Genomic DNA, 247,241 nt, shown 5'->3' with positions numbered 1-247,241 from the left:
GGCTGGGACATATTAAATAGGCAGTGAATGGCAGAGTCAAAGTTTGCCTAAACCCAGAAGCTGAGCTCTTAACTGCCAAAGTGCACTCCCTCTATCAGCATCCACTCGGGGAGGAGAAAGGGGAGAAGAGGTGAGGACAGGATGGCAGTGATGCCTGCGTCAATGTTCAGACATCATCTAGGCTCCTAACTGAGCCAGGCACAGTGCTGGGTCACCGGACACTGAGAGCGAGGACAGTCCCTGTTCGCAGAAGGACCACAGTCAGTGGGGAAACACAGACAGGTAAGCACGACCTCAGGACAGTGAGGTGAGGCTGGCGCAGAGTCCTCAGAGCCCAGGAACCGGCATGGTGCTCTGTCCGTGAGCATCAGGTACAGCACTCCCCCTCCGCTGGCTGTCCGGGAGGGTGTGGGGTGCCGACAGGCTCCATGACCTTGGGAGGGACGCGTATTCCCTTCCAGACTCAGTCTTCTCTCTGTAAAAATGGCCCATAGAAAGCTTTACTGCACATAGAGGGTGAAATGAAATAAAGGGAAATGCACAGCAACCAGTTAGGCGCCATCAGGGTGGAAGAGACAAGAGCAAAAGTGACCACTACAGTCAACACCGGTCATTAACCACCGCCCTGCCCAGTTCGCTTTGCAAGTTGGAGCTTCAGCTGTGTGCACATAAAACCCCCAAATCCCGAAGGCCCATCATCCTGGAGCCCATTGGAAGTCCCCACCCGTGTGCCCCAAATCATGAAACATCCACAAATCTCTGGTTAAAGCTCAAAGGAGTGAAAGGCCTTGCCCAGGGCCAGTCTTCGGGCCAGCATCCTTGGCCCCTCTCCTGCTGTTCTAGTGAATTTCCAGAGACTCCGTTATTGCAGGAAACTAACTCTTTCAAATTCATATAGTCTTTTAATAGTTTTTTTTTTCTTACTCTATTGCTTATTTATTGCTGTAACACAAACCACCCTGAAATTTAGTAGATAAAACAACAATCTATCTGCTCACAGTTCTACCATTCAGGCTGGGTTCAGCCGAACGGTTCTTCTGCTCAGCAGCGGGCGGGCAGCTGCTACAGGGACGCACCCACCTGCTCAGACCTGACCTACACTGTTGGTGACAAAGGAAGGGATAACGCACAAAAGAATGAGCCTGTCAGCCAGTCAGCCGTCACATAGACAGACAGGCCTCCCCCAACCTCACAGACCCACTGAGAAGACGCTCTGAGAAGGACCCCACATCACCCATGAGGTCTACTGCCAAAAGAGCCATTGCCTGACGATGATCCCAAGGAGCATCACACAAACCCACATTAAGGAACAATCTACACAAAAAATGGCCCTTCATATATACACCCCCCTTATCGCCTGCAACCCTGTGCTGCAGTATTGGCGAGAAAAGCCCAACCCTGTATCAGTATCACAGACCATCTTTATATATATATATAAATTTATTTGTTTATTTATTTATTTTTGGCTGCACGCAGGCTTTCTCTAGTTGCGGCAAGAGGGGGCTACTCTTTGTTGTGGTACGCGGGTTTCTCATTGCGGTGGCTTCTCTTGTTGTGGAGCACAGGCTCTTGGTGCACGGGCTTCAGTAGTTGTGGCACACGGGCTCAGTAGTTGTGGCTTGTGGGCTCTAGAGCGCAGGCTCAGCAGTTCACAGACCATCTTTGAAGCACCTATCCTAGACTACTGAAAGCTTCCAGAGACAAAACGTCAACAGTGACACAGATCATTACCAGTGTGGCCTCGACATGTGGCCTGGTTGTCCCCATCATCCCAACTGGTTGAGGCCAGAGAATTTCCCAGTCAAGTCCAACCTAAAGATCAATCCAGTCTCAGCTGAACTGCTTTAGCCACTAAGCTGTGGGGTGATTTGTTACACAGCTAGTTGTGGCTCTACATAACTGATACAGTTTGTTTTCAGTTAATGACAGAAAAGCCAACCCAAACTAGAAAAGCAGAGAAGGAATTTATTGGCTTGCAGGGGGTAAAGTTCAGTAATGGCAAAGGCTTTGGATCCAGCTTGAGGCAGAGCTCAGTGTCACATTGTCATCCAGCTCTCTCTGTGGCTCAGCTCAGTTCCACATCCCAACCCGTGTTGTCCTTATTCTCAGATGGGTTTACCCCCATGCCTGCAAGATGGCTGTAGCAGCTCCAGGTCTCACACCATCTCATCTTGCGTACTCAGCACAGAAGAAGTAGAGCTCCTCCCCCTAAAAGTCCTATGCCTGGATCTCACTGACTCGGATGTGGTCATGTGATCATGCCTTGAGCACTGAGACTGGAGGGGGGTTGGAATATACTGATCGCCTTATTGAAAAGGAGGGGGGATGTTCCCCCCAAAGTGGGTGCAAAGATGTCACCATTGGTACAACCTCAACTTCCTCCATCAGGCCTTTTACCAGCCCTTGGTAAACTCCCTCTCCTGGATCATCTGGGAAATGAGGCTGTTCATAGGACAGACTTCCAGAGTGGTTGTGAAGATGCTCAGAGCTTGGGACAAAGCCTGGAGCACTGTGAGAGTGCCATAAGTGAGAGTTATCATCATCATGACTATGTTCTCCCGCTCCACTTCCTCACGTGGTGCATCTGACACACGGATCACACAGCCTGTCTCAACACCCCTTCCCTTAGCCTCTGTGACTACTTCTTCCTCCTCCCTGACATTCCTCCTTGGTTGCCTTTCTGGGCTCCTTTTACGCCATGCACCCCTTCAATAAGGGGGCTCCCCATGGCTTAGTCCTGGGCCCACTGCTCTGCTAACAGTATATGACTCTAGTCAAGGTGGCGTCAGCTCACTCTCTCCAGGGAGTCCTGTCTCCTGAGCATCTGGTCCATGGAACCCACTGTTAGATGAGTCCCCAAGGTGTCAAGGTCACCTCAAACACCAAGGAGCCACATGGAACTCAGCTTCCCCACAGGCTCTTCCTCCTGTTCTGTACTTTCCATCCCATTGATTACCCTTCATCTTCCCAAACACAACAGCTGGAAATCTGAGAGTCATTCTTGAATTCTCCCTAATAGTAGCTACCATTTATTGAGTACCTGCTGTATACCAGGGACTGTGTTATGATCTAACCATCCAGGGTCCAAATCCCAGATTCCCACTTGCTAATCACATGACCCTAGATGTGTTCATCTCAGCATTTGTAAAGTAGAGATGACTGGGCTTCCCTGGTGGCGCAGTGGTTAAGAGTCTGCCTGCCAATGCAGGGAACAAGGGTTCGAGCCCTGGTCTGGGAAGATCCCACATGCTGTGGAGCAACTAAGCCCGTGCGCCACAACTACTGAGCTTGCAACTCTAGAGCCCATGAGCCACAGCTACTGACCTGCGTGCTTAGAGACCGTGCTCCGCAACAAGAGAAGCCCACCACAATGAAGAGTAGTCCCCACTCGCCGCAACTAGAGAAAGCCGTGCACAGCAAAAGACCCAACGCAGCCAAAAATAAATAAATACATAAATTTTTTTTTTTTAAAAGTAGAGATGACAACTCAAAGCGTGGGTTGTCGTGGGTATTAAATGATGCCTGTGAAGCAGCTGACACAGAGCTGGGCACCCAGTAGGCACTCAGGCAGTGCTACCTGCTGTGGGCATCTGCACTTGCTCTTTCCCATATCTCTTCCTCCCAGAATTTTTTTTTGAATTTTATTTAATTTATATTTTTATACAGCAGGTTCTTATTAGTCATCAATTTTATACACATCAGTGTATACATGTCAATCCCAATCGCCCAATTCATCACACCACCATCCCCAACCCCCCGCGGCTTTCCCCCTTTGGTGTCCATACGTTTGTTCTCTACATCTGTGTCTCAACTTCTGCCCTGCAAACTGGTTCACCTGTACCATTTTTCTAGGTTCCACATACATGCGTAATATACGATATTTGTTTTTCGCTTTCTGACTTACTTCACTCTGTATGACAGTCTCTAGATCCATCCACGTCTCAACAAATGACCCAATTTCGTTCTTTTTCATGGCTGAGTAATATTCCACTGTTTATATGTACCACATCTTCTTTATCCATTCGTCTGTCATTGGGCATTTAGGTTGATTCCATGACCTGGCTATTGTAAATAGTGCTGCAATGAATATTGGGGTGCATGTGTCTTTTTGAATTATGGTTTTCTCTGGGTATATGCCCAGTAGTGGGATTGCTGGATCATATGGTAATTCTATTTTTAGTTTTTTAAGGAACCTCCATACTGTTCTCCCTAGTGGCTGTATCAATTAACATTCCCACCAACAGTGCAAGAGGGTTCCCTTTTCTCCACACCCTCTCCAGCATTTGTTGTTTGTAGATTTTCTGATGATGGCCATTCTGCCTGGTGTGAGGTGATACCTCATTGTAGTTTTGATTTGCATTTCTCTAATAATTAGTGTTGTTGAGCAGCTTTTCATGTGCTTCCTGGCCATCTGTATGTCTTCTTTGGAGAAATGTCTATTTAGGTCTTCTGCCCATTTTTTGATTGGGTTGTTTGTTTCTTTAATATTGAGCTGCATGAGCTGTTTATATATTTTGGAGATTAATCCTTTGTCTATTGATTCATTTGCAAATATTTTCTCCCATTCTGAGGATTGTCTTTTCATCTTGTTTATGGTCTCCTTTGCTGTGTAAAAGCTTTTAAGTTTCATTAGGTCCCACTTGTTTATTTTTGTTTTTATTTCCATTACTCTAGGAGGTGGATCAAAAAAGATCTTGCTGTGATTTATGTCAAAGAGTGTTCTTCCTATGTTTTCCTCTAAGAGTTTTATAGTGTCCGGTCTTACATTTAGGTCTCTAATCTATTTTGAGTTTATTTTTGTGTATGGTGTTAGGAAGTGTTCTAATTTCATTCTTTTACATGTAGCTGTCCAGTTTTCCCAACACCACTTATTGAAGAGACTGTCTTTTCTCCATTGTATATCCTTGCCTCCTTTGTCATAGATTAGTTGACCATACGTGTGTGGGTTTATCTCTGGGCTTTCTATCTTGTTCCATTGATCTATGTTTCTGTTTTTGTGCCCGTACCATATTGTCTTGATTACTGTAGCTTTGTAGTATAGTCTGAAGTCGGGGAGTCTGATTCCTCCAGCTCCATTTTTTTCCCCTCAAGACTGCTTTCGCTATTCGGGGTCTTTTGTGTCTCCATACAAATTTTAAGATTTTTTTGTTCTAGTTCCGTAAAAAGTGCCATTGGTAATTTGATAGGGATGCATTGAATGTGTAGATTGCTTTGGGTGGTATAGTCATTTTCACAATATTGATTCTTCCAATCCAAGAACATGGTATGTTGGTATCATCTTTGATTTCTTTCATCAGTGTCTTACAGTTTTCTGCATACAGGTCTTTTGTCTCCCTAGGTAGGTTTATTCCTAGGTATTTTATTCTTTTTGTTGCAGTGGTAAATGGGAGTGTTTCCTTAATTTCTCTTTCAGGTTTTTCATCATTAGTGTATAGGAATGCAAGAGATTTCTGTGCATTAATTTTGTATCCTGTAACTTTACCAAATTCATTGATTAGTCCTAGTAGTTTTCTGGTGGCATCTTTAGGATTCTCTATGTATAGTATCATGTCATCTGCAAACAGTGACAGTTTTACTTCTTCTTTTCCAATTTGTATTCCTTTTATTTCTTTTTCTTCTCTGATTGCTGTGACTAGGACTTCCAAAATCATGTTGAATAATAGTGGTGAGAGTGAAGATAGTGGTGAAGATAGAATCTTCACTATCATTATTCTGAATTCTTTTTCTGGAAGGTTGCCTATCTCCACTTCATTTAGCTGTTTTTCTGGGGCTTTATCTTGTTCCTCCATCTGGTACATAGCCCTCTGCCTTTTCATCTTGTCTATCTTTCTGTGAATGTGGTTTTTGTTCCACAGGCTGCAGGACTGTAGTTCTTTTTGCTTCTGCTGTCTGCCCTCTGATGGATGAGGCTATCTAAGAGGCTTGTGCAAGTTTCCTGATCTTCCTCCCAGAATTTAACCATGCATTTTGGCAAGGTTGACACACAAGCACATGTACACACACACATGCCCACACATGCACACACCAGCTCCTGAGGTAGCCCTGCATGGCTAAGCCGATTAGTGACATCCGCTGCCAGGTCAGGGCGATTGCTTCAGGGATGGACAAGTGGACCAATTCAGGCTAGTGATATAGAAGAAATTGCCAGAAGCTCCTAGAAAAGAAGTTCTTCTCTCTTCTTCAAGAATAATAGAAAAGGAACTACCTCCCTTCCACTACCAGAAAAAATACAGGGGTGTGTGTAGAGCATATAGCTTATAGCACTGGCTGCTGTGTGGAGCCTCTGCTAAAACCCACAGCTAGGACTTCTCAGCTATGTGAGCCCATAAATTCCCTTTTGTTAAAGACACTTTGAGGGACTTCCCTGGTGGTCCAGTGGTAAAGAGTCCCCTTTCCAATGCTGGGGATGCGGGTTCGATCCCTGATCAGGGAGGTAGGATCCCACACGCCGTGGGGCAGCTGGGCCCTCGCGCCACAACTATTGAGTGCCTCAACTAGAAAGAAGCCTATGAGCTGCAATGAAGAGCCTGCGCGCCGCAACGAAAGATCCCACATGCCACAACAATGATCCTGCGTGCTGCAACTCAAACCCGATGCGTCCATAAAGAAAGTGGAATAAATAAATATTTTTAAAAAGATAAAAAATAAAGACACTTTGAGTTGGGTTTTCTGCTACTCACAGCCAAAAACATTTGAACTCATCTGATGGAACTCATCACTCCTCTGCCAGTTCGTACCCACTATTCTCTCCTCCCAGAACCTTCTGCCACCATTTTGCACCCAACTTGTTCGCTCTTTTGGGCTCCACTCCGGTGTCAGGTTCTCCACACCCGGGTTAGGTGCTGACCTTCTGGGCTCCCGTTCTGCCTGAATGTCTCCAATGATGCCCTTTCCACACGGACTTAGAATTGTCTGCTTTTGTGTTTGTCTCCCAGAAACAGTTCTGGCACAACTCAATGGCTATCAGAGGAATGAATGACTAAACAACTCAACGCCACAAAACAGTGGAGGCGCCAGGATTTGAACCCGGGACTGTCTCCAGTGCTGTCTGATACCCCCACTTCCCTGACCCCCAGCTCCTTGGTCACCTCACTCTGCCAGCCCAAGGGCTGACGTTCTGTCACAGACACCCTCCCTGCCCACCCGAGGGATCGGCTGTCCCGCAGTTATCCACCCAGCCTGGCCCAGACTTGCCACTTCTATTGAATATCACACTGGATCAGCCTCTGTGGCGTAATTAGAACCTCCAGCCTGTCCTGCCAGGCTGCCTCTCTGAAGACCCAGCCTGCCTCACACAAGCCCCCCTTTAGGGGGCTCTGCCTTCTAGAGGGTCACACAGGACAAAGCCAGGCCCTCATCCACGTGACAGTCCATCAAGGAGGCAAAAATAACAATCCTCTCCCTCCCGTGATCTGCTCTGCCCGCCGCTCCCTTGCCCTTCCAGGAACGGGACTTCTAGACGTTCTTGCATTTGGTTCCACAAACATTGGTCAAGGCCTGGGGCGTAGGTTGAGGGGTGGGAGGAACAAGACACGACATTCTTGAGATTTGTACGAGGCAGAGAGTTCCCTGATTCACCCGTTCCAGTTAATGAGACCACTTCTTGGGACAGAAGGCTCTGCGGGGGGTGCTCAATTCAATAAAACTTTCAAAGAGGCCCCTTGATCGTTAGCATTTGAAGCAATCTGACTAACGCGCTTAGGAAGCAGTTACGTTCTTGCAAATCCCGTTCAGCCCTCAGGAAGCCCCACTGCTGATGCAGTCAGGCACGTGGCCCTGCACCATGACCATCAGTCCTCTGGTCTGACGCCCGCTGGTCCTACCACCATATCCGGGCCACTACTTGCCTTTCAACTTGACCCTCCATTCAGTGACAGACTGCTGTGTGACAGGCCCTGAGGAAGATACAGAAAGGACAAGACACATTTTCTGCCTTCCAGGAGCTCAAAATCGATGGGGAGTAGACCGGGGTTTCCCGACCTCACCGCTACCAACATGGTGGGCCAGGTCGTTCTATGCTGGGGGCGCTGTCCTGTGCATTGCAGAGTTTAGCAGCATCCCTGAGCTCTACCCACTAGACGCCAGTAGAATCCACTCCCCCAAGCGTGACAACCAAACATGCCTCCAGACATTGTTAGAGGTAAGCAGGAGCACCCAACCGCTGAGCATCTGCTGTGTCCACGCCAGGCCCTTTGCATATGCGATCTCCTGTAATCTGAATAGTATCTGGGGGGGGGGGTTCCTCCCACTTTCCAGCCTACGAGATTGGAGGTGGGGAGCCTAGGATTTAGGGACATTAAGGGTAGAATTTGCTCAATGGCACACAGCTTCCCAGCTGGGATTTAGGACCAGGGTTCCACCAGCCTTCTCGTGGTGCAGCACTGCCACCTGGTGGGAGAGCCGGGCATGTCCGTGACCCGCGGCGCTGGCTTCCCTTCTCTCCTTTCCTTCCTCTTTCTTCCTTCTCACTGGACACCACCCAGGATATGAGGTAGATTATACAAATACAGGCCACAGAATGGAAAAGCAAATGTATAAAAATCAGAACCGTGGAAAATGATAACGATAAAAGAAAACCAAACCTAGGATATAACTCAAAACGCTGAAGGCAGTGCTGGGGGAATGTCAAAGTGCTAGAGGCAGACAGAGGAAAGGGATCCTTTTCTCCCCTTTTACAGAGGAAATGAAGTTTCCAGAACTTGCACGGGAGGTGTCAGAGCTCTGAGGAGGAACGGTGGAGGACACACCTCTGGAGCATTTGTCTTGTCTACCCAGCAGGGCTGGGCCTCACTTCTGGGTCCCCAGCACTCTGCCCAGGGCCTGGCCACGCTCACTAAATCCTTGCCGAATTCTACTGACCCGAGATGCACGTAGTAACTCACCCTTCCTTGGGTGACTGGTCTCCCAGGCCTCTAACTGGCGTTAGAATTAGTAGTAGTAGATGTTGCTATCTGCTCCACCGGCGTGTCCCCAGTCGGGCCCCAAGGACTCTATTACTGGCCTTGTCATACACCCCAGACCTTGACCTGGAAATGCAGAAATCATCCATTGTTCTTCCTTTTCCCTCTTCCAGTCTCCCCCTCCTAATCCATTCTCCACGCAGGGCTGCTGCCAGCCCATACAGGCTTTTGTGCAAAACTGGGAAGGACATCTCTTCCTCAAGACATTTTACTTCCATCTATTGGGAAATTGCCATAATGTACCGATTTCATTAGAATGAGACAAATCACTGCCTTCTGCTAAAGAAACGTCATAAGAAACGCACAACTCTACAAGGTCTAAGATGTGACACGTGCTCCTTGCATGTGGTGTCCTTGTGCAGTACGTAACCTGAACAACCACACCCAGCAGCCCTGCCTCTACATTCTAGATCTGATTCTATTACCACCCCTTCCCAACTTAAATATAGTCTATAGCTCCTCATAACCTACCGTGCCAAGTCAAAGCTCCTGATGCGGCTCCAGGGAGCCTTGCGGAGGACACACGCACCCGGAAGTTGGGAAGTGTAAAGTTGTCACAATATTCTGAAGAACTGGAGATGGGGTGCTTATGTACACACAAGAATTTAATATATGATGAAGATGGCACTGGGGGAAAGAAGGATCATTTCATAAATATCTGACAGCCATTTAGAAAAAAAGGCTAATTACAATCCCTCCCTCACTCCTTACACCAAAGTGAATTCCAGATGAATACACCACAGATATAAAAATTTTAAAAAGTACAATTTGGCCAGTATTTTCTGTCTCTGGGTGGCTGTACAGTTGAGTGTGTTTGTGGGGGGGGGCGGTCAGTAGGGAGGATTGAGCTGGATAAACTCCCAGGTCTAACAACGGTGAAAGCTGCCATTCATTCATTTCACCCCGACTCTAAGCCCAGAGACCTCAGCCCACCACACCCATCTGCCTCCTGTAACACTTTCTCCTTGACTGAAATATTCTCAGCTCTCTGGCACTCCTTGCCCCTGGGTGTGGGAGCCCTGCAGGTCCCAGCATCCCTCGGGAGCCCACCTCCCAGGCTGCACCCAGGCCTTCTGCTTCAGTTCCTTTCCGGGCTGTGGAAGTATTTACCTTGGACTTGAGCACAGCTGTGCTGTTTTGGTTTCCTTGTGCTGTATTTTAAGGTTTGGTGCTTTTTTTTTTTTTTTTGCTGTATGCGGGCCTCTCACCGTTGTGGCCTCTCCCGTTGCTTGCGGAGCACAGGCTCTGGACGCGCAGGCTCAGTGGCCATGGCTCATGGGCCCAGCCGCTCCGCGGCGTGTGGGATCCTCCCAGACCGGGGCACGAACCCGTGTCCCCTGCATCGGCAGGCGGACTCTCAACCACTGCGCCACCAGGGAAGCCCAGGTTTGGTGCTTTGTGATTGGAGCTGGGAAGACATGTCAGAGAGGGTATTCATCCTGACTCTGGTGGGCAGTCAGGCTTTCTCTCCGAATCCCTTTCCTTCCCATATCATATGAAAAATGCTCATGAGGCCTTGGCAGACTCAGCAGACTAGAGGAGCCCAACAGGTCATGCAAATGAGTAAACACCCATGGAGGAGACGAGAGGGAGCGGTGGGGATTGGGGTAAGCTGGGGAGCTCATACTCTGTCCAAAGGTGGTGGCAGCTCCTCAGCATAGGTGGGGAGTCCAGTGCTTCCAGATCTCCTAAACATTCAAGCAGGACTTCCCTGGTGGCGCAGTGGTTAAGAATCCGCCTGCCAATGCAGGGGACACGGGTTCGAGCCCTGGTCCGGGAAGATCCCACATGTCGCGGAGCAACTAAGCCCATGTGCCACAACTACTGAGCCTGTGCTCTAGAACCCGTGCGCCACAACTACTGAGCCCGTGTGCCACAACTACTGAAACCCATGCGCCTAGAGCCCGTGCTCCGCAACAAGAGAAGCCACCACAATGAGAAGCCCACGTACCACAATGAAGAGTAGTCCCCACTCACCACAACCAGAGAAAGCCCGCGCGCAGCAAAAAAGACCCAATGCAGCCAAAAATAAAATAAATTAAAAATAAATTAAAAAAAACCAAAAACATTCAAGCAAACCTGGAAAGTTGTCTTTTATAATTGTCTGCATCTTACAAAGTTCTTTGTGGAGCAAGGAGAACACTTCTCAGTCCAGTCCAGCACGTGGACCTCCAGTTTGCCCCTTGAGGAGGTGGAAGCTATAGTCAGCCTGAGTGGTGCTGCCTCATCTGTAAGATGGGCACATTGATACACAGCCCTTGCAGGCTGTAGTAGTGATCCATGGGGATGAAGGATGTAAAGGGAAACCAACTAGCATTCATTGAGCGATTGCTCTGGGCTGGGCACGATCCTTCTCCTAAGCCCTGAAATTCCCTGTGCAGAGGTGCACAGGTGGGAACTGGGGAGATGGGATCTGGGCTCCGAGCCCACACATCTGCCGCCCTGGCCACCCACTCCTGCTGCCTGCCAAAGGGAGGTATTCCATGAACAAGCCTACGTTCCCTTTGCCCATTGCAACAGTACCTGGCACAACGTGGGCAGCAGAGATTTCACAGGACAATGGGGGAACCTCACTCCTGTCCAGCGATATCAGGTTTTAGTTTGGTGAACACGGGATCAATGACATCTGAGGACAGCAAAGCCCGTTAGGAGGCAGGTGGCTCTCTGAGAATGATTTCCAGGTCTCTGGCTGGTGAAACTCCAGAGCCTTATTGATCTGGCTACAGCCAACATCTCCGTCATCCTGGGTGATAAGAGCATCTGCACCTTCACTCCACCCTGGGTTCCCCTGGGAGGGCTGCGGAGGGCTGGTGGGCTGGACTGAGCCTTCTGTCTTGTCATCCAATAGCAATTTCCCTCCACTTCAGAGCACCAAGCATTTACAGAGCATCTCAATTTTATAAGGCATCCTCCCGGGCAAAGTAAAGGGAATGAGACTGGAAAGACCCAGGCCTCAGGGTTCTCACTCTCTCTGCCTTCTTAGGGAAGCCTGGGGCTGCGCTGAGCCACTCCTCCTGCAGGTAAAGGGGTACCTGGCCCGCTCTCACTCTCCCCTCCTGCCCCTCTGTGACATCCCTCCAGGGAGGGCTTACTCACGATGGCATTTTCAGCTTCTCTCCCTCTACTGGCTCCTTCCCTCCCCTGCTTGAGGCTAGAACGGGCACCAGCCAACCCCAAGCCCAAGCCCACCCAACCCAATCTGCTTTTCTTCCCCTCTAACTGTCCTCTCATCTTGCTCTTTCCCTTCTCAGCAAAATCACTGTGTCTCTCTCTACTTTCCATTTACTCTTCAGTCCCTGGGCCTCTGCCCCCACCTCTTGCTGAGCCAGTCAGTCAGAGACCAGCTCCTAACAGGGGAAGGATGATATGGGACTGGCTGGGGCGCTGGCCTCTGTGAACACACTCTCCTCCCCCCAGGCCTGCAGGACACTCCTGTCTTCTGACTGGTCCTCTCCAGCATCCTTTGCTTCCGATGGGTGTCGCCAGGGCTGCTCCTCCTTTTCCCCTGCCTCCACCCTGGTCCTGAGTGATTTCATCTAGCCCTGGGATGGTTTGGAGCTCAGACCCTAGTCCCACCGCTTATGGCTCTTCGAGATCCCGTCTCCTCGGATGCAGATGGGACAACGACAGTCTTATCCTCACAGGACTCTGATGGCAGGTGGGGGTTGGTGCATGTGTCTCGGCACAGGCGGAGAGCTCAGGAACTCTTCACTCTTACTGCCCACTGATGACCCCTTCGAGGGACACCACAGTGGCCTGGGGACTGATCTCCTGCAGGTCTCAGCCTGCCCGTCCTGTCGAACCAGGTAGAGCCCTGAGATTTCGGGACCACGGAGGCATGTGGGTGCCAGATGCCTGCCCCACTGCCCCACCTCCGTTGCCATGGGAGCATGGGGGGGGCAGGGAGGAGCCTTGTGAGTCTGGAAATAAAGAGAAGACCCTGAAGAGTAAGAAGAGTCCGGGGGAGCTGATCTGAAGGGCAGACCCCTCCCCGCCAAGGGACCTCCCTCCTTCCCTCCTAAAAATAATGGTCTGTAGGACAGGGGGATTAGGAGAGACATAAAAGGTCCCCTGGTCTTCCAGCTGGGAATGTCACCAATTAGATTTATTTGCGTCACAAAATTATTTCTTTAAAGAGCAAAGTAGGGCAGCCTCGAAGAGCAGAAAGGACACACACTTTGGAGTGAGACAGACCTGGGCTCCACAGCGAGCTTTTTGTCTGCCTGGCTCAGTGTCTTCGAGAAATGCCTGCACCTTTCTCTGCTTTGGTTTTCATCATCAGGATAATCATGCTGACCAAACAGGGATGTTGGGATTAGACATAATACAACATTTGTAAACTACTCAATCCAGTGTCTGACACACAAGAGACGCTTCATAAAAGCAGATGTAGCGGCTGGTGCCACCGCAGTGTGCGTGCTTTTCCCACACCAAGCCAGCCCTGGGAGAATGACGCCTGAGATCCCAGAGGCCACGCGCATTATTGCTCTTAAACCTTAGGCCTCCTCAAGGCCCCCACCTGGGCCTCTCCCTTTCCTAGAAGTTCCAGGGGTTCACGATCTCCCCAGTATTGATGGGGCTCCATTTGCCATGGAAAGTCTTCCTTTACCTGAGTGGGGACCCTAGGGCCCTGGAAAACTGCCTTCTTTTAGCAGTTTGGGAGGCCTGGAAGATGCTCCTGGTTAGGCTGGAGCAGAGAGGCAGCAGGGCAGTTGCTCAGGCAGGACGCTGAAGCCACGGTTGACCCTTCTATCTCACTCCCACATCAGCAACTTCTGGGGCTCCACCTCCAAATACTTCCTGGATCTGACCACCCCCCTCCACACTGCCACCTCCTGGTCTGAACCCCTGTCCTCTCTCCCTTGGGGCTTTGCAGCAGCCTCTTGACCAGTCTCCCTGCTTTAGCGCTTACATCCTTCCGTTAGTCTCAAAGCCAGACTGATCCTGTGAAAAATGGAAGTCAGGGACCCTTTTCACCAAGATGGCGCCGAAAGTGAAGAAGGAAGCCCCTGTCCTCCCAAAGCTGAAGCCAAAACAAAGACTCTGAAGGCCGAGAAGCCGGTGCTGAAGTGGATCCACAGACACACACACAAAAGACACAGCGGCTCCAACGGCAGCCTAAATATCCTCGGATACGCGCCCCCAGGAGAAACAAGTTTGACCACTACACCGACACCACGTTCCCCAGACCACTGAGTCTGCCATGAAGAAGAGAGCAACACACTTGTATTCACTGTGGAGGTCAAGGCCATCAACACGTATCAGACAGGCTGGGAAGACACTTTTATGACATCGCATAGCCAAGACCAACACCCTGATGGGGTCTGATGGAAAGAAGAAGGCATATGTTCAAGGCCCTGACTATGATGCTTGGGTGGTGCCAACCAAGTTGGGATCATCTAAACCGCATCCAGCTGGCTAACTCTAAACATAAATGTTTTCACCAGAAACAAACAAACAAATGGAAGTCAGGTCCCATCACTCCTTTGCTCCAGACTCTCTGGTGACTCCTGTCCCAGCAAGATTTCCCCTCCCCTGCCCCTGATAAGGACCCCCTGTCCTGCCTCTTCCCACCCCCCACCCCCCTAGCCCTTGCTCACGCTCTCGCACTATTCCCCATGCACTGGCCTCCTCCCTGTTGCTCCTAGGACAGCCTGAGGGCCCACCTGAGGGCCAACACGTGGAATGCCGTTCCTGAAGGTCCTACTCAGGTCCCCTTATCAGACAGGCCTTCCAGCAACACTCCAAGTAAAAAAGCAACTCCTGGGCTTCCCTGGTGGCGCAGTGGTTGAGAGTCCGCCTGCCGATGCAGGGGACACGAGTTCGTGTCCCGGTCCGGGAAGATCCCACATGCCGCGGAGCGGCTGGACCGGTGAGCCGTGGCCGCTGAGCCTGCGCATCCGGAGCCTGTGCTCCGCAACGGGAGAGGCCGCAACAGTGAGAGGTCCGCGTACCGCAAAAAAAAAAAAAAAAAGCATGAGGACTTGATTTCTCTGTTCCCTGCAATGCCTGTGGCAGTGCTTTGCACATTAGACACCCCAAACAAGGATCTGTGCAAGAATAAATGGATGGGTGGGCAACTGCTCTGTGTAAGTGCCCACCCCTTTCTGATAGATGCCTTTTAAATCCTCACAAAAGCTGAGAGGTGCTGAGGAGGTTAGGAAAGTTGTCAGAGGGCGGGCAGCTGTCCTTAAGTGGTGGAGCTGCATCTGGAGCCGCCTGGGCCTGATTCCAAAGCCTGCCTCTTCCCCTCTCCCTCTGTGGATTCCATAATGACATGGCTCCTGCCCTCAAATCTGATGAGAGACAGAAACTAATGCAGAAATTAAAAAACAGTGCCTGGCAAATAACAGGCGCCAATAAACACGTTTTGCTGTTGAAGGAGCGAAGCCCTGACGGCGGTGTGCAGACATTTCTGTGGGGCCCAAAGGAGACACCTAAGTGTGTTGGATGAGGGGCGAGGAAGGGTATCTAAAAGACTTCTAGAGGGGGACATTTGAGGGGGACCTTGAAAGGTAGGTCCTTGCCAGGGGTGCGGGAACAGCACGGAGGGATGAAAAGAAAGCAATCTGAGAAAATGGAAGACCTTTAAAAGCCACGATACGGAATACCCTTAGTGTTAAACCTCCCGCAGGCACCCCCATGGCTCCAGCCAGAGATCAGCAGACAGTGCTGGGGCCACACAGGCTACAGAGCTGGCAGCAGGTTGGGGGAATACGCCGCACAACGTCTACACCCCGCCTTCCCCCGCTCTGCCCAACCCGGACTCCCGCTCCTCCGCCCCCGACTGGGCGGGGCCCGAATGGGTGGGCGGGGCCCGAATGGCCTTGGCCGGCCCGTCCTTAGGTGACGTCACGCATGGAGGCGGGACTCCGGCCTGTGGGGCGGAGCCTCTCAAGGGGCGTAGCCTGACGCGGCTCCTGGCCCCACCCCTAGAGAAGCATAGGCCTGGAAGACCGGAAGTCCTCCAGCCCCCGCCTGCCTCCAGGCTCCCTTTGGTCCCACTCCTCAGCTCCGTGCGCAAGGTCGTGTCCCGGAAGTGAAGGGGCCATGTTGGTGGGTGACCCCAGGAGAGATACCGGGCGAGAGGCGAATCCCGAGGAGTGGAAGCGTGCGCGGTCCGCAGGTGAGTGAGGGGTGGAGTGAGGGCCGGGGTCGGGGACTCGCCACGCCTTCTCTCAGGGCCTCTGTCTGGGCCCCCCCATCCGGCCCGGGCTCGGGCTACCGGCCTGGTCGTCGGGGGTCTCGCCCCAGCCCGCCCTGGGCTTTCCCCTGGAGGCCGCCCCGGGGCTCCGCCTCAGCCTCCGGAGCCCTCCCGGGGCCCCTGAGCCGGCCTGCTCCAGCCTCGGGGTCTCTCCACCCCGGCTAGGTGCGACGCCCCGCACGGTAGGGGGAGGACCTGGGGACCTGACGGGGCCCAGCGGTGCACTCGCCGATCGACCTTGTAGTAACAGCCCTCGCGTGACAGTCGCCTCCTACTTCATAAAGCATTTTTCCTGTTGATTTCTGGATTCATCTCCCACTCCGGGAGGCCCTTGGGGCCGAGGGGCGCTCTTCTACAGCTGAGGAAAAAGGGACGCGGACAGTGGCTTCCTCGAGCTCGCGCAGCAAGTTATGAAGGCCGGAGGCTGATGGCTAGCCGACTTTGGGCCCAAAGTCCAGACCTTTTTACAAGTCAGACACCTCTTCCACTCAGTCTCAGTTCTTTATTTCATAAAGAGGGACGATGCTTTTTTCCACACAGGGACATTGTGAGGGTTCCCTCTTTCGTTCAGCTTCTTTTTTGAGCCCTTGGTATGTGCCAGGCGGTGAGCTGGGAAAGTTTGTAAAGCACCTGGAAGTGCTGTACACATGGTAAGATCCCAGCAAATAGGAGTTATCATTACACAGGCGTCAGAGCTGGGGTCGGGAGTGCCCCCCCGCCCCTTTATAGCTGGGTGCCCCTGTGGGCAAGTTACTTCTCTCTGGGAGCGTCAGTTTCCTGCACTTAAAATGGGGATACTGACGACACTGGGATTGTTGATGGAATGAGAAGAGTTGTCACGTGGGATCTGCTTGGCCCATGCGTGCTACATAGTAAACACTCTCTAAGCGTTAACGCTTCTTGTTACGAACCTTGACTACTTCATAAATGCCTCAGTTTAAATGTGATAATGGATGACAAAGCACTTTACAGAGGGTAACTCTCTGTGATTGTGTAAGGCTTCATTGTTACAGAAGGAAGATGGTGACAGTTTATGTGTATCTAATACTTACTGAGCACTTACAAACGAGGGTAGGTAGCATTAGTAATATTGACACCTGTCCCTGATAGACTGCTTAGTATATGCCGAGTGCTATTCTAACCACGTTTACATACATTAACGCATTAAATCCTCATATAAACCATATGGAAAATACAATTTTAATCCTCGTTTTACAGATGAGGAACTAAGGTAAGCCCAGAGAGGTTAAGAAACTTGCCCAAGGTAATGAATGAGCTCATAAGCGGTGGTGCCAGGATTCAAGTATGACCGAGACCCCTCGTCTCCAACGGCTCTAGACCACCCCTTGTGGTGAACTTCAGTTACAGGTGCTTTACAAGTGATATCTCAGGCAATTCTCAAAATAACCCGATGTGGTAAGTACTGTTAGCATATGTCGTATTGACACATAGCAGTATGTAAACGTAGATAGCATTATCTGTATTTTAAGAGTGAGGAAGCTGATGCTCAGAGAGGTTATGTACCTGGCCCCAAGCTATGTGGCAGATAAGTGGCAGAGCCAAGATTCAAGCACACAGCCCAGCTTCCAAGCCCTGGCCTTTCAGCGTAACTGGTGGTTTCCCACAAGCAGGAGTCGGTAGGCTGGGATACAGTCCCAGCCCCGCCACTAAGTCATACTGTGACCTGGGGGGGTCTCTAAGACCTAGATTAAGAACTGCTGAATTAGATAATCTCCACAGGCCCTTCCATCATTAATTCTGATTCTAGGCTTCTCTTTCTTCCCTTCTGCATATAGCCTGACGCCCAGCCCCTGTCAGTCCCCCATGGCCCCATGGAGCCGAGAGGCGGTGCTGAGTCTCTACCGGGCTCTGCTGCGCCAAGGCCGAGAGCTTCGCTACACTGATCGAGACTTCTACTTTGCCTCCATCCGCCGTGAGTTCCGGAAAAATCAGAAGCTAGAGGATCCTGAGGCCCGGGAGAGGCAGCTGGAAAAGGGCCTGGTATTCCTCCACAGCAAACTGGGAGGGATTATTTAGAATCCTCTCCTTTCCCCTCCCATCCTAATTCCAAGGGAAAGAGGACAAAAGTGCCTTCCATAGACACGCCTGCCTCTCTCCCACCGCCACCTCACAGATGCGGTAAGAAGCCTCAGGTAGGTAGGCCCTTGTTCCTGTAGGTTTCATTTTTTCTGTTGCAGGGGTCCAGGAGAGGGAGAACCTTTCCTTTAGTGACCAGAGTCCTTTAGTCATAAATCAATGGAGGAAATACAAACATATTAACAGCAGTATGTTCCCTTGTTAAGAAAAAAAAGGCCCTGAGTTTCAGGCCCCACCGGGAGACCATTTTGTTTCATAAAACATTTTACATATGAAAATGCTAGAAAACACATTGGTTAAAACTATTAGAGCTCAGTTCCTGGCTGCCTCATTCTTTGGTAGATTCACTTCTATTGAGGGCAAGATCATGTTTCCCCAAACATAACTAGACTCTGTTGCAACAGTCTCTAAAGCAAGCACAGTGTACAGACCTCGGAGGACGGTGCCTTCCTGACACTGCTACTAACAACTGTGGGATTTACAGTAAATCACTAAATCTGTCTAGGCCTCCATTCCCTCATTTGTAAAATAACAGTACCTACCTCTTCAGCTTATTGCAAGAATTAAATGAGACAACTCGGGAATTCCCAGGCGGTCCAGTGGTTAGGACTCTGCGCTTTCACTGCTGAGGGCCCAGGTTCAGTCCCTGGTCTGGGTACTAAGATCCTGAGGGCCGCACGGCGCGGCCAAAAAAGAAAAAAAGAGATAATGCACACAAAGTACTTGGAATGGTTCTTGGCCAGTGGTATGTTAGTTCTATTTAGTTCCCATGCCAGTGTGATAGTCCCACTGTAACCAAATGATTGTATTTAATTCAGCAACTTCCCAGAGGGCCTTCTCTGGCCCTGGCATTCTGGTAGGCTCTGAGGTTGAGGTGAATGACGTGGCCCATCAAGGGACGGGTCTCATGTGGAGATCGACGGGAGGTAATTCCAGGGTGAACAGCTCTGTGCTAGAGGTCAGGTAAAGAGCTTGGAGACAGGGATGATGCCAAAACTGTGCCTTGGGGGCGGGGTGGCAGTGGAGGAATCACAGGTGGCTATAGAAAAGAGGACATTTGAGGTCTGCCTCAAGTGAGAAATAGAAGCTTGCCGGGCAGGCGGGCAATAAGCAAGTGTCGAGTTGGAAACAGAGACTACCACGTTTTATAGTCTGGAAACCCGAGTCCAGAGTGGCTCAAGTGGTGCACCTGTAAGGCAGGTGACCAGAGTTGAGGCTGGACCAGGTCTGGAAGGACATCGAATCCCCTGTTGAGGAGGTTGTGATATCTGACAGAGGGAGACCATCAGAGCTTTGTCAGCAGGGGAATGGCGTGGATGAGGGATCGTGGCAGTGGCGGCATGGAGAATACATTGGTAGGGGATACCAGAGGCCGCGGCTCCGACCAGGTGAGCTGGAGGGACTGTGGCGGCCGGGTGGCCCGTGAGCACACTGTGCGCAGCAGCGGACTTCACCAGGCGGATGCTGGCTGCAGCAGGAGGAGAGGGGAGCGAGCGATGACTGGGAGGTGTTAGCCGTGCCAGCTGGGTGGGTGGCACTGTCTTTAACAGAGGGAAAGCAGGAGGAGGAGCCTGGCGTAATGGCTTTGGGTCCTCCTCGGCCACTCAGGTTGCTGGGCAGACTGGCTTTGGGGAGTAAAGGGCCAGGTGAGAGATGATGCCCACAAGGGCCTGCCTGCCCAGGGAGAGTGGAAGTGAACACTGAAGGCTTTGTGTTCCTAGTATCTTGACTGAGTTGGGTTACAGGTGCTGCTACCACCTCCTCACTGCCCGCCCCCCCTCCCCCCCGCCCAGAAAAAAAAAAGCCATAGAATCAGTAGCTCATTCATGCAACAGATATTTGCTATGTGTCAAATACTGCTGGCCCTGAGGACACAGCAGGGAATGAGCCAAAATGCCCCTGGGAAGCATACGGCCAAGTCCGAGTGGTTAGCAGAGAGGAGACGTGTACGAGGAGGGGCTGCAGGCTACTTGTAAGCTACTCCCCAGCCCCGTGAGCTCCAGGTTCAACTCTTGGCTGCACAACTTTCTGACACGGTGACCTGGGGCCACCACTTTACCTCTGCCTCAGTTTCTTCATCTGTAAGTTGGAGGTAACAATGTGACTGATCTCTTGGGATCGTTGGAACTAAGGGAACTAATAGGTGTAAAATGCCCAGCACACGGTGCACGCTCAGGATATGTTGGCTCTTCTCAAGTGTGCTCAAGCCAGCCGTTTAAGTCATACGCCCTTTTCAAGGAGGGTAAGGTGGAGTTTCCACAGTCCTGTGCTGTCATCCTAGGAAGATACAGGGCCTCCATTGCTCATCATTCCCACTGCAATGGGGTGATGAGTATTTCTGTTCCCACTTTTGTATCTAAGGAGAGAGGTTAAACAACTTGTCTGAGATGTTCCTAGAGTTCACATTCCCCATCCTCAGCCCTGCCCACCAGGTCAGTGTTCTGCCTCCTCTTTTTTTTTTTTTTTCAATATTTTAACTGTTTGTAAGTGTACAGTTCAGTGGTGTTAAGAATATTCATATTGTGGGGACTTCCCTGGTGGCGCAGTGGTTAAGAATCCACCTGCCAATGCAGGGAACATGGGTTCGAGCCCTGGTCCGGGAAGATCCCACATGCCGCGGAGCAACTAAGCCCGTGCGCCACAGCTACTGAGCCTGTGCTCTAGAGCCCGCGAGCCACAACTATTGAGACCACGTGCCACAACTGCTGAAGCCTGCGCGCCTGGAGCCCATGCTCCGCAACAAGGGAAGCCACAGCAATGAGAAGCCTGCGCACCGCGAAACAGAGTAGCCCCCGCTCGCCACAACTAGAGAAAGCTCGCGCGCAGCAACGAAGACCCAAAGCAGCCAAAAATAAATAAATTAAAAACAACAAAAAAAGGATATTCATATTGTTGCACAAGAGATCTCCAGAACTTTTTCATCTTGTAAAACTGGAACTAAACGCATTAAACAACAGGGCTCCTCCAGGCCCTTCTCCTTGCCAGGCAGAGCTCCCACGTCCTGCAGGCTCCCAGGTAGTGCGGCAGAGCCTGAGTGGAGGGTAGACTGTGGTTAAGTAGCTTCAACGGGAACAGATTGAGTTCAGTGTTAGAATAGAAACTTTGATCTCCCTGTGGGAGCTGTGGGCGTTCTTTCCTCTTCCAGGCCACCAGATCTTCGACATCACCTGGTCCTTGGGTGGGGCGGGGAGTATATTGCACTGGAGTAGAGAAGCCTTTTCCCAAGCTTGCTCAACCTCATAGTTTTGGTCTCAAGCCCAGGATAGCATCAGCTTGGGTTTCATAGGCCATTCCTGGCTCAGTCTCAGAAGGTAAGATGTAACTCACAGGACAGTCTGGATTGCTGACTGCCTTCTGGAAGCTGACCTTTCGTCCTGTGGATGGAGATCTTAAAAGACTTAATGATGGCCCACATTTGTAGAGTCCTTTTACGGTGTATAAAGTGTTCACATACGGTATTTTAGTAGATCTGTTTTCCTCACTACAACCCTATGATTTAGGCCATGCAGGCATCATTCTCCCCATTACATAGCTGAGGGGTTAACTCATTTGAGGGCACCCAGCTAATTAGTCAGGGCTCAAAGGCAAGTACTCAGTCTCAAGATTTCCGACTCTAAAACCCAGGCTCAGAGGGGCCGAGGGGCCAAGGAGCCAGAGAGGCTCCTTCCGGCTTCTGCGTGGAGGGAGAATGTGCCCTTCTTGCTCTGCTGCATCACACGCAAGGATCATGTAGAGCAGGGTCCCCAACCTTTTTGGCACCAGGGACCGGTTGGAAGACAATTTTTCCCCGGGCCCGGGCGGGGGCGGGGGATGATGATGGCTCAGGCGGTGATGGGAGCGACGGGGAGCGGCAGATGAAGCTTTTCCTCACCCACCACCCACCTTCTGCTGTGTGGCCTGGTTCCTAAGGCTGTGGACCACTACCGGCCGGGGGGTTGGGGTCCCCTGATTTAGAGGGTGGTCCTCCCTATTGTAAATACATCTCTAAAGGTTCTTTTGTTTTAAAAGCAATAAAACGGTAGCCATGGTTTTGTATTGGGAACTGTGTAATGATCACCTTTGTCCTGATTGGATTACTCTGCCTCAGATGAGTTTATGTCCCATCTCTGTCTCAGTGGCCACTGGAGGGAGGATGACTAGAGTTCTTGCCTGACCCCACCTGTAAATGCAGAGTTTAACTCTTCTCGTCAGCCTTGTTTGCTCTGTGCATCTGAAGTGGGAGTATATTTCATTGAGCCAAGCAGTTTCTCATTACGTCCCTAAACCTGAAGCTCCTGTCGAAGGTAAAAGGTGGAGAAGAGAAAAGTGCCATGGTTGTGAACTCTAGTTGGGAAAAAATAATTTTGGGATCGACAGCGACTCTTAGTTAACTCAATTGCTGGAATAAGTAGAGGCAGAAATATTTCTCTCTTGTTGACAGGGGAGGCCAGGGGCATGACATGCGACACTAGCAATACCCAGTTGTAAGGGTATTAGAAAGAATGCTACTTCGCACTGGAAGATGCACCAGTGATCTTGTCCCTCTCTGTCCTCCCGTTCTAGGTATATTGGTGAATGGTAAACAACTGTTTTTCCCTACGTGGTTCCTGGCGTACAGGACACGGGAGGTAGGAGGGGTAGCAGTGTTAAAAGCAGTGCTCAGATTTGAGCCACTTTGCCATCCTTTATCTGGGTCAGGCCCAGGGTTCTAACTGCATGGGAAGTGCGCTTACTGGGAGACCAGGGGAACTTCAGTCAGGATGACCGCGTCGTTGCCAGGGAGCAAAGGTGTGCTCGCCTCGCTCCAGCACTGTACAGAGGCCAGCCTCTTCTGCCTTGTGCCCTGATCTCCGCTTAGGTGACCACATTTTTAGTTCATTTTCCAAGCACACTTGAGCAGGTGGATATTTTGTTTTCCAGTTAACAGCTGAGTCTGCAGTGACCGTTTTGTTTATTCTCAGTCTCTGTCACAGTGCCAGGCTCACCTGAGCTTCTTGTGGTGCCCCTGCACACTTGCCCCAAGAAACAAAGCATTTGTCAAGTGGGCCTGTCCACAGAGTTCTCTTCTTCTCTGGATCTTTCTCACATGTGGACTTGTAGTTTTGTCTCCGTGTGCCAGGGTATTTAGTCTGTGTTGTTGTTGTTATTATTATTTTTCGCAGAAAATACATAGAATAGGAACAGTTTGACTTGGGTAAGGGGAAACATTATACAGTAGAAAAACCGTCATGCTAGGAGTTGAGAGGCGGCCTGAGTTTTGCATATGGCTTTGTCATTCCTTTTCTCTGGGACCTCTGGCAAGTCACCTCCCTACATGTGAAGTGATGTGATGGGATTAGATGGGTCTCTAATTAATTTACACCTTCTCAGGTCTAACCTTCCATAAGCAGTGGTCAGAGGATCAAAATATGATCTGCATTGTAATGTTGGGAAGGGGTCCGGAGGGTGGTATTGCGTGGGGGCGGGGTACTTCACTCTCATACGAGAAAGGGTTGACAGTGAGCTTATTATTGCTCTCTGTAATCTCACTAGATTGGTGGGGAGGCTTTCCCATGACTAGCATGATCATTTCCTCTGCCTTGCATCCCTTACATCAAGGGACACGATACCTCCCTCCTGACCCTAGAACATGGAGTGCTAGAGGCCAGAGGATTTGGGTTCCTGGAACTCACAGAGTACCCTGAAATTGTTGGGGACTGGCCTGATGGGGGAGGGAGGAGGAGGGCTGCTTCCCAAGGTCCAAGGTGGTGATGGCTGTGTTCTGCCTTCCTTCTCAGGTGAGCAATGGCAGGCGCTGGTGAGCGCAAAAGCAAGAAGGATGATAATGGCATCGGGACGGCCATTGATTTTGTGCTCTCCAATGCCCGGCTGGTGCTGGGGGTGGGTGGAGCAGCCATGCTGGGCATTGCTACACTGGCGGTTAAGCGGGTAAGTACACTCAGCCAGGGGTTGGAGAGGTGGTGAGGCTGCCGAGTGGAGCTGACTTAGAATAAGACTTTGCTACTGCTAATGGAAATGTAACTTGGTAATTTGGCATTATTAGACGAGACCTTAAGAGGATTCAGTAAATCTGCTTCTTAGGACTCCGCCCTAAAGAAACTGTTGGAGATACAAATAAAAAGTTTATCCCAGCGAGTGAAAAATTGCAAATAATCAAAATAGCCTTCCTTGACTACCTTGTTTAAAATAGCAGGACTCCCACCACACATTTTTCCTATTTCTCCTTCCTACTTTACTTTCCTTAACACCTATATCTGCATGGTTTAGCTTGGATTATGTATTGCCTGTATCCCTCTGCTAAACTGCAAACTCCATGAGGGCAGGGATTGGGTCTCTTTGGGTTACTGCTTTATTCTGTGCACCTAGAACAGCTCCTGGCACAGAGCAGCCATTCAGTGATGTATTTGTTAAATGGACCAGTGTTTGACATTACAGTACATTCATAAAGTACAGTGTTGTATAGTTAGAAATTGTACCATAATGTTCAACACTGATTCATTTTTAGTGATATGGGGGAGTGATAAAAATGATACGTAAAAAAAATCAGTTTTCAAAAGTATATATAGAGGAGGATCCTAATTACACAAATATATATTTTCAGAAAGAAATATACCAAAATATTAACCATTATCTCTGGGTTATGACATTATGGATAAATCTGTTTCTTATTTATATCATTTAGTATTTCCTGAGATTTTCTGTGTGGAGCAGAGTATTCCATAATCTAGAATAAAACAAAGTTATTGAAAAATAGTAGCTGAACTCATTAAGGCAAAGCTGCTGGGAAGGAGGGAAACAGGAAAGAAGGTCATGTGCTGGGTCCTCTCTGCTGTTTCAGATGTATGATAGGGCAATCAGTGCCCCTACCAGCCCCACCCGCCTGAGCCATTCAGGGAAAAGGAGCTGGGAAGAACCAAACTGGATGGGCTCCCCCCGATTGCTCAACAAGGACATGAAGACAGGCCTGAGCAGGTCCCTACAGGCCCTTCCCACAGGCTCCTCGGCCTTTGACACAGGTGAGGAAGGCTGGTACCCCTTCTGGGACTGACCTCGGGGCTCTCAGTGCTACTCATGCATTCAACACATTTCTTAGGGACATACGTGCCAGGCACCATGCTAGCCTTTTGTGCCAAGCCCGTCTCCTTTGGGGCTGAGGCAGCCGTGGATGAGCAAGCACGGGAAGAGCTCACGTGCCTCTCTCTCTTGCCTTGGCAGATACATTCTGCCCGCCCCGGCCCAAGCCATTGGCCAGGAAGGGCCAGGTAGACTTGAAGAAGTCACGACTCCGCATGTCCCTGCAGGAGAAACTTCTTACTTACTACCGGAACCGGGCGGCCATCCCTGCTGGCGAGCAGGCTCGGGCCAAGCAAGCTGCTGTGGACATATGTGCCGAGCTCCGGAGCTTCCTGCGGGCCAAGTTGCCTGACATGCCACTTCGGGACATGTACCTGAGTGGCAGCCTCTATGATGACCTGCAGGTAAGCAGGGGGTTCTTACGAAGGGCAGGGTTGTACTGACCAGGATGCTTCTCAGTAGGGCTGTTGGTACAGGCTTGCCAGAAAGGTTAGTCCTACTGCGTCTGAATTCCACATACTGCGGTAGCATTTGGAGATCCCTGCCTTTAACGTTTTTTGTTTTTTAGTCATACTCACAACTTCTAGGAAGCTGTCAGAGGCCTCCTCCTTCCTATATTCTTGTCCCTATCTTTCCTTTCTGGCTTTCCTTTGAGCCGTCAAGGCCTGGGGGATGTCATGTGTACTTCTGTGTCCAGAGGCAACGTGGTGTGTGGAATGAGCACGGGCGCCAGTGTCCGACTGACCTGGGTTGAAATCCACACTCTGAATTGATATGGTCACGTGGAAGAATTCTTAGTTCCCCTTTTTGTTGGGGGGGGATATAAGATGGTGGGACCTGTGTTTGGGGAAACTTGGCTCTTGAGCTCAAGATTAAATCCCTCAAAACCTTTTTAATTCTTCTCCACCAGGTGGTGACAGCCGACCACATCCAACTCATCGTGCCCCTTGTGCTGGAGCAGAACCTGTGGTCGTGTATCCCCGGAGAGGACACCATCATGAACGTCCCCGGCTTCTTCCTGGTTCGCCGGGAGAACCCAGAGTACTTTCCTCGTGGTAGTAGTTACTGGGACCGCTGTGTAGTAGGGGGCTACCTCTCTCCAAAGACAGTGGCAGACACGTTCGAAAAGGTGGTGGCTGGCTCCATCAACTGGCCGGCCATCGGGTCCCTCTTGGACTATGTGATTCGACCGGCCCCACCCCCGGAGGCTCTGACTCTGGAAGTGCAGTATGAGCGCGACAGGCATCTCGTCATTGACTTCCTGCCGTCGGTGACCCTTGGTGACACTGTCTTGGTGGCCAAACCACACCGGCTAGCCCAGTATGACAACCTGTGGCGGCTGAGCCTGCGTCCTGCTGAGACGGCGCGCTTGCGGGCTCTGGACCAGGCCGACTCTGGCTGCCGCTCTCTGTGCCTCAAGATCCTCAAGGCCGTGTGCAAGTCCACCCCGGCCCTGGGTCACCTCACTGCCAGCCAGCTCACCAACGTCATCCTCCACGCGGCCCAGGAGGAGGCTGACTGGTCTCCCGACGTGCTGGCTGACCGATTCCTGCAGGCCTTGCGGGGACTCATCAGCTACTTGGAGGCCGGAGTTCTGCCCAGTGCCCTAAACCCCAAGGTGAACTTATTTGCAGAGCTTACCCCTGAGGAAATAGACGAATTGGGATACACTCTCTATTGCTCACTGTCTGAGCCAGAGGTGCTGCTGCAGACGTAGGGCAGGTGAAGGCAGGTGTCGAGCGGTCAGGCCCTGGATTCTCTGTTAGAAACACTTGGTTCCATAGTTGATGCCTCACGGGGTCCCTAGGTGCCTCCCGTCTTTGCTGGTCATCGCCCTGGGCATTTCATGCTGATTAGAAAGGTATCCCTCTCTCCTCTTTAATCACCAACCATTTCTATTTTTGTTACCAACCACTGTGCTCCCTACTTTTCCCCTCCCCCTTGCTCCAGGCTAGTTTTTCTTGGAATGAATTGAGAAGGTGGAGCAGTGGCCTGAGCTGTGGAGACCACTTGGTGTTTTGCATTTCGGCACAGGTCTGCTGTGTCTGCCCTGCCACCTGCCCCTTTTCAGTGTCTTCTTTTTCCACCTGTTCACACCTGTTTTGCTTTTTTTTCTGGACATCTGCCTAATCAAGATGCTGCCTTGTAGTTGACTGTCACTGAAGTTATGATTGCATGTTTCAAACTGAACTCTGCAGAGAGCGCCCAGACAGTATTTAGGGTTTCTAGGGGTAAAGCTGGTGGAAAAGCTGGCCTTTGACCCAGGTTCCTGGAAAAGAAGCCCATCCCCCCCCCCCACCAACCTCTTGACCAGCTCATATCCGGAAGTGCTAAGAAGGTCTCTCATGGGAGCACTGTTGTTGCCGCACACGGGAGCGAGGGCTCAAGATAAACTGGATGCGTAGTTATTCGGAGACTGTGTTTCTTAGTGGCCATCAGTGAGAGAGTAGAGTGGGGGAACCTGGAGGTGGTGGAGAGGGTCTGCGTGCCTGATGTCTGTGCCTCATCTGTGGCTGGTCCAGCCCGGCACCACTGCGTGCGGGAGTCAGACAAAGACTGGGAGGGAAGGGGCTGTTGTTTGCTCCTTCCCCACCTTCTTGCCAATTAGGACAAGGCCTTCAAGGACACAGTCTTAGTGCTAGAGGTTCAGCTAGACAGGCGGCTGAACGTCAGTGACCATGTTTCTCCCACGTCAGGCCCTGCCTTTCTAGGATGTTGCCTTAGAGGAAGAACGGGCCCAGCAGCCAGCCCTCCGCTCCCCAGTGTCTGTCACAGGAACGTGATGGGGGTGTTTGCTGAGCTCTCCAGGCACCTCCAGAGGCCAGAGGGCAGGCACATATGCACAGACCTCTTCCCCCTGTCCTGTCTCTCACCCAGCACCTGGGAAACCGGTGCTACCTAGGAAGAGAGCGTATGGCTAAAACACATCTGAGAGGGAGGTGGGTACTTGCCACGTTCCTTCTTGTTTCCCGCTGCTAGAATTGCACTATTTATTGCAATGTAAAAAGTATCCTGAGAGTGGGGAGGAAAGTTTAATATACAATGTCAGTGCATCTTCTTGTTCTGTGTTTATTTTTTCCTGTTTGTGCCAAGAGGCTGATGATAATTCTGTTTCTGATCTGCCCATCCAGTATTTTGTTCTCCTCCCATCAAATCCTATTATTATTTTTATTCTTACTACCTCTCCATCAGTGAGATTCTGGTGAAGCTCTCTGCAGCTGTCTCATTACTTCCCAATGACCGCGACATGAAATGACTCTTTAAATAGCATTGAAACCTTAGCTTCCCTTTGAATTTAAGGTAGAGCTTCTTGTCCCCTTTTTTGTCCTGGATTAGGAGGTTGAGAACTAGGGTTAACCTTGGCTATATTTGGAGACTCTTCCTGCCTCTTCTCTCATATACATGCGAAGCTTCCCTAAAATGGTTCAGTTGTTTCATTTGTATGAAGACATTGAGAGAGAATGAAAAATAGCAAGCCCAGAGCCCTGAGAGAGTCTCCATCCTGGCTGTTCATCACAATCAACTTGGAGTTTATGAAACACTCCATATGCCTGAGTGCTACCCTGGGGGATTGGTGTAGAGGATGTCCACAGAGGGTGGAGCCTGGCACTGACGGTTCCATTGCGCCCATTTGGTGTCACTGGAAGGAAGGGAGAGGGGAGGGCTGAATGTGTTGGAAAAGCATGGGTTTGTCTTCATTCAGATAAAGGATTTGGTTTTCCCAATGTGAATATTATAAAACCTATAATTTTCCCAAGCTGGAGTCTGACCAAATTCCATATAAAACATTGGAAGGAGAGCTCAAAAAAGAAAAGATTTTAAAGATCAAATCCCAAATTATCAAAGCCAAGTGTAATGGTGATTTGAGTTTATCTCCTCTTAAAGAGCATCTTTCTAAGGGCAGCTCTGTCTCTTACCTATGTTTCACAAAACCAAAAACCATAACTGCCATTTCACAAGCAAGAACCTCTTAGAAGTCCTCAGAACTAGAAGCGGTGGGAATCCTTGGCTCAGGTCCTGGTGGGTTTGCTGACTGAGATGGGGCAAGTCTCATCGTAATACCTGGACGACAGTCCAGTGCTTTGAGATTCTTGGTTAGAGGAGGGGAATACCCCCCACCCCAACACACACACATTTTTTTTTTTTAATCTTTGGGGAAATATGTAGGGCCTTTTCCTGCTTTTCTGCCTTTCTACTCAGTAACTCCCACGTTTGCCTGAAGTAACAGCATCTGCTCCTACTTCTCCATCTGGAAGTTTTTTTGCACCATCTAGGTTAGCAAAGCACATAGTTAGCCTAATGCTTGAAGAAAGACTCATCATCTTGAAAACCCAATCAATTCCAAAGTGCATTTTGCTTTTCCCTGTTGCCCCTTCCTAAAACGTGAGTTCAGGACAACAGTATTTTTCTTTATATGCTTGGTTGTGACTTTTTTTTTCAAATAAAAAAATAATTGAAGCTCATGTTTGGAAAAACTGTTGTGAGGCCTACAGTCTTTCCTCCTAGGCTCAGCCCTTGGTGGTCCTGTTCACACTCCAGATTAGCTGATTTTGCCCCTTTCTACTCCACTCAAGTTGAGAGCTCAAATGGTTTTGACAAGGAATCAGCTTCAGGATCAAAAGGTCCTGGAGAGGAGCCGGGGGGCCTGGGATCCCTGCATGTGTCCAGAGGCTCTGCTCTCACAGGATTTGTGAGAACCCTGCTCTTCGTGCTGAAGCTCAAGGCCAAAGAGGACTTAGGACTAGAGCTGTGAGGCTGTAGCCCTTGTAGATATGCTTAGCTGATTCTAAGCGGCCAAAATACCAGGGATGTGAGTTCTGGGGTTAACTGCATATAGCGTGGTGTTTACCTTTTCATTCTGATCACCTTATGTTCTCTGTGCTTGGCCCCTGAGGCCAAGTCCACAACCTGCCTTCCAGTCACTTGCTTGCCCTTCAATAAGCAGTTGATGTGTTTAGCTGATAGATTTGGAATCAGTCACCAGTCTTTCTGTCCTGTCTTGGCTAGGTCCATATAGAAGCAGCTTAGCCCTGAGACCCAGAAAACTACTGTCCTTTTTCTCCTTGAGGGAGGGAATAAAGCTGGGGAACATGCTGTCCTTCCACAGCATGGGAAGAAGAAAATTAAAGTCTCCTTTCCAACAGCTTTGACTTGTGTGTGTGGTATGAAACATTTTCCTACAGCAGTGGGACTGGTTCTCCATTTGCAGCTAGGAGAACCTTTGAAGTGCCTGATCTGGGTCACCATAATAGAAAGGATGGGACAAGGTGCCACTGGAGTCATTCTCCCACCCCTCTGCAGTGTCAACCTGGGGCAGCATTACTTTTAATTCTCAGCCATCTGCATGGTCATCTGACAGCGAAAGGAGGACATGCCCCGAGGGTCCTTTTTAAGATTTGAGTAGTAGCTCACTGCCTTTGCACTGAAAGACTAGATCCTTTATATATATCTAGATACTCGTGATTCCCCAAGGGGAGGAAAAAACCACATCAAGCATCCAGTATGCTTTGCATATACCAGTTGTTTATAGTTGTTGATTTCAGTTAATAATAGTCCTCTGAGGAAGCAGGATGATGTAATGAAGATGGGGAGGGGGCCTTGGGAGGTGTGTCAGAGACCTGAGTTCTAATAATAGGAGTAATAGCAACCATTTATCCAGCACTTATCAGATACCAGGCGCTAAGCTCAGTGCCTCTTATATTATCTTCATTCTAAGTGCAAGGATACTCACCATTCGCTTCATTTTACAGCTCAGGAAACTGAGACTCAGCGAGGATAAGTCACTCAACCAAAATGTCTCCGCTAATAAATGGAAGAGCCAAGTTTGCGGGGTTTACCCCTAAAATCTCTTCTAACTCCTACCCCATACTGCCTTCACTGGGCAAGACCCTTCATCCCTTTAGTCCTCAGTTTACCATTGTAAAATTGCTGGGCTAGACTGAATCAAGTCAATGAATGGTCAGTAATGTAGGACAGTCCTTCCCAAATTTTTGACATCAGTCCTCAGAAATAATATTTGTAGGGCTTACTGAAAGGAATGGAAGCAGAACCTCAAGGTTTCCGCCCCCGCAGTGTCTGACGAGAGGGCTGGAGGGTGGGGGAGGGCTTTCTTGTTGCTCTTAACAGTTCCCCAGTAGAGAGAGCAAGTTGTTGGCCTGACCTGGACTGCGGCCTCCGAATACACAAACTCCGGCAATTGGGCATTAGGAGGACTTGCTGGGAAGCGGTTATGCCTGGGAGTTGTACAGCGTTGGGAGCTAATTGAAACTACCCTAGAGTGAGAGAGAGCAGCTGAATAAAATCTCTCTTTCTTCTTAGAGGAACTGAAACTACATGAACTGAAAGAAGTTCCCCTGTGATAGGCTGCATTCTTCAATAAAATAGCAAACATATTTTAGCTAAACGGATATGTAAAAATACGATAGACTATAGGATTACGCATTTCCCCGACTCGCCTTTGATGGTAGGTGCGCATAGATCGGGTGATCTCGACTGAGGTCATCAGCCTCCCCTTTCAACTACTGAAGGGCTTGCACGTCCTCAGTATTTTGCAAGTGTTTGTGTGTGAAAACGCACACGAAATGACATTTCCTTTTGCCTAGTTTCATCTTTGGGCCTGAACCTGGTCGCTACTTTGGAGCTTCACTGAGGACGGCAGAAAAGGACTGCAAGGGGCGGGGCCTAACGCCACTATTTGGGACGCACTGGGCCCGGGCTGCCCGGGGCAATCCTGACCGGCTGCGGGTGGGCAGGGCTGAGGAAGCCACTGCAAAGCGCCGTCACAGAGAAAACCGGAGATACCGCAGAACCAGACGGAGGGAACCGTCGGCCGCTCCGCCCCTTCCCGCGCAGATCAGCGGCCTGAGCCAATAGAAACTCGAGATATATATGACTCACCATGTCTGACCAATCATCTTGATGCGCGCTCTCCTCCAGCATATCGCGCGAGAACTAGGAGACCTCGTACTTCACAGTAAAAACCTTTCTTGGGATGAAAGACTTCTCTCTCCGCCCTTCGGCCTAACGCCGGAAATGAGTGTGGCGAATCCCTCCGCGCTCCCCGGCGGCGGACGGGAGTGACCCTTTCATCTTAAAATCCTTGTAAAGTAGTGCGTCTTTTTCTTGAGGCCGTAAATAAAAACAATTCATTCTCTCTTCACAGCTACGCCCTAGACTTAAAAGTCGGAGATTGGAAACGATAGGGCCGTCGAATAGATGGCAATGCGTGGGTGGGAGGCGCGAGTCACGTGACCGCGGCGGAAGGATATGGTCTGTGATGCGTCCTCACAGGGAGCAGAGTTTATAAAGGCCCCGAGCTCGTCGTCTCGCCGCCATTTTTTCTCCTTCTGTCTGTATATGTGATTTCTCCGTGCGAGTGCGTGCCTTCTTTTCTCCGCTCCCGTAGCGTCCGCGGCCACCATGGCGTATTAGAGGCAGCAGTGCCTGCGGCAGCATTGGCTTTTGCAGCGGCGGCAGCAGCACCAGGCTCTGCAGCGGCACCCCCCAGCGGCTTAAGCCATGGCGTAAGTACTGGGCCTGCGCTGCTCTGGCCGTGCACCCCTGGGTCGGTGAGGGGTTTCTGCCTGCTTGGGAGCGGCCGGCGGCTGGGCGGCTTCGCGGAGGCGGGAGTGGTTTTACGAGCGCTCATAACGCGTGGCCCCTGCTTGGGTGTCCCCAAAACTCCGGCGCCCTTGGGTCGGGAGCCCCCGGCAGCCCCGGCCCCCCGAATCCGCCGGCTTCCACCTGGTGCCCCGCGAAACGTGGCAGCGGCCAAGATGGCGGCGTGGTAGGGCGGCGGCGGCCGCCGCGTGAGTCACGGGGGGCGTGGGCGGGGCCGGGCGTCCAGAGGCGGATTTGGACGTGCGGGTGGGGCGGCTTCCTGTTCTGGCCGGTGGGGAACGGCCGGGCGTCCATTTTGTGCAGCCTGAGGGACGCGGCGGTGACGCGATGGCCCTGGGGCCACGTGGTACCGATTCTCAACACCGAATGGAGTTCTATTTTGGCCATCTTGCCTCATGGATGAAAAGATGAAATTCTCAGGCCAGCTGATCTTTAATGGGACTTGGTTTCTGATTTGTCTTCAGGCTTTTCAAGGCATTCAGCAGCAGCGTTGCTGTAACCGACAAAGACACCTTCGAGTTAAGCACATTCCTCGATTCCACCAAAACCTCGCGACATGGCCGAGAAGAGCTTCCTGAGCAGCGAGGTGTTGGTGGTGGACTTCATGTCCCCCTTCGACCAGTCGGGTTTGGGGGCTGAAGAGAGCCTGGGTCTCCTAGATGACTACCTGGAGGTGGCCAAGCACTTCAAACCTCATGGGTTCTCTGGCGACAAGGCTAAGGCGGGCTTCTCCGAATGGCTGGCTATGGATGGGTTGGTCAGTGCCTCAGATAACGGCAAGGGTGAGTGGGCTGCTTTTATCTGCTGGTGGGATCTGGTGATAGTCCTGTACATTTGACTCATTGGTTCCAACTTTCTTTTTTTGCAGAGGATGCGTTCTCTGGGACAGATTGGATGGTGGAGAAAATGGATCTGAAGGAGTTTGATTTTAATGCTCTGTTGGGTATAGATGATCTGGAAACCATGCCAGATGAGCTTTTGGCCTCGTTGGATGACACGTGTGATCTCTTTGACCCCCTACTCCAGGAGGCTACTAAGGAGCCCCCCCAGCTTGTGAACCCAATAGGCTATCTTCCAGAAAGTTTGCCAACAACTGACCAGGGTGCCCCTTTCACTTTCTTGCAGCCTCTTCCCCTCTCCCCAGGGGCCCTGTTCTCCACTCCAGATCATTCTTTTACTTTAGAGCTGTGCAGTGAAGTGACGTCTGAAGAAGATGGGAAGCCAGACTCCACTGCTTACCTTATGCTGGTCCCTCCATGCGTAAAGGAAGAGGATGCCCCCTCAGATAATGATAGTGGCATCTGTATGAGCCCTGACTCCTATCTGGGCTCTCCCCAGCATAGCCCCCCTACCTCCAGGGGTTCTCCAAATAGAAGCCTGCTATCTCCAGGTGCCCCTGGTGGCTCTGCCCGCCCCAAGCCCTATGACCCTCCTGGAGAGAAGATGACAGCAGCGAAAGTAAAGGGTGAGAAACTAGATAAGAAACTGAAGAAAATGGAGCAGAACAAGACAGCAGCCACTAGGTACCGCCAGAAGAAGAGGGCAGAGCAGGAGGCCCTCACTGGTGAATGTAAAGAGCTAGAAAAGAAGAATGAGGCTCTGAAAGAGAAGGCAGATTCCTTGGCCAAGGAGATCCAGTATCTGAAAGATTTAATAGAAGAGGTCCGCAAGGCACGGGGGAAGAAGAGGACCCCCTAGCTGTAGGGTAGTCAGGAGGGTGTGTGTTTGTACATAGGCTAGTGCTGAAGCTGTGTGTTTTAATAAATTATTTTGTAGTGAAAGTATTTTTGCAGACTGCTGCGTCTGGTTTCTTGCCTCTGGTAAAGAGCCCAGTCAATCCGCAGAAGCACCAGTTTGCTTTGGGGTTGGCTATCGGGACTTGGAATTGAAGCCCAGAGTGAGATTCTTTTTTTCTGACACTGTTGGGCTGTATGTCAGGGTCACTGATGACCAGTTGGACCCCTGAGACGGAGTTGGGCTAGATAACCCCCTAGTAGGTGGCTGGGTGATTTCCCCAGAACCAAAAACTGTCTGACTCGATGTTAAGCACCCTTGGGTGCGAGTGAGGCTGGGGAATTTTATGAAAGAGCAGGGTGGCAGAGAAGTGGAGCCTGGGCTCCCCCTGTTCCCGCATGATTGTTGCTTTGTGCCAACAGTAAGTACCCAGATAAGGCCCCACAGTCTGAGCTGGGCACAAGGGGATTCGGTTTCACTGATAAACTGCTGCAGTTCTTAGAGGCCTTTCCAGAAGGGTCTATTCAGGGAAAGATGGCTTCTCGGTTCTTGCTGGAACAAATGGAAGAGCAGGGCCGAAAGGCTGGCTGCTTCCCTGGCTGGCACCTTCGGCGAGCTGGAAGGCCTGCCATCCCTGATGTCGGGATGAAAGGGCCCTGCAGTCCTGGCTGGTAGCTTATTTTATTGCAAGATAAGGGAGATGTCATCTTCTGTTGAGTACAAGAGTGAGCCCGGCCGGCGCAGGTTTCTTCTCTCCTTGGGTCCTTTAGGGCCTGCTGAGGGAGGACCATTTTTCCATTGTGAAAGTGTAGAAGAGTGGTTGGGATGAGGGTGATGCAGATGGGGCACCAGGCACACAGGTCCTACGGTAGAGGGCGGTTGGAGGAGTTGTAGAGCCTATTTGAACCCAGGGTTATGGGCGTTTGCCTGTTTTGCCTCCTGTGGTGGGGCTGATATTCCCCTCACCTGCTTCCTGATGCCTAACAGAGGGTAATGTGGGAGAAGTAATGGTGGTGGCCCAGATGGGAATGCTTCCCCAAGGCACCAAGGGAGGTGTCACATGTGGACCTTGGACCTGGTGATCGAGGTCTTAACTGCCCTGAGCTGGGCTTCGAAGGACAGGGAAAGTTGTGGACGTAGAATGGGGAGAGCACCCTGAGAAAAAGCCGCGGAGGAATGGGCAGATGGTCCCACCCACCTCTCTAGGAGGGCTCCCTGGCCCCAGCTGTGTTAGATGTCACCTGATGGGGATCGGCCCAACTCCTGCAGGAACTTAAGCCTCATACACACACCCTGGCCGAGGTCCCACGTGGCAGTCCTGCCCTCCTGGGTCTCTAGGCAAATGTGTCAGCTCCTCCAAACCACCAGTGATAGAGCCGCTCCATCAGGGAAGGCCTCTTCCTCCCAGCCCTCAATGTGGCACCACAGTGTCCTCTTACTTGGTTCCTGTCCCTTTCCCAAAAGATTGTCAGTCACCCGGTCCGCGGCTCATGGTCAGCACCCCCATGTGTGGCTCTTGCACCGGCACCCCTCCCCGGTGGCACATCCTCCTCCTTCCATCGCCAGCACCCGCCTCCCCAGGGTCCCCACCCGCTGCCTTCTCACCACCTGCAACGGAGCCGTCCACGGTGACTGTTAACAGCAGATTGTGGGGCCCCACCCCGACCCATAGGACCAGTGTCTTGGGTGAACGCTAACGTCAGTCATGCCTTGGGGTCACGGACACACACCCACTGGTGCTACTCGGCACAAACATTAAGACTTACTGGAAACTCACAAGCAGAGAAGCGCAGGACCCCTGCTCTCACCCTCCCGCAGAGGCAGGCCCCTCATTCTACACCTGGGGAGGGGGCAGGAACCTGTTCGTGATGACATAACAGCAGGTGCATGCACGTTAGAAAGGGGCCTTGGTCAGCCGGTTCTTCAGAGAACTGGTGAGAGAAAGCAAGAAGCTGAGGCTGCTGCTTGCTAAGCTGCTTAACAGAGGAAGGGAATGAGCCTCCAAGGACACCGGAGTGTCTCTCCTCACAGGGGTCAGTGAAGCTCAGCAGGCAGGAGGAGAGCTTGGGAAAACACCCCCTCTCCCTTGGAACAAGCCATCTGAGGACGGTGGCGCAATACCGTTTGGAGTCACGACACCTCTTCTGCCCACCTTGACTTCCTGGATGGCTGGTCTGCTTCCTACTCTCGGAGGCCACCTGCACTGCAGACAAGACAGGCGCCAACTCTGCCTCAGGCAATTCTGTGGTCCCCTCCTGTCCCCACTTGGCATGGAAAGCTGGATAGCAACCAGGAACAGCCCTGCCGGGGTCTGGCTGTGTGAGGGGTAAAACTTCCCCTTCTCTTGCACAGAAGAACCCACGGCAGGGTCCCTTCAGAAGTCCCCTACCAGACAACACGTGTCCCAGGGAGCCTTTAGGCGTGCGGGGGGTGGCACTAGGCGAGCCAGACGGAGCAGCCTGGAGGCCTCCAGGGCCCCCTCCCCAGAAGGGACCCCTGGGCTTCTAGGACTTGTCATCAGTGCCACACTGAAGACCCAGCTGGGCAGCACCACCCGCTCACTCGGGCATCTGCTCAACAGCACCTGCCCTGCGCTGCCCCCGCCGGACGCGGCCCGGCCTCCACCTTCCCCTGGTGGTGCAGCTCTGGGCCCAGCACCACCCTTCTGCTCGGCAGACCTGCGTGTAAAACCCTATTTCTTGAGCTCACCTCCTGAGTCGCCCCACTAGTCCCCACCTCCTGTGACAGAGGTCAGAGAAACAAGAAGTGGCCTTTCATCCCACCCCCCCCCCCAAAAACACACAAGGGCACAAGCCCTGGGCACTGGGCTGAGGCAGCCATGCTCCCGCCCTCAGCTTCCTCAAGAGCTGCCTTCTCAGCTGGGGCTGCCACCCCAGGGAGAGGAGGCCTGCGGGGTCTGCGGATGGGTGAACTGCTCTCTGGTGGTACCTGCGCCGGGGCTGGGCTGCAGGACTTCTGACCTGGAGCCCTAAGAACCAGCCGGGAGGTGGGGGAGGGAGGGAAGGCTCCTCGGTGCCAGAGGAGGCGGGAGACACCCTGTTAGAGCAGCACACACAGCCCCGGGCCACGTTTATTAGAACCCGAAAGCCCACCCAGCGGCCCTCGTCCTATCAGAGGTGTGGTCCCCAAGGGCCCAGTGACAGGCCTCTCCACAGCAAACAGCCCCGAGGCCCTCCCTGGGCCAAAGCAGACAAAACAGTCCAATGTGTTCCTTTCCAGCAGGCAGATAGTACCTCCCGAGCCTGCAGATGTCAGTTCGGGTCTGAGCGAAGGTCCTCCCCTGGGCTTCCAGCTCGCCAGCTCCGTGCCAGCCTCCACTCCACGGCTTTCCTGAGCCAGGCTGAGAGGTCCGAGGCGGCTGTGCCCTCCCGGGAGCCTAACTGCCGAAGTACTCCTGCTGGAACTTCTGGAAGTCTTCCTCGGTGAACACGGTGCCCTCGGCCTTCTTCTTCTTCTTAGTCTTGCCCACAGGCCGGTCACAGGCCTTGCGGCCCCGGTCCTGGCGCACAATCTTGGGGGGTGTGAGAGTCAGGAGCCCTGGGTGGGGACTCCCAGCCACTTGCAGCCACACAACCTGGTGCAGCCGACCAAGTGTCACCCTCTCACCTGGCCCTCACACCGTCCCGGGAGGCAGGGCATGTGGTTTCCATTTACAGAGGAGCCAGCGGAGGCCCACAGGGGTCCCAGGGGAGCAAGGCCAGGCCCGGCCTCCCACCTTCCCCACACTGCTCTCGGCCCTCCAGGGGGAGGCCCCTCACAGCACAGCGGGGTGTCCAGCTCTTAGGAGCCTGGAGGGGGCTCCACCCTCCAGCCTATGCTCAGGGCTGAGACTCCCAAAGATCCCAGGAACAGCCTCAGTTCTCACCCCCCAGGTTCCTTCCCACAGCCCATCCCCCTGACGAACCTGCTGGGTGACGGATTCGGCCACTGTGCTTCTTGCACTAGTCATAAACCTCAGGTTTACTCCAAGGTAACCTCGACGCTCTCGCTTCTGGAACTCAGCTGTGGATGGCAGGCAGGGTGGCATCATTTCAGATTCACTCCCTGGAAGCCTTCTGGGTCCCCTCCTGACATCTCCCCACCCCACTCCCACCTCCCATGGCCCTACCAAAAGCCCTGTCGTCCCTTCCCCAGGCTGCTGCAACAGCCTGGGCTCTTCTGTCAAAACCACACCCCACACAGGTCCTGCTCAAAGTCCCCCTTGGTTCCACCTGCTCAAGTGATTTACTCCACAAAGGTGGCCTGGGCACTTACTGTGTGTGTGTCAGCCACTGTTCTAGGTGCAAGAGCACAGAGCAGGAAACAGAACAGACAAAAAGTCCTGCCCTCATGGAACTTCCATTCCGTGGGAAGAGAGATGGTACACAAGGTAAACGGTATTTCAGAGGGTGATCATTTTATGGAGAAAAAGAGAATAGTAAACAGAAATGAGAGATGCTGGGGGGAGGGTTGCAATTCCAAACAGGAGGCTCTGAGAAGGCCTCACTGAAATGAATTCTGAGCAAAGACTGGAGGGAGAGAGTGTGACACTGTGGGAGAAGAGCATTCTGGGTAGAGGGAACAGCCAGTGCAAAGGCTCTGAAGCAGAAGTGTGACTAATGTGCTTGAAGAACAGAAAGTGGTTGGACAGAGAGGGGAGAAGCCGAGGAGACGAAGCTGGAAGGAGCAGATCATGTGGGGCCTGAGCAGGCACTGACAGACTCAGGCTCTCACCCTGGTGGGTGCAGGGCAGAGGAGAGACAGGTCTGACTCAGGATTTTACGGGATCACTTCGGCTGCTATGGTGAGAACAAGATTACTGGGGGAGGGGGCAGTGGAAGGGAGACCAGTTAGGAGGCTTCTGCAATAATCCAGGCAAGAGATGGTGTGTAGCTCAGACCAAGGTGGAGCCACAGAGGTGTTCTTTAGGTTGGCCACTGAGGGTTGAGAGAATCCTCTAGTCCTCAGTCATGTGCCATGACAGGGTGGTGGGGCGGGGGCTGGGATGGAGGCGTGACCTCCCTCGGGCCCCTTGTGTGCCTGTTCCACACCAGCACCACTGTGGCTCAACCCAGGCTCACTTTCCTGCCTCCACACTTTTGCTCATGCTGTATTTCCTCAGAATTCATAGTTCTTTCTTTTTTTTTTTTTAAAGGGTTTTTTTTTATTATGTGTAACACAGACAGTTATTTAAGTCAATAAATTTTTAAGGAATTCCACACGTTCGATTCCACTGCCAATCCCCTTAGTTCCTCCAAACTCATAAATCTTCAAGATAAAATAGCCCTTTCAAAAAGAAGTTATCATGAGTCAGCCCACAATTCTTTTAGTTAGGCTTCTTTGATCTCCAATGAAATATGGACACACTTCAAAATTCCCCACCTGTAATCTTTGGGATCCAATTTCCTCAAGTGATTTACTTTAGGACCATGTTTAGGGTCAGGAGATGGATCTGCCTGGTTCTGAATTTGACATCCTCTAAAAATGTATTAGGTTCAAATCATATTCACTCCTAAGCCATCACACCTTAGAACAGTACAGATCATTGGGATATGCCAATACCTAAGATAAAAAGTTCGTTAGGTTTTTCATAGTTTACTTGGCAGCTCTGTCTTGTAGTTCTTTCCCACAGATCTAACAGGTAGTTCTATGAGTAAAGGAAACCACACAGTTAATCTATGAGGCGTTTCCAACGATGTAGGTTTACAGAAAAAGCCCCATCGGGATAGACCTCAACCATAGTTCTTTTAACAAACAACTTGAACACCTTTTATGCACGAGGCCCTGGGGATTCAAAGACACTAGGAGCTCACCAAGTCCTGCCACAGGTGAAAAACACCCTACATTCCTGCCCACTCCAGCTCCTCAAGTCTGCAGGTCTCGTTAAGTGGCGCCACATCCCCCAAGACATTCCGTACTCGCTGACTCCCTCTGCCTCCATCCTCACAGCCAATTCACCACTGACGCCATCAATGCCCCCTCCTCACCGCATCTTCCACCTGCACAATTCTCTTATCTCCGCACCATCACCACCGCCCAGGCCATAGCATCTTGAAGCAGTAGGTGGGATCAGGGCTCTGGAGACAATCTGCCTGGTTTCTACCTGTACTATCTGGGCAGGGGCCTGTTTCTGCTTCTGTAAAATGGAGGTAATGATAGTGCCGACCTCACAGGGTTGCTGGGAGCAATTACATGAGCAAACATTTGTACGAGGCTTATAACAGCACCTGGCACACGGAGTATTAATTTTATTTAATGCTCCATCTCTGACCCTCGTTCCCTGTATGTCACTTTGACCAGGCTTCTTTTTTTTCAAGATTTCAAAGGCAATAAACTTCTGACTCCGCATATGCCATTCTCTCTAGAATACTCTTCCCCCGGTTCACTCGTATACTTCCATCGGGTCTGGGCTTAACTGTTGCTTCCTCAGAGAAGTCCGATTTGGCCTTTCATTCTAAGTCCCTCTCAGAGCACCACAGTCTTAATGCATAGACCCTATCACAGCAACCATACGCTGATTTTGAAACTCTTCGATGCTTCTCTCCCTACTAGGGCTGTAGACCTTGAAGGGCGGGACAATGTGATTCGTTCACCTCCGTGTTCCCAGGGTCCCGCCCCACGCCCGTCGCACAGCAGGTATTCTAGAAACTCCTGGGTAACATTTCAAGCCCTCACTCTAGCGCTCCCTCCTCCCCGGCACCGCCCCCCGACCCCGGTAGCAGCGCGTCCAGCCCCTTCCCGAGCTCACCCAGCGCCGATTTGGGCACATTTCCCTTGGCCGAGTTCCGCAGTTTCTGGGCCTGGGCCGCCTTTGCCTTCCGCGTCCGCTTCATCGGAGCCTCGCTCATCTTGGTTTGGCCTGGCGCGTCCCTGGGGGCTGTAGGGGAAGAGAGGAACCGACTCGGTTCGGAGGGCGCTCAGGGTTCCCATCCCACCGAGGCTAAGCCCGGTCTGGATCGTTCGCACCCTCGGGGCTCCTGCCCCCAGCCCCTGCCGCCTTCCCGCCCAGGCTGGACGTCTCTGGGAAGAAGCTCCTCACCCTCAGGCACCCCCAAAAGCTCCAAACCTCGCCGCAGCAAGGAAACCGACATAGCGGTGCTTAGCTCCGCCCACACGCCTCAACTACTTCCGCCTTGGCCGCCCTTATCGTTTCGGTGGAAACGCGAGCTAGAACAAAAAGTTCCGCAGTGGGCGGGCGGAAGTGCCCACCTTCCTTAGGACGCAGGCGTTAGGTTTACCACTGGGCGGGATCTGGAGGCGGGGCCAACGCGCCGAAGGACGCATTTGTCGTCCAATCGCAACCCCACTGACCCTTTGGGAGCCAGGCCCCGCCTTCTCCCGGAAGCCGTCCACCGCTAGCCCAGCCTGGTGGGTCAGTCCTATCGCGTCAGGCGTCTCCGTAGTGGGCAAGGCCGCGCTCGGGACGGAGTGTTAGTATTCTCAATTTTTACGAAAAAGGGGAATGTATTTTTGGAAGTATTATACTTCAACCAGAGCAACATATCGCACAGATCTAGTTCGGCATGAGAATCCAGCTATCTTCCATTAGAGACATTTGCAAAAATGCAAAACAATATCAGTGTTTTCCCACTATTTTGTTTTGTTTTCATTAAAATATGTCACTTATGTTAATGTGTGGGCTTGTTATTGTTTTAAATGAATTAATAAGTTTTTTAAAATTTTGTTTTAGTTTCTAACATGGTAGCTCTTGTTAGTTACACATACAAAAGCTCTTTGGGATCCTGAATTTTTTTAAGAGTAAAGAGTTCTTAGACAAAATAGTTTGAGAACTTCTGGCTTAGAAATTAGTACTCTTCTTGCTGTGGGGAGGAAACCTGTCTTGATCACTGCTCCATCTGCAGCTCCTAGCCCAGTACTTGGCATGCAAAAGGCACTCAATAAATCAGTGGTGAATGAGGGGGAACCCCGAATTCACCGTACAAACATGTTCTGAGATCCTTTTGTATACATGACACTGTAGCGTGTAGGACATGGAGGTGACTCAGTTGGTCCTTTGTGAATGAACCTCACTAACCTCCATCAGCTAGTCCAGGAGGGAAAAACCTAAACAGATGTTAATAATAACAAACATTGTGTCAAGGTGCTGTCTTAAGTGTTTTACATTTGTTAACTCACTTATACCACCACTGCCCTCCCCTCCTCTGGAGCAGGAACAACTGCTTCCCCCATTTTACAAATGAGGAAAGGGGCACAGAGAGGCCAAGGAACCTGTCCAGGTCACAAGGTGGTATCAGACCTGGGAATCAAGACAGACAGCCTGGCCTGAGCAGTTATGCACTGCTCCCCAGTGCCACCCACCCAGGAGAGCATTGCAGGGGCGCTGGGTGGGAGTCAGGAGGACTCTGGAGGAGAAGAGGAGCCGGCCATGTGGGAGGGGAGTATCTCAGGCAGGAGGATCCTGTAGTGAGGGCATGTCCCTTGGGACAGGAGTGACCCCAGAGGAGCAAGGAGGGCTGCATGGTTTCATTGGCATCAGGCTCCACGGATTTGCCCTGAGGGTTGTGGGTCCCCTGGAGCTCAGTGATGCTGTCAGACAGGCTCTTTTTCTCCTGCTTCTGAAATAGCCAGATTGTTTTTTAATTTCTTTTATTATCTTCATTTATTGTTTTATTTTAATTTTTTTTGTTGTTGTTGTTGCACCGAGTCCTAGCTGTGGCAGGAGGGCTCCTTAGTTGTGGCATGCGAACTCTTAGTTGTGGTATGCATGTGGGATCTAGTTCCCTGAGCAGGGATCAAACCTGGGCCCCCTGAACGAGGAGCTTGGAGTCTTAACCACTGCCCACAAGGGAAGTCCCACTCATTTATTGTTTAGTGACTGTTTCCTCACCCATTCTCCACTGTAAACTCTACAAAGGCAGGGATCTTTCTTTGTTCACCAGCGCCTGGAACAGAGCCTGGCATACAGTAAGGGCTCCATAAATGCACGAATCAGATAGATGAAGGCAGAGATGTCCAGGTGGGATGAGTGAGTCCGCCCCTCAGGAGGGCAAAGGACCAAACTCCACCGTACCTCTTTCTCCTCCCGACCTGGGGTGGTCAGAACATGGTCCCCAGGGTGGAGGGACATTTTGTGTTCCAATGTCCCAGCGAAGCAGTAGATTCCTGCAGCGTCTCTGCCAGACTCTGGAGGGGCCGAGCGGCCACTCTGGCCACTAGGTGGCGCCGCAGGACAGCTTTCTCGCGCGGCGCGGCACCGCGATCTGGTCCGCCGCCGTCCAGGCTGGGGTGTCCGAGAGTGGGGTCTGGACGCCCCTCGACGTCAGCTGGCTCTTTGCGACCAGCCCTGCGTGGCCCTGGCTTCCGGCTGTCCCTGCCCCGCGGCCTTCCAAGACTGAATGGGGAAGCTGAGGCAGAACCACCAGGCTGGGCTGCCCAGCGGGGAAATGAGGCTTTCTTCCGGAAAGGTGTGCACATGACAGCTGGGCACTCACTCGCTCAATCCCTTAATAGACAGTGCCTCAGTTTGTTCATCTGTTAAATGGGACTTAGCTCCGTAATAAAGTGGGTGTGAGGAGCAAGTAAGTTAATACGGGTAAAGCTCTTATTACCCGAATAGGGACCGGGTGGGTCAGTGATGTTACAGACGGGTCCACCCCACTCAGCAAGAAAGAGGTGCCCGCATATGGGCACCTAAAAAGTACCAGGCCTGTCTTGGACCCCTGATGGGACAGGCTCTGAAAGGGCAGCTCCCTCCTGCTCTGTCCCTGTCCCTGTGGGGGGTGGAGGGCGGGAGTCGTGAGGTCTCACAGGTGGGTTCCTGTCCTGGTTGCCTGGCTTCAGGGTGCTTTCCTGCCCTCAGCCTCATCTACACGTGGAAACGCTGGGCCCTGGCCCTTCTCTGGATGCCCCTCGGGCCTGCTCAGCCCAGGCCCTGGGCCACACAGAAGGAGCATCACAGTGAGGTGGCCACTTCCCTAGCCTCTGTCGCCCACGTGCCCCATCCCCGTCTCCTTCCTGGCCTTTCTGGAACCAACTTAACCTCACTAGGCCTTGGTGGGGGGATCCCCAAGGCTCAGAGGGAGGTAGGGTCTTCTGCAGGGTCACAGGGTATTTCAAGAGCAGAGGGAAAACTAGAACCCAGGTCTCTGAGTCCTGAGCAATAGCGTGGGTGAGCGTGTGTGTGAGACCTTTTTGAATTCTGTGTTGGGGGGGACACCTGGGATCTTGTAATTTGCTTTTGCCTCCCCATCTTTCTGTGTGTCTCTGTCTCCTTATCTCTGACTCTTTCCTTCTCTTATGCAGTCACCACCCCCCTTCCCCCAAGTTCCTGGCCTTTCTCCACCTTCAAATTGAAAACCCAAATGGAATTTCCAATTGCCTCTTCTGACTGGTGATCGCCTGGCCCTCTCCCTTCTCTCTGCTGCCTGGCCCTGTGTTACTTCCAAGGCGCCTCTCCCTCCCTCCCTCTCACTTCCTACTCCTGCCATCAGTGGCTTTGAAGTGTGTTCACAAGAGATCTCAAGAGAAAATCCATTTCTGTGCTGTCTGGTTCTAAATGGGCGAGGAATGGGCTCCTTTTGGCCTCTGGTTTCATCACATCCCTCTCAGGGTCTCTGGAGCTTTCTTTTCTGAGAGGTGATGCTCCTGCCTCAGGTCTCATTTCCTCCTGACCAGGCTGTCACCAGGCAATCACTCCTGCTCAGTCCCCCCGGGTGGGGGAGGGCACCGTGGGCAGAGGGAAGGGTTGGGAGATGGGCAGGGCTGGGGGAACCCCCAGGGGGCTGGGACTGATGCAGATGCTCTGGGCTTCCTGGCCTGGGCTCACACAGCTGTGTACCCCAAAGCAGGCCACCTTCTTTCTCCAGACCTGTTTCCTCCTCTGTGAATTGGGCTTTGAGAAATATTGTCCAGCCCTCCTCCCACGGCTGAGGGTGGTGGGGACCCAGAGCTCCTGGCTCCGGGGTCCTGAGGTCTGGAGGGAGCACGCGTTCTGGAGCCAGGCTGTGTAGGTTCCGATTCTGGCTTTTTCATTCACTCGCTGTGTGACTTTGGGCAAGTCACATAACCTCTCTGTGCCTTGGATTCCTCATCTGTATGTTGATTATAACGGTCCCTACCTTGCAGGGTGGCTGTGAGGACTGAGTACAAAGTATATACTTGGAACAGCACGTTGGGCACAGAGTAAGCACGACATGTCTGAAAATAAAGGATTGCCATGTGGGCCAGCAGTGTGCCCGTGGGACCCGTGTCCACGTTTGTGAGTGTGACCTGCACATGTATGTAGCTGCTGGACCTCCATGCTTTTGTGATCAGCACAAGGGGAGAGTAATGCTCCAGAGCCTGGAGTGAGCGGGTCTGTGTTCAAATGCAGCCTTTGCTACCTACCAGCTGTTTGACCCGGGGAAGGGCTCTTGTGGGCGCTGGTGGTGTCTCCCTCAGGGGTGTGTGGAGGGGGAGGGTGCAGTGGGAGTTTGCATGGCATGTTCTCATCACCAGGCCCGGCACTTAATCTTCTATTCACTCAATAAACATCTGCTGAGCCCATACTAGGAGCCAGGCCATGTGCAGGGAAGTGGATTTTAGGTGAACAAGGGATCTGGGTCCTGTGCTGCTCACACACTCGTGTTACATTCTCAGCAGGTGTGAGCCTTTTCTGCCTCTTGAGGGCCTGTGTTTGGGACCCCAGGGTTTGTGGAGTTTAGGATGGTGCGCATAGACACTCCCCAGGGACAGCAGCCTGTCTGGGGGTGTCCAGGCAGAGGCAGAGTAGCTTCTGTTCAACGATTTGAAAAGACAAAATTGCTGGCATGACTGATTTTAAGAACTTAGTAAAGACACAGGAAGAAGCTGCTAGAAATTCTCCACGGAGGTCTGGGGTCAGATAGTGGCTCTGGGTGGGGGGTCAAGGGTGGAATATTTTGAAGGGCTCAACGCTGACCAGCCAAAGGCACAGCTCTGCCACGAAGCTGCTGTGTGACCGTGGCACATCCCTTGGGCCTCAGTTCCCCCTGGGGTGCGATGGGAGGAGTCCCCCAGCCCTGCCAGGCCCCCAGGGCCACTGAGAGGTTGTGAGATTACAGGGAGAGGAAGGGTGAGCCTGGAAGAGTTAGGGGAGGACTTGAGGGGCCCTCAGCCAGCCAGCACCCCTGCCTCCAGCCAGCTCTTGCTCTGAGACCTCACCACCACGGAGGGGGTCCTTGGGCAGAGCAGACCTTGGGGACTTGTCCTCGCTGTGAGATCCTGAATAAGTCCCTTCTCTGCTCGGGGCCTCAGGGTCCCCATCTGGGCAGTGGGGACAGACGCCAGGAGTATAGCGGTTGTGAAAATGTCAGAATAGGGCTCTGGGTGGAGCAGAGGGTGAGTAGTCGGAGGGGGGGGTTCTGGCTCCCCAGGGACTGGGAAGGATTCGGTCCCTTCCAGCCTCAGCTTTTAAATTCTAATTACATCTCCATTAAAATGCAAATTTCCAACAAACACCCGGAATGGAGGCCCTGTTGTCATGGCAACTGGAGTCTGAGGTTGGGGAGAGGGGAGCTGGTCTCCATCTCCTGAACCTTCCTGACCAAGCTGGGGCCTGGCTGGGAACCCCACTCCTCCCCCTCTCAGAACTCTGAGCATTTCGTCCACAGTTTTGGGGTCTCCTGCCCTGAGGCTCGGTCTTTAGGGGAAGCTGGGTAACATTGCTGAAGTCATTTCCCTTCTTGGCCTCAGTAGCTCCATTTGCGAACTGGGGATATAGGCCTCTCTCGCAGGGTCATCCTGGGGATTCAGTGATTTAACGTGTAGGACATCAGGGGAGGGGGCGTCTGCCCTCCAGATGCAGTTCCAGGGTACTTGATGAAGCCATGGCCTGGACCCCTCCCCGTGAAGAATAAGGTGTCTCTTGCCCTGGAGTTCTAGCCTCTGCTCCATCCCTTAACCAAGAGCCAAAAGAGTGAGAGTGACCTTCAAGTCCTGTGTACGCTCAGTTCTTCAGGTTGGAGCTTCCCTTACACTAATACTGTAACCATTTGACTCTCTCTTTTTTTTAACATCTTTATTGGAGTGTAATTGCTTTACAATGGTGTGTTAGTTTCTGCTTTATAACAAAGTGAATCAGCTATACATATACATATATCCCCATATCTCCTCCCTCTTGCATCCCCCTCCCTCCCTCCCTATCCCATCCCTCTAGGTGGTCACAAAGCACCAGCTGATCTCCCTGTGCCATGCGGCTGCTTCCCACTAGCTATCTGTTTCACGTTTGGTAGTGTATATATGTCCCTGCCACTCTCTCACTTCATCCCAGCTTACCCTTCCCCCTCCCCGTGTCCTCTATGTCTGCATCTTTATTCCTGTCCTGCCCAGAACCTTTTTTTCCAGTTTTTTTAAGATTCCATACATATGTGTTAGCATACAGTATTTGTTTTTATCTTTCTGACTTACTTCACTCTGTAGGACAGACTCTAGGTCCATCCACCTTGCTACAAATAACTGAATTTCGTTCCTTTTTATGGCTGAGTAATATTCCATTGTGTATGTGTGCCACATCTTCCTTATCCATTCATCTGTCGACAGACACTTAGGTTGCTTCCATGTCCTTAGCCATTTGACTTTATGCTGTTCTTTCCTTGCAAGGGGGACATGGGTGCCTAAAAAGTGGTGGGGGGATCTCTCTATCCCCAGTGGATCTGAAAACAAGGGAGGATAAACAGAAAGAGCTTTGGGAAGGGAAAAGAGCGCTGGCCAAAGAAGCAGGAAGGGATGCCTATATGGAGGGAGAAGTTGTTTCTCTTTTTGCCTCTGTTGCTAGGAAGCTCCAGTTGGATAGCATTATTACTGTGCTGTAGTAATAAAGGTAACCAATTACATTATTGTATTACATTACTGTATTATTCAACTGTAATGTGTCCATTTCAACTTTCTAATATATCTAGCTCATTCCTGTTCCCTAAATGATTTCTAATCTTTTATTTCACTTTCTAAGAAACCCTCTTTAGAAATAGCTGAGAGTATAAATGATAAATTAACAATTATGACAGCGAGAGAAAGAATGAGCATGGGCTGTTCTGTGCAAACCTTTCAGCTCCTGAACTTCTGGGTGATTGTGGCCTTATGCTAAGTGCTGGGAGGGGAAGACAGGGGTGGGGAGTAACGGCTGTAAAATGCGACTGATGATTGATTTTGAGTTCTTGATGCTAAAGTGGTAAGATTGCATCCCTGCAAGGACAAGGGTGGGGCTCTAGGGGCTGGTCTTGGAGGGGCCAGATACTGAACAAGACAGGGGCTCAGTTCTCAGAAGTGGCCAGAGAATGTGCATTAACTCTCTTACCAGTCATGACTGGGCAGTGCTGGTGTTTACATCAGCTCCCCTACCTCTACCGCTGCTTCCTTTGCAATTAGGTAGGGTAGGAAATTAGTTCTGGCTGATGGAGTGTTGGTGGAGGGGATGATGCCACTCTGGGCCTGGCCAGGCTCTTGCAAGCATCCCTTGCAAGCTTCAGCTCATGCTTCTTGCTACCATGACCTTGGTACATTATACTGTGGATGGTCCAGTTGAACTGTGACACAGATAAGCAATAAACTCTTTTTTTTTTTTTAATAAATTTATTTACTTATTTATGGCTGCGTTGGGTCTTCATTGCTGCATGTGGGCTTTCTCTAGTTGCGGTGAGCAGGGGCTACTCTTCATTGCGGTGTGGAGGCTTCTCACTGCGGTGGCTTCTCTTGTTGCGGAGCATGGGTTCTAGGCGCGCGGGCTTCAGTAGTTGTGGAGCGTGGGCTCGGAGTTGTGGCGCACGGGCTTAGCTGCTGCTTGGCATGTGGGATCTTCCCGGACCAGGGCTCGACCCCGTGTCGCCTGCATTGGCAGGCGGATTCTTAACCACTGCACCACCAGGGAAGCCCAAGCAATAAACTTTTGTTGTTATAGTTTTTATAGCTCTGAGATTTCAGGATCGATTTGTTACCACAGCACAGCCAGTCACATCCTGACTAATACACCTCCCAGTTTCCCTCCTGGCAGTCCCCAGGAGCCTCCAGGAGGTCAGGCTGGGGGTCTGGAATGACCAGTGTCATGTGAGGTTTATGAACAGAGGCAGAACGAGGAGGCTTTGTCATGGCTTCAGGGTCCCATGTCTGCTCGGTGGTGAAAACCCTGGTCCCCTGCAGGCGCAGGCTTCAAGGATGCAGAGGACGAAGAAGCCTGGAGCTGGAGCTTCAGGCCTGGGGGTGTACTGAGACTTTGGCCAGGCCTCTGGGGCTTCCTCAACCACAGAGGAGGAGGCCCCAGCGTCCTGAGATGCTCAGAGGGGGCACTTAGAGAGGAACAAGGGTCAGAGGCTGGGGCTCTCATCGCACTCCTGTGTGTCCTTGCTCTCAGCCCAGGAGAGGCAGCCCTCTTTGATCCTCTTTGCCAACCCGTGAAAAGAGAAGGTGTGAAACGTCTGACTCTCTTCACCCCACACAGGTGGAGCTGAGGGTGCAGGGGGCAGGGGCTGGGCGGGTGGTGGGGACGTCCCTGGACCCCAGAGCCCCTAATTGGGTGTGTCCTGAGAGGATGCCTCCCAGTCAGGAGCCTGGCATCAGGAGTCAGATGTGGCCAGAGGGGAATCGCAGGATCTCCCAGAAGGAAGCAGAGTTGTTAGAGATTTGCACCAATAACTCCACCAAGGACCCGCAAGAGGGGCCAGTTCACTCCATCCCAACCCAGCTGGTCCAACCCAGCCAACAGTCCCAGAGGGTCTGCTTTTGCCCGCTGGGCTTTGGAGACACAGAGAAGGAATGCTCTGCCCCCACCACTGTCAAGGAGCCTGGGGAAGACGGGTGACAGTGCCCCTTGGCTGTGTGATTAGGGCTGGCAGGCCTGAGGAAGAGGGGATGGGAGTGAGGGGAGCATCTGTTAGAGGCCTTCTTCTCTGAGGGCAGGACTGGCTACCTATTTGTGGATCCCAGTGCAAAAGAAAAGTGCGGGGCCCCTTGTTCAAAAATAATTGAGATGGGGGAACTTCCCTGGTGGTCCAGTGGTTAAGACTCCACGCTCCCAATGCAGGGGGCCCAGGCTCGATCCCTGGTCAGGGAACTAGATTCCACGTGCTGCAACTAAGGGTTCGCATGCAGCAACTAAAAGATCCCACACACCGCAACGAAGATCCCGCGTACCACAGTTAAAGACCCGGCACAACCCAATAACTAACTAAATAAATATTAAAAAAATAATAACTATTAAAAAATAATTGAGATGGTGAGCTGAGAGCAGAGCATTAAACTAAGTATGAGGCCCTTCCGGGGGCGGGGGGAGGGGAGCCCCGTGGGACTGTGCCTGTCACACCCCAGTGATGTTGCCCTGCCCGAGGGTGAGGGCCCACGGGTTGCCTGGAAGGGTTTTTCTAAGACGCTCTCACCCCACCCTCCCAGCACAGGAACCAGACAGCCTGGTTCAGGTCCTGTGTGAGACCAGGGGCCAGAGACCCACCCTGCCTGTGCCTCGGTTTCCTCATCTGCAAAACGAAAAGAATGACACCCACCTTCTAGGGCTGTGAGGACTCAGGAGTGCTAGCACGTAAAGCCTCAAGCCAGCGTGGGGCAGTAATGGATCCACAGCTGGATCACCCTGGGATCTTCAAATTACCGTGGCCTGCCCCCCAACACCCCACTCCCCGCACCCCTCCCTGCTGTTCCCTCCACAGCACTTACCAAGGTCTAACCACCAGATATTTTCCTTCCACTTTTTTTTTTTTGCGATACGCGGGCCTCTCACTGCTGTGGCCTCTCCCGTTGCGGCGCACAGGCTCCGGACGCGCAGGCTCAGTAGCCATGGCTCACGGGCGCAGCCGCTCCGCGGCATGTGGGATCTTCCCGGACCGGGGCATGAACCCGTGTCCCCTGCATTGGCAGGCGGACTCTCAACCACTGCGCCACCAGGGAAGCCCTACTTCCACTTCTTATTCTTGTTTGTTGTCTGTCCTCTCAATCATGATGTGAGGGCCACAGAGCTCCTATACACCCTTTTTTCCCCTGAGTCTTTTGATTGAAGCCTTTAGTCCATTTACATTTAAATTAATTATGAAATGTACTAGGAGCGCACTTACCGCCATTTTGTTAATTACTTCTGGTTGTTCTTGTTGTTCTTCTCTGTTCCTTTCTTCTCTTCTCTCTTCCCTTGTGATTTGATGACTTTCTTTACTGTTACGTTTGTCTTCCTTTCTCTATTTTTTGTGTCTGCTATTGGTTTGTGGTTACCATGAGGTTTTATGTAACAACCTATGTGTATGGCAGTCTCTTGGAAGTGGATGGTCGCTTAAGTTTGAGTGTGTTCTAAAAGCGCTACATTTTTACTCCCCCTCCCACATTTTATGTTTTTGACGTCATATTTTACATCTTTTTGTTCTGTGTATCCCTTAACTCATTATTGTAGAATAGACGGTTTCACTGCTTTTGTCTTTTAACCTTCTTACTAGCTGTATAGGTGGTTGTTCTACTGCCTTTATTATATGTTTGTCTTTACTGTGAGATTTTCTCTTTCATAATATTTGTATTTCTAGTTATGGCCTTTTCTTTTCTTTTTAGAGGAATCCCTTTAACATTTCTTGTAAGGTTGGCTTAGTGGTGATGAACTCCTTTAGCTTTTGCTTGTCTGGGGAACAGTTTATATCTCGTTCTTGCCTGTAGCCGCAGACCCTCAAGTGGTGCCTGGCAGATGTTTGTTGAATGAATGAATGAATGTCAAGCCATTTGTTAGGTAAAAAATATTACTGAGCACTTACTATGTGCCGGAAACTGTTTCCTCATTCAGTATGAGCGAGGTTTGAGGCAGGAAGCGTGACAGGGGAGCAGAGTGAGTGTGAATGTGAGACGCTAGAGCCTGGTGTGATGGGTGGGGTACAGATGGTACCCACAGACTCAAAGACAGGGAGATGGGTGGGAAGGCTTGGTTGGGAGGAGGAAGCATTCATTAGTTGTGTGGCTGTAACCTGTCACGGGGAGCTCACTCCTTATTAGGCAGCCTGTTCCCTGGCAGGATGGCTCTCAGACTTGGAGAAGCTGCAGTAAAGTCAGCCCCTGGTGCCTACACTGTCTGCCAGCGTCTGTGCTTGAGGTCCTGTCTCTTGAATTGCCTGGACGGGAGGCAAAGCCCAGCCTGAGGACAGCGCAACTTGCAGCCTCAGTCTAGGAGGGAGTCCTGGGTGACAGCCCCCCAGGCCCCCCCACTGGGGCCCTGGCTTGGTGGACAGGGGCAGGAGATGTCCCCAGAGGGTCCTGGCAGCTCCACTCAACTCCTCTCCTGAGAAACAGGTAAAAGGAGGCTGGTGAGTCCACCAGCCCGTGGCTGAGCCGTCCCAGGCTGTATGGCTTCTACATGAGCTCAGACCTCTCTCTAGGGCCCCAGACTCATGTCTCCATGGCCTCCTGGGCGTGTCCTCTGCTCTTGCATGTTGCATAAACCTCTCAGCCTCAACTTGTCCCAACTGGAGTTTGCTTTCCTCCCCCAAACCTGCTTCTCCTCTCCTCTGTCTCACGTCAGCCAGAAACTGGGGTGCCACTCTCCCCTTGTCCTTTACCCCCCATGAGAGGAGTCACCCGTCCTGTCCATTCAACTTTCTAAATCACCTCAGACTCTCCTGTCTCTCCACCTCCAGGACTACGCCCCAGCCCAGGTCATCAGCCCCTCTGGACAGCCTCTCATCTGCCCCCAGGCCTGTCCCCCTTCAGATGTTTCCTAGTGGCAGGAGTTGCTGGGCACCTTTTGCCTGTCCAGCTGGTGGCTCATGTGGCCCTTAGGGCTGCTGTTGCCCCATCTGCTGGCCCCTGGGTTGGCAACACACCCCCTCCCCACCATACAAACCTTTGTGCCTGGGGCCCCATGGCTTTGGTTTCTACACAAATGGCTCCTAAGACCCCTCGGTCCTTGGGGTGGGGCGCTAGGCTGTGTCCCCGCCCCAGGTCTGGTCCCAGAATTGTCCCCTCTTCTGCTTCTGCTCTCACTTGTTCTCTGCCAGATGACCTCCTTCTGTGTCCTCCCAGGTCTCATCACTGGCTCCCATCCCTTCCCCACCCTCCCTGATGCTCCCAGGTGGAGGGAGCAGAGCATGGTGGTTAAGGGCATGACTCTGGGACCAGCTGCCTGGGTTCAAATCTTAGCTCCACCATCTATGGGCTGTGTGACCTTAGGCAAATTACTTAAACTCTCTGTGCTTTAGTTTCTTCATCATAAATTGTGCTTAACCATAATGTCAACCCTGTAAGTTGTTGTGAGGATTAAATGAACACATTCTAAGTGCCTTAGGAACGTAGCTATCATGTTTTTGGTGCCTATCCATTTACAGAGTGCTTTCCCAGTTAACCTCTGGTCCTCCCAGTTAATCTGTGACACAGATGTCTGACCTATTTGACAAATGAGGAAATTGAGGTTCCCACCTACTCAGTGCAATGGAGAGCCTGGAACTTGGTCAGACCTGGTGTGAGTTTAAGTTAGGTCATTTCCTGTGTGTCTTTGAGAGATGCCCTGCCCCTTCTAAGCCTGTTTCCTGATCTTTAAAGTCAGGATTATAAACCCTACTCTGCAGGATTCTAAGAACCCACTACTTCCCAGGTATGTGACCTTTAGCCAGGTTGCTCGCCTCTCAGTGCCTCAGTCTCCTCATCTGTAAAATGGGGGTGATAATACTAGCACCTACCTCATAGGACTGATGTGAAGGTTAAATGAGGTAATACGTGAAAGTGCTTAGAACAGTGCCTAGCTCACAGTAAAGACTGTATAAATGTCTGCCCTTATTATTATGTTGATGAAATTTGCAATAGGCACAAGATTTCCCAAATACTTCCAAGAGGTTCATCCCTGGAGTGTCAGCATCCTTGGATTAGACATCTCCTGGGATTCCTTGTCCGAGATGCGGCAGGTCGGGGTGGGGGTGGAGGTAGAGTTTATGGGCAGCGGCTTCGAGCCAGAAAGAAAACTGTTGAGTCCTGGTTGTGCCTCTTACCTACCTTATGGTCTTGGGCAAGTCATTTCCTCTCCTTGGAGCCTTGGTTTCCTCTTTTGCAAAACACAGATGGTAATATTGAGAGGTAAACGTTAAGTTGGAGGCAGGGCCTGACAACAGAAGACCCTCAAGAAATGATTGCAGTGATTATGATGCCCCAGCACACGGAAGGGAGTTCACAACCAACTCCCTGCTGTGTGAGTGAGCACTGTGTCTTTTAAAATAGCGGGGGGGTCCCCAATACCCACTGCTTCCTCCACCAGCTGCTACCCTGCCCTCTGCCAGCACCTTGTTGTCTCAAAGTCCAAGTCTGATGGAGGGATTCCCTTCAGGGAAAGTAGGGGGCACACACAGTCCCAGAGGAAAAGGGGACTACGGGCTCTCTTTCTCCCTTCCCTGAAACAGGAAAGGAAATCCTCCCTCCCTCTCGGAAACTATTGAGCACTTCCTCAGACTCCAGCTCAAAGCTCCTCAGAGACCCAAATGAATTAAAGATGTAATTAAATTAGGAATCGTTCATTATTTGAAGGCTGGGATTCTCTGGCAGGTGGGGTGGTGGAGGAGAGGGGGTGGGGCCATCTTTCTGCCAGGGCTGATAGATTCTCTCCTAAGGGATATGTATGGTCAAGCTGGGGCCCAGGGGCCTGGAAGAGAAAGCCAGCCCCCTCCCCACCTGCTCCATTCAGAAGGACATCCCTGTCGTCTCGGGCAGCTTCGGGATGCCCACTATCTCCCTGGACAACCGTGCACCAAGGCCCTTCCTCTCTCAGCCTCAGTTTTCTCATCTGCAAAATGAGACAAAGCAGGGAGGGAGGATTGTATTAAACTTCCCTTAAGGTTGCCTTATGCAGTAAGTTTCTGTCTAAGAACATGGAGACCTCTCCCTTTGAACACCTGCACCACTCTCCTTGCTAGAAAAGTCAATTTGCACCCCTCCTCCCCAATCCTAGAATATTTAGTCAAGTGTTTCTTCAGTTCAGCTCACTCATCTAAATGGAAGGGAAACCCAGTAAGTGGGTATGACAGCCTCTATGCTGGCTGCTGGGGATACTGAGATGAGTGTGGTACTTCCTGCCCTGCAGAGCCCAGCAGAGGAGACAGAGAAACTAGGCCTAGAAGGAGAAAAGGGGGAAGGAAGGCACTTCAGGTGTGTGTGTGGAAACAGCATATGCAAAGGCCCTGGAGGCATGAGACAGCATAGGGAGGGGGCAGGTGTAATTAGAGCATTGCGGGGGGGGGGCAGGTGTGTGCCAGGGAACGGGGCTCCTGAGCCTGGCGTGTGATGGGGAAAGGGAGGGTTAGCATGCTTCTATGTTCCCAGAGGAAAACAAAAATTTTCGGAACTGTCAGGAATGTGATGGAGCTGTGAGGAGTACATGAACCAGCCACGTACCCTGGGAAACGGAAGTCACGGCTCTGTTTGCTCTGTGACAGTGTGAAAACGCACAATCTTTTCATCAAGATGGGTAATAAAAACACAGGAAAACTAGAAGCGTTTTGGTTCAAGTCTGCTGAGGACATTACTCTCAGGCTGCCCAGTTTCCGCCCTCCGGCCTGGATTCATTTGTGCGTGTCAACACTCGCCCAGATTTGCAGACATCTCACTCTGCCTTGGTTCCGCGACTCGTCAGCCATCTTTGCTGTGGTGTTCCTGGTCACTGTGGTTATTTGAAAATTATGTCAAAGGAGAAATCGCTCTCTCTCCCTGAAAACCTTTGGCCGAGGCCACCTCCTTCACAATCCCTGTCCTTTGTCTCCATCTCCCCCTTCCTTCCCACCACTATCTCATCCCTCAACCCTGCTGAACTGCTGGGAGAGGTTTGGGTGGGAATGGACCCTGTCCAGGCCTGGGAGAGGCCATGGAGAGGTTCAGCACCACGGACAGCGACACGGCCTGCGATCTGCAGGACGGGATTCTACAGGCTTATGACCGGGGTGGTGGGCTAGCCATGCACGCGAACTCGGGAGGTCTGGGTGCAGGGAGCGGGCTTGGGGGCTGGTGATGACAGAAGAGCTCCCTGTGGGTCCAGAGATGATTTCGCCAATGGAATCCTCTTTCTCCTTCTCTCCCAAGACCCTCAGTCACCACCCCCTACCATCAGCCCCAGTTCCATGTCTTCCGTGTTCTGCAGAATCTGGCTCGCGCTTTCTCTCCCTCCAAGCTCCACTCTCCCTTCTCCAGGCCCCAGCCTGCCTGCCCCTGGGCACTCAGTCCCACCACCTCAGGCCCTCACCTCTGTCTCCTGCGGGAGCTTCTGGCTTGGCAGTCACAGGAGGCTCTGGTGGGGCTCATCTACTTGTATGCTGTGTGACCTTGGACACGTGTCAACCCCTCCCACCTGACCTCCTGAAATCAGAAAGGGGCAGTTTGGACCATGTCATTCCTGAGCTTGGAGCCAAGCTCCATGGTCAGCTCCTGGCAGCCAATACACTGGTGGGGAGAGCTGTAGGCAAGGGCAGGACGTGTGCTGGTGGCTGCAGGAGGGCACAGGCAGGGCCCTGTGGGCTTGGGGGAGGGAGAGGCAGGGGCTCTGAGTGTGTGTGTGTGTGTGTGTGTGTGTGCGCGCGCGCGCGCGTGTGTGTGCCTGTGTGTGCCTGTGTGTGCTAGGGAGGGGAGGTGAGGGCGGGAGGAAGAATGCAGAGGAGCTGCTGGACCAGAACAGAAGAACCCCTTAGCCTGTATATTTAGCTCATCGAGATATATAAACAGAAGCCTGGAGCCAACCCAACGCTCCACCCCCCCCCCCCCCAGTGTGAGTCATCAGCGCTGCTGCAGCTAAAGTTAGGCTCCAATCACAGGCTCCCTCTCCCTCTTTCCCGTCTTCATCCTCCGTCCCCTTACTGCCTCCTTGTCTCCTTATTTTTCCTCCCCAACATTCCCCTCTCCTCTCCTATCTTTCTCCCTAAATCTCTCTCCTCCTGGATGTTCTAAACTCGCTCCCTCCCTGATCTGCCCGTTCCCTCACTCTCTCTCTCTCCCTCGATTTTTCCACCTTCCTCCTCTTTCTCGTCCTTCCCTTTCCCTCTGTCTCTCTAACACCTAACTATGCCTTTCTCCCTTCATGAGTGCCTTTGAGAAAGGGTATTTTTGCTCTGTGTTTGTGTTTGTGTGAACCTAATAACAGTAACGCTCAAGTGGCTGTGTGTACTTGAGAGGGAGTGTGAACGTATCTGTGCGAATCTGTGTCTTGCTGTGAGGGTGTATTTAATAAAAATTCTATCTGTTTGGGTGTATGTGTGAGGCTGTCTGTGGTGTTTGTGGTGTACACACAGGAGTGTGGGGATTGTGTGTCTCTGTGTGTTTCTTCTTCTCTGGGGGCGTGCAGCTCTATACCCCGGAAGTGAAAGTAGTGGAGAACCCCTCTCCAGTTTTACCCAGAGGCTTGGGGTGCGGGGGGATGTCAAGGTCCCCAAAGACTGGGAGCAGGGTGGCTGCAAGCCCCAGACTATCTAGAGAGTGGACCCAGGCTGGGCTTTTGAGCTCTGTTGCTTTCTGCTGTGTGACCTCGGCCAGTCTGTTGGCCTCTCTGGTCCTTGCTTCTGCATCTGCCAGAGGAACATGATGACCCTGCTCACCTTGAAAAGCTGGGGGTGGGGAGCAAGGGAATTCACGGATGTGGAGGTGGTGAGGTCATGCTGGTTACCAGAACACCTGAGGCCTCTCCAGCAGGTGTGCGCTTTTCTGCCTCAGTGGGTTAGCTCATACTGCTTCCCCAACTGTGTATATATAATTTGACATTCAAATAGAATTGGAGGCTGGATTCTGCGACCCCCCCGCCCCCCACTGGAAGTGTCCCCCCATCTTAATCTGCGGATGGCTACTCTCACCTTCAAGGTGCATCTTGAAAGCCACTCTCTGCAGGAAGTCTTCCAGATCTCCCCTGAGGATGTGCATCTGTGTCCTCCATTCCCCCGGGGACCCCTCAAACACCCTGACCATGGTCTGTGTCTCCGCCCTAGATGGAAGGATTCCTGGAAAGGTTTTATAAAGGGAATGTGTGTGCCCTAGGGATGGTGGAAGAGAATGGGAGATGAGAGATGGATGGAGGGGCTGAGATAAAGTGGGGCAGCTTGAGCCCCAGGCTCTGCTCACCCACAGGGAGAAGTAAGAGTCTGGGCCCTCAGCTGGGTAGGTGGGCCCAGGTGTCAGCGGCCATTTGCATCAGGGACCAGGGACCTGCTGAGAAAGCATCAGTCCTCTGGCCCTAGAGCGTGCGGAGACCGATGAGCAATGCCCCCTCCCAGCCTGGTCGCTATGCAGCAGCCAGGATGATCTTTTAGGATCTGAGTCTGATCATGTCCCTGACTACCTTGCTTAAAATGACCCCTCCATCCTCACTGTCTATCTTTCCCCCCAGCTTTATTTTTCTCTACAGGCTGATCATATCTGATGTACTATATATTGCACATTTTTATCTTACGTATTTTCTGACTCGTTGACTACAATGTAAGCTCTGCGACAGGGCAAGGACTTCATTTTGTTCATTGCTCTACCCCCAGGGCCTAAAACTGTGCCTGGCACATAGTTGGGGCTCCAAGAGGAGCTGCTAAACAGACAAAGTGGCCCTGTTACACCGTCCTGTGTGATAATCATTCATTCATTCATCCATTCATTCATTCAGCAAGCCCCTGCCACCTGCTCTATGCCCAGCTCTGCCCTTCTTTGCAGGGGTCCCAGTCTGGCAGGGGCAGGACAAAGTGCTAGGCCGTCAATTCAGGGTGGGGGTGAGGGGTGAGGACCACACTCGTCTGGTGTGATGGGGGGAAGAGACTGAGCTGGCCTTGAGGACGCAAAGGCACTCTCTAGGTGGAGACATTTGATCATGGCTTTTCATCCCCTCCTCCCAACCCCCAAGACCAAGGCCAGACAGAGGGCAGGACTGGGGATTATTCTCCAAAACCCAGAGCTGGCATAGGTACAGACCTGGCCCCAGGGCTGGGGAACTGGGCTCCATGATTCTTCCCGGGGCCAGGGGTGGGGAGGGTAGGGGAGTGGGAGGTGGGGTGAGGTGGGTTCCAGTTTTAACAAAGATCAGACCCTTAAAGGAAAGGAAGAATTTCGACCACGCAGGGAGCTCTAGGAGCTGCTCCGTCGAATGCCTATCCTGAGCCAGCAGGGGTCCCGGGGTTGCAGGGTGAGGACTGAGGGCAACCTGGAGTAGCCTCTGCAGCCCAGGGTCCCTCTCCCACCCGCACAGCCCCCAATCATCTCTCTTTGAGGGCGACATTGAAGGTGGCTTCCCGGAGGCCTGACTGCAGGGGTGCCAGCGTTTGTTTGTCCAGCGGAGGATAAAGGGAAGAGATGCCTGCTCCATTATTCTTTCTCCAAACAGCAGGAAGGGCAGAGAGAAAAAGACAGTGAGAGCACGTGTGCAGGGAGACTTACACACAGAGGATGAAGACAGATGGAGAGGGAGTGGCCCCCCGAGTTAGGGAGACAGGGGAATACTGGGAGGAGAGGTGGACATGGACAGAGGGGGATGGAGGGAGAAAGATGGACAGAGTCAGAGAAAGGAGGAAGGGAGATGGGAAAGAGGAACAGGAAAAAGGAGAAGCGCTCCCACAGAGACAGAGGCAGAGAGAAGAAAGCAGAGGCTGATTCCCCTTGGTTCCTCCCGTTGCTCTCCCCTCCGGCTCCACTGTGTCTCTGGTCTCTCCCTTCACCTCTCTCTTCCCATGTCCTTTATCTCATACTCTCCCATCTCTTTCGTTTGCTGTGTCTCCCTCACTGTGCCTGTCTCACCCCCCATCCCACTGTCTGCCTTCCCAGGCTGGGGGGGATGTCAGGCACCACCGTCCACCTGGGGAAGGACCAGAGACCAGGGCCCTCCCTACTTAAGTTTCTAAGTCCTGTCCCTCTGCCTCCAAAGCGTCCCTCAAGTCTGTCCCCACCCCTCCTGTCAGCCATACAGCCCAGGCTAGTTAGGCCTCCGGGCCCTCATCCTGCCTCCTGCGATGGGCTCTCACATGGCACCCAGGTCCGGGCTTCCGCAACAAACCTGACTTTGCCACTCCCCCCTTGCACCCCCTTGGCCTGGCATTCAAAGCAGGGTTTTTCCCAAAACGAGCTCTGCTCCTTCACAGCCCCAGGTCTTTCTCCTCCTGACCCCTGCCTGAGATGACCTTCCTGCAATGTTCTGCCAGGAAAGCCCTTGCCCACCCGCTGCCCGCTGCGCCCACCGCCCCCCCCCACCAAGCCTTCAGAGGGTTGCTCTGCATGTGAAGCCTGCTTTGACCCTCCCCCACCAGAAAAGACGGTTTCCTCATGGGCCCCCTTCTCCACTGCGCTTACCACCGGTTATCTGAACATGGCCATCCCCCTGCTGGGCTGGGTTTCATTCGTCTCCATACATCCAATACCTGACACAGAGTAGGTGGTTCATAAATGTCACTGAGTGACCACCTGGAGTGACTGTCCGCATGCCACATCACCGCAAGTCCCTGATCAGTAACATGGACCTGGAAATGACTGAGTGCTGGCATTCAAGGAATGCACTGAGCAAATACTGAGCACCTACTGCATGCCGGGTTACGCTCCCCCGATGCTGTGAGGCACAGAGGGGGTGATCTGCCAATGGTCAAGCGCTAGTCGGACGTTAGGGGGTTTCTGGTGTCCTGTCTGGGCTGGGGGTCTGGGCAGGGCTGCCGTTCACCCTGGAATGAAGCTGCCGCCTCTCCTTGCCCCTGCCCCGCCCCCACCCACTGCAGACGTCTGGGGCGTACGGCAGCCCTGTCCGCTGCGCCCAGACTAGCTTCTTCAAGCCCCATCTGGGAAGCTTCTTTTGGCTGTGAGTCAGGGCTCTCCCACCTGGCAGCAAGCTGGGGGTCCTGAGATCTGTCCCCTCTCCCTCTGCCACCTCCAGCCTCCTTCCTGGGCAGTTGGAGATGAATCTCTCTCCTCCCTCTTCTTGTCTCTCTCTCTCTCACACACACACACACTCGCTCACTCACTCACTGTGGCGTAGAATCCTGTTTCTGCCGCTCACTAGCTATGTGACCCTGGGCAATTGACTTCATTTCTCTGGATCTTGGTTCTCTCATCTGTAAAATGAGCTCCATGATCCCTCTCGCCGGGTTAAGTGGGGTGATAGAGGATATGGGCACCTGTCTGGGGGAGGGGGCTGCCTCTCCTCAGCTGGGTGAGATGCTGGACCACCACCCTTCCAGCCTGGGAAGGATTCCTGTGGCTGCAGCGACCCTGAAGGGATGCCAGTGTCCTCCTGGGCTCCTCTGGCTCTGGCCTTTGCTTCCGCCAGCTTCGTCCAGTTGGCGGATGAACTGGCTGACCTGCCCAGGGCTGGCCTTGTGCACAGCAGCTCCCAAGGGGTTTCATCCTTTCTTGACATTCCCACACTGAAAACCCCACTCTCACAAGGCCTGTGTGCATCTAGCAACTTTCTGGGGGCTTGTGGGGAGAGGGGACGGGCACATCGGGGTCCTCCTCTCTGGGGGCCCCTCCCAGGGGCTCTCCTTCCCTGTGGCCCAGGCTTCTCATCTGCTCTCCTCTCCCTTCACTCTCTGCTCTTTCCCCTCTGAAACTTCCGGTTCTTCTCTCCCCTGACCAATCCAGCCACGACCCTCCAGACTAAGCTCTGGGTCCACCTTGGCCTCTCTGAACCCATCAAGCACCTGCCTCTGGGGGGACCAGCTTTGGCCCACCTTCCCTCTGAGTCTGACTCCAGATCTCCACCCTGTTTCATCCGCAGTCAGCATTTCTGTCACCCTTCTATCTTGTCACGTCCTTCAGCCCTGGCACAGGCTCGGTACGCAGTAGATGCTTAATAAAAGCTCTTGGAATTTTGATGTTCGTTTTCTGCCATTGGTTTTCTTCTATCCCTAGCTCTGATCATGGTGGGCTGCTCCCAGGGCCTGGTTCTTAGCCATCCAGGGTACTGGGCTGAGAGCAGTCCCTCTCCACGCCCCGGCGGAATGTGCTCGAAGCGGCACGGGGTAGCCCATGTGAGGGTATCTCAGGCCATCCCCTCCCTGCTCTAGTAGGTGGGGTTATTCTGCCTGTTGGGAATCCTGGAAACCTTGACTCTTAGAGTTTTTGAACCTTTTTTTTTTTTTAATTAATTAATTAATTAAATTTATTTATTTTTGGCTGTGTTGGGTCTTCGTTGCTGCATGCGGGCTTTCTCTAGCTGTGGTGAGCGGGGGCTACTCTTCGTTGCGGTGCACGGGCTTCTCATTGCGGTGGCTTCTCTTGTTGCAGAGCACGGGCTCTAGGCGCGCGGGCTTCAGTAGTTGTGGCACGTGGGCTAAGTAGTTGTGGCTCACTGGCTCTAGAGCGCAGGCTCAGTAGTTGTGGCACACGGGCTTAGTTGCTCCGTGGCATGTGGGAATCTTCCTGGACCAGGGCTCGAACCCGTGTCTCCTGCATCGGCAGGCGGATTCTTAACCACTGCGTCACCAGGGAAGCCTCAGAGTTTTTGAATCTTAGAATCCAGAATCCTCGTTAAGAGCACAGACTCTGGAGCCTGGTCCCCTGAATTCAAATACCAGCTCTGCCATTTATTAGCTGTGTGACCTTGAGCAAGTCACCTAACTTCTCTCTGCCACTGGTTCCTCATCTGTAAAATAGTAGTGACAATTTACAAGACTGCGGAAAGGATTAAGCGCGTTAATAATATTTGTCAAGGGCTTAGACCAGGGCCTGGCACAGAAAAGTGCTTTGTAAGTGTTTGAGAAATAAATCCGTGTGGATTCTGAGGATACTGGAATCTCTGTCTCTGTACTCTTTGGATCTTTAGGCCTGGAAGGGACCTATCTCATGTCCTAGGGCAGGAATCCTGCCCCAGCTTCCTTTAGTCCCAGCTTGCTTATGCCCATTGACAGGTGTTCCCTACCCTTCCAGCCGCTACAATTGCTAGAAAGTTCTCCTCGGGGACGGGCAGAGAAGCCCAGCAGCTGCTGGAATAGGGAGTGAGGGTCCAACAAGGATTGGGTCTTGTCCCTGGGGGAGGGGATAGGGAGCCTGGCCCAGCTGTCAGGTGGGTGCACTAGGGGACTCCGGGCTGGGGCCCATCACACCTACCTCCTGGCAGGGCCCTGGCAGGCTCCCGCTCCCAGGGCACGGTGGGGCCTAATGAGTGTGCACGGCTGCTGCAGCCTTCTGCAAATACCAGGCCCAATATAAATAGCAATAATGAATAAATGAAGCTCCTGCAGCCAGCGAGGGCCTCCAGGAGAGACGGCCACAGCCTTGCTTCTTGCGGAGGCCTGGAATTGCACTCCCGTTCACCAGCAGCTTTGAGGGTCGCCCCTCGTCAACAGTCCTTCCATGACCTTTAGTCTATGTGCGCCCTGCATGTCCACAGAGCCCATCCCAGTGACGAGCGGTGGGGTGGGCAGAAGAGTGAAGGACTGGACAATGAAGGTTTTAGTTGAAGCATAAAGCATTTAGGTTGGACATAAAGCAGGACTTCCTGCCAGTGTGGATGCTTGAAGGAGGCTGGGAGGGGTTGCTAGTCCTGTCGGGACAGGAAAGGGACTTGGATCATGGAGGGGGGCACAAATTTCTCCTTAAATCTGAAACAGAACTTGAATGATCAGAGATGCACAGAGAACAAAGGAGCTGCCCCACGAGATGGTGAGATTTATGTCACTCCAGGTATGCAGCTGGGGTGGGGGCAGCTGAGCAGTCACTTTGGGAGACTGTGACTGAAAAGCCCCAGTCCTGAGAACTCACCGTCTGGTGGCTTCTCAGGGTCCCGTCCAGCCTTCGAACTTAACCTAAGTGTTGCCGGAGGAGAATGGAGAGGAAGCGAGCAACGGTCGGCATCTTCTCCCTGCCCTGCTGCCTGATCTCTTTCACTCTCCCAGGCCTGGGGCTGTACAGCTGGGCACTCAGCTGGTCAGGGCATGGAGTGCCTGCTCTCGCCACCTCATTCCCACCTCCATGTCTTTGCGCATGTCCTTTCTCCCTTCTCGATGCCATTTCTCCACCCACCCCGTCTCCTCTTATCTCAATCCTGCACAAGCCTTCGAGGCCCGGTGCAAGCCTCTGGCCTTTGATGAGGTCTTCCCCGAGACTCCTGATCTGAAGCCCACTCTATTCTGAAATAAATCCATCCCACCGGTGGACACCTTCTGGCCTGCTCAGTTCATGCCTGTGAGACACCGCCTACCCTGGTGTGTGCTTGTAAGACCTTGCACTGTGGTCTGGTGACAAAGGTTTGTCTTGTTTCCCTGGACAGACGAAAAGGTAAGAAGCGGTGAATATTTGTTGAGCACCTACTATGCGCCAGGCACGGTGCTAAAACCTTTTTAGACTCCTCTCATTCTGCAAAGTGTAAACTTTTACCCCCATTTCACAGATGAGGAACCTGAGGCTCAGAGACCTTAAGGGGCTTGCCCAAGGCCCTCAGTCAGGAAGGGGCCAAGCTGGGATCAAGCCTGAAGGCACCTTCCCCCAACATTCTGTCCATCTACCAGACCAAGTGGTACCAGGGCAGGCTTCAGTATCCCCCCACCACAGCCCCCAGCTCAGCAGGATGCCCCCATCCACCAACCTCCAAGAAGATGAAGTGGGGGTGGGAGAGCTGAGCTGAGGTTCCTGACCCCTCAGGCTCCTGTGGCCTGGGCTGCCCAGGGGAATTGGCAAGGCTGGGGCATTTGCAGTTGGAGAGAGGCATCTGTTCCACTTGGGAGCCCTCTTGGAAGCCTTCCTGGAGGAGGTGGCTTTTCAGCCAAGCCTTGAAGGGTGGGAAGAACCTGGATGTGGATGAGAAGAGGGGAGGCTGCCTGGGCTGTGGAGTGACCTTTGGAGCTGAGTTCTAGCCAGGCTCCACCTTGTAAAAGCTGGTGGTCTTAGATGGGCAGCCCCTCACTGGGGCAGTGAAGGACCCTCTCCCCACCCTTCTCACAGCATCTCGGTGAGAATCCGGACTGTAATGTGGCCAAACCAGGCACCTGGGACTTGGGAGTGGTCGGTAATAGGGTCCCTCCCTTTTTATGCATGACGCAGCCCCCATGTTGAGGGGATAGGACCCTCCCCCGGGCACGACCCTGAATTTTAAGGAGGTAGCCTCAAGGCTGGGGGCTACCTGTCCGCTTGGGAGAAGTGGGGACTCACCAGCCGTCGCCGTCAGTCTGTCTGTCGCCTCCACGCCTCCCCCCTCCAGCGTCCCGCGCCTGCAGCTTTCCCCGAAGACATTTGGTGTCAGTATAAGGACGGCTTTGCCTCGCACGCGACGCGGCTCGGTCTCGCCGCTGCCGCACGTCCCCGCACCGCCGGGCGCTCGGGCTCCTCCGCAGCCCCCGCCGCGCGCAGACCCCGCGCCTCGAGCCCGGGGCCGGAGGCGCGAGCCCAGCCGAGCCGGGCGAACCCCGCGCCCCGGCCCTGAGCCGCCGCCCGCGCGGCTCCCCTCGGGCACTTGCCCGCCGCTCGGTCCCCACAGCGCCCCCGCCCCCGCCCCCGGCCCCGGCCCCGGCCCCGGAGCGCCGCGCTCCCGCCCGCCCGCCCGCCCGCCGCCTGCCGCGCGCTCCAACTCCGGCTCGGTCCGCGGCTCGTCCGCGCTGCCGGCTTCTCGCCGCTCGCCGGAGCCGCGCGACACTCCAGCCAGCCCGCCGCCTCCTCCCGCCATGGCCCGGGCCCCTGGGCCCGCCGCCCACTGCCCGCCGCCCCTCGCGCCCCGGGGGCTCAGCTGATCCTGAATTGGCGGGGGGAAGCTGGCGGGGCTGCAGGTCCCCCTCGATTTCTGGCTTCGGGGGACCGCGTCGCCCCTGCGGCTCTAACGTGGACGACCCCCCGCTGCCCGGCCAAGTCCATGCCAAGGTAGGTGGGGTGGGGGTGGGGATGGGGGGAAGGGGAAGCAAAGGAGGGCTCCGCTCCGTGCCAGTTTCTTGGCGCGTCGGGTTCTTTCTTTATTGAGGCGTTTATTTATTTATTTCTGGGGACCGGTCCCCCACCCGCGCGTGCCCATCAGGCCGGCCCCCCACCCCGTACCTTCGGGGTAGGTGCCTTGGGAGGAAGGACGGGAAACTTTGACCGGTGCCTTCTCCAAGGCCACGAAAGTTCTCTCGGTGCCAGTGCTGAAGCCGGCTGAGCCAGCGCTGCAGAAATTTATTCAACAAGTCAGGCTGCCGGCCGGGGGCTGTCAGTTCCGCTGCCCCTAAGCTGCTGCGGCTCTGCGGCCAGCGGGACTATAGCTGGTGCCAGTGTCCAGGGGGCTGAGCTGGGAGTGCTGGTGGAGGGAGAGCCGCAGCAGGGGATGGAATGGGGGAAATCCCAGGCAGCCTTTAACTTTCCTCGAGGCCGGGGTAGAGGGGAGAGCCGGCCCCCTCTCTGGTCAGCACCCAGGGGGTGCCCAATTCCTCGCTGTAGGAAGCCAGGAGGGGGGTTGGAGCTGGGACTCTAGGGGGTAAAAGGAATCCTCAGCAGGTCGGGGCTGGTTATATAATGAGTGTTCATGATGATCGGGTTTTAACTGTCTGCTGGGTGGTGTGTGTGTGGGATGCGGGGGGCAAGAGGCCTTGGCAGGGAGTGGGAGGGCCTCTGGGGGAGGTCGTGATGCCTGGGGGAGGGCCTCTTGGATGGGCCCAGGCGGAGGCGTCAGTCAGCTGCTCTGCTTGTGTCTTTCTTTCCCTTTAGGGTCCTGGGGGCTCCTGAGCCATGGATGAGACTGGCATTTGGAGAGAACCCTGAGCCGTATTCTGGCCCTAGGAGTCTATGTTCTGGGCCCAGGTGTATGCATGTGTGCGTGTGTCCCTATTTGCGTGTGTGTGTGTGTGTGTGTGTGTGTGTGTGTGTGTATGAGAAAGAGAGGGAAGGAGAGAGAGAGAGAGGGAGGGAGAGAGGGAGATAGGAAGCTGGCTTGCGTCTGCCGTGCAGTGTGATGGGGTCTGACATGCCATGTGAGCAGCGTCCTAGGGGCTGGGGTGCTCAGGCTGGCCTGACCAGGGACCCAGTCTGTCCTTCTGTCTCTCGCCGCCTGTGGGATTTACCCAGCAGATGCTGGCACTGCCTAGGGCTAGGGTGCTGTGCAGATGGAGCTGTGGGTCCGTGGGCTAGGCCCCGCGGGAGAGGGTCTTGCTGAGGAGTTTGGGCCTGCTTCCCCACCGTCTCAATCCTCAGGCCCTGCCCGTGCTGTGAGGCCGCCTCTCGGATCAGTGTTTCCCCTCAGCCCCAAGGACTGGCTTTGGAAACTCTTGTCCACCCTTGAGGACAAACTTTCTGTTCAGGCTCCAGGACCCCGGCCTGGGATGGGGGGGGACTGGGCGGGGGAGTCTAGAGACCTCCCTGTCCCCTTTCCACCTCCACCATCCGTGCTGAGACCAGAGGGAGAGGACCCAGTAGGTGTCAGGGCAGGTGGCACTGAGTGGGACGGATTCTGGGGCTGCAGTCTGGTGGGGAGGAAGAGGAAAAGGGAAGAGCACATCCTGGGGGGATTGCTGAGCTGGTTGGCACCAAACTCGCTCCCGCCCTCCCCAACACCGCCCCCCCCCCCCCCACCGGGGGCCTGGGTACCACACCAGGACCTCTGAGCTCCGTGCCTGGCTTCTCAGAGCTGCCCAGGCCTGCTTCTGGAGCACTGAGGAGGGCAGCTTGGGGGAGGGGCTACCTCTGCCCCCTTCCCCCCCACTCCCATTCCAGGCGCTTCTGAGAGGGCATCTTCTAGGCCCACCAGGGGGCACCAAGCAGCAGTTCCGTATCCCTGTGCCCTGACTCCCCTTGACCTTGGGTGGGGAGGTGGCTGCCAGAAGCCCTCCTCTCCCACTCGCCGTCGCTGGCTCCAGACAGCCTGACCCTCGTGAGCCCGCAGCCAAGCTGGGAGCAGCTTCAAGGACCGGCATGGCTGCAGCCTCCCTGTGGTCCTGGACCCAGACCCACATCCTGACCCCGTGGGGGGTCGCCTCCGACTCTCCTGCCCTTGTCCCCCTCCACTGCCATCTCTGCCACCCTCACCCTGTGCCCCGAGTGGGGCTCCCCAGGAAAGTCTGCTTCTGGGCACCGCTCTGTCCCACCCCCAGCAGCTTCTGAACATGGTCCAAGGTAGTAGCAGGCTCTTGAGGGGCTTCTTGAGTGGCGCCTGTCTCCCTCTTGGCTGCCTTGTTCTCTGGGCGCCCAGCCCCCAGCTCAGGGTGCTCAAAAACCATGTCTGGAAAGAGAGGCTGCTGGGCTGGGTTGGGGCTGCAGGGGGAGCAGCGCCCTCCTCCCCTCTCCCCCATCCTCTCTCCCCATCTTCTGGCTCTCCCCCTCTTCTCTTCTGTCCTCCCTTCCCCTTGCTCCTTTCCGGCCCCTCCGCTCTCTCTCGTTCTTTGCTGCAGAATGTTTTCTTCCCTCACGTTCCCAGGATGTGCTCTTGCCTTGTGCCCTCAATCCTTATGCCCCCAGGAGTGCTACGGCTGGGCTGGGGGCTCAGAGACAGCCCAGGGAGCTGGGAGCATGGTCTGTGGGCCCATGCTCCATGCTCCGTGGTCTGTGCATCTCTGAATGTGTGAGTGTGTAGGTCTGGGAGTCTTTAGGTCCGTGGGTCTGTGGATCTATAGATCTGTGGGTATATGTTTCTGTGAACCTGTGGGTGTGTGGATTCATGGGTCTGTGGGCGTAGGTTCGTGGGTCTGTGGCTCCTGATATCCAGAAAGATGTGGGCTGAGTCTCTCCCCCTCATGGCTGCCAGTCTAAGGAGGGAAGAAAACAAATCTGCTTTCCTGATTCCCTTCTCTCTCTCTCTCTTTTGTATTTGTTAAGCACCTACTATGTGCCAAGCTCTGTTCTGGTCCCTGGGGGACACAGCAGTGAACAGAAGGGAACAGACAAAGTCTTGGTGCTTCTGTGCCCCTGGGAGCGGCCTGGGGTATCGCCTGTGCCAGGTGCCGTGTGGGCACATGGCCATAGGGCCTGATTTCTTCTTGTGCTCTCAGAAAGGAGAACCAGGGCTGTGTTTGATGCATGTCGGGAGGGGTGCTTTGGAAGCACGAGGCATTTGGATACCCTTGGAGCAAGTGCTGGAGCTTCTGGGGCTCCTTGTGCAGGAGAGGATGAGAGGGAGGTGGTTTCTCCAGGGTGGAAGCCACAGTCTTTTGGGGCCAAGGTCAGCACAGGCCTGGCCCTGCCTTGCAGACCTTCTTCTTTCAACGTGGAGGCCCTACCTCTACCAAATCCGCCTTTCCTGCCCTCTGGCCTGGGCAGTCTCGCTGATGATGCTATTTGAGAAGAGCCTCAGGGTTTTCCCTCTCCTCACCCCTGACCACCGGCCCTGATGAGCAGTCAGGGCTGTGTTTCACTCATCGTTGGTCCAGGGACTTAGGCCTCCACCCTGGATCACTCAGCTCTTGTCCTGGCCGGGAGACACATGAGCCAGTCCATGGTCACAGGCCTGGCTCCGAGGGGCAAGGCACTTAGCATCAGGGGAGCATCGGCTTCTCGTAAAATTGGGATAATAACTTGCACCTTAAGGGATTTTTATGAGGCTTAGAAATGTCTCTGCAGTGCCTAGCATGGGGCCTGGTACAGGGAGGCCGTTTTTCTTTCATTAAGGTACTTTCTGAATCTCTTTTCCCATCTGCTGTCCCTTTTGTGAGGTAGAGAAAGAATCCTGTTCTGCATTTTATACAAGAGGAAATGAAGCTTGCTGAGACTATACGATGCAGAGAGGGTAGAGCTGGGACTCGAACCTGGGCCCTGAGGCTCCTGACCCAGTGCTCTTCCTGCTAGAATACTCTCCCTCCATCAGGGGCCATGTTCACCCTGATTTGTTCGCTGAAGTAAGACCCAAGGTCCTAATTACTGCAGAGCGAGTGAAAAATGATCAGAGTCACCTGCTGGGAAATTTTCAAACACACTGATCAAGATTCAGACACAGCCTCACTTGCTGGTACTTGTCACGAGGCGGAGGGCCAACAAACAAATGATGATGTCTAGTGACAGACACATGGACAGGTACTAGAGGAGGGGGAGGGGGCTGCAACCTTCTGTATACAGCCCGGCCTGGACAACCCTTTAACAGGGAACCTGGATTTGGACCTCCCAGATCCAAACCCCAGCTCTTTGACTAAGTAGCTCTTGACCTTGGGAAAATCCCTTAATCTCTCTGTGCCTCAGTTTCTTCACCTATAAATCGGAAAGGGCAAAAGTGCTTACTTCACTGGGTTGTAATGAGGTGCCTGGCACATAGTAAGTGCTCAACAAATAATGGGAGCCATCATGGGAGGGGCTGCTGATCCAATTCATTTAACACAGCAAAGCTGGGAGGGTGAGCTGTTGATTTTGGTGACAGAACCCTGGTGGCTGCAGGCTTAGCTGGCCAGACCAGAGCAAGTTTTGTGTCGGGTTCTGCACTTAGAGGCCAGATTTCAGCCATTCCTCTTTAGGCTAGAGGAGCCTTGACTTGGCCGCAGCTCCTCTGAAGAAGATCAGAGGGGACCAGTGGACCACATGCCCCATAGTTGCTTCAGTCTGACTGGGATGCCAGCTGGGCTCTGGGGCTCCCAGACTGCATCAAGAGAGATCCATCCCTGTCCCTGCAGAATCAGGCAGGTGACCTGTCTGCTCTACTCGGGGTGACTTGGTGCAAACCTGTCCCAGTCCTTGCGGAGGTAAGAAGGCAAACTTGCACATGACTGGGGAGAGGCCCCAACGAGCAGATGATCTGGAAATTGCCACCCAAGGAGTGGATGAGGGAGCTGGTGGCAAGAGGCCTGGGGCAGATGAGGCTTGGGGGTGGGCGGGCTGTCGTCACGCATCTGCAGGGCTGTCATGCAGAAGAGGGAGCAGACAGAGGGTTCCAGGGGCTCTGAGACACCGGTTGGAAGATTCTGGGAGGCAGGTTTCCTGCAGCCTCATAGAGACTTTTCTCCAGGCCTCTAGATGCAGGCTCTGCATTGGTGTGTGTGGCGTGTGAGTGGGTGCTGTGGTGTGTGTCTGTGTGTCTGTGATAATGAGCGTGTGAGGTGTGTGAGTGCATATCTATGTGAGTAAACGTGTGTGTGTGTGAGTGTGTGTCATTGTGAGTGTGTGTCATTGTGTGTGTCTGTGTGTGAGTTTGATCGTGTCTGTCTGTGAGTGTGATAGTAAGATGGATGTCTGTGACTGGGTGTCGTGTGAGTGTGTAATTGTATGTATGTCTCTGTGTGTGCTTGTGTGTGTGAAGGTGTGTGTGAGTGTGACTGTGTGATCTTTGTGCTGGTGATGATTAGGCCACTTCAGGGGTCCCAGTCTTTTCAGAGATTCCCTGTGTAAAGATCTGGAGCCCACAGGGTCTAAAACCAGACTCTGTGTTTCTGGGATGCCTACGTTCCAGGGTTCTGGAATTCTGTGGCTGACAGGCGCTCACAAGCGTGAGGGACCATCACGGGCTCATTGTATGCTGGCCTAGTGGCTGGTGGCGTGGTCAGGTGCTGATGTGTTACCCCAGTTCATCCTCCCAGCGAGCCTGCCACGGGACAGCCGCCACCCTCATTTTATAGACAGGGTATCCGAGGTCCCTGCCAGGCTGAGCCATGTGCCAAGGTGGGCTGGTGTCAGAGCCGGGACTCTGACACAGGTCTCGGCTTCCAGTGCCTGTGCTCTGAAACATACACTATAGAGTGTCAGGTGACCGTAATTAATATCTTGGGCCGCTAAGGTCCTGGGTGATTCTAAGATATTCTGATTCTGAGATTCCTGGATTCTAGAATTCCCGGATTGAATGTGTAGCTTGTTCTTCGAGCTGTGACATTAGCTGATGTGTGGTTGTTGACAAAGGGATAAACAAGTTGCTTATTGCCTGTGTGCACCTGTGAACACACACACACGCACACGGCCTGGGGTGACCAGGCCAGGCCTCAGCAGACACAAGCCTTCCCCATACCACGCTCTAAAGGCTCTGGAAAGCTCTGGGAGGCAGATTTCCCCATAGACTTGGGAAGACTTGGAGGGGCTTTGCCCACACTGGGGGTCTTGGCTGGACCAGCAGCTATATTTGCACTGCATGGTGACTTAAGTGGGAGGGAAGGACTGGTTTCAGGGCACCTTTCCTTGTCCCACAGTGGTGCCTGTGATGGTTCAGCGCTTGGGCTCAGGGGCTGCAGACCTGGACTGGGACCCTGACCCTGCCCTATACTAGTTGCATGGTCTCGGGCACTGCCGGACTTCCCTGGTCCCCAGTCTCCTCCATGAAGTAGGAATAAGCATGGTCTGTACGTCATGGGACTGTGTTGGGAATCGACATAAACAATGCATAGAAAGCCCTCTGCCCATTGCCTGGTACAGGGTCAGACTCAGTCAGAGCCTCTGTGACGCTGTGATGATGGTGGCGGTGGTGGTGATGGTGGAGATGATGGTGACGGTGGTGATGGCGGTTCTGGTGACGGTGACGGTGGTGATAGCAAAGAGAGGACTGGGTGGCAGCCCCTGGGGATGGCACAGCTGGCCCCATACACGCTTGGACAGCCACCTTCGTGGGTCCTAGAGAGCCTTTCCATCGAGGTTACGTCACCTCTTCACAGGGGCCTGCAGAGGGAGGCAGGAGAGGAAGGCTGAGGCTCCAGGAGGCCAGTGGGGTCAGGAGTGGGGGCGGGTGTTCTAGACACAGTGGGGTCCTGTCCCTGCTCGTGGAGGCCAGTCGAGTTACGACACCACTGCCTGCAGGGACCCCTGGGACCATCTAGAGGGAGGAGGCTCTGGCTGTGGAAGCAGCTGAGACTCTGGGCCCAGATGGGCCTGAGTTGGAATCCACCAATGCTGCCACCTAAGGCACGTCCTCTGCTCTCTCTGAGTCTCCATCTGCAGACAGGTTGGAGCCCAGGGGGCACCAGCTGCCAAAGGCCCAAGAGCCTTCCGCTGTAGGCACATGGGCACTGGGGCCAGGAGCTGGGCTGCAGGCGTGGAGCAGAGGGAACTGGGACTGGGGAGTAGGCCCGAAGGCTGTCGCCTGGGCTGCTGCGAGGGAGCAGGTCAGCGGTAGAGGCTGGCTGGGCCCTGGGGAGTGGGTTGGAGGCTCCCCGCAGCGTGTGGGGAGAGGTGTGAGGGCAAAGGACAACACAGTGTGACAGCTTTAAACGGGGCCGAGCGAGGCAAAGAGCAAGATAGTACAACGTGGATGGAGCTTAGAGGGAGGAGAGGAAGCGGCTCTGTGTGGTCCCAGAGGCCACGGCAGCTCTTTCCACCTCTGTGGTTGCAGGAAGGACTTCGACAGAGCTAGGTGCGGTGGCACGGGGGCCCAGGCGAGGCCAGGCTCTTCTGCCTGTAAAACATACCTCAAATCCACCGCCTTCCTTTCACCTCCACCAGCATCCCAGGTCGGCCCAGCCCATCTCTCCGGTCTCCTTCCGACCGTCCTTGCTCCAGCCCTGCCCCTCCACCCTGTCTCCCTTCAGCCCACAGAGGGACGGCTTAAAAACAGAGACCAGAGCAAAGCACTCCCTGAGTAAAAACCCTTCTGTGGCTTCCTGTTGCGCTTGGACTAAAACCCGAGCTCCTTCCGTGGGCTCACAGTGGGCCCCGCCGAACTCTTCAGTTTCATCCCCCCGCTTGCCCCTTGCTCAGCCACACTGGTCTCGTTTCCGTTCCTTAAATGCACTGAACGTTCCAGCCTCCCAGCCGTTCCTGGTACCTGGAGGGCTCTTGCCCGAGACCACCCATGGCCGGTGACTGCTGATTCTTGTTTTTATCTTAAAAGTTCTTTCTTTAGAGAGGGCGAGGTGGGTTCTCCCCACTCCCATCTTTCTTCCTTGTTTATTTACTTCCCAGCACTTTTTATTAATTCACCAAATATTTATTGAGCACCTAGTACGTTCCAGGCACTGTTTCAGGCTCTGGGGGATACAGCAGTGAATGAAACAGACCACAGTCTCTGCTCTCTTACAGCCTCCTTTCAGGTCGGGAGACAGACACTGAATCATAAATACATAAATTATACGGCATGTTTGGTGGTGGTAAGAGCTATGGAAACCCAGAGAGAAAAATGAATTGACCCGTGTGCCTCTTTCCCTTGCTGGAGTGAAGGCTGAATGAGGGCTGGCGCCCAGTCTGGCTTCTTCACCAGCCTAACCCCAGAGCCCTCACAGTGCCTGCACACAGTAGGTGCTCAGGAAATAATTGTTGGACAAATGAATGAATCGTCAGGGCCTGGGAGAACGGTGGATGAGAGATGGGGAGAGGGTGCTCCCGGCAGAGGGAGCTGTGCGAGCAGAGACCTAGGGGAGGCAGCCGCTGCCCTGGGACCTGACGAGGTGGAGCTTGGCGGGAGCGAGGGCCGGTGCGGGGAGCGGTGGACTTGGGCTGGCACAGCGGTGAGCAGACCTGCAGCCATTCCGGGGAGGATGTTTTCCCTCCTAGTGGTTGACACGTGGAGGGCCGGGGTGCCTGGGAGCTTATGTAAGGCCCTTGGCTGTTTTTCTAGAACCAAGAGCAAAGCCCTGAGCTCAGGAGAAAACTCTGCCTGTCTGACCAGCCGGGCGAAGTGGCAGGAGGCACCAACTCCCGCCTGTTGCCCCCAGGAGCCAGAGAAATGTCCAAATGTATCAGCTCTGGGCGGCTCAGCTGACTGCCCAGCGGCTGCGGGCAGCAGCCGGGTGGGTGCCAGGGATCTCTTACTCTTAGTGCCCAGCCTGGCACTGCCAGGGTGCCAGGGCCCAGGAGACCCCAGTGGGTGAGGATTCAGGGATTGGTAACCTCTTGGGTGAGGTGCGGAGGGGTGGGCCCTGCCGTTGGCTGGCTGAGGAGGGGGCTAAGCAAGGCCACAGTCGGTCATCACTGAATCTGGTGAGCTGGTGCTGGGCTCCGGCCCCTAGACAAGCCGTAGTTCAGTGTGTAGCCTTGGCATGCCCCTCCCTTCTCAGTTTCTCCATCTGCTAAATGGGGCTAATAAGGCTTCTGGGGTTGTAGTGAGCATTAGACGAGGCCAGGATGTCAGAGTACCTCTGTGTTCAAGTCACGACCAGCCATGTGATTTGCAGGGCCCGGCGCAAAATGAGAATGTGGGACCCTCGGTCAAAAAGTAATAAGAATTTCAAGCTGGTGACAGCCGGGCTTTAAACCAAGCACAGGGCCCTTCCGAGTGCTGCCTGGGTGGGTGCGCAGGTGACACACCCAGGCATCCAGCCCTGGTGGAGCTCTGTCTCTGCTGTCACCTGGCTGCGTGTCCATCCTGTCCCTTCTCTGAGCCTCAGCTTCTCCATCTGTAAAGCAGAGGTTGGCGTGTGAGGGCTCTGGGTTCTCAGCTTTGCGGGGCAGTGGGTGGGGGCGCCTCTGGGCTCAGCTGTAAGTCTCGTCTCAGATGTCACTTCCTCGGGGAAGTCTGCCCTGATTCCATCCTGGCTTGCCCAGGTACGCTGGTATCTGGTCCCACGGCACCTCAACCTCTGCTTTGTAACACACATCATCCTGGCAGTAATGTCTGTCTTTACGATCACTTTCACCTTTTTCCTGCAAGTTTTCTTTACTTTGATGATGCAATAAATACACAACTCTAGTCTCATTGAAAAAAACCAACCAACCAACCCACAGCTCCCAACAATATCACAAGTATACTCTAAGAATGTTTTGTTCTCCCCACTTTTCATCTCCCCAAACTGAGGCTCAGCAAGGTTGACAGACCTGCCCCAGGACCACCAGCTCTTTCCTATCCTCACGGCCAGAGTGAGGCCGAGGGGCCTGAGGCGGGGCTGTCTGAGCCGTGTCCCCCTGTAGGGGGAGGCGGGTCGCGGAATGGGTGCCGAGCTTGTCCCCCGCCAAGCGCCGTCTCTTTTTCTTCCGCAGGGCTCCCTGCTCAGTGCCGACATGGCCGAGAGCTCCCCACTGCCCTCCTCCCCTGCCGCAGCCCCGGCGGCTGAGCCAGGAGTCACGGAGCAGCCCGGGCCCCAGAGCCCCCCTCCCTCCCCTCCAGGCCCGGAGGAGCCCCTGGACGGAGTCGATGCAGACGTCCCTCGCCCAGATCTGGCGCCCGTTGCCTTCTTCTGCCTGCGACAGACCACCAGCCCCCGGAACTGGTGCATCAAGCTGGTGTGCAACCCATATCCTTTGTACGGCCTGGGTTCGTCTGGGTCCTGCCCGGGGCCCCGCTGTTCCCTCTGGTCAGGAGGCCTGAGGCTGCAGGGCTCTGGTGGTGGTGAGCCAACTCTCGTGCTGGGTCAGGGGACACCTCGCTCAGGCCGTGGAGCTCGGATGGGTGAGGACCTGGCGTCCTGCTGATGTGAATGTTCTGGAAGTTGCTGATGACCGTGGGGGTCAGTGCAGTGTCTCGCTGGCTCAGGAAGCCCTCAGGTGTGAACCTCAGGTCTGCGCCGGGACTGAGGAGGCAGAGTTTAGTCAGACCCTGGCCCGTGACCTGAGCCATTTGGTGGGTGGCGACTACAGGGGTTATGAGAGCCTGATGGGGAGCCCAGGGGCCTGGACCGGAGACAGTTGACCCCAGCACGCAGGGCGAGGCTCCACCCACCTTGCCTCCTACAGTTCTTCCTGCATCCACCTGCTGCCTCTCGTCTGCTCGGGTCACTCCTGCTCAAGACCCTTTCCTGTTTCCATTGCCCTGCAGGAGAAGAGCAAAGTCCTAACCAGCCCTCTAAGCACGGCCTCGCTTACCTCACTCTGCTTCCCGAGCTCTTCCAGGCCTCAGGGCCTTCTCACATGCTCTTCCTCTCGAAATGCTTTCCTTTCCTCTTCACCTGGCTAGGTCCTTTGTTGCATCCTTCAAATCACAGTTAAGTGCCACCTCCTCAGGGCAGCCCTCTGTGATTCCCCTTAGCCCCTCTGTTTTATTAGCCCTTCCGTTTTAGCCAGTATGTGAATCTGAATCTAACACTTGCCTCCTCCAGGGTGCTATCAGGTGACCAGGACACAGACCGAGCCTGTCTTGTTCATTGCGGGTCCCCAGCACCCAGCACAGTGCCTGGCGCACCACGGGTGCTCCTGTAGCGTTCGCTGGGGGCGTGTTGGCAGTGTCCTCACTGGGTCTCCGGTAGTGAATGGAGCGGAGGCTTAATCATGGGGCACTCAGGCTGGGCTTTCGGGTCTTGGGGTTGTGGGGGGGGGAGGGGGATGTCATTGATCAGGTGCTGAGGGTTCCAGGATTCTTCCTTGGCCAGAAACCTCCCTCCCGCCCCTCGTCCTTGGGAGGGAGCTCAGGGAGGGGGCAGTAGTGATCCTCAATGCGAGCACGGTTGGCACTTTGGGTGTGACAGTGTTCTGTGGTCTGAGCTGTCTTGCACAGTACAGGACACTTGGTGTTCTGTCCTGGTCCCTAAATATTGGTAGGTAGTGGCCCTCAATCATTGTGACAACCAAAAATGACCCTTCGCATTTCCAGACGTTGCAGGATTCTGCTCCCCATCAAGAACCCGAAGGAGCATGGGTGGACGTGTAGGCATCGGGGTCAGGTCAGCGGGAATGGCTACCAGGACCAGCAGGCCTGGGAGGGGGCAGGGCAGTGTGGGAGGTCTGCCCCAGACAGACTGTCCTGAGCGCAAGTGTCTCTGGAGCTGAGGGGCCCTGGCTCAGAGGTAGGCCCTGAGTCACCACCTGACTCCCTGGAGAGCCAGGAGGCTGCTGGGACCCTCCACCACCTGGTGAGCTGGGGTGGGAAAGGTCCGCTCACCCAAATGTCTGCACCACTCCCTGCCTGCCCGGCCTGGCCCTTGAGCATTACACTGTCAGCAGGGTTTCAGCAGGGAGGAAACTGGGTCTGAAATGTCAAGGGGTCCATGGTGCTCTTTGTTTTTTTTTCCCGTGGTGCTGACTCATGGGTAGGTGGCATGTGGAAAGCATTGGGCACCAGGGTGAGACAGACCCAGGGGCTGGTTCTGCCTGTTGTTTGCTGTGTGACCATAAGCCAGTTTCTTAGCCTCACTGATCCCCAGTTTCTCCACCTGTCAAACGGCGGTGGTATTTACCCATTTCACAGGATTGCACTGCAGACCAAAGCAGTACGTAATGCGAAAATGGATCTTTGTAAACTTGAAAAACTGCCACATGTGTGGTTATCACTCTTATTACCTGTGCGCAAAAGGTGAACAGAGCCCTCACATACAGCTGAGTAAACACTGCTCGTGGTAGATTCAATAAGACATTGGGCATCAAGTCTTTAGGTAGAACATGATGCCTTCAGAGGACGTTGTTCCAGGGAAAATCAGATTCTATCTTTGTGATTTAGAAACATTTGTGCCAGTTACGCTGCTAGTACCCATGCCCTCATCCGTGCAGACATTGCTAATCGATAACAGCATCCTCCAGCAGGGCACCCGTGGCAGCATGACGAATCAGTTGGAAACCTATTTTCCACCCTAGATTAGACTTTGAGAGCCTTTCTTAGGCGTGTAACTGGCTGCATGTGGGAGAAGGGCCAGTGGTGGGCTGTACTCACTCTAGTTTCCCTTCCCCGAGCTTTAGTTTTCTCATCTCTAGAATGGGACGATTAAAGATGATTAGAGATGATTCCTGCAAGGCACCCAGCCATGTGTCCAGCACAGAGGAGGGCTCAGGAACGCTAATAACAAGAGCTGGTGCTCACTGTGCTGAACGCTTTGCCTGAAGTATCACCTTTTAACCCTTATAACCACCTCAAGAGGTAGGTGCTGTCAGAGGCTCAGAGAGGCTGAGTAACTTTATTTATTTATTTATTTATTTAGGGCTGTGTAGGGTCTTCGTTTCTGTGTGAGGGCTTTCTCTAGTTGTGGCAAGCGGGGGCCACTCTTCACCGCGGTACGCGGGCCTCTCACTATCGCGGCCTCTCTTGTTGCGGAGCACAGGCTCCAGACGCGCAGGCTCAGTAGTTATGGCTCACAGGGCTAGCTGCTCCGCGGCATGTGGGATCCTCCCAGACCAGGGCTCGAACTTGTGTCCCCTGCCTTAGCAGGCAGATTCTCAACCACTGCACCACCAGGGAAGCCCGAGGCTGAGTAACTTTTATCCAGGTTGTGCAGCCAGGATGTGGTAAAGCTGGCGTGAAATCCTCAATTTCTCTGAATTCTCAGGCTCAGCTTTTATCCAGGACACGGCTGCCCCCTGCGGAGCCTGGAGACGGGGTTCTCCCCACCCCACCAGAGCAGGGACATTTCCTTTGCAGTCCCAGGTGGCCGGGCAAGGGTCTTCCTGGTTTCCAGTGTCTACCTTCGGGAGCCACCTCACTGTGCCCTGCCAGGGGCTGCCCCCTGGAGGAGTTCGCAGCCCCCTGCCTTCCAGCATGCTCCTGGCTGCTGTCTCCCCCGCGCCAGCCAGCGCTGAGTCAGCGCTTCTGCTGAGGCGCGAACCAGCCATGCACGGTGGAAGCCGGCGGGCTCTGAAGGCTGCCTCTCTGCTGGGCATGGGGAGGGCGCCAGCCTGGGCTGGGAGCAGGGAGCCGCCAGCTGCCAGTGACTTTGGATAAGTCACTTCCCCTGTCTTGCCCTCAGTCTCCCTGTCTGCAGGTTGGGGATACTTGGGCAGTGAAGTCAGGAGAGGCTGCCTGGGGTGCCCATTTCCCTGCCGCCTTTGTCAGGAAGCATCGCAGTGGTGTCTGTGGGGGCGGGGCTCCGTGTTCCTTGTGGGTGGGCTCCATCGCTCTGTGCTTTCACGGCTGTGGTCCTGATTCTCATCTGCCGCTCTGTCCCACTTCTGTTTGCTTCTGGTCTCCTGCCGGGGGACCCTCTGCTGCTAGGATGGGGTCTGTGGGTGCTCTTGCTTTGAAGTCCACCTGGCTGAGACCCCCGCCTTGCAGACCCTCTGACCTGGGTCATCACTGGGCAGGAAGAGGGCAGGGCCCAGGGTCTCATCATAGCCCTGCGGTGCCAAGCCTTGTGCTGTTCATTGTGAGGGTTCAGTGTGTTGGTTCTGGGGGTGAAAGGGATCTTGTTCATCCAACCTTCACTCACGCATTCATGAGCTCGGTCAACAAGCCTTTACTGAGTGTGTGCCGTGTACCAGGCACGTGCAGAGGACAGCTATGGCCATTTGGGGCAGGAGAGGGTCACTCTGGCTCCCTTGGAGAGACGTCAGCCAGGAGACCATCATTGGAGGGGACCTGTGGGATGGTGACAAGGGATGATGGTGGCCCAGGGTGCTGGTGGGGCCTGGAGAGTGGGGTCCGAGTGGAGGTGTGGCTGCTTTGGGGTTGGTGTTGGAAGGAGAGGACTTTGAGGTGACCGCCGGGACTGTGGCTTGGTTGAGCGTGAATGATGACCTGCTCCTGGCTCCTTGGCCGAGAGGCCTTTGTCTTTGCTGACCCTCTGCTCATCTGTGAAATGGGAGCCTCTGTGACACCCCCCCGCCCCCCCCCCCACCAGTTGGGAATGTCAGGGGGTCCACTGAGAATTCCAGGGCAAGCACTGACCGACCGGGCAAACTGTTAACTGCAGAGTGACAGCTCTGTGCACACTGGAGCTGATGATGGAGCATTCACAGTTAGGGTGGCTTGGGTGCCCTGGCTCAGGACAAGCGTCCTGAAGGCTGGCGGGGACCTGGGCCCTGCGTCTTTGACGATGGTCTGAGAAGTTTGTGGGCTGGGCTGCCAGGGAGAGCGGTGTTGGCAGGGGTGGGAATGTGTGGGCTCCTGCAGGGTTGAGGTGGGGAGAGGGCATGATGGCTGGGGAGTGAGAGGGGGGAAAACCTGCAAAGCCCTAACCATGGGGAGAGAAACGGGCCAGTCACCAGCAGGAAGTCCCCTCTCCCATCGCCCTGCTCCCCTGCCCTGTTCATTTAGTCCATCCCCCTGCCTCTGGCGGGCTGCCTCTCAGTCCTGCTGCACCAGACGGGGCCTTGGGGCTCCTGATAAGGACCTTTAGGGCCTCTGAGGGCTCTTGACTATCAGGAAGTCCTCCTTAATCTAACCGCCACCCCTCCTGTCCTGAGCCCTTTCCTGGTATCTGGGCCCTTGGGAAATCTGGCCTTGCGTTCCTCCACCTCTTCCTGTCTAAGCAGGCGGCTCTGGGGATCTCACCCCTCCTGCCCCACTGACAGCTGGCGTCACCCTCCCTTTTCTTCCCTGCACAGTGGAAAGAGCACCCAACCGGGAGCCTAAAGCTCGGCAACCTCGGGTGAGAGCCTCTCCCCTGGACCCCCTCTCTCCTCCCCACTCGCCTTCACCGTCAGGGGGTCCTGGGGCTCCCAGCATGGAAGCGGTTTGTCATTTGTCAGGTACTGTTTCCTCCCTCCCCGCCTGCCTCCTTCCATTTGTTTGCTTATTCATTCCTCACTCAAAAACCTTCAGCAGCTCCCTGTCACCCCCAGAATAGTTTCACTTAGCTTGGATTCAGGGCCTTCCATGATCCACCTGGTTGGCCTCCAGCTGCCTTTCTGCTATTTCCCTTCACGCACTCTGCTCTGAAGCCCAAACAAGCTGCTGGTGTTTCCTGACACCCCTGCTTCCCTGACTTTGCTTCTGCTGAGTCTGCCCCCACAATGCCCTCTCCCCCATCTCCATGGTGCCAAATCCTGCCAGCCCCACCAGCCCCAGCTTCCTGGCTGCCACCTACAGGAAGTTTTCCTGGATCTCAGCTTTTTCCTCTCTAGGCTCCCTTAGCCTTTTATCAGTCCTTCCCTATCTTAGTTTCTTCCTGCCTCAGGGAATTGTTTGTTGCTGGCCTTGTCTCCTCCTCCCGGCGTGAGGCCCCAGAGGGCTGGACCTGTGGCTCTCACTTTTCTCTGTGCCTCCAATGCCCAGGCCTGGCACAGATGGGCTTGCTCATCACTTTCCAGTTTACAAAGTACTTTCCCACTCGCCATGACCTCTCAGATACTCTCAGCTCCTCCCATGCAGTGGCAGGGCTGGGAGTGTGCTAACTCCCCATTCTACAGCTGGGGAGACTGAGGCCAAGGAAGGGAGCATGAACTGCCCGAGGTCACATTTTGAGTAGTCGGCAAAGCCAGGGCAGACCGGAGCCCAGGACTCTCAGGCCAGGGGCTGCTCGCCGCCAGGGAAGGGGTTCTTTCGGAGAAGGTGTCCCCTTCTCCTTCAGCCCTGGCCCAAGCGGAATGCCCAGACAGACAGCAAGTGTTGCTGGAAGAAGCAACACATGTCTGGGAAATTGTCCGTTTCCCTCCATCTGGTGTAGAGAAGGTTGTTTTTCTCAGAACTAAAAGTCAGCATCAAATTATGCCCTGGGGATGTTCACGGTAGTCAGAGTGGATGCTGCACGCTCATTGGTCCGCAGGGTAGACTGGACGGCCAGTTAGAGGAGCCTGGCTGGGTCAGGGAGAGCCTGACTCACAGGGCAATCTCAGGTACTGTCACCTGGAGATTCATATATAAAGAGAGCTACAGGGGGCTTCCCTGGTGGCGCAGTGGTTAAGAATACGCCTGCCAGTGCAGGGGAAATGGTCCTGGTCCGGGAAGATCCCACATGCCACGGAGCAACTAAGCCCGTGCGCCACAACTGCTGAGCCTGTGCTCTAGAGCCCGCGAGCCACAACTACTGAGCCTACGTGCCACAACTACTGAAGCCCACAAGCCTAGAGTCTGTGCTCTGCAACAAGAGAAGCCACTGCAATGACAACCTCACGCACCGCAATGAAGAGTAGCCTCTGCTCACCGCAACTAGAGAAAGCCTGTGAGCAGCAACGAAGACCCAATGCAGCCAAAAAAAAAGAAAAGAAAGAGAGCTACAGGTGCAGAAGCTGCCCCTGACCCAGCCTGGGAGCATTAGTGAAGCCTACCTGGAGGGGGGACATTTGGCCTGGGTCTTGCTGCATGAGTAGGAGTTTTCCAGGAGAACAGTTGAGGGATGGTATTTTAGGCAGAGGGAATAGTGTAGAGAACAGTGAGGAGTTTAGTGTGGCTGTAACAGTGTGAGGCAGGGGCTGGATAGCCGGGTATGAAGTGTCAGGTTAGAGCTTGCTCTCTGTCTTGTGGGCACTGGGGAGCCATTTAAGGGGGTCCAGCAGGGACAGGACATGAGTAATTTCATTTATTAGAATGGTCCCTCCTGGAGCAGAATGGAGGATGCTTGAGGGAGAGAGACTAAGGTCTGCAGACCAAGCAGGAGGCACCTATAATGAAGATTGATTGATTGATTGATTGATTCAACAAGTGTTTATCGAAGCCCAGCTTCAGTAGTGTTGGACACTGTTCCAGACTTGAGCAGAGGTGCCCCCAGGGCTGTTCAGCCATGTTGGGTGGGACCACGGTGTACCAGGCCTGGAACCCAGCAGTGACCCCTAGGAGTCCCCAGCCTGATGGGGGAGGCAGAGGCACACCCGAATCATACTCCAGTGAAGAAAAATGAGGTAAAGACCGGGCAGAGGGACCCTGAGGGGCTGAGGGCACCAGGAGGCTGCAGTGGTCAGCCCGTCCTGACCGGGGATGCAGCAGGTGCCGTCAGTGGAGAAAAAGCAGGGCAGGAGAGACTTTGATGGGAAGCGGGCAGAGGGGCATGGCAGCCCAGTTGAGGAAACAGCCTGGTCAAAGGCTCCAAGCCAAGCTGGGGTCGCCAGGGCTGCTATTATAGCCTGGGGTGTGGGTAGGGAGCAGACAGGAGTGGAGGCTGAGCGTGCAAGGACGCTTCAGGAAGGCTGTGCTGGAGCGGGCGCTGCGTCCCCTAAGGGCCTCCCCCGTGCTGTGTGCAGCTCAGTGCCCTCCTCGAGATCGCCCGTTTGCTAGTCGAGGCCAGCTCGTGCGGGCCACCCAGGCTGGCGGTGGCGGAGGCGGGTTGGGGGGCAGCCTGTGCGCCGGCCCCGTGAAGCCCGAGAGCCCAGACCAGGGGAAGCCTCCTCGCGACTGATGCACAGCAGGATTGGAAAGAGGGCCAGCTGATGCAGAGTCAGCCCCCTCCTGGGGCATTTAAAACGTGATTGGATTTTTACTCGTCCGTCCTGCCTGGGCTGCAGCTTCGTGTCAGAAGCCAACTTTGACCTGTCTTCTCCCTCAGACCGCGTCATGGTCCCGTGGGGAGACAAATGGCCCTGTTTGTTTCCCTTGGAGAGAAATCGATATGTCTTTTTAATCAGCCAGAATGTCTTCCTGCTCAGCTCCCTCCAGCCCTCCTATAGGGCTGCCTTCCACGTTTCCGCCCCCAGCTGCCCTGTGGAGCTGTGCTCTGCTCCCCCCCCCGTCTCCCTCGTGTCTCCCCAAGTTCAAATCCTGACACTGGTGCTTACTGCTGTGTGATGCTGAGCAAACAACTGGACCTCTCTGGGCGCCGGTTTCCATCTGGCTCATCTAGATGAGAAAGCAGGAGGAGAAGGCTTGGCTGATGGTGAAGTGCTGTGTGAATGTGGAGGCGCTGGGCTCGGGAGAGAGGCCGAGCCCACGTGCAAGCCCCGTGACCTCAGGCCGGCCACTCCTGTCTGCGTCTCAGTTTTCTCATCCCTAAAATTGTTGGTGAGGGAAGGTGGAGCTGTATCAACTGTGATTTTTCAATCGGGAGTGATTTTGCCCTCGGGCCACATTTGGCAATGTCTGGAGATGCCTTTGGCTGTCACGGCTTGGGGAGGGTGTGCTACTGATTTCCAGTGGATAAAGGTCAAACATCCTACAATGCACAGGACCGCCTCCCGCAGCAGAGAGCTATCCAGCCCCAAATGTCAATAATGCTGGGGCTCCGAAGCGCTGGCCTAGGTGGTCCCTGAGATCTCCTGAAGCTCCAGGAAAGAACGGAGCTGAGGGTCTTGTGAGGAGGAGGGCTGAGACTGAGGGTGGGAATCCCTCAAAGAGGAGTGGAGGATGAGTCCCAACCGGAAGGGTTTCCCGTGGTCCCGTAGACGTGGGTTTGAGTCCTGGAGCTGCCATTTACTAAAGAGTCCCATTCCCAGTCACCCTCCCATATGCCCACCCATCCATCTGTCCCCCATTCACCCGTGCACCCACCCACCCATCTCCCCTCGCACCTTTCTTTACTTCATCCATCCATCCATCCATCCACCCATCCATCCATCCATCCATCCATCCATCTTTTCATCTCTGCATCCATTTATCTGCCCACCCACCCACCTATCCATCCAACTCTTACATCCGTGCATTCATTCACCCATCTTCCCAACCATCTACTCATTCAATCATCCATTCGTCCAGCTACCCAAAGGCCGCACCCCCACCCTCCCACCTACCCATCTGTCCCCCATTCACCCATCCATCCATTCACTTGTTTGGCAGGTGCTGGATCCCCAGCTCAACCCTGTGTTGAGGGTTGACCCTGACCCTGTCAGGGTCCCTGACCAGGACCAGACAGGACCTGGTCAGCCCAGGGACGGTTGTCAAGGCTCTGGGAGAGGGTGTGGGGTCAGAGGATGGAGAAGGGACATCGGGGACTGGGGAGCCTGAGAAGGGCCAGCTATCAAGGGGTGGAGCCCACGAAGCAGGAAGGGCATCTGCTCAGGGGCTTGTGGTGTCCCCAGCGCCCAGGAGGAGAGAGTTTCTAGAACGAGGGTCTTGAACTAAGGTTTGTGAACTTGGATGGGGACAAGTTGCATGTTTGTGTTCACTGACTTCTGAATGAAATGGAGCATTTCTATCTATTATGAATGGAGACAACCAAGCACGGTGGGGTTACTGGCAGTTCCTGCGACTGTCACCGGTAGCAGTCACCGGTATTTAATGTTCCCGTGCCACATCCTGGTCGTTGTAGAGCTCTCGGAATGTCATTGACATTCATCCCTGCTTCCCAGGCAGATGGCATCAGACCCGCCCCAGCTCTGTTTATCCGTTGTGTTGATAACGAAACACACCCCCATCACAAATTTGTTTTTCTAAAAAATATTTTGACAACTATTTTAACAGAGCTGGCTTCCTTCCTTTCTAATACTAAGCATTCTTTTAAGAACAATTTTGCACTTAAAAACATTATTCTGAGAAAGGGCTCATGAGCTTCTCCAGGGAGAGAGTAGGTCGCCGTGCCCAGGGCTGTGGCCTTGGGGGCGTGGAGGATGGTGTGCATGCGAGGGAGGGGCTCCATGGCTCCATGGGAGTGCACACGTGAACGTGTGCACGTGGGTGGTCAGGGGCAGGCAGGGGAGATGTGTGGTGGGGACAAGCCCCCAGGAGGCTGAGGGAGATTGTCATCACCCTCTGTCCAGCCCTCACCTTCTCCGTCTGTGTCTCCACGGAGTGTTTGCTCATGGTTTCTGGAGGGCAGGGACCATGTCTTCTTTGGGGTTCCCAGAGCCACTGTGGGCCAGACAGAGGGGACCCTCAGTGAAGAGGGGCTGAATATATGAATAGTGAGTGATGGATGTTAGAAAGGAGAGGAGGGGGAGTTCAGGGTGGGGAGGGAGGCTGCAGATCCCTCTGGTGTAGAAGTCCCTCCTTAGCCTCCTTGATGCCTCCAAGTGACGGGGACCTCACTCCCTCCTGATGCTGCAGACACCCCTGAGCTGCTGCTCCAGGTGGGCCTCTGGGCACAGAGAGGGTCGGATATGCTCTGCCCTTGGAGAGCACAGCCTGGTTGGGGGCGGGAGGCTAGGACAGACCACACCGTCATCAGGGGGACATCCAAGCTGCCGGGAGGGCCCAGGGGAGGCATCCACGCCCACTGCCTAGGACTCCAGGAGGCTCCCCGGCAGTGCACCTTCTTTGTGGATGGGCTCCTGAGGCTGGGGCAGCTCACAGACAGCGGGACCCTGGACCCCCAGGGGCCTTCCCTGCCCTTCTCTTCAGCGATGGCTGAGGTGTGGCGTCTGGTGAGGGTACTTGGCTGGAGCTTCTTTGCTGTGGACCATCCATCCCAGGTTTCCTTCCAAGCTGACGGTCCCAGTTCCCTCACCATTGCCTCCCCCACTCCAGCTGTCTGCACTGGGCACGGAGGCCTGCTGGGCATCTGGGAATCAGAGACTTTGGCCAAATTCAATGAGTTGTCAAATTACAGGGACTCTAAGAAGTGGGCTTGGGGACAGGGACAAGGAAGGGAGAGCTCATTCCTTCTAAGGGATCTCAGCCCACTGAGACTCCATAGCTTATAACCAGAACCAATCAGCCTGGGCAGGGCTGTGTGTCATGTGGGGAGCTCCCTGTTGCTAGAGGCATGTAAGTGGAGAGAGGCCTAGGACCATCTGCCCAGCGGGTCTCTTCGCTTTGTGGAACAATTTTCTGCCTCAGCTCAACAACTGTGACACCTTGGGCAAGTCCTGCAGTCTCTGGACCTTCATTTTCATATCTGTTAAGTGGGTGTGTTGATGTTTGCCGTGCCTGTCCCCCAAGGCTGCCGTGGACTTGGACAGAACAAATCTTTAAACAAAGATGGAATGGAGTGAGGTTCAAATCTGGTTCTGTCCCTTGTTGTGGCCTTGGGCAAGTCTGTGAAACAAGGATGGTACCCTTCTCTTGCAGGGCTGTGGTGCCCCAGCGGGTGCTTGTGTTTTTTTAATTGTTGCATTTTATTTTTCCTTATAGCTGTGATTCATTATTACTTTTTGTTACACTTTTTATTGAGATAAAGTGTGCTTGCAGTAGAGCTCACAAATCTTAATGTCCAGCTCAAGGCATTTTTCCATATACACACACTCCTGTGACCCCACTCAGGCCAAGAAGAACATCTCCAGCCCCGCAAGCTCCCTCACCCCCACCTGCGACGGACTCTCCCCCAGAGTTACCGCCGTTCTGACCTCCTTCCCTACCGGTTTGCTTTGCCTGGGTTTTCACTTCGTGTAATTGGATTCGGACACGCTCTGCTCTTTGGCATCTGGCTCCCGGTGCCAGCGTTACGCCTGGCAGCTCCATCCGTGCTGCTGCAGCAGTTTGTTCTTTTTCATCACTGGGTAGTATTCCATCACAAGGACGTACCACAGAGTTTCTCAGCCTCGGCACAGTTGACATTTTGGGCTGGATAATTCTTTGCAGTGGGGCTGCCCTGTGCATTGTAGGGTTTTGAGCAGCATTCCTGGAATCCACCCACCGGGTGCCAAGAGCATCCTTTAGACCCCAGTTGTGACAACCACAAATGTCTCCAGACATGGCCACATGTCCACTGGGGGCCAAAATCATCCCCAGTTGAAATCTCCTGCCGACTCATTCTCCTCTTGACGGACACTTGGGTTGTTCCCAGGTTGGGGCTGTTAAGAATCGCACGTGCCTTTTTGTGGACTTATTTGGGCATTTCTCTGGGGTATGGACCGAGGAGTGGCACAGCTGGATACTAGCATAGGCTTATGTTTAGTTTTTTTTTTTGCAGTACGCGGGCCTCTCACTGTTGTGGCCTCTCCCATTGCGGAGCACAGGCTCTGGACGCGCAGGCTCAGCGGCCATGGCTCACGGGCCCAGCCGCTCCGCGGCATGTGGGATCCTCCCGGACCGGGGCACGAACCCGTGTCCCCTGCATCGGCAGGCGGACTCTCAACCACTGCGCCACCAGGGAAGCCCCCAATGTTTAGTTTTAATAAATGCTGCCAAGCAGCTTTCCAGAGTGGTTGCTGCTCATAAAGACCAGTCGAATGAATGAACGAATGAGTGAATGGATATCCTCTTTAAAGCCCAGGACCTGGAGCATAGTTGACATTCAAAATGGTACCCACTTTTACGACGTGGCCTCACACCACAGCGGGTCCTGGAACATGGACGCACTCTGGACATCTCCCGGGCAGGAGTGAGCCTGGCTCATCTCAGTACAGTGATGCACAGGCCAGGTATACAGCAGGCGCTCCATGGATGCTCGTGAACCTGGCCTCGGAGGACCAAAGAGCTGGCCCGGGAACAGGGATCTGGAACCTCAGGTCTATGAAGGGCCGAGGGCTGCGTGCCCATCCCTGGACTCCCTGGGGATGTATATGGGAGGGATCCTGTATAAGGGCTGGCCCACGAGGATGCAGCTCCCGGCCCCCTTCCTCCACTTGATTTATTTAGACAACTGAGGTGCACCCTGGGAAATGGATCTGATTTCAGATTTGACAAATATTAAAACAAACTTGGCTGCCCCAGCCAAACCCAGCACTCCCACCCCCCACCCACCTTCCCAGAGCCCCCCAGATTACGGAAACCATGACTGTCAGCTGGGCCTACAGGATGGAGGGTGGTGGTTGCCATGGTAACTGTGCAGGCCTTGGCTCTGGCTCCTGGAGAGGGAGGCTGCCCTGAGGGGCCTGCTGGGGCTTTGGACACTGCCCAGCTGGTCGTTCTTCTCTTTGGGAAGTGGCAGGTTTGAGGGGGCCCCGGCATTGTGGCTTCCCTGGTGACCCTGTCCTCCCAGATCACACCCCGGCCTTCTTAAGACAGCAGCCAGGCATGGGGTGGAGATGGTACTGATCTAGCTCGGCTCTTACTGGGGGCCTTGAGGCCAGCACCCTCTCCTCACTGGCTTCCCCTCCTGCCATCTCCTGCACACAGGTCCTTCCTTCCCAGCCATGGCGGGGGTGGACTGTCCCCCTTCCTGACCCTGCACTGCTGACCCAGGCCCAGTCGGGAGGAGCCAGTGTGGGCGAGAAGGGAAAAGCAAATACTCCACAGAGCACATGCCAGTCCAGGCCCTGTGCTTGGGGCCAGAGAGCATGTGGCCGAGAACAGGGGGTTTGGAGTCAACAGAAGCAGGTTCAAATCCTGCCCTTGCCACGTACCAGCCATGTGACCCTGGGTGGCTGTGGCTGGAGCCCTGGAGCCAGCACTGGTGCCTCAGTTTCCTTATCTGTAAAATGGGGGTAACAGTCGTACCTGCCAGCTGGGGGGAGTTGGCTGAAGTTGCAGGGCGACTCTCCGCGTTGCCAGGCCTGAATTGATTGATTGTATTTAAAGGCTGTGAGCGAACATTCAGCACTTGGAAGACAGCCATTGTCTAAAGGGTTTGTGAAGGAATCTCTTATTCTTACTCAAGGTCATGTTAAGTAAACTGCAGATAACAGCAGCCTGGGATTTTCAGTCCTTTGCTGGTGAGGTGGCTTTTTTATTTTCCCCCCAAAGCCAAAGAATGGGAAACTCTGGACCCTGTTCTAGAAGAGGTTGACAAGGACCGGGCCTTCCCCTGTTGCACACAGATGACAAGCCCCGGGCCTCAGTCCATGGCTACATGGGCTCTGTGTTCTGGGGCCCTGGGAAGAGGGCCTGGACTGGCATGTAAGGTTTAAATGAGATAATACGTGCTGTTTGATGAGAAAGCTCCTTGGCAGACAAACACTCAAGAGCACTTGAGATGTGTTTGCCATCGTTACCATGATCCTGTCGTTAACCTGGTGCTGGGCACACAGCAGGGGCTCAGTAGGTGCGCATTAATTCACTGCTGGGCTCTGAGGCCCCAGTTCTGAGGGCCATAGGAGGCACTGAGAGCAGAGCAGGGGGTGCGGGGAGATGGGCCTGGTCCTAAGGCGGGGCTGGCAGGAGGTGGGGCTGAGATGGGGGCAGGGGTGGAGCTGGGAGGGGAGTTGGGACCTGTGCCTAGTGGCTGCTACACACGCAGATTTTTGGGTAGGGTTTGGAATCCAGCCGTGACTCACGGACCCCTGCGGGCGGGGAGTCTCTTGTCAGAGGGTCACTTCTGATCCAGGCTCGCCGTGTTGCTGGATGCTCTCTGCCCCTCTGTGTCCCCTCTGTGCAGTGGCGGATGGGGTCAGGGGCTCTCTGAGGACCTGGATGGGGTTGTTCTGTGACAAAGGTCACCCAGAGAGGGATGCAAGTCTGGGTGACGAAGTGGGCAAGGGGGCAGTGTCCTAACTGCAGAGCCTCAGGTGCCAGACAGGGGCCCTGAGCCTCGCTGCGGGAGGTAACGCAGGGCCGTTGACAAGCAAGCCACTGCCCTCGTGGAGCTGGCACTCAGGCCCGCTGCCTGCGCTGTTCCCCGGAATCCCTTACCGCCCTCTCTGGGCCTCTGTCCTCCCTCACATTGTCCCAGAGCCCCGGAGCTTTGCCTGATGGCTTTTGGAGCTCCTCCGTGCTTGTGACTAATGATGGCAACACTGGGCGTTGGGCCAGGCCACCACGTTGCTCAGCCCGCGACCTTTACTCCCTCTGACGTTCTCCGATCCCGCACTATGCGGTCTGGTTTAACTTCAAGGAGGGCTGGTGCCTTTGATCCCCAAGCCAGTGGCGAGCGTGTCAGGAACCACGGGCAGCGATGCCAGCTCTGGCCTGACTTCTGAGCCTCATGGGCTCCTGGAAAGGGCCCAGGCTGTGCCACCTGGGACTTCCCCCAGCGCCTCGGGGCAGGGCTGAGACTGTCCGTCTCTGAGTGTCTGAAGCTGAGCAATCTAGAGGTGAAGCCCCTTCGAGGGATGAGCCACAGAGGCACCCCCGTGGCGGCGGCTCCCGCACCACTAAGTCAGACCTCACTGACTGTGTGACCTTGGACAGGTCACTCCAGCTCTCCAGACCGTTTCTCCACCTGCCCCAGTGGGCTGTGATGAGCGTTGGGGCCATGCCCCTAGGGGCCTGGCATACAGTAGTCGTGATCAGTGCCAAGTTCATTACTGTGATACGAGCTAGACCAGGTGGGTGTGAGCACTTCCGGAGAGGGCGCTGAGCCACCGCTCTGTGCGTGGGGAAAGGTGCTTCAAGGGCAGCTTCAAGAAGAGGTGACAAATGACCTGGGCTGTCACCTGAAGGATGAGTAGGAGTTTGCCTAGTAAAGATGGTAGAAGAAAATACATGCAAAGCGTATGCTTGGGGACAGCAAGAAGTGCAATGCATGCGAAGGCTGGTGGGAGGTAAGGCCAGAAGAGTTCAGTGAGGTCAGAAAGCAGGAGGCCTTGAGTGTCAGACCAGGGAAGGTGATGGAGAGCCATGGAAGCTTTCTGAACAGGGGAGAGGTAGCCTCAGAGCTGTGCTTCAGACACATGAATCTGGCGGAGATGAAATAGCTTGGGGGCAAGGAAAGCAGGCTCTGGTTTTGTATCCCAGCTCTGCCTTTTCCCAGCTGGGGTCCTTGGGCAAATTGTGTTCCCTTTTGTGACTCAGTTTCCTCACTTGTAAATGGGGCTTATAACAGTGCTGGAGGATTAAATGAGGTGACACTTGCAAAGAGCTCGGATAGTGTTGGCCACACAGCAAGCGCCTGGGGATTGTGTGCAGGGCAGATTGGAGGGGCAGAGACCAGAGCTGGAAGCTATCGGGGAGACTGTGCAGGGTCCAGGTGAGAGACGCTGAGGATGGGCTGGGGCCTCAGGGAGGGGTGGTGAAGACACAGGCAGAGATGGGCCCTCCGTTACAGAGGAGAGCAGGCCTGGTGTGAACCTCAGCACCAGTGATTTCCAGCTGCGTGACCTAGGAGAGGCCCCTTGTTTCTCTAAGTCTCAGTTTTCCTCATCTGTAAAATGGGCCTGCTGACCTCCACTGCTCAGGGCCTTGGTGAGGAAGAAGTGGGAGTGCCAGGAAGACACCTGCCAAGTGCACTTTGAACATGAAACTGGCGGGAAGGGCAGAGGGAGCAGAAGAGGTGGCTGGAAGGAGAGCGAGCACAACAGGCAGGGGGGAAAGGCAAGGGGGTGGGGGACGTTCGCTGGTAATTAGAACTTTTGAACTTCAAAAAACTTAATTAATGATGAAGCTGCTGCTGGAGCGACGCTCAGGCTAGAAGGGGGCCCTGGCAGCGACTGACGTTAATTACAGGCTGTGGCAGGAGAGTGACAGAGGTTTGGGGGGGGGGCAGGAAGGAGCAGGGCTGGGGCGAGGAGGGTCTGAGGGGAAGGCGGGAGGGAAGGCAGCATCCCAAGGTGAGCAAGGGCCGGGGATGGGAGGGAGTTCGTTGCCAAGGAAACCAGGTCAGTCTTCCATCAGGCAAGAGGTACTCCCCGCCCCCTGCACTGGATGGGGTCTGGCTAGGGGTCTGGCCTCCATAGCTACATCTGAGCTCAGGGCAAGGGCTTTGAAATTGATGGTCCAGGGCTTTCATTTGAGGACACTCAAGAATCTTGGGCGTCAGAGTGGGCAGCGCCTAGAGAGATTGACTGAATCACAACAGACATTTACTGAACTCCTCCTAGATGCCTGTCCCTGTCAGGGCTGTGAATGTAACCCCCCGTCCCCCTGGAATGTCGGTTCTAGTAGTCGATAAAGACCATGAGCATATCAGCAAGATAACTTATGAATGACCCAGGCCCTCAGGTCCCTTCGAGCTCTGGCCCCCCCGGTTCTAGGACTCTAGGTGGATTGGGAGGGGTGGGGCTGAACATCAGTGGGCTGTGTTCTAAGACTGGGCAGGAGCCAGTCAGGAAGGAGGAGGGTGTTAGTGAGGAGAGCGGCCTGGCCTGGGGAGCCCACTCGTCTGGGTCCAAGCACGTGCCCCTGAGGCCCTGCCCAAGGCTGGTGGCTGCAGGAGACCTTCTGCCCGGACAGGCCCGAGGCGGCTGAGCCCCACCCCGCCTGGTGCAGGGACTGGGGAGGGCCTAGGCACAGACGTGCCTGAGTCTGGTCATGAGTTGTAACGCAGCCACAGGAGAGGAGAGAAGGACAGGGTGTCCAGCCAATCTCAGCCACACTGGGCGGGCCCTCTGCAGGCTTCAGCTCCAGGGGTTGGGCAGAGATGGCGGGGCCGTGGGTTGTGGAGACGAAGGATGGTCAGAGAAGGGAGGCAAAGACAGTCAGAGGGAGGTGGTCAGAGACAGGGCGGCTGGGGTGGTCTGGAGATGGCTCGCCAGCTGGGCCTCTGGGGACCTCTCCCTTTCTGGGTCTGAGGGGAACTCCCAGGCTGGGGCAAGGCGGTGGCTTGGTGGGGTTTGGGTTCCCTGGCGGATTTGGCACATGTGGCCCTGTCTGTTGTGAGAGGGGTGGGCCGGCTCCAAGGCCTCCAAGGTCTTTGAAAATGTGGGCGTTGACCCATCAGGGGAGGCACCTGTAGGGAAATGGGGTGGCCCTGTGTTTGTGGTGGGTGGTGCACACGGTCCCCCAGCGGTTTTGTCCTTGACTTGTGCGCACGTGGTTTGAATGTATCAGCATGCTGGTGATCCTGCTGAACTGCGTGACACTTGGCATGTACCAGCCGTGCGACGACATGGACTGCCTGTCAGAACGCTGCAAGATCCTACAGGTGAGGCCGGCTGCCATGCCCCGCCCCTCCTGCCATGCCCCGCCCATTCTCGCCATGCCCCGCCCATTCTCGCCATGCCCCGCCCCACCCTGCCCAGCCACATCTTCACCACGTGGCCTGCCCTCTCTCTTGTCCTCTTCTTCCTCACTCCCAGCTGGTCTTACCCATTTCCCTTCCATCCTCTCTATCTCGAGGTCTCTGCCCTAGTCCACGCGCCCTTTATCTCCCACCGTCAGCTTCCTCCTGTTCTCCCCACCCCTACCCCCCATCCAGTAAAGCACAAGTGACTGGACTCTCCCTGCAGAAAGCCTGCCCTTTGCTCCCAGTGCTCATGGAATAAAGGCCAAGCTCCATAACTCTGTCTATGCCTTTAGGAGTGGCCTCCTGGACCTCTCCTGTTCTCATCTCACCGAGGTTCCAGATGGAGGCCTGACGTTTGGCCCCTGTGGCACATGTATACCCACAGTGCAGGGTGTTAGGTTTATACCCATTTTACAGATGTGTAAACATCCAATTCTGTCTCCCTGAGAAAGTCAGATTCCTCCTGGGAGGAATTGCCCTCTGCTTCCTGTGTTCCCACAGGACTCAGCAGTTTCCAAGCAGCCCAAAGCCTCAGGTTCCCTTGGGGCACTAGTCAAAGATCCAGACCCCTGACCCATCCCAAACCGGTAGAATTAGAATCTCTGGGGTGGGTCTGGGGTCCAAGTGGGTAACATGCTCCTCAGCGAGCCCCAGGGCCCTGGGTAGAGTGAGAACCAGTTAGCCTCGGTGGATACTAGGCTGGCTTCCCTACCAGGTGGTGAGTTTACCGAGCACTCGCCTCTGTGTCCCCAGCACCCAGCCTGTGTGCTGCCCACAGAAGGTGCTCAGCACCCACTTGTTGAATTGACTGTAGCCCTCATTGATCTTGGGAAGAGGAAGTCCACCCAGGCCCCGTCCTCAGGAAATATACACTCACCTGAGCCCGTGACTAGGGACATACTGGGAGCCTCCTTTCTGAGCGGAAGAAGGCAGCACTGAGACCTGTGCCCACTGGGGTGTCAGGCCTGTCTTGAGAAAGCTCCTTCCATGTAGGTTTTGGAGTCAGATAGACCCGAGTGTCATTTCTGGTCTGCCATTCACTGCTGTGTGACCTGTGGCAAGTCACTTAAACAATCTGGCCTCCAGTTTCCTCATCTGTAAAATGGGAGCATTCATGGGGTCATTGTGAGAATTGAAGAGGTCAAGTGTCTAGCCCAGGGCATGGCGATTATCAGGTAGACCCCCTTTGCCCCACTCCCATCTGGGTCCCTTGTCATTACGCTTGCGTTTAGGGAACAAATAGAGTGGGCTGGATGACCCTGGGCAAGCTCATTCCCCATTCTGGGCCTCAGTCTCCTCGTCTGTGAAATGACTCCATTGGATGAGGATCTCTGAGGTTCTCTCCCTGCCTAGGAGAAGAAGTTTCCAGGTCTTTCCCTGGCCCCTCGTGTCCGTGCCCACGTTCACACCTCGCAGCATGGCTCTGACCCTGGGTCCTGCTCCAGAGCCTCATGCTGTCCCTTGCTTCTTCCCTTCCTCCTGCCCCTGCAGGTCTTTGATGACTTCATCTTTGTCTTCTTTGCCATGGAAATGGTGCTCAAGATGGTGGCCCTGGGCATTTTTGGCAAGAAGTGCTACCTTGGGGACACATGGAACCGACTGGATTTCTTCATTGTCATGGCAGGGTAGGTCCTAGCCTCTGGTACATGCCAGACATAATTTGAATAATCCCTGGGGCTTCTTGGTAATATTGATGAAGCTGTGTGGTATTGTCTGGGTCCTTCCTGGATGCCTGCAAAGAAAGGAATTATGTCCCTTCCCTGAATGGCCTGGACAGACAGACATTCATACCTCCCCATTCGGGTAAATCATGTGTCTTCCTGCACTGTCAGCTGATACTGGGTCTGTTTTATACTAACTACGACCTTGAGAAAGCCACTTAACCTCTCTAAGCCTCAGTTTCCTCATCTGTGAAATGGAGATAATATAATGAATAGTAGCTACATCAAAGTGAACACCCAATAAATGTTAGCTATTATTATTTAAAATATTTATTTGTTTTTTTGGCTGTGCACACGGGAGCTCCGTTGCCGCGTGCAGGATCTTTAGTTGAGGCATGCGGGATCTTTAGTTGCGGCATGCGGGTTCTAGTTCCCTTACCAGGGATCGAACCTGGGCCCCCTGCACTGGGAGCATGGAGTCTTAACCACTGGACCACCAGGGAAATCGCAGCTATTATTATTATTATATCAATCTAGATCACTCGGCAAGTCAGAGATCCAGCACAGACTCAAGTACTCTCTGACTCCAAACTGTGGTTATTTCTGCCAAGACTTAAGCTACAGTCAGAGAGAGGCCAGGTGACAACTCAGCTTGTTTGGAGCATTTTGGACTCTGCTCTGTGCCTTGTCCTTGCTTTCCTGGGTCAAACCAGGCTGGTGGCCCATTCACACATTCATCCAACAGCCAGGGGTTGACTGAGCTCCTACTAAGGGTCAGCACTGTCCTTGATGTGGGGTATGGAGGATGGCAAACCCAGACATAGGCCTTGTCCTTCCCAACTACCGTCTGGAAAGAGGCATCCAGCAGCCACATGGGTGAACGTGCCACACGCTGAGACCAGAGCTCTGGGAAAATGTTATGATTTTCTGAGAGCATTTCTGGGCCAGGCTGCAGGCTCGGGAGCTTGAGGACTTGCCTGAGGAGGTGACACACACATAAGAGCTGAAGGATGAGCAGGTGTTAACCATGCCCAGTAATGGTCAATATGGCAGAGGTGAGAAGCGGGGAGACAAAAAGGCTGGAGGCCCACGAGTGTGTGTGTGAATGTATACACGTGTCAGTATCTGTGAGAGCATGTACATTTGCATATGTGTGCATGCCAGCATACGTGTGTGATGCCCTTGAGAAGGGGCAGGGAGGGTGGCCAGGCACATGGCTGAGATGGGGAATTGCTATCACCAAGTATATGCTGAATTCCACAGATGAGTCCTGAAGGGCAGTGGTTCACTCACTGGTGTTCTTTAAAATGTGGCAGCTCTTCTGAGTATCCTTTCCTCAGAGCTGTATTCAGTTTCACAACCACATTATCAGCGATGATTTAGACCAAACTAGAGGTTAATGCTGGGATTCCTATGCTGGGAGATGTGTCACCCGTTTGTCAAATTCTTCATTCTCATTTTGGTTTGGCTGGAGGACATCCTTAAGTAGTTTTTTTTTAAAAAGAAAAGGTGTTTGGATAGTGCCATCTTTCAGTCTTGCCTGTCCAAACATATATTCCTTTGATCTTTGTGGGTGAAGGGCAGTTTTTGTCTGTACTGTTCTAGAGTCATAGTTTTTCTCCCTCAGAACCCTGCCCATGATACCTGCCAAATCAACACTATAGTATTGCAGCTGAGGCCACTATAGATCTGGTTCTTTTTTCTTGGGAGACAGCCTGCTTTTTCCTTGCTAGAAGCTTGTAGGTTTTCTCCTCACCTTCAGAATTCAGAGATTTCACAAGGGCAGGTGTAAGTGAAGAACTGCTCCCTGTGGGGCCTTTTGGAACTCAAGACTCATGTACTCCTTCAAGTCAGAAAAAAAAATCTTCTGTATCTTCTTTGGTGATTGCCCATCCTTCTCTGCTCTCTCCTGGAATTCCCAGTGAGCGGTTATTTCCCTCCTCTATTCTCTGCATTTTTCCTCATTTCTCTCACAGATTTCATCTGTACTTGGAGAGAATTCCTTGACTCGGCCTTCTGAATCACTAACGATGTCCTTTTCTCCATTTACTGCCCCTAATGGAAGCGTTCCTCTCCTCTGTGTCTTTTTAATTCCCAGGATTGCTTCTGGCTCTTGAATTTATTTTTCAGAGCAGCTTATTTTAATGGATGCATTATTCGCTCGTATCTCTTTATAGATACAAGTCAGCCTTCTTAAAAGTCCTTTCCTGATCCTAAAGTCAAAGTGTAATTTCCAAAAAGTTAAAAAAAAAAATTACCCTCACACAAATCTTAGAAGGAACCTGTATCACAGATTTATCCAACTCATTAATGAGGAACAAGCAGGATGGTAATCAGCAGAATTAGGAAGACAGGCACTGGAGAAAAAATGTGGGGATAAGAGGCAGTTAGAATCAAAGCTGGTTAACAGCCTTATAAGGTCATAAAACATAACCTTTGGGGTTATCTTTCATATTGGGCAGAAATCACTTACATGTTTGATAGAATTCACCTGTGAAGCTATCTGGTCCTGGACTTTTGTTTGTTGGAAGATTTTTAATCACAGTTTCAATTTCATTACTTGTGATTGGTCTGTTCATATTTTCTATTTCTTCCTGGTTCAGTCTTGGAAGGTTATACCTTTCTAAGAATTTGTCCAATTCTTCCAGGTTGTCCATTTTATTGGCATAGAGTTGCTTGTAGCAGTCTCTTAGGATGCTTTGTATTTCTGCGGTGTCTGTTGTAACTTCTCCTTTTTCATTTCTAAGTTTATTGATTTGAGTCCTCTCCATCTTTTTCTTGATGAGTCTGGCAAATGGTTTATCAATTTTGTTTATCTTCTCAAAGAACCAGCTTTTAGTTTTATTGATCTTTGCTATTGTTTTCTTTGTTTCTATTTCATTTATTTCTGCTCTGATCTTTATGATTTCTTTCCTTCTGCTAACTTTGGGTTTTGTTTGTTCTTCTTTCTCTAGTTCCTTTAGGTGTAAGGTTAGACTGTTTATTTGAGATTTTTCTTGTTTCTTGAGGTAGGCTTGTATAGCTATAAACTTCCCTCTTAGAACTGCTTTTGCTGCATCCCATAGGTTTTGGATCATCATGTTTTCATTGTCATTTGTCTCTAGGTAGTTTTTGACTTCCTCTTTGATTTCTTCAGTGATCTCTTGGTTATTTAGTAACGTATTGTTTAGCCTCCATGTGTTTGTGTTTTTTACATTTTTTTCTCTGTAATTCATTTCTGATCTCATAGCGTTGTGGCCAGAAAAGATGCTTGATATGATTTCAATTTTCTTAAATTTACTGAGGCTTGATTTGTGACCCAAGATGTGATCTATCCTGGAGAATGTTCTGTGCACGTTTGAGAAGAAAGTGTAATCTGCTGTTTTTGGATGGAATGTCCCATAAATATCAATTAAATCTATCTGGTCTATTGTGTCATTTAAAGCTTCTGTTTCCTTATTTATTTTCATTTTGGATGATCTGTCCATTGGGGTAAGTGAGGTGTTAAAGTCCCCCACTATTATTGTGTTACTGTCAATTTCCTCTTTTATAGCTGCTAGCAGTTGCCTTATGTATTGAGGTGCTACTATGTTGGGTGCATATATATTTATAATTGTTTTATCTTCTTCTTGGATCGATCCCTTGATCATTATGTAGTGTCCTTCCTTGTCTCTTGTAACATTCTTTATTTTAAAGTCTATTTTATCTGATATGAGTATTGCTACTCCAGCTTTCTTTTGATTTCCATTTGCATGGAATATCTTTTTCCATCCCCTCACTTTCAGTCTGTATGTGTCCCTAGGTCTGAAGTGGGTCTCTTGTAGACAGCATATATACGAATCTTATTTTTGTATCCATTCAGCAAGCCTGTGTCTTTTGGTTGGAGCATTTAATCCATTCACGTTTAAGGTAATTATCAATATGTATGTTCCTATGACCATTTTCTTAATTGTTTTGGACTTGTTTTTGTAGGTCCTTTGCTTCTCTTGTGTTTCCCACTTAGAGAATTTCCTTTAGCATTTGTTGTAGAGCTGGTTCAGTGGTACTGAATCCTCTTAGCTTCTGCTTGTCTGTAAAGCTTTTGATTTCTCCATTGAATCTGAATGAGATCCTTGCCAGGTAGAGTAATCTTGGTTGTAGGTTCTTCCCTTTCATCACTTTAAGTATATCATGTCACTCCCTTCTGGCTTGTAGAGTTTCTGCTGAGAAATCAGCTGTTAACCTTATGGGAGTTCCCTTGTATGTTATTTGTCGTTTTTCCCTTGCTGCTTTCAATACTTTGTCTTTAATTTTCGCCAGTTTGATTACTATGTGTCTCGGCGTGTTTCTCCTTGGGTTTATCCTGTATGGGACTCGCTGCGCTTCCTGGACTTGGGTGGCTATTTCCTTTTCCACGTTAGGGAAGTTTTTGAATATAATCTCTTCAAATATTTTCTCCCGTCCTTTCTCTCTCTCTCTCCTTCTGGGACCCCTATAATGCAAACGTTGTTGCGTTTAATGTTGTCCCAGAGGTCTCTTAGGCTGTCTTCATTTCTTTTCATTCTTTTTTCTTTATTCTCTTCCGCAGCAGTGAATTCCACCATTCTGTCTTCCAGGTCACTTACCCGTTCTTCTGCCTCAGTTATTCTGCTATTGATTCCTTCTAGTGTAGTTTTCATTTCAGTTATTGTATTGTTCATCTCTGTTTGTTTGTTCTTTAATTCTTCTAGGTGTTTGTTAAACATTTCTTGCATCTTCTCGATCTTTGCCTCTATTCTTTTTCTGAGGTCCTGGATCATCTTCACTATCATTATTCTGAATTCTTTTTCTGGAAGGTTGCCTATCTCCACTTCATTTTGTTGTTTTTTGGGGTTTTATCTTGTTCCTTCATCTGGTACATAGCCCTCTGCCTTTTCATCTTGTCTGTCTTTCTGTGAATGTGGTTTTTGTTCCACAGTCTGCAGGATTGTAGTTCTTCTTGCTTCTGCTGTCTTCCCTCTCAGAAATCACTTACAAATATTTCTGAGTTTACATGTAATTGCACAGCAGCCAAATTGTTAATTAATGGTAAAGAGTGAATCAAACAAAGGTATATTCCCCTAGATGATGAAATAATCCTTAGATAGGTCTGTTAAATAATGCTCTAAATGACATTGTGAGAAATACTGCCCTCCCTTTGCTGTATTTCCATGTTTTAGGATAATTTTTCTTAACTCCTGTTTCAGGGAAGTCTTTTTTTTTTAAGTCAGTACTGCATGATTTATTTATTTATTTCTTTTGGCTGTGCTGGGTCTTCGTTGCTGTGCACGGGCTTTCTCTAGTTGCAGTGAGCAGGGGCTACTCTCCTTCGCGGTGCGCAGGCTTCTCATTGCGGTGGCTTCTCTTGTTGCGGAGCACGGGCTCTAGGCACACGGGCTTCAGTATTGCAGCCTGTGGGCTCAGTAGTTGTGGCACACGGGCCCCAGAGCACATTGGCTTCAGTAGTTGCGGCGCATGGGCTCAATAATTGTGGCTTGTGGGCTCTAGAGCTTGGGCTCAGTTGCCCCGCAGCATGTGGGATCTTCCCGGACCAGGAATTGAACCGGCGTCCCCTGCGTTGGAAGGCAGATTCTTAACCATTGGACCGCCAAGGAGGTGCCCCCACTCCGCCCTTTTGACTTGAAGAGTCTCCTCTATTGCTTAGTGACTCCCCCTCACCGTCTGCTCATATTTATAAATAAAGACAAGGAAGGTCTAAGCTGGGCAGAGTGAGGAGCTGGCCTGGCTTCAGCACTGTGGCGAGGTCTCCGTTTGATGTCTTCTCTTGGTCCTTGGGGTGGGGTCCACTGGCCAGCATCCTCCTGGGAGTCAGGGAGGGCTGGGTGCATATGGAGTCCCCTAGGGCCCCATGCTTGCTTTAATGCTCTGCTTTCATCATTTTGAAACTCTTAATACGTTTTGAACAAGCGGCCCTACGTTTTCGCTTAGCACTGGGCCCTGCAAATTACGTAGCCAGTCCTGGCTTAGGGGGCGGGTTCAATGAAGACATTTTATGAGTCACGAACAGCCCCGTGTGGGATGCTGGGAGCTCTGGTGACCCAGACCTACCCCTGTCCTGGGTCCTTCCTGTCCTTTGTGCCTAGGGATGGTGTGGGTGCAGAGGGCAGGATGGGAAGCCGCAAGCCTGGACTCCAGAGCCCAACCCCGCCCCCCCAGTCCCACCCAAGCTCACAGCTATAAATGTCTTGTTTCCCGAGTAACCGGCCTGTCATCCCGAGGCTGATTTCTTCCTTCCTGCTCCTCCTCTTCCCCAAATTACTGGCTCCCTCTTCAAGCGATGGAGGTTCTGTACCCCTGTACTGGAAGCTTCCTTAGAGGTCAGAGCCTTCACCTCCACATCCATTCGGCCCCTGCTTGTGTGCTGCCACTGGGGGCAACTCACAAGGCAGCCGATTGCAAACTGGGACAGCCTAATGTGCTAGGAAGTTCTTTCACGAAGCTGAAATTTGTCTTCCGGTAGCTCCCACCTGATGGGACCATTCATTCACTTACTCATTCACAAAATCAGCATTTATTGAGCACCTACTACACGCCAGGTGCTGTGCAGCGGGGACACGAGAGGAACAAGACAGATGCTGCTGTGATTTCATGGAGCTCCCGATTTAGAAAATGGATACAAAACAGATAATAAAGTTCTAAATAACTTCGAAATTGGGACCAATGTTGTTGCAAAGAAGTATAGAAGGGCCATGAGGGTGTGGAATGGGGGCCTGATTTAGATGGCGGGGGAGGGTTAGTATACGGCTTCCTGAGGAAGAGAGGCCGGGCCGGGGGCGGGGTGGGGAGGGGTGTGTGCAAGAGCTGACCAGGCAGGGGGTGGGGGAGGGTGTCTGTCAGAGCCCAGGAATCTGGGGCATGGGTGGGTGCTGAGAGATGAAGCCAGAGACGGGGGCAGTGGCCTGATCACACAGAGGGGCCTGGAGCGCGTGGGCAGGTGCCTCCCCGCAGACTCATGGCAGCCTTCACTAATTGGAAAGCGGCTCATATCCTCCCTGAGTCTCCCCAGCATCTCCCATCATGTGTCAAAGGACAGGTGGGTGGCCTCACCTGCTGGACATACTTCAGGCTGTCTTGGTCCCTGGCTGGGGAGCAGGACCCCAACTTTCCAATGATGACTTATGGGGGGAGAGAAGGGACTGCCCTTGCCCCAGGGTCATGTGGGATCATGGTGACCTGTGAGGGGCTGTGCTACCTACCACCCCTGGGTCGTGCTCACTTTCCAAGCCAGGTCTCTCCCACCCTGGAACTAAACACAGTTGATCTTTTTTTTAAACCACAAATACCAAACTTTGCATTTATTGTTATTAGTTTCACCTTATAGTGATATCTTGGAGTCTTGATTCAGTCACTCACTACATTTATTTCCTGTGTTTGATCAGCCCAGGACAGTGAGCCCTGTGGCACCTCACTAGAGACTCTCTTCCAGTGTGTGACAAAGTCCCACTAATCCATGGGTAATAGGGGAACCTACCTCACTGTCTTGTTTAAGCTACGCTTTTCTGCATTATAGTCCATGAGGAGGCAGGGAAATATTCAGACGTTCTTGTTGAACTTGAGGTTTTCTTTATCTGTATATCTCCCTTGCTGCGTCAAGCTGGTAATACTACCGCCTCCCCTAACCAACAACATGAAGTGGCCGTTGACGTCTGTGGGGAGGGGCCTGGGTGCGTCTGTTAAAACCTTCCCCAAGGATTCTGATGACTGGTGTCTGTGGTGGGGTTGAGCCAGGGCTCTAGGGCTGGGCTGTAGGGACCTTTCCAGAATGAGGCTGAGCCAGAGCCCTTGCCAAGGGCATGGCTGGTGTGGGCCCCGCCTTGGAAGAGTGCAGGGCACAGTAATGGCCTTGAGTCTGATGTCCCTTGAAAGCTTCTGACTATGATGGTATCCTGGAAAGGACCTCGGTGTAGAAAATGGAGCAGCCGAGGGATGTGCAACCTCCCCAGTCCTCAAACATACGTTCAGCCTTGGACCCCTTCTTAGTGCTCCTCAAAATTCAGAGAGTGACAGGATTACTGGGGCACATGTTAAAATATAGATTCTTGGGCCTCACCCAAGGGATCTAGACCCAGCAGGTACGGAGGGCCTAGGAATCTGCATTATACGCAAATGCCCAGGTGGCCCTGATGCAAGTGGGTCTAGTTCATTTGACCCTCACAGAGCCCCTCATTGGGAGTGCTTCAAGTGGAGAGCATGACTCCCACTTCTGGAAGCCGCAGGAACGGGGAGAGGCATGGGGAGGGCTCCATCTCTGATCTGTGTCCAGGATCTGAATTAATGCTCATGACAAGCAGATGTGCTGTGTCAACGGAACAGTGGGGACTCCTTGTAAGACTTTCTATCATCGTGAATAATATTAACACAAATAGCAGTAATGTCTGGAACTCTGCACCTTGGCCAGGGAGGGAGAAGGAGAGGCTGGACCAGGATCTATCCCACCCTGGAAACAGCTTCTCCCGAGAGTGCGTGGGGAACAGTTTCTCCAGCCTGACTCTTCCAGGCTCTCGGGAAACAAAATGTCAGTAAGGATTGTTCCTTATCCCTGGACTAGAGCTTTCTAGGAAGATCAGGGAGACGTGTCCCCTCTGTGACTGCTTGCTGAGAGTTCCTATTGTCCAAAGTGCCCCATCAGTGGGACTTTAAAAAGCAAAGGGAATTGAATCCTCTTAGGCATTATCCAGGTGATAAAAATAAGGGCATCTACTGTTTGCTGAGCACTCAGCTTGGGCCCGATGCTCTGCATTATCTGGCTTCATCTTCAGACCAGCTCTGCGAGGGAGGGACTGTGGTCAGTTCCATTTCACAGATGAGGCACAGGGACAGGGAGTGACCTGCCCGAGGTCATGGACTGGTAAGGAGCAGAGTCAGGAGTTGAATCCAGGCAGCTTGGCTCCATGGGCTGGGATCAAATCCTGGTTCTGTGTAACTTGCTGGCTGTATTTGTCAGGGATGCATTTGGCTGCAAGTAACAGAACATATGACCAACAGTGACTTGTGCAAATCCTGGGGTGTTTTGTCTGACATAACATGATGTTCTGAGGTCAGTGGTTACCAGTGATGGCTCTGTGATGTGGGGGCTGATGTCCTTGTGATTTTCCAGGTCTTCCTCTCATGGTCACAAGGTGGCTGTTGAAGCTGTGGGCATCGTGTCTGCACTGAAGGCAGAAAGGATGAAGGGAGACAGGGCTATGCCAGACGCACCTGTCTACTTGGATCTGGAAAACAGCATTTTCTTTTCTAGATCCTTCCCCTGTCCCAGCATGCTTGGCCAGAACTGGATCTCATGGCCATCCTTAGCTGCAAGGGAAGCTAGGAAAATAGAAAACATCATTGAATTTGGGTAAATCAACCAAGAATCATTCCCTGGGGCCAGGCAAGATTGGAAGACGAGAGAAAGCGTATTGGGTGGGCAGCTCTCCGGGTCTGCCACACGCCTCTCCTAGGGCCTGAGTTTCTTTGTCTGCTCTTGGCCAAAGCTGTGGCCCCACCATGTCTCCAAGTCCTGGTTGGAGCCTTGGGAGCACTACCTGGGTGCACATGATCTGTTGAGAAATCTAAAGTCAATTACCAACCTGTGTAAGCTCCACAGAGGCCCACGCCCGCCAGCAGACCCGCTGTGGTTACCAGCATCAGAGAGTCACCACTGGGCTGTTTCCAGAAGCCTTTGCTGCCGGCCTCCCTCCTGCATGGCTCTGTGTGCGTGATCTCTGGGTCAGGGAAGCACTCCACGTGCCAGCAGGCCTAGGGCATCCTCCTGGCTCTGCCGCTGACTTTACACCCTGCTTTATCCTGGGCTCTACAGGTCTGTCTGCTCCAAGGCCTGCATGCTGTGGGGCAGGGCTGAGGCTGAGCCATTGACCTGGAGTCCCTGGAGCCTGGCCCTGAGCCAGCGTGGCGGGGAGGCTCCATGACATGTTTGTTTTGTATCTTTGTGTCCAGTCGCTGCAGAGCTGGGGGATCTGGGGTCATTTTCTTGTAGCCGAAATGGCCCTTGGGTGGGTGTGGACCTGGGAAGGTTCCAGGGAGAATCCTGGTGTGGATGCTTTTTCATCTGCATATGGAGAAAAGTGGGAGGGAGGGAGAGAGTGATGATCACTGCTCTGGTCCGTTTCCATGGAAACAGGATGCTAGATGTCATGGGGGGCGGGGTAGGGGGTAAATCACCAGAGATTCTCAGGCTACAGGTTGACAAGCCAGACACCAGTCGATCATATATCATTCAGAATTCTCTCAGTTATATGGACAGGAGCCTGCCGAACCTTGTTTAAGGGAGCTTATCATCTCCTTTACTGAAAGTCGAGGGGTCTCTGACTTCAGGGCATGCTTAATCCAGAATCCTGAAAGATGTCACCAGGCAGCGTGTCCTCCCGTCTCACAGCTCTTCTCATTCCTCTGTGTTGACCTCCATCCCTGGCAGCTTTCCTCTCAGTGGGGGGATGGCGGCGGACAGCCCTGAGTGCCCAGCCTCCTCCCTCTGGTTCAACAGAAAGACACCTTTGCTTTCTCAGCCACTCCAACGAGGGCGGAACAGAGCCTCCTTGGCTTGGATCCCTGAACCAATCACTGTAGCCTAAATGCGGCCGCACTCTGATTGGCCAGACCTAGGTCAAGACCCATCCCCTGGCGCTGGGTGTGGGGTCGACGTCTCTCATACCACGTGGCCTAAGAGTGGGGAGGATGGACTTGGAAAATCCCAGGACTGTTACCCTACAAGCAGAGAAGGGTGCTCTAGGTAGGCACAAGCCACTGCTGCTTAGGTAGGTTACCAGAACTAAAGTTTCCTGACTAGGCTGGGCTCTCTTACATCCCCACAGTCCAGAGAACTTGGGGTTGTTAACCTCATTTCCCAGATGGGGAAATGGAGGCTCAGAGAGATTAACAGCCTGCCTCAGGTCACACAGCCCGTATGGACCAGATCTGGGATGTGCTCAGGTACAATCGTCCCCAGAGCCCACGCTCACTCACAATACGAAGGGTTTTACCTTTTCAGAGGCCAAAATATTCTAGTTGATCTCCCCTGGAGGACTCTCAGAAGGATGTGGGGTGAGTCTCGGAAGAGGGACCTTTCCCTCAAGCTGTGGTAGAGCCGAAAGAATCTCTGTCTGGTTTCCAGCGGCTGCGCCCAACTACCGTGGTGCCAAGACTACCCTGGAGTAAGGGAGCTGAATTTTGCGGGAGGCATATTTGGGATGTGTGCTAAAAAATTATATATCGTTGTTTGCCTGAAGTTCAGACTTAACTGGGCATCCTGTATGTATCTGGCAATTCTACCCAGAGATAAAGTCACTGGAGTGTTGCCACCTGAGTGGAGCCTTGTCGAGAGATGGTCCAGGGTCTCCTACTGCTGAGGTCCCCAGATTCCTTTGTGGCCCCCAGTTCCCCCTTTACTCTGAACTTGGCCTGAGTTGGTTTCAGTGCATCAGTTTCTTTGTCCAGGGGCTAAAGCAACCCTGTTCTTCTGGTCTCATAGGATTCGTGTGAGGATCTATGGTAAAAATGACCCATAAATCATCACACGCTGGCCAAAGTCAAGGGTTAATGTTATCACTCCCTAATTCTCTCTTTCCATTATTTCCTTCCTCTCTCCCTCCACTGAACACCTACTATGTGCTGGGTACCAGCACAGTAGCATAGGCTGGTGGTCTAGTTATCAAGCAACACAGGCCTGAGTCATCACAGAACTGCCTCCTGACAGATGATCTGCCATTTCCAGCATCTCAGCTTCCTTTCCATTAGCTACATCTTACGTTACATTTTAAGAAAGCCCCTGTGGGTCCCTTGTAAAGATTGAGGAAACACCCTATTTTTATCAGCAACACATAAGAATCATCTCCTGGGAGGGGTATTTCCTGGAAATATGTTAAGTCTCAGTCATTTTATGGTGCTTCTTGTCAGCTCCAAGCTTCTTTTTTTTTCTTTTCTGATCTTGTCCCTCAAGTTATTTGTTTGACAAGCTGGCAAGGGAGCCGCCTCCAAGCCAGGCCCTGGGCGGGGGGCTGGGGACTCGGCTAGGACTCTGAGCTGGCCCCTGAGGAACAGGGGCAACGACAGCACCCCTCAGGGCCAGAGCTGCCCTAGTAGAGGCACAGTGGGCCACAGAGCAGGACAGTTCAGTTCTGCCTGGGGGTGGGATCTGGACAGCCGGGAAGGGCACTCCAGGTAGAGGGACTGGCGAGTGAAAAGGCGTGTCAGCTGGAAACAGCATGGTGCACTCTGGGAAACTGAGATGGTGGGTGTCTCTGGACTGCAGGGCAAACGGTGGGCAGTGCTGGGGTCACGGTCAGAGAACTTCCGGAGGCCCTTACTGCCTGGGCTTTCCCCGGCAGGAGGTGGGATCTAGGGAGGGGTTTAAGCAGGCATCATGTGACTCGTGGGCCAGTGTGGACCGAAGCAGCAAATGAGGCTGTGATATAATAATAGCTGGCTCTTTCTTGTGCCAGGCCCTGTCCCAGGCACTGAACCCGTATGTGAACGCATTTCACCCTCCCCACACCCCCATGAGGTCAATTCAGTGACTTGCCCAAGGTCACATGGTGCGCTAGCAGCAGAGCTGGGATCGGAAGCCAGGCTCGATGCTCTAACCATGGGGCAGCACTGCCCCATGGCTGTTGGCTCCACTCCACGTGCTGCTGATCCAGTTTACTGGTACTTACTGGCCACCTGGCCAGCTGTGGGAGGTGCTCACGCCTGGCCTGATGACTGATGAGGTGGGGAGGGGTCATGCAGAGCTCTTGGGTCCCCCACTGCTCAGCTGGGTGACCTGGGTTCTGTCTGAGCCTCAGCTTCCTCATCTGCATTGGGCGCCGTCATCCCACCGTGGGAAGGGGTGTGAAGTGCTTGGCACATGGCGAGTGCTCTAGAAACCCCTCTGAATCAGCAGGACTCTGAGTTGCCAGTGACAGAAACCCAACTCAAATGACCCCCAAGGCCCAAAGGGCAGGTCCTGGCTCACGTGCCTGGGAAGAATAGAGGGCAGCTCTTGGATCCGGGTGCAGCTGCAGGGAGTGCTCGAACCGTATGGTCAGCATCCTGCTTCTCTCCAGTTCTGGCCTCGGCCTTCCTTTGTGTTGGCAAAACTCTCGGGCCACCACGGAGGCAAGATGGTCATTAGTGCCTCCGGGTTTCCTGGCGGTGGCTTAGCCAGGAAGAGCACCTCTTCCCTGCAGTCCCAGCTCAAGGACTGGCTGCCCCTCATGGCCCATCCTGAGCCAGTCGTGGTGGCCGGGGAATGGTTGTCCACTGGTTGACCAGGCCTGGGTCTCCGGGCCTGTCCCGGGAGCCAGGGGAGCTGGCAGTGGGGCAGGGTGGCCTCTCAGCAGGAATCCATGGGGACGGCCCTGGAGAGCAGATGTCCGCCCTGCCTGCCCACCCTGGCACGGTCCCCACCTCAGCACGGCCACATCCGAGCCCCTCTCTCCAGATGACATGCCACCCAGGAGCTGGGTGCAGTCAGCCTCCTCCTGGGGTGATGTCAGGACGAAAGTGCTCGCTTTAAAGCAAAATTACTTACCTAATTAGGCACTTGGGAGCTGGCAGGAGGCAGTGGGGGTTTTTGTTGATTTTGTTTTTAGACTTTTAGCACTGACGCTGCACCATAAAGTAACCGTGTAATTAGGGTTAATTTCTCGCTCCCGCACGTGGTGTCTTACTTGGGGCCTAAGGGAAGTCAGCCGGGTGGTTATTCACCCGCAGAGCGGCCCTCTTCACTCTCTTTTTTTTTGGAGGTGGGGGATGCTCCCTTAGCTTTCATCCAGCGGGGAGGAGGAGGAAGGAGGTGGAAGGTGGCTGCTTCTGTCACAGGCGTTCTTCATGCTGCATAGATTCCCGGGGCGCCGGCTCTGCGTGGCGGGGCTGGAGCGGGGTGCGTCTGAGGAGAGAGGAGCCGGCCAGCGTCCAGCATCCAGCCGATCAGGCGATGGCTAATGCTGCAGCCCTGCCCTCGCCGGGGGCCCCTGCTGGGACTGCGGCCCAGTTGCAGGGTAACCTGCCCATGACCAGCCCCTCGCTGGCTGTTCCCTCTCCGCTCTCTCTCTCTGTGCCTCCTGGGATCACCCCCGAATAAGCGGCTGCTCCCAAGCCCCTGGCTGAGTCTGCTTTGGGGGAACCCAAACTAGACAGGAGGTGTGAACAGAGTGTGGAAGGAGCCAGAGCAGAGAGGGTTGGATTCAGCCTGCCGTGCAGGGAGGGCGTGAGCAGGGCTTCATGGAGGAGGGCGTCTTGAAGGATGAGAGCGAGGAGAACAGGCAACGCGCAAAGCAAAGGGGGCAGAGAATCGCGTGTTTGCTGAGCTCGGCGGGCCTGGCCTGGTGCCCGAGGTGCATGGAGTAGGGGCAAGGGGTGGGGGGAGGGGGCCGAGGCCAGACTGCAGGGCCTTGAAGGGCAATGGGGAGCCATTGAGGGTTTAAGGCCAGGAGTGACACAGCTAGATTCGAGGGTTTTTTTGGCTGCATTGGGTCTTCATTGCTGCGCGCGGGCTTTCTCTAGTTGTGGCGAGCGGGGGCTACTCTTCATTGTGGTGCGTGGGCTTCTCATTGCGGTGGCTTCTCTTGTGGAGCACGGGCTCTAGAGCTTGGGCTCAGTAGTTGTGGCGCACGGGCTTAGTTGCTCCGCGGCACGTGGGATCTTCCAGGACCAGGGCTCGAATCTGTGTCCCCTGGATTGGCAGGTGGATTCTTAACCAGTGCACCACCAGGGAAGTCCCTAGATTCGCGTTTTAGGAGGTTTGGACTAACGGAGGATGGGCCGTGTGGAGAGGAAGCAGGGGGCTGCTGCAGCTGTCAGCAGAGAGGGCTGGGTGCTGGAGCTGTCAGTGACTGTCCCGCGTTGGGCTTGTCGGTGCACAGTCACCGTCAGGACAGCGTGATCCCAGGGCAGAGACTTAAACCTGCAGTTCCTACCTCCCGGCTACTCGCTCAGCCCCTCTCTCCCCGGCCTTGTCCAATGTCCAGCTTTCTATCCTCTTCCTCTCAGGGAACGAGAACTACTGGATTCCTCACTGCGCACCTGCTATTTGCTCTTTTTTTTTTTCTTCTTCTTCTGGTACGCGGGCCTCTCACTGCTGTGGCCTCTCCCGTTGCGGAGCACAGGCTCCGGACACGCAGGCTCAGCGGCCATGGCTCACGGGCCCAGCCGCTCCGCGGCATGTGGGATCTTCCCGGACCGGGGCACGAACCCGTGTCCCCTACATCGGCAGGCAGACTCTCAACCACTGCGCCACCAGGGAAGCCCCTATTTGCTCTTTATCACCAAAAGTATTTACAGCTGGTCTCGCTCCCCCAGACGGGAGATGCGGCTGCAGCAGGACACCCTCCCCCGCCACCCAGATAGGTTTATGAAGTATAGAAGAGAGAGTTAGGACCTGGGAGAAACGTTTAGGAACTGAGATCCTGCCAGCCGCCTGGTGCAGCCAAAAAACAAACAAACAAACAAAACCCCCCAAAGCCAAGACCGTTCCTGCTGCTGAGAACTTAGTGACTCATCACATTTCTCTTTTTGACTCAACTGCCAGGAAGCTCAGAGCTAAGATCTTGACACTAAATTCTCCCAGAAATTTCTCTTGAGGGCTTTTCAGTGGGGACCCTGAGGGCTGATTAATTCTTAGGGGAATTTTTGTAGTAGAGGATCGGGTCAGAGGTGAAGGGAAGGGACTGGGTCACTGTGTCGCTCTGGGTCTGTCAGGCTGTGGCTGCTTCGTCCCCTTCAGAGATGGGGACAAGAGTCAGATCAGCCTCCCATGAGGTGGGGTCTAGGAGGCGTTCAGACCCTAAAGCTTACTAACTCTGGGTAACTGTGGGCCTCGGTGACACCCAGCCATAAGTTGTATCTCACTCAGGACCCAGAGGCCGGCCCCCCGCCCCACTTATTTTAGAGAAAGGAAGGTGAACCTGAATCCTCACCATGGGACCTGACTACACAGCGCATCTGTAGTTTCCCGTTCTTGCCTCCCAGCCTATCCTGGGGCAGGGGCCATGGTGGGTGCCCCCAACTTAATTAAGAACCAGTAGTCCCAGACGGTGGGCTATGGGTTCCTTGAGGGGGGATGGAGGGGCACAGAGCCCGTGTGGCTGCGTGGGGCGGGAGAGTCAGGGACCAGGCAGGAGTGTCCTGAGGGCTCCTGCAGCAGGCAGGCCCTGGTGTGGCTTGTAGCCGTGGGCCCAGCCTGGTCCAGGGCAGCAGAGAGAGGGATGAGGTGGGATCTGAGAAATGTAGAGGGGGCTCGAGCAGGCTAACGCAGGTAACACACACAGGAGGCCCTCAAAAACCATTCGCTTTTCTGTCTACCCATCGTCTGTGAGGCACCTGTTTGTCTCTGTGGTGAGACTTCACGGGATGGGAAGAAATCCTGGGCTGGGATTTGATGGGTCTCGGCAGGTGTGCTCAGGGGCTCCTGGGACGCAGTACCTGGGTGGGTTCAGTCTGGCGTGGGCTGGGATCTCCCACCTCCAGCACACCCAGCAAAGCATAAAGCGAGCCCACTGGCAGGAGGGAGAGAACCAGGCAGAGAAGGAAGAGGGTCTGTGTTTGAGAGGCTGGGGCCTGGGGGAGGGGCTGCCTGCCATGGGGTGGCTCTCCTAGGCTTGGTGTGTGTGTGCGTGCGCGCGTGCGCGTGTGCGCGCCAGTGTGAGAGCCTGTTTGTGTGCCCGTGTGTGCTGCCCCCGCAGTGCTTCTATCACACACATCTCCCTGGCTGCCTGGAGAGCTCTTTCCACCAAATACGAACATGACGGCGTGGCTCACCCACGCGCGGAATCCTTACGCCGCCCCACGCCTTCGGCGCCCCCTTCCCAGATCACCCACTACCCCTGGGCGCCTCAGCCCTCACCCTCTCTGCCTGGCTGCTGCCCCCACTGACCCCCCTCCTGCCCCCTCCTCGGGACCCCTGGTCTCCGTCTCCAGTTCTTAGGTCTCTGTCACTTTTTTTGTCATGTCCCTTCATCTGAATTTGGGCCCTGATAGGAGTGAGTGTGGCTGAGGGTGTCCAAGGAGTGAGTGTGTACGTGTGTGCGCACCAATGGTTGTGTGCAGACGTTTGATTCCGTGTTGCATTTGTGTGTGTGTGTGTGTGTGTGTGTGTGTGTGTGAAAAAGGAGAGAGAGAGAGCACACAAGCATGGGAGCCGGAGCCTGTGCCCCAGAAAGCCGGGAGATGATGGATGGAGGCATTTCAGGGAGACAGAGCTTTCACTCAATTACTCTTCAAGCAGCGGGAGGGGGCGATGGCTCCGCAACAGTCGGACAGGTTTGCAGGGTGTGTAGGAAAAGCCTTCACTTCCCGCTGATGGCGGCGACAGGTGGAGCTGGCAGCAGTGCCGGAGTCTCAGGGTGGGGGGCCCAGGTCCGGTGACTGGGATGTCTGGGGTCAGGCTGGGGCTGCAGGCCCCTGGGGCCTGTCTTTCAGAGGGGGAAACGGGGGGCAAGAAGCAACTGAGCAGGAAGGGTCTGACGGACGTGCAGGAAACTATAGAGGGGACACCGGAGATCTGCCTCCCCTGGAGATCTGGGGAGGCCTCCTGGAGGAGGCAGACTGGAAGGGGAGGGGGACCTGTTTGGTGAGGCCCCGAGGATGAGAACTGAGGCAGTGGTGAGGGCTCCAGTGCTGTCTTTGCTTTTCGGTCTCTCCGCTGCCTGAGTGCGGACGCCTGAGGGTAGGGGCCGGTCTGAGTCAGCACCTAGACTGGCCTGGTTCATCATGGACACAGGTGTGGAGAAACTTCCAGGACTCCAGGGGCATCTGCACAGAACCTGAGGAAGGTTTCAATGGACAGAGATGATGGAGGTGTTGCAGGCAGAAGGGACAGTGGGAGAAAGGCCGGGAGTGGGCCCTGCGAGGCTGGAGCCGGCCGCCTTGCGTGCCCAGGAGAGGGGTTATTACTGCAGACCAAGTACAGTTTGCGCCTGGCCTCGTTGAGCCGGCAGCGGAGCTGGGAGTTGGGGAGTGGGGGATGGGTGTGAGGGGGTGGAGGGGGGCAGAACTGGTGTGACTCCTGGCTTGAGCCTCTACCCGTTTGCTGGGTGACCTGGGACATGTGATGTCACCTCTCTTACAGCCTCATCTCTTCATAAATCTGGGCGTCTAACCCTGGCTTGGGGGGCCCCTGGGGGCTTGGGGAGACGGAGGGACTGGGGCTCCACTCCGGCCTCTGCCCTCAGCAAAATCTTCGCAGACGCTGCTGCTGCTGTGACTGTGATGTCCAGTCACCGTCTGGGCTCAGCCTGGGGGCCTCTCGGCAGTTCCTCCGTGCTCCCCTCTGAGGAATGGGGCGAATCCTCCCTGTTTCAGAGGCTGCCCTGGAAGCGGGGGCAGGAGCCGCCTGGCACAGTGCTGGGTATGCGGTGGGGCCGCAGGGTCTCTGCCCCTCCATTCCCTCTGCCCCTGGCCGCATCTACCGGGACCCTCAGGGCAGTCCAGTGGGTCACCTGCGCTGCTTACAGAGAAGGAGACGGGCCCAAGGAGACAGCCCAAGGCCAGAGGGCTGACTGGGGCTTAGCCGGGTTTCTGACCACTTTTCTTACCCTGTCCAGGCAGGCGTGGGCGTGGCTGGCCCGGCCGTGGCCCTGCTGTCCCTGTGCTCTGGGCCTCACTCTTCTCCCCTCTCTTTGCAGGATGGTCGAGTACTCCCTGGACCTCCAGAACATCAACCTGTCGGCCATCCGCACCGTGCGTGTCCTGAGGCCCCTCAAAGCCATCAACCGTGTGCCCAGTGAGTTGGTGCCCCCTGCCCTGCCCCAGGGCACTCACTCACTCAGCAGAGACTGACCGGCATCTCCCCATGCCAGGTCTGTGCTGGGCACGGGATCCTTCAGTGACTGGACAGATGTGGGCCCTGCTGCCAGGGGTTCACGGGGCACTATTTGGGCCTGAAGATGTTGGAAGGTGGCCCTGGCGCCTCTGGGTCCCAAAAGGACTCAGACTGCAGCAAATACTGGCTTTTTAGGGACAAGGTTCCTTGTGGGGGGGACTATCAAGGTGGCAGGTGTGTGAAAAGAAGCTGCTTGGTTTGAGGGAGGGCGTCTTGCAGCATTCCACTGGGGAGGGGCTCCCAGACCCCCCACTTGTGCCGACTTGGAGCTCGAGCTCCCGACCCACCCACTGACCCCCTCCATAGGTTCATCCCCCACAGGTCCATCCACCCACTCCCCCATCTGACCGGCTGCCCATCCATCTGTCCGCCCACCTAGTATTGAGAGAGGTTATCTGATAACAAAAACCCCTGACACCTGCCCAGAATCATCCAGCTTTCAAAGCTTTTCATCTCTGTGATTTCTTCGGAGCCTTGCAGTCCCCCTGGCGGGAGGGGGGTTAGTCTCATGAAAAACTGAGATGAAAAAACTGAGACTTGGAGACTTGAGGTTACTTGCCCAGGAGGTCTCCTGACTCTTTCCACTGCCCTGTGTCTCGAATGGGATGGGGATCTAGGGAAGGAGAGGGGGAGGGCCCTGCCTGCAGGGGGCTTCAGGCCTGATGGGGAAGGTCAGGAACTTTTAGGAGCATCTACTCACTTCCTGTGTGCCAGGCTCTTGACATGCCGCTGGCTGACTTAACCCTCTGAACAACCTATGTGAGGCTCAGAGAGGTTAAGTGGCTTGCATAAGGTCACACAGCAATTCAGGGGCAAGGCAGGGATCTGAGCAGAGTTATGTCTGTCCTAAGCCCAGCTCTTTCCCTGGCTCTGTCTGACCCCTTGCTTCTCTTCCCTGCCTGAGCCTCAGTTTCCCAATCTGCAGAAGGTGAGAGGGCTCCTGGCACCTCGTCCTCCTCCACAGTCACCACTGACCCCACTCTGCCAATACCCAGGCTTGGGGCCTTGGGGGTCCCTGCCACTCGCCCTGCCCACCTCTCTGCAGCCGTCCGCTGTGAGTGCCTGTGGGGCCAGCCTGACTCTGGGCTCACAGAGCGTGTTGGTCAGCCCGCACAGGCCTGGCTGGGCAGTGGAGGCTGTGCTCTGGGATATTTGTGGAGCAAGGTGACCTGGGAGGGCAGGTTGGCACAGGTTGGGTGAATTACATAGGGGGTCCTGGAGTGCTGGAGTCTCAAGGTCGCATATACAAGGTCACCTCCCCACACATGAGCCTTGACGTGATGGGAAACTCCAGGGGCCCCTGAGAGTTGCTGTGAAGGTCCTGGGGGGGGGTTGAGAGATGGGGGTGGGGCTGGGGGTGAGCGGTGAGAACCAAAGCTGTGGGGGGGGGAGGGGCAGTTCAGCTATATCACCTTTGCCCCTCCCACTGTCCTGGGGAGACTCCCTCGGGGGCAGGGAAGGGACATCCAGAGAGGCCATCCTAGGTGGCAGACTGTCTCTGTCCTTCCCACTTGCCACCAAGCCTAGAAGTCTCCTTAAAGATTAACTTGTTCAAAACCATCTTTACCCCTTTTAACAAGTGTGGAGAATGAGACCCAGAGAGGGCCATGACCAGCCCAAGGTCACACAGCAGGTTAGTGGGAGGGACTAAACTGGAGCCTGTTTCTAACCAGCCCACCTTGCCCAGGGGTGCATGTTCCTCTCTCTCAGGCGCCACCTCCTACTGGGAAACTGACCACAAGGCAGACTTTGTTCCCTCAGCGCCCAGAACTATGCCTGGTGTGTGGAAAGCGCTCAGTAAATAGGTGTGAAGTGGACCCGCTGGCCAAGTTTATCGAGTAGCTGTTCTGTGCAGTCAGTGCTCAGACGGAGGGGTGCCAGGCATGTGGAGCTTATGGGGGTGCAGGGAGGGGCAGAGTGGGGGGCACTGGGGGTCTGAGGTGGAGTCAGCTGAGACCCAGCAGAGCGTGGGGATTGACCTGGCAAGGGAGTGTTTTAGAAACGCCTGGCAGAAGTGGAGTGGACACAGAGGATTGCTCTGGTAGTGTGGGTGAGCCGTGCCCGGGCCAGGCAGGGTGGAGAGGAGCAGGTGGGCAGAAGCCCTGGTCCCCACCCTGGATAGTCACGGAGGAAGCCCAGCGTCTGGCCTGGGCAACCTCAGCAGGGAAGGCACAGGGCAGGGGCCGCATCTTTCCTGGGCGCCCCCTTTGTGCTCCCCATTTCTGTTCCAGGGGAAGGCAGGGGTTGCCCTCAGGAAGCAGCCACCGTGTGGCCACTGTCACGCTCCTAGCCATGCAGCCCACAGGCCCGGTACCCTTTCCAGAGATGCGGGTGCCTGTGCCGGGGTCACACAGGGGCGTTTGTACACGATCCTGCGTTCTGCGTCCCCCGTCAGGTCTCGGGATCTGACAGGCATGGGAGCAGCGACGTGACAGGACATTTCAGAAGAGATGGTCTGGGTGGGGGCAGACAGGATACACACACAGGGTATGGGCCTCTCTCTCCGGGTGGGTTTCTGTACACCTGTGCGCGTGTGTGTGCGCGTGTGGGTGTGAGGGTCTCTGTATCTATGAGAGACCATGTGCTGTATGTATATGTGTGTGCACGTGTGCGGGGTGTGGGCCCACGTGCCTCTCCTCCCTGCCCTTTTCGCCCTCTCTCGCTGCCCGCGTGAGGAGCTCATTTGCAGCTCCTGGCTGTAGGGGTCACTTCCAGGTCCCCAGAGCCAGTCCGTTCACTTCTCTGGAGAAGGGCGGGGCTGGGCCCTGCGCTCCTGGAGGTTCCGATTTTGGAGGCTGGGTAGCCCCAAGGGCCCAGAGAGGAGCTCGGCTCTTTCCTTAGGGGCCTCTTTCCTTCTAATAGGCTTCACTGGGAGGCCCAGGGTGGCCTGAGGTGGGCAGTTCTGTTTCCACTCCGAGCTGATTCTGCCTCTCAGCTGACAGACGAATCTCGAATCTTGCTTTCTCAGAACCTGGAGGCACAGCGCTCCAGGATCCAAAATATAACCGATGCGCCCCCCTGGAAAGGGACCTTAAGATAAATCCGTCTTCATGAGCACCTTGATTAACAGGAGCCTCAGGCTGTTGGAGCAGGTCCTCTGATCCAGACCCTCATTTACAGAAGGGGCAGCGTCCTTCCCAGGTGCCAGGAGCTCTGCCCAGGGTCACTGGGGAATGAGCGGCATGGGGGGCGGGGCACAGAGTCTTAGAAGTGTCTCTTCGAGAAGTTTGGTTGGTTGCCTTCTTTTTTCTTAGATGTTTCCATGAACATTCCAGGTCCTCCCATTTACTTATCTTTAGAGCCGCTTCTGCCCTAGGACTCCTTCTTTTCAACAATAGCCTGTAGCTTTCCATTTGGCCACTAGATGGCAGGCTAGAGAATTGGGACTAGGCAAAGTGAAATTATGGGTTATCAATTGCAAAGCTGTGGAGAGGGGGGTGGCTGCCTGTAGTTTAAAAAGTAGTTTAAAAACACGACCAACGAGGAAGACTCAGTTGGGTTGTCAGGGAATGTAATTTCTACTTCTTAGCTCTGCAGGGAGCCTGCTGTGTGACCTGGGAAGCCCCTGGGTGTCTCTGGGCCTCAGTTTCCCTATTTGCACAAAGGAGGAGGAGGAACTGATTAGATGTGTGGTTCTGACTTTGTCCAGGATGGTTGGGGCACCTGGGAGTCGTGGTGCTCTTTACAGAACCTCGTTAAAAATATGTCCCTCCACTCTACTCCTGCCAGGTCTGTCCTGGCCACTGAACCATTGGTGGATAAAGGGCAGGAGATAGTGCATGGGAGGAGGTTAGGGAGGGAGGGAAGAAGCACTAGACTGCCAGTCAGGAGGCTGGGTTCTGGTTCCTCGCTGTGTGACCTTTCATAAGTTGCTATCCCTTTCTGGGCCTTGGCAAGATGGGGCTGGATTATCTCTGAAAGCGCCCCCTCCTGGCACCAGCGGACTCCAGGCCTCACCCAGCCTATACACCCCCCAATCAGCTGCAGTGCCTCCCAAAGCCCATTGGCCAAGCCATTTAAATATGAAAAGTGCTTTTTTCTCCAGTAAGAAACTAGGGCAGTTACTGCTAAAGCCTGAGCCGGCTGAGTCTGAGCTGCTGGCCCACATCTGCACTCTGCCACTGCACACCCCTGCCCAGCCTGTGGAGGGGGTTGGGAGGGAGGCCTGGGGAGCTCAGGGGCAGCTGCTGGGGTTGCTGATTCTCGCCTGGGCCCCTGCCCCCTTCCTGGAGCCCAGTCCAACTAACAACCCCTGGGTCAGCAAGAAGCCACCTCTGTGCAGGGGCCTCTGGGATGGGGCTGGGCTGGGCAGGGCCCAGGGACAGGGAGGCAGAGCTGACAGTGCTGTGGGTGAGGCTCCTGTCCGGCCCCAGCTGCAGGCAGGACTGGAGACTTACTCTGTGCTGACAGGCCCCGGTTCTAGTTCTTTCACCTGCCTGTTGTGGGACGCTGGGCCTCTATTTCTCCAACGATAAGATGGGGTTAATAATAGCAATTTCCATATGGTTTTGTAAGGATGAAATGCCCTCAGGTGTGTAGAGAGCTTAGCACGGAGCCTTGTATGCAGTAAGTGGCCAACAGGTGCTACTATTATGAAGAAGGTGCTGGGAGCATTGGGGGTGGAAGGTGGGGGCGTCAGGACCTCTTTGCAGAAGCTGGTTTTGGAAGATGCTCAACAAGGACACAGAGGGCTGGGGAGGGTGGTCCCTGCAGACGGAGTGGAATTGCATGTGCCAAGGTGGAGAGCAGGAGCTGTCCTGGGAACAGTGGGGCTGGGCAGAGGACTGCGTGTCATGGGGAGGTGGAAGGTGAGCATTCCACATCTTCTAGGGATTTCCTAATAAAGATAAATGGCTAAAATTTATCAGATGCTTTACATGGGCTGTATCATTTCACCTTCATAACAGCCCTAGGATGTTGGTACCATTGTGATGCCCACTTTACAAATGGGGAAACTGAGTCAGAGAGAGGTTGAGTAACCTGCCCAAGGCCACACAGCTGGCCAGAGCTTTTTGCTCCTTTTCACAACCTCCTTCCTTTCCTTTTAGTGTGTAGCCATCTCAGCCGCCCACTCCATCTGCAGGGCATCAGGAAAGACCCCTGCCCACATCCAAGGTCAAAGTAGAAAGGCCCCGTGGGCTGAAGTAATGCCCTCAAGGCCCCTTCTCTTCCCATCTACCCCCAAGTTTGGTGTGCCCCAGACCTCCGAACGCCTTTCACTGTCAGGGTGCAGAGTTCTCGTGGTGCCAGGCCCCAAGCAGCCCGAGGGGGATGAGTCAGGGCAGGAAGGAGGATGGCACAATGGTTAGTGCAGAGCGTGGTGTCTGAGTCACCCTGCCAGCATTCAAAGCTTGGTCCTGTGTTAATTAGCTGCAGGACCTGGGGGAAGATTCTTCTTTTGTTTCGGACCCCTGTCTGCACAAGGGGGATGGCACACAGCACCATCATGTGGGTTAATCTGCAGTGCCAGGTGTGGAACATGTGCCCTGTGAACTGCCCCATCCCTGCCCTTTTCACAGAGGGAGGGTCCCAGTGTTGAGGCTACCGACTGCTGCATCCAGAGCAGTTAGACCAGCGTTTGTGCCTGGGATCTTGGCCAGTGGCTCCACCTCTCGGACCTCAGTTTCTCCATCCATAAAATGGGGTCTCAGCCCTTCCTCGCTAGGCTGTGGGGCAGCAAAACATCCTTATGACATCTGCTCCTAGAAGGTGCCCAGGGAAGGTGCAAACACCGTACGTTGATCACGTGGGGGTCTCATACTCCGCATCTATTGGCGGTGGGGCTGGGGGACCTTGAAACAGAGCTTGCATGAGAATCTCAGCACTTCCACTCTGTACGTGTGTTTAATGGGACTTGGGGTGCAGGACCTTGGACTTCAGACTGTCCTTGGATCCCACAAGGGTCCCCCAGCTGCCCTGAGGAAGAAAGGTCTGGAAGCCCCCAAGGAAGGAGGGGAAGGGAGGAGGAAGGTGGGGAGAGAAGAGAGAAGAGGCAGTGGAGGGGCCTGATTTCCCCAGGGCTGCTGCCTTTCAGAAGAGGTGGGGGTGGGCGGGAGAGCATCTGGCCAGAACATCTGATGAGAACCTGGCTTGCGAACAGTAAAGAGCAGCCGGGACTGTGAGAGGAGAGATGCTTGGGGTGGGGGTGGGGTGAAGGTACCCCCCGCCCCCCGCCCCCTACCGCCACCTCCTCCGCTGGGGTCAAGTTCTGTTCTGCAAATCAGGAAGGAGTGATTCGTGGACAGGACACAAGATGAAGGGAGAGAGGCACTGTGTATGCATTCATTCATCCAATCATCCAATCATCCGTTCACCCAAAGTAGCATCCACTAAGGGGCAATGGGGCCGGGCCTTGGGTCAGCTGTGGGGTCACAGAGAAGACGCAGATGCAGCCCCGTCTCTGCAGGCAGACACTCAAGCCAGGAGCTCTGGGCGGGGGACGTGTGCTCTAATGGAAGCATCAGGGCCGAGGGGAAGGGCCACTAACGACGTACTTTGAGGAGGCTTCAGACAGGAGGGGGCGCAGGACGTTTGAAGAAGGAGTAAAAGGGCAGGAAGGTACCCAGTGGGGGGGTACCTTCAGTGGCACAGGACCAGGCCCACCCTCTAGGGAGTGAGCCCTGACAGCCTTGGGGAGGAAACCAAGGCCTCCCCTGAGGTGGAGGGTGCAGGGCTGCAGACTCCTTGCTGGGGATTGTCTCTTATCTCAGGAGTGGGCACTGAGGGCCCTCTTCAGCCCACAGGCCCCTCCCAGGCTGGGCTGGGGCCAGTAGCTGTGTCCTCGGCAGCCCAGCCGTATGCTGCCTGGCCCGGCCTCCCGGTACCCACTGTGCCCCTGATTAGTTGGCACTGGCCATGGCAGGGGCAGCACACGGCCTCTCCCGGCTGCTCAGCGCCCTCCGCTGACCTGGCCAGACCAGGGAGAGAGGGGAGCCCCCAGGCCGAGCACAGCCTCGGCGCCCCTTGCCCCGGGCCTGGCAGAGCGGCCCCGCTAATGTGGGCTGACAGTTCCTGTCTGCAGAGAGCACCCCGGACCCCCAGGGGAGATGCCTGTCAGGAAGCACACCCCCGTCTTCCTCCTGGCCCCCTACGGCCACCAGGGCCCTCTGCCTCGCTGCTGCCCAGCTTTCCTTAGGGCGGAGGGTCTGGTCTGGGGGGTCCCCGGCGAGAAGGGGTGAAAAGGTTGAGCAGCTCCATCAGTTTGCCCATCTGTCATCCATCTCCCCCAGCTCCTGGCTTTAAATGCTACCTAGAGACCATTTCTACCCTGATGCCACCCACGTGACGCTCCAGGCCGTACTTCTCTCTCCTGAACCCCGGACCCTGAGATCTTACGAAGCAACTTCACATGGGTGTACACCACGCACCCCAGACCCCACCCATCCCCGCGGACCCCCATCTTCACTGAGGGCTGCTCCGTGCCTCTAGTCTCAGGCCCCCAGCCTCGGAGATGCCTGGGTTCCTCTCTACCGCCCGCATCCACACCCCACCCCTCGGCTCAACCTTCAAGAGGTTTCCTGAGCCCAGCCACGACCCCCTCCACTGCCACGTCAGGACCAGCCACTTCTGCATCATCAGGATGGCAGGTGAGCAGTGGCTGGGCCGGGCCAGGCAGGGTGGAGAGGACAGGTGGGCAGAAGCCCTGGTCCCTACCCTGGAGAGTCACGGAGGAAGCCCAGCGTCTGGCCCAGGCAATCTCAGCAGGGAGGGCACCGGGCAGAGGCCGAATCTCTCCTGGGCGCCCCCTCAGTGCTCCCCATTTCTGTCCCAGGGGAAGGCAGGGGCTGCCCTCGGGAAACAGCCACCATGTGGCCACTGCCACCCTCCTGGCCATGCAGCCCACAGGCCCGGTACCCTTTCCAGAGATGCGTCCGCATGTGCCAGGGTCACACAGGTGTGTTTGTAGACCATCTTGCAGGCTGGCGCCTCCTAACGGGCCTCCTTCCTCCTCCCTGGCCCACACCGTCCATTTTCTCCCCAGCAGCTGGGAGACCATGTCTCTCTTCTGCCCACAACACTCAGAGCGAGTCGAAGCCAGAGTTTCACATTCACTTGCAGGCAGCCCCGTTTCCCTCCCGTCTGTGCCCTGGCTGTTCCCTCTGCCTGGAGAGCTCTTCCCCCAGCTGTGCACACAATTGCTCTACGCATCTTGCTGGTGTGGCCTTTCCTGGCCCCCATTTTATACCAGCCTGACCCCCGGCCCCAGCCCGGCCCTCCCCATCTCCTCCCCCATTCTACTTCTTGTGTTCGTAGCACTTAACCACCCAACAAATGAGGAAATGTACTTACTTATTACGTTTGCTGTTTCTCTGTCTCTCCCTACCCCTACCTAGAATGTGTGCTTCACAAGGGCAGGGGATTTGGGGTGTGTGTGCGTGTGTGTGTGGGTGTATTTCTGTGTTTTAGGCCGTGCCGTGTGGTGTGCGGGATCCTAGTTCCAGGACCAGGGGTGGAACCCTTGCCCCCTGCAGTGGAAGCTAGGAGTCTTAACCACTGGACTTCCAGGGAAGTCCCTTTTGTGTGTTTTTTTAAACGGATGCATCCTTAGAGCTTAAAACAGTGCCTGGCACGTAGTAGGCCCTCACTAAACGCTTGTTGAAATGATCCGTCCACTCGGCCATCACTCCTACATTCGTTCAAGCTGCCCTCCTCAGAGGGGCCACTCTGTGCCAGGCCCTGGGCTGGGTCGGAGGATGCGGAACACCCCGGTGGGCCTTGCCCTCCTGGTTTCCGGCGGGGAGAGGAGGGCAGAGCTGCGATGAAGGCCGACAGCGTAACAAGCGCTGTGACGGAGGGAGGATGGGGCTGTGGCAGCTCATTGCGGGAGCACGAGCTCAGCCTGGGGACCAGAAGAGGCGACCACGCAGCTGAGTTTTAAAAATGGTGGAGAGATGGACTTCTGGGCGACTTTGAGGGCCCGGCGGTGACCCAGAATCTGGGCTTTCCAGGGACTGGAAGTGGGTCAGTCTGGCTCCAGCATGGACCCCGTCCTGCCGTGGGAAGTGCCCCTGGCGTTGCCCCCAGCAGCACAATAGCAAAGGACCCCTTGTGGCAGAGAGTGGGGGGCGGTGTGAGTGGGGGCAGAGTGTGCGGAGGTGGGGAGCCAGGGCGCCGGGCGCGTCTGCTGTCTGGCTGGAGCAGCGGGTTCAGGTGTGGCGTGGAGGGCGTGGGGGGCGAGGCTTGGGAGATAGACTGGAGCCAGGCTGTGGGGGCCTGTGAAGGGGGGATGGGGGCAGTTGGGATGAAGATTTACACTTTCCCCACGGGGGTGGCTGGGCTGCTGGAGGCTTCTAACTTTGGGGGCACCCCACTCGGAGGTGTCCTGGCCTTGGGGTGTTTCTGAGGCTGGACAGGAACCCCCGTCCTCTTCTGTAGATGAGGCCTCTGGGCCCCAGAGAGGGCAAACTGTTTCAAGGACGCCCAGCCAGGACTGGGGCCCAGATGTCCTGCTGTGGGTTGATGCCCTGCGTGCTCATCAGGGCAGGGGCTACATTGAATGTTCTGAGGACTCCGGGGTCCTCTTTCCCTTCTTAACTAGGGAAGCAGGGCCCTCAACCACGCTCGTGGGTCGCCTGCAGCCTGCCCTCACCCAGGCACACCTGGTCCCCACCCCAGGCTGAAGGCCTCAAAAGTCACACTAAGAGAGCAGAACCAGGCAAGCTCATCCTGAGAGAGGAAAAAGGAGAGCCATGGGGGAACTAGATGCAGAAAGCCTTCCTAAGTATCTGGGAGTGAGAATCAGAGAAGACTGCCTGGAGGAGGAGGCTTTGGCTGGGGGACGGTTTGGAGGGAGACGAGCAGGAAGGATGGTCCGAGGCAGATGGTGATGGGTCTTAAAGGCAGTCTCTCTCTGTCTCTCTTTCTCTCCATCTCTGTTCTGTCTACAGTTCTCTCTCTGTTTCACTTTCTGTCTGTCTCTCTCTCTCTCCTGTACACAGTGCCAGGGGAAATGAGGGCAGAGTGGAACCATCGGATTTGCCTTAGCTAATTACTTACTTGACCATGGGCATAAAAGGAGGATTAGCTGGGCTCTCACGGGGTCCTCCCGGGCTCCCTAATCGCGTAGCCCCTGTTTCCTGGCATGGAAGTGATGAACTCGTTCTGAGCCCCTAATTAGCTAATTATGTGGTGGCTCTGTGGCCCTGGGACTCCCCGGGCCCCAGGGGGGCTGTGAAGTGAGCTGCGGCCCAGCTCAGCAGAGGGTGGCAGGAGGGGAGGAGGGACCGGGCTGCCATTCAGGGAAGCCAGCCTGGCAGGTTCTCAGGAGCGTTTCAGAATTTCAATGTCCTGGAGAACTGAGAAATGTAATTAACTGAGCAACACAGGCTGGGCCCGGGGAGCAGACACGGAGAAGCGGGCTGGGATGGTGAGGAGCTGCCTCCTCCAGGCCTTTCTGATCTCACCCCTTCTCACAGCTGCCACCTGGCCCTCCGTGCTTGCCTCCTGCCTCTGTCCTGTCCTCCAGGATTACTCCTTCCCCTTTAAAGCCCAGAGCTGACCAAGCGCTCGCCCTGTTTAGAAATCTGCCCATGGACCACCCTGACCAGCCACCTAACAGAGAGCCCCGCCCTCCTTAGACCCCCAAGCACAGTCTGGATGCCCTCTCTGAACGGTCACCCCTCTGCGACTTTGCCACAGCTCCCGGCATCCTGCAGGGCCCAGCTCGAGTCAGCCCCTCCAGGAATGGGCCTGGAGCTGCCCTCACTGCCCAGGCATGGTCCGTTTCCCCAACACTGTGGTCCCCTGACCCCCTGCTGGTAGACTGCAAGCTCTACCAGCAGGGGTAAAAAATGAGGGCGTAAAAAAATGAGGATTTTGGTTTCCCCATGTGCCCAGCACCGTGCCTCATATGCAACAGTATTTATAAGTGTTTGATGAGTGAATGAATGATGGGGCATCAGAAAGGCCTGCAACTGAATTAACATTTGGATGGACTGCAGGGTGCTTGCTCTGTTTTCTCGCTTCCCTCTTCTGCACACCCCCTGGCTACCCTGCAGTGGCGGGGGGCAGACGTGGCGAGGTGGGGTATTGAGCCTTCACTCACCCTGGCTTGCTCTCAATTGGAGAGCAGGAGCTTACAAAGGAGCCCCACTGCCTTTCCCAAGAGGAGGCTGACCTAGTTTTGTGGGGAGGGAGGATGGGGGTGGGCATTAATTATTGATTGGAAATCACTCCATACAGAGCTTGTGATGCAAATCTCAAATAACTACCCTCATGAATAACCACCTCAGGGGCTTCCCTGGTGGCGCAGTGGTTGAGAGTCTGCCTGCCGATGCAGGGGACGCGGGTTCGTTCCCCGGTCCGGGAGGATCCCACATGCCGCGGAGCGGCTGGGCCCGTGAGCCATGGCCGCTGAGCCTGCGTGTCCGGAGCCTGTGCTCCGCAACGGGAGAGGCCACAACAGTGAGAGGCCCGCGTACCGCAAAAAAAAAAAAAAAAACCCCAAAAAACAAAAAAAAAACTACCTCAGCCATCACTCCTGGAATAAATAAAAATCTGGACAGGGCCACTGTTCTCCTTGTCACCATCCTTCCATCCTCCCCTCTCCAATATTCCACTCCCTCCCTATGACTTAGCACATCATTCATTCACAAGCAGTCATTCAATAAATGAGCCTCTGCTCTGGGCCAGGACCTGCTGGGTTCCAAGAACACTGAGGTGACATAGACACAGGCCCTGCCCCCAGGAGGTTAGAGCCAAGTGGAAGAGACAGGAGGGTAAACAGATGACTACACACTAGGGTTAGAAGAAGATTGGATGTTGATGTAAATGGTACCTCCAAGGTTGTGCAACCTGCACAACTGTCCATCCTAGGCTGGGTCAGAGATGCTGAGGTTGCCCAGAACAGAAGAGAGGGAGAGGGGCTTAGAAAGGGTATGGGAAGTCTTCACAGAGAGAAAGCAGACCCTTAACTGAGATGTGGTGGCTGAATAGAGGTTTGCCAGGCACAAGAGAGGCAGAAGAGTGTTCTAGAAAGAGGGGACAGCATGAATAAAAAAGCATGGAGGTGTGAAATCCCATGGTAGCTTTATGGAACTTTAAATAATTTGATATTGCTAGACATAGCATGCACACTGGGGACGGAGGGAGGCAGAGAGGAAGATGAGGCTACAGAGGTAGGCAGGGTTCACAGGAATCACAGGATCTTGGGGGGGGGTGCGCTCAAGGGTGACCCACCAGCTCTTGACACTCTTTGGGGCCACAGACACTTGCGTGGACCTTCTTCCCAGAAAAATTCATGGCATCATACTTGCATACTTTACAGCAATTCCATAAGGTTCATGGACCTTCCGTAGTCCTTCCACGGACCTCCCCCAACCTGCCAGGGGTCCACAAACCACAGCTTCTGTAACTGATAAGAATGCCAGCACTTTTCATACATAGTGATGACGTGCCCAGATTTGTGTTGTAGAGTGTGTTATCAGGAATCACTCCCTCTCTGTCCTGGGCTCTGCCTTCCTTGGGCTGGCTTCAACCCCAGGCAGGCATTATTCCCGGGAGGCAAATGGCCCCAGCAGCTCCAGGCTTAACTCCTCCCAGCTTGTAACCTCTGCAGAAAGAGAGCATCTCTTTTCCTGTAGTTCCAGCAGAAGTCTCAGTGCAGACTCTCATTGGTCCTGGATGGAGTCACGTGCCCATCCTGGACAAATCATTGAGGCTAGAGGAACAGGCTATGCTGATTGGCCAGGCCTAGGTCATGTGATCTCCATGTCAGCCCACCCAAACCACAGGACTGGAATGGGAGAATTGGTGCTGTTTTCATAGGACTGGGAAAGGGAGCTGGGCAGAACTACAGAGGTGACCCACCTGTCTGGGGCTTGCATTCCTGCGGATTCTCCAGTGACTCCTGAGGAGTCAGGAGGGAGTGGGTGACATGCAGACAGTTACTGAAGCTGTGCAGATGATGTCACCCAGACTTGGGAGAGCTGGGCCCTTTTCACAGCCGGGGTACTGAGCCCGCGGGGAGAGAGAGGGCACGGAGGGTGCAGATGGGTCAGCCCAGGGCAGGAGGGGCAGAAGGGAAGGATGGGGAGACAGACGTGAAGGGTGGTAAGTGTGTGGAGCAGTGCCGGAAGCTGAGCATCTCCACTTCCTCTGTGGGGCGGGAGCCCCGGAGTTTGCTGAGAGTTGGCTGTGGGCCCTGAGCTGGGGAATCTTTGCAGAGTGGTTGCTGTCTTCTTGGGCCCGTCTGCTGAGGGACCTTATCCTCCAAGAGGGGAAGGGACTGGTTCAGGTCCCACAGGTCCCAGAGGCTAGCAGGGTGAGGATTTGAACCCGAATCTCTCTAAATCTCTCTAAAGCTCTATGTGCTTTCCGCAGGCTTTCCCTACCTGAGGCATTTCAGGATGTCAGACCTCCCTAGGAGCACACGTTCTGCCCCCTTCCCATGCCTGCCTGAAGCCCGCTTCAGGTCACGCGTCGCCCTCCCTGGGGATGTCTGTCTCCACTCCCACTTCCCCACCTTCTGTTTTGCCTCTGCCTTGGGTTGTTCATCGCAGCCCTTTCTTAGGAAAGGAAGAGTCCTCTTCCTCTGGCATCAGGCCAGGTCTGAGTCCCTCGGCTGGCCAGGGTTCTTCTGTAGGTGGCTCTGAGAGGTCTGCCCGGTTCCATCATGCAGTGGGCGGGTCAGCAGGGTGGTTTTGGCTGGTACTGATGTGTCCTGGCAAGGTCAGGGAACCACTGACTGCCCCGGAGATGAAGGACACTTATTAGGCTCCTACTGTGCCCATTCTGGGTGGGTGCTGGGCATAGGGAGATGAGCTGGCCTCAGTCCTAGGCCTCCGGGTACTTGAGGGTTGTGGAAAGAGTGCTAACTTGGTGTCAGGACACCTGGTTTAAATCCAGACCCTGCTGCTTCCTATCTGTGTGACCTTGGGCGAGTAGCTTCAGTTCTAGGAACCTCCAGTTGCCTCTTCTATAAAATAGGGATAATATTACCACCCTCACGAAGGAGATCATATTTGTGCATTACCCAGAAGGGCGCTTGGCACATAAAAGGTGCTCCACAAATGCCTGCCTCTTCACCCAGAATCTAGTGTAAGTGTCATGGGGCCCAGAGCCATTTCCGTGGCCTCTGGGAGGAGGGGCAGGTACCAAGGAGGAAGTCTGTCTGGTGGCCACTGAGCAGGCTGAGGACAGTAAGGAGCCCCTGCCCACGTGTCCCGCCTCTCCTTTCACTGCCCCCTCTCTGTTCCTCTAACCCTGCTCTCCCTCTGTCCTCTCCGGGACCTCTGCCCCTGTCTGCCCATCCCTCCACCCTTCCCTCTCTCAGGTATGCGGATCCTGGTGAACCTGCTCCTGGACACGCTGCCCATGCTGGGGAATGTCCTCCTGCTCTGCTTCTTTGTCTTCTTCATCTTTGGCATCATCGGCGTGCAGCTCTGGGCGGGCCTGCTGCGCAACCGCTGCTTCCTGGAGGAGAACTTCACAATGTGAGTGCAGTCCCACCCCCACCCCGTACCCGCCTGCCCCGGGCTCCTGGCCAGCTTTAGCTGGGGCATCAGTGGCGCTGAATGTTTCAGGACTAGGAAGGTCTCCACATTGAGACCTGGTCCCGATCCTTATTTCCAGTGGTGCAGGGAGATTAAGGGATGTGCCCAGGTGAGTTGGTGGTAGGTCTCTCATGAATGGCTGGACACCAGAATGAGCACAGAAGTCCTCTGGGCTCTCAGAATTGGTATCAAAAAGTCCCAGCCCAAGATAGGCCCTTAGATGCTAATTCAGTACCTAGTGACTCTTAACTTAACACATAGTTTTAACTTACTTGGGAATTGGGACCAAAAGAGTGGAAGCAGCAAACGAGAAGGAGGTTGGGTAAGAGGAAAAAGGGCGGCTAAGATCCAAGCAGAAGTGGGGACAACAAGGAATAGAGACAGAAAACCTTCAAAGCAGACATGGAAACTGGCTTTCTAATTACAGCACAGACGCTCCTATCAGGGGCTCTGAGTCATCAGGGAAAGGTCAGCTCGCATTCGGCCCACTTGTGTCTAAAAGCAGTGGGGTGAGCAACTCCTCCGAGAGATGATTGTCCAAAGCTGTGTAAACAGAAATCAAGCTTTCGCTCTTGGAGGAGTTGCGTTGAGTTATCTGAGAAATGTGACATCTACAGAACCTCAGCGACGAGGGATAAGCAGCGTCTCTGAGTGTACATGCATGCCCATATGTGTTTGGACACGGCTATACTTTCATTTTGTTTCACTAATAGGCGTTAGTGCACTCCTGCTGTGTGCCAGGCCCCAGGGAGACTGAAGTAAAAAAGCGTTTTCATTCATCCTGTCACTCGACAAACTCATCCAAGTGGCAGCTCTTGCCAGCCCGTGCTCGGGCCGAGGGCACAGCAGAAGGACACGGCAGAGTTCCTGCCCCTGGGGAGCGAGGACTGCAGGAGGGACAGTTCTTGTCCCTGGGGACACTACACGGGCATGGGCTGGACCTCCCTCTTGGCCTGATTGTTGGTTGTGAGGGTGGAGCTAAGCTGGAGAGCCAGGGGGAAGCCTGGGGAAGGGGACTGACCCGCCCATCACTGTGGGGGAACAGTAGGGTACCTGGGTAGATCAGGGACGGGGCACCCTTGTGGGTAAGAGCCCTGTGGGGGGCAGGGGTGCCCTCACTGTGTCAGTCATTTGGAAGAGGTGGGCCCTGAGTCAGGGCCTGGGGCAGCAGGAGAGGAGGACCCTGCTTCTCCTGGTCTGGCCTTCAAAGATGGAGACGGGTAGGTATGAGCTCTCAGCTTTGGGTTCAGGTCTCATCCAGGCCCCTCCATGCCATATGGATCTTTCTCTAGGTCATTCCAACATGGCCGCTTTCTCATTATCCCAGCTCAGCCCTGATGTCGCCTTGTCCTGGAGGCCTTCCCTCACCATCCCCCTCCCCCAGACCCTCTATTGCCTTATCCTGCTTGATTTTCTTGGCACTATCTCTGTCTGCAATTATGTCACTTGTGCGTTTATTTTCTTGATTGTTGGGTATCTCTAGACCAGTTTATTTACTTGGTTAGCAAGGATGAAGCGCTTCTGTGTGACAGGGGCCGTGGAGGTGATGCTTGACTTTTGATCCCTTGTGGAGACCAGGAAACGGAGGCTGAGAGAGGAGAATCTTGCTCCAGGGCACCCAGCTTGGCGAAGTGAGAGGTAGAATTAGAACCTGGGTTCCCCTGACTCTAAAGCCCGCTGTGACTGCCCCGCGGGGAGTGTGCGCGAAGCATCCCTCCAGGCACATGAGCCCCTCAGGAGACCCCAGGTGGTCATTCGGAGTGTTCTTGATGAGCACAGAATCAGGACGATGTCACCCAGCTAGGAAGTGGCAGGGCCCGGAATCTGAGCCCTGGTCTGGTGTCCTCTGCAAAGCATCTGGTCCCTTCTTGCCGATTCTGTCTAGGCATTAATGCACACACACGACTATTTACACCCCAGACAGGTTTTAAAACTGAGAATGGCTCTGGCAGCATGTCTTGAGTGTGTTTTTCATCAGTGTTTCTTATTCCACGAATGAATAAGAAGCTGGCGAGCCAGCTTCTGTTGATGGACCTTGCGAGGTTTCCAAGTTTTTGCTCTTACGTACAAGCCTGCAGGGAGCATCGTGTATGCTTGCGATCTTTGTGATCAATGGCTAGACTCATAATGTCTAGTCAAATCAGAGATATTGCGGGTTTGGCTCCAGACCACCACAGTAAAGCGAGTCATACGACTTTCTTGGTTTCTCAGTGCATATTCTGTTCACACTACACTGTAGTCTATTGAGTGTGCAATAATATTAAAAAGAGAGCATACCCCAATTAAAAAGTACTTCATTACCAAAAGATGCTAGCCGTCATCTGAGTCTTCCGTAAGTTGTAATAGTAACAACAAAGATCACTGATCACAGATCACCACGACAAATATAATAATAATAAAAGTTTGAAATATTACAAGAATAATCAAAACGTGACAGAGACACAAAGTGAGCAAATGCTGTTGGAACAATGACGCCGACAGACGTGCTCGATACAGGGTTGCCACAAACCTTCAATTTGTAAGAAGTGCAATAAAGAAAAGCTCAAAAAAACCGAGGTATGCCCCTGTGTCCATTTTTTTAAAATACTTTTTTTGGTTAAGGTATAAATTACACTCAGTAGCAGGCACAGCTATTAAGTGCTCAGTGAGGTTTTAACCTGGGTTGCACATCACTGTAAATCTACCCTGAGAAACTCACTGTCCCCAGCAAGGCTCCCTCCTGCCCTTTCCCAGTCACCTTCCCCCTCACCCCGAAGTAGCAGCTATTCTGACCTCTATCACCATAGATTCCCTTTGCCTGTTTCTGAGGTTTCTTTAGATGGAATCATATAGGCCGTTACCTTTTGTGTCTGCATCTTTGTCTCAGTGTCTGTGAGGTTCATCCAAGTTGTTGCTTGTGTATTTCCTTTTTCATTTTTTTAAAAAAAATCATCTCTAGATTACTTATTTTTTTAAAAAAATATTTATTTATTTACTTATTTAGGCTGTGCCGGGTCTTAGTTGTGGCATGGGGGATCTTTGTTGTGGCATGCAGACTCTTAGTTGCAGCATGCATGCAGGATCTAGTTCCTTGATCAGGGGTCAAACCCGGCCCCATGCTTTGGGAGCGTGGAGTCTTACCCACTGGACCACCAGAGAAGTCCCTCCTTCTTTTTCACTGCTGTGAGGATTCTGCCGAGTGAATATACCACTATGTGTTTTTCCATTCTCCCGTTGATCTGGGCGGTTTCTGGTTCTTTGGCTCTATGACTGATGAATACTCTTGTCCATGTCTTTGGGTGGATATGGCCATTCCTTCTCTTGGGTAAATTCTCAGGGGTAGAATTGCTGGGTTAAGGGAGTGCATATGTTTATTGGCTTTAGTAGATTTTTTTTTTTTTTTGCGGTACGCGGGCCTCTCACTGTTGTGGCCTCTCCTGTTGCAGAGCACAGGCTCTGGACGCGCAGGCTCAGCGGCCATGGCTTACGGGCCCAGCCGCTCCGCGGCATGTGGGATCTTCCCGGACCGGGGCACGAACCCGTGTCCCCTGCGTCAGCAGGCGGACTCTCAACCACTGCGCCACCAGGGAAGCCCGGCTTTAGTAGATTTTGCCAAACTGTTTTCCAGGATGGTTGCACTAAATGTTCGCTAGCAAAGTCTAAGAGTTCCAGTTGCCCTACATCCTTCAGCAACATGTGGAATTGTCAGTCCTTTAATTTTTACTATTCTAGTGAGAGTGCAGAGGTGCCTTATTGTGGTTTTAATTTGAATTTCCCTGATGACTAGTGGTAATAAGCACCTTTCCGTGTGTTTATCAGCCATTGGTGTATCTCCTTGTGAAGTGTTTGTATGGTCTTTTGCCATGTTAAAGTTGGATTGCCTTTCTTTTTCTTATAAATTTGTAGCAGACCTTTATATCCTGGATTTGAGTCCTTTGGTGGATATATATATATTGCAAATATTTGATTCCAGTCTAAGTTTTCTGTTTTCACTCTTTTTTTAAAAAAATATTTTAAATTTTGTTATTTTTCTTTTAAATTTTTTTCTTTCTCCTTTTTATTTCTTTTTAAATAAAAAGTTCTTTTTGTTCCTTTATATATTTTTTCTTTTATTGTCTTTAAAATTTTTTTCTTTTTTCTTTTTGTTTTTCTTCTGTTTTCACTCTTTTTCCTTTTTAAAATATTTTTGTTTTTTATTTCTTTAGAAAATTTTGTTCCTTTATATTTTTTCTGTTTTTTCTTTTCCTTTTAAAAATTTTTTCTTTTTATTCTTTTTCTGCTTTCACTCTCTTAATGGTGTCATTTGATTGACAAACAGCAGCTCTCAGTTGTAATGAAGACCAGATAGCAATCATTTTCCTAGTATGCTTTTTGTATCCAGTTTAAGAAATCTTTTCCTAACCCAAGGTTACCAACTGTCCTCCAGTGTTTTCTTTTAGAAGCTTTCTTGTTTTTATCTTTCACATTTAGGTCTATATTCCATTTCAAATAATTTTTAGTACGACCTGTGGTTGGGGTCAAGATTCATTTTTTATATGGATGACCGATTGTCCCAGTACCACTGATGAAGAAGTCCATCCTTTCTCCACTGAATTGCAGTAGTGCCTTTATTAAACTGTCTGGGGACCATATGTATTTGGGTTGGATGTCTACATGTTAATTGTTAATGGATGTTGTTGCCAAATTGCCCTCTAAAAAGGTCATGTCAACTTACACTCCCACCAATAGTGTATTAGCGTGTTTGCACTCTCCCCATACTCAATATTATCAGCCCTGAAATGTTTGCTGTTTGGATGGATGTAAAATGATCTCACTGTTATTTTTTTTTATTTTTATTTTTTTGCGGTACGCGGGCCTCTCACTGTTGTGGCCTCTCCCATTGCGGAGCACAGACTCCAGACACGCGGGCTCAGCGGCCATGGCTCACGGGCCCAGCCGCTCCGCGGCATGTGGGATCTTCCCGGACAGGGGCACGAACTCGTGTCCCCTGCATCGGCAGGCGGACTCTCAACTACTGCGCCACCAGGGAAGCCCAGGATCTAACTTTTTTATTTTCCACATGGATAGAAAATGTCTTAACACCATTTACTGACTAGTCCTTCCATTCCCCATGGACCTCAAAAGGTGTCTCTATAATATACTAAGTTGTCTTTTATACCTGGGTTTGTCCCTGTGCTCTGTGATGTTCCACAATTCTTTCTGTTCCTGTTGCAATACCACACTCTAATAATAATCATACTTGTAGAGTATTTTGTTCTCCTGGAGGACTGCGCTCCACTCATCTTTATTCTTTTAAAAAATTGTATTGACTGCTCTCCTGTTCATATAAATCCTAGAACCATCTGGCCAGGTTTCATAGACAAAATCATGTTGAGATTTTGATTGGGATTGCAGTGAATCATAGATTAGCTCTACAGGATGGGCAGTGCAGGCATTGTCATCTCTGTTTTACAGATGAAGAAATTGAGGTCCAGAGAGGGGAAGTGACCAGCCCAAGGTCACATAGATGGGAGAGGGTGGGGCAGGAAGGTATCTTACCTTCATCTGTTGAATCAGCAAAATTCAGCATTTGTATATTAAGCACCTACTCTGCTCCGACCACAGTGTGTGGGTACTAGGGATGCTGAGACCCAGTCCTTTCCCTAAAAGAGCTCCAGCCGCCCAGGGGAGTTGGGTGCATTTTTCCCCAAGAGCAATAACGGGGGTGAGTGCAGGGCCCAGTCTTCCCTGAGGCTCCCCCAGGGAAGGCTCCCTCTTGGTGTTGGGGGGGACCCCGGAACTGCCACAGTGGGCAGGTGGGAGTTTTGGTGACCATGGCAGAGGGGGGGAAGGGTGTCCCAGGCAGGGGGAACAGCATGTGCGAAGGCCTGGAGGCGATGATGGCATGTTGGGCCAGTCTTGCCATGCTGTGTGGCAGTGACCCCTCCCCTTCTCCTCTTTCCCCACCATCACCTGTGGACAGACAAGGGGATGTGGCCCTGCCCCCCTACTACCAGCCGGAGGAGGACGACGAGATGCCCTTCATCTGCTCCCTGTCGGGGGACAACGGCATCATGGGCTGCCACGAGATTCCCCCGCTCAAGGAGCAAGGCCGCGAGTGCTGCCTGTCCAAGGATGACGTCTATGACTTTGGGGCGGGGCGCCAGGACCTCAACGCCAGTGGGCTCTGTGTCAACTGGAACCGCTACTACAATGTGTGCCGCACAGGCAGCGCCAACCCCCACAAGGGCGCCATCAACTTTGACAACATCGGCTACGCCTGGATCGTCATCTTCCAGGTGGGGCCCTCGGGCCTGGCGCCGGCCCCCATGCTGGGTGGGGTGAGCAGCTTCACCTGGCAGGCGGGGCTCTGTGCTGGGGGTTTGCCACCCGTGTCATTGAAACCTACCCGTCCTGCTGGCACAACAGGCACTATCAGCCCATGTTACAGACAGAGCAACTGAGGTTCGAAGAAAGGGCTGTAGGCCCTCGGGTGTATTGCCTGATGCCTCTGTGCCTCAGTTTTCTTATCTCTAAAATGGGGGTAATAACAGCTGCCCCCCGACCTTGAGTGGCTGAGAAGAATAAACCAGATGATGCCAGCCGAGCCTGGTGTGCAGTGAGTGCTCAGTCAAGGTTGCCTTCCTGCTGTCGTCAGAAGGAAGGATGGGGCAGGTGCAGAGGGTGGTGGCTGAGAAGCCGCTGAGGGGTCTGCTTGGCACGCTTCGCTCTGGGGAGCAACAGGATCACAGAATTCAGAGCTGCAAGGTGTGATGTCATCACAGCCCAGCAGCTGCGTTTTGGGTCCCTTCGGCCCCGAGAGGGTGGGTGGCAGTGACCTGGCAAACGCTCTGTGCATTTGCCAGAAGCGAACAAGACCGCGGTGCTGGGGGCGCTGGGCGTTCGTCTCGCCCAAGGCTCCTCTGCTTTCCTCTCTGGGAAAGCGCATGGGCGACAGAGTCACTCCAGGCTTCTCACAGCCCCCGTCCCGGGCTCACCTGAGCTGCGCCCTGACCCTGCCAGGTAGGCTCTGTTGATCCCACACACTGAAGAAGCAGCCGAGGCTCAGAGAGTGGCCCAGGGGGTGAGCTGGCGCCGCAGCCCAGGGCCCCCTGCTTCCAGTCCTTCTGCCTTGGTGTGGAAGACTGGAAGGTGGGGGGCTCTGGAGCGAGAGGCACCAGGTTAAGTCCCTCGTCCACTCCTTCCTGGCTGTGTGACATTGGGCGAGTGTCCTACCCTTCTGAGCCTCCGTTTCCTCACTTGCGTGTTGGGGATGGGGATGGCTGCCCCGTGGAGCCCTTGGGAGAAGTATGAGTGGGGACACGTGTCGAGTGTCCTGGCACGCAGCGGGGCTTCTGTCTGGGGCAGCTTCCCCTTTGCTGCCCGCCTTCCTGGAGGCTCAGCCGTCTCAGGCTCTCGCTCTCCTGTTCTGCTCCGTCCTGGCTGCAGGTGATTACCCTGGAGGGCTGGGTGGAGATCATGTACTACGTGATGGACGCGCACTCCTTCTACAACTTCATCTATTTTATCCTGCTGATCATAGTAAGTGTCAGGGGAGCTGGGGCTCTCTGGGCAAAAGCTCAGGGACCCATGGGCCAGGGGACCCCAGAGTGGGGGCGGGGCTCTTTGGGAGTCCCCAGGGTGCCCCTGCAGAGCCCGAGTGCTGAGTGGGAGAGAGCAGGAGGGGCGGTTTGTAAATGCAGCCGAGCAGCAGGTGGCTGAGGGAGCTCGTCGGGGTGGCCGTGGAGGCATCCATCACTTCCGATTGCCTTCTCTTCTCATTTCTGGGCATTTAAGTCCACCCGCTGCTCCTGCCTGTGTTTCTCTGCCTCGTAGTCTTTGGGAATACATCCTTTTATGACCATAGCAGGGATGCAGCCTCAGGATGGGAGCGTCTCAAGGGCTCCAGCACCTCCCTCGTTTCCTGGGGTGGGAAGATGAGATGCTGTGAAACGGAAGCCCGGGGCTGCTTCCCGGGCAGGGTCTGGAGGGGAGGCTGAGCCTGGTTGTGAACTGGTAGAACTCCCTGAAATTCTCGGAGGGACTCCCAGCTCTCGGGCAGCTCTGTCTTGTGGGGGAGACCTGGAGAGGAAGGGGTGTTCTCTCTGCCCCCAGAGAGGTCCCGCTGTCTGGCCGGCCCCTCCCGCCTTCCCCTGCACGGTCTCCCCAGAACGAGCTCATCCACCTTGTCACGCCCGGGCGCAGCTTCAGCCACAGCGCAGTCCCCAGATGTCAAGGTGATTCCCTCCTGGGAGAGTCGCTGCTGGCCCCCTGCTGCTGCAGGGCTGGGATCTCTGGTTTCCTGGCCGTGGGAGAGAGCGCGCTTGGGACTCCAGGGCAGCACCCCATCCTGGGCTGCTGGGACTTTGACCCGGGGGCTCAGAAGCCGACCTGAGACACCCCCGCTGTTGGCTTAGCTTTGATGCCTTCCTGGGGGTGCAGGGGCCTTGGACCCATGAGGAGACGCCCTAGAGAGAAAGAGAGGGGCCCAGGCTTTGTTCAGCATTGCCGTCCATCCACTGGCTTGTTCATTCCCTAGCACATTCGGGGAAGCCTGCTCTGCGCCAGGCCCTGAGCCGAGTGCTGGGTACTGAGCAGTGAGTCAGGCCCTCCCTGCCCCCTGGGAGCTCACAGCCTTGTGGGGGAAGATGGGCTACAGCAGACAGGTACCAGCCTGCATCTTAGGAGCCACCACCGAAGGAAGCCCAAGAGGCTGAGGGAGCCCACAGGAGGCCTCTCACCCGGCTTGGAGGAGGGATAGGGAAAGGGAGAGGCTTCCTGGAGGAGGTGATGGCAGAATTGAGCCTTAAAGGCTGGAGGGGGAAGAGCCAGAGGAAGAGCCTTCTGGGCAGGGGGCGCCTCACAGAGACCCTGAGGCCAGATGGAATCCTGCAGTGGGGGGACTGTGAACCACTGAGGTTGCGAGAGGAGCCTTGAGTTCCAGAGAGAGGCTGGAGGACGCTTCATCGGCTTCTCCTCATGGACTTAGGGGTGGAGTCTGGGGTTGGTAACTCCCAGCATGACCCTGGGCAGGACCCTTAGCCCCCTGAGCTCACAGTGATGGCACCTGGCTCACGGGCCCTGGGGAGGGTTAGAGGAGACAGAGCCTGCGGCTGCACAGCCCCTGGCACACAGTACATGCTCAATAAACGTGTCCTGCTGCTATGATTGCTGCGACTACTGGGCCCGGGGGGCCCTGTCACGGGAGAAAGGGTGCTGGTAGGAGGCTGGGGAGGCTGAGTTTTCCAGCATCCAGCGAGCAGAGGCTGAGCGACTGTGCCGTTCTTTTACCCTCACAACCCTGGCCACGCAGGGCCACCTGCTTGTTTCCCAGCTGTGGACCCTGAGCCCCAGAGAGGTGAGGTGTCTGGCCTGGGCCACACAGCCGGTGAGGGGTCCTCAGCCTTTGCACGCAGGTCCCCAGGACTCCTTCTGAGTGCAGAAGTCCTAAGCTCGTCCGAGCCTTATGTTTTTGATGGGGAAATGGAGGTCCAGAGGGAATGGGGAGCTGCCGGGTCACCCAGGGACAGCAGCCACAGAGGCGGGCTGGGTAGAGGCTGCCAGGTGTGAGCTCCCAGCAGACGGGGTGGGTCCGCGCCCCTCACACAGGCCTGCTGAGCGGGTCTCCAGGAAATGCGGAGAGAGCAAATGAGTGAGGCATCTTCTTACTCTAGAGGCAGGGGGTTTTCCCAGAGTCCTCTGGGCCAGGAAGCCGCCCCGCTCCCGCAACCCCTCCTGAGCCCCAGCTCCCCAGCTATGCTGTGGGGGAGAGGAAGGAAGGGGGATCAGTGACTGGGGCTGCGGCCTACAGGAACCTTCTGGCAGGCAGCCTGGAGGAGGGTGAAACGCACACTGCCCCCTCCCTCTGGCAGGTGCGAGTCTGCCGCTGAGTCTGTTCAAAGGCTTAGCATGTGCCTGGGAGGCGCCTGCCTCTGGAAACTGGGGCTCTTCTGCCTGCGGTGGCCCCTGGAGCTGGGCCCTGGGACTTGAGGTGGCAGATTCCTAGCACTAGCCAGGTAGCCTTTCCCCATCCAAGCCCAGATAAAGATGCCCAGCTAAGCCCTTGCTGAGGGAAGCTTGTCTTTTCTTGTCTGGAGGCCCAAAGTCAGGGCCGTAGTGAAGGCAGGGCTGGGGTGCGACTCAGGGCCCGGGTAGCCTGAGGGGGGCTGTGCCTCCCTCCCTGCCCTCAGCGCTGATGTCCCAGGTGGGAGGGCAGCCGTGGCCAAGGCCTAGGGGCCTGAGGGGAGAGGGCTTGGAAGCAGGCCTCAGGGGGGCCTGGGGAGCTGCCTGGGCCACCGCTGTCCTGAGCCCCGGCCTCCTCCCAGAGCAAGGCCTCAGCGCTCTTTTCCTGTCCCTATCTGTGCCCGTGCCTCTCCGTCTCTCTGGGCGCTCCACCCTCCCCTCCTCTCTCCCTGTCCCCACCCGCCCGTCACTTTGTGCTTCCCACACCCTCCGTTTCTGTCCTCTCTGAGCCTGTCTCACTCTCCCCTGGTGTCCCTCCTTGCCCTTGTCTGTCTGTACCCCCCTGTCTCTGGCTGTCTCTTTCCCTGTTCCATGTCTGGGATCCGCCCCTGCCCCTCCTCCGGTCTTCCTTTCGGCCTCTGTATCCCTCTGCTTCTCGCCCTGCCTCCGTCCCTCCATCTCCATCGCCGTCTCCCCGTTTCCATCGCCGTCTCCCCGTCTCCATCGCCGTCTCCCCGTCTCCGTCGCCGTCTCCCCGTCTCCGTCGCCGTCTCCCCGTCTCCGTCGCCGTCTCCCCGTCTCCGTTGCCGTCTCCCCGTCTCCGTCGCCGTCTCCCCGTCTCCATCGCCGTCTCCCCGTCTCTCTTTCTCCTTCTCCGTCTCCCTCTCCCACCCTCCCGCCCCTGCTCCCACCTCCTCTCACCCCACCGTCCCCTCTGTCCCTGTCCTCTCCTCCCGTTGGTCACAGGTGGGCTCCTTCTTCATGATCAACCTGTGCCTCGTTGTCATAGCGACCCAGTTCTCGGAGACCAAGCAGCGGGAACACCGGCTGATGTTGGAGCAGCGGCAGCGTGACCTGTCCTCCAGCACGGTGGCCAGCTATGCCGAGCCCGGCGACTGCTACGAGGAGATCTTCCAGTACGTCTGCCACATCCTGCGCAAGGCCAAGCGCCGGGCCCTGGGCCTCTACCAGGCCCTGCAGAGGCGGCGCCAGGCCCCGGGGGCACCCGGCTCCACCAAGCCCAAGCCCCACGTCAAGGACCCCAGGCACTACAGTAAGTGGCCCACCTCCCCTGACCTCCAGGGTGCCCTGCGCAGGCCTCGTGTGCCTCTAGCTGGGGACTCAGAAAGAGCACTGTTTGCAAACGTGCCCTGTCTTCCCAGCACAAGCAGAGGTATCCAGCAAGTTCAGAACCCGGACCTTCCCCTGGTAGCTCCAGTCCACACTCCCGGGTTCCCTGCCCCCTTTCCTGACCACCTGCTGGTGCCTGGCCTGGGCTAGCCCTGCGCTTGGGGGACCTAGCCCTGCCCTGGAGGAATTTTCTTCGGATCCCACGTGTGCACAGAGACTCAACCTCTGCCCTGGGAACCACGCTTGAAAGAATGAACAATAGCCTGTCCTTAGTCTTGTGAAACTATAAAATCCCTCCACCACTGTAGCCTGTCTCCGTTCTCACCCCGCTGATCCCCCATGGGTTCCTGTGGCCGCCTGCCGGCTTGCTAGCACACCTGAGCAGCATGTCAGGCACCTGGAATGAAAGGGCCGTGGCCAGCCCTGCAGGGAGAGGCGGGGCATGCTGGGGACACACGAACACTGTGATCTGCTCCTGCCTTGGGGCCATTTCTCCTTCTCCACTGTAGACGGTTCCAGAGAGTTAGCTGCGTAGGCTTAAAAAGGGGTTTCCATTTGTTTCCTCATCTGTTCTAGAAAACAGTCCTGCGAAGGGAGCAGAGTGAGTAGTATTAGCCTCAGTGTTCAGATGGGAAAACTAACGTCCAGAGGGATGAAGGGGGTCCCTTAAGGTCACAGTGTCAGTGACCAAAGCTCGGCATTGGGGACGTCAGAGTTGCAGGCTCTGCTGAGCCCACCTCTCACGGGACGTGAACCGCTCCCGTAGGAGGAGGCAAAGGGCCACAGGAACAGGAGGTGGGCCCCACCCCAGGCCGAGTCCTGCCCCCAGGCAGTGCCCACAAGGAAGTCAGCCGGCATCAGCCCAGAGTAGGCGCAGCTGTGACGGTGGACGGCCCGGCTCCCCGCCGTGGAGTGAGGATGAGGCCGTGCGCTGTGGGAGCCGGCCACCCCCAGGCCCTGCCCCTGTAGGTCTCACGTTCTGGGAACCTGAGGTTCTCGGAGGCAAGCTGGCGGCCAGCCGTCCAGGCGTGGTCTTGGAGGCTCCAGGTGGCCCGTGGGCTGGCCCAGCACGTGGACAGGGGAGCTGGGGGCGGGCAAGGCTGGCACCCCGCGTTCCTGGATGACGCGGGGAGGGGTGTTTACAGCTCAGGGCTTCCTGCTGCCGCCCATCGCCCTCTCCGTGGAAACCTCGTGGAGAGAAGCCCTAGACAGGCTTCTAGAGGGAGGCCGTGCCCCCTGCCCTGGGCCTTCGTGCCTCCCCCATCTCCCTTCCTTGGGAAACAAGTGTCAGGGGGCCCAGCCCCATGTACAGTTGGGCTGGGAAGGGCTTTGCCGTGACCTCCAGCACTGACGTGGCCCACCCTTGGGCTTCCGGCTGCCCCACCGGTCTAGAGGGTGACTGAGTCAGAGAGCCTTGTCCAGACACAGGGAGGTGTTTGGAAGCAAGTGTGGAATGGACGGTAGACGTTGCAGGTTTTTCTTTCCCTTTAACGTCATGTATTTATATTTTGCTCCTCAAGCCAAACCTGTGTATTCTAGGAAAACACAGACAAATATAAAGAAGGAACCAAACTATCCAGAAAGAGCCCCTCTGACACCCCTTTGAAATGGTTCACAGATCACAGAACGTGGGTCCAAGACCGGCCCAGCTTCTCGCACTCTCCCTGGGCAGCTGGGGGGATGACAGCCCCCTCCCAGGGTTAACCCCGACTCAGCTGTGTCGGGGGGAGTCGTAGGGGTGGTGCTTCTAGAGCAAGGGCTTGCCCCTGCCCCGGCTCCACGCTTCCTCCTTGGTGATAGGCCCCCCACACGGGCGGGAGAATTGAGGAATGCCGAGGCCACCTTGGCTTCCTCTGAGGGGTGTCTACCCTCCACAATGGCCTTTTCAGCCGTTTTCCAAGCTCCATGATATCATGAAGAGGACGGTGGGGAGGGGCTGGGGTTTCTGAAGGGTCTTTCAGTGACCAGACTGGGGCCACGGGGCGGGAAGTGACAGGGCAGGACACGGCTCTGGGCTCATCCCACGTATTAACCACAGGATCCGCCCCGTGTCCCCGGTGTGTGGGTGTTCCTGGTGCCAGCTTTTCCTCGGGGGCCAACGAAGCCCAGAGGGTGAAGCTGTTTCCCCAGGACCCACGAGCCCCTTGGCCTCCAGGCAGGGCTGGCAGCTTCCAGGCAGACCCTGTGGGCACACACGAGTGGTAACCCAGGTTGGGCCGGGCCTAGTGCGCGCGGGGGCCGCCTCCTGCGGGACCCGAGGCACCAACCCCGGCCTCGGCTTCTTTTCCAGAGCTGTGCCCCCGACACAGCCCCCCGGACTCAACGCTCCACACGCCGGTGCAGCCCGTCTCTGCCATTCTGGCCTCCGACCCCGCCAGCTGCCCCCGCTGCCAGCACGAGGCGGGCCGGCCGCCCTCAGGCCTGGGCAGCAGCAACTTGGGCCAGGAGGGCTCAGGCTCCGGGGGCTCAGGCTCCGGGGGCTCGGGCGGCGGCGAGGACGAGGCCGGCGGGCCCGGGGCCCGGAACGGTGAGGACGGGGCCTCCTTGGAGCTGGAGAAGGAGGACGAGGAGGGGCAGGAGGATGGGGCTGCCTGGCTGTGCGGAGACGTGTGGCGGGAGACACGAGCCAAGCTGCGGGGCATCGTGGAGAGCAAGTACTTCAACCGGGGCATCATGATGGCCATCCTGGTCAACACCGTCAGCATGGGCATTGAGCACCACCAGCAGGCGAGTGTCGGGAGGCGGGGCCCGCGGGGCCTGTCGAACGCCCGCCGTCTGTCTGTCTTCCCCTGACCTGCGTCCCCTTCAGCCACGTGACCTCAGTGCCCAGCCCAGGGCCAGGCACAGAGAGGGTGGAGCTCAGGGTCAACAAGTGACCGAATGGCCCCTTGGGGTGTGGACAGGGGGATGTGGTTCCTTTCCCTCTGAGCCTCCCAGCGTGGACACCAGGTCCCCCACAACCCATCCCCCGCCAGTCCCTGCAGACTCCTAACTTCCATTTGTCGCCTCTCCATGTGACCCTCCCGTCTCTTCTCTCCAAAACGGCTGGAGTGGTCTTTCCAGAGACTGGGAGCGCCCCTGTCCCCAAACTTCCAGAGCGCCCGCTGACCTTGGCAGAAAATTCAGACCTTTCCACTGATATTCAAGGCCCTTTGTGCTCCATCTGCGGCATATTGATACCTTCCGCAGGTGGGACGCCCTCCTGCCCCTCACGTCCCCCACTTACTCCCCGCCTCACCACAGCCCCACGGCACTGAGGGGCCCCAGGGGTGCCCTGCGGAGGCTGTCCCCCATCTCCCTTCTCGGCCAAACCTGTGGTTTCTTCTGTCTTCAGCTCTGGGTGCGTGGGGCGCAGGGAGGGTGTTGGCTGCGTTGATTGGTGTGTCCCAGGCCCCCTAGGCCATCGGGGGTACTGCTGGGGGTTCACAGGTGAGATGAGTTCAGAGAAAGGGTCCCCAATGGGGGATAGCACATGGAGGAGGGCATGGCTTCTGGGAAGTAGCAGGAGCACAGGGAGGATGTGTACAAGAGGGTCTTTGTGGGGACACAGGATGGAGGGCTCTGGGGGGTTCGCACAGATGTCCCCAATCCATAGGTCACACCCCGGGTGACAGCCCGGACAAGTCCAGCCCTGGATCCATTTGGAAAAACATCATTTTCTGCCTCCCACTATCCCCCAGCTGCTAGGTGGGGTCCCTCCCTTAAGCTGCACCCCTTTCCTATGAGGCACTCCGTCTGGCAGTTGGCGACCCTGAGGCCCAGGGAGGGGATGTCACTGGCCCAAGGTCCCATAGCCAGTCAGGGGCCGAATTTGAACCCACATCTTTGTGTGGCAAGACTGACACCACCGCAGAGTTTAGGGTTTTGACGCCTCCTTGGCTTCCCCGTGGCCCTCTTTCTGCAGGCCCCCTCTCCCCCGCTGTGCCCCGTGGGGGGCCACACTCTCGTTTCCCTCTTCATTTGCTCACCAGGCACTGTCTTCATTCAATTTACTTAAATGCGGCCCCTGGGGCTGCCGCCACGCTCTGCGCGGGGCTGCCTGTCTGCCAGTTATTCCGGCTTAACTAAGTGTCTCTGGGGAGGGCTGGGGAGGCTGTCTGCAGGGTAAAGCTGGTGAGACAGGCAGGCTGGACCCCCTCGCCTAGGGTCCGGCCTTCTGGCCTTTGCCTGGCCCAGCATCCCCGGGGAAGGCCCCACAGGGAACCTGCTCTGTTGGGGTGCTGGCTCTAGCTTCTGGGTGGGGCAGGGCCAAGGGTGCCTGTCGCAGTCCTGCTACACCAGGGCCTGGGCACCATCCCTGCCAGGGGCTTGTGGAACCAGCTCGCAAGAGCCAGTTTTCTCATACTCAAGGATTTTGCAAGCCCATCGTTATAAACAGTTGGTAGCTTGAAATTGGCCATGGTGGGAGTATTTACACCATGGAAATTGACATACGCTGCCAATCAGGGCTGTATTTTTCAGAGGCCCGTTTGCCAGTGTACTACTGGTTCCTGCCTTCCCAGCCACCCCTTCACGGCCAGACACGGTGGCCAGGGTGGCTCCATCCTCTGGGTCCAGTTTCTCCCTCTCTCCGCAGCCCCAGCCTCAGGCCAGGCTATGGTCCCTGCCCAAGCCTCCTCAGCGTCTTCCTGCCTGGCCTGTCCCCCCTCACTTCTTCTGCCACGTCCTTTTGGGCAAACTTTCTTTTTTTTTTTTTTGGCGGTACGCGGGCCTCTCGCTGCTGTGACCTCTCCCGTTGCGGGGCACAGGCTCCGGACGCACAGGCTCAGCAGCCATGGCTCACGGGCCCAGCCGTTCCGCGGCATGTGGGATCTTCCCGGACCGGGGCACGAACCTGTGTCCCCTGCATCGGCAGGTGGACTCTCAACCACTGCACCACCAGGGAAGAGGGCAAACTTTCTAGCCTCCAGACGGGGGAGCCTCTTCTCTCTGGCACCGTAGGACCCCTCTTGGTCCCCCCACTGGGTTGCCCTCAGCAGGTGCTCTCTGCCCCTTCAAAGGATCCTCCCTGGCTTTCTCATCCACAAGCAGGTGCCCTAACTTCGTGCCCTTTCCGTCATAGGGATTGGCTCCCTGGCACCAAGTGCCAGGCCGCGAGCCAGCCTGGTGTATTGAGTCCTCACAACCATCCTCAAGACAGGTCTTAACAACCCTCCTCTGCCCACCCCCCGCCCCCCCCCCGCCAATCCCGGCCACACCTGAAGACCACTGCCAGAGAGCTGCAATTTGCCGCTCCAGGTCTGGGCTCCATCCCTGGTTCTGCTGTCGACTGGTAGGGTGGCCTTGGGCAAGTCACTTGGCCTCCTTCGGCCAGTGTCCCCCATCTGGAAATGGGCACAGAAACCCCCTACTCCCGGAGTAGCTGGGAGGGTTCGATGCGTTACGAAGCCTGGCGCACAGTAGGTGTGCACTCGTTAGGAAAGATTTGTGATACTTGTTGGAGCGTTACCCCACCACCCTCGGGGTAAGTTTACCAGCTGGTGTCTGGAGCCTCAAAAAATTATTAATTAAGGAAAAAGTGAGGGGGAGGGAGGATTTAAAAAATACTCTCTTTAAAGCAGCTCCGAGCGGCAGCCATTGTTTGGCCAAGCTCTGCGCAGGGCCTGCTTGTGGTGGGCGCGAGAAGTTCTGCTCCACATCCCTGGCTCCCACACGCTGCTGGCAGGAAGCCCTCCGCCCCTGAGGTTGTTCTGAGCAGCCCCTGAGGTGCTGCCTGCAGAGAGAGGCGGCCTAGGGCTGCCAGGGGCCAGGGAGAAAGGGGGGAGCTGGAGGAGAGGCCGGTGAACGCTCGCAGCCCCTCTCCCGCAAAGCAAGTGACTGCAGAGGGAGGCATCGTGGCGGCCCCTGCCGGCAGGGAGGTTGGTGTGGCCACCGGGTGGGGGCCCAGGGGGGCCGGTGGTGAGGGCAGGACAGAGCCTGGGCATTGCTTTCCGGCTCCATCTGTGAAGTGGGGCCACTCCGGCCTCTGTGGTCACAGGTGCTCGAATGAGGTGAGACTGTGGGTGCCCGTGGTTTTTAGGTGGCCACTGCTGCTAAAATCACAAGGGAGTGTCACCAGGTTCCTCATGGCCACAGCTACTCCTTGCAGGGACTGGCCTAGGAGGAGGTGACAGGGGAAAGTGGGGGTCAGCCAGGCAGTGACCTGTGTGTGACCCATGAGGTGGTCAGATGGTGCAGAAGTCGGCATAGCCCTGGAGGGGAGTGGGCCCGGAACAGTCTGTGACTGAGGCTGCGTGACAGGCAGGTGGGCGGGGTCGGCTTGGGCAGCCAGATTTCTCTGTCATCATTTGCTGTCACATATCTTCCCGGTGTGATCCCCTCGGCAGCCCCCAGGGCAGGCGGGGTGAGTGTCTTGTCCCCACTGGGCAGATGGGGAAACCGAGGCTCAGAGAGGTGGACTGCCTTGCCCAGCGTGATGCGGTGAGAAGCTGAGATGCTGAGGTTGAATTGGAGGTTCCAGGAGGCCGACGGGAAGGGGTGGGGAGGCACTGCTCCTGGGAGCAGGCTCTCTCAGCCCCTCCCTCTCCCAGCATTCGCCCGTCCCGGCCCATGACTCCTCTGGAGCTGCACCAGGCTGTCCTGGAGCTAGAGGATGCTCACCACGTCGGACAACAAAGAGAGGGTCAGGCTTTATTCTCTTTTCAGCAGTCTCAGCAAGTCACTGCCAAGCCAGATCTGGGGTGACTCTGGGAAGAGGAAGATGGAGTGGCTCAGTACCTGACGTTCCAGCTCTGTGAGGACTTAGGGGAGAGAGACACCAACGTGAACTGCAGTTGGGGAAGACTTCCTGGAGGCGATGGCACTGGAGATGGATCCTAAAGGATGACTGGGATTTCATTAGACAAAGGAGGGACAGACGCAGGAGCATGGGCATTCCTACGAAAGACCCTGAGCCCTCAAGGAGGATGTGCCCATGGGGCAGGGCAGACAGCCCAAGAGGCCAGGGGCTGTCAATCCATGAAGGGTCTTGAGACTGGCTTTATCCTTAGGGCAGTGGGGAGCCATGGAAGGCTTGTAAGCAGGGCAGTGACCTTTCCGTGCTGAACTGGAGCCTGAGGTCAGAAGAGTGGTGCAGGTGAGGGCACCTGGGCCACGGGGAGGTGGGGCGGGCCAGAGGGAGGAGACCTGGGTTTGAGATCGAATTTTACCACTGCCTGGCTGTGGCCAGGGACAGTCACTTCTCTCTGAGCCTCAGGTTTCCTGGCTGTAAAATGTGGATGCTATAGGGTGATGTTTGAGCTTCGACAGGATAATCCGTGGAAAGTGCTCAGCACCGCCTGGCACATGGGAGGTGTTTCAACACCAGCTGCCGTTGTTATCACGAGGATGATGTTGGGCTCAAGGGGTCCCTGGGGGCAGCTTGGAGACCCCTGTCCAGCTGGGCCCTTATCTGGCCCTGCAGAAGTGGCCAGAGGCTGGGCAGCTGGGCCTCCCAAGCCTGGCGTCCAGCAGGGATGAGCTGGCCCTGCCCCTGCCCCATCTCCCTCTGCTTCTGGCCTCACCTTCAGGTTGCAGCCCCTCCTCAGCGGCCCTCTATCCTCCTGCCTCTGGCTTAACTTGGTTTTTCTGCCCTTCGGCACCTCCTCTTCCATGGGGTGGGCCTTTGCCATCTCCAGCCACCTCTCTGCAATCTCTGCCTGTCTGTCTGTCTGTCTGTCTGCCTGCTCTCTCTCACTCTCTGGCTCTGTCTCTGACTCACAGTGCCATGATCTTGGTCTTTCATTATGTGTTTATCTCTGTTTTTCTCTCTCTGTCTTGTCTCTCCACACCCTGCATTTGCTTCTCACTCCCTGGGTCTATATTTGTCTGTCTATCAGTCCACCTCTCTTTCGAGTCTTTCTCCATCTCTCTCGTGGCTGCCCTGTCCCTCTCCACATACCACCCCCTTTGGTCTCTCACTCACTGTGTATTTGTCAATCTCTCTCTCCCGCTCACTGTCTCTCTCAGAAAAATGCTCATAGGAGTGATGGATGGTCTATTAGAAAAAGATTAACAGGTGTGCGCTCGACTAGAGAAACAGCTCTTGCGAGGGAGGAGGGGAACAAGTGGGTGACCTACCTTTCGGGGAGAGCAGAGCTGCAGGCTCCGCATCTGTTTCAGGTGGGTGGGAGTGTGTGTGCAGTGCGTGCGGTCCAGAGCAGGGTGACTGCCATCACGGCCTGTCAGCGTCCAAATCTTTCGCCTCTGTTTTGGGGGGCTAGGAAATTGGTGGCTCTGAGTAGCATCTGGGCCCTGACTCAGCCAGGGATGCCGGGCCCCAGCCCCTCCCCCACTGGGGGCCTCTCTCAGGGTCCCACTCCCCTTTTGGGACCATTCTGTGAGTCAGATGTAATTACAGATGGAAATGGTGCCTTCTCCTTTTATCTGGCCTTGAGAGGAGCCGGCAGTATTATTAGATTTCCCAGGCACCAGGCGGGAAGCGGGAGGGCTGGGTTGTTATTTTTTTCTCTTCTCCTTTTGGCCCAAGTGGAATCAAAGTCAGGTGCCTGAGGCCCTGTTGCTCGGTGCGGGGTTGGGGGGTGGGGCGCTGGGGGGAGGGTGGCTGGGCTGGGGTGGGCGGTGCTGATGCTGGGAACTCTCCCGCCTCCCAGCCCGAGTTCGGGCTGGTCTCTTCGCCTGGACAACCTTCTCCTCTCCCTGTCACCCTCTCCCCCTCTCGGCTTTGAGGTGTCCCTGAGATGTCACTTTCTATAGGAAGCTGCTCCTGACTCCACTGCCCTGTTCCCCCAAACCACCCTCAAGTTCCCTCTGTTTTCATCCCCGCCGAGTGGTTTGTTAACTTGCACGATGGGCTTTGCCAGCGGAGCCTGCGCTTCTCAAGGGCAGGAAGAATGTGCTGATTCATTCACCGCCGCCCACCCCGGGTAGCACAAGCCCAGCCCCTGACGATGCTTGGGAGACCTGTGGAGTGCACGCAGTGATGAACAAGTGGATGCTGGATGGACGGGTTCGGGGAGGTGTGGGTGTGGACACCGGGAGAGCAGTTTGGAGTCTGACTTGGTGGCTCTGCCACAGCCTTGCCGGGTGGCTCTGAGCAAGGCAGTTCCCTTCTCTGAGCCTCAGTTTCCTCATCTGTAAAATGGAGCTGCTAACAGTGGCCTCACAGATTGACTGTCAGTAACTGTGTTGGGGTTGAGCTCAACACGGGCACATGTTCAGGCCTAACAAATGGCCCTTCCCTTCTCCGTGATTCAGGCGGAGGGGCCAGGGCTGGGGGAGGGGTAGAGAGAGAAGGGGCTGGAGCCTTGTACGGCCCTCATCTTACTCCATTCCCTCGATTTATGGATGGGGAAACTGAGGCCCGGGCTGTTGGGGGGAGGACCTGGAACCCCACCCCCAGTCGTGGCCAACAGGGTGGCCTGTTTCATACACTGGGGTTCCTTGGGTGGTCCCACTTGCAGGGGTGTCACCTACTGCTAACAACCAGCAAGTAAACAGCTCTAGGGGCAGAGGTTGGATCTGCGGCCAGAGGGGCCAGTCTTCCTCTGAGCAGCTGGTGACTTTGACCCTTAACCTCTCTGGGCCTTCGTGTCCTCCTCTGAGAAGCGGGAGAAGTAAGCCCCACTGACCAGTGGTCAGGTGGATTGAGAGCCGTGGTGGCACACAGTAGGTGCACGGTCTCTCCTCCCTTCCCAGGGCAGATGGTCTCCAGCCACCCACAATCCTGAGATGGCCATTGCTAAGGAAGGAAGGAGGTGAGGGGAAGGCTGTGTAGGGAGGTCTGCACAGGCAGGGGTTAAGGGTGGAGAATTGGAGCCAGGCTGCCTGGGTTCAAACCCTGGCTCTGCCCCTTACTAACTGTGCAGTCTCAGGCAGGGGACTGGCCTTCTCTGAACCTGCTTCTTCATATGCATAATGGGCTCTCATGAGGGACTAAGTTACATGATGCCTATGAAGTGTACAGGGCAGGTCCTGCATGTGCTCCCAAAATGGGTTAGGGTCGTGGGCAAGCGGGGTTTCCGCAGCCACTGGTTTGCCTTCTTGTCTTGCTCTGTGTCTAGCCATGTAACCTCTGGCTTGTTTCTGAGCCTTAGTTTCCTTATCTGTAAAATGGGTATCATAATGTGGCCCTTCGTGTGCACTACCAGCATCATTGCCAACTTGGTGGAAGGTTAGCCCCATGTGTTCCCATCTCAGTGGACCTCTCAAGACAGCAGAGATGAGGCAGCGCTGTAGGTTTCTTGAGGCCAAGTGCAGGGGGAGGATGGAGCTCTGGCAAGGACACTGACCTGCATGTCGTGGAGCCGGGGTGGCAGAGCCGGGCCTTCCCGGAGGTTCTAGAGCTGATGGGTATCCCGGCAGCCCTCTGGCCTGACCGGGTCCCCGTTCCCTTCCCCAACACCCCCATAGCCCGAGGAGCTGACCAACATCCTGGAGATCTGCAACGTGGTCTTCACCAGCATGTTTGCCCTGGAGATGCTGCTGAAGCTGGCCGCCTTCGGGCTCTTTGACTACCTGCGGAACCCCTACAACATCTTCGACAGCATCATTGTCATCATCAGGTGCCGACCTCCCCCCCCAAATCCCGCCCCTAGCCTGTGGGCCTAGAAACAGAACGGGGTGGGAGGGGGATTTAATGCACTGACCCCAGCCAGTAAATGAAGTACATAAGATCAAAGGAAGCTAATTACACTGAAATACAGTTATCAAAATATTTGAAAATTTGTGATATAGCAGTGTATGCACTTCTGGATTAATTCATTAAATAGCAAGATACAGCAGTGGGTCCGTGACTACCATCATTCCAAAGAAAGGATGAGTATAAGTAATATCTGGAAACACCTGTATCGGCTGTCATGTGATAGAAAAGTATCAGTGATTTCGATTGGCCACGAGGTCACAGGAAGTGCTAATTCTCTGCTGTTTGTTGTTGACGTTCATAATCAAAAGAATGTTAAATCTCAAAAAGAGGTCAGTGATATTTATGGGCCATAGACTTCTTGCGGGGGGTGGTCCATGGAATCCGGGTTCAGAGCCCTGGCTTCAGGGTGCCACGAGACGCAGTGACCTGTCAAACAATACCCATTGGATGAATGAGTGAACGAATGGAAGCTGTCCATCTCTCCGTCCACCTGGCCTCTCCTCCTTCCTTTACCCTCGTCTCCTCCCGGCCTCCCTCTGACCCTTCCTGCCTCTCTCCCCTCCCCACCCCTGCCCGGCGGGCTGCAGCATCTGGGAGATTGTGGGCCAGGCGGACGGCGGGCTGTCGGTGCTGCGGACCTTCCGGCTGCTGCGGGTGCTGAAGCTGGTGCGCTTCATGCCTGCGCTGCGGCGGCAGCTCGTGGTGCTCATGAAGACCATGGACAATGTGGCCACCTTCTGCATGCTGCTCATGCTTTTCATCTTCATCTTCAGGTGAGTCCCGCCCACCCTGGGGCCACACCTGCGGGGCCTGCCGGGCCCGTGGGCAGAAACCTGGGGGAGTGTGGCTGGTTGAGCTTCTCCAGGCAACACCCCAGACCTGGATATGAATCCTGGCACCATCACTTAATCCCCTATGGCTCCGGGCGAGTACTGCCCCTCGGAGCCTCTGTGCTCACGTCTGTAAAATGGGACCAACACTGGCCCCTCCCATCTTAGTGGGTTGTTCTGAGAAGGAAACAAGGTGGGTGGGCAGAGAGCTCTGGGTGTGTGAGTCCCTTGAGCCACCTCTGTCTCTCCCCCAGCATCCTTGGACCAACACTGGCCCCTCCCATCTTAGTGGGTGGTTCTGAGAATGAAACAAGGTGGGTAGCAGAGAGCTCTGTGTGTGTGAGTCCCCTGAGCCACCCTGTCTCTCCCCCAGCATCCTTGGCATGCACATCTTTGGCTGCAAGTTCAGCCTCCGCACGGACACGGGAGACACCGTCCCTGACCGGAAGAACTTCGACTCCCTGCTGTGGGCCATTGTCACGGTGTTCCAGGTGAGCCCCAGCATGCGTCCATGGGCATCTGGGGAAGGGAGTTCTCCCAGGATCACTTTTTGGAGGTGCCCCAGCCTCAGAGAATCCAGGGGAGAGCAGTGGCCTGACAAGGAGGCCCCTCAACCCCGGCCTCCAGTGGCCAGGCTGGCGCAGCGCTGGCTCTGGCAGCTGGACTGACTGCCCGCTGCCCGTCCCCGCCCCCTCGCTCCTGCCCTGAGACTGTGGGGTTAGGATTCTTCCCCGAGACTATTTCCGCACGTGTACTGTGGCCATGGTTGAGTGGGTGTGTACACACAGGTGGGGTGGGGGCAGAAGGAACAAGGGGAGAAGGCAGGGTGGGCTTGTGCCCTGGGTGGTGGGATACGGTGCTGAGAGGGTGGGGCTGGGGAGCAGCCAGGAGGGAGCACCGGTCCGTGGGGCGCACGTGTCAGGGCAGGAGTGTGTGACATAGGCCTCGAGGGTGTGGGCGGGCCGGGCAGCAGGAAGAGGTGTGCGTGTGCGTGTGCGTGTGTGTGTGTGTGTGCGCGCACACACACACATGCACGTGCGTGATTCTGCGGCTCTGCCCCCAGCTAGGGCCGTGGTTTTCGAGGACCCTGGGTGTGCCCGAGCGTGTGTGAGAGGATGCTGTAGGTGCTCATGGGCTGCGGGGTGCCTGCACCTAGGGCACCCAGTGGGCTGGGGGGCCTGAGCTGTCCTCTCCCTTCCCCGCACAGATCCTTACCCAGGAGGACTGGAACGTCGTCCTCTACAATGGCATGGCCTCCACCTCCCCCTGGGCCTCCCTCTACTTCGTTGCCCTCATGACCTTCGGCAACTATGTGCTCTTCAACCTGCTGGTGGCCATCCTGGTGGAGGGCTTCCAGGCGGAGGTGACTGTGGCCCTGGTGGAGGAAGCACCCCTTTGGGGCCTGCACGAGACTGGGCGGGGGGTGGTCTGGATGGAGGAGGACTGCGATTCAAACATCTAGCAGGCAACAGGTCTCCAGAGGAGGGGGTTGCCAGTGAGGTGATGAGCTTCCCATCACAGGAGGCATGCAAGTGGGGGGATATCTGCATCTAGGATCCCTGCCTCTCCCCCAGGGGTGTAGGCCTAGGCTTCTCCATCTCTGAGATCCTAAAGTCCCCAAGATCTGGGATTCTGGATCCTGCCTCCTTCATTTTCTGAGGCTTTGGGGACACTTACAATCAGGCAGATGTGGGTTTGTGGCCTAGGTCCTCGTTAGCTTCTCGCTTCCATTTTCTGAGCCTCAGTTTCCCCATCTGTAAAATGTGGGGGGGTGAAAACACCCATTGAAAAATTCAGGAGGGAGGGAAGGGCTAAGCTGACTTTTGTTCCAATGTGAGGGACGGTCTCCCAGGGCGACGCCAATCGCTCCTACTCGGACGAGGACCAGAGCTCATCCAACATGGAGGAGTTTGACAAGCTCCAGGAGGGCCTGGACAGTGGCGGAGGTAAACGGACCTCCACTCGTCACCTAGGAGGCCAGGACTCTTCCCCAGATCTAGTTGGACAGAGGGCACAGCATCTGGTTTCCCCTCAAGCCAAGGCTCGGGACTGCTAATTCTCTATGGTTTCTTGTTTACGTTTATAATTGAAAGAATTGCTAAATCTCCAAAGGTCAGTGACATTCATGGCTCTCCTGAATTCTAGCCACAGGGGTGGCTGCAGCCCACCCTCACCCCTCCATACAGCTGGCCTGTAGCGAAGAGCCTTGGGCCTCAGGATGCCTGGGTTTTGTTTAGCACCACTGCGCAGCTTGGAAACCTCCCAGCCCAGGGTGTGTCCTTCTCAGTAACCGGGCTAAGCAGGCTCTGCCTTCTTCCTGCACTGGGCATGGGAGTGAGGTTCCTATGTTGGGTGAAGCTCGGGGCTGGCCCTGAACACAGAAGGCAAGGGATCCACTCATCCAAAAATAAAGCTGAGAGCCTTGCAAATGGGGCAGAGGGGAGGCACATGTGACGGGGTCCAAGCAGGAGGACTTCCTGGTGGAGGAGGTCTCTCCAGAAAAACTCTTCATTTCTGTTACTGTCCCTGTCTGTTTCTTTGTCTCATGGCTTCTTTTGCTCTTGTTCTGTCCTCTTGTCTGCTCCTCCCTCTGTCTCTATCTGAACCCTCCAGATCCCAAGCTCTGCCCAATCCCCATGACCCCCAATGGGCACCTGGACCCCAATCTCCCACTGGGTGGACATCTGGGCCCCACTGGGGCTGCAGCATCCGCCCCCCGCCTCTCGCTGCAGCCAGACCCCGTGCTAATGGCCTTGGGCTCCCGCAAGAGCAGTGTCATGTCACTGGGGAGGGTGAGCTACGACCAGCGCTCCCTGGTGAGTCCTCGTGGGGTGCTCTGGTTGGCTACTCCCTGCTGGGTGTGTGCTGAGGGACCCTGAGAAGTGTCTGCCAGTCCAGCCTCAGACTGGTACCTAGGCTTAGAAACAGGCAGAAACAGGCAGGGACCATGTCTGTTGCCTTCCTGGGTGCCCAGGGACAGAGCAGGACCTGGCAACAAGGAATGAGTGAGTGAATGAACGAATGGTGCCTGTGGGTCTGGTGTAGAGAGATGGGTTTTGTTTTAGCAGCAACGTGTAGGGTTAAGAGCCGGGCCTTGGGGTTGGGCAGGCCTGAGCTTGTATCTGGCCTCTGCCACTGCCAAACTTTGTAACCATGACCAAGTTACAGCCCTTCTTGAGCCTCAGTTTCCCTTCCTGTAAAATGGGAAGATGCCCTGACTTACTGTACTGTTATCAAGGGAAGGGAGGTGGCAGGAGGGACATAGCCACACAGGGGAGGTGCCCATGTGTCTGTAGATGTGGATGGAGTGAGAGGCAGAGCAAGGAGAGGACCTCTGGGGTCTAGCCCCTTCTGTCCCCCACTGGCCAGGTGGGCAGCCCTCTTTGGGCCTCAGCAGGTGTGCAGGCTCCCTTCAGTCACAACCGTGGGTGTGTGTGGTGGCGCTGACCGGAGCCCCGGGCTTCCTCCCAGTCCAGCTCTCGGAGCTCCTATCACGGGCCGTGGGGCCGCAGTGGGGCCTGGGCCAGCCGTCGCTCCAGCTGGAACAGCCTCAAGCACAAGCCCCCATCGGCGGAGCACGAGTCCCTGCTCTCAGCGGCAGAGCGCAGCGGCGGCGCCCGGGCCTGCGAAGGTGCCCGGGAGGAGGGGCCGCTGCGGGCCGCGCCCCCGCACGCCCTGCACGCCCCGCACACCCCGCACGCCCACCAAGCGCAGCATGGTCCCCACCTGGCGCACCGTCACTGCCACCACCGCCGGACGCTGTCCCTCGACACCAGAGATTCGGTGGACCTGGCCGAGCTGGTGCCCGCCGTGGGCACCCACCCACGGACTGCCTGGAGGGCGGCAGGCCCGGTCCCCGGGCACGAGGACTGCAATGGCAGGATGCCCAGCATCGCCAAGGACGTCTTCACCAAGATGGACGACCGCCGGGATCCCGGGGAGGACGAAGAGGAGATGGACTACGTGAGTGCGCGAGGCTCTGGGGGCCACGGAGGGTACCACGAGGAGGTCAGCTGGGACGCAACGGGGAGTGGTCGAGAGGTGGCGCTGGAGTGGGAGGGACCAACAGGGGTCCCGCCTAAGGGGGACCCTGGCCATGGGGAGAGGGCTTCAGGTGGGTGAAGAGGGGGCGGGGCCGGAACACCTCTGAGCTGGGCCCGCCCCTGGGAGAGAAGCCCTCCCTGACCGCCCTGGGTGGGGTGAGGGTTCTGGTCTTGCTGGGAGAGTTCGGAGGTCATCCAGCGGCCCCACTTTGCTGGATGGTCAGGGTGGGTGGATATGAGCGGCTCTGGGCAGCGCTGACCTGCCAGCACCCCGTCCTCCCCTTGCCAGACTCTGTGCTTCCGCGTCCGCAAGATGATTGACGTCTACAAGCCTGACTGGTGCGAAGTCCGCGAGGACTGGTCTGTCTACCTCTTCTCCCCCGAGAACAGGTGGGCAGGGCCAGGCTCAGGGTGGCGTTAGAGTAGGGGTTTGACAGGTTTGGGAGGGAGAGATTTCTGGCAAGCCAAGCAGGGCCATTGGCAGGGCGCGGTGGGGAGGTAGGGGGCGGGCCTTCCGGCCCTGTAGTGGGGGGTCTGCTGGGGAGGAAGGGGTTCGTGTGGGGGCTTTCCTGGGCATCTCCTCTAGTCTAGGCCATCCTGTGCTGGGCACCAGGTTGGATAAATCTTCCGGTAACCTGGGGTGCTTCCATCTGGAGGGGGGCATCCGAAGGCTTCCTGGGGGAGGAGGCCTTTGTGCTGGGCTTTGGAGGCAGACAGCGTTCTGTAGATGAAGAAGGGGTGGTAAGGAGGGGGAGGCTGGTCCAGGTGGAGGGAGCAGCCCGAGGGAAGGCCTGGGGGCAGAAGCTGAGGCTATCAGACAATGTGTCCATGCAGCCGGAGGACAAGGCTTAGAGATTCGGGCCAGTGTTTGGAAAGCTTTGCCAGGGCTAGGCGGGTGCCAGGAGCTTGCAGTGTGGTCAGCAGAGGTGGCTTCAGGTGGGCATCCTGAGCAGAGACCTAAAGCCGCCCCCTGTTGTGTGGCCAGAGAAAAGAAGGGTCAGCTTCCTCCAGGCCACCCTGGTTCTCATGTGTTCCTGGGGCCTTCCTCCTGGCCAGGGTAAGGGGCAAACTGACACTCACGTGGCCCCCTGCCCACCCTGCCCAGGTTCCGCGTCCTGTGTCAGACCATCATCGCCCACAAGCTCTTCGACTATGTCGTCCTGGCCTTCATCTTCCTCAACTGCATCACCATCGCCCTGGAGCGGCCCCAGATTGAGGCCGGCAGCACCGTGAGTGGCTGGGGCTTTCGGGCGGTGGAAGGAGCGCGGCAGAGGGACAGGTCCCCAGGGCCTGCTGAGGGACAGCATGCTGGGCTGGGAGGGTTGGAGAGCCCAGCGATGCTCTCCATGGAGAGCCATGGAGGGGGATGCCATGGAGGGGGATGCCATGGAGGGGGATGTGGCCAGGAGCTTGCCTCTGGAGAGGGGCCGCCTCCTTGGACTGTGAAGCGGCGGCGTCTCCTGGGTGCCCCTCGGCTGAAGGCAGACCAATCCCGGGAGACCCTGGATCCATGGCATCTCCTGGTTCTTTCAGGAACGCATCTTCCTCACTGTGTCCAACTACATCTTCACAGCCATCTTTGTGGGCGAGATGACACTGAAGGTACCTGGCTTCACCTGGGACCTCTCCTCCCCCTGGCCCAGCCCCGCTCCGCTTGTCACTCACCTGCCCCTCAACAGCATTCCACAGGTGGCCTTGGAGGCTCACCCCCACTTGGTCCCAGCCACTGGGTTGGGTTCCTAGGACTGGGGAAGGCGGGATGCGGTCAGCTTCGTGCCCGCTGCCCAGGAGCTCACAGCCCATTTCCAGTGTCGTGGAGGTACCTGCTGCAGGTGCAGGGCACAGCGGTAGGGTTCTGTCTAGGATGCTTCCCAGAGCACATGGCTTCAAGTTGGGTTAACCAGATGTGCAGGGAGAAGGGAATGGGGTGCTTCAGGGAGTGGCTCCCTGGGTAGAGGGAGACCTATAGCCCGCCTTCAGAGGGGGCGGCAGGGCACGTGTCCGCTCCAGCCCACTGCTCCCGGCTCTCCCATGCCTACCTGGCTCTGCCCCTCGCCCGTCTGATCTCGCTCCACCCTCCCGAGGAGTCTGACTGACCCCGCCCCTCGCCCCTCCCCCAGGTGGTCTCGCTGGGCCTGTACTTCGGTGAGCAGGCGTACCTGCGCAGCAGCTGGAATGTGCTGGATGGCTTCCTTGTCTTCGTGTCAATCATCGACATTGTGGTGTCCCTGGCCTCGGCCGGGGGAGCCAAGATCCTGGGGGTCCTCCGGGTCCTGAGGCTGCTGCGCACCCTGCGACCCCTGCGGTGAGGACCCTCGCACCCGAGGATGGGGGCACCCTGCACTGTCCAAGGACGCCCCCAGGGTCTAAGTGAACCCCTCGGTCTGGCCACCCACACCCACTCAGTCCTCCATAGCCTGTGCCCAGCACCAGCTGAGCAGGGCCAGGGTCACACCTGTGGGCCCCGCTCCTGGGGGAGGAGCCTGGAGCAGGTGCTGGAAGGCGGGGCTGAAGGTGGCCCCCAGGGCTGCTACCCACTCCCTGTGAGTCCTTCGTGGCTCACTGCCATCTCTGGGCGTTAATATCTAGAGGAGGGTGTGGTGTGGATCCCAAGGGGTTGGGGTGAAAGCACAGTGCCTTGCTGTTCATATAGATCTGGAGCCTGGGAGCCTCTGCTCTGGTGACTCTGGGCCTAGCAGGGGCTGTCTTCAGGCCTGGCTGACGGCTAACGGTACCCTTGACCCCTTCTTGCCTGCAGTGTCATCAGCCGGGCGCCTGGCCTGAAGCTGGTGGTGGAGACGCTCATCTCTTCCCTCAAGCCCATCGGCAACATCGTCCTCATCTGCTGTGCCTTCTTCATCATCTTCGGCATCCTGGGGGTGCAGGTGAGGGGCACCCAGGCGGGGCAGGGCATGGGGTGGGCTCTGCAGTCGGGGAAGAGGCTCCACACTCCTGCCCAGCTCTCCAGACCTTGTGCCAGGTGGCCCTAGTGGAGCAGCCATGGTCCCTGCCAGCAGTTAGCTCCCATTCCAGGGAGGGAGACAGACACGGCCCAGATGGCTGACTGCAAGGCAGGCTGGGTAAATGGCAGCCCAGGGGTGGGCTGGGGACAGTGGGGAAAACGCCTGAAGGAGGTGGCCTTGGCACTGGGCCTTGAAAGACAGGAGGTTTGGGCAGGTCACGGCGGGGGGAAGGTGTGTCAGGGGCAGATGGGCAACGTGTGGGGAGGCGGGACCAAGCAGGGCACCTGTGGAGAGAGAGCCCCGGGGCTACGGCTGGCATGGAGAGATGAGCCGGGCCGAGTGGGGAGAGACCTGGAATGGCAGCTAAGGAGCTGGGGCTTGGCTCCTCTGGGGTAGGGGTCATGGAGGGTCTCTGACCCAGGCAGGGCCTTGAGCTGACTCAGATTTGGGGTTGGGGCCCAGCCCGGGTGTAGAATGAGGCCTCGGGGGGGACAGCGAGTAGTGGGGCAGATAACAGAGTGTGTGCTGGGGGGTGGCAGAGTGACCTGGGCCTTCTGCGGTCTGAGCTGCTGCTGAGACCCTATCTCTTGAGGGTCTGAGCCCTGTGCTGAGGCCCCCAGGCTCCCCACCTGGTCCTGTGTCTGGGGCTGTAGGTTTGGAGGAACCCCGTGCACAGGTGTCCTTTGGGGTTGCTGAGAGATTCACAGCGTGGCCTCCTGGGCAGAACGGGCTTGGTGTGGACCCTGTGTGGACAGTGGCCTTGTCCCTTCCAGGCAGTTGACATGGAGAGGGCTTGGGTCCCTAGAGAGCGTCCCTTTACGTCGCTCTGTCTCTCGGGGGTGTACAGGCAACTTCCTCGCGTGGAGTCACTGCCCGAATCCCCAGTGTGGGTACTGGTGTCTGATCTCTGGGGTCTGTGGAAGAGTAAGAATCAGACAGACCAGGGTGTGAAGCTTGGCTCTGCCCCTTCTTAAACCTCAAATGACTTTGGGAAAATCTCCTGACACCACCGGGCCTCAGTTTCCTCACTCGTTAGATGGGATGCGAGCAGCCCCGCTTCCTGCTGGGGGACTTGGAGAGACGGTGGGATGGAGTGGTTGGCTCAGGCCGTACAAGGAGGAAGTGACCCCGAGGGGCGGGGCCCTCTTCTGATTTGCACTCCCCCCTCCACCCCCTGGGAGCACTGGCAAGATGGTCACTAACCCTGTGACCCGTGTCCCTGCCCCCAGCTCTTCAAGGGCAAGTTCTACCACTGTCTGGGCATAGACACCCGCAACATCACCAACCGCTCCGACTGCGTGGCCGCCAACTACCGCTGGGTCCACCACAAGTACAACTTCGACAATCTGGGCCAGGTGAGTGCCCCCTTCTGCTCTTGACCGGACCCATCCCCGGTGGCTGGGGTGACAGCTCTTTGGTGCCGACAGCCCTGGGATTACAGACCAGGCTCCAGTCCCCCCCCTGCCAGGGCTTCTGCTTCGCGAGCCTTGATTTCCTTTTCTGCAGAATGGGTAGGGGTAGAACTCACTTGGCAGGTAGCGTGAGGCTGAGGGACCGTGAATACAGAGTGTCCAGCAGGTGCCTGGCAGTTAGGAAGTGCTTTAGTGGACATTGGTTCCTGGCCCCCACCCCCTGCCCGGGGGGGTGCCCAGACAGGCATTTTTGGAGTCAGCCAGACCAGGTGTGAATCCTGGCTCTGCCACTTACTGTAGGTGTGGCCTCTCTGAGCCTCAGTTTCCCTGTTGGTAAAATGGGAGTGTTACAGGCCACCATACAGGCTGTGGCAGAGACTAAAGTGTATCAAGCTTCTGGCCCAGGGTGGGTTTCTTCTCCCATCACCCATCTCCTCTGGTCCCTGCTCCAGCTGGCAGGCAGGCCCCTGCCCAGTTCCTGCTTTGCCCTTGGTCCCCTCTCCTGGGGGCCTTCCAGGCTCGGCCATCTGAGTCGTGTCCCAGATGAGAGCCCCCCGCTGGCTGCCTCCAAAGAGCTCCCCCCACCCCCAAACTGCTCCTGTTTCTTGAGGGCCCACCTAGGTGACTGGGTATGACCAGCCTGGGAGTGCCTTCCCCAGTTCACACAGGAAGGGAGCAAGGATCCAACTCTGGGTGGCCCAGGGCCCGGACCTCTCTGCTGAGGACCGTCCAACTGTATCCACGGAAGCGCTCATCCCCAGGGATTCCACTCCCCGGGGCCCCTGGGAAAGGAGCTGTGGGGCCTCAGAGGGGCAGTGAGTGGCCGGGAAACGGGGTCAGGAACTGGGTCCCAGTGACCCCACCCCTCCAGATTCTCCAGAAGTAGTACATTTTCAAGTTCTTAACAACTCAGTGGTTGGTAAGACAATGTTTTATTTTTTTAATTTAAAAGATTTTTATTTTGTTCTAAGTGTTAATTATTCATTTGGCCTCCCCACACAGTATGTGGGATCTTAGTTCCCCGACCAAGGATCGAACACGCGCCCCCTGAATTGGAAACGCGGAGTCTTAACCACTGGACTGCCAGGGAAGTCCCGAGACAATGTTTTAAAAGAGATGTTCCAGGAGCTGAGGGAAAGCCACTGGGGGCCCTTTATGATCCTGCTCCTGACTCCCTGACCTCAGCGCCAGGCCCAGGCCGGGCCGCTACGGAGCATCCCCAGCTCTTTCCCGTTCTGGGCATGCTTGATGCCAGGCTGATGCCCGGGGACCCCTGAGTAGGGTGTTCTCAGCCTGCAGAGCCACGTGGGAGGTTATGGCATGGCCCGAAACCTTGGATCCCTTGTGGGGCCATTTATCAGCTGTGTGTCCTCAGGCCAGTATTGACCCTCTCTGTGCTTCAGTGCCCTCATCTGTAAATTGGGATCAGTGACAGCTGGTCTGTGATTCCAAGGTTCCAGGCCGTCTGTACTTCAGGCCTCTGTGATCCAGGGGCTCACGGGGACATTTGCCCCTTGGTGTGTGAGGGCTCCGTGTACCTCCCTGGCAGGGAGGGCTCCCTCTTTGTTCCCTGCCCTGCCCTCCTCCTGGGCCTGAGCCCTTTCCGGGCAGCCCTCAGCACCATTCCCGCCTGGAAGGGAAGAGGATGGGTCTGTGCCCTGGGTGGGCCGGAAGGAGGGGCCAGTTCAGGGCAGGAGACCTATCCTGAGGATGCTTCGGCCTGCCGTCTGTGTAGGAGCCTTGGCTGGCTGTCTCCTGGGCATCACCTCTGTTTCTAAAATCTGTTAGTTGGAGCAATTATTGCCATTTACAGGCGAAGAAGCCGGGGCCCAGAGACATTAAGTCACACAGCCAGTGAGTGGCCGAGCTTGGGCTGGTCCTGATTTCTCTCACGAGCTCCTGTTTTCAGGTGCCAGAGGCAAGCTTGGCGTGATGGTGGCAGGGTCCCACATGTTTGTCAGGAACCTTCCAGTTTAAAGTCTCCGCTGACCCTCCCAGCCAGCATGGCAGGCAGTCACTGAAGTGTTAGCGCCGTTCCGTGGGTGAGAGGAAAAGGCCTCGTGAATTTTCCTGTGCAGTTAATTTCAGAGCTGAGACTGGAGCCCAGGACTCCCGGCCCAGTCTCACTCTCTTGCAGTGCCTGCAGGACTTATGGCAGGCCCGCAGGGCACCCTCAGAGAAGGTTTGTTGGTTGAGGACACAGCTCTGCCCTGGACTTGGGGAAGGTCTTGTCCCTCTGCCTCCCAGAGCTGTGGAGGGGGCAGACGCAGCCCGAACTGCCTGCGCCCATTGCCCCTGTACCCTTTCCTCCCGGGTTCCAGGCCCTGATGTCCCTCTTTGTGCTGGCCTCCAAGGACGGCTGGGTGAACATCATGTACAATGGACTGGACGCTGTTGCTGTGGACCAGCAGGTGGGCGTGGCTGGGCCAGGTCCCGCCCGGGCAGTCGGGGAGGGACACGGTGTCTTTGGGGCCCCGGGGTCTGAAGCTGGGGTTTCCCACTGTCAGCCACAGCCCGCCCCTCCTCGTCCTGGCCTGCACCCTGCCCCACGAGGGCCACTCCCTGGCTGGTGTAAGTCACTGCTCTGTCTGCCTCGCTCTGTGCAGGGCGAGCGCTGCGAGCTGGCCCCGCCAGGAGGGCTGCAGAGCCCGTGTGTGGAGAACTGAGGGTGTGGGAGGAGGCGGCTGGCGCGGGGAAGCAGGGTGGGAAGGTCAGGAAGACCTGTGCACGCCTCCGGGTGTGGAGCGTAGCTGAGCGCAGTGGGTGTCAGTGAAGGGGTTAGAGCGAGGTGAGCTTGCGGGAGCTTCGCGGGGCTGCTGGGTGAGGATGGATTTAGGAGTGGGAGGTGGAAGGGGTCAGGGAGGAGGCTGGGCCCGAGAGGAGGCCTGAGCCCTCGCTCCCAAGATCCCCCTGAGAGTGGGGATCCCCTCTGGGGCTAGGCTGGGACTTTAGGCAAGACACGCGGCTGACCAGGGTTGGCAGTGTCATGGCTGTGGGGGCCACGGGAGAAGGAGCAGGGAGATTGTCTTGGTCACGACAGGGCCCATTCAGTGAAGGAATCGGGGCTGGGGGCAGCGCCTAGGCCTGTAAGCAGGCTCGGGCTCTTGGCCTCTAGGGCCTCACCCCGTAGACTCTAGAACTGGAGGTAGAGGTGGGACTTGGGGATGTGGGGGGAATAGAGCACGTGGAGACATCCTCCTCCACTTTTTAGTCTGTACCCTCCTGCCTGCCACCCCTACCAACACACACACACACGCACACACACACACACACACACACACGCGCACACACACACAGACTCCATCAGGGTTGCGCTCTCTCCTCTGCTGGCTGCTTTGCTTCCTGCCTTGTTTCTAGATGGATGAATAAATGGGTGAATGGTTGGATAAATGGACGGATGGTGAGTGGATGGATGGGTAGATGGAGGAATGAGTGTATGGATGGAGAGGTGGGTGGGTGGGTAAATGGACGGATGATGAGTGGACGGATGAATAAGTGGATGGGGGACGGATGGATGGTGGGTGAGAGGAAGAAGACAGATGGCGGGGAAGGGGAGGGCTCTCTTTGCTGAGCACCATACTTGTGCCAAGCAGGGTGGGCACTTCCTACCTCTGCCTCCTTCAAATCTCCCAGCTGCCCAAGAGGCTGCTGCCGGTGCCCCCACCGCACGGAGGCTCGGCGAGGTGGGGCGCGCCCTGCACGGTGGGCCCCCCGGTGCCCGAGCAGCCTCCCTCAGCCCCATCTGGTCCCCGCAGCCGGTGCCCAACCACAACCCCTGGATGCTGCTCTACTTCATCTCCTTCCTGCTCATCGTCAGCTTCTTCGTGCTCAACATGTTCGTGGGCGTCGTGGTGGAGAACTTCCACAAGTGCCGGCAGCACCAGGAGGCCGAGGAGGCGCGGCGGCGCGAGGAGAAGCGGCTGCGGCGCCTGGAGAAGAAACGCCGGAGTGAGTGGGTGACGCGGGGGGCGGGGCTCAGGGGCCAAGGCCAGGGCGTGACCCCGGCCACTGGGCCTTTGCAGCCAGAAGGGAACAGAGAATATGGCCCCCAGGCCCCTGGCCTTGCCCTTCCCCCAGCACCCACCTGTCCAGGTGACCTGACTCCTCTCGGTGTCCGCCCAGAGTCTGATGGTGACCCCACTGCCCACCTGCACGAGACCCTGGCAGCTCAGTCCAGGAAGAGGGCAAGGGCAGAGCCTTGATGCCCCGCCCCCAGCAGACCGGACCCCCCACGTGGGCACGATGGGGAGAATCAGCGCCCTCTCTGCCACCTTCCCTCACGTCCTACCCCTTTCCCTCAAGGCGCTCTGGCTTGGGGGAAGAGACCTAACTCTGATTCCCAGGGCCTGGGGCAGACTGGCACCTCTCCCCCTGGCTTCCTCCTGCCCCTCCACCTCGCGCTCCGTGTGCTCTGCCTCCACCGTGGCCCCAACCCTCTGTGGTCTGTGCCGCTCTCCCCCTGCCGCCCCACACCCCCTGCAGAGGCCCAGCGGCTGCCCTACTATGCCACCTACTGTCCCACACGGCTGCTCATCCACTCCATGTGCACCAGCCACTACCTGGACATCTTCATCACCTGCATCATCTGCCTCAACGTGGTCACCATGTCCCTGGAGCACTACAACCAGCCCACGGTGAGCCCGGCCTCTGGCCCGAGGCCACGTGGTGGGGCTGGGTCCTCAGCAAGGCCCCACCCCAGGGGCTGAACCGTCCCCACCGGGGGTCCTGTGCTCAGGAGGCACAGGGCCTGGTAGGACAGAGGAGTGAGAGGGAGAGGTCACTCGGTCCTCGTGAGCGGGGTGGGGCGGGGGTGAGGGCAGGAGGGATGGCATTTGGACCCAGCCTTGAACATGGGTGACGGTAGCTGTGGTATGTTCAGTGTGACTCTGCAGGACACACTGCAGATATTAACTCTCTAATCCTCACAACAATCCTAAGGTGTGCCTGGGGGAGGCTTTTGTAGATGAGGAAACCGAGGCTCAGAGAGATAAAATGTGCACAAGTTACTCAGCCGGTGAGCGGTGGAGGCAGGACTGGAGCTTTGATTTGCATGCAGGGCCTGCCAGCTGGCTCCACCACTACGGGGCATGTGGAGCCTGGGGGAGGGGCAGGACCGCTGGGGGCAAACACTGCGGTAGGAGAGGTGACCAGTTCCCAGCTAGTTGCGGGCGGTGTGCGTGAGGGACACGTGAGGGGTACGCAGGGGCAAGTCTTCTTAAAGACTTACTGGAGTGGGGGAAGGAGGGGAGAGCAGAGCCTTCAGATGAAGAATTAGTATCTTATTTTAAATGGTAGGAGAGGAATATTATAAGTGCAGGGAAAAGGAAGGCAGCCGCTGGTGGAATGGAACAGTAATTGTAGAACTTCTAAATTAACATGAAGAGATAGAATAGTAATAGTTCTCATTTACCAAGCATTTATCCTGTCCGGTGTTGGGCTATTACCTCATTTAACTTTTATAGCAACTTTCTGAGGGGGGTGCTATTATCATCCCCAATTCATAGATCAGAAGACTAAGTCCCAGAGAGGTCAAGTGACTTGCCAAGGTTACACAGTGAATAAGGAGTAAGTGCTGAGTCTGGATTCAAATCTAGGCAGTCTGGTTCTTAACCACAACCCTTAACCATTACCCCATACTGCCTCCATAGAGTGGCAATTGGACCAAGCCAGCAGAAATAAGGAAAAGAAAACAGCAATGTAAAGTAAATCGTACACATTAAGTAAGGTGGAAAGCATGAAAGTAGATATGTAAATCATTGCATTAAATGTGAATGGAGTAAATTTTCCCCTTAAAAGGCAGAGATTTTCTGGCTGGAATAAGGTGGGGGACAGGTCATGGGGCCTGGATCATGCTTCTCTTTGCTGCCCCTGCAGTCTCTGGAGACAGCCCTCAAGTACTGCAACTACATGTTCACCACTGTCTTTGTGCTGGAGGCTGTGCTGAAGCTGGTGGCATTTGGTCTGAGGCGCTTCTTCAAGGACCGGTGAGCAGCTGGGCTGGGGCAGCAGAGAGTGGGCTGCAGGATGGGGAAGCAGTCCTGACCTCTGGGGAAGCCTGGAGCAGCTGGAGGAGGGGAACCAATAAGTGTCTGGCCACTGATGGCCAGGGACCCCAGGTGTGTGCTGCCTACAGCCCTGATGGGTGCAGGGCATTCTGCCAAGCCCTCCTCAGCCCATCTCTTGTGGGTCTTCCATACCCCACAGGCAGAGCAGGCCATATCTCATGCTAGTCCTTTTCAGAGGGAACACATTGGGCTCAGAGAGGTTGATGGACTAGCCCAAGGCCACACAGGGGGAGCATCTGGCTCAAGATTCAGACCTAGGAGTCAGAGCCCATTCCTCTTTCCCCGCAGAGGCCAGAGATGTTCATTTAGCCTGGTCAGCCTCTTGCTTGAGGGATCAGAGGCTGTGGGGGGCAGAGAAGGAGCTGGAACCATTGGGATCTGGAGGGGCTGTTAGGGATCCCCTTGGGCCACGGCAGGAGGGTGGAGAGCTGGGAAGTTCCTCCCAGCTGGGGCGTATCTAACCTCGAGTGCCCCTCACCCTGCTTCTCACTCCTGACCTCCTCTGCCCGGCCGCGAAGGTGGAACCAGCTGGACCTGGCCATCGTGCTGCTGTCGGTGATGGGCATCACGCTGGAGGAGATCGAGATCAACGCGGCGCTGCCCATCAACCCCACCATCATCCGTATCATGCGGGTCCTGCGCATCGCCCGGGGTGAGGGACCCGTGGGGGAGGGCTGCGGGGCAGCACGGGCCTCCTGCTGAGCAGGGGAACAGGAGCCAGGAGGAGCCCATACTTGACACACACTCAACCAACCGTCCCGTGGGCACACACGCACCCTTGTCCTGACAGCTCTGTACTGCATCCTGCACACCCCCTCCATATAACACCCTGGTCCTTGTGGTCCAGTCTCAGGTTCGGTTGAAAGGAACCCAGTGCAGCTGGGAAGACACTGGGTCCTCACCAGCATTTCTCCAGCACTGCCTGGGACGCGCTGTCCTTGAAATCCTCTTCCTTCTCCCAGAAGCCTCCCTTTCTCCCCAAGGCTGTCCTCACACTTCGTTCAAAAGCCTCCTGCCTCAATGCTCACCCTTCCGCCTGCCCTGCACGTTGCCCCCAGATTCTGAAGTGGTGAAGGGGCAGGTGGAGAAGCTCAGCAGTAATACTGGGGCCCTCTCCAGCCAGAGGGAAAGGGAGAGACCCCAGGGCCACTCACGCGTCGGTCATTGTGGCCTCACTGCCCTGTTCAGCTGAACCCACGTGCTTGTAGTACGGCATCGCAGAGCTGTCGTCCTTGATTTCACGCTCCTCCACTTTCTCACTCTCCTGCATTCACACACGAGCACATACGTGCACATGCCTGTCCCCACTGGCCCGGGCTGAGTGGGCCGGGCTGGGTGTCGCCCACAGTGCTGAAGCTGCTGAAGATGGCCACGGGGATGCGGGCCCTGCTGGACACCGTGGTGCAAGCTCTGCCCCAGGTAAGAGCTGCCCCTGTGGCCCCTCTCTGGGGCCCTGGGGCGCATGGGCCCTGACTTCCCTTCTCTCCAGAGCTGCCCGGAGCCAGGGCAGGGTCCCACCTCCAGAGAAGCAAATGTGAGCCAGGGGCTGTGAGATGGGCGGGGTCCCCTCTGCTTCTTTTTCCCTGACTCGCCAAGCGCTTGCCCACGCCTGCTGTGTACCGGACCCTGGGCTGCCGCTGAGCGCCCATGTTCTGCCCTGAGGAGTCACCAGCCTGGAGGGGAAGACAGAGGCCTCAGGGCGGTGTGGGGAGAGGCCCTCACACTGGGGAATCAGGGAAGGCGTCAGGGCACTTTGAGCTTGACCTTGTAAGGTGGCTTGGTAGGAGAGGTGGTGATGTGGATGGAGAGGTGACAGATATGACATTCTAGGAGGGGACAGCATGAAACCCTGACCTGGGTGAGAACCCTGGGAAGTTAGGAAAGCCCCCCACAGTGGTGACCGGAGGGGAGATGGGTCAGGGCCACAGAGGGTGCAGCTTTCGTCCTCCTCGGAATTCTGCAGTCCCAGCTCCCCCTCCCCTCAGTGTGGTCTCACCTCACTCTGAGGTGAACCTCATATGCATTCATTTATTCATTATGACTCACCTAGTCTTAAGGAACTTTAAGTGTCTTAAAGTAAAAGGCACGGATACAGCATGCTAAAAATGAGGATAAAAGATTAACAGCCCAGGGCAGGTGAAAGCAAAGCTAACCCTCTCAGGAACCTGGGCTAGGGATGTTAATGAGTTCCGTTCTTGAGTTTGGTGTGAGCTTCCCAGCAGCCTAGCTGCAAAGGGAAAGTGACACGGCTTACAGCAGGTCTGGGTGGAAAGCAAGGGCCTTCGTTCAGAGAGCTGTGGTCTTTCCTAACATGAAATCCCTTCAGAGGAATTTGTCTCATGGGAGATGGGGGGTGAGTGCTGGGCTGGGGGGTTAGGGTGTAGACAGGAAGTGGGTTGGAGCCCAGACTCAAGCCCTTTTGACCTGTGGTCAAAGCCTCATCCCCGGTGAGAGCCTGGGTGTGTGACTCAATCTCTCGTGCCTTGGTTTTCTTGCCTGTGAAATGGGGGATGGTATCAGCGCTGACCTCAAAGGCGTGTTGTGAGGTTTAAAATGGTTAAAGCTTAAAAAGCCCTGAACGGTGCCTGGATCACAGGAAGTGCCAGGTAAGCGTCTGCTAAGGATGGAAACGGGGGTGGCGAGTGTGCCCCCAGCCTGCCTGGCCTCCTTGCCCCTTCCCCTACCCCTTTCCCCTTGTTCTGACCCCCGGCCATGCTAGGGTGGCTCCCAGGCCAGCACTGAGTTGGCATAGGGCACGTGGAGATGCCTAGGAGGTCCCAGCTTCGAGTAGGAGACACGTGACAGTAATTATACTTTAAGAGATGCATGTGCCAAGAACCATGCGGTATTGGGGTGAGGGGCTTACCCCTCAGCATCTGCTAGCTGACCCTGGACATTTCCTCGGTTCTGTGTAAAGTGATACGAAAATGAAACTTCAGCCCCATCCTTCCAGGCTTTGCCTCAGGCACTCAGAGGGAGGAGGCATCAGGGAAGGCTTCTCAGAGGAGGTGACCCATGATCTGGGTATTGGGGGTGGGGAGGAGGCATTTAACAGGCAAAGACAGAGAGAGGGTCTTCCCTGCAGAGGAAACAGAATATGCAAATGGGGTCTGTTTTCTGTGTGGTTGGAGTCGGGGTGGAGAATCAGGCTGGGAGGGGGTCCGCAGGGCTGGATCACACAGGCCTTAGATGTCAAGACAGCAGGCCTGGGCTTTGTCCCGTGGGCAATGAGAGCCACGGGAGGGTCTGGATAAGGGAGGCCTCAAGCAGAGCTGCCTTTAAGAAGGTTGCTCTGGTGACCGTGAGGAGAATGGATTGAGGGAGAGGCTGGAGGGAGGGAGGCCGTTGAGGAGGCTGCTGTAGCCGTGCAGACTCGGAGATGCTGAGGGCAGGGAAGAGGGGGAGCTGGTAGGAAAGGTGAGGTTGAAGAAATGCTGACCTGGGCCCGCACAGGGTGGGAAGCTGCGCTGAGGCTCAGGCCCTGCCGGATTCCTTCCGGCAGTCGGGGCCTCACATCTGGCCTCAGAGGTACTCAATGAGTGCTTGTTTCATTAATGAATGAGAATCATTTAATTAGACACTGTTGGTGTGATTGTAGCACAGATTGGAAGGAAACCCTTGTCTGCAGCAGAGAAGCATTAAGAGTCTGTGATTAACGTGGTTTATTTTTCAGCAATTAACGCAGACATCCTCGGGTTCTATTCACGCGGGTCTTCTGAGGGTTCTTAGAGATACTTCATTTCTAGGGCAGGAACGTTTTTGACCCTTATCTCATCCATAACACGAATTAAAGGCGGTCTCTGGACTATGGATAGATTTGAAATAGGTTTGGAATCTGTGATGTTTTTCTCCCACAGGAGCTGTGGGATGGGGGTGGCTGCGTTTGCAGGAGGCTTCCGGGGCCCCCAGTCTTGCATGATTCCTATGTTCACTCCGCTCTGTGGCCGGGGCCCATGCTGGCCTGAGGAAGCAGATCTGAATTAATCCAGCCATGTCTCTGCTCTCAAGGACTTCCCAGACTGGCAGAGACAGTGACAGGGACACACCAGTTACTCTCATGCTGTCAGACTGCATCCTGGTCTGCCTGAGGGAATCCAGGCAGGCTTCGTGGAGGAGGTGGCATTATTGCTGCACCTTCCTTTCCTCTCTCTCCATTCATCTGTGGGATGGTACTAACCACACACAGGTGTAGCGACTGTGTGCATGGACCCTGGGGCCAGCCTGCTAGGCTTGATCCCAGTCCTACCACTTATTAGCGATGTGGCCCTGGGCAAGTACTTCACCTCTCGGTACATCTGTTTCTTCCCCTGAAGAATGCGGGTAAAAGAGAGTTCATAGATCCCTGTGTGCAGTAATGAACGTGGAGTGCTTGAAACTGGGCCTCTCACAGCAAAGGCTCCACACGTGTTTTATTATTGTCCTGTGCTCTGTGCCGGACCTGGCCTGCCCTCCAGGAGGTCGTGCAGGGGTGGCAGACACGGACACAGAGCCTGGTGAAATGTTACAGCTGCCCCGACCCTCAGGCTGGTCCTTTGCCTGGAGCCTGCCGCCCGCCACCTCCCCAGGCCCTGCCCAGTCCCACCTGCTGTCCCCACAGGTGGGCAACCTGGGCCTCCTCTTCATGCTGCTCTTCTTCATCTATGCTGCCCTGGGAGTGGAGCTCTTCGGGAAGCTGGGTGCGTGACGCCTGAAGCAGGCCTGGGCTTGGGGGCTTCGTGGAACAGGTCTGGTGGAGGGCCTCGGCAGGGGTGGGGAGGCCTGAGACACACTCCCCCACCAGACTGTGCCATCAAGGTCTTTGTATTGGGGAGATGCCCCCAGAGCAGGCCTGGGGGGGGGGATGGATGGGCGACCCTCAGCCATCCACGTGCCCCTCCCAGTGTGAATAGCAGCTTTTGAGAGACGCTAGCCTGGGTCCACAGGCACACCCAGGCCTGTGCAGTGGACCGCCGACTTGGGGCCCCCCAACTGTCTGGCCTCTCAGGGATGCCCCTTCTGGCTCCACCTGCCGGTGCCCATCCAGAGCCAGTGCCGCCCCAGCAGGCAGAGTGGCCAGGGCACAGACCAAGGGCAACACAGCCCACATCCAGCCCAGCCCTGCACAGGGCTGGCTCCAGAAAGTGGGGCTCCCTTGGGCATTGGTCCTTACCCACCCCATCGTCTCTCTCAGGAATTGATACCTGGGTGGAGGGAGGAGCCAGGCTCACCGGAATTTGAGTGCCAGCTTGTGTGGCACCTCCTTGAGCCTCAGTTTCTCCATCTGTGGGCTGGGCACAGTCTGCACACACCTCTGAGGTTGTCGTGGGATTCTGAGATGAGGCCGAGGCAGCAGTGCAGGGCGGTCCGGGCTGACCCCACTCTCCTTCCAGTCTGCAATGACGAGAACCCGTGTGAGGGCATGAGCCGGCACGCCACCTTCGAGAACTTCGGCATGGCCTTCCTCACGCTCTTCCAGGTCTCCACTGGCGACAACTGGAACGGGATCATGAAGGTACACGTGGGTGGGCTGGGGAGGGAGAGTTGGGCTGGGTTCCGGGTCCTGACAGCCAGGGCTCCCGGGCCCTCTGCCTGCCCAGCGGGAGGGGGGTGCAGGGCACAGAGAAGCAGAGGGACCTGCCCGGGACCCTGAAGCACAGTGAGGTGGAGATAAGGCCAGGGTCTCTGTCTGCCCCTAAGTGCTGCTCTGGGGTCAGTGCTCAGATTCTAGGGGACGGGACTCTGCCCAGGGCCAGAGGGTCCTGGGGGCCCACGACCAGGGCCAGGGGCTCCGGGCACCACTCCTCCGGGTGCCAGGCGCTCGGCATTGGCCTCACTGCCCATCACCCAGCGCAGGCTCCTCGGCCCTGGCCGCGGTCTGGCCTGGACTGGGTGGGGAGGGGCTTGTGAGGACAGAGATGAGGCCTGCGCCTGGAGGCCCCCGGGCCTCACCACTGCCTCCCCGCCCCGCCGGGTGCAGGACACCCTGCGGGACTGCACCCATGATGAGCGCAGCTGCCTGAGCAGCCTGCAGTTCGTGTCGCCGCTGTACTTCGTCAGCTTTGTGCTCACGGCCCAGTTCGTGCTCATCAACGTGGTGGTGGCCGTGCTCATGAAGCACCTGGACGACAGCAACAAGGAGGCCCAGGAGGACGCTGAGATGGACGCTGAGCTGGAGCTGGAGATTGCCCACGGCCTGGGCCCCGGCCCGCGGCCACCTGCCGGCTCCCCGGGGGCACACGTGCCTGGCCGCGGGCCAGGAGGGGCGGGTAGCGCGGGCGACGCCGAGGGCCACCTGATCCGAAACTGCTATTCGCCAGCCCAGGTGGGCGGGGCCCGGAGAGGGCAGCGGGGTCGCAGAGGGCTGGGAGGGCAGCTGGGCGGGGGCCTCGGGCAGAAAGCTCTGTCGTTTCGGGCCCCACTTGCTCGGCTCCACTGAAGGGGCGACCCTGTGATGAGGGGTCGGGCCCAGGCCACAGGCAGAGAACCAGGAGGGCAGCTGTGCCCACCCACCCCGCCGTCCCGACCCGGCCGATAATCCCGCCTGTCCCCACCCCGTCCCCGTCCGCCTAGGAGAACCTGTGGCTGGACAGCGTCTCTTTAATCATCAAGGACTCCTTGGAGGGGGAGCTGACCATCATCGACAACCTGTCCGGCTCCATCTTCCACCACTACTCCTCCCCGGCCAGCTGCGAGAAGTGTCACCATGACAAGCAGGAGGTAGTGGCAGCCCCGGAGGGAGCTGGGGCCTCGGGGTGGGGGACCAGCCGGAGGGGAGAGCGGCTCTGGGCGGAGGCCTGGCTGGGCCGACTTGGCCGATGCTGCCCGGGGGCTGTGGCAGACCTGCCTCCCCGAGCCCGGGCTGGCCTGTCCGTCCGCTCAGTGCAGGCCTGTGGCGTGGCCTCAGGAGCTGCGAGGCCCCTCTCTGTGTCTGTACACAGTGGGTGCTCAGAAAGGGCCCACCTTGGTGGTGGGCTGCTGGGGCCAGCAGGAAGCCCATGTGTCACCTCTGGTGCAGTTTGCCTTTTCTGTGACAAACTCCAGGTGGAGTTTCCCGGATGGGCATCCCAGGGCGTCCAGTGGCCTTGGGCCTGTCTTGTGCAGGCTCAGGCGGGCCCTCTCCCCTCTCCCCAGTGGGGCCCTGAGCTCGTCCCCAGGGGTGTTCCAGCCCCTGGGAACCCCCCTAACCTGAAGTGGCTTCAAATTCCCCAGGGTCCTCCGGGCTTGCAAACACCTCTGCGCGTGCGGGTAGCCTGCACAGGGCCACGGGTGAGTTAGACCCAGCCAGCCTCGAGTGGCACTTGGCCTGGGGGCAAGCAGACCAGCTTTGGTTCACAGCTCACGGCAGCTCACCTGCCCTCCAGCCCAGCCCAGGCGTGGCACTCTGCAGGCTGTGACACCCTCGTGTCATCTCCCACCCCCTGCCCAGGCTGGGTTCCTGCACAAGGTGGACATGCTGTCTGTGCTCAGATCTCTGGTCCTCTCTGACCACTGCCCTGCATCTTTCTGGAGGACCGGACTGCCCCATCCCAGCCCCAGGGGGGACCCGACGCTGCCGCCTCTCCCTGCAGGTGCAGCTGGCCGAGACAGAGGCCTTCTCCCTGAACTCAGACAGGTCCTCGTCCATCCTGCTTGGCGATGACCTGAGTCTGGAGGACCCCGCAGCCTGCCCACCTGGCCCCAGAGACAGCAAGGTGAGCGCCCAGTGGGCTCCTGGGCAGGCGGGTCTGTCCTTGAGCCTGGCCTCTGCCTGCTGTGCCAGAACACTGTTCCTTCCTGGCTCACCACTTAAGTGGCACCCACTGTGTGCTGGGCCCTCGTCTCCTGTTGATCAGATGAGGGCTGGGAACAGAGAGGCAGAGTGATTTACCTGAAGCCACACAGCAACGAGGCCAGCCAGGGCTCCAATCACAGCATCCAAGTGGCCTTGGCCACTCACTGTAGCTTGGATGTTTTTGATCCATTTAATGGGAGTTGTCCCTGGCGGGCCAAACTTACAAGGGGGCCTTAAGGCTGAAGAGTTGAAACAGGCGCAAGCACCTACTGTGCGCCAGACTTTACTTGCACTCAGTGTGTCCATTCCCCAGCTCTGTGTGGCAGCGATAATGTGGCTCCATTTCACATGTGAGGACATGAGAGCTCTGAGAAGTGAGTTAGCTTGTCCTGTCACACAGCCGGGCAAGGCAGAGCAGGGAAGCCAGCCCTGGGGCTGGTCCCCAACCTCTGCCCTAGAGGCGGTCAGTCTGAGGAGGCCAGGAGGGCTGGAAGGGCCACTATGTTGATCCTGCAGACTCGGGCAGGGGAGGTGTGCCACCTGGCTTGTGACCTCAAGGCCAAGTCGTTCTTGCCCCAGCTCAGGGATGAGAGAGGGAGCCCCTGGCCTGAGGTTGGGGTGCAGTGGCCCTGCCCTAAGAGAGCCTCGGTCCCCCTGACCCCTGACTCCTGGGGCAGCCTGGGTTTGGCACCACTGCCCCCCAGGGCTGTCCTCCATCAGCTCCAGAAAGGCTGGGATGGGGGGAGTGGATCTTCCCAGCCCCTCCCTGCCCCCCATCCCCTCCCTGACAGCTGACAGCTCCTACAGCTCCTTCCTGTATCTCCTGCACCCCTGCACTGTTTTCCACACAGTATGTTGGGGTGCACAGTTTCTAGGGCCTCGTTGGGCTTAGATGGGTGCTGTTTTATTAGGACTCAAAGGACAGTTCGTAGGGGCTCATCTGCCTTGGAGGGGACATTGAGGCAGCTTTTGAGGAGCTTACTGTGCAGAGGTCACCTTGGGCTGCAGGGTTGAGAAGGGTTAGGGCCCAGGGAGTGCCAGGAAGGAAGGCTGGCAGCTTCTGGGTGCCAGGCCCCAGAAGGAGGGGTTACTCTCTCGTTTATGGCTGTAAGAACGGAGACTCAGCCACAGGAAGGGACCTGCCCAGGGTCATGCTCACAGGGAGGCCCTGCAGCCGCTTGGCCAGGCTTCTGGTGCCTTCACCCGCCTAGACTTGGCTTTTTTACTGACCAGGGTCTGAACTAGGCACTTGGCTACAGAGACAAGGAAGACCCTCAAGGATCTCAGAGTCATGAGGGGAGTGACTGGGAAACTGCTACCTGCCTGGGACATCAGAGAGGGCTTCCTGGAGGCGGGGCCCTTTCACCCGGGATTTGGAAGATGATGATTGCTGGCCAGGTAGCCGAGGCGAGAAGGCCATCCCAGGCAGTGAGAGCGACCAAGCAAAGGGCTGAAGAGCAAGGGCATGAAAGCAGCTGTGGCAGGCTGTCCCCCCTCCACCATCCTGCCCCTTTCACCTCCCTTTTCCTGTAGGGTGAGCCGGACCCGCCTGAGCCGATGCGGGTAGGGGACCTGGGTGAATGCTTCTTCCCCTTATCCAACACGGCTGTCTCGTCGGATCCGGAGAACTTCCTGTGTGAGATGGAGTCGATCCCATTCAACCCCGTCCGGTCCTGGCTGAAACACGAGAGCAACCAAGGTGAGGGGTGGGAGCCCCGTCAGCTCCCCACAGCCCTGATCTCGGGTGTTGGCTTCAGAGGGGGCGGGCTGAGTTTTTTCCTTGGTGTTTTTGCCTAAACTATTATATTGAGTCCAGAAAGAACGAGATGGGTAACTGATAATAAAAGATAGGAATCTCAGGCCTGATAGAAATGAGATCATAATTATACCAGAAGTCTAGGCTAGTGGAAGATTCATGCTGAGTGTCCTAGGAGCTGTGGTGAAAGAGGAAACACGTTGGCACACAGAGCTCGTCAAGCAGAATGAAAGCTGCCTAATTATTGAAGGGTTTTTCTAGAGCTGAATTCGAGAGGTGTTTATCCCACAGATCGTCACACGAGGTGATGCTGAACAACAGAAAGCCTGTTGTCCTCAACAGCCCTTTCGTACAAAGCCCCACCCTCAGCATCCTCTGTTTGCGCTTTGGGCTTGTGGCTGGGTTCTGGGCGAGAGGACGGAGGACTCAGTTGACTGGTCCATCACGGACTTACCTTCACTTCCAGTCCCGTTGGAGGGTGATGGGATCTGGCTTCACAGCACTGGCTGGGGAAGGGGGCAGAGGGGTGAGCTCAGCAGAAGAGGGGCCCCCAGATCCTGAGCTCACCCCAAGTGCTATTCTGGGAGGCCTGGCCCTGAGCGCTTTCCAGGAGCTGGGGGTAGAGTGACTTCCGAGGACCTTCCCTAAAGCTGACGACCTCTGGACTGGACATCATGGCTGAGGGGCCAAGACCCCAGACTTCCCGAACCAAAAGTTGGGGCACAGGACCCAAGAGCCTTTCTGATCCAACGAAATCCCATCTTCTTTACCTAACCGTTCATTAGCATTTTTCTTACATAATAAGACATAGATTAGGAATCCCCCTACCTGGGGACACTCAGGCTTCCATCTTCATCCTGGAAGGCACTGAGGGCACCGTGGACAGAGGTTGCCCCCGAAGACCGGCCCCAGCTCTCATTTCCCCCTCGCCCTCTCCTTGCCCCTCCCCATCCCCAGCACTCTGTCTGGTCTGCCATCCTGCCTGCTGTCCTAGGGGGGCCCCCAGGCCTGGCCAGACCTCCTGGGTGTCAGGACCTGGGGGGTGACTGTCACAGTGAGCAGTGCTCTGCACGGGGCTGGGAGCTCCACAGCTGCCTCCTGCTCTTATAGCCTTCTCTCCACTCCTCGAGGTGGGCAGCTGGTCCCCATTTCACAGAGGAAGGAACCCAGGGGGCCTTGAGCCTGGGTCTGCCTGGCTCCAGAAACTGTGCCTTTGCCAAGTGCCCATCCTCCCAGGACTCACACGGGCAGGCTCGGTGTTCCTCTCTTGCTTTCACAAAGGGGACACCGAGGCTTAGAGAGGGAGCCCGCGGTCTCACAGCCAGTTTGTTAAGTGGCCCTTTCCTGCCAACCCGCCTCAGGGGCCTGAGCCTGCTCCCCAGCTCCCTCTTCTCCCTCCCCAGCAGCGCCCCCGAGCCCCTTCTCCCCGGATGCCTCCAACCCACTCCTGCCCATGCCGGCCGAGTTCTTCCACCCTGCTGTGGCCGCCAGCCAGAAAGGACAGGAGAAGGCCGCTGGTGCCGGGACCCTCCCCAAGATTGCCCTGCAGGGCTCCTGGGCCTCCCTGCGGTTGCCAAGCGTCAACTGCACCCTCCGCCAGCAGGTATGGCACTCCCAGCTCTGAGAGCTCTCCTGTCAGGGGACATCTGAGGGGCCCTTAAGTCCAAGGTGGAGGAGGAGGCAGTGGGCCCAGCCGAAGGCACAGGGCACGGCAGTGCTGGGGGCACTTGGGAAAGTGAGGGGGTAGTGCTGAGACTTGAGGGAGGAGGTGGCCCTAGAGGCTGATAAAATGGGCAGAGCCGGGTCCCAGGGCATCTGGGGACAGAAGAGGGTGGGGCAGGCCCGGACGCGGTGGCGGGGGGGCGGGGCCCTGAAGGATGGTCATGGGGTGTAGCTTGAGGGGATGGGGAGGAGGGGGCGTTGGGAGGCTTTGCAGGGGGTGGTGGAGCTCTGAGGGGGTTGGGGTGTGATTACTAGGAATGGAGATGGGGGGCAGGTCTGGGCGATGGCAGGTCTTGGTCTGCAGGACCACCTGTACTGGATTGGTCAGGGCCACCACCTGGGCACCCACAGGGCCCAGAGCACAGAGCAGAAGGGTCTGCGGACGTGACATCCCTCTTCTGTGGGCGGGTGCTGGGGGAAGGGACCAGGTCCCCGGGAGAGGCACCCTGCGGCGGAGGGAGGGTGGAGGGAGGGCGGGCCCCAGGGCCCCGGCAGGTAGTCATTCACTCACTCGGTGACTGCTGACCCCAGCTGCGCGCCTGGCTGTGTGCTAGGCTTGCAGGCTACAGCGGGCGGCACGATGACAGAGTCCCTGCCTCCTGGGTTTTACAGTTTAGTGTTTAGTGCGTTGCAGGGATGTGAGAGGAGAGAAGATACACCAAAAGAAATGCATGGAAAGTACAGTCTGTTTGATAGTGATACGGGCCAGGGAGAACGCTGCACAGGGAAGGGGGCTGTGCGGGGAGCCGGGGCGCGGAGGGGCTGGGAAGGCTGTGAGGGGTAAAGCGGGTGGGTATCAGCTGGGAAGAACTTTCCAGGCGGCAGCCAGAGCAGAGGTGCGGGTGGGGGTAGGGCAGTGGGGTGGGGCCGGGAGGATCCCGGTGAGCAAGGGGGAGGGTGGTGGGAAGTGAGGTCCCAGAGGGGTGGGGTGGGGCCCAAGGGCTTTTACCCCCTGTGAGCCCGGAGCCTACGCCACCCGCGGGGGGGCCAGGGTCTGATGGGGTCCGAGAAGGATGACGCCGACTGTCCCCCGAGGGTCGGGGAGTGGGGTGGGGTTAGGGGGCCGGGTCGGAGGGCCACCCAGGAGCTCAGACAGGTGGTGGTTGGGCGAAGGGGAAGCCTGGGATGCCGCGTGTGATCCGAGGGAGTTCCTGAGGGCTTGGAAGGAGGACTGGGCGTGCCCGCGTGTCACCGGGAGGGGCGGGCTGCGGGACACCGGGCGGCCCCCCATCCCCTGTGACCTCCCCGCAGGCCACGGGGAGCAACACGTCGCTGGAGGGCAGCCGCAGCAGCTCGGCGGGCAGCCTGCAGACCACGCTGGAGGACAGCCTGACCCTGAGCGACAGCCCGCGACGCGCCCTGGGGCCGCCCGCGCCCGCCCCGGGGCTCCGCGCCGGCCCGTCGCCAGCCGCCCGCCGTCGCCCGAGCCTGCGGGGCCGGGGCCAGTTCAGCCTGAGCGGGCTGCGGGCGCATCAGCGCAGCCACAGCAGCGGGGGCTCCACCAGCCCGGGCTGCACCCAGCACGACTCCATGGACCCGTCGGACGAGGAGGGCGCGGGCGGCCGGGCCGGCGGGGGCGCGGGCAGCGAGCACTCGGAGACGCTCAGCAGCCTTTCGCTCACCTCCCTCTTCGGGCCGCCGCCCCCGCCGCCCGGCCTCCCGCCCGCGCGCAGGTTCAGCAGTACCAGCAGCCTGGCCGCCGGCCCCGGCCATCCCCGCGCCGCCGCCCGGCCCCAAGGCCTGGCCCGCAGCCCCTCCTGGGCCGCCGATCGCCGCAAGGACCCGCCGTGCCAGGCCGATCCGGCCGCCGCCCGGGGCCCCTGGGCGCCCGAGCCGCAGCCGCCGCCGGGGGAGCCACAGCCCGGGGACGCCGCGAGCCAGGGGAGGAGATGAGGGCCGCCGCCCGCCCGCCCCGTCTCACCTTCTTTACCTCAGGAGCCAGGGGCAGACAGCAATACTTCGTCCGCGACCTGGCCGCCGCGCCGAGCCGCCGGGGCTGGGGGAGGAGCAGGGTCCGGGCTGCCGAGGCTCAGATGGGCTCAGCGTGGTCCTGCCCGTGCATATACGTGTATACATATGCATATACATAGAGACAGACATATATATTTATTTATTTTTTCTACTGAGAGCTTATGACTTCCAGAAAGTGCTGAAGGTGGGGAGTGCGGGTCCGGCCCAGACGGGGCTTTCGCCTGATGTTTGGGGCCCAGGCCAGACCCGCTCCAGGGCAGAAGGTCCTGCCGGGGCGTTGGCAGCCGTGATTTCTGGCGTCTCCCCTGGGCCGAGAGTAGCTTGGAGAGGGCTCTCAGGCCCCCGAGGGCCCCGTGGCCAGGGAGACAGGCCCAGAAGAAGAGGTGGGATTCAGGGTGCATTTTTTTCCTTTAAAGAAGAAACGCTGCTAGGATCCCGCCCGTCCACGTGTTGGGGTGTCTGTCTTGTTCCCGGGCGTCTAGTTGTTGTGACAGTCTCTTGTAGATGCCCCAGAACACACAAACTCTCTTAGTCAACCAGTTAGGTGTCTTTCTTTAGAAAAACCAGGGGCGAATAGTCGTATTTTTTTAGGGCAGGGGTGGGGGGAAGGGCGTCTCCAAGGCTGGGCAGGGGCCTCTGCCTCAGGTGAGGTCCTTGGCCCGGGTGGCTTTGCCCCAAGGAGGCTGAGGGCAGCGAGGCTGCAGGAGGGAGAGGAAAGGTGGAGGCATTAAGCAGATGAGATGCTTGAAGGTCAAGGGAACCCGCCTGGTCTGTGCTGGTCGGGCTGCCCCTGGGGCTCCTGGGCTCGGGCAGTCAGTGGCTGGTTACTTATTGCCTTTTATCCCCCAGGTGGTCCCTGAGCCACGGCCATTCCAGGAGGTTGTACCGCCCCCTCCCCTCACAACCCCCTGTCCCCTGAGCTGCTCTGCCGCCCCTCTCCCCACCCTCCATGGAGTTCAGGGTGAAGCAGATCTGACAGGATTCTGAGCAGGGGTGACGCCCAGCCTGACACCTGGAGACCACATTCCCCCCCCCTCCCGCTGCTTGTCTCTGGGTCTCTGTCTCATACCCATCACCCCCACTTTCCCAAAGCTGCAGTGCTTCCCAAATGGGTCACGGACGGGTATTTTTTTATTTGACTAGTTATGCATTTATTTTAGTATTTATTAGAAAAAAAACAGTACACTGACCCCATGATTTCACAGACATATTGCTGAGGTCAAGGCTAGTTTCTGAGCAGTGAATGGACTTGAAGTCAGTCTGAAGAAGGTTGGGAAGTGGTGGTGGAATGGTCTGCGGACACGCAGGGGTCATGGGGTGGGAAAGGCTGCAAGTTGGGACCCACTGTGCTTCAGGAATAACCAGGCCCTTTGCCTGTGTGAGATCGTCTCAGTGGCTTCAGCTGGGCCCCGCTGAGGAGCCCTTGACCTTGTTCCCAAACCCTGACCTTAAAGAGTCTGGCTTTGGGCTGGGCTGCAAGCTGTGGGGAGGGTCTGCTTGACGGGCTCTGGGTGTCTTCTGGGCAGCGTAGGGCCCCCTGGGGCCTGGGCATCGTGCACAGGGAGAGGGCAATGTGGCCTGCAAAGCCTTTCCCCCAGAGCTGCTGGGGGGAAGGGTTGCCAGGCCCACTTTACACCTGAGGAAACCAAGGCCCAGGGAGGTGAAGGGGCCACCCCAGGATCCCCTGGGGCCTCGGGCACCTGAGCCTGGAACGTGCAACAGTGACCCTGAGTTTCAGAGCAGGTGGATCAGAAGCCATAGGCTGGCCGCGGCCTCTTGCAGGGGGGCGCGGTGAGACCTGGCTTTGCCCCTGAGCTTCTGGAGCCCCCCCTCCTCGCCCAGAAGGGCGGTGGTGGGCAGTCCTCTTCGAGGGGTCGCTATGAGGACACACAAAGCGATGCCCAGACGCTGTGCTCCCTCCCAGGACGGGAGCCTCCAGGGTGGGAGGCTGGCTGGGCCTGGGGTCGCGTCCCCTCCCGCCCCCAGTGGCCTGTTGGCTGGTGAGGGAGGCCGGGCCCAAGTCCCAAGCCGCCTGCCTGCCCCAGAGAGCCTTGCGCTGGCTGCCTTTGCCACGCCCATGGCTTCATCACGGGGTGGGGCGCTCGCTCGTCTGGGGAAGAGGAGGGCTCGGGCAGCCTGCCTGGCTCTGCCTCGCCCTCCCTCCCAGCGCCATGCTGGCGCCAGCCATCGAGGCGGAGGAGAGGCCACGCACACCGTGGCTGCGCATGGCAGCGTGTTCCTGGAGGGACGTGTGTGCTGGGGGCCGGAAGGTGGCCAGTGGGACCTGAGAGGACCGTGTGGAGGGTGGGTTGGCGTCCAAGGGGATGGCATGTGACACTGGTCAGCGGCTTCCATCTTCTGGGCTCAGGTGTCATCCTGTTTACTCTGCACGGTGGCCCTGAGCCGTGTGCACTGCTGCTCCATGCACAGACCAGGGAAGTGACTTTCGTGGTGACTTTCTTGGTGTCACCGGGTTATAAGTGGCTGGGCAGGGAACACATCCCGGGCGAGTCTGACACAGAGCCATCCTTTTACCCTGAACTGAGTGACCCCAGAACCAGCAGACACGTGGGAAGAGTGACCCAGGCATCGCCTGAGCGATGGTATGAGGGCTGGACAGAGCAGGGTGTGTCTGGAGGTGGGCATAGCTGTACTCGAAGCATAGAAGTTTTGCCTGAGCGAGTTGTGGGAGATGGGGCTGGCTCCTGGAGGGTCCCAAATGCTGACCCCAGGCACTTGGCCTTTTTCCTGGGAGCTACAGGCGATGGGGGACCAGGGAAGCTGTGATTGGCCAGGAAAAACCCAAATGGCTAAGGGTTGGGTGAATAGCCCCTCGGCCCTCCCTGATCCTGTGGCCTGTCCATCACAAAAGCACAAACCTACCCTAACCCACATGGCCTGGCCCTGCGGAGAGTGAGGACCCTGGTGCTGGACACCCCAAGCTGTCTGTTTGCAGGCTTCTGCAGTGTGGTGGCTGGTGGGCCCCTCAACACCTGTACAAAGGGACCCAAGACCAGATGGGGCATAGTCTACCCAGCCAAACCCTTTTCCTGTCCCCTGCCGGGCCTCCTCCTGCACCAGGCAGCCCCCTAAAAGTGGACGAAGTGTGCACAGTACCAGCCTGTCTGCCTGTCTTCCCCCCAAATCTTCCCACTGGAGCTTTCTGTTTCCAGGGCCACCTCTGGCCCCCTTTGCTGCGCTGTGTAAGGGCTTGGGTTCTTAGAAGCCGCTGTTTAGCCCAGGTACACATACTCTTTTTGTCTCTGCGCAATAATCAGTGTTCCTGGCAGAGTCCGGGCCATGCTGGGGTTTAGGGAGGAGACAGAGGCCACCTCCTCCTGGAAGCCCTCGACCCAGCCCTGCTGCTGTGACTATCGCACTCCCAGTCGCTGTACAGTTTCTATGGTGTGAATAAACTTCCCTCCTAGTTGCTGATGGCGCTGGTACCTGCTGGCCCAGATGGCCTGGGATAGAGAAACCAAGCGGCAGCCGCCACCAGTGCTGTTTTGAATAAAACCCAGAAGCTTATTTCAGAATTTCTCCATGTGTCTGTGCTGTTCTTTCCCCAGTGGGGTGGGTGTAGAGTTGGGGGGCTTCCCAGTGGGTGGGGTGATGATGTGTTCATCATGCCCAGGCTGTGGGGCCTGGGGTGTCTGGGACTTAGAGACACCCATGAAAGTGTCCTCTCATGGCCGGGGTAAGGGTTGGGGACTTGCTGGGCTGGGGAGGAAGCAGGGCCTGGCTCTCGCACTCTGGTTCTGTAGCTAAGATGCTGGACCTGGGTGAGAGGGTCACAGAGAGTAATAGTCTACTCACCTGGCACTGTTGCCTGAAATCATACGATGGGTATTTTCAGGACTGTTTTGGCTGCAAAGGACAAAAACCCGACTCAAATGAAACTGAGAATAAAAAGAAGAAAGAGCCAGAAGAGAGGAAAGGAAGGGAGGGTGGAAAGTGAGAAACAAGAAGGAAATAACTTAGAGACTCAAGTAGCTAAAAAGTCCAGAGGCGGTGTTGCCTTCAGGTGCAGTCGGATCAAGAGCTCCAGCTATGTCGCTAGGAAGGAGCCTCTCCACCTCTCGGTTCTGCTTCCCTCCTCCCCTAGTGGCCACCAGCAGCCTTGGCTTTGGGCCTGTCTGCCTATCCCCAGATGAGACAGCTCCTCTCCCTGACAGTCTGGCAAAGTTCACGGAATCTCATAGGCTGACCGGGGTACGTGCCAGGCTCTGATTGACCAGGTCTGAACTCTGGGATTCAGGGATGGGGGCGACCTACCTGCATCACGGCCTGAGAGCAGGGTAGGCAGGAGCTGTCAAGGAGCACCGCTGTGCGCTTGTTGGAAGGAGGGGATGAGGGCTGGGCAGGCAGCCAAACCTCGCCTCGGGCTAAGCTCCCTGCAGCTTCGTCCCTGGGAAGAGTGCTCTCACCGCCGCCCTTCAGATGAGGCCAGGGGCCCAGAGAGGTCCAGAGGCTGGTCACCTGGACGTCAACAAGCTGTGGGAGCAGAAGAGCCAAGTTGGTGGCTAGAGGGCCTGCCTGGTCCCCACCAGCCTTTGCTGGGCCTCCCATCCCCCCAGTGTGCGCTGTCTTTCCTCAGGGGCTGACCGGGGTCTCGGCATGGCCAAGGGAGGGACACAGGGATGTCGCGTGTGACCTCCAACACTGCACCTCCCTCTCTGAGGCCCCACCCACTCTGGAGAACAAGGTGAGCTGAGGTCACCGCACAGACAGGCCTGTAACCCTGGCCCTGCGTGATCCTGTCCGCTCGCCCCTGCTTTCCCCGTTTCTGCTCTGTGATCCCTTTCTGGTGGGCCCTGCAGCCCTGGGAGGTAACAGAGAAATCACCGCAGCTGTCTAGGCCCCTCTGCACGGCGCCCACATGGACGCTCCCAGCTGCCGGCCGTGATGCTCGGAGTGCCATGTCTTCCCTGCTCCGGGTGTCTAGAGGGGCCTTTCTACCTGGGCATCGGCCTCATGGTAGACAGAGCGGTGGGGGCAGGGAGAGAGGTGACACCTGGTGAGGGCAGCTGTGCACGCACTGTGTGCACGTGTGCCGGCCACGGGCCTGCCTCTGCTCCTGGACGGCCTGCCTCTGTCCAGAGAGGGGTGTTACCCTCATTTTCAGCTGAGGAAACTGAGGCAAGCAGGCTGTCCACAGAGCAGGCCAAGTGCAGGTCCAGGCCCCAGCCTGAGCCCCATTCATCACCTGTGAGACCTGGTCTAGCTGCCCAGCCTAGGATCTCACGGCCGAAGGGTACAGCAAGCCCTGGCTCCCTGGGGAGGCGCCCTGCTCCAGCCCCTCCTCTCCCAGCCCCTTGAGGCAGATCTGCTGGGCTCCACGTGTCCAAAAGCTCTAGATCGCTGTCCCCAAACACCTATCCCTCCCTGGAAGGCTGGGTGTCAGCCTGGGCTCCTCCCTTACCATGGACCCTGGCCTGAATTGGGCCCACCTCACCCTTGCTTCCCTCCTGCTCCCGGGCCCAATCTTCTCCTCAACAAAACACCTTCGTCCCCTCCCAACCCTCCCTGCTGACCCCCAGGGCCACGTCCCTCAGCCCGCAGCTCACCCTGCTGAGCCCTGTGGAGGCAGCTGTCACTAGGACCATCCCTCCTTCTGGAACTCTCTCCTCCCTCCCAGCCCCCAGGCTGTCCCTGCCTCCTGGTTCTCACAGGAGCCTTGGGGCCAGGCCCCTCCTCGTCACCCTTTCCAGGCCTCGTCAGTCTCTCTCACTCTGCAGACCACCCGTGTGCTGCCAACCCCACGCCTCTTCCCCAGTGTCCTATAGGACGAGGCCCACCCTCTTGACTCCCCTGTTCCCTTTCTCCCCATCCCTTGGCTAACTCTTACTTATCACTTCAGGTCTCAGCTCAAACGTCACTTCCTCCAGGAAGGTTTCCTGGCTGCCCCATGTCTTTGCCCCCCAGCTTCCACTTCTCCTCCACACCAACGCTTTTCCGCAATGTCCTTGTCTGTTTCCTGAGCCCCCATCACACTGCATCAGTCGGAGGACTGCAACCATGGTCCCTTCTCCCAGCCCAGAGCCTGGTGCCTGGTTGGGCCTCAGCACATGTCAGCTATATGTCTATGTTTTGGAAGCAGAAGGGATTTTCAAGACTAACTAAGCCCTTCCCTCATTTCTCTACCTGAGGAAACTGAGGCCCAGAGAGGCGGCATGGCATGCGCCAGGTCACACAGGGAGACGGTGCCAGCGGTGACAGTGACCCGCACCGCCCCTTCGCTGGCCGGGGAGCTAGCGTCCAGCTCTGCCGTTGAGGCTGGGGTGTGGGTGAGGGGCCCTGGGGAGCAGAGCCGTGCTGTGTTTTCCTGTCCCTTACCCGCTCATAATGGGATTAAAAGCAAGCTGCTGTCAAGGAGAGAGGCTGACTTAAAAAAAAAAAAAAACCCAGAACATTTTAAGAGAATGAAAAACTTCGGCCATCAGCACTTTTTATTTAGACCTGAATTCATGAATTTTAACCAAATAAACACTGACGTGTTAGGTACTAATACATGGACAATTATGCAAAACCACTATCATGACTGTAGTGAGAATTAGATTCTGACTTGGAGGTGGTGTTCCAGGAGGGAAGCATCCTCTGGTTTCCAGTGCTGTGACCTCGGACTGCCATTGCCATGGTAACGGGGCTGCCCTAGGAGTCTGTGGATAGGAGGCTGGTCCTGTGGGGAGGGGCGGCCAGCCCGGGCTGGGCTGGGCCGGTGCAGACCTCCAAGCCCCACCTGCGGGCTGGGCTCGGGCAGCTCTGTCCCCTGGGCAGCCCTGAGCCTCACAGGAGAGGGGACAAGTCACCAGTGGGAGGGGTGCAGTATGAAAAATCAGCAAGTGCATAGTGCCCCAACATCACCCACATCTTCTCACTCCCCTCCCTATGGCTCCTCACTTTCACCTTTCAATAGATGTTTGTTGAGCACCTATTATGCGCTACGCCTGTGATAGGTGCTGGGGATACAGCATGGATGGGTCTGCATCTCAGAGGGGGAGACAGAAAATAGACAGCAAACAGACACATGAGTGGGGTTGTTTTAGAGCCTGCGAGGGCCAAGAAGGCTATGGCCAGGTGATGTGACAGAGTGACTGATGGGAGGCGTGGTCAGGGGAGGCCTCTCTGGGGAGGAGTCCTTTGAGCCAGGGCCTGAAGGACAAGAGGTAGACAGCTATGCAAATGCATTGGCCACCCCTCAGAGAGTCAGGCTGCCAGATAAAATCCAGGATGCACGGTTAAATTTGAATATCACATAAACCACGAGTAATTTTTTAGTGCAAGTATGTCCCATACAATATTGGGGACATACTTACACTAAAGTTATCTGTGGTTTGTCTGAAGTTCAGATTCTTTTCTTTAAGTTCAGATTCTTAATTGTTAAATCTGCCGAGCCTATCAGAGAGATGAGGTGACTTGCCCAGGTCCAGAGCGGTGGAGCTGGGCCCACACCCTGCCCAGTGGCCTGCCACCCTGCCCTGCTCCTCCTGGAAGCCTGCTTGCAGCCTCTCTGCCAGTCTCGACCTTGCAATCTGTTCTCACTGTGAGCCCTCTGAGCCCACCTCTGCCTGCCCCACCCTGTTCCATGGCTCGCTGCCCGGAGGACTGCTGGCGCTCTGGTCCTCGCCCTCCGACCACTATGATGACCGCACCGCCTCCCTGCCCTTCACTTGGTCATTGTTCCCCAGCCTTCAAGCCTCTACTCGGGAGTCACTGCCTACAGAAACCTTCCTGCAACTCCAGGTGGTCTCCACCCTCTAACAACTATCAGCTCTTCACTTTTTTAAAAAAATTAGCTATGTATTTTTTGTGTGTTTGGTAAAATATACATAACATAAAATTTACCATTTTAACCATTTCTTTTTTCATTGTAACCATTTTTTTTTTTTTTTTTTTTTTTTTGCGGTACGCGGGCCTCTCACTTTTGTGGCCTCTTCCGTTGCGGAGCACAGGCTCTGGACGTGCAGGCTCAGAGGCCATGGCTCACGGGCCCAGCCGCTCCGCGGCATGTGGGATCTTCCCAGACCGGGGCACGAACCCTTGTCCCCTGCACTGGCAGGCAGATTCTTAACCACTGCACCACCAGGGAATTCCCTCCTGAGTATTCTTAACAGCTAGTTACTGGGTTCACCTGTGTTCACAGCTTTCCCACTGCTCTTTAACCCTAAAAACCCAGAGGCTCTACTCCAAGGTGGGGTAAGCAGAGAAGGAAGGAGCAGAGGAGGAGCGTTTTTCTCTGGAATGGAGGGCAGTGACCAAAATAGTGCCCATCAAGGTCGGAGGGCTGGCCCAGGCTGCAGGTTATGTGGGGGGTTGACAGGGATGCCCTGGGCTGATGGCGACCCTTTGCACCCCTTTCCCACAGGGCCTTCACCTGCAGCAACAGATGCAGCTGGGCCGTGACCGCAGCCCCCAGTGCCGGCCTCCTCTTCCCTCTGGAATTTATGACCTGTGGAGCTTGGGATGGGAGGGGAGTAGGGATGACGGGTTTTTAAGTGGCATTTTGTTTCCCAGGAGCCTGGCCTCCCTGTGGCCGGGGAGTGAACGCTGAGCAGGGGCAGCCCAGTGACCATGGATCTCCTGAGGCAAGTTTGCAGCCCCGGGGCGAGGATGCGTGGCTTCTCTGTCCGCTAAACTCTTCTGGGAGCGAGGCCGGGCCGGGCCGTCCCTGCCGTCACCCCCTCCCGTTCCGGCAATCCCTCCAGGTGTGGGGTGCGCTCAGACATTTTATTTTGGGTGGGTGGGAGTCAGGCCCAGGATGGAGGTGGGGAGGCCGGCACGACATTCCAGAGCAAAGTGCAGAATTCTCAGCCTGTCCCTCAAGGCTTTTCCCAGACTGGGCCATCTTCCCCGAACCTCTGGCTGGGATCCCATCCTCTGGGACACGTCAGGGTTCGCATCGTATATGAGTCTGAATCCCCTGCGAGACCCACCAGGAACTGAAAGACAAGGGCTGCCCCTCCGTGTCTGGTGCACAGGAAGCTCTCGAGACTGTGGTTTGGTTGAGAAGGCTGAGAGGCAGGGGAGAGAGAGAAAGAAAAGGGAATTGAGAGACTGATTTGAAGAAATCAGCTTGCATGACTGTGGGAGGGGGCAAATCCCAAATCCCAAGGGCAGGTGAAAACTCAGGCCGGATGTCCGTGTCCTGGTCCTGAGGCAGAATCCCTTTTTCTCTGGAAAGCCTCAGGGTTTGCTCTTAAGGCCTTTAATGGATTGCATGAGGCCGCCCACATCATGGAGGGCCAACTCCTTTACTCGAAGTCAACTGGTTGTAAATGTCATCACACCCACAAAGTACCTTCAGAGCAACACCTACACAGTGTTTGACCAAGCGTCTGGGCACCATGGCCCAGCCAGCTTGACACATAAAATCGACTTGTGTTCTTATTGGCTGGGGGGCTATGGACACTGCTGTTACCAGCAGCTGGGAGGGGGAGAGGAGGGGTGTGTGTGTGTTGGTTCCCAGCGGGGGACCCTTCCTTGTCCCTCCAGGCTGTGAGCTGTCCAGTAGCCCATGGGGGTCCATGGGCTACTGGGGTCCAGATGGGGTCCAGTAGCCCCATCCCCTGGCCTGATGTCTCACTGTAGGCGCTATCCCGACAATGTCACCAGCTGACCAGTCAAGGTGTCGTTAGGGCTGTGGAAACAAGGTTTTCCTGCCCAGGGTGGCCTCGAAGTCCTGCTGGCTCTGGGCCACGTGTCCACCTCCAGGGCACGCCCAGGCCCCTCCCTGCCAGGCGGGCTGTGCTGCCCTCTGGAATCTTGCCTGCTTGGATCAGGGAGAGGCCCGCCTGATTCTCTGTCTCCAGCGACCTGGACCACGGGGTCCCTGTGACAGGCGCTGCCCAGCCAGGCCCTGGAATCTCAGTCTGAATGGGCCACTGCCTGAGTCATCACAGCCCCTCAGTCCACTATGACCATCATCTTCTTGTCCCAGGCTTGCCTGTATCTGCATCCGTGTCCCCAATACACAGGAGCTCCTCAAGGGCAGGGCCACGCCTGGGACTCAGTGGCTGGCGCAGGGCGTGGCACAGAGCGGTGACAAGGCAGGGAAGGGAAGGGAAGGGGGATCTTTCTCAAACCATCATCCCATCTGCAGCTCCAGTGAGCCCCTCAGGCTCTGTGACCCATTGTCCTTCCTCCTGAGAGCCAGGCCAGATAAATACCCTTGAAGCCCCTAAGGCGTGAAAGGATTATGTGGGTGACACTAAGCTGTGGGACAATTCTAAATGAGACTTTAATTCTGGCAAATGGTGGACCAGTGGACTAGTTAAGGAGCGCTAGCTGCTGTCACAGATAAACCCCTAAGTCCCAGGGGCTTTTTTCCTGTTCATCTAACATCGAATGGTAGGCGGTTCTCCTTCAGGCAGTGATTCGGGATGCAGGCACACCCATCCTGTGGCTCTGCCATCTGCCGCTGTGCATCGTGTGGGAGGTTTTCATGAGCCTGAGCTGGAAATGGTCCCACTGGACGTGTCACCATGCTTAGCTGCAAGGGGGGCTGGGGATGTGGTCTAGGTGTGAGCCCCAAAGGAAGAAGAAATGGTTTGGTGAACAGTATCTGTTCTGCTATAGTCAGATCCCCTGGGCATTGCGGGGACACTCGTGGTATAATAACACCTAAAAATGCAGGTTCAGTTACCACAAACTTCTTTATACAATGCACAGCTAAGTTTGCAAGAAGGTAAGGGAAATTCCTGAGAGCCAGCAATGATGCTGGAGCTGACACCAGAACAAGAAGCAAATGCTGACCTTTGGATGCCCTGAGGCGTTTGCTAACAGGAGCCTGGAACTTTGGGTTTTAACTGCAATGCAGACACTATCTTACCTAGAGCTCATGAGAGCTTGGGAGTGGGAAGTGAGATCCTCGTCTCAAGCTGGGACACTCGAAGATGGTACCCTCAGCATAAGGGTGGGCTCTAAAAACCAACCTTCTGGCAAAGAAAGATAACAAGGACATTCATTTGTCCCGGGCTCTGCAATGAATGAGGATAAAAAGATTCCTTCCTGAGAACGTGTCACTTTAGCCTGAACTTCACTAGCATTTGGGGTTCTAATTTGTGAGATCAGTGGTCCAGAAAACCTCAAGCCAAGAAATTAACCTACGGTGGTGTTGGGTGGCTAGAGCCGGTGCACGTGGCCAGAGCACATCCATGTCTTCTGAGTCCTCCTGGGTGCCTGCAGAATATCATCAGGCCACAGTGTCAAATTGCAAAACACACGAGAAAACAATCCATGATGAGTCAGAGCCAGCAGAAACCATGCATGCAAAGCTAGATGAAAAGATTCCCTCTCGTTTCGAATGATCAGAACTAGAATAAAGATAAGTATAGAGCTGATTCACTCTGTTATACAGCAGAAACTAACACAACGCTGCAAAGCAATTACACTCCAGTAAAGATGTTTAAAAAAAAATAAGTTAACAATGTTTCAAGAAAGAAGAATTGAGAACACAGACAAGGGGGGAAAAAGGCTAAAAAAGTGATCAGAGAGATAGGAAGAAGAGCCACATAGAACTTCTAGAAATGAAAAACGTAATACCTGAAACACAAAACTCCACAGATGGGAGGAAGAGCAAGTAGACCCAGTTCAGGAGGGAATCAGTGAACTAGAAGATGGAGCAGAAGCAATTACCAGAATGCGTAACGCAGGACAGAGGGAAGGACCGAAACTATGAGATGGAGGCTAAGACGAAAAGGCTGGGCTGAGAAATAAAGGCACAGCTACTTGGGGGGCCAGAGGGAGAGAACAAAGAACAGGAGAGGGAGTCACTCAAAGAGGCGATGGCTGAGGAGTTTCCAGAACTGATAAAGGACATGAATTTCAGTTCAGGGCACACGATAAATCCTAAGCAAGAGATTAAAAAAAAACCCACACTTGGACCCGTCACAATGATGCAGAATAGCCAGGAGCTCTTACAAGAAGCCGAGAGAAGAGAAAAGGAGCCACCTGTGAGTGGCAGTTCGATGGAAGGCAAACTCCTTAACGGCAGTGAGAGAGGCCAGGAGCCTGGAAACCAATATCATCAAAGACTAAAACACGGGTCAATTAATTGTCCGCCTGGAACCTGTAACACGTAAACATATCTCTCAAGACCAGGATGAAGACATCTTCAGAGGAAGCCAAGAGGGGCACAGTGGTCCTTCACGAGACCCGCTTCTAAAGGAAGGTGATTCCTGAAGGAAGGAGGGCCCCGGGGGCAGGAGCACGGGGCGAAGAGATGGTCCATGTGTGGGAAAGCCTGAAGTTACACTGACTTTGTAGAGCAATCCTAATACTGTCTAATTTGGGGGATAAAACTGATAAAATGTCCGAGATTCTGGTACTTCCGGATGACGATTTTGATGCCCTTTGGAGAAATACTAAATATCGAATTCTTTGAGAAATGTTTTCTGCTTTGCCCGTACCCCAGGTGCACACTTTGTTGACCTGCAGGATGATTCAGCACCTGGACAGGAGCCCGGAAAACGCTTTCAGGCCCCAAACTCTTGGCCAAAGGAGAGAGTTCCCAGGATCTGATTCCCTCGGTGCTGGTCTTCCCATGGCCCAGCCCAGTGGTTCTCACCTGAGTCACCTGGAGGGCTTTTACCATCTGTGTCCGATTCGGCCTGAGAATCTACATTTCTAAAATTCCCAGGTGCTGCTGGGCTCAGACTCCAGTTTGAGAACCACTAGTCTAATAATCCCAAGTCTCTCTGGTCTGTTGCAGGGTTAACAGCCCTCCTCCAGGAAGCCTTCCAGAATGCACACACACCTCATGAAGCAAGGACTGCGTCTTCATCATTACCGCTGAATTTTTTTTTTTTTTTGCAGTACGCGGGCCTCTCACTGCTGTGGCCTCTCCCATTGTGGAGCACAGGCTCCGGACGCGCAGGCTCAGCAGCCATGGCTCACGGGCCCAGCCGCTCCACGGACGTGGGATCTTCCCGGACTGGGGCACGAACCCGCGTCCCCTGCATCGGCAGGCGGACTCTCCACCACTGCGCCACCAGGGAAGCCCTACCGCTGCATTTTCATCATTTGCCTGCTCAGAACAGAGCAGATGCTCAATCGGTTTTCTTTGAACTGCTCACTATATAAACTTAAAGGGTATATTCCGGCCAGTGGGTCTTTGAATGGGGGTTCAAGTCAAAGATAGAGAAGGCTGGGACTTGTCCCCACCAAGAAATCACTGACACACATACACACACACAACTCATACATACACACCATGCACACACCCTACACACACACACACACACACACACACACACACACACCATTTCCCTTCACAGAGTTGCCGTACCTCCTCTGCCCCTCAGCAGGCAGAGGTACCCACTGGGTACCCACTGTGTACTGGGCCTGGCACTGGACTCTGTTGGTCCTGCTGCCCCTCACAGGGCTCCCCAGGGCCTACAGCCTTGTGGCTTTTTCTAAATACAAGGTCACTGGCTCTGGGATGCTTCTTACTGCGCGTCCTCCAGATCCCGCTTCATTCTCCACCCTGAAGGCCACGTCCTTTAGGGGTTGGTTCAGAGTCCTGAGAAGTCCTCGCTCCTCCCCGCCACTGAAGCTGTCAGTGCCTGTCAGGGGGGCGAGGTGGAACGCCACGGGCAATTGATCCCAACAAGCTCAAGACGTCCCAGTTCCGGGAGAAGGCCCTGCTGACAGGAGAGGCAGCGCCAGGCTGCGGGCGGACTCCTGCGGGAGCAGCTGTGAGCCCTCACCTGGTGGGGCGGGAGGGAGGACGGGGCTGGGCACGTGGGCGCAGCAGTCCGTCTCCTGGAGGGGCTGGAGGTCTGGGTGGGTGCTGCCCTGAGCGGCGCCCAGAGGACTCAGGGCTTGGAGGGGGCAGTGGGGGCCGCTGGGGATGCCCAGGTGGCTGATTTCTGAAGTCAGACGGATGGCCTGTCCCGGGGCCAAGAAATGAGTCCCGTTGCAAACCTCTGAAGGGCACGAACCAAACGTGGAGGAGGAGAAGCTTTATACAGAGCCGTTCAGGAGAGTAATGGGTTGAAAGTGAGCCGCCTTCAGGAAAGGTATCTTGGCTGTGACATCTGTCTGGGCTGAAGCTGGCTCTGGCAGGGAGAGGGTCCTGGGGCATCTACCGCAGCGGGCGTGGGAGGGGCCTGGGGCCCTGGGGGGGCCACTTCTCCAGACGCACACTTGGCTGTGCGACGGCCCTCCTCCTGGAGCACCTCATCCCGAGGCGGGTCAGACCTGTCCTGCGTCCCCCGCCTGAGCAGGGGACGGTCACAGCTCTGGGGCTGCCTGGGGCCAGGAGGGGATGGGGGCCAAAGAGTGACAGCTTTCTGACGGGAAAGCTTGGTGTGGCCTGGGCCCTCTGCTCTGCCCGTGGGGGAGCAGGCAGGCAACAGCAGCCCCCCTGGGGGGCCCGGGTCACCCGGCAGGGTGGGGATTCAGGCAACAAGCAGGCTCATGTCAGAGCCCAGCTTTCTGTTTAGGGGAGCTGGACCTGTGGGGACCTTGGCACGTGGCCATGTCCCGGGAGCAGAGCGTTTCCAGAGACTCTCAGCTGCATCCCGGAGCCCGGGGGAGCGTCTGCACCCTGGAGCTCACTCACAGCTCCCCTGACCCGGTCCCCACGCTGCCGCCCCTCCTTCCACGCGGGACCACGTGCCAAGGCGGTTCCGGCCCTGGGGGACACCCAGGACGCAGGCTCCGCTGCAGCGCCCAGGCTGCGCTGTGTGGGGCAGGGGTGCCCTCGGGGACCCCAGGAGGGGACGGCAGGCCTGGGGCGTGGAGGGGGAGCCCTCCCTCACGCCCAGCCCCCAGCACGCCTGCTGGGGAGGCAGGAACTAGTTCTCCCTTTCTGCAAATGAGAAGGCTGCCGCGAGGCCTCGCCTACCCGGGTTCCTCAGCTGCTGAGTGCATATAGGGTTCGAACCCTGACTTCCACCACGTGCGAGGCCATGCCTCTTGCACTGTCGTGAGTTACGAGACCAGTGGCTTCACCACCCCCGGTCTCTCCTAGAAGAAGGAGTCAGGGCCTGATACCCGCTTGCACAGGGGTCCAGCCTGGCCCTTGGTGGGGGCCCCTGAGCACCGGCATGGGCTGTTTACCTGGGTCCCGACGAGGCCGCCGGGCCGTGGAGCAGGGTGTCCTCCTCATGCAGAACGATTGGTCCCCACGGTCCCCACACCCTGGCAGCAACTTGCTTTGACTTCTGCCTCCCTGTACAGTCTGGCCATCCTGGACCTGGTCTGGAAACTTCTTCCCGCCTGCGGGCCTCACCCACCCCGGCAGCCAGTGCCCGCCCTCCCCCCCTCCCCTCCCGCCCCTCCCGCCCCTCCCGCCCCTCCTGCTGCCCCCCCTCCCTTCCGGCCCTCCACTCGGGAGCAGCCTTGCTGCTGTCTTTGCAACTTTCTTGCTGTCAGAAGGCAGCACTTGGAACTCTTTGCTTGTGGGATTTTTATTCACCCAGGAAACTTGGTGCTTGGCAGAGGGGGAGTAAGAAAGAAGTGGGAGTGTCAGCTCTGCCTCCTGAGCAGACCCTCAGGTCAGCACCGGGTCCTGGGCGAGCTCAGCCTCCCCAGAGGGGACCTGCAGAGCTGACAGCACACTGAGCCACGTCCCTTCCCCATATAGATTGGTATTCAGGAAAGGCTTCGGGGGAAATTAATAAAAGATGAAGGAAAAAAAAAAAACCCAATGCATCCAAACAAGATTTCTCATTAGTTTGAAAAATAGACTAGGACCTAGTTCTATAATGAAGGGGCTGGATTGTGTCCTGATGGAGTGGTCTGGCACTTGGAAGTAGCACTGCAGCTCCATCCTGACCTTCACAGAGGTCTCCAAATACACCAGGCTCATGCCCAAAGAGACCCTGCCCAGTTTCAGGTGGCTTTAAGATCCCCCATCTCCTCACCCATCACAGAGCAGGCCTCCGGCCCTCCCAGCCTCCCTGCGGGGGCTGATGGAGGGGCTGTGTCTTCTCCTCTGGACCACAGCGTCCTCCCTGTTGGCTGGTGGCCATCACCCTGCCTGGAGTAACCCCGAGGGTCCTCAGTGAGAGCCGGGCAGGCTGCCTGGCCCTCAGCCCCCCTCACTCGCCACCCTTTCCTCTCCTGCTCTTGCAACACCCCGCCCGGTCATCCGGTGAGAGGCTGGCTGCCCCCCTGCTGACTTCCTGCCCGCTGGGGCACCGATGCCATTGCTCCTGAGTCCTGGGCTCAGGCTCACCCTGCGGTTCTCAGTGGAGGGGCGAGCGCCCCTACGTGGGTCCTGTGGGTCTGGACTATGTTAAACTAGGCGTCATTTCTTAGCTCAGATGTGTCTTCTTCCTGGAGAAAGGTCTTGAGGTGCCTCCTAAACAACGTTCAAAAGCAGCTCAGGGCCCTCTACGCACAGCTTTGGTGGTGACACCAGATACATCAAAACGATAAGGGCCGTTTATCTTCTGTCTCTGGAACGTGAAAGCAGACGCTTAGGCCTGAGACTATAATATGTGAATGGAATCGCTGTTACCTGGAGCTGACAAGCAAGGCCTCCAGGGCAGCCTGCAGCGATCATTCGAGAAGCTTCCACGTGATCTTAAATTAGTGAACACGTTTAATGGCCTCTCCCTCGCTTGGGCTCTGGGTGTAACGGGCTCCCCCGAGCTCCCGCCCTGGACTGCCTTGTTGCCACTCCACCACCTGCAGGCTGAAGCCCACCTCCGGTCTGGGACCTGCCCAGGCCACCAGCTCTCCCTGCTCAGGGCTTGAGCTGAAGGGAGCTGAGCTTCAAGCCCCGAGAACTTTGCCTCCTAAATGTCTCTGGGGTCCTTCTGCTGCTGCCAAGACCTCTGTGCTGGGTCCCCTTGTCATCTCTGCCCTGGACCCCACGGGGTCCCCTCACTCGCCCTCCTCACTGACCCACGGGATCTATGTGAGGCATGAAAGAATCCTGCTGCATCAGCCCCTCACCTCTGGTGGCTCCTCAGTGCTTTTGGCACAAGACTCCCTCTCCCTGACATCAGCTGCCCTCTGCCCACCCTTCCAGCCTTCTCTCCGTACCCTGTCTCAAGACTCCACGCTGGCTACAGCACCCCACCTGGTTCATGTTGCCCCCGCCCCCCAAATCTTCGCTTATGCTGGTCCCTGGATGCTCTCCCCTCCCCAACTCCCTGGCCTTTGCTGGAGAATGACTACTGGTTTTATAAGAAGTGTCCATGGTATTTCCTCTTCCAGGAAGTCCTCCTGGAGCTGCAAAACCCTACCCCCTCTCAGTATGCTACGTCATGGCATCGCCTGTTTTGGATCTGTCTGACCCCAGTGTCCCATCTCTCCAGGAACACTAGTTCTGTCCAAAATCCAGCCCACGAGGCTACCTGACTCTGTCACTCCTGGGGCCCCTGATGCAGATAGAAACTAACTTCACCAAGATGGAGCCCACAAACCAGCGTGAGACAGATGCCCAGGACTTCCTGAGGCCCGGCACCAGCACTGGCTGGGACCCCGTGGGAGAAGGCTGGCTGGAGGGCTCGCAGGGCCCCATGCCCCTCGGCTCCTGGGACCTGCCCTGTCACCTCCCTCCTTGGAGACCAGCTGGCCCTGAGGGAGAGAAGGAACAGTGCTGGGCTCTCCGCTCCGGTGAAAGAGGTCTGAAGCCCACCTCCTCGGCCAGCAGGCTTTTCTCCCAGATGCCACTCGGTTACAGCTGCTCTCAGCCTGCATCGTCTTATCCATTGGAGGGGGTTGCTCAGCTCCCAGAGCCCTGGTCCCCTCAGCTCACACACCGCAGAGTCACATCATTTTGTTTTCATCACGTGTTCTCATCAGGACGGCCTGGGGAGGACCCAAGTGGCGCCAGGATGTGGATCCTTCTGGAAACCTCTCACGTCCTTGGGCAAATAGACCCCAGATGCTCAGAGCCCACGAGGAGGGGATGACAAGGACCAGATGGGGTCCCTGCGGACAAGGGTCACATGTGCCTGAATGCTTCTGTCTTCCCTGGAAGTGTCCCTGCTCTTGTCATGAGGATGGGCGGGAGCGAGGTTGTGAAATGTCACATGGGGAGAAAACTTCTGAATTTTCTGACTTATATAAGCCCTAGCCACACTGGGGCCCAACACCGAAGAGCCTCAGAGGGACAGTAAACCCTGCGTGTTCCCGAGCGGGGCTGGTCTTGTCACCTCCTCCTCCGCCGGGGCCCGCAGAGGACTTGGGGCACAGCCCCAGGGGCTCTCAGGAGCCCAGGGACCCTTGGGGCCGCCCCAGGGCGGCACCGTGCTCTACAGCCTGGCGCTTTCGTGCAAGTGCGTCTGCCTCATTATCTGCGTTCCTTCCATTCCTCAGAAATGCTGGTACTCCTGCAACTCCCAACCTCTCAGCTGATCAGACACAGGGGACCCAGGGCGCGTACCTAGGTCAGGGGGTCGGACTGGAGCTCTGAGGAAACTTGCTACAAGCGGAGGGATTGCTGGATTCGAGTCAGTAACAACCTTGTGGGAAGCAGTTACAGTCGGACGCAGAGCGAACACCCGGGTGGAAACCATGACCCTGTCACTTCTTGGCAAAACACAGACCCTCTTGGCCTGAGTGTCCTGATTTCAAAGGGACACGTGCTCCCCCACAGGGTCATGGTGGATGCCCTTGAAAGTGACCCTCAGCGCTTGCTAGGTGCCTGGGACTCAGAACCGGAAGCCGGGTCTCCGCCCCAGGGGCCCACAGAGGAGGGAAGCACCCTAGGGTTTGTTGGGTTGGAAGGAGCAAACTCTGTTTTTGTTATTGTTGTTGTTGTTGTTTCTTGGGCTGCGCCACGGGGCTTACGGGATCTTAGTTCCCTGACCAGGGATCGAACCCGGGCCCCCTGCAGTGGAAGCGCGGGATTCTAACCACTGGACCGCCAAGGCATTCCCAGGAGCAAACCTCTTTGGAGCCAGTGTAAATAAAGTGAGTTAGTGAGTTTGTTGTCAGGATCCAGGGAGATCTCCCAGGACTTACTGCAGGAGGGATGGCACCTCTCCTGGCCTCTTGTAGTTCCTGCCCCTCTCTGTGTGTGGGCTCCATTCTCCGCGGGCAGGAAGAGCTGTTTCTGCCCTCCTGAGGTGCACGGGCAGGAAGAGGGCACGGAGGGGTTCCAGGAGACTTAATAGATGAGAAGGATTTAATCCAAGGCCAGGCCTTGTAGCATCCCGACACCTAGCATGGGGCCGGCCAGAGAAGCTAATGACGAATGAGTGAATGAATGACTGTCAAATGTGGGTGGGCCTGGCTGTGAGGTCTGCATCGGAGCTGGTGGGCAGGCTGGGCAGGACCAGCGCAGGACACCTGGCAGGCTGCCGGCTTGACCCCCGGGGAGCAGTCACTATGAAATATCCACAGAGGCCTTGACTTTCAACCCAGCAATTCCACTTCCGGGAATTTATTCCATGGAATTACTGGCATAAGTACACAAAGATATTTTGTACAGCATGGAAGCCACCTAAATTTCCATCAAAATGGGTTCGAAACACTACACCATGGAGCATTCATACCATGGAATCCCAGGGGCCATTAGCGAGAATCTACAGTCGATCTACACAGCCTGATAACAAAAGGACTGCGAGGGGCATATTGTGAAATGAAGAACGGCGTGTGCAAGATGGTGTAAGAAAAAGCAGGGGCGGGCGGGCGGGGTGTGACCACGCACGGGTGTAGAAATGTTCGTGGCAAAGGCTGGGAAGCAGACAAGGGCATCTTACTGATCCTAAACCCTTTTGCTTTTTCCATTTTATTTCTGTCTCAGTTTGAAAAGCAGTTATTAAAGATGGAAAATAACAACAGTGTTTAGCATCTTTCTGGCAGGAAGGAGCAGGTTGCTTGCTAATAATGTGATGATTCTTAAAAAGGTTGCCCTCAAACAAGAGGCGGGGCGACCCTGGTCTAGATTGGGGCCACTGCTGGGCAGGGTCTGTGTCCTGCTCTGTCTGGGGGCCTGAGCCCTAAAGCAATGCCCTGCCTGCACGTGGCCTGGGAGGTGGAGGCTTTGCAGAAAAGATCTGCTGTTTCCTCTAAAGGTGTCTTCACCAGGCAGGAGCTCGGGGCATCACGAACTTGATCACTTGGTGCCCTTGAGGAAGAAGGGGTCCAAAGGAAGCAAGGGAGGGGGCTGGGGAGAAGGCCTGGCTGTTCCCTCCTCGTGGCACCCCACCCCACCCCACCCCGCCCCGGGCCACTGGGTGGCTGCAGACATTTCCCTACAGGTCCAGCAGACACTGCAGGGTGGGCTTGGGAGCTGTACCGCTGAGCTGGGCATTGGCTGTGGAATAGGGTCAGGGCATCAGCTGGAGGAATTTGGTGAATTCATGAGTTCTAATCAAAGTAACTGCAAAGCAGGATAAGCATGAGAACGTTTTGTTCTTCAGGGCTTTAGGGAGGGAGATCCCTGCGCAAACAGGCCCCCCCCAGTCCCTGGGACCCTTGGGCTTGGTTAAGCAGGAGGATTTAGTATTCGTCTATTTTGGGGGGCTGCTTTGTTAGATTTAACATATTCAGCTAGTATTTCTTGAGCACATATAGTGTTTCCATACATCCTAAAACTCTGCCTGGTATTTCACTCATATCACTTCTTGTGATCCAAGTACGAGGTCTGTGAAATCTTCATCCCCATTTTACAGATGAGGAAACGGAGTCTCAGAGGGCGTGGGAGACTCATCTGAGGTCTCGTGCAGGCAGTGGCCCGGCGGGATGCTGAGCATCTTTTGGGCCTCACCTGGCTCTGCTGCATCTCCAGTTCCTCCCAAGGCTTGACTTCCTTCTCTCCTGAGTCCCCAGGACTGACTCAGACAGTTCTGCAGCCCCAAGTCCTCTGGGCCGGCTCCTCCGGCCTCACCCTCCCCAGGTGGGTTCAGACCTCCGCTGTACGCCCCAGGTCTGCCTTCTCCAGGGCATCCCAGATCCTGGATGGAAGAAATAGGTTTAGAGCCTGAGTTTGGAACATCCTAGCTAGGTGAGCCTAGGTGGCGTGTTCCAGGATACCAGAACTCAGGAGGTGATCTTTCTTAAGTCTGCACTTTAAGGAAGGTCTGAACTCCTGGGAGATGGGGGCTGAGATGCCCCGGGAGCTAGGAAGGAGGAGGACACACACACACACACACACACACACACACACACAGTCTTTACTTTTTACCTGCAAGGCATGTAATGTGCAAAGTGCACAAATCTTAAACCATAGTTCCATTTGCTTTTACGTATATGTACCCCTGTGTAACTGTCACCTATATCAGAATATGGAAGAGCCCCCTTGCCCCTTCCCACTCAATCCCAACCCTGCCCCCGCACTGAGGTAACCACTATTCTGACCTCTATCATTCTATACCAGTTTTGCCCGTTCTTGAACATATAAATGCAATCATACAATGGAATCTTTTGTGTCTGACTTCTGTGAGACACAGATAAAGTTTGTAAGTTCATCCATGCTGTTGAGTGTCGTGCATCAAACATTTGCCCCTCTTTCTCTCCAAGGTGTATCCATTGTACAGGTGTGACTCAGTTTACCCATTCTCCTCCCAGTGGACATTGGCCCATTTCTACTCTTTGTTTATTCATGAATGTGGCTTTATTATAAATGGTGTGGCAGCTAAAACATTCCTGCCCTTGTCTTTGGATGGATGGATGGACTCTTTTCTCTTACTTTTTACCCAGAGGTAGAATTTCTGGGTCAGAGAGTGGGCACGTGGGACTAACCAGTGATGTACTAATAAATATTTAACCAACAGCTCTTTGGGGAGAAAGAAAAAAAGTCCTGCTGTGTAGTGCTGGCCAATTTCCACGGCATAAATAATTCCACTATGGCCGATTTCAAGCTACCCACGTGAGGTCACTGTACCTAGATTTGGAGAGAGAGTCACGATGTCAGAACTTGGTGCCCGTAGGAACCGGCTCGGGATCGCCACTGGGGCTCTTTTCCTCTGGAACTTGTTCAAGCAGAACAGGGCCTCTGAACCCAGACACTGGGCTGCGTTGTGTCCATTCACTGTCCCTTCATAGTCACATTTGCTTTTCTGCTGTCACCCTAGTCCAGTCTGTGGGTTCAAGGGCAGTGTCCACCTCTCACCAGAGCATTAACGGGGTCGTGTGTTCATGTGGCCGGCAGTAGGAATCAGTGAACCGTGGAGAGTTGCCCCATCCCCCCCGGAAGTGTCCCCTTGCTGCCAACATTGGAGGATGTAGGTCTTACTCTTCTTAAGGAAACTGGTCAATTCCTTACAGAAACGAAGGCTCAAAGAGCTTAAGGGTCTTGCCAATGACTACACAGCTAATGAGAGCGGCCAAGTTGAACGGCACCTCTAAAGCTGGTGCCTGGAAAGAAAAGACATCATGTCCGAGGAATGAGCCTCTGATGACATTTCAGCCTCCTCCGCAGGCCGGTCGGGGAAGGAACGGCCTCACACCCCTCATGACACCCCAAAGCTCCCTTGGAAGTCTGGGCCGGCCAGCCAGGCCTTTCTGCCTCCTTTGAAGCCTCCATTCCCCACCGTGCAGCCGCGGGCGGTATCTTACAGAGTAGCCAGCCAGCCCTCAAGGAGCTGCGTGAGGGGAGACTTTTCAGTCCAGGCACGCAGCAGCTGTTAACAGACACGCCGATCTGAGGGCCCGAAGCCTCTGAGGACACATCTGCTCCCCAGAAGGCTTCACGATGTGACAGTCTTCCATCCCGGCGCCCTGTCTGCCCTGGGGGAGGGGGGAGTAGTGTTCCCATTCCTTCCCAGCGGCTCCCCTGTGTCTCTCCATCAGGCGCTGATGAGCCCTTGACTCCCCCCTACAGATGTTGCCTGGCTCCCCACTGCCTGCAAGAGGAAGTCCAAAGTCCTGTGTTCATTGTCTTTGGGGTCTTACAGGTGGTGCACTCACCTGCTTCCCAGAACACCTCCTGTCACTCACCAGCCGGCCCTTCACCATGGACTTGCCGCGCACGACGCACAGCCTGTGCCCTCTGTGGAGCCCGGACCCCGCGCCTCCGCCTGGTGGGCTCAGCCTCGTGGACCCGGCTCAGTAGCATCTCTTCTGGGCTGCGCTTCCCCATCCCTGGCAGAATTAGCTCCTCACCCAGCACCACTGTATGGTAACAGGTAGGGGACGGCTGTCTCTAGTCTGCCCCCCAAGGTCACAGACAAGGTCATCTTCATCTTGGTGCCTTGGTGCCTAGCCTTGAGCCTGGCACGTAGCAGAGGCACTCAGGAAATGTCCACGGTTTATTGAGAATAGGTGAAGAAATATCTCGGCGCTAAGGACCGCCACCAATACCTCCCTGCCTGAAGGTGGTCCAGGGAGGGGGCGGGGTGGGGCGACATTTGGAGTCCTGTCCCTGAGGAGGGTCTGCAGGCCCTGCCGTGGTGGCAACAGTGGGAGGAGCCCCAGTCTGAGCTTTGTCACAGGTCCCCCTCCCCGAAGGTGGACTTGGGGAGTGGTCTCACCTTCCTTTCTCCAGCCTGGCAGCAGAGGAGCTGACGATGAGGCAGGAGAACGTGGACTTTGCAGCTGTACTTACCCGGCTCGCTTCCTGTCTAACTGTCTCCACGATGGGGGCAGATGTTCCCGGCTGTGGGGTTGTTGTCAGACACGGGACGAAAGGCCCCAGCAGAGGACCTGCTGCCCCGGGTGCTCGGCCAACAGCAGCTACTGTCACCTCCCCGGCTTCCCCGGCCCGGCCTGGCCTGGCGTGGTTCTGCCCCAGCCTTGACCCAGCCTCACCTGCGTGGTTTTAAATGCAAATAAGAGATTTCCTTCTGCTGTGTTTCCCCCATGATCATGATGATCTTCTCCTATAAAAAGACTATAGACAGCTAGTGGGAAGCAGCCGCATAGCACAGGGAGATCTGCTTGGTGCTCTGTGACCACCTAGAGGGGTGGGATAGGGAGGGTGGGAGGGAGACGCAAGAGGGAGGAGATACGGGGATATATGTATATGTATGGCTGATTCACTTTGTTATACAGCAGAAACTAACGCACCATTGTGAAGCAATTACACTCCAGTAAAGACGTTAAACAAAAGAAAAGAAGACTGGGAGTTAGACTTGGCAGATCACAGCGGAGGCACTGAGGTTGGGGTGGGTTTTTTGTTTTTTTTTTTTGCAGTACGCGGGCCTCTCACCACTGTGGCCTCTCCCGCTGCGGAGCACAGGCTCCTGACGCGCAGGCTCAGCGGCCGTGGCTCACGGGCGCAGCCGCTCCGCGGCATGTGGGATCTTCCCGGACCGGGGCAGGGGGCGGGTTTTTTTCCTTCTTTCTCAAAAGGCTTTTGAGATGAGAGTCTATTAACACCCTGACCTTGTCTGAGCCCCTGCTGGAAACTCTGATGAATGAATATATGTGAGGAGAGAAATAAAATGGGAAAGTGAACATCAGGCCGAACGAAGCATAGGTTCTGCTTTTCACATCTGAGATCAGGGTGGCCTGGGTCCGAGGCCTGAGCGTCTCCGAGACTTCGCTCCTCACATCTGAGGCAGACTAATCATGTCCATCTCCAAACGCTGCTGGGGAACAAATGAAATCTGGTGCAGAGACAACACTTTCTACACTGAGAAACAGTGTAATCACTGACCGTTAAGGGTCTTTTACCATTTAAGAAACGTGTGGTCTATCCAGCCCATGGAATATTATTCAGCCTTTAAAAAGGAGGACATTCTGGGGCTTCCCTGCTGATACAGTGGTTAAGAATCCGCCTGCCAATGCAGGGGATACGGGTTCAAACCCTGGTTGGGGAACTAAGATCCCACGTGCCACGGGGCAACTAAGCCTGTGAGCCCACGCGCCCAGAGCCTATGCTCTGCAACAAGAGAAGCCACCACTCTCCACTACTAGAGAAAGCCTGCGTGCAGCAACGAAGACCCAACGCAGCCAAAAATAAATAAATAAATAAATGTATAAAAGGGAGGAAATTCGGACACACGTTACGACGTGGATGAACCCTGAAGACATTCTGCTAAGTGAAATAAGCCAGTCGTAAAAAGACAAATCTGATATGATGCCACTCATACGTGGTACCTGGAGGAGTCAAGTTCATAGAGGCAGATAGTAGAAGGGTGGGTATCGGGGGCTGGGGGAGGAGGGATGGGACTTAGTGTTTGATGGGCACAGAGTTTCAGTTTGGGAAGATGAAAAAGCTCAGGGGATGGATGGCTCACAGCCATGTGAATGTGCTTAATGCCACTGAACGGAGCCCTTCAAAATGGCTAACGTGGGAAGCTTTACGTTACGTATATTTTATCACCAAAAGAAAGGTGTGACAGACACTTTGGGAATGGAAAATGAAGGGATGGAAACATACACCTCATTTCCAGAAAACAAAGGTTGTGTGTGTGGGTTTGCTTTATATAGATGACAAGTGAAATAAAGGGAAAAGAGAGAAAACTTTAAAAGGAAGGATGCCAGTCCACGAGGCTGTGGTTTTTATAGCCTCTGGGTCAGTGTCCTTCACATCGGAGAAAAGCTGATATTGCTTGTAACATTTTTAAAGGTCAAAACCAAGCGAAGCATCAGCCTACTGCCTAAACGCATGATAATAGCAAATTTAAAAATTAATTACAGAGTCCTTCCTGCTGACACCTGGTGCCGCTCAGAGGTGCCACTGTTCTCAGACGCCTTCCACTGCTTCTATTCTCAGGAGCAGCTCAGCTCTGCCTCACACCATTGTTCCCGGACAACAGTACATTTTGAAATGAAAAATGTTCTAATTGGACACAGAGGAGACACCTTCCAGATTCTGAGCCGGGACGGGAATAAAAATTCTACTCAGCTGAGGGCAGAAGGAAGAGCAATTCAAGGAGTGTGTCTGGGGAGCCCTGGGTCATCTTCAAACTCCCTGAGTTGCAGGAGCACCTGTGAGATATGGCGCCGGTGGAGTGGGGAGGGCGCAGGGCCGGGGGCGCAGGGCTGCCGAGCACCCGTTACAGCCAAGCGCTCTCCGTACAGCATCCAATTACGTTCTCCCAACCACCCTGTGTTCATCTTGTTTCGCAGATGAGCAATGCAGCACTACAGAGGCTAAGCTTGCCCAGGGTCACCCGTTCTAACACTCAAGCCGAGCTGGATTCAATCCTTGCTCTCCCTGATGTCAAGAAAGGAGCAGAAGACCCAGGATCCATTGCAAATTGATAGCTAGGAGGCCTTGGGGAAGTGTATCTTCATTTGCTCATTTTGGAAATGGGGTTAATTTCTGCACCCATCAGTATTGAAACCAAGTGGGACCCTGTGGGCCTCCTGGGTACGGAAGCCTTTCTGTCCCCCAGTTTATTGTTTGTAGGGAATAGACTCCAGCCTCCATGATCTTCCCCGAGTCCCAAGGGGCAGATTAGAACAATTGCTAATCAGGGAAGTGGGGGGGGATGCAGAGACAAGAGAGGAACAGCCCAGAAACAATAGTGCAGCCTCGGGGCAGGTCCTGGTTCTGCCTCAAGGGATGCGCATAACAGTGACTTTGAGCTCTTTACAGAACTAAAACCCCCAACAAATGGAAGATGTTAGCATTCTTCATTCCAGAGAAGACCACCTGAGGCCAGATTAAAGGAACCAGAAAAGCTCATCAGACCACCTGAGGCCAGATTAAAGGAGTGCAGGCCCTGCACACACCCTAATCCTTATCAGCAACCCCGCCCTTGAACCATCGTCATAACACTCCTCACCAATGCCTCCCAGGTTGGGATGCACAGTTTTGAGGGCATTAGCCCGCTGTGCTCACCCCTTTGCCTCGCAAAGCAATAAAGCTATTCTTTTCTATTTCACCCAAAACTCTGTCTTCAAGATTCGATTCGACGTTGGTGTGGAGGCCGAGTCTGTGTATTTTTCGGCATCCGTATGATGAGGTGCTGCTGTGGTGACGTCTGTGTGTACCAACCGACACACACGCGTGCTGCCTGGGGACTCTGCCGTGCCTCCCTGCTCTGGGACCCAGGCTGTTCCATGGCAGGGAACCCGTGACTTTTAACGTAAAGGCTTCAGCGATGTTTTAAGTGACGTGGCCGCACATAACCTCCCAGGGAGTGGTCGTGCAGTTTTGCTCTGTGTCGGGGGAGGAGGGGACCAGGTATATTTGGTTCCACAGTGTTTTTCCTGATTGCTTCGCTAGGTTGTTGTCAGGATGGAGAGAGGGGATTGTGTGATGTGCACTTTGTTAAACATCAGGTCCTCTGCAGGTGTAAATTCCACATGTGAAATACAAATGTAAGCTACTAACGTGTTCTCATTGTTATTATTACTGTTATTAATACGCCTTCCTGTCTTTCACAACATCCAAGAATCAGCTGTGACCGTGAACCCAAAGTGGCTGTAGGTGCTCTCTTCCTGTCAGGACAGAAGGCTCTGAGCCGACCCTGGCACTGGGACTGTGCTCTCTGCATCTGACTTCTGCTGTACTAACTCCCATTAGAGCCTTTTCTTCCTCTGCTGAAGTTTCTATCGTTATCCAATCCCAAAGCCACAGAAGCATTAGCATTTTAATAGACTTGGGCCCCAGAGCCTGAGAGCAAAACATTATGATGCACAGCTACGGATGCAAAGGGCTGGGTCTTTACATTGTGACTGAGCACTGTGCCTTTTAAACCATTCAGGGGGGCCCCGGGGCCCTGCAAGGGCAATGGAGAGGTTTCTGGGAAAACATTTCGTGGTGGAGTGTCATTTAATTGGCTCCGTTTTTCTGTCCCAAAGTTATGCCATCAGTTGGATACCAGGGATTTAGAAAAAACACATCAAGAAAGATTTGACAGGGCTTCCCTGGTGGCGCAGTGGTTGAGAGTCTGCCTGCTGATGCAGGGGACGCGGGTTCGGGCCCCGGTCTGCGAGGGTCCCGCGTGCCGCGGAGCAGCTGGGCCTGTGAGCCATGGCCACTGAGCCTGCGCGTCTGGAGCCTGTGCTCTGCAACGGGAGAGGCCACAACAGTGAGAGGCCCGCGTACCGCAAAAAAAAAAAAAAAAAAAAGAAAGCTTTGACAACCTCTAAAAGTTCCCAGATGTCTGTCCTTGAGGTTCATGCCTGCAACTGTACTTCTTTATTCTCTCCCTCTGCAGCTCTTTCTTTTCGCTTCTCTTTTCTAGCTAATGGTATCTTCTTATCGCTGTTCTCCCCCATCGCCCACCTCTCATCCAACCTGGACGCGTGTGTGCGCGCACACACACACACACACACAGAGTTAGCTCTGAGTACTTTCTCTTTGCACTTCTCTGATAGGAAGTGTAGTGTCATGTATTTGCAAGAATACTTCTTTGGCCTCAAGCAGATCCGTGTTCAAATCCAGCCTCCGACTTGTACTGGCTGTGTGCTCTTGGGCAGTTCCTTAACCTCTCTGGGCCTAATGTCCTCACCACAGCCTGGGGAAGGCAAGGCCTAGTTTGCAGAGCTTGGTGTGTGACGGTGATTCATTTCCTCTTTTCCTTCCTCCCTCTCCATCTCCCTCTCCCACCACAGCCCTGGCCCTAGGTCCACAGTGCCCTCCTCTGGGCTTCCCAGCCCTCACGTGTGTCCCCCAGTCCCATGTGGGTGGCCCTGGCTCGCCCTGTGCTGGGAGGGCCTCTCTCCCCCTTCTGGAGCTCGTGGGTCAGGCAGAGCTTGGAGAGTTGGGGTGCTGGGGCTCTGGCAAAGGAGCAGCCCAGGAGAGGAGTGGCGTATGAGGGAAAAAGAGGATCCAAGGTGTCCCGCTCAGGACACAAGCTGTGTCAGCTTTAAGAGATGTAAGGCAGGGCTTCCCTGGTGGCGCAGTGGTTGAGAGTCCGCCTGCCGATGCAGGGGACACGGGTTCGTGCCCTGGTCTGGGAAGATCCCACATGCCGCGGAGTGGCTGGGCCCGTGAGCCATGGCCGCTGAGCCTGCGCGCCCGGAGCCTGTGCTCCGCAATGGGTGGGGCCACAGCGGTGAGAGGCCCGCGTACCAAAAAAAAAAAAAAAAGAGATGTAAGGCAGAACGGGGAATTCCTTATTATTGCTTTTGGCTCTTCGGATGGGGCTTCTGGCCTGTGACTCCATTCAGAGGCTGGTCCACGTGGGTCCACGACTCCAAGAGTCACCTTCACGTTGATATTTAGTCCGTGTCACAGCTCCGTCCCTGGCATGGGTTCGTCCACGGCCCCGCCTGTGCCAGGCACTCAGGAAACCTTGGTTCCCGCCCAGGACCCCTTCTGCCAGGTTCTCGGTCACGGCTCTGCGTGGCATCTGCTCAGCTTCCCTTTGGGGCTTCCATCTTCCTCGCTCACCCTCCTGGGCCGCCTGCTCAGTCATGCCCTGCCCCCTCGCAGCCTTCGTTGCACCATTAGGTAACCTGGACTTGGGGTGCTTCAGCTGACTTGCAGCGTCCTCAGGTTGCCGTTTCTGCCTTCGTGGGTCTGCCTCGCCCTCATCGCTCCCGTCTGCTTCCAATACCCACCTCGCCTTGAGACCTCTGGCAGGAGGGGCCGTGCCACAGCCCCACCAGAGATCTGAGACTCTTCCTAATTAGGCCGGGGCCTGGGCCTCTCCACCACGACTGCTCACCTTGACGGTGCATCACTTTGTTGTCTCTGGGGCATCCGATGCTAAAGAGGCCACTGGCCAAGGAGCCACCCTGGACCAGGAGGTCGACTGGCTGCCCGAATCAGCCTGGTTCCAGGGGCATGGCCCCTCTTGACGGGGTTCCTGGACAGGCCGATTCCTTCCTGGTGGGAGCTGACCCTCCAGTCTGGCTTGTGAGGCTCCAATGGGCGTCCCCTCCATGGCTTCTCTGACCCAGAGGTGGCCTCTGCCCACTATCCCTCCCCAGAAGGATTCACTTCAATGCTCCATATTCCCACAGCAGCACCCCCTGCAAGATCAGACAATGTCAGAGATGGGGTGGGGGCACTGAGACCATCCACCCCAAGGTCCTTGTCTTACAGATGGGGAGCTGGGGCCCAGGCCACCTGACTCAGGGACCAGCCAGGGCCAGAATCTTGTCCTCTGACTCCCAGCCAAGCACACAGGCCTCCTCCAGTGCCATCCCTGCACAAGCAGCTCAGGACTTTGCTCTAAAATGAGCCCAGACAGTGGGATTGCCCATACGGTGGCTCCTCACCCCGCTCCCCACTGGAACCCCTGGTAAGGCCTCCCTGTGAGATTGACATCCTGGCACCTGGCCGGCCCAGCCCAGACACCCTCCATGCTGGCACTAAGCACCATCACTTTACAGGAGCCAGGTGTCTTCAGACCTCCCAGATCTTTAAACAGTAGGACCTTGTGGACCACGGAAGGAAAGATGCTCTCACCGCGAGAGGCACCAGGGCACCAAGGGAACCGTTGAGTCTCGTGTCCTATTTCGGCTCATTCTGAGGTCTGAGTCCACTGCGTTAACCTAAATTACTGGCTCCTTCTCTTCTGCAAGCCGGCGTAGCGTGAAGCATGGAGGTGGAGTTAGACGTGCATACTGTGTGACTCCTCTGTTTGTGGGTAGCGAGATCCAGGCCCCCAAAATGAAAGTCACCCTGAAATCCAGGCCAAGGTCAGTGGTTGCCATGGTTTGGAGGCAGAGCCGACAGAAATCGCAGTGGATGGGATTCGTTTTGGCCCATCCCACACTGTGATTTGCCGAGAGTTTATTTATAAGAATGAGGTCCATCTCTACATCGTCAGAAAGCTGTAATTTTGGACATTGTAACATGTCATGGGGTGATGCTGCTGAGAGAAGCTTCTAGGGGCCAATGAGGAACAAGAAGGAGAATCAGAAAGAAAGAACAGGCAGAGCACCCACAGCCCCCTCCGGGGGAGGAGTGCTGCCTCTGGTGTGGCTGTTGTCCCATCTGGATGGTTTCTCTTTCTCACATAGATCCTTCCGAGACTCTGGCTGTGCTCCAGGCACTGTGCTAGGTTCTGGCGGTCCTGGAAGCAAGACACTAGAAAAGGGGCAGAGGCCCCTGCCTCTTCCCCAGCTGCCTTCTGTGTGGGTGCCCCCTGGGCTCAGGACACCCTGGCCTGATTGACCTTCTACTTGTTCCTTAAACAGTCAAGCTCATCTCTGCCTCGGGGCCTTTGTCCGTGCTATCCTCCGTCTGCTCAGGCATGACTGCCTCCTTCTCATCATATAGGTCTCAGCTCAAAGTTACCTCTTTGGTGGGGTCTTTGTTAATTAGTGCCATTCACTCTCTGGCCTGTTTTCAGTCAATCTGTTTTATTTTCTTTACAGCTCTTACCACTCTCTGGAATTCTGATTTAGTTATTGCCTGTGCCCACTAACTGGGCTGTAAGGTCCATGACAACAGGAACCTTGCCTGTCTCGTTCTCCACTAGATCCCAAGAACTTTCCTAGAACAGTGCCTGGCACAGAGTAGGTGCTTGGTAACTATTCATTGATGAATAACGTTCCACAAATAACTCTTGAGCACCCACTGTGTGCCAGGCACTGTGCTGGGCACTAAAAAGTTGTAAGTAAATTGACAATTTACTGTGCTGCCAGACACACTGCATTTCATTGATCTACGTAAGTGTCTTGTTAAGAGGGAACTGCTATGATTCCCATATTGTAAAATAGACCATAAATGTAAATAACCTGTTAAAGCAGATTATGTTACTGTTGCCAATTATTTGCTGTTCCTACTCCCCTGCCAGGGACAGCAGGCTTGGCCAGGCGGCTTACTTGGTAACTTTTGCCAGAAGTTTTAAAAGTCATCGTGTGGTTCCACCATTGTTCTTTCCCTCCTGCCGTGAGAGCACATCACATCCCAGGGAGGGGCTGGGATCCTTCAGGCTGGATCTCAGAAAGAAGATGCTGGCCAGGAGCTGAGGTTTAACCTGAGAGAGAAATGAGCTGTGGTGGTCATAAGCCTCCGAGAATCTGGGGTGTTTGTGACACAGCCTAACTTAGCGAGAGCTGATTAGTACACTGGCTATAAGAATGTTGATCAGGGAACGCTTTCTGGGGGAGGGCACAGCTGTGGTTAGCTGGAGACACCCTAATGAAGAGATGGGAGGATGCTGGGCAACCCACGTGCATCCACGCAAGTGCTCTGGCCACACACGATTTCTCCTCTCTGGGTTGACCGTCACCAGGACGCTGGTGTATTGTTTCTTCAATGGACACCCCCTCCCCCAGGTTTACAATCAGGCCCCAACCTGCCTCTCCAGCCTCGTCTCCTCACTGCTTTTCTGTTTGGTTCCCCCCATATTCTTTCCTGTCTCTATCCTGAGTTCACCACAAGAGCAGGCATCTGGGGCAATGACTTCATCTTTCCAAACCTCCGTTTCCCCATCTGTAAGGGGAAGGATAATGAGGCCTCTTGGGATTATTTTAAGAATTAAATGAGTCAACATGGGAAAGCGCCTGGCCCTCCTTAGATGTTTGTTGAATGAGTGAATGAGTAAACAAATGAATGAATAAACACTTGAAATCTGGTACCAAAGAATGATCCGGTTTATAAAAGAGTCTCTTTTGATTTGGGTTATTACGAATCAGTCTCCTCTGGCTTGAGCACTTCTGGAAGAGCTGCTAAAGCAAGCATTTCTGAACCTGCAAAATCAAGGCGGCGGTGGCCTCGGCAAGGGGCAGCACTCCCGTGAGTGTCATTTTGCAGCCGTTACAGCCTCACCTGCCCGAGGCAAGGACGGAGGAGCCAGTGTCAGCCGGGGCCCCTGAGCGGAGAGACGCATGCTCTGGGGCAGCTGCTCTCTTCTGAATACTACTCCTCAGGATGCAGGCTCCCAGTAACAGGGCAATTGATTTCTATACGGCAGACACAAAGGCCCACGCAACATGGGACTTGGAGAGACACTGCGACAGTCAATCTTTGCCAGGCACGGCGTTGGCCCTGTGTCTTTTTCAAAGAAGGCAGCCTACCAGTTGGCTTGGTACCCCTTGGTGGATTCTGAAAACCCAGGCACTGAAAAATGCTTCTCCTTGCCAACTAATTGAGTCACAAATGCAGCTCGAAAAGCACTTATTTGTTGCAGAACTGCCTATATAATAATGTCAGGTCAGCCCCAAATCCCAGGACTGTGTGAGGTGTGTGGGAAACATGGAGATGGGAAGAGAGAGCTAACATTTATTGAGCATCTACTATGTGCAAGGCACCTTGTAGACATGTTTTCGCGTAATTCTCACAATAACCAGGCAAAGTGGGTGCTATTAACTCACGATGCAGGTGAAGGAACAGAGGCTTGGGAAGGCTGAGTAGTAGGCCCGGGGCTGCAGAGACCAGAACGGCAGAGACTGGACTCAGATCCCCACTGTCCGACCCCCAGAGTACGATTCTCACCCTGCCGCCTCCTGTGAGCCTGCACAGCCTCCGAATGGTTGAAAGGGAACCTGAGGAGGGCTGGCCTCGGGTCACACTGCACTCTCTCGGGAGTGGGGCTGGATTGAGCTAGGTGGGAGCCTGGGGAAGGGGTTGCTTTTATTGAAATGTTTGTTCACATGTGAGTAGAGGAGAGGCTGTGTGTGGGAAAGGGGGACTGTGACGGGCTGAATTGTGTCCTCTAAAAAATTACATATTGGGGTTTTAACCCCCAGTATCTCAGAATGTCTGTTTTTACAGAGGTCATCAGACTGAAATGAGGTCAGCAGGATGCGCCCTAATCCAACATGATGGTGTCCTGACAAAAAGGGGCAATTTGGACACAGACACATGTGCGCAGGGCAGACACGTGAGGAGACGCAGGGAGTTCGCCACGTAAAGGGGCTGGAGGGAGGTGTCTCCAAGCGAAGGAACCCCGACGACCACGATGCTTGCCAGCCGCCACCAGTGGGTGGGAGTGAGGGAGGCCTGGAACAGATTTTCCCCTCGCTGCCCTCAGATCACATCTTGATCTCAGACTCTTGGCTTCCAGAACGGTGAGATGATAAATCACTGTTATTTTAAGCCACCAAGCGTGTGGCCAAGGAGCCCTAGGACACTAGTACAGGGACGACGGTGTTGGCTCAGCTTCCCCTCTCTGTGGGAGCCCTCAGCTCTGGCCCTCAGCTTGGACAGGCCACTGCCTCAGCGAAACCAGCTCGACCCCTGTTTGGATGGCTCGGGTGACACCAGTACGCCCGTTGGAAGTCCCCACCCCCATCCCAAGGGAGCTGCGGTGAAGACTCGGCTCTCACCCTGTCACGTTTCCCATATAGACTAGGGAGTTGGACGGTGCCGGCGGATCTGCAGGGGCCAGCTGCAGACACAGAAGAGAGAAATCACAGAAAGACACACGATCGCTCCCAACCCCGTCCCGCCCCCTAGATTATTTTAAAATTCTTTAAAATTCAGAATGTTAATAACCAATTGCTTGTGAATACCAAGCACCTCTGTTTACTGCATTTTTCCATGCCCTGACGGTGATGGGCTGAGAAGCTGTCGAATACTGCTTCTGTTCTCATGTTAAACAGCAGAGCGTGGCTGCAAACCTCAGCAGATTAGTCATTGAAATTCACCCTTTTAAAGACTGTCATCTGGGCGTAGAGGCAGACTCGGGGTGGATAATCACCACTGCCCCCTTCCAGTGCATCTCAAGAATGTGCGGTATTCTGGTCTTTGTGTAATATTGTTTCCAACAGCTCTGGCTTTTAGGGGAACGGGCGGAGATTAATGAGTCACATGAAAATACTAATTTCCATATATTAGAGATGATGAAATATGTTAATGGCTTAAACAGAGCTAATCTACAAGATTAAGAATGTAAACGACAACTTTAAGGGCAGAGACTCCATACTGAGTTTTTGGCAACTGACTAGAATGCTGATGCTTCCCTGTGCCAGGAGAGGGGCTGGAGGCGGCACAGCTAGTGGCGGGACAGGATACCTCCTGCATCAGAAACCCGGGGGAGGTGTCCCGCCCGCTGCTCAGAGCTATGACCTTGAGCCATTGACTCAGCCTCTCTGAGGCTCCAATCTCTCATCCGCCTCGCTCTCCGAAGAGCCATGAGACTAAAGAGAGATGTATTCAAGTGCTTTGCCAACTGTAAGGTGTCCCACAAACGTTAGGAAGCACAAGGCCAAGGGGATTTGAACAGACTGAGCAGTGAAAACCTTCTGAGATGAATACCCGTTAAGCACGACGAACTCACGTGTTGAGATGTTCCTCCTGTAGCTTCCTAAGATGCCCTAAAAGAGGAAATCCACAGGCTTCGGGACGAGGCTTGTCGGCCAGCTCCCACCTACAAGGCAGGTAGAAGAGCCTCTGGACCTTTGGTTCCTAAGTTGCTTGCCATTACTGTCTCCACTGGGGACCACAGCTGGTGAAGGGCACCTCCCCTCAGTACAGCCTTGACGATTTAGCGGCCAAGGTGGCAGGGCCACACTCGGCAATGGTTCCCAGCAACCCAGTAAACTGGTCTGGGATCTGTCCAGCCACAGACTAGACGGCTGTGCTTGCAAAGGAGCCCACTCCCCGAGGACTGCCAGCTCGGTCCCCACCGCAGCTTTGGGGGAGAAGGCAGGGAAAGCCTGTCCTCCCCATGGGCTCTCACGGCCTCCAGAGGCTCCTGTTTATTCAGGGGTACAGACATGGATCTCGAGGCACGGTGGCATCTTCTGTAAGGGCACCTTGTCTCAGGAATGTAGGAAATTTTGGCTTCGTGTTTCCTGTGTCCTTTCACAGTCCCCACGAGGGGAGGTGTGCCTGCCGGCACTGCCTCGGATCCTGCTATGCTCCCACTGAGGCTGGGCCCTGCCTCCCAGCCAGCCTCCCATCGCAGACTGACCTCCCTGCCTCTTTCAGCCTCAGACCAACTTCTCAGTTACGCCCCTTCCGGCTCCTTGTCCAAAGGCTCTGCAACCGCCAGCTGACATGGTCCACAGCGGGTCTGTATTGACCGCCATCTGCCCTGTGAAAGGGACAGGCTGCTGTGCCTTCTGCGGCCCCGCATTCCCGGTGTCGCATCTGTTTGCCTCCCTCTTGCTAGTTCTCTTTATCTTTGGAATTTGTGCTTTTCACGCTGTGTATTTATTCTCAACTTCGGCTTAATCTCGTGTGTTACTGTTTCTGGTCAGTCCTTTCTCTGTTTTTGGCTTTTTGGGGGTGGAGGGAATACAGGTGGAACAGACAGGTTAAGGGTTAATAGAAGCAGCTCCTCCGGGGACTCCCTGGGACTCTCTCACACAGAGAGTGTGGACGTAAAGCAAATGCCACACCGTTAGCCCAGAGATAATGAAACTAACCACCAAGAGTCACTATGGAGAAAGAGCTCCCCATCACTTCTTTTTTAAAATATTTATTTGGTTGCACCAGGTCTTAGTTGCAGCAGGCAAGCTCCTTAGTTGCCGCATGTGAACTCTTAGTTATGGCATGTGAACTCTTAGCTGCAGCATGTGGGATCTATTTCCCTGACCAGGGATCAAACCTGGGCCCCCTGCACTGGGAGCGTGGAGTCCTATGAACTGCGCCACCAGGGAAGTCCCCCATCACTTTTTAAAAAATGAAGTATGAGCATATTACTGTCATATGTAACTGAATCAAAACTAATTTTTTCTTTAGTTTCTGTCGGCTGTTTCCGGGTTGCTCTCTGTGGTTTTCAAGTGCATATTATATACTCCAGAGGCAGAGACCCATCATACAAATGAAAATTCTCCACTGCTGGGGTGAACCACTGAACGCAATCCCCAATTAAAATCGTGTGTGTGACGCTACGTGACATTTCCCAGGTTTAATTATGTGGGGAAAAGAAACCGGGACAGTCTCTCCACCTCCAAACCAGCTCTTACTATGTTCTAGCTTTCTCCAGGCTCTGCTAATTTGGGTCTAGACATGAAAGAGGGCAGGGAAGGGCTGGGAAGCGTGTGTGGAAGCAGAAAGCTCCTCAGCAACAGGAACCAACAGCAGAAGACCCAGAAGGTCTGGGGCAGCCACTTGAGCTGAGCAGTTCTAGAAACTGGGGGCAACCGGCTGGACAGCAGGGTGTGAATGGGGAGGGCAGCTGTGCCTGGCAGGAGCTCCAGCCCCTCCCCAAGCAGGGGCCAGACAGGCTAGGTGCACCCATCTTCCTCACTTTCCCATCCCAGCCAGTGGTACCACCGCCCCCTGGGTACCCTCACCCCGAATTGTGAGGCAGTTCAGCCAGCGGTGCAAGCACAAGCTCTACACCCAGACAGACCAGGGTTCCAGGTCTGGCTCTGACCCTTACAACTACCTGTGTGACCCTGAACAACCAACTTCCTTAGCTTTTCTCAGCCTCTGTTTTCTCATAAGCAACGTGGCAATCCCTTCCTGGTACAGTTGTTGAGAGATTTAAAAAGTGCTTAGAACATTGTTAGCAGTCAGTGAATGTCAACCATTCTTATTGTTGTTGCTGATGCGCACACACACACACCCCCCAGAATTCTGGAGCTCATCCTTGATTCATTCCTATTTCACATCCTCCAGTTTTAGTCAATCACCAAGTCCTAGAACTACCGCTTTTTGCATTTTGCTTCATTGTTCTATGGCGTAAGAATGATGCAGTAACACTATAGGGGACAAGCTCTCAACTGCAGCACAACTGAACACACAGACTGTCATCTTTTATAATGGCATTTTACTGTTTGAATAGCTACGAATGCCCGAAGCCGTAATTCTGCAGTAATTACCATATCTTTGAGAACTTTCTGCACCATCAGTGAGAAGACAATTTGAAATTACCAGCAAACACCTAGTTTCTTCTGAGCCAACTGACTCTTTTCTAAGCCTGCCTGCTGCTAAAAGGTGGCACATGTATTCTGCCATAACGATAATATGGCTGGCCTCCCCAAATTACTTGGTGTTCTGCAAGAAATAAAAATCTCTCAGTTCCACATACCTAAACCTTTTTTATCACATCTCAGAATCCACTCTATTAAAGTGAAACCTAGAACAACAGTCCCCAGTATACCGAGTACGTAACTGATTTGCCAAGTTGTCCTCTGCTCCCTTTCTCTGTGAAATGAAGGCACACGAAAGAAGAGGCTCCTTGGGCAGCCAGGAGCAAACCACTGTCACCACAAACTCATTTGGTGAGGAGATGAGTCACCAAGGTCTCCAAAACCCCCTTTTAAAGGCTATTTTTACCCATTTGTGAATGGATTTTGGAAACCCTTTAACCCCCACGTTTCTATGACACTTTATTTTCAATACGATCCATTTCCTTGTCACTCGGTCCTTTTCTGTTATTTAGTCTATAAATGCTACCTACCCATCACCTACTGTGTCGACGCATAAAGGTAAGCTAAAGTGCTCACATTTCTGACCCACCAGTTCGCAGTCCTATCCTCAAATTCTCCTAGTTCTGGATCCCAGCTTTTGTACATGTTGTTCTCTCTGCCTAGAAAATTCTCTCTCTACCCTAACCCCCTTTGCTTTACTAAATCCTTCTTATCCTTCAGAATTCAGTTTGGACTTCATTTCCCTCGGGATGCAGTCCCTGACCCCCAGATCAGAGCTGGTTGTGGCTTTACACCAGCCTCTCCCACACCGTCCTGTGCTTCCCAAATTCACAGGACTTACACATTACACTCTAATTGCCCATTTATCTGTCTGTGTCTCCACTAAACCGTGCCTCTGAAGACAGGACCGCATCCATCTTGTTCACCATTGTATCCCCAATGTCTAGCAAACTGCCTACTCATAAAGGGCACTTAATAAATGTTTAAAGAATGAACACGAGTAATTTGACAGCAAACAAACTGTAAAATATTTTTATAACTGCCTTATAATAAGATCCTCAAGTTCCAAGTAAAATGCTTACGAGAATAACATCTAATGAAGTATTTTTAATCTGAGATAATTACGAAGTCAATCAGAATATACCCACTCCTAATTTAAGCCAAGTTTGTTCTATTCGTTTAATGAAGTTGGCTAAATAGAAACTCAAATAAGTGCTTGTTAATTATGCTAATTAACAAATGCTTGAATTAAAATATATGAGCTATGTAAAACCTAGTTAAAATATGAAGTTATGGGCTTCCCTGGTGGCGCACTGGTTGAGAGTCCGCCTGCCGATGCAGGGGACGCGGGTTCGTGCCCCGGTCCGGGAGGATCCCACATGCCACGGAGCGGCTGGGCCCGTGAGCCATGGCCACTGGGCCTGCGCGTCCGGAGCCTCTGCTCCGCAACGGGAGAGGCCACAACGGTGAGAGGCCCGCGTACCGCAAAAAAAAAAAAAATCTGAAGTTACTATGTGCATGCAACAAGCACATAGTAAGTAAAGTAGTTTCTCAAAGGCATAGTTTTTGTTGCCTCAGTTATTCGTGGGGTTTCTCTAAACAAGTAAATTTCAAGATGTCTGACGTAGTACTTCTTGGTGATGGGGGGTGGGGAGTGAAGAATGCTTTATCTCTGGAAACATTTTCTTCTCAACTGTTGGCAGTGTACAACTAAGAAATTCTACAGGCACTACAAAAAAGAGATATTGTATCCTACTGCCCCTTAAGAATCCACTGGTGGATCTCCCAGATGCATGAAGAAAGCCAACAGAAGATGTCTTAAGATTTCATACTTACTTTATGCTCTGCTTTATTTCATAAAGAAGTTTATTTGCCCAACATGTCATTAGTGGCATTTATTTCAATAACACTGGAATTCATATTTCAGCTCAAAAGTTATTTCCTTAAAGAATTCTTTCACCAGGTCAAATCCTATATATTCTTTCCCAGAACTATTAGCCTCTCACATTTTAAAAAACAATTTGATTAATCTATCAAATTTCTCCAGAATTCTAGAACTCAAGCTGTGTGAGGACAGGAACTATATCTGATTTTGCTCAGCACTGTATCCCCAGGGCCTGGTACAGAATCTTATAAATAATAGGCACTGAAAAAGACAGAGACCTGACAGGCAAATGATCACATAAGCCACTTTTCCCTGAGAGCACTTGCTGAGTTCAACAAATTCCAACTTTCATTTTGATGGCCTTGAAAGGTGATAGGAACAGAAATTACTGCACACAAGGTGGGGCATCTAACAAGAGATACTCCTTACAACAAAGTGGAATCCAATGGCTATGCATTGAGAATGAATTAGAAATGAATCGTCTCTTATGAGGAATTTAAGTCGGAGATTAACCTGGGTATTCTAGAAAACTTCAAGCCATGACCTTGATTTACCTAACCAGTATGGTGGTGCAGTAGAACCTGGCACTTGGCAGAAGCAGCAAACAAATTCTTGTGTTAACTGTACAAATAAATTTTCAAGTGTCATGACCAGCACATAGTCAAAAATAATCAGGTACGTTGGGACTTCCCTGGTGGCACAGTGGTTAAGAATCCACCTGGCCAATGCAGGGGACCAGGGTTTGAGCCCTGGTCCGGGAAGATCCCACATGCTGCGGAGCAACTAAGCCCTTGCGCCACAACTACTGAGCCTGTGCTCTAGAGCCCACGAACCGCAATTACTGAGCCTGCGTGCCTAGAGTCCGTGCTCCACAACAAGAGAAGCCACCACAATGAGAAGCCTGCACACCACAACGAAGAGTAGCCTCCTCTCTCTGCAACTAGAGAAAGCCTGTGTGTGGCAACGAAGACCCAATGCAGCCAAAAATCAATCAATCAATAAATTTATATAAAAAAATCAGGTACACAAGAAACATAACATCATGAGCACAAATCAGCAGGGCAACAGATAACAAAAACAGACCTGCAAAAACCTTAGGTGCTAGAATTACCAGAGAGTACAATATGCTGGGAAATTAAGAAACACACTTCTACATTTCTTCATGATAGGAATTAGACTATATTGTGAGCCAAAAGACAATGAAAATATTATCAATACCTACCAAAACTTGTGGTTCAGTGCTGAAGCCACTTCAGAAAATAGTTTGTCAATTCCTCAAAAAGTTAAACCTAAGAATTACCATATGACTCAGCAATTCAACTCCTAGGTATATGACCAAGAGAAATGAAAACACATGTTCACACAAATTCATAACAGACAAAAAGTGCAAACAACCCAAGTGTCCATGATGAATGATTAAACAAAATGTGGTATATATCCATATAAAGCAGTATTATTCAGCCATAAAAAGGAATGAAGTACTGATATATGTTACAACATGGATGAACCTAAAAAACATTATGATAAATGAAAGAAGCCAGACACAAAAAGCCAAGTATTATATATTCCATTTATATGGGATATTCAGAATAAGCAAATTCATGGAGACAGAAAGTAGATTAGTAGTTGTCAGGGGCTTGGAGGAGGGGGAAATGATGAGTGGCTACTAACAGGTATGGATGTCTTTTTTGTGGTAATAAAAATGTTCTAGAATAGGATAGTGGAACCTTGTGAATAAACTAAAACCACTAAATTGCACACTTTAAAAGGGTAAATTTTATGGTATGTGAATTATATCTCAATTTTTAAAAATTGTGGATTGCAGCTATGTAAAGGAAAATGTATAGCCTTAAATGCATGTATTAAGCCATTCTTAATAGTTCCTATCAAGAATACTTTCTAGTTTACTTACTATTTTTACTAGTAAGAATTCTATACTAGTTTGCTTGCCATTCCTAGTAACAAAGATATGCTTGAAAATATCTGCAAGAAACATAGACCTATGAAAAGCAATAAAGCAGATTTTAAAAGAACCAAGTAGAATTCTAGAAATGAAAAATACAATAACTCAATTAAAAATCCGATGGGAAGATTTAACAACAGATTAGACATAGCTGAAGAGAGAATTAGTTAACTGGAAGGTAGGTTGGGAAATAATTACCCTGATTCATGCAATAGGTATGCTGAAGTATTCTGTTGTAATGTGTCATGATATCTGAAACTTACTTTCAAAGGGCTCAGCAAAACATGTTTTTGTGTGTGTCTACCTACATAATGTGCATACAGACATACATGTGTTTAGCAGCAGAGGGAGATAAAGCAAACATGGCAACATGTTAAAAATTGGTGAATCTGAATAAAGGCAATATGGATGTGCAATGTACAACTATACACTGAATATTTTTATGAACTATTCTATTCTAAAATTTTAAAATGGTAAATTAGCAAAACGGTAGCACTTACAATAGCATAAAAATATCAAGAACAAAGAATTAGGTCTTTAAAAAAGAAATAGAAGCCCTATGTGGGGGAAAGAATGAGCCTATCGAAAAACATTAGGAGAACATTTATATGGACATAGAGATATACCATGTTCATGGATTAGAAGATTAAATTTTTAAAAATTCCCCCAAATTGATTAATAGACTTAATGCAACTTTGTTCAAAATCTAATAGGGCTTTGGAAAGAACTTGACAAGATGATTCTGTAATGCATACAGAAGACAAAAGGGCCAAGAATAGAAAAACCCTCTTGGATTCCAAACACTACACACTGCATTTTTTTTGTTCTTACTTCAGTGGTGGCTCTTTCTCAGCTCCTTCATTGGTTCTCCAACTTCTTCCTGATCTCATGTTAGAATGCCCCAGGGCTCAGGCCTTCAACTCTTTTCCACTTTCACACTGACTCCTTTGGTGATTTCATCCAGTCTCCTAGCTCTCAATAAAAATCAACTACTAACTCTCAGCCTCCATTCCAATCTAGACCTGTCTCTCAAACTCACTCTCATATCCAACTGTTTACTTGATATCTTTAATTGGTTATCTAATAGATATATGATATTTAACAAAATGGATGCCTCAATTTTTTTTCTGTCTTCAACTTTCCTCATCTCAGTTGATGGCAACTTCATCCTGAATTTTAGTTGCTTAGTCCAATACCTTGTGTTCATCTTTGACTCCTCTCTTTCTCTCATATATTTTATACAACCCATCAGCAAATCCCTAAACGAATCACTTCTCACTTTCCTTTACTATGCTCACCCTGGTTTGAGCCACATCAGCTCTTACCTGGCTAACTTCAACAGCCTTCTGATTGGCTTACCTGTCTCATCCCATGTCCCTGCACTAACAGTCCCCTCTAGTTCCTAACCGAGTTTGCATGATGAAAATCAGTTTTGATTTGGGAGTGGCACCCAGGGCATTAGAATACTTTTTAAATGTCTCATACTTCTTCAAAATTATCAGATATTATTTTGCCCTTTGGTTAGTAATTGTTGAAACTGAGTGACAGGTACATGGAGCCCTTTACACTATTCTTTCAAATAAATATGAAATGAAACGAAAGCTTCTCTGGTGACTCTACCACTTTTTTTTTTTTTTCTATTTTCTTTTTGGCTGCACTGCTTGGCATGAGGAATCTTAGTTCCCTGGCCACTCGCCCTGCAGTGGAAGCACGCAGTCTTAACCACTGGACTGCCAGGGAAGTCCTCTGGTAACTCTAATCTGCAGCAGGATTGAGAAACAACGGTCTGTAATCCCAAAACCAGAGCATTTTCCCTATAAATAATTGAGACATTTCTACTTGAAAGGCAGTCTTAAAGAATTTAAAAGATACATGTAAGATGAAAAACACCAAATTTATTTTCCAAAATACAAGAAAAAGAGTACACATTTAAATTCACTTTGCAATATACATTAACAACAACAACAACAAACCACCTGTTCCATGTCCTACTTGTCTCAACTTAACTCTCAACCAACAGTGGCATTTGCAAGAAGGGAAAGATTTCTGGCCCTTGGTTTGCAGAACCTGAAACTTGACATTAGAACATGTGAAATGTACACTCCAGACTCAGTTCTTCTAAATCAAGGCAAAGGTTTGTTAACAATGAACCTCCATACAGACGGAAAATGAAGGGCTTCTTACTACCAATTTATCCAAAAGCTCTAGAACAGTCATTTGCAGTTTGAAGTCTGACCACAACTTTCACTAGTGCTCAATGTATTTTGAGGTAAAGTACAGATCGTGGAAGAATGAAATTCTCTTCAGTTTCAAATGAACTAATATCTAAATCTGAAAATATTATCAAAGGTGATTCTTCCTCTCTGTAAAAAAATAAACCACCCAAATGAATTTATTGGTTTGAAATATACTTGTTTAATAAACCTGACAAGGAAAAATCAAACCAACAACCTATTTTTGCCATAGTAATGAGAAACTATAAAAGGTTAATTTCTTAGTCCTTGGGAAGTGACACCACATGAGTTCTATAAAAAAATGGCTATTGAGATTGTTAGACTCGATGTGAGCACCCCTCAGAATACTGGGGAGACTGCGGAGACTTGTTTATTTGGGGACTATTCCCACTCATGCTTACCAGATGGTTATTGATGACATTAAGTTCTTGTATCACCATGCTCAGATCTTCATGTAATTTAACTATTGCATTTTTCACCTCCCTTAGAAGAACGTTAGTGGAATCATTTGTTTCAGGCTCCCTAGGCAGCTCTTTGGTTGCCTGAAAACTAGAACAGGACATAGAGGTGAAATGGTCTACATTTTGGGTGGAAAATGCTACCCAATTACTGCTAGAAATAGGACTTGTCTTCTTTTTGGCAGAATCAGAGTTGTCTGGAAGAATTTCCAGTAGGTTGAGGTGGTCATTTTCCTCTTCATCAGAGGACAGTGGGCCCCTAGGAGCAAAAGGGTGATGAACCCTGGCTGTCTTATCTTTAACAGAGGCAGGCGAAGATTGTTGATGGGACAAACTCCAGAAGGAAGGTCCAGCCAAAATTGGGGGTGAGAGATGAACAGACTTCTTTGGAGAGGCTGAATCAGGAGATGACACGGATAAAGTAGAAAAGGAGGATGCCCCCTTAGAGGCAGCTGAAACTAAAATGTATAAATGACAGACAAAGATTAGGCAACATACAAATGACAGTAATAGCTAAAATAATTTTACAATGTAAAATCCTATCTGGTCTCAACTTAAATAAATTACTTAGAATTTTATATGTTAAATAGTCATAATAAGCCCAAATAAACCCAAAGCAAGAAATAGAGAAAATCTGAAGCTGTGTTTATGTGTCAATAATTCCACGGAAATGAAACTAAAATAGGAATATCAATATTCATCTTGACTCTCAAACGTTGCCCAATATATTTTTACACTACACTTATCAGAGACAGCAGAAAAGTAAAGTATTACACGGTATTCTACTCACTGCCAGCATTTTAAGTTGACATTTAAAGTAGAAAGTGTGAGAAACCTGTAACTTAGATTCCTTCATTTTTTTTTTTTTTTTGACAGAAAATATTATGGCAAAATGAACAACTAACTACAAGTACCCCACAGTTATAAAACTAATCTTTTTCTCTTAATGGTCAAATATAGTCAAGACTGAGTCCAACCCATCTGAGATCCAGGACACTTCAGCACATGTATATAATTTTTTTTTTTCCTCCAAGAAACTGTAAGTAAAATCAAAAGCATTCTAAGCCTATTTTCCATAAAATTAAAAATCTGATAACGTTTTAAACTTCCCTTCAGGCAAAATCATATTAAATCTCTTCTTTCACACTTCACTCCAAATCATTATTTCCCAAACTGTTCTGGGGAACACTGTGCTCCTTAAGATGTAAAAAGATGTTTTGTGAGAACAGGGCTTCAAAGTCAAGACTAGCCAATTGCATACTGTGCCTCCCGTTAGGGGATTAACAATGTCCGTTAGCATATTTAAGGTTCTGAGAAATCGACAGTACAGCTGGCCCTTGAACAACATGGGGGTTAGGGGCGCTGGCCCTCTGCACATTTGAAAATCCCTGTATAACTTTACAGTTGGCCCTCCATACCCGAGGTTCTGAATCAGCAGGTTCAATCAACCTCAGATCCTGTGGTACTGTACTACATGCTTATTGAAAAAAATCATGTGTAAGTAGACCCATGCAGTTCAAACCCATGTTGTTCCAGGGCCACCTGTAATTTATTCAAGTGTTTTCCAAACTTTCTTGGGCACAGAACTTTTTCTTGTCTCCTTGGAATGTCTATTTACATTCACTTATGTCTTAGGTGGTAAAAATTGGCAAATTCCAGTGCTGAAGTCTTTGTAACTAACTCTGTGCTTGTTACTTAAAAAACAAAACAAAACAAACGTATTCACTATAAGTCATAGAAAAGGGGAATTAATGCTTACCATTTAGCACTTATCTCTCTATAGTAATTTTATTTTACATATTCATGCCCCTCTAAACCAAACTAGACCTCCTGTAGAACACGTGGCCAGGGCAGGCAGCTTCTGTTTTCTGCTTCAAAGCTCTCTGAGGCCTATCTCCAGTTCTCAGGAAAGAATTCCCATCACAAAACTTTTGGGGGGTGAAATGAGTATTCTCAGCTGATGCAGCAGCAGGACACAAAAAGGAAAGTAGGAACTTCACGCACACACGGTCAAGACAGGACAAGCACACTGAGGACTCTAGGTCAGGCCTATCCAGACATTCTATCCTTGGATTAAAAAGAGGGTATGTGGTAATGGGCATGCCAATGACGAAAGCCTCAGCATATCTGTGTTCTGAGTCACACAGCGACACTCTGAGCTCCACTCACAGCTGTCATCTGACATGTCCCTTCGCCATCCTCCTGTTTTCTATATCCCAGGTCTTTCTCTTTTTCTTGGTCTACTCTCGTGCTGGAGTAGCACGTTCTCCAGTAGTTCACTGAAAAAGGATGCGTGAGAAGTAAAATTTTGAGAACGCACGTGTCTGAAAATGTCTGTGTTCTACTTTTAGGCTTAATGATATTTGGTCAGGTATAAAATTCTGGGCCAGAAATCCTTTCTTTCAGAATTGTGAAGGCAGAATTCCACTGTCTTCTTGCTTCCAGTGTTGCTGCTCTGGAGTGGGAGTCATTCCATTCATTGTACATAACTGTATGTAACGGTTTTCTCTCTGAAGTTTCATGGAATTTCCTCTTTGTCCACCGTGTTTGGAGGCTTCTCTGTGTGCCCCAAGGGTGACTTCATTGAGGTCAACTGAAAGTCAACTGACTTTTAATCAGGAACTCATTTCCTTCAGCTTTAGAAACTTTTCTTTACTGCTTTAATAATTTATTTTCTCCTCTCTGTTTTCTCTGTGTTCTTTTTCTGAACCTCTAACTAGTCCGGGTGTTAGGTCTCCTGGACTAGTCCTCTAATCTTGTCTCCCATCTTCCCTACATTTGTCTTTGTGCTCTGCTTCCTCAGAGAGTTTTGTCAACTTTAGCTTTCAATCCTACCACTGAGTTGTTAATTTCTGCTATTATATTTTTAATTTCCAAGAGCTATTATTTGGGGGTTCTCAGAAATTCTTTTTGTACCACCCTGTTTTGTTTCATGGGTGTCACATATTCTCTTATCCCTTGTTTCAATGTTCCACGTTAGAAGTTTCTTTCAGATGTCTGGAACACCTTGCTGTCTGCTTATGATTAAGAGTGAAAAGTTACAAAGTTGATTGGAAGCTCTGAGTGTAAGTGTGAGACTTGTCAACACTGAGCTTCAGTGTATAGTCATTTCAGTGGGTCATCTGTTGGGGAACCACTAATGTCAGTATCTTTGGTTCTTTCCTCTGAGGGTTATAGGTTCTTGTGAGAACAGTTTCTCTCTCTTGCCTAGAAGGTAAAGATCTGGCTCTCAGTGTGCTAGGAGTCTAGCAGGGAAAGGAGACGGGGTTCTCAGCATTCAGCATTTGGTTTGCATATGGTCACTTAATCCTGTAGTGTTTGTTATAGGACCTGCACACTCAACTCTACCTAGCATCTCTCATTTCAGAGACCCTCCACCCACCTTCTCCAGAAAACAAATCTCCAGACTTCTGCCAGAGGTTGTGACAGTGGGCGAATATTCAGGGCAATTGTTCATCTGTTTGGCACGGAGGAAAAGTCTAAGGATTTAAATTGCTTTTCAAATAACTGTTTTCTAATTCTCTTTATTTAGCACCACACTCCAATAACAACATGTGGAGTAGGCTTTATAACCCCATTTATTTTATTTTTATTTATTTATTTATTATTTTTATTTTTTGCAGTACACGGGCCTCTCGCTGCTGTGGCCTCTCCCGCTGTGGAGCACAGGCTCCAGACGCGCAGGCTCAGCGGCCATGGCTCACGGGCCCAGCTGCTCCGTGGCATGTGGCATCCTCCCGGACCGGGACACGAACTCACGTCCCCTGCATCGGCAGGTGGACTCTCAACTACTGCGCCACCAGGGAAGCCCCATTTATTTTATTTTATTTTTAAATAAATTTATTTTTGGCGTGTTGGGTCTTCGTTGCTGCACGCTGCACACGGGCTTTCTCTAGTTGCGGTGAGCGGGGGCCACTCCTCGCTGCAGTGCACGGGCTTCTCATTGCGGTGGCTTCTCTTGTTGCAGAGCATGGGCTCCAGGCGTGCAGGCTTCAGGAGTTGTGGCACGTGGGCTCAGTAGTAGTGGCTCTCGGACTCCAGAGTGCAGGCTCGGCAATTGTGGCACACGGGCTCAGCTGCTCTGTGGCACGTGGGATCTTCCCGGACCAGGGCTTGAACCTGTGTCCCCTGCATTGGCAGGCAGATGCTTAACCACTGCACCACCAGCGAAGTCCCTATAACTCCATTTAAAACATGAGGCAAAGGTATCTCAAAGAGGCAAAGAAACTTTCCCAAGATCACAGGACTAAAAAGGGGCAGAGATGAGACTCAAATTCTAGTCTCTGATGTTAAACCATATAATCTAACCCACTAAGCTCTAAGTCCACACCATTCTACTATAATTATTTTTACAGTATTAGAGAATTATGTTAAATTCTGGATATAAAATTGAGAAGGCAGGCAACCAGGATGATGAGGGAATATGACAACCATTCCTTATATAAAGATATATAAGGAATGGTTGATGGATATGCACATCTTTATTCAAAAAGGGATAGGAGGACAAAGGGTAAGAGGCTATATTTGGTTATTGGAAAATAGTCACAAAATCTTAGTAATATTTCTCTCCCTTTTCTCATATTGTGCACAAGTTGGAACTGGGGTTAACAGGTGAAAGTAATAGGAAAAGAGATTTCAGCCCAATTTAAAAAAGAAAACTTTTTAATAGTCATGGTTTTCCACCCATGAAATGAGCTGCTTTGGGAAGTGGTGAGTTTCTTGGTACTCATGGAGCTCATGCACAGCCTGAATGACCATTTGGCAGGAATGTTTCAGGCAAGATCAACGCATCATGTGACAGAACTATATATCCTTGGTGAGATTCTAAGATTCTAGGACCCAAAACACATATGTTAAGAGTACTAAGAAACTGTTCTAGAAATAATTCACTCTGGTCAGGAAGAATGATTTCATAAGGAACATTTAAGAAGGCCAGGAAGAAAATAATATTTGAGTCAAATACTAATATAATGTTATATATGTAAAGATAACACAGTCATGATAGTCACACGTGTATGACGTGATGAGTATCTGGTATTCCACTTTATGTGTAGTGTTTCTCAGAGTGTGATTCCTGAACCAGGAGCAGCAGCAACATTACCTGGTTATTTGTTAGAGATGAACTTCTTGGGCCCCACCCCGGACCAACTGAATCAGACACTTGCGAGGATAGGTTGGGCTCAGGAGTTTTAACAAACCTGCGTTTCTGTTGCATGCTCAGGTTTGAGAATCACTGCTTTTTACTGTATGCCCACCTTTCTTCTGCTTCGTAGCTACAACTGCTGAGTAAATAGCTTCTCACTGTTTACAGTTCTGCAGCTTTGATTCATAGGCTACAGGATCCTTTTGCTCATAAAAAGCCACTTCATCTCTAATTGCTGCAGGCCAATTTACTTTTGTTTCCAAACGCGCTGCAGCTGTACCAGACACTGCACACTGCGCTTCAGGGTGCATCTCCCTGCCTGTTTAGTGACCCTTCTCTGGCTCACTAAGGAGGTTATTTGTTCACAAGCATCCTCTTCATACAGTCCACCCCCCAGAGCTGAAATGCAGAGAATATTGCAAATAAGCTGCTGTAAATGGCTGGTTATAAAAATCTCACTGTGTGATACATGCATGCTAATGAATGCTGCACTCACTTGAATATAGCACTGACAAAATTATTCCAAATGCTGATGTGTTATCTCTAACTTTTTATACTCACGAATAACATTGGGTCTGTTAATTATCATATTACAATTTTAAACTTAAAAAGCATTTGGAAGTACTGGGCTGCAAAAGTAAAATGACAAATACACTTCTGGAAATATTTAAAAACTCTCTTTAGCAGTAAATGGAAATTTTTCTGCTAGCAGCAGGTCTTTGGTCAACTAAACAGTTCACTGTACAACAGAGGGATTTTTTTTTTCATTCTCCAATTCATCTCTTTCAGTCTTCCTCACTGATATATAATGGCTGTCAAGTTACCTACACACGTGAATTAAACTATTCTGATTTTGTTCTATGGTTAAAAAAATGAGACATTTACAAAAATCTTCGTAACAGCCAAAAAAGTGGAAACAACTCAAATGTCCATCAACTGATGAAGGGATAAATAAAATGTGTTTATCTATACATTGGAATATTATTCAGCCATAAAAAGGAATGAAGTACTGATTTGTTACAACATGGATAAACCTTGAAAACATGATGCTCAGTGAAAGAAATCAGTCACAGAAGGCCACATATTGCATGACTCCATCATATGAAATGTCCAGAATAGACAAATCCAGAGAGACAGAAAGTAGATAGTGGTTGCCAGGGGCTGGGGTGAGGGGGACTGGGAGTGACCGCTCATGTGTACAGGACTTTTTTTTTTTAATTAATTAATTAATTGATTGATTGAGTTTTTGGCTGTGTTGGGTCTTCGTTGCTGCTCGCAGGCTTTCTCTAGTTGCGGCGAGCAGGGGCTACTCTTTGTTGCGGTGTGCAGGCTTCTCATCACGGTGGCCTCTCTTGTTGCTGTATGGGCTCTAGGCACGCGGGCTTCAGTAGTTGTGGCATGAGGGTTCAGTAGCTGTGGCTTGCGGGCTCTAGAGCGCAGGCTCAGTAGCTGTGGCGCACGGGCTTAGTTGCTCCGTGGCATGTGGGGTATTCCCGGACCAGGGCTCAAACCCATGTGCCCTGCCTTGGCAGGTGATTCTTAACCACTGTGCCGCCAGGGAAGTCCCTGTACAGGACTTTTGAGGGTCATGGAAACGTTCTGGAATCAGTAGTGATGGCTGTACAACTCTAAGAATATACTGAAAACCACTAAATTGTCCATTTTAAAACGGTGCATTTTATGGTACATGAATTAGATCTCAATTTTTTTAATGTAATATTTCAAATTTTATTTTTAATGCCATTACTATAAATAAGCTACACAAAAGAACCAGATTTAGGAGTAACACAGAGAAATGCTAATAAGTCTGCCTCATTATAAGTGATTATAAATCACTTACGCTACATTTGTATTAGGAAAATTGGATTACTGGATTAAAGGTGAGTTTACTCACTTACCTATGAAGTATAAGTTTGGTTCACTAAATTAAAAAAATCAAATCAGTGTGTCTTTTTGTCTGTACAAAAGCAGGCAGGGGCTGCACAGCTGGAAGCATTGTCGGGCTGTGTCTGGCGTACAGGGAGCATGTGTGCTGTGACTTCCCCGGCAGGTGCTAAGACTCCCCTCTCCCTTCAATGCTCTGCTCTGCACGGTGCTTCTGAATCAGCCTGACCAGTAGCTCAGAGTTAGCTGAGATGGTCTGCAGAACTGTTTTCTATCATTTTCCCCATTTGTTAGGGAAATTGTTAATTGTTCTAGCTCTGAAGGCTTTTATAGCCCAAAAGAAAAAGGTATGGTTAATGAGTCTTTTGTGTGTGTGTCATGTTTGGTTTCTTTCCCCAGCAAAGGTGAACTGAAACACAGCTACAAAGAACAACTACTGCTGAAATTCAGAGTAAGAAAACGGAACTGATGAGACAGAAAGAAAGGACGAAGCCAGTGAGAATGCTCACAACTATCCCAACATGAGAATGTATAGATTTTTCTTTTCCTCCCACAAATTAGAAAGTAAAATCCAATGCGTCTAACACACTTACCCTAACTGTGGCTTATGAGACGATAATGAAAGCTGCCTGCCACCAGACCTGGCTTCTAAGTACTTACTAGCTCCTGCTTCCTTTTTAGCGTGCATGATAAACTAACGACCTAAAACAATAGTCTGATCTCCAAATAAACAGAGGAGCAGAAGGAATGGGCTGTTCTAGGAACAGTTATTTATCATCAAAGGGTCAAAGGAGGTCGCTGCAGCAAATCCATCCCTCTCATTCAGTAAAGACACTGAAGTGTATTAGGTGGCTGCCTCAACAGCCTCCCTGATATTTGCGAACTGCTAAAATACGAGTGTGCAAGTATTTTTTAATTTGCCCAGCTCATTATCTCCAAAGAGTTTATAACATCAGACCTGGAGCCTTCATGTAAACAAATATTTCTTAAAAGAAAACCAGGAAATAGGTACTATCTTCTTTATCCTCCATCATCTGAGACTAGCCATCCAACCTAGCCTCATCATTTCTTGAATTCCTCAACCACAATGACCTTCAGCCATTCCTCTGAGTACTCCCTAGAAATATCATCACTGACAACTGCCCTACTCTGAAATCTTGTTTTCCAAGATTACTTTTCTTCTCAATTACTTCCAGCCTTTTAGATTCCTTTTACATTCCTTTTAATACATCTACACTTTGGCCTCATTGAGACAATAGATGCAACGATCCTTCTATTTTCTGTCTATCAGTGCCTCCCAGTTCTGGCTCCTTTCTTGTCCAGTCTAGAATCCCAGGATCCATCACTTCAGCCATTTTCTAGCTACCCCCTTGCCAACGCATCTTCTGCCTTACCTGCTACTAATTCCTAATTCAGGAGTCAGCAAACCTTTTATATAAAGGACCAGAGAGTAAATCTTATAGGCTTTGTGGTACATACAGTCTCTGTTTGAACTACTCAGCTCTGCTGATGTAGCACAAAAGCAGCCAAAGACAATATGCGAGCTGAGTAGTGTGGCTGTTTTCCAATAAAACTTTATTTACAAAAACAGGCTGTGGACCAAGAGGCTGCAGCTCCCCAATCCCTGTCCTAATCCTATTTCAATTTAAATATCTACCCTCTTCGTTCCTATCCCTGGGATGCTCAGCACTACAGGAGAAAAGCACAGGCGGCTGCAAATCTGGACTACAAATTCCGCCTCCTCCGTCTTCTCAGTGTCTTATCAGCTCCCTCCTCCACTCTCTAGATGGGCTGTTCTACATCTCCAGCCTCCTCACAGCCCTTTTGCCACTCCAAACCCTCGGGCTTGGTAGGTGACCTCAGACAGTAAGATACTGAGGCCATGACACATAGAGTGTGGCCCACGAAGGCTCAACGCATCTAAATTATTAAAAACAACAAAACCCTTCCCTCACATCTGGTACAGGCTTTCTCCTCTTTCCTTACAGGCCCGCAGCATGAGGTGACTCTCTTTCTGGTCTGGATTCTTGTCTGCCTTCCCCACATCATGCTCCATCTTGGGATCTCTCCCCCTACCTCACCCACCGGCTCTTGTCTCCTTTCTCTCACCTCGAATCCTTTCCTATAACGGCCTCTGTGTTCCATGTGGCAGTGCCATCATGACTTCTGTCCTATAGATGGAGATACTGACATGCAGAGAGGTCAAGGGCCTTGCCTAAGGTCACACAATTAGTGGTTGAGCTGAGATTATGAACCCAGGCAGTCTGACTCCAGAACCTGTGCCATTAACAACTATGCAATTCAGCCATTCTTTGTGCTATGCTGTGATGTAATTACATTTACATAAGTTTTAAAACCCAAAATACAGTATTAAAATTTTTTGCTTTAAAGAGTTGTATGTTACTTTTCAAATTAGAATTAAAAAAATATATAGTATTTTATATTTACCCACATATTTATAATTTCCAGTGTTCTTTTTTTTTTCAACGAGTCACTGGGGTCTTCCCTTACACATACAGTTTAGCAGTCAGTCAAGGATTTGGGCAGAGTTTATAAATGGAATCTGAGACTCCATCTGAGTCTCCCTCCCTTTCAGGGTTTCCCTCATAAATTTTCAGCTTCTCTGCCAGTGCTGAACTCTCTCTTTTGACATCTCAGGCCATGTGCACTGAACAGTAAGTACCCTCAAGGTATTAATTTCAGTTACTATATTTTTCAGCTTTGGAATTCATGAATTCACTTGATTCTTTTTTTATAGAGAGTAGTATTCTATTCTGATGAAATCCCCATCTTTTCCTCTGTTTTCTTGATTATATTAATCATAATTATTTTAAAGTACCTATCTTATAACTTCAGGATCTCAATTATTTGTGAGTCTCTTTCTGTTGTCTGTTTTCTCCTGTATTTCTGGTCATTTGGTCATTTCCTGGTATGCCTGGTAATTTTTTGTTGAATGCCAAACATTATGCATGAAAAATTGTAGCAGCTCTCAAGAAAGGATTTCATTGTCTTCCAGACACTTTGCTGTAGTTGAAGTTCGGTTTCAGCATTTGGGAGGGCTGTTCTATTTCTGGCTTGTCCTTACTCCTAGAGTGTACTTCTGATGCTTAGGGTGTAGCCTGTTAGAGAGCCCAGCTGAAAGCACAGAGTATTTACCAGAGCCCCTGCAATTTGGCATATCCTGAACTCCAACCTCTGTCTCAGTGCCACAAGATTATGAGAATCTCTGATTAGCTCGTCAGCCTCTTCCCATTTAGGTTGGCTGAACGGGTTGGCTGCTTCCCATTTCGTTTCTTGGCATCTTATCCAGAACATGAGCAGTTTAGCAGCAGGCAAATGTAACAGTAAGAAATTACACAAAGACTTATGGACTTTTTCTCTGTGATTCCCTCCCCTCTGGAATATTGGCCCCTTGAGTCCCTGACACCTTGGAAGTCCAAAACTCCAACCCTACCTCCCAAGCTCAGTGAGACTGTGGAAAGCCCAGGCCTCTAATTTTCCCAGCTTCTATCATCCTGCTCTGCTAATAAGCAAATGATGTAAGCAGGGAAAACTGAGGTGAAGGTGGGACCAACTAAATGTGGTGAGTTTCCTACTCTTCTCACATCACTTCTGACACCAAACGTGTGGGCTTTCCACACGAAGGATTTCTCCTGTGCTCTGTGGACACCCAATTGGGTGTCCTACAATTTAATTCAATTCTGACACTAACTACCCAGAGTTAGTGCAGACCCCAGAGATTAAGGGCTTAAACCCTCAAGACTGCCCCCCATTTCAGATGCCAATTGCAAATTCAGGCCTCCTCTATTCCTGATCTGTTGACTATAAGTTGAAGGATCCCATGGTCCCCTCCTTGGGTTTGATAATTTGCTAGAATGGCTCGCAAAACTCAGGAACATGCTTTACTTACTATTACTGGTTTATAAGGAAACAGCCAAATGGAAGAAATGCATAGGGCAAGGTATGGGATAGGGGCACAGAGCTGCCGTGTCTTCTCCAGGTGTGCCATCCTCCCAGAACCTTTATGTGTTCCCCAACCAGGAAGCACTCTAAACCCCGTTGTTTAGGGTTTTTATAGAAGTTCCAATACGGAGGCATGACTGACCAAATCACTGTCCCCTGACGATTAACTCAGCATCCACCCCCTCTCCTCTCCCCACAGGTCAGGGGTGGGCTTGAAAGGGCTTATTATGAATAACAAAAGATGCTCCTCTCTCTCCTATCACTCAGGAAATTACAAGGGTTTCAGGAGCTCTGTGCCAGGAATCAGTGATGAAGACCAAATATATATTTCTTATTATATCACAATATCACAATCCTTTTTCCTAGGATCCTGACCCATCATGTGTTTTCTACCTTGGTTGTTTTACGATGACTTCTAATAGTTTTCCAGCTTTAACCAGCATTTTTGGCGGAGGATTAGACTAATGTTATCTACTTCATTTTAAGTAGGAGAAGAAGTCTTCCTTGTTAACTGGTTTTAGAGGAACTTCTTGCTAATTTTTATAATTAAATGTACTTGATACACAAGCAGTGACCAAAATTTATTTTCAATTTTCTTTTTGTGGTATTTGTGAAAGAAATGAATCAAAATAACTTCCCAGGGGACAGCCATGCACATAAACTAACACGGCCATCATAACCAGTACTAACTGGGTTCTCCATCAGCAGTCTCAGCAGAAAAGTTGATCTGGTGACAAAACTAAGAATTAGTCTTATTTTTAGGCTACTCAATTCAAAACATTCTGGAAAGAGCAGTAAAAAGAGTCTTTTGTTATTCACTGGCCTTACTAGCACCAAGATAAATTTCTTTAACCTCAACATTTTGGCTTCCATTGTCTGTATTTATATTGTACTTGTGACCTGAATTTGAGGCAGTTTATAAGATTTATATTAAAAACTTTATATTTATATGAGTTAATTAGCATTATCATATATAAGAACAAACTACTTAGTCTTTGAAAAATGCACCAGCAAACAAGTTATTCTTTTACTAATTAACTTTACAGAAGAAATTATAAAAATGTAGGATTTAATATCTGATGGCCAACGACCTGGAATCTCAACTGGCTTTATCCTTTATAATCCAGTCTGAAGAATACTGCAACCCTCTTAATGTTTTGTAAGACAGAAAAGGAAGAGATTCTCCACCTGTTTTTGGAATCAGTACACAACTCTTTTAAAAAAGGGAAAACACACACACACATATGCATGTGTTCCCATATATGTGTGTGTGTGTGTGTGGTTGTGTGTGTATACATACTAAACAATTTTTTTCATATAGTTTTTTAATAACTAGCCTAAATGTTTAACAGGAAGCTCTTCTTTAATGCTAGTTCTTTCTAATTTGTTCTGCATCAAAACTGTTCAGAACGTGTGCTTCAATCAAGCACTTGTAATCCACAAAGATGAACTGCTATTAGCCCTTTAATAAAAGGGGACTTCCCCAGCTCAAGTACGTCTCTTAATACCAATGGATGGAGAGTAAAACGAGGGAACAAAAACAGGAGACAGAAAGCAGAGAAAAGTAAAAGAAGAGTACTTCAAAAGAGGTCTTTTGTAGACTCACCCCATGTGGTTAAGGTCTTGAGGTTTTCATCCTCCATCTGAACCAGGCCGGATTCTGTTCGTTTCTGATGGTCCTTACTGATTATTACAGTCTGTTTCACTGGGTCAAGTGTTTTGAATGAGGGAGAGACAGAGAGTGTCTCCACAGAGCCCTGGTTATAGAAAGTAGAATCCGACTTTGATATCCTTAAATTAGGGTTGATGAACTCTTCTTTGCTAGATGGCCAAAATGCTGGTAAAGTTGTCAATGTTTCAAAACTTTTTGCAGCTGGCTGCTTTTCTAGAGACATTTGCAGAGGGTTTTCTATTACAGTATCTGTAATGGTACTGTCTGATTTCTTGTCGAAACTCACACTTGTCTGCAGAGATGGGCTTTCTTCTGAGGGAACAGGCACAGCATCTGTGAAGTAACAAATAAGAACTGTAAACAAAAAATAAAACTGAAAATACTCTATTTCAAATTTACTGCATTTTTAATAATTGGATTTTTTTATGCCATAACAGAATTCTCTCCTATTTAGTCGTTTCTACTTTCTTACTATGTTTCTATTCTGTCTGTATAAAGTATACCCAAGCTATAATTGATGCACTAGTCATTTGGTGGCTGTCTTCTCTCTCTTTCTCCTCACTGAAGCCAAGTCAAGGAAAGCTTCAAATAACTTGTCTTTAAATATTTCTCCCTTCACCCACTTATCTGTCTCTGAAACCACTATATTTTTAGTGCCTTCAAACCTTCATCTCTTACAAGATAAACTAGAGAAAATATGCCACATCATACTGGTCTAGCCTTACAGAACCCCCAGCTACAAAAAAGCCTTTTTCCCCAGAAATAAAAAATGTCTTCCCACCCCAGTGTCTATACAAAGCCCGTAAAAGAAAATCACTCTCTTAGATAGCAACCTAATTTTCATGATAAATCTCTGTGGGAGAAAAAAAGCAATTTTCCAGAGCAGTTGTGATGATTACTAAAATGTAAGTTCCATCAGGTCAGGGATCTTTGTCCCTTTTATTCATTAATATTACCAAAGTACCTAGAATATAACAGACAAAGTACCTGGAATACAACAGACAAATAATATTTATTACAAATTGAAGGAATTGAAAGAATGGAGAGGATCTGGAATTTAGGGTGGGTCTGATATGGAAATATTACTGAATATGAATTATGAGCCTGGTCCAAGTTTCTAGATGCAAATTGTTATCAACACTGTCAGTGCTAGGGACTTGCTCTCAGATAGTTTCATCTGAAATTGGATATGGAAAGAAAGAAAACTGAGAGAGGGCAAGAGGAAGACTGTCTCATTTGAGCTCCCAAAAGAGAGGAGGCAACAGGAATTAAGTAAGTTGCTATCACGTGTTTACATATCACAATGTGCATCACAACATACCTCACAGTGTGCAGTGAGATGCTTATTATCATCACGTGCAGGCTCTGAGTTATTATAAAGAAAAACAAATTCTCTTTGACTCTAACCTTCCTTTCCATTTTCATCCACAGTTGGAGGCTAACCTGGGCAAAAGTGCTGCTAGTTCACCACAGAATCAGACAGTTCAAGAAACCTAAATCATTACCTCTACCAGGAATTCCATTTTTTCCCAGACCTCTCATCTCCAAACGTTTTCATCTTTTAAAACTCAATTCAACTCTCACCTTCTCTATAAAGCTTGCCCTTATTTTTTTTCCTCCCCTAATCCTATTATTGTTTATCTTACCATATCCTGTTTGGAGCCCTGTGAGCAGTTGTAACACTTCATCTTGTTAACTACAAGTCTGGCTGCCTACCTGAAAACAGGCTCCTTGAGGAGACCTTACTAGGAGTTTTCTTTATACCGCAGCACACAACAGTGCCATTCCCATAGGATGTGTTTGATAAGTGCTTGTTGAGTGAAAAGCCAAACTGAAGCACAAGAATAAAAAAAGGTAATGCCTTTGTTTTTTAAATTGAATATAGTTTAACTACTTAATAACTTCTAAAATATTCCTGATGTGCATATGATCAAGTTATATACCTAGCTGATAAACGTTCTTTAAAAAATTAATATATTCTTAGTAGAATACGAGATCAATGGTATCCCAAAGTGCATGGGTACATCACCAGATTGACATAAAAGCATTCCTAAAAAGTGAATTTTAGTTAAATATTTTCCATTGACTTTAATTTTTCTTAGGAGGAAAGTCTTTCTATAAGTAATGAAAGCATCTTGAAATTTAGCAATATGTAAACTAAGATAATTCAGAGTGACAATGACTTTCTGATGACAATATTCATAATAACACTCCATCTAAATCTCAGAATTGGGATGTATAAAGTCATCTGTATAACCATAATTTTAAAGTTTAGTACAAAAGTTTAAAATTACAAAAGAACAAAAAAAAATATTAAAATTCAACGAAAAAAACCGGACTGGAGTCATTATGTTTCTATCAGCCCCCTTTCTCAATAGTCCAGAAAGAACAGAATGCAATCTTCTGGTTACTTAGACTTTTTAAAAAACTGATAACCTTTTAAAATGAATAAAATACTATGATCTAAAAGAGAAAGCATGATGACAAATGGAAAATAATGATTTTAAATGCACAGATTACCTAAAAGAGAAAAATCTTCACTTAAACGGAAAGCTACAGAGGCCTGAAGGTTCTAGACAGCAAGTTGTACTGGGTTTCTATGCCATCAGCCGTGTTTCATCCTTGCTCTTTCTGTGCAACATGCCAAACTGATCCTCTTCAATTCAATCTCTACTTTAGTTATTTATAGTTCACGTTAAAAAATCCTGCAAAAATTCCCTCTTGTTTTAGTGACAGTCTACAAGCCTTGGGTTTAAAGGCCCTTCATTGCTTATTTTCTATCGTTACTCAATAGGAAACTAACCCTCAGTCAGGCCATTCTCTTGGTTACTCACACACCCCATGTTCATTCAGGTCCCTTTATCCTCATTCTCCGTGTTATTTCATCTTTCTTTAGCTTTATTACCATTGATTTCTTACCCTGCACTCCAACACTGGAACACCCTCCCCGTTCTCTGTCTATTTAAATCCTACCTATTCCTCAAGGTCCTTCTCAAATAATTACTATTTCTGGAAGCTATTTCCAGTCATGTCTATCACTCAATCCTAATCCTTCCCTTCTATGAAATAGTATTCATTTCTGTAAACTCATTTTTTCACTGAATTCTTTGCTGTATAGAGCCTATCACACACCATATTATGTTCCTGCATTCTGACTTCACAGCCTCCACCATGCTTTTGCCTATAGGAGGTGTGCAAATATTTGTTAAATTTAATAATTCCTTAATTTGTAAATTATCTAATATCAATTTTATATGTTGACTTTGTGTATAACAATGCATAGTGTATGTGAAGCCTAAAAATAAGAATGATCAATCAGGAAACGCTTGTTGAGCACCTACTGTTTGCACTGAACTCTATTAGATTTTAGAGACATACTTAAGAAGAAGTCATAGTTCTAATTGTCAATGAACTTAAGAGCAAGTGTGTATTTTATTGAGACAGATAAGTAGATAGGTAGAAGGAAAGAATATATATACATACTTGCATGCATATACACACTAAGTGCCAAAGACATAAAAATAATAATACAAGTTACCAGTTCAATTTCACAATGTATAGGAGACTGCAGCTTCTCAATAAATGAGTGAATATAAAGAATACATTTGTTTAGCAAATGGTCTTTTTCATGGAAAAAAAAGAAAGTGTTTGTATATTTGTATACAGATTTACATAACGTAAATTGAACATGTTTCAGTTTGGGTTCCCCCAAAAGCAGACTCTGAAAAAAAGACTTAGATGCACGTAGTTGATTTGGCTGGTGATCCCAAGAGCACAAGTGAGGGAGTAGGAAAGGTAAAACAAAAAAGGGCAAAAGCCAATAAACTGTATTAATTACCAGATTATTTTATATATATATATATACACACACACACACACACACACACATACACACATATATATTGTGCTGAGAGGAAACGAAAACTGTCAATGCAGAATTCTATATTCAGCAATAATGTCCTTTAAAATTGAAGGCAAAATAAAAACATATTCAGATGAACAAAAACTAAGAGAATTAATGGCCAGCAGGCCTTTATAACAAGAAATGCTAAAGGAAGTACTTCAGGTTGAAGAAAAATTATTATACCAGATGGGAAGCTGGATCTTTGGGAAGGATAAGGAGTGCTAGAAATGGGAAATATTAAGGTAAATATAGAATATTATTTTTTCTCTTAATTTCTTTAAAATATATGTGACTTTAAAAAATTATAACACAGTGTGAAGTAGTACAACAAATGTAAATATAATTTATACTACAATTATGGCATAAATGATGGGGTAGTAAATTAGACCTATATTGTTGCAAGATTCTTACATTTTATGCGAAGTGGTGATGCAATGGGACTGCACAAGGTTCAGGATATATAAATTAATCCCTAGAGAAACCACTAAAATTAATACAAAGAGCTATAACTAAAAATCCAATTGATAAATTAAAATTGAATTCTAAAAAGTATTGAATTAGCCCAAAAGAAGGCAGTAAGGAAAGAACAGAGGAACAAAACACAGATGGGACAAGCAGAAAATAAAATAGTAGACCTAAATCCAACCATACCAGTGTTTTTTTCAGTCATATTTTCCAGACTGGATAAAAAACAAGATCCAATTATATGCCATATACAAGAGACACAGTTTAAAAACAAAGTCACAAGTAAATTGTAAGTAAAAGGATTTTAAAAGACATACCATGTAACAATAAGCATTAAAAAGCTGAGTGGCTATATTAAGATCAGATAAAACAGGCTTCAAGACAAAGAGTATTATTAGAGAATAAAAGGGACAGTTCACAATGACAAAAGAGTCCATCATCTGGAAGATATAAACATTATATGTGTATGTAGATGTATAACAGAGTTTCAAACTAAATGAAGCAAAAACTGATAAAATTGAAGAGAGAATTAGACAAATCCAACCAAATCACAGTTGTCAATTTTGATACCCCTCTCTCAGCAAGTGACAGAATACACAACATCTCAGGATACAGAAGACATAAACAACACTATCAACTATCTTGACTTAATCACATCTATAAAGCACCACACCTAACCACTGCGGAATACACATTTTTTGGTAAATTTGCAAGTTTACATGGTATGTTTACCAAGATAAACTATATGCTGAGCCATGAAACGAATCTCAATAGACTTTAAAAGCTTGAAATCTTATATTAGCTTCTCTGGCCAGTGGAATTGAATTAGAAATAAATAATAATATACCCAGAAAAAACTCCCCAATATTTGGAGATTTAAAAACACATTTCAGGGAATTCCCTGGTGGTCCAGTGGTTAGGACTCCACGCTTTCACTGCCTAGGGTGCGAGTTCAATCCCTGGTCAAGGAACTAAGATCCCACAAGCCGTGTGGCACAGCCAAAAAAATAAATAAATAAAAACACACTTCAAATGCCCATAGGTCAAAGAAGAAACTCTGTTAAAATAACTGGTGCTGATTAGACTTCCTCTTCTGGCTAAGATGGAACAGAGACTGGATTTAACCTACTGCTTAAAACAACTGAGAAACTGGACAAAATTAATGAAACAGTGTTGCCAGACTGTGAACTTCAGGCAATACAGGACAGTGAATCCTGAAAGAAGGAAATAAAGAAGGTGAGCCCTAAGAATTTTCCCAGTGTACTGCCTGGAGAGAGTTTCCAGGCCACAGAGAAGGAAGTGGGAACCCAGGGGGAGTGCAGTAGTATCCAAATTGAGGAGATGGAGCTGGGCATCTGTGGAGGCCAAGATGATAGGAGTGTGTAGGGCAGAGTACCAGAGAGACCTCTGGAGATCTGCTGATCAGTGCAGGCAGGTGAGGAAGCTACCTGAAGCCGGGGCACGCGCCTCCTGAAAGGAACAGTAGGTGTGATCTTCAGAGCTCACACGGGTGGGGAGTTCACGCATCCACTAGCCAGTGGGAGACCTCATCATTCACAGGACACTAGTTAGAGTAACACACATTGCGGGTGGGAATGTAAGAGGGTGCAATTACTTTGGGAAGCAGTTTGGCTGACGCAGCATTCCACTCCTAGGTATTTGCCAATAGAAAACAAAGTTTAAGTCCTCACAAAGACTTCTTCATGAATGTTTTTCTGTTTGGTTGGTTGGGGTTTTTTTGTTGTTGTTGTTTTAATTTTCTGGCTGAGCCGCATGGCACGTGGGATCTTAGTTCCCCGACCAGGGATCAAACCCGCACCCTCTGCATTGGAAGCGTGGATTCTTAACCACTGGACCGCCAGGGAATTCCCAAGACTTCTGACAGACAAAATCTGAAAACAACCCAAATGTCCCTCAATAGGTGAGCGGATAAACAAATTATGGTATACCCATACAATGAAATATCACTCAACAATAAAAATGAGTGAATTATTGATGCACACAACTTCAAAATAATTAGGCCAGACAGTGAAATAAGACAGACAAAAAAGCACCTACTGTATAAATCCATTTATATAAATTCTAGAAAATCCATAAAATCTATAATGACAGGAAGTAGATTGGTGATTACACAGGAACAGGGAAGGGGCAAGGCAGGAAAGGGCAGGTGTAAGGATTGCCAAGGGCACAAGGAAACTTTGGGGGATGATGAGTATTATCTTGATTGTGGTTGTCATTTCATGGGTATATACATATGTCAAAACTTATCAAATTATACACTTTAAATATTTACATTGATTGTATGATAATTATACTTCAGTAAAGCTGCCAGAACCATAACTGGTACACCGTTTTGTCTCTTTACTGGATTCGGGCTGATACAGTACTTTAGGTAAATTATTGCTATATCTTTAAATTAAATTCTCTAGGGCTGGGAGAGAATAGAAATAAGGAAAAGCAACCAGGAGACCAGAGGAATTCAGATTCTAAGGTTAATTTAATACCAAAACAAGTACCACGAAACTACACATTCAGGCACTGTGTGAGGTTTAGAGGTACAAATACGTCAAAGAGGTTCAAGGAAGTCTTCTGAAAGAGGTAGTGTTTGAGCCGAGCTGAAACGAGGAGAAGTCAACCAAGATGAGAAAGATGGGAAGGGTGTCCAAGTAGATGGGACAACCTCAGCAAAGCAATGAAGGTTACAGACAGCGTGGGGCGGGGGAAAGCAGGGCAGATACAAACCATTCGGTGGTACTAGAGCAAAGTGTGTGGCAGAGGGGAGGAGTGAAATCTGGAGGGAAAGGAAGGAGCCAGGGCCAGGGGGCCTCATGACTGACAGGCAGGAGTGATGAGGAAGAAGGAAATTGAAATCTCAAGACACTCCTTGAAACTCATTCCTCTGTGGTTGCTTCAGCTGAACTCTGCTGGCTCCTCCATCTCACTAAGCAATCTTTTCAATGTTCTTCCCTGGCTCTGTTTCCTCTAAAATGTAGACAGTCTATCCTTGGCCCCTTTCTTTTCTGCCTCTGCAATACCCCAGGGCGACGTCATCTATTACCATACTTAAAGGAGGATGAGATCTATCACCTGTAAGCAAGTAATACACACATTTTAATTCTCAGCTCTGACTTCTGCTGAGTTTCAGCCCTAAATACATAGTCATGCCTCTGCACAGGGCAGTCTCACTACCCTCCAGCCTCCTCATCCTTGGGTGTTTGTTCTACCTCTATTAATATGACCATGAACCTCCCAGTCACACAGGTTATTTTGGAGCATAGCTGCTCCCACAGCCTCTAAAAGGTCTCCCCGCCCTGTCCCCTCAGTTCAATCGGCACAGCACAGCCAGAGTGACATTTCCAAACTGAAAATCTGATCATTTTCTTTCCAATACTTCTTCAAACTATTTAATATGGTTTACAAGGCCCTTCATAAATCAGTCCCCATTTACCTCTCATCTCGTTTTGTACTACTTTTCCTAAAACCGTATGGTTCTGCTATGCTTAACTTCTCCCAGTTCTTCACATTTACCGTGCTCCTTCCAGGCACCAAGTCTTCACCCACACTGTTCCTCCTGCCTGAAATGCTCTCGTGCCTCTTTATACCTGACTCCAGCTTCCAGCGCGATGGCCATTAGGCGGACATACACTTTCACGTCTCTCTGGTTTTGCTCATGCTCTTCCCTCAGTCCAGAATATCCTCATCCTTACCCTTCTCTATCAAAAACGATTTCACTCTTCTAAACTCAATTCAAATACTACCTCCTTTGTAAAGTCTTTTCTATATCCTCAAAGTTAAAATGAATCCCTCTTTTCTTTGCTTTTGCATACTACAATGTGAATATTCATATTTTCACTTATTATTTCAAATTTTATTCATTCATTTGACAAATATTTATTACGTATTAGTATGTGGCAGGCAATAACTCTGGTATCAGCAATAAACAAATCTGTGGTTGACGACCTGTTAGAGCTTGTTGACAGCTCTGGCACCCCTGGAGGCTGAACACCCGCTCAGGGCACACATCCTGTTCAACTTGTTCAACCTGTAACTGACCGGTGGAGTATCTAAACAGTCACTTGATAAATGTTTGTTCAAGGAATCATTATCTGGATGATCTAGTCACTAAAAGAAACTTGACTATAGGACAGGAGAAGTCTTAGAGGACATTCTAATTCAGTCCCTTCGTGATACACAGGACAACCTGAGACTTCCAGAGATTAGGTGACTTGCCAGGATCACATAATGATTAAAGGGCAGAAGTAGGACTAGAACCCCAGATTCCTGAATTCTAAACCAATGCTCTTTTTAGGGGAGTAAAAGAAGGACTAAAGAGTGTGGTAGAACCAGCTGCACCAAGTACTTCTTTACCACAGTTGTTGTAATGGTGCATAACTGTGAAGCGACTGGGTTCAGGCCATTTGTCCCTGGGGCTGCCTTTAGGGATGCGGGGCCTTGCAGAGGGGGACAGAGTTAAGCTGGCCTGTGTATCTGTGCCTGTTTGTCTTCTCCCAGGAAGGGATATGGCGTAGATTTTTTCTTGGATTCATATAAAGAATGAACAGCATTTATGGAGAATTTTCTGAAGCCCAGGAGAACCTGTGGGGATTTGATGGAGAACAGCAAAATGTCTTTTTGTTTGAACACAAAGCGCATAAATGGATACTCTGTAAACACTAAAGGGTTTGTTTCGTGAGGGCCTCCCAGCTTTCTCTGGGAGAGAATTTCTCTGAATTCCACTGGAAAGGCAGAGAGGAGCACAGAGTGAACTAATCTGGTTGGCTTGCTTTCTCTGGTTTCTCATTTTCTTTCAGTTTAAACCTGAATGTCAAAAAGCTTTATTCTCAAGTATATATCCAGCAGACTCCTGGATGGGAAGCCCAGTATTAAATTATGAGACTGTACCCCGTCTCTTTATTGTACAGTGATTTACACCTGCTAATATACTTGATTAATGCAAAATAGGACCTTGAAATGTCAGTCATATTAAAGCTGGTTTGGATATTCTTGACAGTTATCTTTAGGAAGAAGCTTGTTCCCTATGCAAGACATCAGACAGCATATTTAAATGCAGACTTATCACCGAAATGCCTGAAGCAAGGAAAAAAAAAAACCCACCACCAACACACCTCCACGCTTTGAGCCTAAGGACAAAAGAGAAATAGCTATGCTGTCGAAGGTACTGAAAATGTTTTTGCTAGTTCGGAGACAATGATGAAATCATTTTTAAAAGAGAACATCAGATTTAATTCTGAGTTCAGAGACTTTGCCTACAGATAGGAACATTCCCATACTGGTAACACTTTTTCATTTTTCAAGAATTCCACTGCCTTGTTTCAGGTACTATAATCACTGCAAATTATTTTATATTCTATTATATTGTGAATCTAATAATGGGTGTTATATTGCAGCAGAGCTATTGCTGTGATCAGTTCTCCTGTTAGTCTGATACACAGTATCCAATTACAGCTGCAAAGCAGAGAGTGGGCATGCATGACAAGAGGTGGATGCCAAAATACGTCCTTCTGTAGTTTAAAACTGTAACTGAAGGAGCTTCTACTTCAGTAATTATGTTAACCAAAGGAAATAGGACCTGAAGATAATAAGGCACATATACAATGGAATATTACTCAGCCATAAAAAGAAAGAAAACTGAGCTATTTGTAGTGAGGTGGATGGACCTAGAGTCTGTCAAACAGAGTGAGCAAGTCAGAAAGAGGAAAACAAATACCATATGCTAACAGATATATATGGAATCTAAAAAAAAAAAAATGGTTCCGAAGAACCTAGGGGCAGGACAGGAATAAAGACGCAGACGTAGAGAATGGACTTGAGGACACGGGGAGGGGGAAGGGTAAGCTGGGATGAAGTGAGAGAGTGGCATGGACACATATACACTACCAAATGTAAAATAGACAGCTAGTGGGAAGCAGCCTCGTAGCACAGGGAGATCAGCTCGGTGCTTTTAGACCACCTAGAGGGGTGGGATAGGGAGGGTGGGAGGGAGACGCAAGAGGGAGGAGATATGGGGATATATGTATAGCTGATTCACTTTGTTATAAAGCAGAAACTAACACACCATTGTAAAGCAATTATACTCCAATAAAGATGTTAAAAAAAAAAGATAATAAGGCCATTTTGCTACGAGGCCAGAGTTATAAATTATTAACATGGAGGGGTGATTTGAATTGCTCATTAATATATTGGTTTAAAGTAGACAGGCCATTAATTTAAAATGGATATTTAATGTGAACGTTAAATAACATGTTTGACATGAAAATCTTTATATTTACCTTACAATATATATATAAAGCCCCAAATAATCATAATAAGTTAGAATAGCTATACTCTCTATATGATCTATGATAAGTGTGTGTATGCCATATGTGTATGTGTGGGTGTATATACACACAGTTGTAGGTTCTGAGAATTTTTTTATCGTATATC

General features: G+C 53.5%; 6 protein-coding genes, 1 long non-coding RNA gene and 1 other non-coding gene across 16 annotated transcripts in view; 4 read left to right on the top strand and 4 right to left on the bottom strand.

Annotated features, from left to right (window-relative positions):
* Positions 1-15,914: 15,914 nt before the first annotated feature.
* Positions 15,915-24,149, top strand: MIURF (mitochondrial elongation factor 1 upstream open reading frame). The gene is made up of 3 exons (XM_060305730.1): positions 15,915-16,086; positions 17,961-18,303; positions 24,018-24,149. The coding sequence occupies exon 2, from the start codon at positions 17,989-17,991 to the stop codon at positions 18,199-18,201; it is 213 nt and encodes a 70-aa protein (XP_060161713.1). The 5' UTR covers positions 15,915-16,086; positions 17,961-17,988; the 3' UTR covers positions 18,202-18,303; positions 24,018-24,149.
* On the top strand, positions 24,025-28,088 carry MIEF1 (mitochondrial elongation factor 1). The gene is made up of 4 exons (XM_030855907.2): positions 24,025-24,168; positions 25,079-25,256; positions 25,456-25,718; positions 26,225-28,088. Exons 1-4 carry the CDS (start codon positions 24,025-24,027, stop codon positions 27,029-27,031), a joined length of 1,392 nt encoding a protein of 463 aa, XP_030711767.1. The 3' UTR covers positions 27,032-28,088.
* Positions 28,089-32,366: 4,278 nt separating this feature from the next.
* On the top strand, positions 32,367-34,718 carry ATF4 (activating transcription factor 4). Its single transcript, XM_030855909.3, has 3 exons — positions 32,367-32,837; positions 33,399-33,716; positions 33,803-34,718. The coding sequence occupies exons 2-3, from the start codon at positions 33,491-33,493 to the stop codon at positions 34,630-34,632; spliced, it is 1,056 nt and encodes a 351-aa protein (XP_030711769.1). The 5' UTR covers positions 32,367-32,837; positions 33,399-33,490; the 3' UTR covers positions 34,633-34,718.
* Positions 34,719-37,741: 3,023 nt separating this feature from the next.
* On the bottom strand, positions 37,742-41,862 carry RPS19BP1 (ribosomal protein S19 binding protein 1). Of its 2 annotated transcripts, none has more exons than XM_060306157.1 (4): positions 41,708-41,862; positions 41,417-41,545; positions 38,594-38,691; positions 37,742-38,263 (listed from the first exon to the last, which is right to left on the bottom strand). In XM_060306157.1, the coding sequence occupies exons 1-4, from the start codon at positions 41,757-41,759 to the stop codon at positions 38,066-38,068; spliced, it is 477 nt and encodes a 158-aa protein (XP_060162140.1). In that variant the 5' UTR covers positions 41,760-41,862; the 3' UTR covers positions 37,742-38,065. The 2 variants fall into 2 exon arrangements, with proteins under 2 accessions (XP_060162140.1, XP_030711770.1); XM_030855910.2 differs by having other exon boundaries at positions 37,742-38,200.
* LOC115853112 (small nucleolar RNA SNORA18) lies at positions 40,275-40,405 on the bottom strand. Its single transcript, XR_004039427.1, has one exon. It is a non-coding gene; the product is annotated as a small nucleolar RNA SNORA18 (small nucleolar RNA).
* A 20,835-nt stretch (positions 41,863-62,697) lies between the features above and the next one.
* LOC132597954 (uncharacterized) lies at positions 62,698-65,843 on the bottom strand. The gene is made up of 3 exons (XR_011377775.1): positions 65,668-65,843; positions 65,105-65,306; positions 62,698-63,163 (listed from the first exon to the last, which is right to left on the bottom strand). It is a non-coding gene; the product is annotated as an uncharacterized lncRNA (long non-coding RNA).
* A 248-nt stretch (positions 65,844-66,091) lies between these two features.
* On the top strand, positions 66,092-183,278 carry CACNA1I (calcium voltage-gated channel subunit alpha1 I). 8 transcript variants are annotated; one of them, XM_060306838.1, is made up of 39 exons: positions 66,092-66,369; positions 67,186-67,290; positions 76,276-76,529; positions 94,241-94,352; positions 95,925-96,058; positions 114,691-114,788; positions 129,160-129,319; positions 135,321-135,636; positions 136,787-136,879; positions 140,267-140,573; positions 142,941-143,377; positions 151,001-151,152; positions 151,820-152,005; positions 152,436-152,553; positions 153,270-153,425; positions 153,915-154,008; positions 154,676-154,878; positions 155,534-156,025; positions 156,395-156,495; positions 157,211-157,334; positions 157,639-157,707; positions 158,226-158,410; positions 158,864-158,990; positions 160,298-160,423; positions 162,802-162,891; positions 164,236-164,428; positions 164,963-165,114; positions 166,355-166,464; positions 167,064-167,197; positions 167,894-167,964; positions 171,143-171,221; positions 171,915-172,036; positions 172,502-172,846; positions 173,134-173,241; positions 173,734-173,790; positions 174,093-174,215; positions 175,829-175,994; positions 177,455-177,654; positions 179,025-183,278. In XM_060306838.1, exons 2-39 carry the CDS (start codon positions 67,264-67,266, stop codon positions 179,664-179,666), a joined length of 6,663 nt encoding a protein of 2,220 aa, XP_060162821.1. In that variant the 5' UTR covers positions 66,092-66,369; positions 67,186-67,263; the 3' UTR covers positions 179,667-183,278. The 8 variants fall into 8 exon arrangements, with proteins under 8 accessions (XP_060162821.1, XP_060162820.1, XP_060162819.1 ...); XM_060306837.1 differs by having other exon boundaries at positions 173,095-173,241; positions 177,458-177,654; XM_060306836.1 differs by having other exon boundaries at positions 173,095-173,241.
* Positions 183,279-223,067: 39,789 nt separating this feature from the next.
* Positions 223,068-247,241, bottom strand: part of ENTHD1 (ENTH domain containing 1) — a 102,534-nt gene continuing 78,360 nt past the window's right edge. The window contains exons 6-7 of the mRNA XM_030855390.3: positions 236,363-236,761; positions 223,068-224,224 (exon numbers count right to left, since the gene is read on the bottom strand). Coding sequence (XP_030711250.2) covers positions 223,626-224,224; positions 236,363-236,761 — 998 coding nt within the window. The 3' untranslated portion in view covers positions 223,068-223,625. The remainder of the gene's footprint in view (positions 224,225-236,362; positions 236,762-247,241) is intronic.

This window comes from Globicephala melas, chromosome 10 (assembly GCF_963455315.2).
Source record: "Globicephala melas chromosome 10, mGloMel1.2, whole genome shotgun sequence".
In the NCBI taxonomy this organism is placed as follows: Eukaryota; Metazoa; Chordata; class Mammalia; order Artiodactyla; family Delphinidae; genus Globicephala; species Globicephala melas.
This window is presented reverse-complemented; position numbering and strand designations above follow the sequence as displayed.

Bases quoted from the DNA above. Each gene is read 5' to 3' on its own strand.
- MIURF (XM_060305730.1), top strand. From the start codon at position 17,989: ATGGCCCCATGGAGCCGAGAGGCGGTGCTGAGTCTCTACCGGGCTCTG.
- MIEF1 (XM_030855907.2), top strand. From the start codon at position 24,025: ATGGCAGGCGCTGGTGAGCGCAAAAGCAAGAAGGATGATAATGGCATC. The intron at 24,169-25,078 runs GTAAGTACACTC...CTGCTGTTTCAG, and splicing joins CTACACTGGCGGTTAAGCGG to ATGTATGATAGGGCAATCAG. The intron at 25,719-26,224 runs GTAAGCAGGGGG...CTTCTCCACCAG, and splicing joins GCCTCTATGATGACCTGCAG to GTGGTGACAGCCGACCACAT.
- ATF4 (XM_030855909.3), top strand. From the start codon at position 33,491: ATGGCCGAGAAGAGCTTCCTGAGCAGCGAGGTGTTGGTGGTGGACTTC. The intron at 33,717-33,802 runs GTGAGTGGGCTG...CTTTTTTTGCAG, and splicing joins TGCCTCAGATAACGGCAAGG to AGGATGCGTTCTCTGGGACA.
- RPS19BP1 (XM_060306157.1), bottom strand. From the start codon at position 41,759: ATGTCGGTTTCCTTGCTGCGGCGAGGTTTGGAGCTTTTGGGGGTGCCT. The intron at 41,546-41,707 runs GTGAGGAGCTTC...CTTCCCCTACAG, and splicing joins GCTTTTGGGGGTGCCTGAGG to CCCCCAGGGACGCGCCAGGC. The intron at 38,264-38,593 runs GTTCGTCAGGGG...CGGCTGCACCAG, and splicing joins CCGAATCCGTCACCCAGCAG to GTTGTGTGGCTGCAAGTGGC.
- CACNA1I (XM_060306836.1), top strand. From the start codon at position 67,264: ATGTTCTGGGCCCAGGTGTATGCATGT. The intron at 94,353-95,924 runs GTGAGGCCGGCT...CTGCCCCTGCAG, and splicing joins AACGCTGCAAGATCCTACAG to GTCTTTGATGACTTCATCTT. The intron at 143,378-151,000 runs GCGAGTGTCGGG...ACACCCCCATAG, and splicing joins GCATTGAGCACCACCAGCAG to CCCGAGGAGCTGACCAACAT.